The sequence below is a fragment of the Vulpes lagopus genome, chromosome 14, assembly GCF_018345385.1.
Source record: "Vulpes lagopus strain Blue_001 chromosome 14, ASM1834538v1, whole genome shotgun sequence".
NCBI lineage: Eukaryota > Metazoa > Chordata > Mammalia > Carnivora > Canidae > Vulpes > Vulpes lagopus.
In genome coordinates, this window is record NC_054837.1 from 8,055,747 (window position 1) to 8,334,960 (window position 279,214).

A 279,214-nucleotide genomic window follows, 5' to 3' on the forward strand; every position below is an offset into this window, starting at 1 on the left:
TGCCGGGAACGGGAGAGCGCGGGAGGCGCCGAGACGCCGGCGGCGCGGAGGACGCCGGGAGCTGAAGTCGCCTTTGTGGTCTACGTGGTGCGGACGAGAGCGTACGTGTGTGCGTGCACACACACAGGAGGCCGTACGCGAGCGTGCAGACACCACACGCCGACACACACACACAGGAGGCCGTACGCGAGCGTGCAGACACCACACGCCGACACACACAGGAGGCCGTATGCGTGCGTGCAGACACCACACGCCGACACACTCACACAGGAGGCCGTACGCGAGCGTGCAGACACCACACGCCGACACACTCACACAGGAGGCCGTACGCGTGCGTGCAGACACCACACGCCGACACACTCACACAGGAGGCCGTACGCGTGCGTGCAGACGCCACACGCCGACACACACAGGAGGCCGTACGCGAGCGTGCAGACACCACACGCGGACACACTCACACAGGAGGCCGTACGCGTGCGTGCAGACACCACACGCCGACACACTCACACAGGAGGCCGTACGCGAGCGTGCAGACACCACACGCCGACACACTCACACAGGAGGCCGTACGCGTGCGTGCAGACACCACACGCCGACACACTCACACAGGAGGCCGTACGCGTGCGTGCAGACACCACACGCCGACACACTCACACAGGAGGCCGTACGCGTGCATGCAGACACCACACGCCGACACACTCACACAGGAGGCCGTACGCGAGCGTGCAGACACCACACGCCGACACACACAGGAGGCCGTACGCGTGCGTGCAGACACCACACGCCGACACACTCACACAGGAGGCCGTACGCGTGCGTGCAGACACCACACACCGACACACACAGGAGGCCGTACGCGAGCGTGCAGACACCACACACCGACACACTCACACAGGAGGCCGTACGCGTGCGTGCAGACACCACACACCGACACACTCACACAGGAGGCCGTACGTGTGCATACATAAACACAGAGACATATACAACCACATCCATCACACAGGCACACACAACACACACACCCAGGCATTACACATTTCCAGTTAAAAGCATTAAGCATAATCATTAGGATAAAAGGACAAATAGGCTGAACTGTCCCGCATCTTTCCACTTGCTAATGCCATTTGAAGAACCTCAGAAAAGGAGGGTATGAGTAAATGGACAGAGACAGCTCTTCTTAAACCAGAATTCCAGTGAATAAATGCAAAAGGAATGGTGGAAGTAGAAAATTTCCCTTTTGGCAGCCTGCACAAACCTGCTGCAGACAAAAATCATGGATGCTGAAATAGCAGGCAGAAGTATGAGAATTGGCAGCAAGCTTTTTTGTTGCTTTACAGAGTTGCATAGTTTCTCCCCAAGATGCTAATTGCAAACGTAAAATAGTAACTACAGTGGAGAAAACCCTGAAAGACCCCACCTAACCAAGTGATCAAGGTGACCAGCAAACGTATACAGATACAAACATATGAGATTTATACCTTAAAAATGTACGCTATATCGTATACTAATGATACCTCGCTGAAAACAAAGACAAAAGTCAGCTCCAGTAAAGGGGCGTGTTGTGGGCCTCCTGAGAAGGACATGCATCACCTGTGGCTATTTCTACCCAAAAAGCAAAATCTGAATACAGAAAGACCAGACAAACCCAAATGACAGACATTCTACCAAAACGCTGGCAGGTGCTCTTCAAGTGTCAAGATCATTCAAGTCAAAGATATACTAAGGAGCTGTCTTTGACTACCGGAGACACACCTAAGTGTGATGTGGGACCTGGACCCTGGATTGGAACCTGGCTCAGGAGAGGGATATAAGTGTGACAACTGGTAAAATTCAAATCAGGTTTGTAAATTAGCTGGTGGTATTGTATCAATGCTAACTTCCTGATTGTAGTCATTTTACTGTGGCTCGAGGGAACTGGGTAAAGGACACTGGAATGTTTTGTTCTATTTTTTTCAAGTTTTTAGTAAGTTGAATTCATTTCAAAATGAAAAGATGTTACAGGTGAGGAAGTCAGAGGCCCATCCAGGCCCTTTCCTCCTTTCCTGCCCCTTGCTGTTCACCTGGCTGCCCCAGTGGTCAGCACCAGGCACTTCACAATAAAAATGTGACCAAGCCCCATGAGGTTCTGGCTTCTGGACTGGGCCAGAGGAGGCCAGTCTCCCTGTGGCTAAGTGGTCAGAGCTCATGGGAATCCTTGGCATGCCGCCATCCAGCCCTAGCAAACTCTCCACATTTTGTTGCTTGGTGAGTTGCCTCAGACTTGAGGCCTCAGACCAACACACTACAGCTGGCCTCCCATACAGCCTTCCCACATGACATCCCCACAGTCCCCATCCGACTCCAGCCTCAGGTGGATGCCTAGAAGCTGAAACTCTAGCCCTAGCTGAGGGAGGAAACTCTTCCCTTTGGAATCCTGTGTTTCCACCTGAGCCCAGTCTCTGCTAAAGGGCCTGGATGATGCTATCTACTGGCAGATGAGGCCAAAAGATCAGGTGTTGGTGGCAGGGCAAGGGTGGCCATGAGTGGGGAGGTGGGGGCAGTGTCTCTGTAGGCAGAAGACCAGGAGCCAGGACAAGCCTCAAGGCCAGGCTGCGTTCCTGGGCTGGTCCTGTTTACTCATACACTTGGCTTCCATATCAGTCAGCTCCACACACCAGCGTCCACACCAACACGCTGCAGCTGGCATCTTAGAGCCAGAGAGCAGAAGCAGCTCATCTAGGAAGGGGCATCTGAAAAGGAGGTGAGTTCCCCATCCATTTGGGAAAAGAGAACCCATGTTGGGGACTCAGGAATCCAATGCATCTGATGACTAGCTAAACCATGCCAAGGTCAGGTCCAGGCCTTCCTGTGTGGCACGCCAGAAGCTTTTCTAGAAGGCACAGCTTCCTAGGGTCCCTTCTAACCACACAAGAGTCTCACTTCAAGGCTTAAATAAACGGGGACTCGGGAAGTGCAGCAATGTCATCATTGATTCAAATGTCAACCTGGCCTGGGCATCAGGATAAAGTGATGGGCAAAAGAGGAACGATGGCCTTGCCTTCCTGAAGCTCTCCTTCTGACAGAGACACACAGGAAACAATCAAGCAAAACACCTAGCATGTTACAGTGCTAACTGCTATGGAAAATAGAGCAGGGACCAAGGTAGGGCAGATTGCAGTTTTAGATGGGATGCCTCCCCACTTTACCAAAGAGCTGCAGGATGTGAAGGAGAGTGTGGTTTGGATATATGGGGGAGAAGAGTTCTTCAACCAGAAGGGACAGCAAGTGCCAAGACCCTGGGACAGAAGCTGTGCAGAAAGTGTTGCCAAGGACAGTGGCAGAGGCAAGATAAATGCGGTGATGGGAGGAGGGGCAGTGTAGGGCAGCCGGTGAAACCAAAGTGGGAGGACCATGAGCCTACAAGGGAAGACACTACAAGATGCACCTGTCCTCATCCTACTCCTTCCTGGCCGCATGGCTCTGCCTCCCTATCTGCCTGGGGACTGAGACATAGTTATGTTATCTCCCCAAGCTTCAATCTCCTCATCTGTAAAATGAAGCTCACAGTTGTATTAGTTAGCTAGAGCTGCCATAACAAAGCATCGCAAATGAATGGCTTAAATCACAGATATTTATCACCCCACAGTTCTGGAGGCCAGAAGTCCGAGGTCAAGGTGTTGGCAGGACCACGTTCCCTGTGAAAGCACCAAGGAAGGATCTGTTTGGGTCTCTCTCGCAGCTTCTGGTAGTTTCTTGGCATGAGATAGCCCAGCTCCAGTCTTTATAGGGCATTCGGCCTGCGTGCATGTCTGTCCCTGTGTTCAAACTTCCCCTTTTTTATAGGCACATCAGTCATACTGGATTAGAGCCCACCCTAATGACTTCATTTTATCTCCATTACCTCTGTAAATACCCTAATAAGGTCACATTCTGATATACGGGGACCAGGATGACAACATCTTTCAGGGGACACAACCCACAACAACAGAATTAAACATTGGGCTGCCCCTTCTTCGGAGGGCTCAGGCACCTGGGGAGCCCAGGGCAGGCTGAGGGCAGGGGTAACCCTGTGTAGGCTCTCCCTGAGGTAAAGACAGACATCAGGGAAAGCTCCCCAGATGGCTGTACACCAGCCCCATGGTGCCCCACGGGGGCTGATATGCCTGGCCAGGGTGGGTGCTGGTGTGGGACACTGAGGCAGATGAAGGGGATCAGCAGTGCCCAGGCTGAAAGCCTGGCCCGGTGTGGTTCAGCCAACAAGTGTAGGACGTGGGGCCAGTTTGCCCTGGCCTGGGGGGGTGTGGGCTATGCCACCACTGGGGACCCCCTCCAAACCTGACCATGCTCAAGCACTTTTTCTTGGAGTTTAAAGTGAGCCAGAGAGGGCATCAGGCCCCTGAGGGGTACTCGGGTGGGAGGAGAGAAGGGTTGAGGCAAGTGGGGCCTGGTGTAGGTCCACAACCCACCCCAAGCTGTCACTGGCCCTGAGAAGGCCAAGTTGCAGGTCAGCACTAGACACACATGGGACCCCCTGATGCTCAACCTGGGCGAGGGACAAGAACTCCCAGGTGCTTGCCCAAAACCAGGGTCCTGCGTTTGACACGGACTCTACCTGCCCCCTTGCTCTGAAACCCATCCATTCCTACCATCCCCTGGCCTCCTCAGCCCAGCTCAGGAGGCCCTGTGACTGGCACCTGCCGTGTCCCATGCACACAGACTCTTTCGAACCCCAGCCTCTGACCAAGGACACACAGATGGACAGAGTGATGGACCTATGGTGCTCAGAAACATAAGCAAAAGAGGAACATGGGAAGAGGCTTGTTCTGGTGAGCGTGCCTTGGGAGCTCCTGCAGGCCAGGAAAGCAGCCCCGCTGACCCCTTGTACAGTTGTCCCCCATCACACAAGGACCTGGAATGCACTGACTCACCACAGCCTTAGAGTTTTATTATCAAGGTCTCACATTCAAGTACAGATTTCTATGAAGTCTGACTCCCCAAGGAAAAGGGAAATAGCAAGGGTTGGCTGTGTCCCCTCGCTGAGAGGGCCTACCCAAGACCCATGACCCCACAATGGGCAGGTAGGTGCCTAACAGCCTACCAAGGTGCCCCAGTATACACAGGACCCCTGGTACATCATGCAGGACCACCCCCTCCCCCTACGGGATCACTCCATGCACATATAAGACACCCCCCCAGAGGGCAAAGGACTACCAACCAGCCTATGCTTCTGTTATGACAGTGGGTTTTCCTTGGGTTGTTCTCATTTCTCATTCCAAATGAGGCCTCTCCTCTCCAAGAGCAAGTCTAGTTGTCCAGAAGTGGACTATGCCCAGGAAAGGAGAACCACTTTTAACCAAAAGTCTATATCCTTCTCTCTTGATCAAGGCAAAGACCCACTGGCCAGAAGCATCTGTGTGTGTGAGAGGCACATCTCTGCCTGTCTAGCATGCATATGTGTGTATGCCCGGAACCGTGTGTGCATTTGAACATGTGTGCACCTATCTGTTGCCTGTACATGTGTATGCAGGTGCGCGTGGTGCCTGTGCACCTACAGGTGTGCATGGAAACATGTGCCTTGAGTGTGTGCCTCTGTGCTTGAACAGGGGGCAGGCCCAGGTGCCTTCACACACACACAGCACACCTGGGCCTGCCCCAGGCCTACTGTGGGACTCTGTCCCTCCCACCAGTGTAAGGGCAGACCCTGAGCTGGACACAAGGACATAGGTCACAGAAACACTAGAGGGCCCTGGTCCTGGGGGATGCTGGACAAGTCACAGGAGTGCATGTGGCTATGGAAGGTTCCTATCCACACTGGTTCTTGAGGCAGGGCCTTCCAGGAGCCCAATGGCCACACCCAGGGAGAGGGGTTAGCTCTGCAGCTTGAACTCGTGGGTGCTGGTCTCCCAGCAGGAGGGGTCCTTGTCCAGCATGCTACGCTCTGTGAAGGTCACGTGCCCGTCTGCGTCCACGAGGATGACCGTGTTGGTTCTGAAAGAGAGCAGGGGGCCCGTGTTCAGCCCTCTGCCCTCAGCCCCCTGCCTGCCTGGCCGAGCCCCAAATGGGGCCTCTGTCACCAGGAACTGTCTCCTGTCCTCCCCCCACCACTACCCATCCCAAATGTTCGGTGTACTTTCTTTCCTCCTGCCAGCCCTCCCCAAGGCCAATCCTCACTTTGTTGGTACCTGTCTCCTCCTGCGAGAGGGCAGGGACCAGGTGCCCAAGAAGCCCCAGTGCAGGCTGACACCCAGAGTGGGCACACACATGCTAAAGACTGGTGGTCCCAGTTGGGCCTGGACCCAGCAGCCACACACCTATCCAGGGAGCAGAACTGGCACTCTACCTCATGCACATGAGTACCCGTGAGTATGTAACTCAGTCGAGAAAATAAGTCTGTGACACAGAAGCTTAAGAGAATTGATGCCCTGCCACCTGCCAAGAGAAAAAGCCTGAGAATGGAAAGGCCACCATTCAGGCTTACAACGCTCCGGCCTGGGAGCATCAGGGTTGGGCGTTGACACCACCCTGGTCCCGCCTACCATCCCATCCCCCAGATAGAGGGCTCAAAGCTGTCATTTCCTGGAGGGTGGAAGACTCAGGCCAACCTTAACTTGAAAACCAAACCTGTGACATCATCACGCACCCAGAGTACATGTGATATCACTGTGGCATCAGTCAGCACTTGTCACCACCCAGGCACCCCATCCCTGAGTCCTTGGTGGGCACAGGCCCCCAAGATCTTGGCCGAACCATCATAGTCTACTGCAGGTCACCAGCCAGGCTGGTGCCCACGGGGCCTGGTGCACGCCAAGTCTAGGCAGATGTTGCTGTGCATGAGGTCACAATCCGCCTCCAGGCTAGGTGGGCCAGGTGCGCAACAGCACTCCTAGAGCATCCTAGCTGGTCCAGTAGCCCACCCTCCTCTGTACATCCCAAACACCTTCAAGTACAGCATGTGGGCTACCCCAGACAGAACCATAAGGACGGGCTGGGTCTCCCAGACACTCCCAGACACACACAGCCAATCTTCCTCTGCCTCGGAGGGAGAGGGGCAGACAGGGAACTTGCTGGGACAGCAGACACCCATTCCAACAGCTTCTCCTTCCCAGGCATTCTCCCCTTGTGGCTGAGACCAGAAGTTGCCTTTTTCTTGAGCAATGTCCCCAGGCTGAGATGACCTAATTCCTGCCCTGGTCACACAGAAAATGTAACAGACCCAAGGACACAGGGCAAAGGGGGGGAAGAGCTGGGCAGTGGGACCTCTGGGCCCCCGGGGATCTACCAACCCCGCGTGCATCCATAGCCATCCCAGGCCCCTCAAGGCCGTGTAGGGAGCAGGAACAAGCCCAGAAGCCACTCCTGCAGTACCCCTGGGAGCCGACGAGCATTTCGTGCATAACCATCAACTATGGTGTCTGCTGGCCCAACAGCCCCCCAAGCTAAAATGGCAGCTGCTTTTAGACAGGGCAGAGGCTCTGGGATCCCCAGAGCTCAGGGAGGGCTGGGTTCCTCATGGGACAGGACTGAATGCACCCAGCAGCCCCTCGTACCTGGTGCCATAGCCCGGGCAGCGCACACACACAGCAGCATACTTGCTCAGAAAGGGCTGCACGTACTCCCTGCCCTGGTCCTCAATGGCCGGGTCTGGCAGCTGCCTGGAAGGACAGAGGAGGGGTCACTGCCGCCCGACCCACCCACCTGCAGCCCCACCTGCCATCCTCAAGGCCTGCAGTGCCCAAGGGGCCTACCAGCCTCACAAGGCAGTTGGAGGAGTCCAATGACAGTGATTACCAGGCCAGCTCGTCCTGCTAGGGCTACCAGAAGCTTTCCCAGGATCCAGGAACAAGAGCACCTGTGAGCTAGGCACTGGGGAAGGGTCTGGGGGCTCCATCTGGTTAGAGCTGTACAAGGCCCCCCCCAGGAAGGACAAAAACCGTCTCTCAGAGCAAACTCACCTTCCTGTCCTGGTGAGGTCTGAGTGGTTAGGGGTGCTGTGGGGCAGATGCCTGGCTGAGGGGTCACTGACCACACACACACACCCTGCCTACCCCAAGAGGTACCCTATGGGCACCTCTCCATGTGACAGGAACCCACTCGAGCTCTGCAACTTGCCAGCCACTGAAGCTGGTGCTAGGACCACAGCTGTCAAAACAGCCAGGACCCCGTTTCAGGCCAGCAAGAATGACAGACAGTGACCAAGGGCCATGTGGACTTACAGCTGAGCATGGGACGCCGGGCCAGCCCAAGGAGGGCTTCCCTGAGGGACAGCTATGCTGGGGCTGAAGGTGCCCTGCTTCATGGTTCCAAAAGGAGACAGAGAGTAAGCAAGGGACAGGGAGGGGGTCCAGCAGAAAGGAATGGGAGGCTGCCCATGGGGGCTCCTCTGAAGGGCTGCCGAGGCATCTGGGCAGGAGAGTGGCCTGGCCTGAGTATGGGCCACATTGTGGCATGGGAGGATGGTAGCTTGGCCAGCACCTCTGACCCCCAGCTGGGATGGCCAGGACATGCCAGGGGGTGGCATCCTAGAGCAGGTATTGTGTGCAGAAGCCAATGGGATGCCTTAAAGGAAGTTGGGTCAGGAGCTCCTTTCCCCTAGGTGATTCCCAGGACAGGTGTGTCTATGCCACAGTACCAGTAGGACAATATGTAGGAAGGACAGTTAACCCCCAGACATACTCCCAGGGTAGCTGCTTGCTTCTGGGGAACCTGGAGCTTTCTAGAATCCCCCACTAGTTGTGTGCAGACATGGGGAACCTCCAGCTACTCTCTGCCCCATACATGATCACATCAAGCCTCTGAGAACATTGAGTTTCCAAGTGTACTGGTCCAGGAGGGGAGCAGTTAGGAGAGAAATGAAGAATAGCGTATCCATCAGGTTCCCGCTGGCTGAGGAGCCGGCCCCAGTCACCTCCTTGAGCCTCCCAGGGCAGCACAGCCTGCCTGCCTGCCTCTATGTCCCAGGGCTAGAGGAGGAGAATACTCTGCTCGCCCCAGCACGATCTGCCCACTCACGCCTCGTCATTGTTGAGCACGTTCAGGAGCTGGGCAATGAGGATGTCCTTGGGGAGCGCCTGGCTTCGCTCCACAGCTTCTAGGAAGAGCTGCTTCCCAAAGCACAGCTTCCTCCAGGGTGTCTCCAGCAGTGCATTGCTTAGTCCATAGGTCCCTGCAGAGAGGGGGACAAGCCAGCCAGTGCAGGGGCCCTGCTGTCGGAATTCAAGGTAAATGCCCACCCACCTGCACTGGGCAAGGGGCCAGGAGTATGGCCGAGGACACTGAGGCCAGGCCACCCCACACTGCAGCACTTTCTCTACGTGGATTCCTGACTTATCTGTGTGGCAAGGGGTGAAGAACTCAACACAGCAGGGCACTCCCAGGAGGCCTTGAGGCACAAGTGCCAAGTACCAAGCAGCCTTGATGGACAGAATAATGGAGGATCAACAACCTGAATTCCAAGTAGGCAGAAGAAGGGGAACCTCAAGAAGGAACCACCTCCCCATCTCACTCCTGTCTCTAAGCTAGGAAAAAGCTGTAAGGTATGGATCTGCCTGAGAAGGTCAAGATGGGAAAATATCCAACATCAGAATGGCCTCAACTCAATGGGAGGGGGCAGGGCCCCCCTCTACTCTATACTGGCCAGAACCCTGGCGTGGAGAATGAGAGGGTCAGCGCAATTTTCTCAGAACAAGTTCACAGTGAGTGAAAAGAATGTGTGGCAAAAAAGTAAAGGGTTTCTCACTCATGGAAAACAAAAAACAAAAAAAACACTTGGCCTTGAAGTGGAGAGGCCTCTAGAGCCTCAGGCAGCAATGGCAGGTGAACTCAGAAGCATGCATCTTGAAAGATGCACTGAAGACAGGCTGCCACCACCCTCTGCTGTCATTCCTCACGGGGTGAGGATCCCGAGTCTAAGGTGATTGCAGCCACTTCCAAGGAAGACAGCCTTGGGTCCCCTGGGCCACCAGGCTGGGGTATCACTGTGTTTTATCCATTAAGAGCAGCAGGGAAGACTACTCAGTGGTGGTCCTGGGCCCCTGGGCAGCCACATGCAAACACTGAAGTGGAATCTCTACCTCACACCATACATAAGAATCAATTCAAAATGTCCCGAAGCCTCTAAACCTTAAAGGCTGATGCTATAAACCTTAGAAGAACGCACAGGAGAAAAGCTACCAGCTTTTGATTAGGCAGTGATTTCTTAAACATGACACCAAAAGCACGAACAACAACAAAAAAGAAATATATAAACTGGACTTCACCAAAATTCAAAATGTGCCTCAAACACATGAACAAAAAAGTGAAAAGAAAACCAACAGAAAGGCAGCCCTGGTAGCTCAGCTGTTTAGCGCCGCCTTCAGCCCAGGGTGTAATAATCCTGGAGACACATGATCGAGTCCCTCATCAGGCTCCCTGCATGGAGACTGCTTCTCTCTCTGCCTCTCTCTCTGTGTGTCTCCCATGAATAAATTAAAAAAAAAAAAAAAAGAAAGAAAGAAAGAAAACCAACAGAAGGCAAGACAATTTTTGCAAATCATAAATCTGATACAAGACTGGTAGCTAGAATATATAAAGAACTACAACTTGGGGCACCCAGCTGGCTCTGTTGGAAGAGCATGCGACTCTTGATCTCAGGGTTTTAAGTTCTACCCCCAGGTTGGGCACAGAAATTACTAAAAAATAAAATCTTAAAAAAACAAAAAAACCCCTACAACTCAAATATAAAAATAGAAACAAACCAATTTAAAAACAGGCAAAAGGGATCTCTGGGTGGCGCAGCGGTTTGGCGCCTGCCTTTGGCCCAGGGTGTGATCCTGGAGACCCGGGATCGAATCCCACGTTGGGCTCCCGGTGCATGGAGCCTGCTTCTCCCTCTGTCTGTGTCTCTGCCTCTCTCTCTCTCTGTGTGTGACTCTCATAGATAAATAAAGAAAAAAAATATTTAAAAAAAAAACAGGCAAAGGATCTGAATAGACATCTCTTCAAAAAAGATATATAAATGACCTATAAGTACATGAAGAGATGCTCAAAGTCTTTTGCCATCAGAGAAAGGCAAATCAAAATCACCACAAAACACTACTTCATACCCACTAGGATTGCCATAATCATAAAGATAGGCTCCTGGCTGGCTTCATTGGCAGAGCGTGAGACTCTTGATCTTGGGATTGTGAGTCTGAGCCCCACATTGGATGTAGAATTTTTTAATTTAAAAAATATTAAAAAAAATAATAATAACTACTAGTGAGGATGTGGAAAAATTGGAATCTCATATGCTGCTGGTGGGAACGTTAATGGTGCAACTGCTTTGGAAAATAGTTCAGCAGTTCCCCAAAGGGATTAGACGGTTACCTTACCATCTAGCACTTCCACTCCTAGGTATACACATGAGAGAGGGAAACACAGGTCCCCCCAAAAACTTTTTGACAAATGTTCACAGCGGCATGATCCACAGTAGCCGAAAGTTGAAAACAACCCAAGGGTGGATCCATCAACCAGATAAAAGGAAAAACAAAATGTAGACTATCTGGACTGGACAATAGAATATTATTTAGCCATAAAGTGGAAATGGAGCCCTAATTTGTGATAATACAACACAGACAGACCTTGAAAACATTGTGCTAAGAAGCCAGTCACAAAAGGCCACATATTGGATGACTGTGCTTATACAAAACATCCAGAATAAGCACGTCCAGAAAGACAGAAAGTAGGTTAGTGGTTACCTGGGGCTGAGGGGTAGAGGGGACAGGTGGGGGGGTGACTGCTAATGGGGACAAGGGTTTCTCTTTGGAGTGATGAAAATGTCACGGAATTCAGTCGCAGTGAGAACTGCTCACCTTTGCAGATAGACTCTGATCTTCTGAATGGTATAGTTTAAGTGAGTAGGTTGTATGATATGTGAGTTACATCTCAAGAAAGCTGTTATTTTAAAAAAGTGACACGATTTTTAAAAAGTGACATGACTGGAGAAATAAGCTCAGGGAAACAACACAATGTATCTGAAATGACCTCGCTCCCTCCCTTCCACTTTCCCTCTCTCTGTCCCTTCCTTTTCTCCCTTTGGCAGAAAACAAGCATCTCCATCACAGAATCTCAGGCACTGAGATCTGAGACAAAGCATCACAGGAGTGGTTTCCAGATGCTTCCACAAAGGCCTCTGGGCCAAGGTATAGAATTGGGGGTAGGAGGGGCCTCCATGTCCTATTGTGGACACAGTTTCAGTTCTCAGTTCTCTCCAGGCAGTCATGGGCTCAGCGCTAGGGGAAGGTGGCCTTGGCTGTGGACAGCCTGACATGTGGACCAGGCGTAGGCCATGGGCCTCTAAGGGGCTATAAGGTACACAAATGGCCAAAGAGCATAATCCCAGGAGAGAAATGTGACAGGGACCTAGTCTCTGAAAAGTACAGAAGTGTCACCATAGAAGCCGCCCCTATCTGCCACCACCCACCAGAGCAGGCTTACCTGGTGCCAGGACGACTGGCTCGGGCTCCCCCCGGTTTCCATAGTAGCAAATGACATCTCCCTTCTCTGTGCTGTGGACAGGAGAAGAGAGGGTCAGATGGGAGCCATGGGGCATCCAAATCTCTCACTGCCTGGCAATCTCCACAGTCCCATCCCCAGTACAGGGACAATGACTCGCTGCAACTAGGACAGGAGCTAGTCAGGGCCCCAGCCTCTCAAGGACCTCACTGGTAGGATCCTGGAGACCCCTGGCTCCTGACTCCCAGCTCACCACAGAGACCACTGGCCTGGGAACATCCTGGGAGGGGCAGCATCTAAAAGACCCCTCCCCCCCACCTCACCACATGCCCCCGTGGTACAGGTACTCGCAGGCTGTGTGCATTAATAACTGCAATGTACCGCAGCCACCAGTCCCCACCCCGCCCACAAGCTATCTCTGGAACACCTCCAGACACAGTGGGATGCCCCAGGGTAAAAGAGGCTTCTGAACAAAGCACCAAAGATCACATTTGCCTACTTTTATGTGCTGAGTGTGCATTTGAAAATAGTTCAAAATGCTCAGAGCTAAAAATGTTCCCATTTCTAAATACCATAGTAAATCTTCCTGCTAGAGGAATTAATTGCCTTCTCTGCAAACTAGAGAAGGACTCTTTCTGGCCTGTGAGCTGCCCTCCTGCAGGTGCAGAGAATGCCACCCATGGGACCTGAGCCTCCAGGATGAACCACTGCAAAGAAAGGGCTGGGTGAGGCTGCCAGGGAGTCCCTCCGCTGTGTCCACTCTGGCCCCAAATGACTTCACATTCTGCTCATGTTCTTGCTCTCCACAGCCCCTGGCTCATTTCTTAAGACATCTGGCCAATGACTTCAGAAATTTTGTTTATAGGAAAAAAACTAGAAAGCATGAAGACCCGTGGGTTGGACATCCACTCCTGCCATGCTTGGTCAGGGACCGGCCACAACAGTGATGAGGCTCTCTTCTTCTTGACCCCGAGTTCCTCCAGGCACCTACCACTGGGGCTGCTTGCTGACCAGACTCCTTCCACCTCCAGGCCTCAGTCCTCCACAGCTGGCCCTTGGGCATAACCCACTTGGTTGCTCTGGCCACCACCTGTCCTTGAGGGCTGTGTCTAGGGAGCCCCTGTGGCCTCAGAAGCCAGGAGACCTGTTCAGGCATTGAGGGGCCCAAACTCACCTGCAGGAGCCACCTGCCCATGCATGTGTCCACTCAGAGCATGGAGCTCTCATCACCCAACCACTTGACATGGCTGCTGAGCACTGAATCGTGCTGGGCTACTAGTCTCCCAGACTGCATCAAATGTACAGAGAATGATCAGCAAAATGGTCCCTGGACAGAGGGAGCAAGGAGGGCACGGAACTTCCCCTCCAGGAGTGCCCATGGTGTGAAGGAGAGGGCCCTGGGCAGCAAATGCCTATGCCAGCACCACGTCCTCCCAAGGGCACTGCAGCCTCCACGTCAATATATCTATCCATGCAGCAGGAGTGGGGCTGAGCATGCTACATGCAGTGGACACTCAAGGCACAGTGGGCCTGGGGCTCCTTGTGGAAAGAGGTAGGCTCAGGCCAGGTGTCTGGTCACAGGCCAACCACAGAGTACTGACCACTTCTCCTGGTGGAAGGTGACAACATCCACTGACCTCTGGAGCAGCAAGGATACACGAGGGGAGGGCAGGAGGGAAGGAGGATGCATGCTCACTTCACTGAAGGACAAATTCACAAACTGCTGTTTGTGGCAGTTCCAAGGCTGCATCTATAAAGTGCAAGTCCCCCAGGAGGGGGCACAGGACACCCCACCTGCCCTGTGGGGCTGTTCTCACCAATATCTGAATCCACCAGCCACTCCGTGAGGCCTGCTGTAAGAAATGCACGTGGGCCCTGGGGCATCAGAGGTGAGGACACTCAGCCAGGGCCTCTCCACATTAGCTACCCCTTCATGGCTATGGCATTACCACTCCCCCACCTGCTGTGATCTGTCTTATGCACCAAGACTGTCAATAGTGTCTACTCCGCTGTCGCCACATCTGTCTGCACACTTGTAGGAAGGGCCAGGTAGGAGACTGGCACCTAGGACGCGGCCCCAGCCATGCCCCCTACCTCGGTCCACAAGCATCTGATCAGCAGTCCTGGGCACAGGCTCTGGGGTCACCCCCCAGGGCATCACATGACTCCCACTGATCTGCACCAAACACCAACAATCACATCACTGCAAGGCTCAGCATCCACAGTGGGAAGTGGACCACAGGCAGTGCCCACTGCTCAGCTGGCACTCAGCAGGTCCTGCTGAGAAATAGGCCCTGGACTAGAGGCAACCCTGTGGAGGTCCACGGCAGTGCAGCAGGGTCACGGTCAGGTCCAGGCATGGGAGCCACAGAGATAAACACACTCGGAGAAGCCAGGCCACAGCCCAGTGGTGGCCAGCCAGCTCCTCAGGTAGAAAGAGATACTGCAAGCTGGTATCCAGAAGCATCACAGTCACAAGTGCAGCACTCCTTCCCAACTTTGTGCCCTCTTGGTGGGATGGGGCTACCATCTCCAGAGGCACCTAGACCCCAGCCAGTAGCCCGGGGCAGCACTGTGGGACCCCAGCCCCAACTCACGAGCAGCAGGGGTCTTAGCCACATCAACTGCCTGTATGAGCTCAGTCACGGCAGGTGCACATGGGGGTGGCCGTGAGGATATGCCAGGTGCTACACGTGAAGGGCTCAGCCTCCATCCCCACATGTGCCTCACATGCATCTGGCAACACCCCAACAGCCACATCCCCACATGACCTGGGCCCTCTGCTGGGTTCCAGCAACCTGACTCCTGCCTCTCAGCCAGCGCAGGTCCGCTGAGGCCCCAGGCCTCTTGGGGACCCTGCCTCATGCCTCTGCTCTTTGCTATCTGCCCAACTCCAGGTAGGGGAAGACTTCCCCCAAATGGCTGTGCAGCAGAGCCTCCATGTCCTCTGGTGACAGGGCTTCGTTGCCCCTCAGTAACTACAGACAGGCCCTGGGAGCTGTCCACCAAGCCCGTTCAGAACCTGAGATGCGCCATACCACACGCTCAGACACACCTCACTGAGGAAGCACCCTGAGGCCCCAGAGCTCAGCAGCACCTGACACCAGTGGGTGCCGGGCTGCTCCATACCAGTCAGTGGTGCTTGGACCTCCTTTCTCCAGCCTAGGGCACTTCTGCACCCCATAGAACAGGGCAAGTGCAGTGTGGCCCCAAAGCAGGGGACTTCTTAGCCACAGACACGTGGAGGAGCTTTCAGGGGCCAAGGGCTGGCATGGGGATGGGGGGGGTCCCTGTGGCTGGAGATGCCCACTGCAGTCAGGCTACAGTTCTCACACAGCAGCCAGCGGCCCTCACATTGCCACAGGAAGCCCCGACTCAATTCCTCGAGTCTCCACAACAGTCGGTCGGCCCTAGGAAGCCTCACCACGCCCAACGGGGGCAATGTGCCCAGAGAGGCTGCCACAGTACCCCAAGCTGAGGGGCAGAGTGGGAGCCCACCTCCTGTCAAGCCCACAGCTCAGCCCCGTGCAGTGCCCGGTGGGCCGCCGCCACCCTCCCAGCAGACCCACCTCAGGTCAGCTGCTATAAGGTTAAAGCCGTTGTACAGGTGACCCTCCGCAGAAACCTTCTTCAAGTAGGACAAGCTGTCCATGTCTGTAGTCAGAAAGTGGGCCACAAGTTCACCTGTGGGGAGGGGACAGACACACATGGCTGAGGCAGCAGGGCTGAGCCCCTCTTCCCGGGGAGACTGACATGGGGCTGGTGCAGGCGAAACACCCACCACACCAGCCATACCTCATTGACCTGGCAGCTAAGGAGGTCTGCATCAACAACTCTGTGTTGGGTTTTAATTTGTTTTCTGCCATTACACCCTAAATGGAAGCACAGCAGGAGGCAAAAAGTCCTCAGCAGGGACCCTGCATGTCCATGGAGCTGTCTTCCCAGAGGGTGTTACTCTGCAAACACCTGACAGATGGGGTATGATGACAACAGCCAGAAGTGACACTGTGGCCTGGGGCACAAATGTGGAGCAAGTCCCCCTCCCCTGTCTATGCAGGCTCGTGCTGTGTGGGCCAGGCAAAGGGGGCTCCCACAGTGATGCCAGCCAGCAGCCCTCAGGGCCCCTTTTTCCTCCTCCTGTGTCTCCATGTGCCCAAGGAAAGCCTGCCCCCCCTCCACCTCCTCCCCCACTGCCCCAAGGTACCTCGGCCCCGGGCATCCCGGTCTTGCCGTGGCTGCAGGTAGTTGGTGAGCGCGGCCAGCTTCCCCCGTGTGCTGATACCCAGCCACGTGCCTCCTTCCTTACCTTCCTCCATGTCAAGCCCTGTGACAGATGATAGTGTCACCACCAGTAGCACCTGCCTCCACCCTGTCCCTGTGTCCTAGGGAGGTACAGACTCAGCCTAGCAGCCCTGGCTAAGGAACAGGGACTTGAACTACTCAGGGCAAGGCAGTCCCAAAGCCCACAGGGCACAGGAGAGAGACCCTGCCCCCCTCCCCCGGATGACATCTGATGCCCATGGGAGCCCCTGAAAAGTTGTGGTGGGACCTGGCATGTGTGGAATGCATCCTAATGCTTGGATCAGTGCCAGGCTGGGATCACAGTGCCAGCTCCATCCTCACAACAGCACCAGCCCCCAATCCTACATCCTGGATTAGGTGTAGGGCTACTGACTGCCCTCCCCTAACAAGACACACAGGCCCTCAGGGTGGGTGCTTCACTAGGAGCCCAGAGCACATCCAGGCCCACCCACTTGCCTCAATCCCACTCCATAGGCCCAGGCCATGGTTAGTGCCCTATCACCAGATCAGTGAGGCCCTTAAAGCCATAGGAAAGTGTCTTCCTAGATTAGAGGGTCATTTTAGCTGAATACTGGGGTAAAAGCAGGTAAATCATTAAAATATCATTTTTATAATACTAAGTTACAACAGTAAAATAAAAAATGTAAAGATCAGAAAGGAAGAAATAAACTGTCTCTATTTGCAGATGACAGGACTACCTGTGAAGAAAATCTAAAAGGAATCTATCAAAAAAAAAAAAAAGGGATCCCTGGGTGGCGCAGCGGTTTGGCGCCTGCCTTTGGCCCAGGGCGCGATCCTGGAGACCCGGGATCGAGTCCCACGTCGGGCTCCCGGTGCATGGAGCCTGCTTCTCCCTCTGCCTGTGTCTCTGCCTCTCTCTCTCTCACTGTGTGCCTATCATAAATAAATAAAAATTAAAAAAAAAAAAAATCTGCTGGGGGTGCTTGGCTGGCCCAGTCAGAAGAACATGCAACTCTTGATCTCAGGGTCCTGAGTTTGAGCTCTATGTCGGATATACATATTACTAAAAAAATTAATTAATTTTTAAAAATCAACTAGAACTGGTGAGTAAATAAAGGCAAAAATCAGAAAAATGAAGACTTACACATACCATTTATAATACCACTAAACCAAACCAAACAAAACAAAAAGTAGGAAAATATTTAAGGAAAAATGTATAATACCTAAAGACTGAAAACCACAGACCAGCTCTGAAATAAGTCAAGCAGATGTAATTGAGAGAGACATGCCCTGTTCTTCAACTGAAGAGTCAATATTGTTAAGGTGACAGTTCTCTCCAAATGGCCAAAAGAGTCAACACAATCCAAATCCAAATCCCAGCAAGCTTTCTGTTTTATAGAAATTAACAAGCTGACACTAAAATTTATATGCACACATGAAAGAGCCAGGATGGCCAAAGAAGTTCTGAAATAGAACAAAACTGGAGGACTTAACACTGCCTGATTTCAAAATTTGCTAAAAAAGCTGCAGTCATCGAGACAGTGTGATGTTGGCATCAAGACAGCCGAACAGATCAATGGGACACAAGAGAGTCTAAAATAGACCCACACATATGTGTTCAACTGATTTTCAACCAAGTTGCCATAGGAATGCAATAGGCAAACGAGTATCCACTTAATAAATAAGACTAGAAGAACTGGAGACGTGTGTGGGTGGAGGGGGGAAGACATGAATCTCAACCCCTACCTCATACCATGTACAAAAATGTAAGATAAATCAGAGGCCCAAAGACAAAACTCCAAATCAAAAGGCTTCTAGAAGCAGAAAGAGGAAAATATCTTTATGGCCTTAGGGTAGGCAAAAACACAAACAGAATAAACCATAGAAAGAGTAAACTGCACTTCACTAAAAGAAAATATTCTGCTTACCAAAAGGTATTAAGAAAATGAGTAGGCAATACATTTATCCAACAAGGGACTCCTATCCAGAATGCGTAAAAACTACAAATTAACCATTGAAAAGTAAACAAGAATTCCACATCTGGCCATCAATAGGGACCAGATTTACTCTCTTACATAAAACCACAGAAAATAAAATACATGAAACAATGGGTTCCAAGACACTGCACATCAAAAGACAAAGGACAGTGATCTCTGAGATAAGAAACAAGGTGGGCAGCCCCGGTGGCACAGCGGTTTAGTGCCGCCTGCAACCCAGAGTGTGATCCTGGAGACCCAGGATGGAGTCCCACGTCGAGCCTGCTTCTCCCTCTGCCTGTGTCTCTGCCTCTCTCTCTCTCTCTCTCTCTCTCTCTCTCTCTCTGAATAAATAAATAAATAAATCTTAAAAAAAAAAAAAGAAACAAACAAGGTGAACCCCATGACTGGAAAGCCTCCAGGACACTGCACAGAGAGGAGGTCCAGGCAGAGTCCACTGGACTGCCTGGCCAAGGGGAAGGGCTGGGAGCCTGGGGAGATTGAGGCGACCAGAGCTCCTGAGACAGGGGACCAGAGAGGAGAGAGCTGCACAGAATACCAGACAGTTGATCAGCATATGTGTGAGAAAACCACCCAAGGCCAGGAAAGAACCAGCCAGAAAGACTAGAGGAGACAGTGCTCACAACATGGCTAGGAATAGCACCTGTTCCCAGAAGTCGGCCTATAAAACCTCAAGACCCAGGGAGCACAGGCAAGTGAAGACAAAAGGATCTTGCTTGAGTAGCAGGGAATCACTGGCCTTAGACTGAGCATAGCTTCATAGCCACTTAACCAATCTTAAAAGCAAGAACTGAAAGGATCAAACTGTTTCTGAGTAACTTGGCTGTTATCCCAGGGCAAAGCTCAGAAATATTTATAGATATACAAAAATACTCAATCCCCAACAAGATAAAATCCACAAATGTTTAGCATCCAATCAAAAATTACCAAGCATAGGGATCCCTAGGTGGCGCAGCGGTTTGGTGCCTGCCTTTGGCCCAGGGCGCGATCCTGGAGACCCGGGATCAAGTCCCACATCGGGCTCCCGGTGCATGGAGCCTGCTTCTTCCTCTGCCTATGTCTCTGCCTCTCTCTCTCTCTCTGTGACTATCATAAATAAATAAAAGTTTTTTAAAAAAATTACCAAGCATGCAAAGAAGCAGAAAAACATGGTCCTGCTTACTAAAAGCTCAATCTATTAAAACTAAACTGGAACTGAAGCAGACGTCAGACTTTGCAGACAAGGATATTCAAACAGTTATTACAACTATACTCTCTATGCTAAAGCAGTTAAGAACATACAAAGAAGATAAAAAATTGAACTTCTAGAGGTTAAAACCTACAATGTCGGAGATAAAAAACATATAGGATGGAGGAAAAAGCAGATTAGACACTGCAGAAAAAAGATTAGCTAATGTGAAGATATTGTAATAGAAATCATCTAAAATGAAACAGAGAGAAAACAGGGTTTTTAAAAATGAATGGAGTATCATCAGGGGCGTCTGGGTGGCTCATCAGCTAAGTGTCTGACTCTTGATTTTGGCTCAAGCCACGACGATCTCAGGGTCATGAGATCAAGCCCTGAGTCAGGCTCTGTGCTCAGCAGGGTATCCACTTGAGATTCTCACTCTCTCCCTCTGCCCCCACCCCCACTCACACGCACACTCCTCTCTTTCTTTAAAAAACTCATAAACGAAATCTTTTAAAAAATGAATTGAGCATCATGAAAGTGTAGGACAACCTCAAGAAAACTAATATAAAAAAAAAAGAAAACTAATATATGTGTGAGGAAGTAGAGAGAGGGAAAGAGATTGAGAGAGCAAGAGACCGAAAAAATATTTGAAAAAATAATAGCCCAATTTTCCCAAACTTCTAACAAGTTCCCAAGAAATGCTGATGCTACTAACTCTCAGATCACATTTGGAGAATCCCTGGCCTACGATTTTGCATACAATTTGGTGATGTCAGATGGTAGGAGGATGTGGCTCTCAGTGGTTCCAGCCCTAAACTGGTACAGTGGCCTCCTGGGCCCACCCAGCGCTACCCTGCAGCAGGGCGACCTCCCACTAGGCCGGAGCCCTTGCATGCCAGAGGCCAAGTCCCAATCACCACAAAGGGTGAAGGATTCCAAGTGGCTGGACCCCCTCAGCAGGAATTGGTCCCAATCAAAGGGCAGGGTACAAGCCTGAGTACCAAGCAGGATGGAGCCCGGGTGGCCAGGATAGCCAAGGAACCCAAGCAGGCTAACCCTTTATCTGTGTCTTCATCCACAAAAATCCTCAAGAAGGGCCATCAGACCCTCAACTCCTCACCCCACCCACCCTGACCAGTCTTCCCTCACTGCCATTACAGCCTCCCACATTCATGCCCTGCAGAGGTGACACATACAGCCTGCCCCATCCCCAGAACCCCTTCCATCCTACCCTTCCATCCTACCCTTCCATCCTACCCTTCCATCCTGGTTGGCATGGTCCTAGCTAGGCCCACAGGCTCCCCTCAGCCCTCCACGTAGTCCTGAGAGCCTGTCCCTCACTGGCCCAGCCAAGGATCCCACATGCATGGGCCCTGGGGTTACTGTACAGAGATGCCTGGAGCTTACACAATAGAGGTATCCTCATTAGCCCTGCCCCATATTTTTGTTCACACGTCTAGACATGTCCAAGGTCTCCTGTGCAGCTTCTGAAGAGACCAAGATGTAGCCCAGAGACCCAGCCTCTTCTTGCTGAGTGCACAGCCTCACAACAGCTTTCCCCACCACCTGCCAGATCTCCTGCCTGTGACACTGCCCTGCCTCAGTCTCCCTACTCCTGTCCTCCCCCCACATGGCACCAGGACAATCCAGCCTGGACAGTGATTTCCTCATTCCACCACCCATCCAGTCTATAAAGGAGGCCTTCCGTGGAAGTTCCACAGTCAAGCTTCTAGATACTGCAGGCAAAGCAGGGCACACCTAGTGTCTCCAGACCCCTGAGGCCGCCCACTCAGCCTGCTGGGCATCTGAGCATCCCTATCAGCTCTGCCTGGCTCCCTTGTGCTTCCCTGACACCTGGCTCACAGTCAGAGGGAACCCAGCCTGGCCAACACCAGTCCACATGCCCTCCAGTAGATCCCTCCCTGCCCTTTGGGCAGAAACTGCTCTTTGTCCAACAGGTTCAGAGAGGCCGCCAGCCAAGCTGGCACGGGACATAGCTGTCACCTCCGTTCCTGCCTCTGTGAGAACTCCTCATGCAGTTCCCATCTGAACGTGCTCCAACCAAGCCTGTGCTCCCCAAATTCAGCCCACCCCTGACAGGTGCCGGCGTGTAAACAGAAATGTGTCCAGGTGTAAGTATGCACACACAAGCTATGATGCTTTAGAGTGATCGAGTGTGAACCTGCACCTCATACAAACCCAACCGTATGCCCACAGCAGAAAGGTGGATCCAAATAAAACCAACTGATCCTTCCAGCTATTTCCCCGGGAATCTACAACACACCATGTGAATGGTGCTGGACTTCAGGGCTGGTCACCCCAATGCTGGCCTCAGACCCAAACCTGGGAGCTTCCCCCACGAGTCCAGTCAGCGTCCACTTATTCATCCTGCACTTACAATGGGAAGCAGTACCAGTAACAGGTAAGAGCACTCGGGGGCTCCTGCGTCCTGCCGTGTCATGGCCACAACCCCAGCCCTGTGCGGGAAGACTCACCACTGAGGACCTCATTGTTGTTCCCCCAGAAGTCAGCTAACTTGGATGGTCTGTGGTAAAATTCATCCCTGTTGGCCGCCAGGATGAGCCTGAAAGACAAAGCATGATTAAAGGTCTCGGGGGAAAAACAGAAAAGCCCTATTTTTTTTCTGCTATTAACAAAGAAAATTTGCCTCCACAGCAACACAGGAGAGTCCTAGAGAGGACAGGAACCCTCAGGAGACAAAGGTTAGTGATGGCTCCAGACAAGCAGGTTTCTCAAGGAGCCTTCAGCCAAGACTCTGCCCCCGGACTCTGCCAAATAAAGAGGCAGATGCTGGGCAAAGACGCGTAGCCCATCCCACCCTACACACCCAACTCATCACCCAGAAAGGGCAACAGGACCTGTGCAGGTGACAGCCTTGAGCAGCTGGCATCAGGCATGTCCCCAGGTGCCCCAGTGCAGAGAAGTGCCCCTTGTACCTGTCTGTCCCTTCCCCTGAAGTTACCCCTAGTGAGCATGCCCACCAGAAGGGCCCTGGGGCCACGTGGAGCAGTAGCAGAGCACAGGATTGCTGGAGGCTGCCGTCCTGCATTTTGGGTTGTTTGGGGAAGTGGGTAAGAATTTCTGTGGCTCTCTAGTTTTGTTTGCATCATGAAACCAACAAGTTTTTTGCTAGCAAATAAAAAAGATGTCAACATTTTCAAAAGAGCTCTAGTTTTTTTTTTATTATTAAAAGATTTTATTTATTTATTCATGAGACACACAGAGAGAGGCAGAAACACAGAGGGAGAAGCAGGCTCCATGCAGGAAGCCCTATGTGGGACTCGATCCCGGGTCTCCAGGATCACACCATGAGCCAAAGGCAGGCACTCAACCGCTGAGCCACCCAGGCATCCCTGCTCTAGTTTTAACATAGGAAAACAAAGTTTCTAGTCAGCTTTGCCATTTTCAGTGAGGACACAGTGACTGAGTGGGACTGCCACGTCCATGAGACGTCTGGGTCTAAGAAGTGCAAGCAAAGAACCCTCCGAGCACCAGCGGCAGGTGTACAGAGGTCGTGGGGCCAGGCGCTGTGGCTTAGCCACCTGTGCTCACACTGGATCTGAAACCAAGTTAGTCTAGTCGGTGGTCACATCCTAAAGTCTTCAAAAATAACTTTTCTCTTGACTCTTAGGCTTTTATGTACATGTAGGGGCACCTGGGTGGCTAGGTCGGTGAAGCATCTGCCTTTGGCTCAGGTCAAGATCTCAGGGTCCTGGGACTGAGCCCCACTTGGGCTCTCTGCTCAGCGAGGAGTCCCCCTCTCCCTCTGAGCCTCTCCTCTGCTTAGGCGCACACACTCTCTCTCTCTCTCAATAAATAAATATTTTTTGTTGTTGTTGTACAAAAGAATATTTTTATGGTAAAAAAAGAACATTTACTTGGTAAAATGTGGGTTAACAAAAAAGTTCATAAAAAAAAAAAAAAGTTCATAAAATTAAAAGTGAAACTGGTACCAGCACCACAGAAGTGCTTTCACCCTGGTGCACACAGCGTGTGACACCACCCACCCCCAACTCTGCACCTCCCCATGCAGCCCCAGCCACAGGCACCAATGTAACCAACGACTGTGGGTGTCTAGTCACACCCTCTGGATCTGCCCTAGGAGTCTCACCACCTTCGGGACACCTGTTCAGCCTGTGGCAGCTCTCCAGGCTGTTCTAGGTCTTGGGGACAGGCATGCAGGGAGGTCACTGTCCCTGATGTGAACCCCAGCCATTCGCAGGACAATCCTCTGCAGCTCTAACTGCCAGACCACAGCCCCAGGCTGAGATAGGCAGCCTGAGGGAGAAGCCAGCGGGACTCTGACCCCATCTTCAGACACAACTGCTTTATCCCTTCCTTCTGCGACTCGATCTGGAGCCAACCCGGCTGGCACTGCTCCCATAGGCTGCTTGTGTGGGCCAGGTGCCCCACAACCCCTGTGGGAGGAGGTCAGGAGACACCCAGCACTGCTCCCCAACTCACTCGTCCTGCCACTTGTGCTGAGAGGGGGCTGGGGATGCGGGGAGGCAAGACCCAAACTGAGCCTAGTGCTACTGGCTTCTGGTTCTGATTCTTATGTAAGTCTCCAGAAAAGGAAAAATTAGGGAGGAAGAAAAAAGCTGACTGAGCAAAACCTTTCTCTCCCAAGATTTTCAACTCCTACTATTTTTAAAATAAGGAGCAGTTAGTAACCAGGAATATTAACTGCCAGGTTATTTTTGCAACAAGAATCACTATTTAGCTGAATTGCTAGTGGTTTGCTGGGGATTTCATTAAATACCTAATTGGGAAACATGTGGGCATGATAAGTACCCACATCAAGGCTCCAAGTAAGAGAAAGTATTCCCTCACTCACCACCTCTGAGCATTACAACACCAGTAAAAGTCCATCTGTGCCACAGCGCCCAGGAGCAGGGCACATGCCTACCAGTCAGGGGATATGAGGACAGCAAGTCAGGGGATATGAGGACAGCAAGTCACCCATGGCTTTGTTTTGTTCTAATAACTGAAACCACTAACTAATTATACATCATCCATGGGTGGGCATTCCTCACCTCAACCATGGGTGAGTCTGTGCATCATCTGGGGGTGGGTGTGTGCAGTCTGGAGGTATGGATGGGTCTGCGCATTACCTGGGGGATGAGTCTGAGCACCAGCTGGGTCGGAAGAGTCTGTGCACCACTTGGGGGTATGAGTTTAAGCACCACATGGGAGGGTGAGTCTAAGCACCCTCTGGGGGATGAGCCTGAGCACCACCTGGAGTGAGTCTGCATACTACCTGTGGGGATGAGTCTAAGCACCACCTGGGAGGGATGAGTCTGCGCACCATCAGGGATGGCTGAGTCTGCACACCACCTGGGAAGTTGAGTCTGCACACCATCTAGGGGGTGAGTCAGTGCATCATTTGGGGTTGGCCTGTGCACCACCTGCAAGGTGGGAGGGTCTCTACACCATCTGGGGAGAGCTTAGTGCCAGGTAGCAGGTGCACAGACCCATGCCCCAGTGATGTCACAAGCAGTGATGAGTTCCATGGAAACCAACAGAAGGATATGACAACTCACTCAGCAGCCCCTCCAGACTGGAGCCAACAAGGGTAATTGGCTCATGAGTCTAAAGAGACATTTTGATAAATGGCCTGGCCACAGTGGTTATATGACAGCCATGACAGTATTACCCAACGGGAAGTGTACTGATTTTCTATGGGGCCTCACAAATTGCCACAAACATAGCATATACAGCGGCTTAAAGCAACACCTACTCCTCATCTCAGTCTGTGGTCAGGAACACAGGCCTGCTGTGCTGGGTGCTCTGCTCAGCGGCTCCTGAGATAATACTTGATGTGCCGACTAGCAGGGTCTCCGAGACTTGGCGTCTTCCTCACGTTCCTGAGGTTGCTGCAGAATGCCCATCCTAGGCTGAAGTCACTCCCAACTCCTGGAGACCAACCCCAGTTCCTGGCCATGGGCCCCCTTCAAGCATAGCAGCTTACCTCTTCAGGAGGGGCCTGGTCCCACCTAAGGGTTCACCTGATTAGGTCAGACCCACCGAGGACAACTCCCATCTGATTAACTCCAAGTCAACTAATTAGGGACTTTTTCACATTGGCAAAATCCCTTTCTATTTAGCTCCACAGTCCCACACATGACCAGGGGAATGAATAACACAGGTGTGTACAATGGGGGTAGGAACCTTGGGAACCATAGACCTACCACAGGGGTTATGGGAGCTCACATTTTACTTTGTACATCTTGTAGGGGATGACTTTTTTCCAGAGCACATAGCCCTTTATAATCAGGGAAATTACTTGAATCCCACAGGAATGCCGCTGCCTCCACAGGGCAAGGTCATTGGGACCCCGAGGCAAAGCTGCAGTCCAGCACGGAAAAGCTCTAAGCCAGCATATCACAGGCTGCTAAAGTAATTTCTTATCTGCTATGCTCCTTGCTGCAGTGCTGCAGAGATCAGTACTAAAATTCAAAATGAGCAGAACCAACAGGCACCCAGACAATACTCACACTGGGTAACTGTTACCAAAAATTCCGAATGCCAGGTAACAACGGGCATGGGAAACAGCAGCTGGGACCACCCAGGGGAATCCCACATCTGGGCAGGGGCCATAATGCACCATGCCAAAGGTGACCCCAGGAGAGAGGAACACCCAAGGAGCCCATCTTACCAGGACCAGCTCAAAACTAAGACAGATGAGGAAGCCCAAAGGCATTTGGGGGTTCATGCCCAGCCAGTGCCTACAAGCAGCCAGCATGGGATGTGACATGGAGATGGCTGGCACATCTGGAGGTATGGGTATCCCCAACATCGAGGGGCAGGGTGACAGTGATGTGGTGGATGGGAGGTGTAGACCATGGGATCCATGACACCAGGGCCCAGCCCAGTGTCAGGCCTAGAGATGCTCCACAGAAGTGGCCACGCTCACATTCACTCCCTGGGCAGTTGCCGAGCAGGCTCCCCTCCCTGCCTACACCCAGTAAGTGCCACTCAGCAACACACTGTGACTGCTAAATCTGGCAGCACAGACCACAGGATGCATGCTCTGCTTTCTCTAGTGGGGAAGCAGATGATACGATGCTTGCATGAGGCTCAAGAGAAGGAGAGATGCTTCAGGAGCCACGCCTTTCACCAACAGGCCAGCAAAGTAGCAGGCACAGACCAAGTGCCATCATCGCCGGGCCAGTCCCAGGCAGGGTATAACAAGGACAGGCTCATCTTTCAGGAACTGAGTCCTGGGAAACCAGAAATCACATTCCCATGAGATCAGCATCTGGCAATGGCAGAGCCGTGGGTGACACTGCCCACAGCATCAAAAGTAAGGATGTCCCAGTTTTTTCTGTAGGGCAGAGAGGAAATGTTTAAGTTATTATTTACATGTATAGTTGACCCTTGAACACAGGGGTGAGGGGTAGCAACCCCCTCCCCGCACAGTCAAAAGTCCATGTATAACTTTTTTTTAAGGTTTTATCTATTTATTTGAGAAACAGAGAGAGAGAGAGAGAGATCACGCACATGCACACACAGAGGGAGCAGCAGAGGGAGAGGGAGAAGCAGGCTCCCCACTGAGCAGGGAGCCCGAAGTGGGGCTCAATCCCAGGACCCCAGGATCGTGACCTGAACTGAAGGCAGACACTTACCCGACTGAGCCACCCAGGAGCCCCAAAAATCCACATATAACTTTTGACTCCACCAAAACTTAACTACTATTGACCTACTGTTCACCACAAAGCTTACCAATAACATAAACAGCAAATTCACATGTATTTTATATATTATACTACATATCATGTTTTTACCAAAAAGCAAACTAGGGAAAAATAAAACATTAATAAGAAAATCATAAGGAGGGGCACCTGGCTGGCTTAGTTCGGTGGAATACATGACTCTTGATTAGGTTGTAAGTTTGAGCCCCACGTTGGATGTAGAGGTTACTTAGGAAAAATTTAAAATCTTAAAAAAAAATCATAAGGAAGAGAAAATACAGTTACAGTCCCATACTTTAAAAACTCTGCATATAAGTAGACCTACATAGTTCAAATCCATGTTGTTTAAAGGACAACTTCATATGGCAATGACAGCCACCATTCCAGTTATAAAGTCCCCTTTGCAACCATCTGACCCTGGAGCAACAATTCCATAGGGATGAGTTTAACCCACAAACAAAAACAGGTGTTTCCCGTTACCCCAAGAGTCAAATGATATTGAGGGTGCTCAAGACAGCCCATGGAGCACGAGGTCTCTGATGTGTCCTAGCCACATAGACCAGCTTTGTGGGCAGCAGAGTCCAGGTGGATGGTGGCTCGGGACACCTGGCTTGTCCAGCTTGGTGGGAGAGAACTTGGTCTGGACAGTGCACAATGATGACACACTGTGAAGACATTCTCTGTCACCACAAGGAGACATGGGGTGACATGGCTCGGGAAGTCTATGGCACGGCCACCAAAAGACACTCAATGGAATCATTCCTCCAAAAACAAACATAGAATTGCCATATGATCCAGCAATTCCCCTTTTCAGTATACATCCAAGAGCATGGAAAGCAGGACTCAGACACTTGTACACTAATCTTCACGGCAGCATGACTCACAGGAGCCAAGAAGTGGAAATAGTCCAAGTGTCCATCTAGAGATGAACAGATAAAAATGTGGTCATTGTGCCTACAATGGGATGTTACTCAGCCTTAAGAAGGAAGGAGATGCTGACACATGCCACACCACGATCTTGAGGACACGATGCTAAGTGAAATAAGTCAGTCACACAAAAATACTACGATTCCACTTATATGAGGTCCCCAGAGTAGTCAAGGTCATAGAGACAGAGAGCAGACTGGTGGTGGCCAGGGGCTGGGGGGAGGGGAACAGGAACTTAGTGTTTGGTGGAGACAGGTGTCAGTCGGGGACAATGAAGAGCTCTGGACATGGATGGTGGGGATGGTTGCACAACGATGTGAATGTACTTGATGCCACTGAACTGGACACTTGTAAATGGTGAGGATGGCACTCCTATTCCTGCTAGTTATGGGGGGAGGGGGGACGAAGACACAGCAGTGGATGCCGAGGTGGGGGGCAGAAGCTGGTGCATTGGAGGCCAGGCCAGGGGTTGGCTAAAGCAGGAGGGAGACCAAGTGAGGGGACGCCAGGGCAGGTCCTGCAGGCCCAGATGGCCCCTGGCAGCACTGTGTAGCCAGGGCCTTCTCCCCTCCACACTGCTGGCCCTGGAGCCTGGCCTGCTCCTCAATCCACTCCAGGTACCGGGAGCTCATCTCAGATCTCTGAAAGGCCCAGCTGCAGTGTTCCTGCCGAGGTGACCCCTCTTTGTTCCTCCCACACTCTTCTCATATCACACATACACAGGAGCACAGACACTAAGGGCCTGCAGCCACCCGTTCTCATGGGCCAGAGAGCTCCACAGCTAGAACAGGAGCAGCCCCTGGAAGCCCCTCCGGCCCTCCCACCCAATAAGGTAAACGAGTATATTGGGTCAGTCACCAGAGGCAGCATATTTCATTTTTGGCTTAGGGCTTTGGAATACACTGGAAAGAAACACTAAGGCCATCACGAATCACAACCCACAAGGAGTCATTATGGGAAGACATCTTGGCAGGGACACAGGTCCTGCGCGAAAGCAAGAAAGACCTCCTCCCTCCTTCTTCCCATGTTTTTCCTACTGGCAGGAGACCGGAAGTAGCCTCGGGAAACAGCATATCCAGGGAGACTGTGGCTGAATCTGCTAGTAAACACAGCCAGCAACAGACGCAGTGACCGTCACACTGCATGTCCCCGTGTGAGGAATTCTTCACTCATCAGGTGGAACCAGTCATTTTGTTGGTGTGTGAGAGTTCACAAGAGCGTAGAAGGGTGCACATGAAACCTCACGAGCCAAAGGGGCAGACCTTGTCAGGAATTCAACTATTATGTATTATGGCTCAGTCCCAAATCTGCCCTTTTTTGCCTCCTCCTGGTAAAGGAGCTGAACTTTGGGGCTAGTACTGTATTAAGTTTGGTCAGTAGAGAGCACTGGAGAGACACCGCAGGGGGAGAGGTTTCTTATCCTGGCTGCAGGGTGCTTCCTTGGGACACTCCTGCAACATGTGTGGCTCCCCCAGACTCAGCCCAGATACACCTGGGGCTTCCCCCATGAGCCCAGTGGCCAGCAGCTTCCCCCAGCAGTCTCCTGCGACAGCTGCCTGCACAGCAGAGGCCAGACTCCTAGAAAGTTCTGCTGCCATGGCCTCCCGGTGATTTCTTTGCTATCCAGGGTGCCACCGCTGAGCCTCTCCGGCAACGTCTAGATCTCAGCCTGAGGATGGAGGATGGGGCTCCACCCAAGGCATTCAAATCCTCTCATAGTTAATAATTCTGCAGGTTACACTGCCCCTGCCCAAGTCAGTACACCTGGATCCTGCCCACTGGCCGCACGCTGACTCAAACAGCTGATTCTGCTGGGGGTTGTTCAGGTTCAGCTCCAGGACCCTGGCCTGGCCCTGCTGTCCACTCCACCGCACAAAGGGAACACTGAGCACTCTTCATTCCCTGACCCCTGGCCTAGGATGAGTTTCATTCAGCACAAAATTAGGCAGCATGGTGTCTGTGCAATTTTGCAGGGTGACTCAAATCTAAGAAGCTAGTCAAAAAGGTTCAAATGGTTCAAATCATTGCTGGTATAGATTTTAAAATGATGAAAACTTTCCAGGCAATTGCACTAGTGATGAGTTTCAAATGTCATTTTTGGTTGTGAGTTACCTCTCAGCCTCACACGTGGAAAAACGCAGATGGATTCCTACTGAGGTGACCAGGGAACAGAGGGACACATCCAGGGCCCAGAGCTGTGGGGAGGGGGGTGCACTGGATCATGACCCCGCCCCCCGGGCCTCAGTTTCCCACCTCCTCTGCTGGCCCCTACGTTGCTTCTCTGTCCTGCCGGGACAGCGACCTTCAGCAGCTAAGTCTCCGCACCTATGTGTTAGTTCAGCGTTCCTGCCACGGAGTGGTATTCCCCGGCACACCCCACACCGAGCGACTGCTGTTGGACAGGGCAGGCCCAACCTGTACAGCTTGTCCCCACCTGGGCGCTATAAGGACTGTGGGGCATCCAAGGCCAAGCGGAGGACAGCAGACACAAAGCAAGGGGGTTACCTGTATGCATTTTTGGAAACGGGACGAGGATCGAACTTAAAGAAGATGATGCACATGGATCCCTGAGGGCAGCTTTGTTCACACGGGGTCACCAGTCTGCGGGCAAAGGAAAAAAACGCGTTGAATAAATGGCAGACAATACAAAACCTGCAATGCTCCCTGGCCCGGAACAAGACCGCCTCTGGGATGCCCCTGACCCTCACTGGACATGGCAAGAACCATATGCCAGATACCATGGCGTTCACCGGCACCATACAATCATCTCCCTAAGCGCTCACACACATGAGCGCGGGCCAGACTGTCCCCCAATGCCTGCAATGCTCACTGGCCCTGGGCCTGCCACTGGAGGGTGGCCACAGGAACAAGAACAAAAACCACAGGCACAGCCAGGGCAGCAGGTGGGTACCCTCCCACACCACACATGGGTGGCTCTGTGGTCTGCTGCATGCCTACCACCCAGACTGAACCACCCCATCTCCTGGAAGTGGCACCAATTCCAGTCCCCAGTCTGTCAAGGCAGGGCTACGTCATGTCTGACCGGCCTGAGGATGCTCTGCAGCAGTGTCCACAGTAGGCCCTCAGCACATGCCTTCCACCCATGACGGCGCAGACACCGCCAGGGGAACCCAGAGGGCCCTGCACACTCCATGTAAGCAGGTGGAGATGAGGCGCAAAGCACGCATGCTGGTGATATGGACATGCACCCAGGTACTGGGGAGTGGGGATGCTGCAGGTCCCCTTGCACACATAGGCCCTGTGCCTGGCAGCCTCTAGGGCCAGCAGATCTTTTCCCACAGCGGAGGTGAGAACAGAGGTGAGATCCTGGGGCCACTGACCCTGAAGAAGGTGACTGCGATGGTCTCTAGTCTTGCCTATGTGCATGAGGCAGGGCCAGTGGCCACAGCCAGGAAACAGACAAGAAAGAGCCTGTGTAGACATTGATGGAAGCCAAAAAGATGCCCCTGGAAGAGCCTCATGAGCAAGACGGGTGAGGGCGTGCTTAGTCTATGTGCATGTATGTAAAGTCTGTGTGCACACGTAAGCATATGGTTATGTATGGGTGTTTGCACGTGTGTGCTTCTGAATATGTCTGCAAGCATGTGTGTGACTATGCGTGTGTGTGACTATGCGTGTGTGTCTAGAGGAAGCCATTGAGCTCCAAATGCACTAGCTTGGGGTGCCCTGGAACTGGGGAGGGTCCATGCAGTACCTTGCCCCCCAGCACAGTAAATACACAGCACCTACTAGACAAGGTTTGAGGTCCACATCTGTAAACAGGGTCCATGACTTGGGCCCCAGCTGGGGTAAGGTGGGATGGGATGCCCAGACCCTGCCCATCCTCGCTCCAGGTTTCAATATAAACCACGAACACTCTGCCATTCCTGACCCTCTGCCCCCAGGCCTTGGAGAAGCCACAGAGGGAAGGGACTAGCCTGCTGTGAGAGACACGGGGACAGTCCTCCCTTCAGGCATGGGAGGAGCCGGGGTGGGCCGAGAAGGGTTCCAGCTCCCTGTCCCAGGCCAGAGTCCCCGCCAGCCACACACAGCAGTCCAGAGAGAGGCGAACCCCTGCAGTGGGGTGGGCAGGTGATCAGAAGAGAGGTGAGAGCTCCCCTGTATGCCAGTGCAAGTGCTCCCAGTTCTTGGGTCTCTGAAGTAAAACACTGTTTCAGAACTCACAGGAGGAGGATGTTCTCACCTGGCCGACCTGGCCATCTAAGCTGTGCCAGCACCCAAGCGTAGGTGGGTGGATGGACAGGTGGCAGGGGATCTGACTACAGGTCACAGAAGAGCCAAGGAGGGGCCGAAGTCTGAGGCTGGCCCCACGGACATGACCACAGCCCAGAGCCACATGTAGGTCTTCCTGTGGGATGATGCCGTGGTGTCCCTGCCTCTCCACCCATTTCCGTTCACTGGTCTAGCTGGGCTGGGAAGTGGTGGGAGGGGGTCAGGGAGGAAGGATCCACTCCACTACTGTCACCACTGACTCCCAAAGGCCCTAGAGGGCACCACAACTCAGCCCCATGTTCCTCCCAGTCCCTGCAGGCACAAGCATCGCTAACGCCTCAGGGGACCCATCCAGGTCCTCAGTAAAACCTCAGACTGTGGAGGTGATATCACCCTGGAGACCAGTGCCACAGCAGAAGTGCAGGGGCCGGGAGATGAAGGGCCCTGTGACATGGGCTGCTGGCCGCTGGCCCTCACACAATGGAACCAAAGGCAATGCCCAATACACAAAATGGCCCTGAGGTGACAGGAGCAGGCTGGGTTCCCACCCTCGGGGACCCCGGTTGTGCCCACAAGGGCCATCAGCCTAGGATCACCTGATGATATCAAGACTGGTGGGCAGGCTATTGGAACTGATCCTTCTAGTAAAAACAACTCAAAATGCTTGAAAAAATATGAAAACATCTTGAAAAGAACCAAGAACTAACAAGGTCATGCAGGATTTGGCTACTATCTCAGAGAACATGGAAACCCAGAGAGGAAAGGAAGCAGAGTACACTGGCTATTCCTGCCCTGGGGCACTGGCCCACCTGGGCAAACTGGGCTTGATGGCTGTGAAGGTCAGAGAGACTGAACACAAGGCCAAGGCTGCCCCAAGAGGGGAACGTGGTAGGAGACCCTCCCCTAAGTGGAGCTGGGACCCTAACAGGCAACTCCTAGGATGAAGGTGGGCTAGATCCACAGCCACCTCCAGGTGCCACAGGGACAGCATGCAAAGTAGGGAGAGTCCCTGAGAAGCCACAAGAGCACCATCGGGGCCACACTGGGGGTCCAGGGATCCTCATGCTAGACTTGGATGGAGGGGCTCGAGCACCGGTAGTGCTCCTAGGCACCTGGAGAACCAAAGTTCTCATCCTCATTCTACACCTCTGAGAAGTCTCACAGATCATTTCAAGGACGAAGGGCCATCAGAAAGAACACCACATAAAAAAAATAATAATAATAAAAAAAAAGAAAGAACACCACATAACAAAACAAAGCACCATAAGCATGAAACAGCAGAAAGCAAACCCCACACGTCTTGTAAACCAACCACACTCTGATTGCAGAAAAAGAAGCTTGAGAATATTTGCAGGAAAAAAAATGTGAGAGAAAGAGTAAACCAGGAGTTTCACGATGCACCGGAAAGGACTCTTAGAACCAGAAGCCCTAGTAACTACAGATTAAAATTCATTTAAGATGAGCACATGAGACATAACTGATGAAACAGGTCAAATTGGCCAGAACACTGCAGTGCAGGGAAGTAGGAAGCATGCGGGGCCTCCTGGGGTCTTGGGTGTCCCACCCGCCAGGTCAGCTGATGAGCACCTGCCACACAGCTGTGGTCCAGCACAGAAAACAAAGGCCTTCTCACTGCCCGGGGCTGGTCTCTCCCACAAACGAGAATACTCTAGAAGAGGCCAACTGGCACTGTCTATGGCAACCAGGCCAACCGTGGTCAGCGGGGAAGCCCTGCCAGCCCATCACTTCTGAAATCCCACCCACCCAGAGCCCTGCCAGGACAGAGGATGGTTCTGAGGATTGCTCCACGGGAGACATGCTGCCCCACCAGGGACGTGTAGCTTTGGTTGTCAGAAGAGGCCATCGCGTTGGCCTTGGCCTGCTGTGCACCTCTCCGGGCGGCGTACCCAGCTGCTGGGCAAGGCCATCCTCCAGGGGCAGCTCCGGCTACTGATGCTCACAAGCCAGAAGCAGAGCCCTCCAACTTGGCTGCAGGACCTCGTCATCCTAGCCAGCCTTTGTGGGTGGCAGACCAGCCCTCCAGACAGTGGCAGCAGGGAGGGCTCTGTGGTTGAAGGCAAGGCCACTGATGGGTCTCCGGGCAGCCTGGCGCCGGAGGTGTGGGAACAAAGCCCAGGGCTGCGGCCTCGATGAAGACGTGGTCATTGGGAGGGAAGGACCAGAGGAAAGCCAGCCCCTGGGGAGGGGACCATCAGGAACTGCCTTTCTCTCCAATCCCTCACCCCCCACTCAAGCCAGGCCCGCTGCCCACTGGCCCCACCCCTTCTCAGCTCCACTTCCCACCACCCCAGCAGCCTCGTTTACCTCAGCAGGACCCGTGGGTGCAGGGCCCTTCTCCCAGCATGCCTCCTACCCAGGCCCTGGTGAAATCCTCCCTGTCACTGTGCCCAATGGGCCACTTTCTCAGTCCTGCTGATTTTCAGGGCTCCCCAAGCAAGTTCTGGACATAGCCACCGTGGTCCCAGTCACTGCCATGCAGGCTGGAACTCCTACCAGTGGCAAACAGGGTCCTGCTCCTGCTGTCACACACCTGCCTGCCTGGCCTCTCAGGGCACTAAGGAAACACCACTCTCCCCTTCCCCCAGTTCTGAGACCAGCACAGTGGGAAAGAGACGGGAAAGGGCTTCAGTAGGCCCCGCCGTGCCAGGTGGGGCTGGGGCTCATCCACATTTGGTGGCCTCTCTGCTTGTCCTGGGGAGTTCACCCTTGAAGGACATCTGAGCTAGTAAAATGTGTAAGGGAGGGCATCCTGAGCAAAAGAGTGCCTGGCTTTCTCAGTAACATCCCTGCCCCACTGGTCCCCACCCTCCACCAGGCCATGCAAGCCCAGGCCCCCATGGAGTGTTTGCAGGCTGCGGCAGCCCACAAGCCAGGGCCAGCCTGCAGCCAGAGAAAGAGACAGGCCGGAGGGTCCTGGGGGTCTGATCAGGAACATTACCCATGGGCCTTGGAAACCTCGAGGTGGACACCCTGAGGTAGCAAAGCCTGGCAGCCTCCAAGCATTGACGGAAGCCACACCCATCTCTGCATGCTGTGCCCAGGATGCTGTGTGCCCCAGCAGGCGAAGGAGGCTACCGTGGTGATGTGCACACCCACCCCTGGGCTTGCGGGTGGCAGTTAAATGTCACAGACCCATCTTTTCCAGATGTAAAGGGCTCACTTTCCCTCCTTTTCCCTTGTTTGGCCCCACAGCAATCAGGAGGGCAGCCAGGTAACCTAGCACCTGGAGAAGAGTACCCTCAAGGCAAGGTGCCACAGAATCTGGCTCTCTGATAGGGTGACACCCAGACCCAGAAGAGGCTGGGCCCCTGGGGCAACAGACCAGAGGACAGGACAGCTGGTGAAAACGTTCCCACTCCAGGTGCTTCACAGGTGTGGGTCCCATCTCACCAAGGGTTTAGGCAGTGTGCCTGAGGTTACCAGAGGGGCTTGTGGGATGCTGGCCAGCTGCACTCCGAGTGAAGGAGCAGGCACAAAGGAAGTGTGCTACGTGCTGGAATCAAGTGGGTCTCCCTCCCCTGCATCTGCTCCTGTCCCCCCAGAAGGCCAGGATGCCCCCAGCACTGCATATCCACAAGCCACTTCACCCAGCCACATCATGGAAACACAAAGCCACCATGGCCACTGTAGTGGCCTCACTATTCTCTCAGTGGTCAACCCACCCCGGGAAAGCTAGTGATAGGTGACAAAAGGTCACCATGTACACACATGGTCCCACTGGGACCCACAAATGCCACAAACTCAAGGGTGCAGCTGAGCCTCGGAGCTGCCCACAGGGATGGAAAACCCCAGACAGTGGCCCAGGCCCAGGAGGGGAAGCCATGTGCACAATGGGGCTGGAACATGGAGCCTGGGAGGTGCCCAAAACACCTGCATGGCACAGTGGCTGGAGGGGGGGCGCAGGTGGGGGGCACACATCTCACACTGTGTTTACCTGAAGAGACACTTCCTATGCCCCCACTGGTGAGGAGATGGCATCAGCAGTTGCTCAAGCTCCAAACCTCTAGGGCATCCTCACCATGGCTTCCTAGCGATGCTACATTCCATAACTCACACAGACTCTCAGAGGTACCCACGGCAACCAGGCAATCTTTGTCATAACCAAGATTTCACATAAAAAGCTGACCTCTGTGACCCAATGATGCCCCCATTTAAAAACCTACCCAGGACTTTCCTGAAATTGAATAGGACCAGCATGAAGTCCTGTGGGGAACAGACAGGGACAAACAGAGACTGGCTCAGGCTGAGCAGGTGCACGAGGCTGTCCATACACAGAAGAGAGCAGCACATCCACACACCTCACACCTGCCCACTCAGCCTGGGACTCCCTCTGTGTCCTTAGCCTGCCTAGAAACAGCACAAACAGGGGAAAGAAGTGCTGCCTCCCCTGGGGTGGCCTCCACCAGTCCTCCCCCTGGAAACCTGGGCGGATCCAGGGTAGCAGCCACCTGGGCGGCTCAGGGCCCACACTCCCTGGGCACACCTGAGCCCCAGCCAGAAGGATCTACCATATGTGAGACAAAAGCAAAAGTTCACTTCAAACCAAAGCCATGGGCTTCCCCTTTCTTCCCTCTGAGAAAGCCAGAGGAGGCCTTCCTTCCAGATCACCACTCCTGCCTTCCCCTGCTCTAACCACCTGGTAATGCAAAACCGGAAGAATGGGTCCTGAGTCCGGCACCAGTCATTCTTAGCACATGGTGCTGGCTGTGAGGCACAGGCACAGAAGCTTTCCAGGCACTCCCAGCCCATCTGCTGAGGCTTTCGAGAGTTCTCTGCAAGCTCCATCCTGCCTGCTCCCCGCCCCCTTCAGCTGGGACTTCCTTCTTCCTCCCCTGCCTTCCAGAGGAACCGAGAGAGCTGTCAAGAGCAGCCAGATCCACTCCCTCCTTCAGAATAACCAGGCTCTTCAGTTGACTCAAGCCCCCAAAGTCACTCCACACGGCGTCTAACAAGAGCATGACAAGAAAATGACTCAAGCAGGCAGGCCAGAACCTGGCCAGAGATGGGTCCGGGCCACATGCCAAGAGATGCAGTGACCCTGCCTTGGCTTAGGTGAGGGCTGGTCGGCAACTTCACGAGGCCCCTTGGAAGAGTAGGCAAGTGGCGCCCACAGGCCATGCTGACAGGACCTCACCGTCCCCCCTGCCTGATGGGGAAGGACCTGGCTGGTGGATGGGGAGACCGCAGCACTGCTGGGGGTGGTCGCCAACCCCCTATCTCCCTCTTGTGCACTCCAGATGCCACCCAGCTGCTGGCCCATCCTGTGTGGAAGCCAATGGGCATCACACACCAACAGTGCCGGCCACGCACACCAAGCGGCACCATCTCCTCCAGCGTTTGCACCAAGGCCTGCCCCCCTCCCTACCTCCCAGCCCACCTGTCCATCCCCAGCCCAAGGCTCCACACCTCCTGCGGCCACAGCCGGCAGCTCCCGTGGGCCTGCGGAGTCTGGTTCCCACAGCCAGGTTAGCCAGGAGCACAGTCTCATCTTGGAAGTTTCCAAGTACACTCATTCTGCAAAAGCCCCACATCTAGTCGGCTGTGTGCCTCCTGATATTTCTTAGCAAAGTATGGGCATGTGCTCTGGGGTGATCGTACACACAGGATCCCACTGCCCTGTCTTCCCGCTGTCTCTACCAAGGGGCAAGTGTCCCCAGCCTGCTAGCCGCCACACGGCGTTCCCCAGGGGACATGTACCCTCATGCTGCCTCTTGGCTCTGGTGGTGTTTCAGTCCCACAAAGTTTCTACCCCCTGCAGAGTGCCACAGAGGAGCCCCACACGCAGGCTCTGCACATGGGTGGAGGATCTTCCTAGGACAGAGACCAAGAAGGCGGAATGGTGGGTCAGAGGATGATGCTCTCAAGTGAGTAGAACTGGCCAAACTCCCTCCAAACATCCCGGACCAGCCACTGGACTAGGGGCGTCCACCAGCACCACAACCTGCCACTGCTGCCCTTCTCGGGGTGGCAGGAAACACTCTCACCGGGATTGTACTGGCAACTCCCGGGGGCTGCACATCTCCCAGGCACCTGCCCACCAGAGTCTACAGATCACCAATTTGGGTACTGAATGCTGGGCTTTTGCTGCACTGATCTGTAGTGCAGCACATGTGGTGTGGGCAGGCTCACGACCTGTCTGCTCCGTGAGCTGCCAAGATTTCCACCCAGCCCTGTGGCCTTGCCTGTGGCACTGCCTATGGGAAAGAGTATGTTACTTGACCACAAGTTTTCCCATCCCTACTGCATTGCAGCCACCCTCCCTATCCCAAAGTTAAAGCCTCTTTCCCCTGCCTTCTTTGTATGGTTATATTTTGGCTTAGTCCTCAGGTCAGCCTATGCCCTGTTCCGGTGGGTGGTGTGAGGTACGGACCCCCTTGCTTCCCAGCTGCGGGGTGTCAGGTCTGCCCCACCTCAGCCAGACCCTGGACACCCAGTCAAAGGGCTCCATGGCATCCTGCATGCTTGGCAGGCCTCTTAGCTTCGGCACATGCTCTGGTATCTGGAGGACAGGTCTCCCTCTTGACTATTCATAAAATCTTCTAAAACTCTAATGAATTGTGCTGGGCCATGCCCCACCCCTGCTCATCAAACCCAGCACTGCCCATGTGCCAGTGTCTATGAAGTGCAACAAGCAGGTAAGTCTTGAGTAAGCCCCGGCTCCCTAGCAGCCCCATGGCAGAGACAGCGCACCACCCCAGTGCTTGCCCAGAAGCGAGAAATAAGCGAGTCTCATCATCCATGAGGACAGAAGTCAGGGCAGGGCCACCTGATCTGGGGAACAATAGGAGGCATCTGGGTGCCGGCAGTTTCTTGGTGGGGATGCTAGTTGTCTGGCTGGGCTCCCAGTACAACCCATGGAGCTGGACATTTAAAACACATGCACTCTCACAGCAGGCATGTTTTATATGCACTCTTACAGGCAGGCTGGCGCATGGAGAAAAGAAAGACCGAAGAAGAGCCTGTCCGTGGGAGACAGAGCAAGAGTAGATACAGCCCCGGTGCAAACCCTTCAAAGCAGAAGCCAGTGTAGCCGGGCTCTTGTGAGTTCTCCACACTGACACCACCACCTGAGCAGAGAGCAAAACCACACCTGACAACCAGGGTGCCAGGGGGGGGAACCTGCACCGTCGGCGGGAGGACTTTCCTTTGTCAACTGAAAAGGCAAACAGGCTCTGGATGGAGGGGGCACACACTAGGTCAGAATGCAGCAAAGAATGATAGAGACGCACATGAATGAATGGGGACGTATTGTGGTCTCAACACAGAGCCAAGGCGGCCTACACACTTGGAAAGTGAGGCTCCCCGTTCACATCACGTCCATCCCCCACCTCCCCCCGGCTGGCTGCACACATGAAGGCTCTGAACAGAGGTTACCTGGGCCAGAGAACCTGCAGCCCCATTTCACTACGCCAAGCACTTTACACATTTTGGGATACATTTTCAAGGCTAGCCAGCCTGTCTGTCTGTCAAGGCCACGCAGGGGACAGGGGCCCTCGGGCTTCACATGACAGGGCTGAGGAGCCAGGCCCCTCACTCTCACTCTCACCCCGGTAAAAGCAAGCGAGCAGCATGTAGCCGGCAGCCCAACCCGCACCATCACTGTGGCCGCCCCAGGGGCGGAGCTGGAGAGCCTGCGCTGCTCTTTTCGCATGATGCGTAATGTTCTCCCAGCGGCTGCCAACAGAGGAGGTAAACACACATGGGAACACAGTGTCGCTGTGCTGTTCGGGGGCCTTGGCTGAGAAAGCCCTGACGTCTGTAAATATTCTGAGCAGCCAGCCCACTGCAACACCCCACCCTCCTCCCAGCTCAAGATTGAGGATTCTACAATCTATGTTTTGTCATTTTGGCTAAGTGGGATTTCACCATGACAAATTTTCTATGGGGTACTCTCTTCTGAGAGCTCCATGATGTTTTGGGAGCACTAATTCAACTCCACACCAAGTGTCGCTGTCCCTGCAGTTCAAAGGAGCAACACAAATGAGGGGCAGAAGGAGCATTACATCAAGCTCTGGACAGAGGGCCACCCCTCTACCTCAGCCTTTCCTGGCTTCCCCACAAGCCAGGGGCCAGCCCAGCCTCACAGGGGCCCCCGCTGCCTTTGTGCTCAATAAAGGACAATGGAGTACTCCCACCAAGATGTACCCTGAGTGTCAGTAGCCACCAAGAGATGGTGGACAGCCTTTTTTTTTTTTTACTTTTAAGTGTGCATGTATCATTTTTGCAAATCTAAAAAAGAAAGTTAAAGGTGGGGTGGGGGGGGAACTGCACTGATAACCTGGGAAGACTGCTTCCTGGGGTGACCTGGGGTGACCTTGTTTCCGCAGAGGCCATCACCCAACCCTATGGTCTGGACCAACAAATGCCAGATTCTGCGGTGATGCCCTCACTCACTGATGTGTCGCCAAAGGATGGACCCAGTCCCTGAACATCTGGAGCAACAATGACAAGTGTGGAACCACTTCTAAAAGCCCTCCAGCCTCCCTGCCATGGGCCATTTACCTCCAGACATGCTCTGGAGGCACCTCGTTTCCCCACAGAAGTCCTCAGAAGTAACAAGCACACATCTTCTGTGGGCAGGCAGCAGAGGTGCCTACAGAGAGCTCACCCTCTGATGCAGAAGCAGGCACGGGAATGAGACCCCAAGACACCACACACAGTTACATCCACGGTGAAATGGAATCCAAAAGCCCACAAAAAGAGGTCACAAAAGAAGCATGAGGCCATAACAACAGTTTAGGGGCTGAGGGGCCGAAACAGAATTGACAGCCGTTTCCTTCATTCAGGAATGGCTGCGGTCACTACATACCAGAGCAGGCAGTGGCAGCAGCCCAGTCTGAGTGGCCGGAAGTCTGTGCACATGCCAGTAACACGAAGCCGCAGGACTGAGGCTAGTGGTCAAAGGCCGGCTAAGGTGGAGGCACCAGGGCAGCCCACCCACCACACTGGAGCACTAGGATCCTGGAGACAGGGGACAGAGCCACTGCTGTGTCCTCCTGCCTCCGCCCCATCAGACAGGTCACCCCAGGATCCTGAGACAGTGGCCCAGGTGGAACAGAGGCACTGGGACCTGGCCCTGGCTCTGAGTGACCTTGGGAACGCCACCTGCCCCTCAGCCGGAGTGTTCTTAGCTGTGGACAGCATCTGACCAATGAACATTTGCCCAAAAAGGTTCCCCAGAGGTTTAACAAGCAAGTTCGAGAAAGCATTTCCAAAGTGCTACCAGCTGCAGGTATCCCTTATAGCTGCCATGGCGTCACCACTGCCTCATGGAAGAGAGCTCTGAGCCCAAACAGCAGTCAGCAGGTCGGGAACAGGACGCCAGGCCAGGCCTGGGCCCAGCATGTGATATCCCTGCTGGAGGAAAAGGCTCAGGCTCGGGGACTGGTCCAAGGGCAGGAGGCTCACTCTAGGGAGGCCGTGAGGCACCTGCCACGCTGGGGTCGGGGAGGGGGTCCCCTGCCCAGTCCCCACCTTCGATGCCCTGACCGACGGAGCCACCCCAGAAAAGGCGTGAGCCAGCACTTGCCTACTCAGACCTCAGCGGTCAGCCGGAGGCCCGGCCACCGGCCACCGGCCCCGGGGGAGGCGGCACCGTGACTCAGGGCTTCAGAACCGTCTGAGGCCGTAGCCCACCCACCCCGCAGCGACCGCGCAGCTCCCAGCCCCGCCAGGCTGCCCCCCCAGCGAGGCCCGCCCGGCCTGCCCGTGGGCCCCGCTTCCCATCCTGGCGGGGTCACTGGACACGCCTTCCAGGAACGCATGGGGCTGCGTCGGGGTCCGCGTGGGGTCTCTCGTCGGATTTCCACTCCACGCCTCGGGAAAGGGAACCAGGCAGGGCGGGGAGGTGCGGTCCTGCCCCTCCCCTCCCCGCCCGCTCCCCCGGACCCCGCGCCCCCGGTCCCGGGCCGGCCCTCCCGGGAGGGAGTCCGCCGGCCCTGCCGCCGACCGCACACTCACCGCCTCCGCCGCCGCCGACTTCCGGGTGCCGCGCCCGCGCGCCCCCGCGGCCGCCCAGGCCCCGCCCCCGCCCCCGCCCAGGCCCCGCCTCCGCCCCCTTGAGCGCTCGCCATTGGACTGCGCCGCCAGGGGCGGGGCCGCACGCCGCGACCCCAAGCGCCGTTGGCTGCGCGCGCTGTCGCTCGGGGGCTGCAGCCCTCCCGGCGCCCCGCCCCCAGGGCTGCGCCAAGCCTCGGGGCTGCGCGGGCGTCTGGGGGTCTCGTGACCCCCGCGGCTTTCCCAGCTCCCCAGCCCTGAGGACGCCTGCACGAGGTCGCTGCCCCTTGCGGCCGCCCCAAGGGCATGGCTTCGCGGACCCGTTAGGGCCGCAGCCTGAACTCCAGGGGCGGTAGGTCACCAAACCACTTGGCGGTCTTCGCTGAGAGCGATAGGAGGATGCCCACTTACGGACCCGCCCCTCAGACCGGGTCCTGGGCCACACCCTGTACTGGCTCCAGACCTGGCCATCCCTACCTTTTCTTTAAGGCCCCCAGTTGGGTTTTGCCTCTGCCATTCTGGCCTTTGCACCGCCTCCACCCCACCCCCGCAATTCCTAGCACACACAGGAAAGACCCTGGACCAGGCAATCCAGACCCACTCAGCCACTCTAGCCTTTGCACCGCCACTCCACCACCACTTCCACCACCACCCACCCTACCCCGGAATCCTGGCACACTCAGGAAAGACCCTGGACCAGGCCCTCCAGACCCACCCAGCCACTCTGGCCTTTGAGCTCACTTAGAGGCTGTTCTGCAGGTCCAGGCCCTAGGATGAAGAATTGGACCACCCTCAGCTGTAATGAGTGATCAAGAGGGCAGGAAGGGGCACTGACTGGGGCCCTCCCAACAGGACAGAGGCATTCACTGCGCTCCCTGCCTTCAAATACCTCTAGGCTGTGTCTGGGGCCTGAATGCAGGGAGAGTGGAGTCAGGGGACAAGGGCCCAGGGCCTACTCCCAAGTGGGCGCTCAGCAAACTATGACAAGGATGACAGTTATGCTAAGAATAATAACAGTGTGCTAAGCACTCTAAACCCAGGGTCCCAGTGCACAGATATTATTTTACAGATACAAAGGCTGAAGTTCAGAGCAGCCATGTCATTTTTTTAAAAAGATGGCAAATGGCAGTGGCTGGATTAGCTCCACAGTCCTGTGTGAAGCCCTCCTGTCCTGTTCCTGACTCAGAGCACTGATGTCCTGTGGAAGACTGGGGTTTAGAGAGGGAAGGGGCCTGACTGGTGATAGAAAAAGGGAAGTATTGAATCCAAACCTGCCTGATGCACCCAAATGCCCACTCCACCCTACTCTCTTGCCATCTTTTCTGTGCTCCCAACAGAAGCCCTTTACAGACATGGACACCGAAGACTCCAGATGTCCAAGGATTCATGGCCAGCAAGTGGTCAACCTAGCCTGATGCATGGTCCTCCCTCCTGGTATGCAGCAGCAGAATCCTCCTGAGCTGGTGCCAGTGATTTCCCTCTGAGCAGCCAGACTTTGCAATCCACCCAAGAGGCGATAACGTTAGATAAGCAAGACTTGGGACCGAGGCATGTGTGACCTCACCCTGGGGCACAAGGCAGCAGTTGCAGAGTACTCTGCCCCCAAACCACTGGGCCATACGCCTCAGGGGAGGTGCTTTCCTGTTATCAACAAAGAGAGATGAGCTCATGCATGGGTTGGACAGAGGTTCAAATCCTGGTCTGCCATGAAAGCACATAGCTCTGGGCCAGCCCCCATCCAGCTACACTCTCCCCATCTAGATGGAGCCATGTCAGGTACTCGCTCTGATCTGTCTCCACTGACTCCAGTTGACAACATTCAGTGCTAGGGAGCAGATAAGATAGGATAAGATGGGTTTGGGCGGGAAGCTGAACTCTGGGGTCTTAGGGATGCAAAGAGTTCACACATCCTTAGTTGGGGAGCTCACTACCTTATAGTCACCCTTTTTGGTCTCTAAGCATTTGCCACTGTTGAGAAGTTCTTGACCTCCAGCTGAAACCTTTTCCCCCCTATAGCTTTGCTCACATGTCCCAGGGATGTCCCCAGAGAGCTGGCCCGCAACTAGGTGGAGGTGGGGGGAGAGGGAGGAGCCTAGGGTACTGGTCCCTGTGCCAGGACTCACATGGTAGGGACTCTCCATCCTGTTTTTATTTATTTATTTATTTATTTATTTATTTATTTATTTATGATAGTCACACAGAGAGAGATGAGAGAGAGGCAGAGACACAGGCAGAGGGAGAAGCAGGCTCCATGCACCGGGAGCCTGACGTGGGATTCGATCCCGGGTCTCCAGGATCACGCCCTGGGCCAAAGGCAGGCGCCAAACCGCTGCGCCACCCAGGGATCCCTCCATCCTGTTTTTTGACCGTTTCTGACCCCTGCCTGCAGCCTGGGTTACGGTGGGCCTGTTGCCTGAGAGTGGCCTTGAGTTCCTTGGAACCCACACTGTCCACCCTACTCCTCTGTATATAGCTGGTGACGCAGCTTGGGGGACGGAATCCTGCCTGGAGTGGGGGGCGGGGAGGCAGCCCCCACCTAGGACAATTTTGGAGCATGACTCTCCCTTTTGCTCTCTCACCAAAGCTCTGTCCAGCCCCTCCTGCCACCATCAGCAAGTTTGTGGGGAAGGGTTGATGCTGAATCACAAGCTCACTATGAGAATAGCGCTCCAGGAGGACCAGGGCCCAATGCCCCTGGAGAAATCTGTAGGGACAGTTTGACTAATGAAATCCACTCTAATGGAAGGAAGAAAATCCCCCCAGCCCACACAGCAGCTGGCTCAGAATGTCACCAATGGTGCAGCTCCATAAGACAAGAGCTAACTTGCTCACAGAGACCCCTGTGTTCCAGAGAAGGACACTGCACTCCATCTTCCCAGAGATACAAGCAACATCACTATGCCAGAGTGTCAGATGGCTCTCACCTCCAGTGCCAACTTCAATTGACCAGCAGTGGCTGACTGGTTCTTGTTTTGTTTTGTTTTGTTTTTTGGCTGACTGGTTCTAAAAGGGTAGGATGGATTTGCTATGTGTGCTAGGTACCACAGGGGGAACCCAATGGTGGTACCAGTGGTGAGTTCTGGCCCTACATCACTTCACTTTCTTTGTTAAGAGGAAGCAACTTTTGGGTGAACACTCTGACCCCCTGACGTGGGTGGATAAGACATGAATGTCTGGTCTCCCCATTAATGCTGTCATGGGTCTGTGACTCTCTGGGTAGACACGGGGAATATGATGGGCTGAGAATCTGGTCATCTCCAGGTGCAACCAGGACAGGAAAGGCTTAGAACTAAGCCAGAGTCCCTGGCCAAGGGGCCATCATCTCCCTCTGAAATAAGCCCCAACATGCAGCACCCCTATTGGTACCCCACCACACACACCACAAAGTTAAGTGGAGCTGGCCAAGGATTATGATTCCATTTGTGGTCATATATGTGTGCTTCGTTTCCCTTCAAGGACCAGGTGTCGGCTCTCCACCCAGCAGAGAAATGCGACCTGTGCTAAACTCCATTCAGGTGGTTGCGCCCCCTACAGTGTTTCTCCAAGACCAGAGGTAGGGTGGAGGAAACGGGACACCAGGAAGGAGGCTGGTGACAAACACACAAACTCCTCCCTGACAAACACACAAACTCCTCCCTCCACCCCTCCCGGACCCTGAGCTGCGGTGATTTGATAGAGGAGGGGAGGGCAGTCCTGCAGGGTGGGCCGAGCCGAGGGGTCCGTGGATTCAGGCCTGGTGGAGGAGGACAACCTCTGGTTCGCCGAAAAGGACCTTCCTGCCCCGAGAAACACGGCTCCCCATCCAGGCTCGCGGAGCCAAGGTCGGGCCCCGCCCCTGCTGCGAGAACCCTGGGGCGATGAGGGTGCGAGAACCCCCCCAGGCCGGGGGGTGACGGGCTAGGCTTGCGCCCGAGTGACCTAAAGCAAGAGAGAACCTTTCTGAGCTTCAATTTCCCATCTGTAGAATGGGAAGGTAGCACAACTCTCCCTCGCAGAGTGTGCGAAGAACACAATGAGATCCGGACAGGAGGGCGCGGTGCGCCCGGTGAACAGCAGGCGCGGGAGAAGGATCCCTGCGAACTAGGCGCGGTGATGGAGGCAGCGAGGCCAGAGTCCTGGGAAGGGGCGCGGGGCTCGCCAATCCCCGCTCGGTGCCGGGGGGCCCGGGCAGGTCCTCGAACGCAGCCGAGAGGGCGGCTGCCCCGAGCCCGGCCGCCGCCGCAGCGGTCTCGGCAGGTGCCGGGGCCTCGGCCACTCCACGGAGGGGCCGGCGGTCGGCCGGGACGGACACCCCGGGGGCCCAATGGGAAGCCGGCGTCTCCCAGCGCCCGTCCAATCGGCGCCGGTCGCCGGGCCGCCCTGGGTCTCCCGACCAATGGGAAAATTCGCGTTCGGCTGGGGCGGGGCGGAGGGTCGCGTCGCCGGCCAGACCCGCTTTGCGCACGGGCCGCGCGAGGGGCGGGGAGGGCTGGCCCGGGGCTGCACGCTGGGCCCTGGAGGGGTCCGCCCCCGCACCCGCCCGAGTTGAGGCCCCGCGGAGGGCTGACCCCGCCGCACCCCGGGGACGCCGCGCCCGGCGCGCCCAGAGACCCGGGGACGCCCGTCTGGGGGCGGGGGCCACGCTGCGGGGCCGCCCACGCCGCGCTCCAGGTAGGCTCGGGCCGGGGGCGGGGTCCGGAGGTCGGGGCCGGGGTGGGGCCGGGGTGGGGGCCGGGCTGCGGGCCCGCGGCGGCCGGGGGTCGAGGGGGCTCCTGAGCGGAGAACCGAGGTACGAGCCGGGCCCCGCCCCACCTCGCCCCTCGCGCCGCGGTGCGCGAGACCCGGGGCCGCGGAGGCGGGGCCCTTTGTGCGCGGTCTCGGGGCCCCGGCGGGGCGGGCCAGGGCGCCCCGCACAGCGCGCCCCCGCCGAGCGGCGGCCGGAGCCCGCAGCCCGCAGCCCCGCTCGGCCTGCGCGGCGCTGGGCGCCTTGCCCCGGGGCTTGAGGGGGCCGGAAACTTTCCAGGGGCCCGAGGGCCGGCGGAGCCGGGGAAGTTTCCCGGGGCGGCGCGCCCCTGGAGCCCGCTGGGGCTCGGGAGCCATGGGGATGTCCCCGCTCCCGCCGCTCCCGCCGCCCAGAGGACGAGGGAGAGGATGCCGCCTGGTGGCCCTGCGTGGTGCCCGCACCGGGGATCCCCCCATTCCCGCCGCCCGAGTCCCCTCGGTGGAGCACCGGGCCCGGCAGAGGCGGATGCCCCCCACTCGGCGCGGTACCCAGCCCGGTTTGCTGAGGTGTGGCCCAGGGCGGGCAGCCTGACATTCCGAGCCCTCCCCGTGTAATCTTTAATTAAATGTTGGGTACTTAAAACGTACTCATCTTTGCGTAACGCATCCCTGAAAACGGAGCTCCGGGACTCTGGCTCCGCTTTCCCGTTAGACCCAGGCCTGTTTAGAAACAGGGAAGAGAAAAGAATCATCCCAACAGGGTTTCATCCTTTGGGCTAGGCTCTCAGTGTAACCTCGGTGCTTGCCCCTCTCTCACACCCCTTCCCACTGTCCCCTGCAGGGCACACACCAAATCAGGATCTGTAAACCCAGGGGATTGGCAGATGAGCGGCTTAGGGCATGTCAGGGCACTCCCCCGCCCCGCCCCCCCTCTCGTGGGGACCTGTTGTGGGGGGAGGGGGGTACTGAGAGCCTCGATCCCCTCCCTCTGCCTCCCCTTGAGATGCAGACCCCCCAGCAGCAGTCTGCTGGTTCCAAGCAGGTCCTGCCTGTCCTGTGTTCAGTGTATCTCTGGACTTGAAATGGTGCTGCACACAGGAGACAGAGCCTTCTCCACAGCATACTGGGCTCGTGGCCAGTTGTTCTTTTTAATTAAATGTTGGGTACTTAACCAAGTAGTAGGTGGCCCAGGTCTTGGGTCCCGCCGCAGCATGTGGGGCTGTGAATCCAGAATTCATGCTTTCTTCCAGCCTTGCGCTGTCCCACCCACAGTGCCATGTCTGTCCCCTGCTCTCTAAAGTCTGTGATCCACCGGCACCCAGCACGGGGCTGGGCACAGAGCACTCACTGTGCTGGGGATTCTAGTCCTGGCCTAGGCAGGAGGGTCACAGCCAAGTCAGCCTTGGCCCTGCTCTTCACAGTCTTTTCTATGTAGACAGAAGAACTTGCAGTCCACAGGTAAACTGGGCCGGCTCTAAGTCCTACTAAATTAGCATCCCCATGCCACATTGGGGTTGCTCTGTAGCCTCTCAGATCTCTTCCCAGGCCCAGGGGTCTCTGCATCTCAGAGGCTTGGTGAAGGCAGGGCATCTCTGTTGGTGCTGTGTAAGGATTCAGGGCAGATTTACCACACCCTCTTCACCCCAAGGGACAGGCCTGAGAGTCGTGAATAGAGGAGCCCCTAGCCAGTCCCTAGTATCTGCCCTGTGATCTGATCTCAGCAGTGGGAGGGAGGTGAGGGCAAGCTTGACCTCAGGACAAGCCCTGGGGGCTGCCAGGAGGGCCACAGGGGGTTTGGGAACCTCTGAATGGCAGCTCAAGTTTTGCTGCCAGCTTCCGTCAAGATTGTAATGAAGTCTTGGGCTGCTCAGCAGGAGACCCAGGACTAGGGAATAATCAGAAGGAATACGGGGTCAGGAATCCCTTATTGGGCCTTCCCGACCAGGACAGCTGCACAACGCGGTTTATTTGATAGGTCAGGAAGATGAGCCCAGAGCACATGGACACCCATTTCAGCCGCATCTGTCCCTCCTCCTTCCCCCCACCACTTGTCAGGCATAGGCCCTTCCCCCTGCCCTGGGGGATCCCGAGGAGCCAGCAGCCTCCGGGAAGGCAGTGGGTGCGGCCACCAGAGGGCACCCAGGACCGCCATGGCTGGCAAGCCTGACCCCACCCAGCCACCTTCAGTGCTGGGACCCTTCGGGAGGGACATGGTGGGGCCTGCTTCAGACTGCTTGTCCAGGGTATGCAGCGGGCAAGGGGCAGGGATCCCTGGGGCAAGGCCTCTCCATAACCCCAAGAGCCCCTCACTGCCTTTGGTGCAGGCAAGGGGAGACCAGGGACTGAATGGCAGGGTGACTGCCCACAGGCTCGGGCAAGGACAGTGAGAAACAGGCCCTGAGCAAGGCCTCCTTCAGGCCTTCACCCCAGGGGCCTCCTCGGCTTCCATAGGCTGACCCTGCCCCCACCCAGGGGTCCAGGCGAGGACTTTGAGCCGCTTGCAGCTTCTTTTCACTGCATCTGTGAAAGAAGGTGTGACAGAAGCAGGTGCCTTTTCACGTTGTACCCAGAGTGGCCAGCGGCCTGGAAGAGCACGTCCAGATCTGTCATGGTGGAGGAGAACATGGAGCTGGAGTGCAGAACAGGCTCCTAGGCAGACTTGCCTGCCCCCCCCTCCCCGCCCCCACCACCTAGCCTCCTCATCATCTGCCCAGCCCACCTAGCCCGGGGCCCATCCCTCCTCTGGACTCTGCTCATGGAGCTGCCTTGTGCCATGGATGCATGACAGGTCTGTTTGCAGGACTGGCTCCGTGTGGCAACCCCTGTGGCCTGGGTTCCTGCCCCCATCTGAGATGCAGCAGGCCTTCCCAAGATTGGGGGCAGACTGGAAGATTGTCGGGCGCCCCAGTGTGGGGAGGCCAGTGGTAGGGGTAGGCCCCGGCTAGTATAGCCATGGGAAGTTGTCCCCACTTCTCAGGACACTCCTCATTTGGGAATGGAGCCCAATAAGAGGCAGGTTTGATGACTCCCTTCGCCCCAGAGCTCCTGGGTCGGGGGTCCTTGGTCAAGTAAGTGACCCCAGACCCCACGTATCAATCCTAAGGGAATGCTAAGTAGGGATTCCTAAGACAGGTACCTCCTGCATTCTCATCACAAAGCCTGTCATTCGTTCTCTCTTCATATCCACACCTGTTCACTCCCTCAGGGCTCCTGTCAGACTCTGCCTTGCCCTCACCTATACAATGTCCTGTGACAAGGGTGCCCTGGAGACCCATGCCTCTCAGAGCCGCCACCACCCTGCATCCTCCAGTGCCTCCCACTTCCCCTACCCTCCTCCTCCAGGAAACCTTTGGTGGCTCTCCCCACTGGTGTCTGCTACTGGCTCTCCTCCATGTTTATGGAGCTCTTATCCTGACCAGAGCCCCACAAGGAGGGAACATGTTCTTGTGGCCAAATATCCCCAGTTGAGGTGGGGACACTGGGAACAGAAAGACATAAGTTCTAATCCTGGACCAAGTTTCCCCATCAGAAAAATGGGGTATTGGGTCAATCCAAGGCACCTAGCAAGAGTGACATGAGGGTGTACAGCCAGCACCTTGTGAGGCTTTGCATAAGGCCAGCCCTGAGGGGGAGCTTGGCAGTTATCAGGACTGGTAAGAAAGGCATGTGGCTATCTATGGGGCAAAACCTATGTGAACATTTAAGCCAAAAACAGAAGCATCCCAGAAACGTCACACTCCAAGCAGAGCTGCTTCCTGAACCTCAGACTTCAGGGTAGGAAACGCAGCCCCTATGCTGTGGGTCGTGGGGACCATGGGTGGGCAGGCTCTCTCCCAGACTGCCCTCCCAGGCACACACGAGGGTGAGTGTGCACAAACCCATACACACGAACACACACACCTACCTGGCTCGGGCCACTGTTCTTTCTTGGCTCTGACCCCACGCATCCTGATCCGTGATCCCACCATGACTCAGAGCCCCTCCTTGTGATGAAGGAGCTGCTGTGATGTGGGGACACCTATCCGCAGGGCCCCCAAATAGGCCATGTCCACAAAGGAAGATTAGATAGAGGACCAATCTGGGAAACACAGTAGAGCCCAAGGGAGACAGCTTCTGTCATCCTGACCCACCAAAGCTGGCTTTCTGTTTGCAGCCGAGACTCCCTCCTCTTGTAGCCACCCTGGCTTTGTTTTTGTTTTTTTAAAGATTTTATTTATTTATTCATGAGAGACGCAGAGAGAGAAGCAGAGACACAGGCAGAGGGAGAAGCAGGCTTGTCGCAGGGAGCCCGATGTGAGACTCAATCCTGGGACCCGGGATCATGCCCTGAGCCAAAGGCAGATGCTCAACTCACGCCTGAGTCACCCAGGCGTCCCTGGTTTTGGGTTTTAATGATTGTAGTTTTCAGTCATCTCTACACACAACTCGGCTCAAACTTAAAACTCTGAGATCAAGAGTTGCATGCTCTACCAACTGAGCCAGGCAAGTGCCCACCACCCTATTGTTCATTTTTATTTTATTTTTTTAAGATTTTATTTATATATTCAAGAGAGATACACACAGAGAGGGGCAGAGACACAGGCAGAGAGAGAAGCAGGCTCCATGCAGGGAGCCTGAAGTGGGACTCGGTCCCGGGACACCAGGATCACGCCCTGGGCCGAAGGCAGGCGCTCAACCGCTGAGCCACCCAGGCGTCCCCATATTGTTCGTTTTTATAACACAGACACTCTCTGGCATGGTCCCCAGGCCTAGATACAGTGACAGGGGATGTGTCCCCTGGGGCATGGGCTAGGCCATAAGCCCACAGGGGCTGTAGTCCTGTCTGTGAGGCACATCTAGACATCTCTCTGGCCCCTTGGTACCAGGGTCTGGGAGCAAGGCTGCTTGCCTCACAGGGACACAGGTTCTGGGCTGGCCCCAAGGAACATCAGGAGAGGCAGGTGGCCTGTTGCACAGAAGTTCTCCTTGCTATACGTTGATCACGACGAAGCACACCCAACCTTCTGGAATGGGGAAGACACTATTACCAGACTCCAGCTGAGCAATCGCAGTTTTGCAGGCTAGTCAACAGTATTAGAAACATTTATGATGGATGGTGGTAGTCTGACATAAACTGCAGACACCACAGTCCCAGTCGAGCAGAGATAAGAGAATGTGCATGAATATGTGGGTACACATGTCAGGAGTGCCACAGGATGACCTCGGAGTCAGGGGTTACACTGCCTCACCAGGGGTCTGGCCTCGTCCAGAAGGGACTTAGCTTGACAAATTGATCTCACAAGGTCTCCTCTGGTTTCCCTGCAGGAGCTGGAGCTGGCAGGATGGGCGTTGGGACATGCTGATCTCTCAAGACAGGTGAGTGACCTGGGCTCGGCCTGGGAATATCCCCCTCTTCACATAGGACAGAAGAGAGTCCTGGTGGGCTTGGCAGGTGTGACGGACAGAGGAATGGCCCAGGGTGGTGTATGCTTCTGGTCCAGCCTCCCGCTGGGTGGGCACAGCCCCTGGGCTGGACAGGGCTGGGGGTGGGGCCTCACCACTAACCCTGCTCGGATTCACCAATGACCTGGGTATGGATAGCAGCCACCAGATTGATGTCTGGCTTGAGGGATGAGCCTGCAGTGAGGCTGACACCAGGACATTGACTGGATCTGATCTTCACCTGCCTTAACTTGGATGCTTGGCACGGCAATGTCTGGTATCAGCCTCGGCCACCCAGCTTGGTTCTCAGCTCAGGAGACAGGAGCTACCAGCTGGGAACAGACAGTCCTGGGTGTTACCTGTGTTTGTGGGTTTATCTGGTAGCCAGTCCTCCAGCAAGAGTAAGGCTTGATGCCTGGGAGGTATGGCAAGATTGGGAAGCTGTGTGGTCCCTGTGTCCCCCAGGTCCCTCTGGAGTGGAGGGGGTGGAATACGCCCTGCTGGCACCCTGGCCTGTCAGCGTTTGCTATGGTGGCTGCATTTACGGAGTGGCAATGGCTGATGAGAATGTCTTTGGCCGTTCTTGTTCATGCGGTATGGGTACCCAGGCCCCAGCCCAGCCATCTGCTCCTGCCCCTCTGGGTGCTATCTCCACAAGAGGCTTGGCCAACCCAGGATTCTCAGTGACACTGAATATCCAGCGTGGACGGCCTGGGCCAGCCAGTGCCATGCTCTGTGGTGAGAAGACAGTGGCCACCGGCCTGGGAGTGCCCAGGCTTCCAGACACCTTGGTATCCTGTGCCAAGGGCTATAGGACAGGGAGGGATGGGACCTGACTCCTTCTTCCCTATTGCACATAACTCTGGGTTTGGGAAGCTGCCAGCTGGGCTGGTGGTAGCTGGGCGTCTGCTGCCACCTGGAGGTGGTGTGCTACCTGGCCACTCCAGGTCAGGCCAGGCAGCTCAGTGGCAGGCTTCTGGGCCACCTGGGGGCCTCTGAATTGGGATGAAGAGGCTCAGGCTGCATCTAGGGCTCAGAAAGTGGCCTTGCTTGTGGTATAGGTGACATGGTTCCTGGGGGTGACATTGGCAGGGTGCTGGCCCTGACCCCGCATAGGTCCTGGTAGGCCACCACGCCTCAGCTTGGCCAACCAGCCAGACATAGAGTGATAGCTCTGGTCACAGGGTCTCCCTTAGCCTGCCTGCTACACTACCCCTTCTCCTAGCATGGCTTGGTTGTTTCCTGTCCTTGTTTATCTCTCTCTGCCTCCTCCTCTTGGTTTTCTCCCAGTTTTTCTCTCATCTTCTCTGTGTGTCTCTCTGCCTTTTCCTCTCTCTTGTTTCTGTCCTCTCCTTCTTGAGTGTGGTGGTGGATTATTCTCGTCTGCCACAGTGATTGACCATTCACGTCTGCCATGGGCCCCCGAAGAGTAGTGGCGAGTAGTGGCGGCTGGCGTTCATGCCATCGCTGCTCTGGGCTGGGCCCATTTCACAGACTGGGAAGCAGAAGCAGGCCCTGGCTGGGGCTCCCTGCTCTGTGGGCCCTGAGGTATAGCCCTGATCACATGAAGGTATGGGGCTGGGCAGGCTTGGGGACTAAGTTGGGATAGGGGTGATGGCCAGCACCTTTGTTATCTCGCATACTCTCCTTCGGGCACTCGTTACTCAGCCGCTGAGCTCCATGTGAGACACTTGAGTATTGTGACCCCATCGCCCTGGGGAAGCCCCTGGCCTGGCAAAGAAGGCAGCAGCAGAGAAAGTGGCCCACTGTGGAGCTGCAAACTGGTGATGAGAATTGCAGGGCTCCCCTTCCAGGGCTATGGTTGCCCCTCATTGCAGCCGTGCCAGCACTGATGCCACCTCCCAAAACCCACACCCTCCCAGCCTGGCCTTGCCCCTTGGCCACCTTGTCATTGGCTCCGCACAGCTGCACTGAGCTGGCTGCGTGGCTGTGACTGCCGGCCCTGTGTTGGGTTGGGGAGGGAGCGGAGATTGATGTCTTTCTCAGTCATTGATCAGAGTCTTTGTTTTATTTTTTTATTTTTTTTAAATTTTTATTTATTTATGATAGCCACACAGAGAGAGAGAGAGAGAGGCAGAGACATAGGCAGAGGGAGAAGCAGGCTCCATGCACCGGGAACCCAACGTGGGATTCGATCCCGGGCCTCCAGGATCGCGCCCTGGGCCAACGGCAGGTGCCAAACCACTGCGCCACCCAGGGATCCCAGAGTCTTTGTTTTAAAATATGAATTCTTGGGCAGCCCGGGTGGCTCACCAGTTTAGCGCCACCTTCTGCCCAGGGCATGATCCTGGAGACCCGGGATCGACCCAAGTCGGGCTCCCTGCATGGAGCCTGCTTCTCCCTCTGCCTGTGTCTCTGCCAATCTCTCTCTCTCTCTCTCTGTCTCAGGAATAAATAAAATCTTAAAAAAAAAAAAAAAAAAAAAGTATGAATTCTTCCCTCATCTGCCTGTGGCAAGTTCTTTTTCAGTCTTTCAATTTCTGTTTATGACAATTTTTTCACAATCAGAAATTTTTCATACTTTGTGGTGAAATCCATTGAATGTTTTCCTTATTTTATTATTCTGTTGTCCTTCCTGAGCATCTAGTCAGGTAAAGGCGCCCCTGTCTTTTCTTGAGTTATTTCCAACATAGTATTTTATGCTCAAGATTTCATCAATCTAGAATTTATTTTGGCATGAATGTAAGTTGAGGATTTGTTTTTCACTTGTACTTGAACCATTTATTTTAAAAGATATTATTCATTCATGAGCGATTGTGAACAGGGTGATGGGGGTGGGAGGGCAGAGGGAGAAGCAGACTCCCCGCTGAGCAGGGAGCCCCACGCAGAGCTCAATCCCAGGACTGAGGATCATGACCTGAGCTGAAGGCAGACACTTAATTGCCTGGACCACCCAGAACCATTTTTTTTTTAAAGATTTATTTATTTATCCATGAGAGACATAGAGAAAGAGGCAGAGACATAGGCAGAGGGAGAAGCAGGCTCCCTGCAGGGAGTCCCATGCAGGACTCCATCCCAGGACCCTGGGATCACAACCTGAGCTGAAGGCAGAGTTCAACCATTGAGCCACCCACGCGTCCCCCACCCAGAACCATTTAAATATCTATGAACCATTTCTTGACTAACATTTTTCTGTCACCAGAAATTGGAAACATTGTGGAACATGTCCTTGGGTTTGTGGTGCCCATGGCAAGTGCCCAACCCTTAGCCAGTGCCCATGGCTTGATTTAAAAGATCAGGTTGGAGCCTCCCCTTGATCAGTCTTTGTTCTCAAAGTCATGGTTATTCTACGTGTTTACCCTACATGTGCTTGTTGGAACCTGTCTGTTGGGTCGTGCTCCCTGGGATTTCTGTGGGACTCCCCTGAGGCTTGCAGTCTTTGGAGCCAGTGGGCCCTCCCTGTGTGTGCCTGTGGCATATCCTATGCGGTCTCCCGATGTCTCAGGGCTCTCACAGGAGGGCCTGTCCCCACTGTGAGCACCTTTATTTATTGAAAAGAGGTCCCTGCGCTGCTAGGGTCCTTGCTACTGCCGCTGCAGAGCTTGGTGCAGGATGGCTGTTCTCTCTCTCCTGTGCAACTCTCAGCCAGACATCCGGGGCCTTTGTGATCAGACTCATGGGTCATTTCCAGGTGGGCAGGTCCCCTGGGGAGCCCCAAGCCCTTTCCCACTTCTCAGGTGGGGCAGGAGCAAGAACATTCTATGTGGCAGGACTTGGGTTCAGACCCTGGCTCTGGTCACTCTGTAGGCCTTGTGAAGGGCTCGGCGCAGGTGGTGCTCTGCTGCAGTTAGGGCAGGAGTGCCTCACCAGCTCCCAGCTGTGCCATCACACCTTCAGGATCATCCACAGCTGGTGGTGTGGCTGGTGCAACAGGGCCACCCTAGTGAAGCCTACATCCCCCAGGCCGCCAGGTGAGATGGTGCTGCGCTAGCATACCCAGGCTCCCCTGGGCAGTCTCGTGGTAGCATTTACCCCAGCCCTGCGTTTACCTGGCCCCCCCAGCCCCCAGCTTATCTCACCCACAGGAAGGCTGCCCACTCTCAGGTGGGGAGATGGAAATACCCCACCCCCATGGCACATCTTGCCAGGTTGACTTTGCAGCTGATGAGTTTGGTATTTAGAATATGCCTTTAGTTGAACTTTTTCTTTTCAAAATATTTTCACTCTCCATGAAATCCTAATTAGGCCATTCATTCGTCTGAATGTACTTGCTGCTCTTGCATTTTGCAAGATAATGAGGCTGCCATCCCCAGGCTCCCAGGGCCTTCACTTTCTGCCCTGGAGGGAGATGCTGGCCCCCCCATGGGCCATCCCTGCCTGTAGGATCAGGGCCATGGTGCCAGGGGGCAGGGGTGGGGCACCAAGTATACAGATGGGGAAAGTAGATGAAGGGGTCTCCGCCCCACCAAGGCCCACCCTTCACCTCCTGTCACCCCAGACCCAAGATCAAGCCCAAGGGAGGGACCTCCTAGATCCTGCTGACCCAGGCTCCCCTGGGTGTGCCTGAGGGGCTGACAGCAAGGGAGAGGCCACCAGACTGACCTGTAGATGCCAGATAACCGGGACACCAAAATTCCGTTTTGCTTTTTAAAGATTTTGTTTATTTGAGAGAAGGTGGGAGAGAGAGAGAATGCGCTACCCCCGACATGCAAGCAGGGAGCAGGGTAGAGGGAGAGAGAGAATCTCAAGCACACCCCTGGCTTCCAGAGATCCTGACCTGAGCTGAAATCAAGAGTCAGATGCTTAAATGACTGAGCCACTCAGAGGCCACTCCACCACCCTCATTTTGCTCTTTTTAAATAATTATAAATGTGTGTGGTTTATAGAAAATGTAGAACATACAGAAAAGAAGGAAAATGAAATCATACCTATCACGGTCCTGTAGCCTGGCACCTCTGTCCTCCCTCAGGTTCCTGGGAGATGGTTTCCATGTGTACGTGTTTAAGTGGGCTGGGGGCTTGTGATCCCCACTTCCCACCTCACCAGCATCTCCCATGTAGGTGTAGGGATGCTTGACCAACGCAGAAGGGTACCTGTGGTGGGGTGTGCTGGCCCCGCCTCTCCTAGGGCCTTTGTACTTCCCCAGGCACACCCATGTCTGGCCCCCTCTGGCCCTGGGGCCTGTGTGCACCTCAGCTAAGAGCTTGGAAGCACATCACATCATGGACTCAGGCTGTTTGCAGTCGTCAGGGCCACTGCAGTAAATAAATTTTGCCCAGAGCTGTTATTCTACATTTAAACAACTTGGGCTTGACCTTGGGTTTCAGGCATTAACTGGTATGTGCGTGCGTGCATGTGCACATATATATGCGCATTTATGCTGGGGACAGAGCCTTGGTGGGAGTCATCAGATGCCTGCAAGGCCCGAGAGTGGCCTGAGGGTGGGCCCCATGACAGCCCTTCTCCCAAGAGGTAGCTAAGGTAGCTATGCTCACTGTCTTCAGACAGCCCACCCAGGGACCTGCAAGGGAGACAGACCCCCTGGGAAGGCAGACAGTCCAGGAAGGAATACCTCAAGCGAGGACCACACCTCGCCTCCTATCCCCTCAACTGTGACATGGGAAACTGGGTGTCCCAGCAAGTATTTGTAAAGGGACTCCACTTCTGATCCTGTGCTGAGGGATGCGGGTGATTGGGAGGCTAGGCTGGTCCTCAGCTCTGTGGGCATTGCACACAGTGGGTGCTAGGGCCTTCTCTCGCCCTGTCGCTTCTGCTCCCACCATCCTTTTCACACATACTTCCTCAGCACCGAGACTGGTGCCCATGGGGTTTGGAGGCCTGGCCGTGCCAGCACTCCCCCAGACGATTACCTCCAAGGTGAGTCACTGGGTTCCTTGGAGAGGGCGCATGGATGTTTCTGTAGTAAGAATGAAAGCTTCAGTGATGAGTCTCCTCTGCACACTTGGAAGCCTAGGGCTCAAGGCACCTTAGCACCCTCATTCCTGTCCAGATGACCACAATGGGGGAAGGGCTCTCGGGCTCTGAGGGTGTCATCTGTGCTCCTTGGAGTATACCATGGGCTACCCAGTCTGCCCACCTCAGGTTAAGGTGGGGTCCACCCCACCCTGATGGGGTGAGAGGGAAACAAGGGTGGGGAGAGGAGGAAGGGGAAGGATGTAGGAATATAGGAGACAGGGAAGGCAGGGATACAAAGGGAGGTGGGGGTGCAAGGAGGCAGAGGTACAGGGGAAAGTGGGACTTTAGGGAAGGGAGAAGGAAGTGTACAAGGTAGGGTGGGGCACAGGGGAAGTGAAAGTCCCAGAGAGATATGGGAGCATAGATAGAGAAGCAGACATGCAGAGGAGGGTGTTAGGGCAGGTATACAGGGGGAGGCAGGGACGCTGGATCAGGAGGGAGGCCTGCAGTGGTTGAAGGGCCCGGGTTCAGGCCCTGGGACAGTATGTTCTAAGTACCCGCACCAGATGTTGGGCCTTCTGTGGAGTACTGGAGCTGGGAAGGGGGCTTTCCTGAACACATTGTGGGAGGGCAGAGGTGGGTCCTGGGATCCCTGACTGCCCCCTGCCCCCCATCAATGGGCACAGACTGACAGCCTTACCTGTCACCTCCTGCCCAAGGTGAGTGTCAGGCCTATTGTCACCCAGGGCCCCAGAGGGTATAGGGCCATGGCTAGGACCACAGCTGGGGCAGAGACTTGGGTGGGACCAAAGCCATCTTCTCTCTTGGGCTTCCCAGCATGAAGGTGGGGAATTATGATGGGAAACTGAGGCTCAGCAAGCAGAGCTGAGCCCTGCCCCAGACAACTGCATCTTCCCTTCCCAGTTTTCTTGGTAACAGTTCTCTGGCCTTTGTCTGTAGGGAGCTATTGGTTATGATGAGACTATTTCGGTATTTGTATTTGAAGAAATAACCCAGATGTTTCTTTGCCAAACCTTTGAAACAGGGGCATTGGTTAATTTTTAATTAAGCCTTTATGCTAGTGAAGGTTTGTCTTTACAGGGCCAGGACATCCCAGAGAGGTAGTGTTGCTGAGGGTAGGGGTGGACGTGGGTGATGCCTCAGGGGAGGACACCATCTGTGACTATGACACAGGCAGCAGCCTTATACCCTGTGGGAACCCTGGGCCCAGCACACAGGCTACCTTGTCCGCCTGCTCCTGGTGATTCTGTCCCCCTGCCCTGACTCCACTGTTCAGAGCATCCCCCACAATTGATGGGCAGGAGGAGTGATCCTCAGACAAGACCCCAGGTCTGAGAAGGATGGCCTTGGGCAGGGGGAAGGGGCTGGGTGGGAGTTGAGGAATGTTTGCTGTCGCCTTCCCTGAAGCTGATGGGGGCCTCTTCAGCCAGGCAGGGAAAGCTCTTGAGCTGGGCCTGGTTCTCCTGCTCACTCCTTTAGCAAATATTTTATCTGGTTTCTCCCACCATGAGATCCCCCATTGCCTTCAGGATACAAGCCATCTCTGGTCCATGTGACACCAGCAGCCCCGCTCCTTGCCGTATCCACCTTCAGACTCAGCAGGCTCTGCCTGGGTGAGGGTCTCTGTGGACCCATTCCCAACATCATTCTAGATAAAGAGATGCCTGCAGCAAGGCAGCATTCTCCTGAGTATTCAGGAGTCTGAGGCAGTCCTTCTCCTGACACTTCTCCAGTTTTTTGCAAAAATTGACCTCACTGTAGAACTCATGCTTGAATTCCTCAGTGCAGCCCAGCACAGGAGCCATAGTACTCTGTTGGTCTGGATACTGTTTGCCAGCTGTTCATCCTTGCTTCCTTCTTGCAACGGAAATGGTTTGAATACCTGCCACCTGCCAGATCCTGTGCTGCCTGCCACTCAGCTCTGGTCGAATCCAGCAGGGGCCAAGGTGTTCGCTTTCCCCACCTGCCCCCACATTTGGTGCCATTTGTGGCAGCAAGGGAAGGTTTAGATGTGTTGCATCATTTTGTCCACGCAGGGGCCTAAGAGCTGTTGACTGAACTTCACAGTGTGATCTTGGGCTCACAGGTTAATTTTCTACAACTTCTTTAAGTCCTGTCCTCTCTGAACGTATCTATAAAAAGTTTCTATTTCTGGCATGTGAAAGGTAGTCAGAAATGCATTGGTCATTTCAATGGGAATCCTGGTTTGGAGACTTAGATACCTATGTGCTAACCATTTTAGGTTTGTCCTAGTTTACTCATATTCATTCTTCTTTTAAAAAAAGGTATTCTGGCATCATTTATGTTGTTGATTCTCTCTTTTATAAATTGTCTGGGGATTACTCATGGGAAAGCTTTAGAAATAGGCAGAGAGAGGGGATCCCTGGGTAGCTCAGCGGTTTAGCGCCTGCCTTTGGCCCAGGATGTGGTCCTGGAGTCCCGGGATCGAGTTCCACATCGGGCTCCCTGCGTGGGGCCTGCTTCTCCCTCTGCCTGTGTCTCTTCCTCTCTCTCTGTGTCTCTCATGAATAAGTAAATAAAATCTTTTTTTTTTATTTTTTTATTTTTATTTATTTATGATAGGCACACAGTGAGAGAGAGAGAGAGGCAGAGACATAGGCAGAGGGAGAAGCAGGCTCCATGCACCGGGAGCCCGATGTGGGATTCGATCCCGAGTCTCCAGGATCGTGCCCTGGGCCAAAGGCAGGCGCCAAACCGCTGCGCCACCCAGGGATCCCAATAAATAAAATCTTAAAAAAAAAAAAAAAAAAAAGAAATAGGCAGAGAGAAAACAGGGAGCTTGTTGCAAGGATGTTTTAGTGTTTTTCATTTAGCTCTGGTTCACTTGTATTCATAGTCATTCTTTATTAATAATGAAAGTATTTAAAGCTATGAATTTGCCTCTGAGTATAGTTTTGTCTATTTTCCCCCAGCTTTATTGAGGTATAATTGACAATAATATTGTGTGAGTTTAGCGTGATGATTTAGTACATAAGCATTACAGAGTGTTTACCCAGTAAGATTGGTTAACACATCCTTCATCTCATATAAATTGCCATTCTTTTGTTGTTATGGTGAGAACATTAAACATAGCAACTTTTTTCAGAGCAACTTCTAAATATTCAATACAAAAAATAAATAAATAAATATTCAATACAGTATTAATTATAGTCACCATGCTGTACATTAGATCCCTGGAACTTATCCATCTTTTTTTTTTTTTTTTAAGAATCATTTATTTAAAAAAAAAAAAGAATTATTTATTTATTTATTTATTATTTATTTATTTTTTTTTTTAATAAATTTATTTTTATTTATTTATGATAGTCACAGAGAGAGAGAGAGAGGCAGAGACACAGGCAGAGGAAGAAGCAGGCTCCATGCACTGGGAGCCCGATGTGGGATTCGATCCCGGGTCTCTAGGATCGCGCCCTGGGCCAAAGGCAGGCGCCAAACCGCTGTGCCACCCAGGGATCCCTTTTTTTTTTTTTTTTATAAATTTTTATTTATTTATGGAATTATTTATTTATTTATGATAGACATAGAGAGAGAGAGAGAGAGAGAGAGAGGCAGAGACACAGGCAGAGGGAGAAGCAGGCTCCATGCTGGGAGCCCGATGCGGGACTCGATCCCGGGACTCCAGGATCACACCCTGGGCCAAAGGCAGGCGCTAAACCGCTGAGCCATCCCCCAACTTATCCATCTTATAACTAAAAGTTTATCCCCTTTGACCAGCATCTTCCCATTTCCTCTACCCTTTGGCCCCTGACAACCACCATTCTACAACCCATACATTTTTTTAAAATATTTTATTTATTTATTTGACAGAGAGAGCACAAGCAAGGAGAGCGGCAGATAGAGAAGGAGAGGGAGGAGCAGGGAGCCCGAAGTGGGGCATGATCCCAGGGTCTTGGGATCATGACCTGAGCTGAAGGCAGACCTCCAACAGACTGAGCCACACAGGCGCCCCCAACCCACCCATTTTTATGTATAATGTTTGAATGTATTTTTCACTGTTTCTAAATAGTCAACTCCATATGCTTAACTTTTTATTTTTTGCCTATTTATTTAAAAGAATGTTTTGCATATTCTAAGAGCAAAAAGATGACTCTTTTTAAGTTTTTATTTTTATTTGGTAAAATACACATAAAATTTACCATTGTAACCATTCTTAAACGTATGGTTCAGTATCATTAGGTATATTCACACTGTTATGCAGCCGATCTTCAGAACTTTTTCATCTTGCAAAATGGACACTCTGTATCCGTTAATGGAAATTAATGAACCTATTACCCCCTCTCCCTAGCCCCTGAAGCCACCATTTTGTCTTTCTATGAATTTGACCATTTTAGATGACTCATAAAAGTGGAATAATCCAGTATTTGTCTTTTTATGACTGAATTATTTCACTTAGCATGATGTTCTCAGGATTCATCATGGTGTAGCATGTGTCAAAGTCTTCTTCCTTCTAAAGGTGGGGTAATAAATATTCCATTGATAATAATATTCCATGATCCAAAAGTATATTACCACATTTAGTTTATCCATTTATCTATCAATAGGTACCTGAGTTGTTTCACCTTTTGCTATTGTGAATAATGCTATTATTAACATGGATGCAAGTATCTCTTCAAGACTGTCCTTTCAGTTCTTTTGGATATATACCCAGGGGTGGAATTGCTTGATCATACGGTAATTCTATTTTTAATTTTTTGAGGAGCCACCATATTGATTTTCTTAGTGGCTATGCAATTTTACATCCCCACTAACTGTGCACAAGAGCTCCAATTTCTCTACATCCTTACCAAAACCTGTTATTTTGTGTTTTCAAGAATAGCCATCTAATGGGTGTAAGGTGACATTTCACTCTGCTTTTGATTTGCATTTCCCTAACATTAGTAATATTGGGCATCTTTTCATATACTTCTTGGCCATTTAAAAAAATTTCTTCTTTGAAGAAATGTCTGGTCAAATATTTTCCCTGTTTTTTAACTGGGCTGTTTGGTTTTGTTGTTAAGTTGTGGGAGTTCTCTATTCTGGATGTTAATCCCTTATCAGATGCATGATTTAAGAATCTTTCTGCCATTATCTGCATTGCCTTTTTACTCTGTTGATTGTATCGTTTGAACAGAAGTTTTTAATTTTGGTATAGTTCAACTTTTCTTATTTTTGTTGCCTATGCTTTTGGCATTGTATCCATGAAATCATTGGCAAATTCAACATCACAAAGCTTTTCCCCTATGTTTTCTTCTAAGAGTTTTATGGTTTTAGGTCTTTGATGTTTAGATTTTTTTTTTTTTTTAAGATTTCATTTATTTATTCATGAGAGACACAGAGAGAGAGAGGCAGAGACACAGGCAGAGGGAGAAGCAGGCCCCATTGCAGAGAGCCCGATGTGGGACTCGATCCCCAGTCTCCAGGATCATGCCCTGGACCGAAGGCAGTGCTAAACCGCTCAGCCACCAGGGATCCCCTGATGTTTAGATCTTTGATGCATTTTTAATTTTTGTAAATATTGTAATTTACAACAGTTATACCTTTATTCTTTTCCATATGGATATCCAGTTTTCCTAGCACCATTTGTTGAAAAGATAGTTCTTTCCCCCGTTGAATGGTCTTGACACTCTTGGAAAAAAATCAGCTGACCATATATACATGGGTATTTATTTCTATTCTATTCCATTGGTCTATGTGTCTGCCTTTATTCCACAACCACACTGTTTTGATTACTATAGCTTTGTAATAAATTTTGAAATCAAGAAGTGTGAGACCTTTAACTTTGTTCTTTTTTATAATTGTTTTCACTGTTTAGGATTGTTGGAGATTCCACATGGATTTTAGGATGGAGTTTTCTATTTCTGTAAAAAATGCTGTTGGGATTATTGGTAGATCACTTTGGGTAATAGTGATGTCATTACAATAGCAACTCTTCTGTTCCATAAGCATGAGGTATCTTTCCATTTATGTGTGTCATCTTTCATGCATCAAAGTTTTGTAGTTTTCAATGTAACAGTCTTTCTTTGCCTTAGTTAAGTTTACCCTTAAGTATTTTGTTTTTCTTGATACTATTTTTCTTTAAAGATTTTTATTTATTCATGATAGACACAGAGAGAGAGAAGCAGAGACATAGGCAGAGGGAGAAGCAGGCTCCATGCAGGAGGCCGGATGTGGGACTCAATATGGGACTCCGGGGTCACACCCTGAGCCAAAGGCAGATGCTTAACCGCTGAGTCACTCAGGTGTCCCATTGTGTTTCTTGATGCTACTGTAACTGAAATCATTTTCTTAATTTCCTTTTTAGATTATTCATTGTGAGCGATTTCTGTTTATTGATTTTGTACCCTACAATTTTACTGATTTATCAGTTCGGAGGGTGTGTGTGTGTGTGTGTGTGTGTGTGTAATGTTCAGGATTTTCTACATTTAAGATCATGTTATCTGTAAACATAATTTCATGTCTTCCCTTCCCATTTGGATACCTTTTATTTTTCTTGCCTTACTGATCTAACTAAGATTTGTAATAGAAGAGGACTTGAACAGAAGTAGTGGCAAAAGCAGCATCCCAGTCTTATCCTTGATCTTAGAAGAAAAGCTTTATTAACTTTTTCATTATCAAGTATGATATAATCTGTGGTGTAGGTGCAATATGATGTGTAGCACATGTAGTATGATGTCAATTTTTGTGTATGGCCTTATCATATGAAGGTAGTTCCTTTCTATTCTAATTTGTTTTGTGATTATATAATAAAAGAGTGTTGAATTTTGTCAAATGTATCATATGCATCAACTGAATGATTTTCTCTCATTGTTTTGTTAATATATAAGGTATTATGTTGATCGATTTTTGTATGCTGAGCCATCCTTGCATTCAGGAATAAATCCCAGTGGGTTATGGTGTATAATTTTTTGATTATATTGCTGAATTCCTTTGATATACTGCTGAATGCTGGTTTCTGTTGAAGATTTTTGCTTCAGTTTTTGTAAGGGATATTGGTCCATAGTTATATTTTATGGCTTTGGTATCAGGGTGATTTCAGCCTTGTAGAATGAGTTAGTAAGTGTTCCTTTCTTGTTGATTTTTGGGGGCAGTTTGAAGACTGATGTTAAGTCCTCTTTGAGTATTTGTCAGGATTCACCAGTGAAACCCTCTGGTCCTGGGCCTTCCTGGGAGGGTTTGGATTACTGATTCAATCTCCCTGCTAGTTTTAGGTCTGTTCAAGTTTTGTTTCTTCATGGGTCAGTTTTGGTAGATTGTGTGTTTTTAGGAGTTTGTTCATCTCATCTAGGTTATGTAATTTGTTGGTGTGTAATTATTTGTGATATTCTCTTATAATCTTTTTATTTTAAAATATTATATGGAGGGATGACTGAGTGTCTCAGTGGTTGAACGTCTGCCTTCGGCTCAAGTCATAATCCCAGGGTCCCGGGAATTGAGTCCCACGTCAGGCTCCCTACAGGGAGCCTGCTTCTCCCTCTGTGTATGTCTCTGCCTCTTTTTCTATCTCTATCATGAATAAATAAGTAAAATCTTAAAAATAAAATACAGAGAAAAGGCATACTGAACATGAGAGTGGGGTGGTTTTTATTTTCATTTTACATTTTTCAAGTTTATTTTTAAGCAAGTGAATTTGTAAAATTAAGGTAGCTAAACATGTTCCTTTGTTGTTTTTCTTCTTCTTCTTTTTGTTTTTGGTTTCACTGAGTATAATTGACAAATTTGTAAGCTATTTGATGTGTATGTAGTGATGATCGGATAAATAAATACGTTATTAAAGGGTTCCTACCATCTAGTTAATGAACACATCCCTGATGTCATATTCTTATCTTTCATGAGTGTGTTTGTGTGTGTATGTGAGTCTGTGTTTAGTGTTTGGGTTTGTTGTTTTTTGGCTTGGTTGGACTTTGTGTTTTCATGGATTCATATGTAATCTGTTACGCTCATCAGTCCACAGATCCACAGATATCCTGAGACAGTAAAAATACTCCCCACAGGCAGCTTGCAAAGGACTGCTAGGGACAGCTGAAGTCATCTTAAGGCACACAGCATATCAGGGCCTTGGTGGAAAATACATTTCAACCCCTCAGCAGTCCTTGTTCCCCAAGGCACATGGCCTGGAGCTTCTACTTATGGTGGGGTGACACCCAACTGAAATAGCCCGATTACCCTGGACTTCACTGGGCAGCCCAGGATTCCCAGTGAGCCATGTTTGCTCCCTCCCAGGGAAAGATCCATCATGTGAATGGCAAATCATGATTCCGAAAATCCAGGAATTTCACCATGAAGTTTCCGTAAGGAGTTACAGAGCTAGGTTAACTTTTTTAAAGATCTTGAGTTAAGGAGGCCAGGCATCTTGTTTAACCAAGCTGTCAGCTATTCCTGGCTGTAAAAGAGTGTCTGCGATACAAGAGATGGTGAGTGGGCAACAGAGTGTACAGCTGACATCTGTGGATGGATGATGTCCAGCCCCTCCAGGATGTGGACAGCCTGGCCGAGCACGTGAGCCCGAACTTCAGCGCGCCTGGGAACATTTGCACAGTCAGCACAGCAGGCCAGGTGCTCCTCCTTCCCGCGCTGCAAGGCTGACCTCGAACATGTAGGAGACTGGGGGAAACGGCAGCCTACCAGGAGGGAACCATAAAATGCCAGGAATAGACACATCCACACTTTTCTGAGCTGGTTTTCTGGACAGAAAGCTTTGATTCTGACTGTAGGCTGCCAAGCCAGCTGGAGACCTCCTCTCGAGGGCAGTTCCTGACCATTTGGTGGGGGCCGCTCTGCTCTTTCTTCCTCAGGGAATTCCTGTTAGGTGGAAGTTTCGTCCTGGGATCTATTGTCCACATCCCTGGTCTTCCCTCTGTCATCAACTTCTTGTCATTTTCTGCTGCTTTGGAAGGACTGGCCTGTTTGCTTTCTGCTCCCTCACTATGTGCATGCCTGCTGCCCTGCCCTGTCCTGTCCGCCCTGGCTTTCTTGAAATCTCCATGGGGGGCTCGTCATTTACTATCACTCCTTCTCATCGTGGTCTGTCCCAGTTCATTGGTGCTGTGGGCACCAGTTCATGTGCTGTGGGCAGTTCTATGCTGACTGGGTGCTTCTGTCCAGGATCCATGGCTCAGACACCCTCACCTGTCACAGAGAGACTTTGATGTGGACCAGACACTGGGACCACTTGCAGACTGTGCTGTCATTGACAGGCTTGGCCTCAGAGGTCTTGTTGGGGAGCAGCCTTGCAGGTGTTCAGGACAGTAATGGGGTCTGCGTGGGATGCCGACCCCTACCAGGAGCCACAATGGCTAAGGAGGGCTAATCCTACCTTCCCCTCCTGCAACAAGGACGGGTAAGGACTTTCAGGTCACCCACCGCCTGTTTTCCCAGTGGGGCAGGTAAGGTTCCACAGGGCAGCTGTGGTGAGCCCAGCGGCAGCCACATGGCGGTGTGGACGAGTGTGGGTGCATTGTGCATTCCTGTGGGTGTGTGTGTAACCCTGTGTGGCCGCCACATGTGCCTGCAGGTGAGTTTAGGAGGTCCCCAAACAGTACACATGCCTTCTGCAGTATTCCTACCTCCTTGGGGCAGGGGCAGGACACACAGACAAGTCCCCCTCTGGGACTTGGTGTGTGTGTGGGGCGGGGGGGTGGGGGGAGCAGAGGGGAAGCTGCACAGCCTAGTCTGTGCTGGGTGGGGGTGGGGCGGAGCCCCCTGCCCTTTCCCACTGAGTCATTTGCATATAAAAGGTGGGAGTTTGTTACTGGCTGGAGGTTGGTGGTGTCTGAACCTGTTGCCATGGGCACTCCTGAGCTTTAAGAGCAGCTGAGCTGGCTCCCAGCCTGGAGAGGGGGTTAAGGAGCAGCAAGGCTGGTTGTCCAGCTAAGCCTCTGGGAGGGAAACGATGTTCCTGGGGGCCCGGGAGAAGCCTGAGCTGGCCATGGTCACCTGCTCGTTGACCCTCTGCAAGAGCAGACTGGAGAGGCCCCCGCCCTTGGATGCTGTGGGCCTGGGGCAAGGCTGGAAGGGCCTGGAACCTCCCTTCCCGGGGCATGCTCTGCTCTCACCTCTGACACATCCGGAATCAGATGGCCACAGACACCCTACCTCTGCCTGCGGCAGCCGGAGAACCTTCCTGCCACCTGTGGTGCTGGTTGGCCCCGTCCCGGGCGCTGGCTGGGCTGTGGGTGCTGTGCCGGCAGAGCCCAGTGGAGTCTCCCAGCCTGAGTCCCCAGTGTGGTTCCCAAGGAGGGAGGGAACCCATGGCCAATTTCTACACACATCATCTCTTTCCCAGGGAACCTCCTCCTGGAGGCTGAGGACAATCCTGCTGAACCCCAGGCCCCATCTCCCGGGGTGGCAAGAACCTGGGCTAGGCTCTGTTGGGAGCCCCCTTGGCTATAGGCTGCACCACCTCCTCCCTCCCGGGGCTTAGAGAAAAGTGACCTGGTGTTGCTGCTGACGGTCCAATGCAGGCGCACTGGGGCCTGCCAGTGGCTGGCCGTGTGACCGCAGAGCAGGGAGGGTGAGGTGAGGTGTGAGGGGCGCTGCCATGTCACAGTTGGTCCCTTGGCAGCCTCCCCAGGACCTGCGCAGATCTGCCCACAATGGGACTGGTCTCTCCCCGGGGCCAGGCCTGCCTCGTGCCGCTGCCCGGGCTGTGGCCTCCACCCCTGTGGCTTAGTTAGCAAAGCTGCTGTGGGTCAGACTGAGGTTGCTTGGGGAGGGCTTGTCCGGGCGGGGCGCCCAGCAGGCAGGGGCACTGCCAAGTGCCTGGTCAGCAGCCGGCAGGGTGGCGGGGACCCACGGGCTGGGGGTGAGGAGGGGCTCCAGGGCTGGGAGCCCGGCAGGGTGAGCCTCCGTGTGTGTGGAGCTGGGGCCCTGACAGGGCAGCCTTGCTGGGGGGTGGGGGAGAGTGCTTTGTGCTGGTTCGTCCCCAGGCCTGCACTACCCTCAGGGTCTCATTTCCCCTCCCCTGCAGCCAGCCACACCATAGCCCTTTCCCTCTTATCCAGATCTGTGCTGAGGTCGCTGCCCCCAGCCTTCCCCCCCACCTGCTCCCCCGGCCACACGGCTGGGAAAGCTGCATTCTCCTCTGGGCAGGCTGGCAGAGACAGGACCCCCTGTAGCAGGGGAAGCCAGGCCACAGAAGCAAGGGGCGTGAGCTGGGGTAGGCCTGGATGCCGTGTGTGTGGCCCCTCAGCGGACCTGGTGCCAGACTTGCTGTCATCCGACCTGTCTACCTACCAAGGACTTCCTGTGCCCAGTTCCCATCAGGTAGCAGTTTTCCCCACTGCCAGTGCCTTTTCCTCTTACCGAGGCAAAGCATGTTCCTTGTCAAAATAATGGGAAAGACATGGAAAATCCCCCAGACTCTAGCAGACAGCTGTGGGGCTCATCCCAGGGACCCTTCTGTGGGCAGCTGGGGCAGGTGGCACTGGGGAGTGGGGGGCGGTCCCTGCTGCTAATCACCAGGCTCTCCCACCCTAGCTTCCTTGGCTCTGCAATCCACGAGGGGGATGGCTGGGCTGAGGGGCCCTTCCTCACCCCCCAGGAGGCTTACTGGCCACAGGCTCCTAGGGGCTGCACCTCCACTGCCCCTCAAAGGGGCTTTGTGCCACCACAAAGAGGCTCTGTCCCTCACAGAGAAGCCTGGGTGTTGCCATGGTGACAGAGGGGGCCAGGAGGAAGGGGGTCCACCATCTTGGTGGGGGGAAAGGGCGTTCCTGGTGTACACAGGCCAGTAGCCAGTGCGGGTGACTGCTACACTGGCCTTGCTGCAGCCCTTGGCCTGGCTAGGCAGCTGCCCTAGCTCTGCTTTAGGGAGGCTGTCAGGAGCTGTCATGCAGCCCTGAGTCCCTTGGTAGGGGTTAAGCTCCAAGGCTCTAGTGCCAATCAGATCTGTCTGCTTCCGGTCCCAGCCTGGCTTTGAGCCTCAGCCCCCTCCTTGGGAATGCCTCCGTCCCTGTGCTCACCCCAGAGCGTGGCAGGGTGGGGCTCTGAGCCTGGGCCCTCATAACTACCCCAGCGTGCTGCTCTGCTGTCCTTGAGATGGGGTGGGGGGAGGGGGAGTGTGAGCCTCTGCTGGAAGGGGAGCCACTAAGTGTACGTTGGTGGCACTAGTGTTGGAAGTAGCCAGCCACTGACCCCACACAGTGGGGTACTGTGGGGCTTGACCCCTCTCTTGTCCCCAGTTTCCAGTCTCACGACCAGGGTGGAGTGAGTGGGCTGCTAGTGCAAGCAGATAGGACACTGTGACTGCCAGCTCTCACCCTTCCCATCTGGAGCCCCATGGCTCCCCAGCCCTGGGGCCTTGGGCCTTTGGGTACCCCTGGACTGGTTGCTACAGGGATCTTCGAGGAGGTGGATCCTCACTGCCCATACCCCACACTTGGAGCCTGTAGGGTATCGCCCTTGGGCTGTGGCTGCAGCCGGAATCTGGGTCAGGTGCAGGAGGGACAGCAAGGGGGCTGCCCTGAATCCCAGCCTGGGGCCAGGGGGAGAGCTGACTATCCCCATGCCATGAGTTCTGATACAGAGCAGTTCTCAGGGAGCCCAGGAGACTTAGGGAGGGTCACAGTCAGCACAGGGAGCAAGTATCTGTGACCTGCCCCAACAGAAGTCTCAGGCCACGGGTTTAGGTGCCTCTGGTGGGGGCCCCAGAGGCTCAGGCCTCCCACCGAGCTGGGATCTCCCCCCCTCCCCCTCCCGTCTCTGCCTGTGCTCCTGCCAGAGTGAGGCCTGTCTCTGCCACGTCCAGCCTGCAGTCACCCAGTCACTCTCAGACCTCAGGCTTCCTGGCCCCCCACCAGTGTTCCTGCCTTGATGTGACCCTGAGCCTCCTACATCAGTACCACCATGGGCCCTGTTCCTTCTGGACCTCCTGCCCGGCGGCCCCCCTGTCCTGGGGCTAAGTAGTGCTGCCTTGGACCTGGCCTGCACTTGGCCTAGGGCACCCCATTGGCACCAGTGAAGAGCCCCCCAGACTCTTCTTCCTGAGTATGCGACTTGTCCTCCATATGATCGTCAGATGGGTGTCTGTGTGGACAATGGGGCCATCTGTCCACCCCCTTCATCCCTAGCATGTTGGCTGATCTCTTGCAACAGGAGTGCCTCCTCTGCTGGAGAAATCCAGTTTCTAGGCTGAATCCAGTTGTGGCTCTGCGGGCTCCCTGAAGGTCCCTGTGCTTCGTTGGCCCGCGGGTGGCACACCCAGGCCCCTGGGGAGCTGAATTCCCAGCCATCTCCTTCAGTCGCCCGCCGGCTGGGGCAGGAGGCTGCTTTTCTGTCTCTTCCTTACCTTCAGTTGGAGCAGAAATTCAGCTCGTCCCTGAACACTGGCGACACTGGTGGGCCCAGAAGTGCCACCCAGGGTGCCTCAGCAACTTGAGACGCGTCTCCTTGTAGTCTTTTCTTGGGGCGTGGGCACACTTGATGGTTTCCACGCTCATTGTTTGCATCTTCTGTCTCTGGCCACATCCCTTGTTTGTAGCCTTTACTCCCTTGGAGTTGGGGTTCTGGTTTGTCCTTACTGATTTGCAAGCATACTTTCTAGATGAAGGGTGTCACTTTGCTGCTGGATGTTACGAAGACCTGCTGCAATGTGTCGATTGTCTTTTGGTTGTCTTTTTATCTTTTTCTCCCACTTTCTGTTACGGAAAATTGCAAATGCGCAGAAGTAGAGGGGCTAGTGTGTGCCCCTCACCAGCGTCTCCCGTGATGAAGTCAAGGTCTAGAAGTAAAGTCACTGCCTGGCTTCCGTTGAAACGCTCACTGTGTATGTAACTATAAATGGTGTCACTTTAAAAGCCAAAACCAAAACACCATAACAACAGTCCATGACGCTGTTTTGGGGGGATGTACAGGAATGCTTCGTCTTCACAAAATTGAGCTGGTCTGTCTTTCCTTGGCAGTTTGTCTCACTGCTTTGAGGTTAAGAACAGCCTCCTCCTGCCCAGACACCCCAGGCCCTACGCTGACTTCCGAGCAGCACTGTGGTCCTGGCAGGGATGAACAGACAGGGACTCCGCCCTGTGTGAACTCCCCGGCCCAGGCCTCCTGCTCCGGCGTTGGCTCAGTGCCCTTCCTTGTGAGCTGGCCAGAAGCTATCCCTGCAGCTGTGGGTACCATCTGACCACAGGAGGGGTGACAGGGTAAATATGGGCCCCCATGAGGCCTCGTGGGCAGTGCTGGGAGCAGGTTTTCGTGCTGGCAGTGTTGAGGGTGGGGGACATGATGCCCTTCCAGGCAAAGCGGGCTTTGGACCACTAGGCCAGGGTTCTGCTTCTGCAGATGGCCAGGGGTGGGGGTAGAATTTGGGGTGGGAGGGCTGGCCAGTTCAACCAGTGGCCAGTCCTCTCTCCCCTCTTGGGGGACAACTGGCAGTGTGCCGACAGATGGCCAGCGAGGAGTCGGGACTGGAGCCCGGGCCTCCTCCCTGCCTCCCCCTGCCGGCCTGACCCTTAGGAAATTCCTCTAATTCCTCAACCCAGATTGGACTCAGGCCCCATAATTTGATTTTCTGGAGCAGGGTTTGGCTGGACTCCTTGTGAGGAAGAATGTCTGGGTCAGCAGGAAGACGTCAAATGTGGGTTTAGGTTTCAGAGGAAGGATCGGCGTCTCCCCCTAACTCCTCTGATGGTGCCTCTGTTTTCTGGATGGACCCGCCAGAATGCTCAAGGTCCATGCTGCCTCTGCCCAGCAGTGCTTCAGAGCTTTGACCTTACCCACCTGTCCACCCACTCACCCATCTACCCACACCTACTTGCTCATTCCCCTGCCCATCTGACTCTCCACCCACCTCTCACCACCACAGCCCCCTCACACAACCACCTACTCCCCCTCCTGTCCGCACGTCCATTCACTGGTTCATTCATTTCCACTTCCATCAGCCTCCTGTCATTCCGTTCTTCCATCCACTCAGCAGTCTGTCTACCTGGGGTCACTCCTGGGATGTGCAGGCTCACTACCTTCACTCCTGCCTGGGACAGGTGAGGCTAGCTCTGCATTGCATGTTCGTTCCTGTCTGCTTGCTAAGTCCACTCCACGAGTGGACAGGTGATTGGGCATGGGGAGAAGCAGCCTGCACCAGGCACTGCAAAGCCAGTGGCCGGGATCTGGGTGAGAGTGAGGTGTCTGCCTGACAGGCCGTGAGGGGCCCCTGCCAGGTGACTGGAAGCTGCAATGACACCGGCCAGAGAGGAGAGCAAGGGGCAGCTGAGACCCAAGCAAGCACCTGCTTTCCTGCCTGTCTCAGGCTCTCGTAGTCTGGTGCCCCCTCTCCCCAGGATTGGGCCTCTCCCTGATGCCCCTTTGGGGATGAAGCCTTTAAAGTCCCATGGTTGATCTTAAAAATTCATGTACAGTGCTCGCTTCGGCAGCACATATACTAAAAATTCATGTACAACTTGCTTTCCATGTCATCACACATTTATTGTTTTCATATAAAAATAGCATTTTTGAGTTAGCATCCGCAAAGAGCTGCCTTCTGGAGCGGTGTGGTCTGGCTCACCTGTACCCACACGTGCTCGGACCCCAGAAGGCCACCATGTCAGGGGAGCAGGCTTAGGTCTTCCCTGCTTCCTAGATTGCCCCCAGCCAGCAGCCCGCCTCTTGCATACCCCAGGGCTGCTGTCAAGGCCACCAAGGTGAGGAGGCTGTGGACTACAGGCCAATAGAGGGGTGTACCCTTGGGCTGGGGCAGAGAACATGGGCCCTAGCCCCAGAGTCTCTGCTCTTTGTGGAGGCTGCAGGGTACTCTTCTTCCAAGCTGGCTGGCATTTGGGGGCATCTCCTGGGAGACACATAGTTATTTAGCTCCAACTGAGAGAACTGGGCAATGGGAAGGTCATCGTGGGGTTTGGCTACCTTCTTACGGTAGCTGTTGATTTCTGGACTCCTGGCTGGCCCCCCGCCTGGGCAAGTGGACCCCCTCTGCAGGAGGCTCCTTGGACCCTAGAGCTGGAATGCACTGGAGGGCCCAGGGCAGGGAAGCTAGTGCTGCCCCTCCTCCCCACTGTCCTCAAGGTTTGCAGCCTGGGCCTGGTCCTATTAGGAGCAGGGAATAGCAGCCTGAGGTCAGTCAGGAACCCATATCTCAGCACAAGGAAGGAGGAAAGGCACATCCTCGGCATGAGGCCCCCAGATGTCCTGATCACCACCTCCCAGGGCCTTGAGACCCATGCTGCCACCACAGGCTCCAGTGACCTGGCTCCACCCCCTGGCACACCTTGCCTGCCCTCCAGTGAGGAAGACCCCATCATGCCTACGTGGGGCCACCAGGTTCAGTCCATCCATGTGCAAGGCCAGTGTCTAGGTGGCACCAAGGGTTGGGCAGTGTGCATCTGGGACCCGTACCCAGGCAGCAGTGGGTGTGCGCAGGAGGCTGTGTTCCCACAGCTGTGGACATGCCATGCTGTTTGTCCTTTATTCCCTGCTGGCCAGAGAAGCCAACCTCTACCTCACTTTCCTCCTCTCCTCCCCCATGATGGCCACCGCCTCTCCTGGCCTGATAGGCTGATTTTGCTGCCCCTCTGCTAGGTCATACTGACAGTTTTATTTGTGTGACAGGTGCTGGGGAAGTGAGGCTTGGCTCCTGGGACCTGTGCTGGCCTCTTCCTGGAGCTGGGCCTTGGTTCCCCCAGCTTCACAGGGGGCTGGGCTCCATGGTGTCATCTTCATGTACACCCGTGCCCGCCAACCCTGTCCCTGGCTCAGCTGGTACCAGTGGCCAAGCCCAGCACCGACCCCTCCTTTCTAGGGCTCTGTTCTTGCAGCTGCCCTGCCTGGGCCAGTGAGCAGCAGAGCTGGCCCTCCAGGGGTGTTGCCCACTACGCTGTGTCTTTAAGCTCCTGTGTTGTGCAGGGCCACAGGGGCCAACAGCGTCAGCCACCACTGGCTGGCATGGGCCGGGCCAGGAGGAGGCCCTGAGCAGTTCTGGGCATCACACCACACCCCGAGTGCCTTAGCAGTGTGGCCACATGGGCTGCACCCTGCCTGCTGGCCAGCTGCTATGCACAGGTCTATGCTCCATATCCTTCTCCTGCTTCTTGCTCATGAAGAACAAAAATGGTGGGCAGCCAGGGAGTAAGCAGCGAGGAGAGTGCTGGCTTGTGGTTGCAGCTGCCAAGCCCCTGCTGCCACCACCCACCACCCTGGGGCCCTCAGGGGCAGCACTGGGCAGGGGCCCGGGCAGGCCTGACCCTCCCCACAGACTGGGCCTCAGACGCCTGGGACCCTGCCCTCCACCTTCCCTCCAGATGTGAGGCCCATGGGCCACTTCTGGGTACAGAATCTCACCCAGGCTGCACTCGGTGTTTACTCTGCTGTGTAGGTAGATAGCACCCTTGTTCCCAGGCAGTGTGGCTGTGAGTGGAGGCCCGACTGCTAGTCTGCAGGCCAGTGTCATCCCCTCACCTGCTTAGGCCTCCCACCCGCCTGGTGGCTATGGAGTGGCTTCTCTCTCCCTGCCCACTGGTGTATCAACTCCACCACATCAGCTGTATGGCTTCCACACTTTCTCTGGTCCCAGGCATCTGCCTCAGTGAGCTGGGCCTGTGCTGGCCCCATGCTGGGATGAACTGGCATGTGCTGTGGGCAGCAGAGGGCCTGGGACATCTGAAAGGTGGTCACGCCAATTCTTCCTACCCTTCCCTTCCCAAAGGGCTCCAGGATGCCCACGGTTAGTGGTTCCGCTGGACCTGGCAGGAAGCAGGGCCTCCCGGCTCAGAGCCCCACACTACATAGGGAGGGAGCCGGCTGCTTCCGGCTAGCCTTGGATTAATAGCTTTTAATTTAGAATTTAATCAATGCAGCTTCTCTCTGGAGAGCTGGATGCTCTGGTCTGGGAGTGAGTCGTATGATCTGTGGGTGGGGTGGGCATGGGGCCTATGATGGCCTCTTCAAGCCTGTGCCCCGGCCCCACCCTGACCTTGCTCTGCTTTGCCTGCAGCCTGTTGGCATCTTGGTCATGGAGGACTGCAACGTGCACTCGGCTGCCAGCATCCTGGCCTCAGTGAAAGAACAGGAGGCCCGCTTTGAGCGACTGACCCGAGCTCTGGAGCAGGAGCGGCGCCATGTTGCCCTGCAGTTGGAGCGTGCCCAGCAGCCTGGTATGGGCAGTGGTGGTGTGGGCAGTGGGCAGCCCCTGCCAATGGCCTGGCAACAGCTGGTCCTGCAGGTAATACCCCAGTGACTCATCCGGAAGGGTGAAAATGGCCAAGTAGGGAAACAATCCAGGGGCCTTGGTGGACCACAAGCCAGTATTGAAGGCTTATGGCAAGATATCCTGGAACCCCTGAGGAGGGGAGGAAAGTGGGATCCCAAGGGGGCTGGAAGTCTCACTTGAGTGTGCAGGACACCATGTGATGAATGGGCAGGACACAGCCCAACCCTCAGAATGGCACCCTCCACTCAAGTGAGTCCTCAGAGCTCAGGTAGCTGGGCAAGGTGTGTTCGGGCAGCTGTCACCCCGGTGACACTGAGAGTTTTGCCAGCTGTGGAGTCTCCTTGCTATGGTATCCTCCTTTGTCACATGTGTCAGTGAGTCAGGCCTATGGGAAGGCTTGAGCAAGGGCCTGGGCTCTGCCCACAGCTCAGAGGGAGCCTCAGTTTCTCCACTGGCCAATGCCCTTAAATTGAGCCCAGGCCCCTCTGCTCAGCCCCAAGAGTCTGCTCTGTGGCCAGGCCCTGAGCACTCTAAAGTCAGGAGGAAGGTTGCCTGGGCCCCTCCCTCCAGTGTGGATGGGACACAGGACCACCTGGTTTATGGGGTGGCAGGGGCAGAACAAGAAAACATGGGAGGCCTGGAGTTTGGTGTGATTTTTGAATTCCTATTACTGACTGAAGCATAGGGCAGAGGATAGAGCTGTCCCAGGATCCAGGAGAAGGAGGGCTCTGGTCCACCCTGCAGGCCTCCCACTGTTACTGCCCCCCCCCGCCCCCTGAGGCCTAGGGGGCAGAGGCCTACGGAGTCCCCAGGTTCTGCACAGAGTGACCTTAGAGGGAGCAAGGCATTGGTCTCGGTTGAGACTGACCCTGTTGGGCTAGCTTCACCTAGCCAAGGCATGTGGGGCTCAGAAGCAGTAGCCCACATCTGGTCGGGGGAGTTGGTGAGTGACCTTTACCCCCAGAGCCTTGATGGTCTCATCTGCCAGTGGGCAATCCACACACACAACCCAGCACACTATACAATCAGAACCGAAGTTGTGTCTTCAGAGGGCCCAGACCTACCAGCAGCGCCCACCACTAGGGAGCTGTCTCTCCAAGCCTCTGGTGCTAAGGTGGGCTACAGAGCCAGTCCACAGGAGGCCAGGACTGAGGCAGCGTAGGCCTAGATGCAAGTGCCACCCCCTAACCTCCTGGATATTAGGCACTCCAGAGGGTGAGGCCTGTGCCCCCAGATGTGGCAGGGAGTGGAACAGCCCGGCTGGGCCACATGCGGACAGTGGCAGTCAATGACCTCGAGGCCATCCTTCAGGCACCAGGCCCTCTATCTAGCCCTCCCAGGCCCGAAAGGGCTGTAGCCTCCAGCCCAGAGGGCGCCGCTGAGGGTCAGTGCCCCTAGACAAAGATGTTCCCATAGCCTAGAGCTGCCCTGGCCTCCTGGGGGCCGTGGATTAAAGACCTCTGGCTACCACCTCTCCCCGCCCACTGCCCTCCTGGCCTGCCCTTGGTTTTCTGTCTCTTGGGAGGAGATGGTTTTCTCAGGGTGAGATCGGAAAGAGCATGTTCCCAGGGCTGTGGCTGGACTGGCAGGGCTGATGGGGACATTGTGGGAGGCAGGGCCCCATCCGCTAGCCAGGCCTAGCAGCCAGATACCAAAACTGCTTCCCAGATTGGTCTCAGCAGGAGATGCCTAGTGTCCTACCTGCTGAGCCCCAGGGCTGCCTGGAGCTGGTCCTCGGGGTCAGAGCTGGGGTCTGTGAAGCTCAGGGCCAGTAGCAAGGCAAGTTGCCGGGGCTGAAGGGTCAAGAGGCCAGGAGCTAGTGTTGTGCTCCTTGTCCTGGCCACATGCCTTTAATCCTTCAGCAGGAAGAGCTCTCTGTTCTAGCACCTGACTGGAGTAGAGCCAACCCTCAAGCAGTGTGTGTTTGTGTGTGTGGAAGGGCAGCTGGGACACCTTTAGGGACCTCGTCAGCCCCGGGTTAGGCCAAGGTGGGTTTGTGCCTGGGGCACTAGCAGCAGGTGAAATCTGGGAGAAGGCAGAAGCAGCTGAAACGAAAGTCCCTCAGGGCCGCAGTCCAGTCCTCCTGCTGCTGCTTCTGTCCCAGGTGACTCCCTGTGGGGCTGCTATGGATGGAAGATACAGGGGCCAGTGGTCAGGGTACAGGTGGGGAAATGGAAGCTCAGTGTGCAGGTGGAGAAATGGAGGCTCAGAGGGACATGCAGTGGATACCCAGAGTGCTTGAGCATTCAGGGGGCATGGCTTAGGTACATGGCATGTCCAGGAAGAAGGATTTTCTGAGTGGGGTCTGAGGCAAAGCAAGAGGAGGGCAGGAAGCCCAGGCCCTGCCCTCCTTTCTTGCCAGACCCATGGAACCTCCTTGCACTGGCCCTTGCCCTTATTCATCTTAGAGCCTAATTTCCTTATTGGTGATACAAGAGCCATTGGCTTACCTTTATGGGGTATGACCCAATAGGGCCCCAGTCCAGCACAGCCCAGCCTTTCTGGGTCTGTGTTTGTATCCAGCAGAGCCAGACTCCCCAGGGTGTGGCTGTACCTTCATGCCAGGCTAGGGTGCACCCTGGTTTGGAGAAGTCCTGATGAACCAGCTGCTCTGATACCACCCCCCCACCCGAACCGATCACTTTGCAGTGGATCAAAAGCATGGAAGAGGGATCCCTGGGTGGCGCAGCGGTTTGGCGCCTGCCTTTGGCCCGGGGCGCAATCCTGGAGACCCGGGATCGAGTCCCACGTCGGGCTCCCGGTGCATGGAGCCTGCTTCTCCCTCTGCCTGTGTCTCTGCCTCTCTGTCTCTCTCTGTGTGACTATCATAAATTAAAAAAAAAAAAAAAAAAAAAGCATGGAAGAGAGAGGGCCTGAGGCCTGCTTGGCCTTAGGAGTTTTCACCCAGTGTCATCCAACTGCTGAGCCCTCCTCATGCACCATTTGATCTGCTCTGACACCCCTCAGAGGGTGGGGGAAACCTTGGACTCCTGTGTCTTGATGGGGAGAACCCAAGACAAAGTAGATCAATGCCAGGCCCATCTGGCAGGCCCCTACTGAGCTCTGTGGAGACACTTGGGGGGCCCAGCTGGGGTCTGGGCAAGGGCCTGGGGCGGTCAGACCTGGGAGACCTGAGAGACCTTGCCGCGCTGACATTGACATCGCTGTAACACTGATCAGCGGTCGGGGGGGTGGCACTTACCGACTCAGGACGAGCAGCCTACCCTAGAGGACGGCCGCCCTGGCCCGCTCGGCCACAACTCAGTTTCCCTAGCTGTGCAGTGGGAGGGGCCTGTGAGCTCTGTTACTGGAGGCTAAACGAGGCCTGGGGAGCGCCCAGCGGGCAGATGTCACCCCCGCAGGGGGCGCGGAGGGACGGGGCGTTAGGGGCGACCCCGGCCCCGCCCCGCAGCCGAGCTGCACCCCGCGCAGGTGGGGGGCGGGACCTCGCCCGGCCCCGCCCCCGGCCCGCGCCCCGCCCGCCCCGCCTGGGCGCGGCCCCGCTCCATTGGCTGCTCGCCCTGGCCGCCGCCAGATCCGCCCCCGCGGGGAGCGAGTCCGCCGAGCCCGAGCCCGCACGGCCGAGGCGCCGGAGCCGAGCCCGGGTCAGCCGCCGCCGCCGCCGCCGCCGCTCCTACCGGCCCGCGCCCCCCGAGCCCGGCCCGATGCCGGCCGAACTCAGACAGGTTGGAGGAACTTGGTGCCGGGCGCGGGGGCGCCGTCCCGGGGGCGCGGCGGCGGAGGGCGGGGCGCCGGCCTTCCCGGAGGACCCGCTTTTGTTCCGTGGAGCCGCCGGCCGGAGGCGGCTATTGTCTGCGCTCCGGGCCGGCGCGTTCGGCCCCGGGGCGGGCGGGGCGGGGGAGTGAGCGCGCCGCCCGGGGGGTGTGCAAGGCGCGGGGCGGGGCCGCGGGGTCTCTGGGGCCCGGGCGGGGGCGCCCCGGGGCGGTGCGGTTCCACGCCGGGAGGCGAGGCCGGGACCGGGGTGAGGGCACCCCAGGGCATCGCCCGGGACAGGTGCCTGGGTCGGGGGTGGTGGGGGAGGGCCTTCCTGAGCAGCCCCTCCGTGCAGGAGGGATGCCGAGTCCCGAGAGGGCAGCGGGCTTGGGCCTCCGGCTCCCCGGAGCCTGGGGGGGGGGCTCTCCTTCCCTCCACACTCCAAGCGCGGGCTCCGACTCTGGGGACCTGCGAAGAAGCTTCCGGAGCTTTAATGGGAGCCCTGTGTGCCCGGCGTCGCACGTGAGGGGAGGGGTGGAGGAGGGCCCTGCCCACGTGCGGAGGCGGGAGGGGTCTCCGAGGAGAACCCCCGGCAGTCAGCCTCCTTGTGCGGGGAGGAGCCAGAGCGAGGCCTGCGGGCAACCAGCACCTCGTGCTCAGAGGGCTTAGGGTCCAGTAACAGGGACACTGAGGCAGACTGGAGAAGCAACTGCCCCCGGCCTCTTGTGATTGGGGTCCAGGTCACCCCTCCCCTACCCCTGGGAGCTGGGTTTCTGTCTGCTGTGCGTCTCTGGTACTGCCCAGAGGCTCAGGCCACTGACTGCCCCAGAGAGGGAGGATCAGCTGCGGGGAGTTGGGGCCTCTGTGTAGCTGATGGATGCTGGCTGGGCTTGGAGAAACTGGGGTGGGTGACAGCCAGCCCTGCTGTCCCCTGCAACCTTGCTTCACCAGTCTGCTGCGCTTGCACTGCCCGTAGGTCTCTTGACCACTCCGTGTGGACTGCAAGCCCTGGCAGGTGGATCGCTGCTCTGGAGGGATGCCCTCGCATCTGCCTGGGCTGGATAGAGGCTGTGGGCATCAAGAGAGGTGCATCTGTGGTGGCCAAGGGCTTGCTCTCTGGTGAGAGATGCCAGCCTGGATTGTCCTGCACTCTATCTGGGACAGCTGTGCTGGGAGGGGACACATTTGTTCCCTCACCCCTCCATTCATTCTTTCAGTGCCCGCTGTCTTGTGTCCACTTTGGGTCAGGACTGGGGATCGTGGGAGCCAGGTGTGGGATCCCACCATAACCCATTCCCTGTCTGTGAGGCAGGACCACGGACAGGGTGGAGTACCTGTCTTGAGGTTTGTTCTCCATGGTTCACCCCACGGGTGCTCATCGTTCAAGTGCAGTGGGTGAGATAGAGCCGTGCTTCTGGGACTCCAGTCTAGCCCCCCTCCCTCATTGTGACTTGGCTTGTTTCCCCGTCCCCTCCCTCTGCCGTTCGCCCACATACCTCTTAGGTTGCTGTGGTCTTTTGCCTAGGTGGCGGCCCCTTTGTCTGTTGGCTCACATCTTGTGTTCTACTCCCCACATTCCCTATTGTCTGTTGGCTCACATCTTGTGTTCTACTCCCTACATTCCCTAGATCTAGTCGCAGAGGTGGGGCTGGCACTCTCCTACTTGTTCTATGGCCTTGATATGCTGGGTGCTTTCTGTTTCCTCATGAGGAAGCTGAGCCCCAGGTGTGTGACAGGGCCAAGGGCCCTCCCACTGTGCCCAGCTCTGTGCCTCTGGGGACTCTCTTAAGAGTAGTGGTGGCTGGCTGGGTTTATCTCTCTTTAGTTTATCTAAACTGGCCACTCTGGCCCCTGGCTTAGAGTCTTGGGCCAGGCCCCGCCCCCAAGTTCAAGGCAACTCATGGGAAACCCCAGGTCTGGACAGCAGCCCCACTCTGGGCAGGCCTGTAGACCATGGATTGGGTAGACCATGGATGGGAGTGTCAGGGGACAGTTTGGGCCATGGTGGTAGGTGATGGGAGGCAGCTTGGTGGTCCCAGGAAGAGGGACAAGAATGAAGCTAGGGCTGGGGAAGGGTGACAAGAGACAGTTGACAGAATTTGGCAAGATTTGGGATATAAAGGACTAGGGGTTGTGTGTCCATGCTGGTGTTCATGTCTGGGGTTGCATGGGGGAGTCTGAGCTGCAGGGCCAGGGGTCTCTGGGCTGTGCCACCCTGGGTGGATGGACATGCAGCTCTAGAGCAGGCTCTTGAGTTCAGATGAAGATGCAGGCACCCTGGTCAGCTGCCTTTACTGAGTGCTGTGTGCTGGTCACCAGTCCATAGTCCCACCTCAACACCCCATGGATTCTGCAGAGGCCTAAAGCATGGGTTGACCTTGGGCCTTTCCCTGATTCCCCAGTCTGCCACCAGCACTGAGGCCCCCAGAGTGGGTGGTTGGCTGAGAGTCTGGACACAGGGGTAGAAGACAGGAGGAGATGATGGGGGTGGGTTAGCAAGTGCAAGTCCCTCTGGGGGCAGCAGGCACTGTGCACTGGGGGCTGTTAGGACAGCATGCAGATGGACGTGCTTGGGCCTGTGGGCCAGGCTGGGTGCTCACACATGCGTGTCTGTGTGCATCTGTCCCTATTGGGTCTATGCACGCACGTCCAGGTCCTTATCTGCATGTGTGCCCAGGCGTGTGTTAACGGGGGCCGGGCCTTCCTGTGATCACCGGCTGACTCACGCTCCCGCCTGCCTGCCCGCCTGGGTGAAGTCATCGCCTGTTTTTAGCTCCCTGAGGTCATTTGCCAGTGGGGGCTCTCGGGGCCTCAGGATCCCACTACCAGGCTGTCTGGGCTGGGTATTAGTGGGCGATGCTGCAGGGTTGCCAGGCTTTGCTGGAGGGGCCCTGGCTCCTCTGGACCCCCATCCCTTCGTCCCCCCTACTGCACTGTGGCAGACTGTCATCACAGGCTAGAGTGAGAATAAACTGAACCTCAGAGTGTCATTGAGGTCTGAGGTGTGCTTACTCCTCTCCTCCCTCCTCACCCCGCCCCCCCAGCCAAGGAGCTGGAGGCTCTTCTCTGAGAGCACTGATGTATGCGGGTCTACTCGAGGGGCAGGTCCTCCTGGATGCTCTGGTCCCCTCTTGGGTCCACTCTTGTCTGTCTTGCCCCTTGCCCCTCCCCTTCACCTGCAGCCCCTGGGGTGTGGCCTGAAGCCCCCCAAGCCCAGCAGCAGAGAGAGAGCTCAGCGCCTGCCACGGTTTGCTCCCACAGTTGCCAAATACAAAACTCCCTGAGCTTTCGGCTCCAGAACTGTCCCGGCCTCCAGGGCCCTCAGAGAAGAGCCTGGTAGCATGTCCCTATTCAGGGTCTCCGTTAACTTCACTTTCTCAGGGAACGTCATTCCTCCTACCTGGCCATGTCCCCACCAGGCATTCCACCTGCGGCCCCAAACTGAGTGGCAATGGCGCCTGCGGGGTAAGGTATAGCTCAGTGGCCTCACAGAGCCACCTTCCCTGTGGAGGCCTAGATTCCCCGTTAGTGGTCTCTGAAGTCTCAGTTAATCCTCTTCCTCTGTTAGGCCTCAGTTTCCCTTTTTATGAAATCACATACAGTTGTCTTCTGGGGACAGAGGCTGTATTCTGTGACTTCCTTCCTGTGTCACCAGAGCCCAGGGGATACACCTGTCCTAACATAGTGCAGGTCTCTCCTTGGACCCCTGGAGTGTTTGCAGGGGCCCAGAATTTCAGGACTATGAGTAATCAGGGGCTTTAGCATTTTTTTCAGGACAGGACCCCAAGCTGAGGAGACTTCACATCCTGAGGAGGACCTCAGGAAGCAGGCCCTAGGGCAGCTCTGGGCACCTAGCCTTGCACACTGCCTGGGCCCGGGGCTGGGAGCAGAGTAGGGCTCTGGTGGCAGGCAGATATGGGTATGGCCTTCCTTGGGCCTCAGCTCTGTTTCTGTGTAGGGCCTCAGAGGGCTGGGGCCCAGCCAGGGACCCATTCCTCAAGGCACAGCATCTGGGCCACAGAACAGGGCCTGTCCTCCTGCTGACCTGGCCCCTGCTGCCCAGGAATGTGCTCCGCTTGCCTGCCCACTGCAGCTTGGGTTTCAGCTCCTACCCATCCTAGCCAGATGCTGATCCTGAGACATTGGTGTGGTGCAGGGCCCCATGCAGTCAGAGGCCTGGGGGTACATGGCTTTTGGTTCTCAGACCCCTTTGCCAATCAGTACAGCAGGGGTCTGTTCAGCTCTGCTGTGGGCTGGCCTGTCCTCTTATTTATTTATTTATTTATTTATTTATTTATTTATTTATTGGCCTGTCGTCTTTAAACCTCCGGTCCCTACTCCAAGTCTTCTATAGGCTTATGAGCCTTAAAAGGGCCTCTGTCCAGAGCTGTCTTGCCTAGAACTCCACCGTGGTCATCCCCTGCAGGGGTGAAGGCGGGGGAGGGGTGCTGCAGGTTGGGGAGACCTACAGAGAGGTATGTGAGGAGGGGGCACCAGAGTCCCTGTCGAGGACTAACCTGGCACACCTGGTCTGAATTCCCCATCTCTGGGCTCTGGTAAGACAACCAGCGTCTCAATGGGGAGCACCAAACACTGGCCCAGATGAGGCAGGGCCAAGCTGTGCCCACTCACCACCCCTGAAGTGTCCAGGCCGGAAGGAGCACGGGTATTTTGAGCATTCTGGGAACTGGGTATTTCTGTCCCACGAGGGCGTCTAGCTGGCCTTGGGGACAGTGGGGGCCTGGTGTGGCCCTGGGGAGTCAGCGAGCAGTACTGAGACTGTTTTCCCAAGGCGTCTGCACTCAAGGCTTCTTGGATGGGGCAGAGACGAAGGCCCAGGACACGGGAGGGCCCACCCAGGGGTGGTGAGCCATGTCAGGGTCAGGAGCTCGACCTGCACGTCCTACCAACCTCCTGGGGCCACCAGGAGCCTATAGCAAACGACCGAGCCTTGCAGCTCAGACAGGACTGCCCAGGACTGCACGCTGGGGTCAGGGGCTTTATCTGCCAGCTTAGCCCAAAGACGCACCAGGATTGGGGGAGGTGACCCCCCTTGTAGCCCCCTATGGGTAGGGCAACAGAGCCAGTCAGCCCCGTGGTGTTCAGGGTGCTGTCTTCACCAGCTGGGGCTGAGACAGGCCCTGGGGTCCATGGGTTCCAGGGGTGGGAGGAAGGCGGCACTCCTGGCATCTAGGCCAGCACAAGTATCTGCACTCCAGGGCCAGGCGAGCTGTGGGTCCTTCCACTGACGCCCATACCCCTGTTGCCAGGAGCAGAGCCCGGGCAGCCAGGCCTCACTGGCCACCATGCCAGAGGCACCCGAGGTGCTGGAGGAGACAGTGACAGTAGAGGAGGACCCTGGCACACCTACCTCCCACGTGTCCATTGTCACATCGGAAGATGGCACTACCCGGCGCACCGAGACCAAGGTACAGCCAGACCAAGGCAGTGGGCAAGTAGGCTGTGCAGCCACAGTTCTATTATGAGAGTGGCCTCCCAGGGTCCACCTGTCATCCGGGTGGCAGTGTCTGGGCTCTCAGGCTGCTCAGCCAGCCCACCGGCCACCTGCTTACCCACTAGGTCACCAAGACGGTCAAGACGGTGACCACGAGGACAGTGCGCCAAGTGCCCGTCGGCCCAGATGGGCTCCCCGTGCTGGACGGCGGCCCCCCGCTAGGCCCCTTCGCAGATGGCCCCCTGGACCGGCACTTCCTGCTCCGTGGGGGTGGTCCGGCAGCCACGCTCTCCCGTGCTTACCTCAGCAGCGGGGGCGGCTTTCCCGACGGCCCCGAGCCCCGTGATGTCCCCAGCTACGGCAGTCTCTCCCGGGGGCTGGGCGTGCGGCCCCCACGTGGCCCCCTTGGCCCGGGCCCCGTCGATGGCTGCTTCACACTGCCTGGCCGACGTGAGGCCTTCCCCCCGGGCCCGGAGCCCACGCCGCCGGCCGGTCGCTCCCAGCCCGAGCGCTTCCAGGCGGAGCCGTATGGCTTGGAGGACGACACACGCAGCCTGACTGCTGAGGATGAGGGCGGCCCGGAGCTGGAGCCTGACTATGGCACTGCCACGAGGAGGAGGCCTGAGTGTGGGCGTGGCCTTCGTGCCAGGTGAGCACCCCGTGACCGGCCGCGCCTCCGGGAAGTCTGGCTGCTGGGGCTCTCCGTTAGTTACACCTGTTAGTTTGAATTGGCCACAGCTCCTTTCAAGGACAGCAGCAAGGGAAGCTTCTGGGGGAGTGGAAGTTCCCCTGGGCATCCTCCCTGTTGGCCCTTGGGCATTAAGGAAGTTGGTGACAGGGCCCAATGCTTGTTACCCTTGCTCCAGGCAGGTGGCCATGAAGACATGAGTGTAAGTGGCTCAGAGCATTTCCTCTGCATTTCCCCAGGCCTCAGTTTACCCCGTGTACAGAAGCTATATCCCAGGAACTAGGCTACCCAGCTCTTCCCAGCTGTAGACTCTGGGTCTGTCCCCTCTGCCCTCAGTTTGTTTATCTGTAGAATCCATACAGCCTTGGTATGGATTCTTTTTTTAAATATTTATATATTTATTTATTCATGAGAGATACCGGGAGAGAGAGAGAGGCAGAGACACAGGCAGAGGCAGAAGCAGGCTCAATGCAGGAAGCCTGACGCGAGACTCGATCCTGGGTCTCCAGGATCACACCCTGGGCTGAGGGTGGCACTAAACCACTGGGCCACCCGGGCTGCCCTTGGTATGGATTATGCTGTGTGAACACAGACAAGATACCTGGCCCCTTCTAGCCCCAGTCCCTGCCCTAAGAAGTAGGTTTGCTGGTGACAACCCACAAGGACATCCTGTGCTCTGGAGGACTGGTGGCCTGAATGCCCCTATCTAGTCCTACCAGGCTGGCTGTGTGCACGGAGGGTCACCTCTTTCCCCCACATCCCAGCAGATCCCACATGCAGAGATGGGCCTCGATAGAAGGCAGGAGGGCACCAGTCACAGACAGATGTTTCATAGAAATGCATTTAGCTCAGAGTTGGGGAATGTTGCATGGTGGTGAGAGTAAGTGAGCTCCCCGTCTCAGGGAGACCCTCTCCCTGATAACCATTGGTAACCTTTGGCTGGCACTTAGCTGATGGTGGTGAGAATAAATGAGCTCCCCATCTCAGGGAGATCCAAGCCCTGATAACCATTGGTAACCATTGGTTGGCGTTTAGCTGTGTCACTGGCTGTGAGTCAGTTCTTGCTGTCCTGGCATGGGACTCTTGGCACCCGCTCGGTGCCTGGAGTCAAGTATCAATGGTACGGGCCTCTCCCCACCTTTCCTGGGTTTGTGTCCTCCAGAGAATATAGGATGAGTAGCTCTGGAGCAGGTGCCTTGTGGCACTGCTGAGTCGTCCCTGCACCCTGCCCGCCTGCACAGGGCCTACGAGGAAGTGGCAGATGATGGCGGCGAGCTGATGGAGGAGCGGCCCCCGTTTTCTGCTGCAACCGCACCCCTGGCCCAGGCAGAACGGGGCAGCCTGGGCAGCCTGGACCGAGTGGTCCGGCGGTCGCCCTCCGTCGACAGCGCCCGTAAGGAGCCGCGGTGGCGGGACCCCGAGCTGCCGGAGGTCCTGGCCATGCTGCGGCACCCCGTGGACCCCGTGAAAGCCAACGCGGCTGCCTACCTGCAGCACCTGTGCTTCGAGAATGAGGGTGTCAAGCGGCGCGTGCGGCAGCTGCGGGGCCTTCCTCTGCTCGTGGCTCTGCTGGACCACCCGAGGGCGGAGGTGCGACGGCGGGCCTGCGGGGCCCTGCGAAACCTCTCCTACGGCCGAGACACGGACAACAAGGCTGCCATCCGGGACTGTGGCGGCGTGCCAGCTCTGGTGCGCCTGCTGCGGGCAGCCCGGGACAACGAGGTCCGAGAGCTCGTCACAGGTGAGTGCACCGTCATCCCTTGGGGGAAGGAGAACGAGGTTTGGCCAGGAACAGGTGTCCCCTCCCACCCACCCATGCAGTCAGGAGTCCAACTGCTGGGGCAGGCATGGCTTAGACTGAGAGGTCCTCAGTGTCTCTGCCCCTTGGGCAGGCCCCCTTGCCACCTGCCCCCATGTATCCATACTCCTCCAGGTCCCCCCCTCCAGGGGGAGCTGTACTGGGGGAATTGTGACTTAGGGGACCCAGATGGCCAGGTAGGGTAATATGACCACCTTCAGGTGGAGCCAGTGGAGGGGTAGTGCCATTCACCCATGTGGCTCAGAGGGGATAGGGGAAGAGAAGGCACCTGCTTGTCTAGCCACAGGCTCCCCACCAGCCCTTGCTCTGTGTCCCAGCCCCTCTGGTGCTTCCTCCCGGCTGGTAGTACTGTTAGGTGCCTTTGCACATCTTGCCTGGGCCAGGGTGGGCACCCAGGTCCTCTCATGGCTTTTGTCACTATCTTCTGGTATGACCTGGGGCACGTCCTGAGCGAGGTCATGTGGGGAGGTAGGGAGGTCAGTGCTTTGTGTGGTTAGCACTGGCTGGTTGATGGCGCCCCGCAGGCACACTCTGGAACCTGTCATCCTACGAGCCCCTGAAGATGGTCATCATTGACCACGGCCTGCAGACGCTGACCCATGAGGTCATTGTGCCCCACTCGGGCTGGGAGCGCGAGCCCAATGAGGATTCCAAGCCAAGGGATGCCGAGTGGACAACAGTCTTCAAGAACACATCGGGTTGCTTGAGGTGTGGGTGGGGGCCGGGTTCGGGCACTCTCTGTGCAGCCGCCCAGGGCTATTCTTGGTCAAGGAGGCAGGAGCCAAGCACTAGAGCCTATGTGCATACCTGGGAATATCCTCAGTAACATGGAAGACAGTTAGCCACCCAAGTTTTAGGAGCTTCACATCCACACTACAGTTGCTGCCTGAGTCCTGAGAATGGGACTGGATGGGGCTATTTTACTCAGCCCCAAGGGAAGCCTCTGGACAAGGTCTGCCACCATCTCATGTAGTACCCTATGTCTCCAGCCCCACTCACCTTTGACCCACGCTCCCATCACCACGGCAGCCAGGATAGGGGGAGCCAGGACCCTCATCCTGTCTACCTCAGAGGCCTCATTTCACATCCTCAGACCCTAACCCTCCCACCCTAGGTATCCCTACAGAGTCCTCACAGGTGGTCCTGGGTCTCCAGGGTCCTGCCTGTTCATCAGAATGTACCCCCATGGCTTTATGGGGTCTTCACGGGGTAAGGTGGAACCCAGAACTGCCACTGGGGTAGTGGGAGCCCAGAATTATCTGTGCATGGATTCAGGACTCTGGACCCCGTTCTGTCCCCTTTCAGTTCTGCTGGGATCAGAGAAGGCCCCCTGCCCCACACACATGGCAGACTAGGGCTCTACCCTAGGGTCTCAGTGGTCAGGACACTCAATAGCCCTGACAGGGTGGCATCAGACCCTGTTTTATAGATGAAGACAAGACCCCAAGGCTGGGAGTGGGGAGTGCTTGGCTGGGAAGTTCCCATGGGAGTCAGGGGTCATAGGGCTCGCTCTTGGCCACCCAGGAACGTGAGTTCAGATGGCGCAGAGGCCCGGCGGCGGCTCCGGGAATGTGAAGGGCTGGTGGATGCCCTGCTGCACGCCCTGCAGTCAGCTGTGGGCAGGAAGGACACGGACAACAAGGTGAGTGGAGCAGGATGGGGAGGGCCTAGCAGGCCCCAGCAGGATCAGTCTCACAACATCCTACAAAGGGTCGAGAGACAGAGCAAGAACTGGGCCCAGGGGCCTGACCCCTTTGGGCAACGCAGGAGGAATAGGTGTGGGGGTCTGGGGCAGCGCCTGGGCGTGGGCCACCCCACGTGGCCACACTGGAGCGGACACCCATGACGTCCCAGACGAGGTCCTACATGTAGTAGGCTCTCCCACCTTTTTTCTTCCTCAGCCCTCCCTGGGAGTCCTCAGCCACGTGGGTCCCCATCTCTACACCCCCAGTACACTGGCTGTGGCTGGGCTTCGCTGGGAGGGCTAGCAGCCTCTCTGCCCACCAGACCCTGCTCCATCAACTCTCCTCTCCCCACAGTCGGTAGAGAATTGCGTGTGTATCATGCGGAACTTGTCCTACCACGTACACAAGGAGGTGCCTGGGGCTGACAGGTACCAGGAGGCTGAGCCTGGGCCCCCAGGCAGTGCTGCAGGATCCCAGCGCCGGAGGAGGGATGACGCTGGCTGTTTCGGTGGCAAGAAGGCCAAAGGTGTGTGGGAGGGACAGGGGTACCACTCTAGGACTCCCCCTGCCACCCCAGGATGAAGGGCCCCCATACCCATGGCCATCACAGAAGCCAGAGACCACCTGATCAGCTCCTGATGGGCAGGTGGGAAAGCAGGTTGCCGAGGAGGGTGTACCGAGCCCCTGGGTCATCCGGCTGACCAGCCAGCCTTCCCTCATCTGCACTGTGGGCCCCCCAGGGGAGGGCAGGAGTGAATATATGTGGTGTTCCTGCTGCTGCCTGGACTCAGCTCTGGGAGGGGTTCTTTGGGCCCATGTGTGGAAAGTGCTGAAGATGATGCCGCCTCTTGGCGTTCACAGACCACCTGAAGACCTTGAGATGCCTACCCTGCCTTCACACCATCCCAACCGGCATTTGCTGGGTACAGGTTCCAGGATCTACATTCCCTGGCACCTGCCCTCCTCCCCTGCCCCCCATGTGGACCTGTTCTGACCCCAGGCCTCCACTTTTTTTGTTCCACTTCTGGGCACTCAGCCCTCCAGAGTAATCTGGGTGGGATTCCACGACCCGTCTATTCAACTTGGGGTGTGCAGTGGGAAGTCGAGGCCTCCTGGGAGGGCATGGGAGGGCGCTGCCCACTCAGGCTCGTCTCCTCTCTCCTGTGCTTCCTCCGGCCGCCCAGAGGAGTGGTTCCATCAAGGTGAGTCCCTGTTTGTCCTGCTGTCCAGGCCTGGTGGGTGCGCTGGGCACCAGGGAGGTGCCGCTCCCCCTGGTTGTCCAGGCGATCATCTCCATGACGACTGCAGGGCGGTCCAGCCTCAGGGCCCTGCCCCATCCCTAGTAGTCCCTTCCCTAGGCAGCCATTTCCATGACAACTGTGTGGACATGACAATGGCAGGAATGTTGGCCCTGGACTTGTTGGGAGGCCAGTGGGCTGTTCCTGTGTAACCTCAGACTCAGCTACCCAGGCAGGGCTGGAGCTGAGCAGGGAGAGTGAGGGGGTGGAGGGCAGGGTCTGGGACTGTCTGTCCCTGTGGGCCCCAGTGAGCAAAGTCTGCCCCTGGGAATGAGGTGATGTGTGGCTTAAAGGGACCACACAAAGCCCCCATGAGGCTGGGCAGAACAGGGAGCCTGGATCACTGAGCAGTGCTGCCTTTCAGAGGAAAGGAAGCTCCCTCATCTGAGAGGAGGGGGAGTGGGAAGTCATGCACTCACTCACCAAGGGGTGCAGGCCGAGGCTGAGAAATGCTAGGTGGGGCTGCTCTAGGGGCTCGGCCTGCGGGTGGAGGTCTCCTTGCCAGGCGGGCATTTCCCTGTGGCTAGAACACTTGGCCCCAGCCCTGCTTTACTATGCAGCCAGGCAGGTCTTGTCCTTGCTAGCCCTCAGCTTCTCTGTACCTCCCCGTCACCCAGCCTGGGCTCCCGGCTCCTGGCACCTGACAGGTGATGAGCCCTGACCGCTGGGGGCAAGGCTGGGACACCCCCAGGCCCCACTGTCACCACTGCCCTTCCCAGGGCCTCTTGGTGCCCAGTCCCAGGCTTGGGGGTGCTCTTGGGCCTTGGGCAGGGAAGTGCTATGTCCACCCTCCTGGCTCATCCTGCCCCTGCAGGGTCTACTTCACCTCCATCTGTCCTCTTCCAGGGAAGAAGGATGGTGAGATGGACCGGAATTTTGACACACTGGACCTGCCCAAGCGAACCGAGGCTGCCAAAGGTGAGTGGGCAGAGGCAGAGTTCAACCCATGCCCATCCAGGTAGCGAAGCTTTGTGCTACCAAGCAAGCTCGAAGGGCCTTGGGGATCTGATGGGGAGACAGCCCACAAGTGTGGGGTTCCCCAGAAGGCCGTCCAGTCCCCGGGTGCCGGGCATGGGTTCAGAATCAGGGTCAGTTCCATGGGCCACTCCAGGCAGGGCGGGAGACAGGTACAGAGAGGCCAGGCACTTGCAAGGTCACACAGCACATGAAAGACTAGAGGAGACAGCCGAGGCCTTCAGTGAAGGCAGAGGTGAGTTAGGCAGGACCTAGTGTCAGCTGAGGTGCTCACCTTCACTTCGGGATGTGGGAGCAAGGGTGTGCAGTCAGACCTTGTACAGGGGCTGGTGGTACAGAGGGCAGAGTGGTTTATCCTTCTTGTTCTGCTGTGTCTGTCCGAGCCCTACTGTGTGCTGGTCTGTTCTGTACACTGCAAATCCAGCCTGAGGAGGAGTGATCTGCCCTGGTGAGCCCCAGGCCACGGCCCACCCTGCAAGCCCAGACAGCCCCAAGTAAAGTGGAAGACCCCAGCCCTGGGAGGTCTAGGGGAAAACAACACGCAGAGGGACCAGTGCCTGTGAATACCCTCGCAGGGAACACTTGAGTGGGGGACATGCTTGGGGCATTGGGGGAACAGGAAGCCCAGTGAGGCTGGAGTGGAGAGACCAGTGAGGAATGGGGAGCAGGTAATAGGATGTGGGTGTGGGAGGACAGGGCAGGGGGAGTAATGTCTGGGTCCAGGTCAACTGAAAGGCCGCTCAGCCCCTCCCCCTAGAGTACTTTAGAGCAACTCTGCTGCCCTGTGGGGGCAGGGCCTCACTTATGGGGGCCAGGAGTGGTTGAGCAGGGTGCAGACTGGGAAGGCAGGCCCTGTAGCTAGGGGCTTGTACCCATAACAGCCTAAGTTATGTAGGGGAGAACGGGCCCTGTTCCCAGGGAGGATGGGTCTTTTCCTAGGGCTCCCCCTGCCCCCAGTGGCACAGCCTATCTGCCCTGGAGAGCTGGCCCGGTTGTGAGGGAGTCTGGGTCCGGTTGCTAGGGGAACAGCCCTGGTTGCCCCCTCCCTCTCTACCCCAGGCCTCCTGGATGCTCTGGCTGCCAGGCAGGGTCAAGGGACCAGTGACTTCGCTTAGACCCACTGCCTCCTCACTGAGCCTCTGTTGTCCCATGAAGCGGGAATGCTTTTTTCCTCCAGTGGCCCATAAGGGGGGGGGGATGTGTTGATGTTACATTTTCCCTGGCTGCACCATTTCCCATCCCTGGCCCCAGCTGACTCGCCATGAGAGCACTGATGGGAGGAGAGGGGGGAATGGAGCGGGGGTCTGGGTGACCGCGGGCGGTGGGTGCTCTGTGCCCAGGCTTTGAGCTGCTGTATCAGCCCGAGGTGGTACGTCTCTACCTCTCCCTCCTCACGGAGAGCCGGAACTTCAACACCCTGGAGGCGGCCGCAGGTGCCCTGCAGAATCTCAGTGCCGGCAACTGGATGGTGAGAGGCTGGATCTGGCAGGGAGGGAGAGTCCTAGGTCCGCTGGGGGTGCGGCCTCTGCCTTTGGCCAGGCTGGGGGTGGGGAGTTGTTGGGGACCGCATGGGATACAGTGCCTCCCCGAGGTCCGGGGGATGGAGTTGGAGTTGAGTTGCTTGGGTAGAGCTTTGTCAGGGCAGGAGAAGGGCCAAGCCAGAGGGGACATCTGGGGCTCGGCTAGGAGAGTGTCTAGGCGTGCAGCTGTGTGACCCAGTGTGCTGAGCACACTCCCCACCCCACCGCCACAGTGGGCCACATACATCCGCGCCACGGTGCGCAAGGAGCGTGGCCTTCCGGTGCTTGTGGAGCTGCTGCAGTCCGAGACAGACAAGGTAGTACGCGCTGTCGCCATCGCCCTGCGCAACCTCTCCCTGGACCGGCGCAACAAGGACCTCATAGGTGAGGATGCTGGTGGGACAGGGCCAGGATGCAGGCCCCGGGGGGGGGGGGGCTGCTCTGGGGTCCCATCTGCAGGGGCTGGGGCAGCAGGGTGGGGAGGGTTCAGCCCTGCCCCTGTCATTTCCTCCAGTCCCAGCTGCTTGGAGCTGATGTCTTCCCGAAGGGTCCCAAGGCCTAGCCCCTGTCCATAGCTCCCTGCTGCTCTCTCTCCTGGTGGAGGCCCCCGTGTGAATCCCGTTCCTCCCCGTCCTGACACTTGCCCCTGCCCTTCAGGGAGCTATGCCATGGCCGAGCTGGTGCGGAACGTGCGCAATGCACAGGCTCCGGCGCGACCCGGGGCCCGCCTGGAGGAGGACACGGTGGTGGCCGTGCTCAACACCATCCACGAGATCGTGTCCGACAGCCTGGACAATGCGCGCTCACTGCTGCAGGCCCGAGGCATCCCGGCGCTGGTGGCCCTGGGCGCTGCCAGGTGGGCGGGGAAGGGGTGGGGCCTGGGAGGGGCGGGGCCCGGGAAGGGGGGGGCGAGTGCTGACCCCGCCCTGGGCCTGGCCGCAGCCAATCGGTGCGCGAAGCGAAGGCCGCGTCCCACGTGCTGCAGACCGTGTGGAGCTTCAAGGAGCTGCGAGGGGCCCTCCAGAAGGATGGCTGGACCAAGGCGCGCTTCCAGGTGCGGCCTTCCTCTTTCACTTCTCCAGGGTAGGCCCCCACAAGAGTGCCCCTGACCTACACACTGTTTTGCGCTCCCCACCCCAGTCAGCTGCCGCTGCTGCTAAGGGACCCAAAGGAACACCGAGTCCCGGAGGCTTTGACGACAGCACCCTGCCACTGGTGGACAAGAGCCTTGGTGAATACGGGGTCGGGGTGTGCACACCTATCCCTGAGGTACACGAGATGCTCCTCCACTTAGGTGCATTGTTGGTGACAAGGCAGGTAAGGGGTAGGGGGGCCCTTTCCTGGCTTGCAGCCTCCTACAGTCTCTCTACCCACAGCGTCCACATGGATGTTAAGTGGCGGGGGGGGTGTCAGTGGCAGAGGCCCAGCAGGATGGTGCAAAGATGTTAGTGATGCAGGGTACATAGGGTCACGGAGGCCAGCCTGCTATGGGTTTGTCCTGGTATCTCCACTGGTTCTTGCAACCAGCCAGCCACCTGGCTTGTGCCTTGCAGATGCTGAGAAGCCAGGCAGCCGGGACGTAATCCCCATGGAGGCACTTGGCCCAGGTGAGTGCTGATGCAGGGTGGCTTGTTTCCTGGGGGAGGGCGGGAAGGGGCAATGTAATGAGCCAGGTGGTTTTGCCTTGTGTGTTTGGTGTTGGGAAGGCCTCCCAAGGAGATGCTGGGTAGAAAAGAGATTTGGTTTTGGGGTGCTGTTGAACAGGGTAGGCTCTCCAGCTAAGGTCTCTGGTCTGCCATCTGAGGGGGGGCTGGAGAGTTCTGAGCCACCATGGTGGGAGGGGCCTTGAGAAGACCTGGCCTAGGCCTCCAGCACAGTGCTGGGGGTCATATCCAGATGTCCCGTGTCTGGGGCCCCCTGTGTCTGGGCTGAGAGGGAGATATGCCCCTGTGGTGCCTGCCCCTCAGAGTTCCCCTCATGTCCCCCACCCCAAGATGGATATTCCACTATGGACCGGAGGGAGCGAAGGGCTCGAGGCAGTGACCCTGCAGGGGAGGCCTCTGAGAAGGAACCGTTGAAAGTACGTATTGCTGTGGGCAGGTGCCTAGGGAGGTGATGTAACTAAGGCATTACTGGGAGGGGCCCTGGCAAGGTGCTGAGTGTAGACGCCCAGTACACCTGGGGTGGGCTCACCTGCAGGGCAGCTGAGCTGGGAGACCGAGCCAGGGGACTCTGAGCAAGCCTGTCTTCATCCTCTTGCCTGCGTGTGGGGGGCTGGGGCAGCGGGGAGGAAGCGGTGGGTGAGGGCCCACCATTGTCCCACCTCCAGGGCAGCACCTGCCAGCCTGCTCTGTGATAGTCCCCTGGCTTTGGGCACAGGCCTGTGTGTGTCCACGCATCACTGTGCATCTATGTGAGCCACACTAGCTCAGCTCCTGCCTCATCCACTGAGCAGCCCAGCCCCTACCTGTCCGCACTGACTAACCTGCTCTGTTCTGCTCTAATGCCCTCCTGCTCACTGCCTGTCCGCTGCAGCCCGACCCCGGCAGGAAGGTTCCTCCTGGGCCCAGCAGGCCCGCGGTCAGGCTGGTGGACGCCGTGGGGGACGCTAAGCCTCAGCCCGTTGATTCCTGGGTCTAGCTTGCATGCCTGGTACGTTCTCTCGTCTGGTTTTTCGTCCAGCCGTTCCCCGTCCCCTGGGAAGGGGCTTTTTGTTAATCTGTGCTGGCTGCATGTTCTGTCCCTCCGTCTCCCTGGTGGGACCCCAGCTTCAAGGTCAGCAGGCACAAGTGCCCACCTTAGGCACAGGCTGGGAGCTGAGAGGGACATGCCTCCCTGGGCCTGCAGCCCGGGCTCAGGCGCTATGTCCTCAGGGCCAGAACAGGGATGGCTCCCCTGCCCCCACATTTAAACGCCTCAAGCACAGTGCCCCCCAACGACCAGCGAGTCAGATGGGCCTTGATGCTGAGACTCGGGATCAGCCTGTGCCACCCCAGCAGCTGCCTTTGTCCACACTTGCGTTGGCCTGGCCTGTAAAGGGGTCCGCCCAGCCCCCAGGCCGCTTGGCTGAACCTTCCCCTCTCCCTCCTTAGGTCTCGGGCCCAGCCATTTGTTCTTAGGGATCTGATCTGATCACGGGAAGATGGGAACTCCAGATGGGAACTCCGGGGGGCCCTCACAGACCCTGCTGTGGAGCTTGGAGCCCCCTGGCGGCAGGGCTTGGCAGCGTCTCTCGGCGGGAGCCAGGGCTGGATGTTCTGGACACAGCTTCCTTCCTGCCCCTGCTCCCTCCCTCCTAACTCCCTAGGCTGAGTTAGCTGTTTACTGACATGGTGCTGTGTGACTGCAGAGAGAGAGAAAGCCAGCCGGCCTGCCAGGGGGGGCCCAGGGAGGGGGCAGGGCAGGACACCTAGCTTTGCTTTGGGGCTGGCTGTGTAGAAGTGTGCTCTTGTGTGTGCAGGGGCCCAGAGGAGCCCTGCAGGCCAGCCAGAGGGCAGGCAGCAGGGGAGGGAGAGGGGGGCTCAGGGAAGGAGTTTGACTCCAGAAGGTAGAGGGGATCCACTGGGCTCTGAGTCCCACCCTGCATGGCAGGCAGAGCATGGGTGGGGGCTGGCCCGAGCAGACCCCAGCAGAGCCGCTCTGGGGGTCAGGCTGTGCTTGGCCCCACCCTGCCCTCAGGTGCGTGGGAACCCCAGTGCAGCAGGGGCCGTCCCTGAGCGACTCCGGCCTGGCCGTGCCTACCAAATCCCGTCTGCCCTGAGTCACACCTCGGGACTGACCTGCGGCAGCGGTGGGGGACTGCTGCCTAGTGCCTGCTGTTTGTGACTTCAAAACAGAAGAAAAACACTGACAAAAAGCATTAAAAACAAAACCAAAATAAGACTGTATTGGTAAACACCTAAATTTTTGTAAGAAAATTTAAAAATTAAAAAAAGCAACACAGAAACTGTCTATCTTCTGCGGCTCAGATCTCTTGGCCCAATCTGCTTGCTTTTCCGTTTGCCCAGTGGGAATGGGTGGAGGTGGCCCTGGGTGTCCATGTGCTATGTCCAGAGGGGGCTCAGCTCCCAGGCCCCAGGGGTGTTCGTGCACGTGTCCTCCTAGACTCACTGTGACCTGCTTCTACACAAGGGAGAGGGCTAGCTCCTGGGCGGGCTGCACCGAGTTCCGACGTGGTGTCTGGTCTGCATACAGGTGGGCTCAGCTAGGATTGGGGATGGGCAGGATTCTTGGGGAGCCCCTGAGGTAGCCAGGCGGCCCTGGGGCCAGAGGGCCAGGGTTGCGACTGGGGATTTAGTCAGCTGTGGATTTAGGTAGATGTAAAGCAATTCCACTTCATCACCTGCTGGCTGGGCAGCCAGTAGAAGTGCCAGAGCTGGTCTGAGCCTCCATAAATGAAGCCGAGCAGGATGGGGGAGGTTAGTTCTACTACTCAGTACCACACAGGGACCCCAAGGGGCCAGGGGCCTGAGAGCCCACATCCTGCACTGTGGCAGGGCCCCCTGTCCACCTTTCCCTGGTGCCTGGTTGGTCAGAGATGGGACATGATGGCTGACCAACCGCCCTGGTCCAGTTTCCCAGGACGGCCTCCAGATGGGGGCTCACGTCAGCCTGCGGACATCCCCATGGGGATGCAACACATAACCTCAGCCTGGCCACACGAGCCCGCTGGGCCACAATTAGCATCCAGGGAAGTCGGGAGCATTGGGTGTGGTGCCAGAGCTGAGAGCACAGCAGCAAAGGAGCGGGGAAGCAGTTAAAAAGAAGCACTAAGTTGATCTCTTCTATTTAAACATTTAAATTTTTAATTTCTCTTTTAGCATATTTTAAACATGATACTGGTATATGGGATTATTAATAGCGAGCTGATTGTAGTAAAGAAGTTACATTTCATTCTTAAAAAGCAGGTGAAAGAAACTCAGGAGTCACAAGTGGGTGTGAGTTGTTGAACAGCAGCATCACTCAGGCCTTGCTGCCACCTGGTGACTGCAAACCTCAAGGACAGACTGAATGGACAGCCCAATCCGTTCCAAATGTTCCCACTTCCAGTGTCTACCGCCTATGTCAATGCCAAGGGACCTACTCATGTAAGAAACCCTACTGATTGAAATGCTGGTGGGTGGAGGAAAGCGACCACCTGTCCCGATTTGGTATTTACAAACATATTTTACAGATTTATTGCATGATTTTGCACGGTGAGCTGGCTGCACTTGGTGGGGACCAGTGGTGACAGGCCAGTGTCACTGCACAGAGGGGCCATTGCCAGCAGGCTTTGGCCTCATAGGCCTTAAGGGTGCTACACTGAGGACAGAGCCCAGAACTGCAAAAGCGGGCTGGCAGGAGCACATGTGTTGTGCCCTTCATAGCTAGGCTCGGCAAGGGATCCCAGGGTGGGGTGGCTGGTCACGGCTGTGTTGGGCTGCCTGGGCCCTTGTAGACCACCTTCTCCAGGCCATCCACTCTCTTGGAGTATTCCAGGTACGAGGGGAAGTGTGTGCACTCAAAGCGGTTGTTCCCACGCACATATGCCAGGAATTCTGGTGTTCCTGGGCAGATGACGTTGTCAGCCAGCAGCACTGTCCCTTTCCGTAGCAGGCCACACTCCTGCAGGGGACAGATGGTGGGAAGGGGTGAGGGTGACAGGCGTCCCGCAAGCCAGTCCCACACAGGGAGGATAGGTGTTCATGGCCTGTGCCTGGCCTGGAGTCAGCCACACTCCAGCTCCTGGGATCACCAGGGTCTCCCCGGTGCCTTCCACCTCCTCCCCAGCAGCAAGCACTGCAGGGAAGGGCTGTGCTGAGCATGGGTCTTGCCGCCAGGACGTGGCTCTGTGAGGAAGAACCTTTTGCTCCTCATGAGGTCCTGCATCCCCAGCCCCTGAACAGCATGTGGCAGGCACACAGTAGTTGTTCAGTCATGCCAGCTGGATGAGTAAGTGGAGGAGCCAGTGGAGCCAGGATTCAGGCCACAGGGCCGACTCAAGGCTAGCGGGTCCTCTGGTCACCTGGGGCCAGGAACATGTGACTCTTCCGGGTGAGATACCTGTGCCTCACAGTGCATGACAGCCCTGTGTGCTGTCACTGGAGGTACTAACCGGCCTGACCAGGGTGAGCCTGCAGGGATGGGGGTGGAGGCAGGCCAGACCTCACTACCCAGAAGCCTGCCCCTTGGAGGTTTGCTCTGGACAGCCCCAAACTCTGGCATTTAGACACCCCATCTCTACCAGCACATGGGCCTGGGCTCTGCAGAGGGAAGGAGCAGTAGCTGAACACAGCCAGGACGCTGTGCTGGGAGCAAGACAGCCTAGACCGTAGGAAACAGCAGAATGAAACCTTGAGAGGAAGTGCTTGCTGTGGGAGACACGCAGACCAGGGCAATGTCACCCCAGTTGCCCTGTCCTAACTTCGGAAGCACAGAGCTGCTTTTTCACACAATCATAAAAAGTTAAAAAAAAAAAAAAAAGTAACCTGAAACATCAAAAGCAAAATCAGAGGGACCCCAGGCTTGCCTCACATGGCCGACAGGCCCACATGCGACGGAGCATCTCTAACTGCACCCTCCAGGGATGTGCCCCAGCCCAGAGTCTTACAGGTGTCTCAGATCTCCTGATGGCCATGGTCACTTCCAGCCTGTGGGCTGCAGGGAAGCCAAGGGCCCTCCAGCCAGAGTAGAAAACACAGCTGTGAGGCCACTGAGGCTAGGGACAACCCATGAGCCAGAATTTGAACAGAAAGTACCACTGTGAATCATGGAGCATTTTCTCGTAGGAAAAGAAAGCCCCCTAGCAATCTTGGCTAGAAGGACCTAGAATGGAGAGCTGTCCAGGAGGAGGCACCACGGGCTCAAGCCCCAGAATGGCAGCTCTGGTCTCCAGCGGGAAATGACAAGGTGAGCAGGAGTGGGGCTCCAAGCCTCATGTGTAGGGTCGTGCTGTTCAGGAGCAGGGCGTCCAGAGGCCAGAAAGTTATCGGACACTAAAATCCAGTGACTTGACCACAGAAGAAGGAATGAAAGAAAGGAGCTTTGGGCACGTTTGGAGGGTGCTGGGCCTTCCTAGCTTGAGGAAGTTGGACCAGGAGGAAAAGGCGACAGCTATCCTGCCTCTGCCCAGACATCACACGCCCCCCGACAGAGGACACAGACCCGTGGGGAATTCTGCTCAGAAGCCTACCGCGTCTGAGCAAACCTGCTGTGCTAAGCCCTGCGGGGAGGAAACCGCCTCCAGAGGACCAAGAGCCTGCACTGGAGGTGGTTTTAAACTGTGTCCACAGGGACGCCTGGGGGGCTCAGTGGTTGAGCGTCAGCCTTTGGCTCAGCGCATGATCCCTGGGTCCCAGGATCGAGTCCCGCATTGGGCTCCCTGCAACGAGCCTGCTCCTCCCTCTGCCTGTGTCTCTGCCTCTCTCTCTCTCTCTCTCTGTGTCTCTCATGGATAAATAAAATCTTCAAAAAAAAAAAAAAAAAACTGTATCCACGGTTCCTTTTCCACTGGGTATGCACTGGGCTTAGTGACTCGCTTCTAAAAGGAGACAGAAGCGGCGGCTGTGCCTTCAGAGATGGTCTACAGGGCACCACGGCTGCCAGATTGCTCCTTGTTTGTCTCCCGGCCCCAGCTGTGGGGAAAGCCAGATGCCATGTTGTGAGGACACCCAAGGAGCCCTGTGGAGAGCCCGTGAGACCTGCGGCTGCGGCCTCCTCGGAGCAGCCATGTGATTTCAAATTGCCCCCTGCCCCTGCCAGCCCCTAAGCCCTGACCCGGGGAGGTACAGCCAGGCCCCTGCAGAGCCAGGCTGACCCGGCACCAGGCGAGGGCCGCAGAGCCCAGCTGCATGGCTAAAGTACGTGTGTTTCAAAAGCACAGCCCTTCCCAATTCACGACGTCTTTTCTTTTGAGATAATTAACAGCTTTGAACAAGCAGCACTGAGAAAACGATCAGTTTCCTAGTTACTAAACGGCAATATTTGCTACTTCTCTATAAATGCAGGCCCCTGTAATTATCACATACACCAAAGCTGCTGAAATCCCTCCCTTCCCGGGCAGGCCCAGCTGGGCTGGCTGCCTGGCTCCTGGCCCATGGGTCTCCTTGCCATCCCCTCCTCTGTCCACCTGTCTCAGCAGGTGACCAGTACAACTTCTAGCCCCTGGATCTCCCCTCCTCCACTCACAGAGCTCAGCATGTCTGTGGAGTTTCCGGGTCTCTGCACCATCCTCTCCACAGCCATCCCTTCCCACCCTCTACACGCCCAACAGGGATCTTTTCTGGGACCAGACCTAACCTTGTCCTCACCTGCTTAAAGCCCCCCCTATGCACACCAGTGTGTGGCATTCAAGGCCATCCACGCATGGCTCTGGCCCACTGCCCCAGGTCTGCCCATTCCCAGAATATCCTGTCCCCTCCTAGACCCTAAGCCAGGGCAAGTTCCTTCCTGCTGTGTCCAGGCACCCGGCCCTCCATGCCTGTACTGGAACCACTAGATGCAAGGTCCTGCCCCACCTCCAGCCATGGCTCACCTGCTTAAAGCCCCCCCTATGCACACCAGTGTGTGGCATTCAAGGCCATCCACGCATGGCTCTGGCCCACTGCCCCAGGTCTGCCCATTCCCAGAATATCCTGTCCCCTCCTAGACCCTAAGCCAGGGCAAGTTCCTTCCTGCTGTGTCCAGGCACCCGGCCCTCCATGCCTGTACTGGAACCACTAGATGCAAGGTCCTGCCCCACCTCCAGCCATGGCTCCAGTGGCCATGCCCCCTGTGCTCATGGCAGAGTGGCCAGCCCGTGGGGGAAGTGAGGTGGCTTAGCGTGGAAGAGATAACATGGAATCACAACATGCTAGCTGCCAGGACGGGGACCCCTGGTAGAGGGCCAAACAGCCACTACATGTGACCTTGACCACCCAGGTGGGACAAGGTGGTGATCATCATTAGGGTCTGCGTGTCAGCTCATTAAGGGCCCACCCAGTGCCCCACATGGAGATGGGGCAGCCTCACCGGTCACCACTTGGGGCCAGCCAAGCAGCGGCTCTAAGGGCTAGGACAGGATACGGTGTGAGGACAGGGATGCACGGTAAGGAGCCTCAGGAGGAAAGGGGCAGATGTCCTGTTGGTGCTCACCTCCACCCCCACCCCAGTGCAGGCCACCTAGTGGGCCCGGTTGACTCCTTCTGCCTAGAACCCTCTTCCTCTCATCTCCGTACCACCCCTGCGGCCTCCTCTGGTCCTCTGCACCCCTTGCCCTCTGGTGGGCCTGCACCAGCAGCCAGCACCGAGGCCCATGTGTGCCAGGACAGGGCACAACTTACCTCTAGGAGGAGTGTGTCCGGCAGGTACCGATCCTTCCAGTGGTCAAGGAAGACCATGTCTAGCGTGTCCACATCATGCTTCTTCTTCAGCTCGGGGATGGTGTCCTGGGATGCCCCAGTCAGAATGGTGACCTGGAACGGCACCCTGTCAGTGCCCACGCCCACAGGCCGCCCTGCCTGGACGCCCGCTCGTGTCACCAGTCTTCTTTGGGCTTCTGAGGAGGTAAGTGCCCATTCTATCCCCTTTCCATCCAAAGACAGCCTTAGGAATTTTCTGCCCCGTGGGATGGGGCGGCAAGACCTCGCTCACAGAGCGGCTGGGGGATCCCTGAAACCTGGGCCGGGAGGCAGCACAGGGCCAGGTACAACAGGATAAAGGCGGCCTTGAACCGCACCGGGACAACCCAGGCCCTTCCCCTCGTCCCGGCACCTCAGTGTCCACATCCTTCACCCTGGGGTGGCAACGCACCCTGTCCTGCAGGCCTGCGAAGTCCAGCATCTGCTGGGTGATGGCGGCGAAGTCAGGGTTGAGCTCGATGGTGATCAGGCGGGCCCCGGGCTCCAGCAGGCGGGCCATGCGCACGGCCGAGTAGCCGCAGTAGGCTCCCAGCTCCAGCAGCACTGATGGCCGCTGCTCCCGCACCACTGCATCCAAGATCTGGCCTGCGGGGCGGAGGAGCCGGTGGGCACGGGCCACAGGCGGAGGGAGGAGACCCCCTCCTGGTCCTGGACCTGCCCCTTCCCGACCATCAGCCCCTACCCACACCTGCCTCCCTCATTCCCATCCCCCTCTCCCCCACATCACACTAAACACATCCTCCCAGCTCCCAGGGTCCCTCAGGCCTCTGGGGTTCAGCACACCCTAGTCCCTCTCTTTCACACGGTTCCTGGCTGCCCCCAACCCGTTCTAACCCAGGGCTGCCCTCTACGGAGGCCCCCACCCCACCGAGTGCATGGGCTGCACTCAGGGCCTCCCTGGTTCCCCGGGCTGGGCACTGTCAGAGGGTCCAAGGGGGCTAGACAATGGCCCCAAGGCCCAGGGTGCAGCACAGCACATGCCTGTGCCCCAGGCTAGAGTCCAAAGGTTAAGAGGCAGCCTGGTGCTTGGGCTGAGCAGAACCCGGTGAGCTCTGTCCAGCCTCATGCCCAGCAGGGACGGCCAGGGGGCCCTGCACCTTCACCCGGCTTCGTCAGAAGGCTGACTTTGTGTGGCAAGGAAGGGTCCCGGACAGTGTATCAGACGTCCCTCCCTCCCCTCGAAGACAGCGAGGTGAGGTGGATGTCAGGGTCTCTGCACAGCCTTTGCCCCTGGCCAGGGAGCAGACAGCAGGTGAGTAGCTCAGGCCTCCAGGGCTCCAGGGGAGCCCCCATCCCAACACCCAGAAACAGACTGACCCCAGGCCTCTCCTTTATAGACATGCTGCCCCACCTGAGGTCCCGTTCCCATGCCCCCCACCTGCCGGCCGGGCTGCCCACCTTTCTTGTCACCCACGTTCATGGCCCACTCCTTCTGCGAGCAGTAGGTATCAATGGCCTCCAGCACACTTTGTGGGTCCCTGGCCACCGCGTGCTGGAGCACATGTCGCAGGATGCGCTGCTCCTTCGTGTCCCCCATGAACAGGTTGTGGAGCGGCTGCAGGACCAACTCATTCCAGCCGATAAAAAGTAAGCCCAAGTTCAAATGTCGCAGGCAGAGCAGCACCAGCAGCACCAGGCCCAATGACAAGGCTGCCAACAGCAGGGGTGGGGCTTCTGGCATCTGAGATTGGGCAGGGATGGGGTGGGGTGAGGAGGAGGGGAGAGAAAGGGGAGGGCAGTGGGCTTCAGGGTTGTGTGGCCGGCCAGGAAGCCCTGCAGCCAGCTTGGGAGCGCAAACCCCTTGGCATTAGTGCAGACCTGCCCCTCCCAGCGGATGGGGCCCGCAGTTCAAGTGGCTAGCCGCACATCCCAACTGCCTGGCTCATCTCAATGCCAGGGGAAAGACCTCCTGCACCCAAACAGCCTCCTGCCCCTGAGGCTGCACCCTGGGGCGCACAGAGCACGTGCTGTGTCCCGCCGTCCTGCCTGGGGACCTGCTGGTCACAGTTCTCCCTGGGCGCTTCCCCAGACGGATGTGGGCACACGGGCAGCCCAGCTCCCTTGGGTCCTCACACCAGCATCTAGCAGACTCACGTGGCCCTTTCAGTGACTTTCCAGGTAAAAACACAGGCAGTCCCCAGGCCAGGCACACAGGGCACGGACCTACTCACCACTCCCCTTGGGGACAGCCACATGTGGCACATCTGGCCCTGGATGAGGGCCAGCCCTGGCGCCTGCACCACATGTGAGGGAGATGTGCTAGCAGAATCAGACACCTACAAGGACGGTACAACCTCCTCCTGGCGAGCCACCTTTAGGCAGGTAGCTCAGGACCCAGTCAGATGGGGGCCGTGGGACACACGGGCAAGGCTGGGCCACTCAGCCCTGGACTCCTGGCCTGCACAGAGCAGAGTTCACGATATTCAGGGCAGATGCCTTACAAAATGGGAAAGGACAAAATAAAGAGGACCACGGGCAGCTTCTGTTGGGTGGCTCACAGGTTACTCCCAAGGCCACAGAACCCCAGCAACCACATGGGACCCTGCTCTGCCAGAGGCTCCCATGTGGGAAGGCACATCCGGGAGAGCAGTTATGCTGGGGGACGTGGTGGGGAGAGTGCTGCAGGATGGCTGAAGGCTCCAAGCCCCAACACGCTGGACCATGAGGACATGCTGGTGCTTCGGGGAGCAGGGCAAAGGATGGATGGGAAACTGAGGCTCTGCCCCAGGTGAGTGTGGACCCCAGATTCTGGTGGTTTAGGCCGTATGGCCACTGGACACTGTGTCAGCAAGCCAGAATACACACATGCAGGGGGCCCCGGTCCTTGGCCCACACCTGCTCTTCTGCTCCTTCAGAGCCACCCCCTGAGCTGGCTCTGGCCCTCCATGCTCTGCACCCCTTCTCAGAGCTTGGCAGCAAAGCAGATAACATTAGTGCAGAATTCTTCTACCTTTAGATAATGACCGACAGAAACCATAATCTGAAAATGACCAAGGTCCGGATGGGTGCCTTCCTGGAGGCCAAGCCTTGCCCACGAGGGCGGCACTTCACCCTTCTGTCCTCAGAGTGCAGAAGGCCCCAAAGAAGGTAGTGAAATGTCAGCCTGGGACGCTGGGGACACAGATTACAGCAGGAGGCCTGATGTCCCGAGCAGGTGTGGCAGGTGTCAGCACGGGAGTGTGGCACCCCTGCCTGGGGGGCGCCCGGGGCCCCACTGTGCCAGAGAGAGTGTGACTCAGGTGTTCTGTCTGCGGGAACTCCAGGGACCACACTGGGCAAGGGCCTCCGCGGGGCAGGATCACCACGACCCAGGAGGCAGGTGAAGGGAAAACACGGTGGCGGGGTGGGGAGGTGGGGTGGGGTGGAGCGCACAGCAGGTAAGAGCAGAGTGTCTCTCTTCTGGGGACAGATGACAGGAAACAGTGAGGGGAGGCCCCTGCAGCCTGAAGGAGCTGGAACTTTCTGCTTAGGATTTCCTAACGACACACCAGTGTTGCTTTAGTTATTACTATTGTTTTATTATTACTATGATGAGGTATTACTCATCATAGTGTTGGGTGATGATACAATGGGCCATTCTGTCTTATTCTCCATATTTAAAAAATTATCCCGTAAATGTTGTAAACAGATATCAAAAATAAGAAATAATATTCTACTCTAGGTTACCAATTCTTGCTGGACCCTGGAGACATAAACTATAAATTCCAATCTCCATAATACTTGGGTTGTGATAAAAAAAAATCTGGCTTTGAAATCTCTAATCTCTAGGTCTGTTTACCACTTTGCACAGCACTCTGTTCTCAGGGCTGACAGGAGGGCACAGGGAGGGGCCGCACCTGGGGGGAGGCACTGCTTTCGCTCTGAGTCCTGCTTACCTAACAGACATGCAAACAGAAAGGGCAATGCTGGGACTTTAAACCATTCTGGGAGAGGAGGCATCATCAGGAGGATAAAGGAGATTCAACCCCTGGCCAGGAGGCCAGAGCATGGAAGCCAAGCAGCGCTCTCAGATCCTCTCTGTTTTTGTACATGTTCAAAACAAACCATGAGAGTAAGTTTTTAAGTGGCTGGCCCAGCACAGTTTCAAACATGATTTCCTGACCACACTGAGGGTTGGAGGCAAAGCTTTGGTGCAGGATCCCGGGTCTCCTATCTCTTGTAGCTGTTGACTCAGGACAGTGGTGGCAGCGCAGGGAGAAGCTGCTCGTCGACTTCGGGGTTCGGCTGAAGAGGCTAGGCCTTTATAAGGTTCCACAGATGATACATTTAGTATCATGAGAGCATGAAAGAAATAGAGGGAGACACCAATTAATGGAAAGATATCCCATGTTCATGGACTGGAAAATCTGGTATCGTTAAGATGTCAGTTAGAAAGTCATCTACAGAAATAATGCCATCCCTATCAAAATTCCAACGGCTTTTTTGTAGGAATAGAAAAATCGATCCAAAAGGTCATTTGGAGTCTGAAAAGCCAAAACAATCTTGAGAAAGTATGGAGGACTCATACTTCCTGATTTCAAAACTTACTACAATGCTACCGTAATTAAAACAGTGTGGTACGAGCACAGAGTAAACAAACAGACCAACAGAACAGAACTGAGAGGCCAGAGATAAACCCTCATGTCTATGATCAAATGATTTTTTAACAAGAGAGCCAGGACCACTCAATGGGAAAGAACGGTCTCTCTAATAAATGACAAACATTTCCACGCGCAAAATAATAAAGTTGGACTCTTGACACACCACATACAAAATTAACTCAAAACGGTTCAAAGCCTTGACTTTCAGAACTAAAACTATAAAACTCCCAGAAGAAAACATAGGAGTAAATCTTCATGACCTTGAACTTGGCAAGGGATTCTTAGATATGATACCAAAAGCATAGGCAACAAAAGGAAAAGAAATTCAATTTCATTACAATTAAAAGCATCAAAGGACATTATCAAAAGAACCAAAGGGTAACCCATGGAATGGGAGAAAATATTTGCAAATCATCTATCTGATGAAGGTTTAATATCTTGAATACATAGTGGTGCCTGTGTGGCTCAGTCAGTTGAGCATCTGACTCTTGGTTTCAGCTCAGATCATGGGATGGGGCCCTCCCTTCCCCACCCTCAGGCTCTGTGCTCAGCGGGGAGTCTGTTTTGTGATTCTGTCTCTCCCTCTGCCCCTCTTCCCGCTCCTGGGCCTGCACTCTCCCTGTCTCTCTCTCTCAAAAAACAAACAAACAAACAAAAAAAAGATCTTGAATATATAAAGAATTCCTACCTTGCTGCACTCTCCCTGTCTCTCTCTCTCAAAAAACAAACAAACAAACAAACAAAAAAAAGATCTTGAATATATAAAGAATTCCTACCTTGCAACAACACGACAAAAAGATAAACAACCTAATTAGAAAACGGGCACAGGACTTGAAGAGACATTTCTCCAAAGATCTACAAATGACCAATAAGCATATGGGAAGATGCCCAACATCATTAGTCATTATGGAAATGCAAATTGAAACTACCCGAGATACCACTTTATACCCATTAGGATGGCTATTTAAAAAAAATTGTACAAAAAAAAAATTGTACATATTAAAGAACAAATGTTGATGAGGTTGTGGGAAAACCGGAACTCTTGTGCACTGCTGACAGCAATGTAAAACGGTGCAGCTGCTGTGGAAAACAGTTTGGTGGTTTCTCAAAAAGTTAAATATAGAATGACCATATGACCAGCAATTCCCACTCCTGGATGTGTCCTCAAGAGCTGAAAGCAGAGACTTGAACGGAAACCAGTGCACCAGAGTTCACAGCAGCATTACTCACAACAGCCAGAAGGCACAAACAGCCTGTCCCTCAGCAGATGGATACGATGTATCCATACAACTGATCGCACTTAGTCACTCAAGTGAACGGATTCAGGTTATGGCGCAGATGCACCTTGGAAGACATTGTGCCATGTAAAAAAAGGCACAAAAAGATTGATACCATATGATTCCACTTACAGGAAATATGTAGGGTAGGCAAATCCAGAGAAAGAAAGTAGAAGAGAACCTGCTGGGGGCTGGCAGGGAGAATGGGGAACTAGTGCTGAATGGCTACGGTATTTGTTTGGGGGATGAGAAAGTTCCGGAAATAGTGACAATGGTTACACAACACTGTGAACGTACTTAATGCCACTGAATGAAATGGTTAAAATGACAAATCTTAATTTATGTGTCTTTTTTTAAAATTTTGTTTTTAAGTAATCTCTGCACCCAACCTAGGGTTCGAACTCACAACCCTGAGATGAAGAGTTGCACACTCGAGACTGAGCCGGCCAGGTGCCCCTAACATAAGTGTGTTTTACTACAGGAAAAAGAACACAGTGGGAAACAAACAGAACGGGCAACCCTGTTTCTGGCCCTCCCTGTTCCACAAAAGGGAAAAGAGACACAGCATTCCCCATAAGGGAGCAGGATCCAGATAACCAATGGCTGCTCCCATCTCCGGGGGTCCGGGACGCTCAGGAGCCTGCCTCTGTGGGGTGGCGGGCAGGGCAGGGGTGCAGCGTGGACACCTAGGAGGGACACCTGCCTCCACACTCATGGTCCTTCTTAGAGGCGGCAGAAGGGGCCTTCCTGTCTCGGCAGCTTCCTTCCCAGGCCTACGGCGTACGGCTGGCCTCCATCTCTTCACGGACCTCCTTCCCCACATGACAAAAGTAACAGCCCAGCCCACACCTTCCTTATCATAAGCCCGTTCTTCAGTATCCCCTGCAGCCACAAGACAAGAACCTCTATCAACTCTGATCATGGTTCATTGCCTTCCAGACCCAAAGGGAGGCATCAAGATGCTTGGCAGCTGGGCCAAGGCACCCAGCCACCCTGGAATCAAGGTGCGGACAGGCAGGTGGGCCACTGACACCCAGAGCCATTGGTCCTAGGACCTTCAATTTCATGATCTTTTGTGACAAGAGTGCTTCCTCCCATCCTGCCTGCCACATAGTACAACTTCACCAAGGCCTGGCCCCCCCACGTGTGTGGGGGTGCTCCCCTTCCTTGCCCACTCAGCTCTGAAGCTCCAGCCCTGTGGGATGGGCAGCTTGACGGTGCTTCTGTCTCTCTGCTTCGTAGTCAGATAGTCTATCCCCTTTGTCGGCTGGTCAGTATTCTTTTATGCATTTAGCATATCCTAGATGACACTTTTTTCTTTAAAGGCAATGAAAACGTTTTTCATAAATTTATTGCAAGCAATCATCAGTGGATGAGTTACTGAGACTCTTAAAGATTCTGTAAAAGATGAATCAATCGTGTGACAGCATTCCTAGGCTCATTTAAAAAACCCGTGAAAAAGAGATATGCCGTTGGTCCCTTTGCGAGGATCTGAATCTGCTATTGTGCCCACATTTTCATCACCTCCTTCTGAAGAGCAAGTCTCTGCCCGCGCCCCTTCTGGAAAGTAGGGAGATGGCACTTGCACCTCGGGCTCCAGGACCAACATGAGGAACGTCCAGGCCTGAGGGAACTGAGGCCACTTCCCTGACCAAGAGCTGTGGGGCTGAGCATTCCAGCTCCCCCAGTCACATCTCACTCTGTCTTGGATCCTCTCTGGCTGTTAGGCTCATGCCCTAGAAGCAGGGCCGGCTGTAAAGGCTCTGAATGGAGGGCAGGCCTCAGAGTGCATAGAACATTCTGGAGGCAAAACAGGCAGGCTCGCCAGGATCCTTGTGGGGAGGAAAGAAAAGACAGGGATGGAGTGGGCCAGGAGATGCCTGCCAGGGTGAGCATCCAGGGAGGGATGGTTGGCCACCTGCCCCACAGGCCAGCCCCACAAGGACAAAGCCCAAGGTTCCGCTCTGCCTGGGAACTGGGACACTTCTGGCAGCCCATGGCCACTATCAGCACAGCCCCAGCAACTGTCTGTTTGGAGCTCTGCACTGATGTGCGAACTGAATGAGGACTCCCCATTCGCCTCCTCAAAGGCTGGATGGCAGCCCTTTGTCCCATCTCTGGTCTGCTGCTCATTTAGGGCACCTGGTGGTGATTCCAACTCCTGATCCAGTGCTCCCCACAAATGTCCTTTACGGCAGTAAGGGCAGATTTTGATTCTGTGATTCTGAATGTACTCTCAGAGGCTAGGGGAGAGGCCAGGCTTCCAAAAGGTGGGTCCTGGGCTGGAAGTACTTCCTGGCTTCTGGGGAGGCCTTTTGTCTCTCTGCTTGATCCTGCTCCTCTCATGGGAGCCTCCCAGTTGACCAGAACCCCCTTCTTGCACCCGTGCTGACAATGTGCCACCATGCTGATGATTCTGTCCACTTCCTTTCCGACTAGCATGACTTCACTAAGGATAATTTGGAATGGCGTCCATGGAAAACTGTAGATCTCCCCAAAGTGGCTCCTGAGACCTCTCCTTTCCATCCCCTCCATGCCTCCTTCCACCCTTACCACCTTTGCTCCTACTCCAGGTTCCTTGTACCCTCTGATATAACCCCTGCAAGCCCCTACCTCCTCCTCCCCATCCACCTGCCAGAGTTTCCCCTGCCCTCCAGCCACTCAACTCCCATAGCCACTGGCATGCAGAACCACCCCCTGCCCCACTGGAGGCTCTCAAAGACTTGGGGCCCCCAAAAGTAACCACCTGAAGTTGAAAAAGAAAAAAAAAAGCCACCTGGAAACACATTTAGTCCACGGCCTCCGTAAGATTATATATCAGGGCAAAAGAGTCTTAAACACCTCCTCCATGAACACTGGTGAAAAGGTTTAGCCCTCATATTGAATAGGTTACTAACCTGTGCCCTCTGCCAGAAACATAATTTGGATAAAAATATAAAATGAAACCAACAAGGTCCAACTCTTTTACATCAACTAGTGAATTTTATATAATTGTGTTTATGCCTGATGCCTGGCTAAAAGTTTTAAATGAAAACCAGAAGATCTTACTTGCATCTGTGCGTGCATGCGTGTGCATGTTTGTGTGTGGTATTTCTCTACCTCCAGATGGTGTTACCAAATTAATGTATAAAATCCCTTAAAATAGTTCTATCTTTATCTAATTGGCTTAGAGACAAATAAGCATTTAAATAAATTAAATCTTCCCCAAACTCCTAGAAATACAAGAACCAATTCAACTGTTTTTCAAGTTTACATAATTTGGGTAATCTTTGGTAAATAAGACTAGCTTAATAGTATTGATTTAATGAGACAGGTATATCTTTAAGTGTTATCAATACATATACTACAAATGTACATTTTTATTCTACTTTGGATTACTAGTCAAGTAAGGTAATATGTTTAGGATTGTACAAATGATAAATCTGATTTTCATCAAACTGAGTTCCTATTCTTTTTTTAAGATTTATTTATTTGTTTATTTATTTATTTGAGAGAGAGAGAGTGCACAGGGGTGAGGAGAGGCAGAGTGAAAGGGAGAAAGAAAGTGAATCTCAAGCAGACTCCCCACTGAGGTAGGAGCCCAATTGTAGGGTGATTCCGACCGTAAGATCATGACCTGAGTCAAAATCAAGAACCCATTCATCCAACCGAGCCACCCAGGCGCCCCTCAAGAATCATTGCATTTTATATATCTGCCTTGGGGCATCCAGCAGGCTCAGTTGGTAGAGCACGTGACTCTTGATCTTAGGGTCATGAGTTCGAGCCCCATGTTATGGGTAGAGATTACTTAAAACATACATGTATATACACATCTGCTTCTAAAAACTGTCTCCAAAATCTTTCTGACAATTTGCAACCTTAGAGTTATGCCAAGTTAAGTCAAATAATAGCTATTCATTAGATATGTAAATAATTTTTACATAAGATAAAGCACTAATAATGAACGAATAACATTCATTTTTTTTTTTTAATTTTTATTTATTTATGATAGGCACACAGTGAGAGAGAGAGAGGCAGAGACACAGGCAGAGGGAGAAGCAGGCTCCATGCACCGGGAGCCCGATGTGGGATTCGATCCCGGGTCTCCAGGATCGTGCCCTGGGCCAAAGGCAGGCGCCAAACCGCTGCGCCACCCAGGGATCCCATAACATTCATTATTAATTATAGTTTAAGTTTTGGGGTGCTTCAGTGACTCAGCTGGTTAAGTATCTGCCTTCGGCTCAGATCATGATCTCAGAGTCCTGGGACTTCCTGCTCAGCCCAGAGCCTGCTTCTCCTCAACCTTCTGCCCCTTCTCCCTTTCCTCCATGCTGCTCCTGCTTGCTGTCTCTTACTCTCTCAATAAAATCTTTTTTAAAAAAATTATACTTCAGGTTTTATACTTTTAGTTTCTTATTTTTATATGACACAGATAGGCTGGGGCGTCTGGGTGGCTTAGTCAGTAAGCATTCGTTCAACTCTTGATCTCAGCCTGCTTCTCCTTCTGCTCCTCCCTCTTGCTCATACTTTCACCTGCACTCTATCTCAAATAAATAAATAAATAAATAAATAAATAAATAAATAAATAAATAAATAAATCTTAAAAAAAAAAACTTGTACTATTCAGAGTATATACCTCTATAGATTTATGACATGGCATATTCATAAATTTGCTAATCTGTAACAGAATATTGGTGTATGACTGATGAGTCACAATTATCTACTTCCTAATTTCCTCTGTAAAATAAAGGTTGTGAATGGCTAATAATGATAATCAGTATATGAAAACAGTACTAGAAACAATAAGAGCAAAGGGAAACAACTTTGTACACAAAGAATGTGAGGAAAATAGCATGTGTTTCACATGGCAAGTATGCAAAGAATGTAGATTTGTTTTTGTTAAGGAAAGGATAGTAATTTTATCCCAAAATTACATTTTCAAAAAAGGGAAAGTACAGGACAAGAACCTGAATGGATGTAGGAAGTTGTAGGTAAAAGGAATTTTATGTTGCGAGGTCAAAGCTGGCTAAGACTAAATGGATTTATATATAAAGTTTTTGAAATGAGCTTCATTATCAATAACATACTAATGCAAAACTGGAGTTTGGTTTTCTCTCGGCTAAACAACAAAGCTTCTTGGATTACTGCTCTGCTTTTAACAAGAGATTACGAAAGGTTTGTCTTTACTCTTTGAGTAATCTTTACCAATCTTCACCTTTTGTGGAAACAAAGATTCTCTATTATCAAAATAGTTTGTGTTTCATGTTGTCATTACCATGTCCTTGATTACATAAGAGAATCTAGTCTTCCCACTGTCAAAAGAGCCAATTTTTTTTTTAAAGAATCATGTTTTCTCCTATATTTATTTATGAATTCTTTTATTGTCACTTAGGTTAAGTAAATAACCAAAATTTTTTTTCTTTTTTATTTTTATTTTTTTATTTTTATTTATTTTTATTTATTTTTTCAAAATTTTTTTTCAAAGTGACCTGGGATCCTATTTGTTAAGTGTTCAAACCTTTCAATATTTTTGACAACTCTGCCTTCTCCAAATTAAAACCTAAATGAAGTATCTTCTTGATTTCAGACTGCCTTTGGGATTTCCCAGAGGGTCTCTGGAAGATCTCAAAGGGTTTGTTCTTTCACCTTGTAAAAGAGAGGAGTTAAACTAATTAGTTTTAACTGACATGTTGAATTTCACGAAAGCCATTGTCAAATAAGCCATGCTGCCTAACCTTCCAAAAGTTGTATTTGTATCATTCCCGTTAATATTTTATTTTATTATTTTTTAAAGGTTTTGAGAGAGAGAGAGAGAGAGCACGCATGAGAGTGAGCATGAGTAGGGGGAGGGGCAGAGGGAGATGTAGACTCCCCGCTAAGCACAGAGCCAGATGACCTTCGGAAAATGACCCATGCCCACAGCAGATATTAACTGACCGAGCCACCCAGGCACCTCACCAGTTAATATTTTAAGTGGTGTGTGTTATAGAAACAACTAAGTTTCCTTGTCAATTGTGTTATTTTTATAGGGGACTCCCACCAAATCTTTAACCCCTGGCAGTCTTTGTCACCCACAGATAGTGTTTGTTTCTCTCTGATTCTTCTCCAAAAGCAATTTGCAATCAGCTACAGGCCAGAGTGCTTCATCTTCAACAGAAAGGGACTGTCTCTGAAACCCAGGGGAAGGGCTATGACAGGTGTCTGGTGTACAGATTTCCAAAGGCCTCGTTTCAATAACTCTGAGACCATATCATGGGACTGAGTAAGGTGCTCCAGAACTCTAGTGGAGAAACCAATGTGCTCGCGAAACTAACTGAGCAGGAAAAAAATTACATGGAACGGAGTGAAGTGATAAAAGATTATTATAATTTCATATGGCTTTTGTCTGGAATATTCTTGGCTGGTTAGTGTTCTATTTTCTGGATATTAAAAAGAACACACATACACTCTTTCTTTTTTCTCTTAAGCTATCTATGAGTCATACAACTCTAGCAAGTTATACTTTTGTAAATGAAATTGAAGCATTTATCTTCCTCTCCCTGTTTGATTCCTCTAAAAATTGGAAACTATTGTTGAGTATTCTTGGCAATACTTGAATTTTCATGGCAATATAGTTATCTGTATAGGTTCGATAAGAATCTGCTCTCTTTGCAATAGGACATAATTTTAAAACGTTGGTTATATAACCAAGGAACGTCATACTTGAAAATGATGCATGGAATCAGACATGACCAGACAGACAGTTTGGAGGAACTGCAATAGACTTTACAAGGAGCAATGATTACAAAGCCCTCTTGAAAAAACCAGCCTGGTACTTGGCTTACACAGGTTCCCAGTCTTTTTATAGGTAAGGAAGGTCACATCCTGGCAGAGCCAGGAACCCTGATATTTGGGGGACCCTGAGAAGGGAGGCATTCACCCAAATCTGTAAGTGAATAATGACGGCAAATTCTTGCTTTGGCTTCTTAGCCTTAAAAGGCTTTTAAATTTTTAATCTGGGATTCCCCATAAAAAGTTCCACGAGATAAATTTAACATGGCCTTTGTGGTCAATTGCCATTTTTGCTGCACTTCTGTAAATAAACAGGCCAAATTTAATGAGACCAGAATTATTTTGTAAACAAGAATAATCTTCCTTTGATTATCTTTTTTTAAAAAAAGATTTGAGAGTGTGTCAGTGGGCATGAGTGGGGGGGGGGGGGGTGCAGAGGAAGAGATGGAGAGAAAGAGGGTGGGGAGAGAGAGTGAGAGCTGCTGAGCATTGAGCCCGGCGGCAGATTCAATCCCATGACTCTGAGATCATGACCTGAGCAAACATTCAGAGTTGGACTTTTAACTGTCTGAGCCACTCAGGCGTCCCTTACTTTGGTTATCTTTGATCAAAAAGGGAAATGGCTCTAGAGGGAAATGTTGTATCTCAATGGGGGAAAATAATATACTGATGCCAATCCTGTTTACTGTGTCTGAGGTCTTCCTATACTACCTGTAACCCGGACTGCAGTCCTGCTGTCTCACACATTTTGTCAGCCCTTACCAAACCCTCAGTTTCTTTCAGTATTTGGTCATTGCTCTCCAAATTGATGTTTTCCAATTTTTCCTCCTTCCCTCTTGACTTGGCATCACTGAGGACTAAAACCTGACTACCCAGGGCCTTCCTGGGACCCGGACGTCTTTTGCTGCCCCCTTTTCTCCAGGAACTGAAAAAGGACTGCATGTGGAAACACGCATACAACTTGATATAGCTCGTCACCACAACAGATTGTGTGTGCCTGCTTCCATTTCTGGAGCTGCAGCTGCATGGGCCACTCAAAAAGTCCACGGGAACTCCCGTATCTTCCATGCTCTGTTTGGGAAAACAACCCTGACTGTGACACTGATGTCTATACTATCACCACAAACACTCAAACTACAGACTGGGAAATCTACTGGATTGCCACGACGGTCCTCATTCCACAATCTAGAGATGTTTACGAGTCAATGTCTAAACTCGTCCCAACTGGCCACTCCTCAGAATTAAAAACCAGGTTTACATTCAGTTCTGACCATCAATCTCTGCTTTTCTTTCTGTTTCCATAGAAACGTCCCTCAGTAAATCCCTGATCACTGGCATCATCCAGCAAATATCCTCTACTACCAAATCCCAACAGATGGTTCAACAAAAGGGGATCAAATGGGAAACAGGCTTATCAGCAGAAAGAACGTATCTTCTTTCCTTCAACAAGAGGGAGGCCTGCCCAAGACTCTCCCCTTGACCAAACTCTATCCAGACTCCTCCGAACCTTCAGAATTCTCAATCAGGCCTCAACCTTGGCTTATAAAGATTTGAACAAACACTACATAGTGTCTAACAGCTCAAGACTGCATCCTCAGCTCCCTTAAGGCATATGACAGAGAAACTCAAGGCTTCCAAAAGAAGTGTCTGTGTCAGTCACCACCTGAGGACCCGTAGAAGCAGGGAAGCCTAACTTCCACAAGCATCACTTAGCACTGTCCAGATGGATGTCACACGGGCTGCTGCCTCTTCCCACTTCTTGTAATCTCTCACTTCCTTGTTTACTCAAGTCCCGCCATTCCCATCCACCCCCCACATGCACTCTCCCTTTAAAAGACCCAGAGCCTCTGAACAAATCTGAATGGACCTCAGCTGTTTCCCCTTCTGTTGGTAAATACCGAATAAAGTCTGTCCTCACCACTGTAACTAGCGTCCAGCTGTGTTCATCTATGGCCACCCTCTCCTCACCAGGCCTGGCACTGCTCCAGAGGGCTTCTGGGAGTTGGGAGGCAGCAGGCAGTCGGGAAAGCTCAGCCCCAAGCAATAGCTCAAGAAAAGTTCCTGACTTATAACCTGAAAGGCTGGTATGTCAGGTCCGTTCTGGGGTAACTTCCTTTTTCTCAACATTCTCATGTGGGGATGAGGCCACACCACCCAAAGACCAGTCCTTTGGGGTGTTGGGCTCTGGTCATTTCCTTTCTGGTGCGGCAGCCATTCCCCCTGAACAGAAAAATCCTAGGGGAACCCCAAGGCCTCCAGGGAAAAACTTGTTGGAAAGATTACTGAGCCTTTCTGGGCCTGGATGCCCACAATTCTCCCACTCCCAAGGATCTGATCCCTGCCTCCCTTGGTGAGTCAGGCCCTGACTCCCAAAGCCCATCAAGTCAAGGCCCTCCTCCAGAGACAGGCCCCACCTTGGAGTATGGATCCCTACAAGAGGCTGGATCCCCTATCCCCACCCTGGATCTTCCCTCCAACACAGATCTTCCCCTCCCTCAACCCAGTCTGGTATCCTAGCCCCTTCTTTTCTGCCCACAGACTCCCACCCAAGGTCGGATCCTTTCACACGGATTTTAATTTCCCATCTCGCACCCAGAGCTCCTCACCCCAGGACAGATCCCAAGATCCCGCACCCCAGATCAGATCCCCCCGCCCCCAGGTCCACAGACCCCCGCCCAGGGTCAGACCCATTCCAGGTCAGGAGACCCCCCCCCCAAGGTCAGACCCATTCCAGGTCAGGAGACCCCCCCCCCCAAGGTCAGACCCATTCCAGGTCAGGAGTCCCCCCCCCCCCAAGGTCAGACCCATTCCAGGTCAGGAGACACCCCCCCCCCAAGGTCAGACCCATTCCAGGTCAGGAGACCCCCCACCCCCAGGGTCAGACCCATTCCAGGTCAGGAGACCCCCACCCCCAGGGTCAGACCCATTCCAGGTCAGGAGACCCCCACCCCCAGGGTCAGACCCATTCCAGGTCAGGAGACCCCCCCCAAGGTCAGACCCATTCCAGGTCAGGAGACCCCCACCCCCAGGGTCAGACCCATTCCAGGTCAGGAGACCCCCCCCCAAGGTCAGACCCATTCCAGGTCAGGAGACCCCCCCCCCAAGGTCAGACCCATTCCAGGTCAGGAGACCCCCCCCCAAGGTCAGACCCATTCCAGGTCAGGAGACCCCCACCCCCAGGGTCAGACCCATTCCAGGTCAGGAGACCCCCCCCCCCAAGGTCAGACCCATTCCAGGTCAGGAGACCCCCACCCCCAGGGTCAGACCCATTCCAGGTCAGGAGACCCCCACCCCCAGGGTCAGACCCATTCCAGGTCAGGAGACCCCCCCCCAAGGTCAGACCCATTCCAGGTCAGGAGACCCCCACCCCCAGGGTCAGACCCATTCCAGGTCAGGAGACCCCCACCCCCAGGGTCAGACCCATTCCAGGTCAGGAGACCCCCACCCCCAGGGTCAGACCCATTCCAGGTCAGGAGACCCCCACCCCCAGGGTCAGACCCATTCCAGGTCAGGAGACCCCCACCCCCAGGGTCAGACCCATTCCAGGTCAGGAGACCCCCCCCCAAGGTCAGACCCATTCCAGGTCAGGAGACCCCCACCCCCAGGGTCAGACCCATTCCAGGTCAGGAGACCCCCACCCCCAGGGTCAGACCCATTCCAGGTCAGGAGACCCCCCCCCAAGGTCAGACCCATTCCAGGTCAGGAGACCCCCCCCCCAAGGTCAGACCCATTCCAGGTCAGGAGACCCCCACCCCCAGGGTCAGACCCATTCCAGGTCAGGAGACCACCACCGCCAGGGTCAGACCCATTCCAGGTCAGGAGACCACCACCGCCAATCAGATCCACCCTAGGTCCGCAGACCCCCGCCCCGGGTCAGACACCCCGCGGGCCCGCAGACCCTCACCGGAGTCAGACCTGCTCCAGGTCCGCACAGCCCGCCCCGGGTCCCCGCCCCCCCGCCCGGGGTCCGCACACCCCGCCCCGGGTCCCCCCAACTCCGGGTCCGCACACCCCGCCCCGGGTCCCCCCCGCCCCGGGTCCGCACACCCCGCCCCGGGTCCCCCCCACTCCGGGTCCGCACAGCCCGCCCCGGGTCCCCCCCGCCCCGGGTCCGCACACCCCGCCCCGGGTCCCCGCCCCCCCGCCCCGGGTCCGCACACCCCGCCCCGGGTCCCCCCCACTCCGGGTCCGCACACCCCGCCCCGGGTCCCCCCCACTCCGGGTCCGCACACCCCGCCCCGGGTCCCCCCCGCCCCGGGTCCGCACACCCCGCCCCGGGTCCCCCCCGCCCCGGGTCCGCACACCCCGCCCCGGGTCCCCCCCACTCCGGGTCCGCACAGCCCGCCCCGGGTCCCCCCCACTCCGGGTCCGCACACCCCGCCCCGGGTCCCCCCCACTCCGGGTCCGCACACCCCGCCCCGGGTCCCCCCCGCCCCGGGTCCGCACACCCCGCCCCGGGTCCCCCCCACTCCGGGTCCGCACACCCCGCCCCGGGTCCCCCCCACTCCGGGTCCGCACACCCCGCCCCGGGTCCCCCCCACTCCGGGTCCGCACACCCCGCCCCGGGTCCCCCCCGCCCCGGGTCCGCACACCCCGCCCCGGGTCCCCCCCGCCCCGGGTCCGCACACCCCGCCCCGGGTCCCCCCCACTCCGGGTCCGCACACCCCGCCCCGGGTCCCCCCCGCCCCGGGTCCGCACACCCCGCCCCGGGTCCCCCCCGCCCCGGGTCCGCACACCCCGCCCCGGGTCCCCCCCACCCCGGGTCCGCACACCCCGCCCCGGGTCCCCCCCGCTCCGGGTCCGCACACCCCGCCCCGGGTCCCCCCCGCCCCGGGTCCGCACACCCCGCCCCGGGTCCCCCCCACTCCGGGTCCGCACACCCCGCCCCGGGTCCCCCCCACTCCGGGTCCGCACACCCCGCCCCGGGTCCCCCCCGCCCCGGGTCCGCACACCCCGCCCCGGGTCCCCCCCACTCCGGGTCCGCACACCCCGCCCCGGGTCCCCCCCGCCCCGGGTCCGCACACCCCGCCCCGGGTCCCCCCCGCGCCCCCCGCGCTCCCGCCGACCCCCGCCGGGCCCCCCGCCCCCGGCCGCAGCCGCGCCTCACCTCACCTCGCCTGGAGGCGTCCCGGGCGGGCGGCGGCGGCGCAGGCAGCGCGGAGGGCAGCCCCGGACGCCCTGAGGCCCGGCTCCGCGATGGCGGCGATGGCGGCTGCGCTGCGCGGGCCCGGCGGGCGCTTCCGGTGGCGGCCTCGGGCGGCGGCCGGCGGGACCCGGGGCGCGGCAGGTACCGCGGCGGGAGGGGCGCGGCGGGGGCCACGCGCAGCAGGTGCTCAACGCGCGCCCGCACGGCCAGTCCCCGGGGAGGCGGGGCAGTGCCCGCTGGCCCTGCTGGAGCCACCGACGGGCACCAACCGAGCCGGGCCGGGCCGGGCCCCGCGACAGCAGCCCCGCGGCGGTGGTGCCGGGGCGGAACAGGGCCCGGGCACGCCCCGCGGGGCGGGCGGCCCAGAGCGAGCCTGGGGGGCGCCGCCTGTGAGCCGCACTCCCCGCTGCACCCTGCGGGTCTCACCCACCCCAGCCCCTGCCCCTGCACCGCTGCGCCGGGGGCAGGTGTTGAGGCCCCGGCCAGGGCCGAGCCAGGGCCGAGCCGGGGACGGATGAGGCCTTCTTCCCGGAGATGGTGACTGCGGGAGAAGGGGCCGGCGTCTGGCCGGCAGCGGACGGAGCCGACCGCGGACACGGAAGGCCAGGAAGGCCGGGCTGAGCGCTGCTGTGGCGTGGGGAGCCTGGGGCCTGCAGAGCCCCGGGAAGTGGGCAGACAGGTGCCCTGAGGGGGCTTTGCCGACCCCTGGGACCTTGGCCAGGGCACCCAGTCTTAGCGTTCTTGCTGCAGGAGTCAGGGGGGCGGTTGGTGAGGATCAGTGCAGCTGTGCAGTGCGGCCCTCAGCCCACCTGTCGCAAGGGAAAGATGTAGAAAGGGGAGCTGCCACTGCCGTCACGGTCCAGGGCCCTGCCGGCCACATAACCTGGGCCTCATGGCAGAGCAGAACGGCCTTGGGGTGCAGCCTTTCGTGTCCAGCTGGGCAATACCAAAGATCCTGCCCCCACAGTCCTCCGGCAGCGAGGGGAAGGAAGCCCCAGACTAGAGCTTACTTAGCTGCAGTGGTGGGGGGCTGGCAGGCCGGGGCACAGGGCCAACCCCCCACAAGGAAGCCCAGAGCTCTTCCATCTGAGCCCAGCTTTCCATCTGAGAGCAGGAAGGTACCTGCCCCATCCCAGTCCTGGGGGTGGCCTACTCAGTAATATAGCAGAATGACACTATGGCTGGTATCCCCTGTTCCCTAATACCTGCTACCAGGAAAGAATGCCCAGTGGGGAGGATCAGACAAGGGGATTCCCAAGGTGGCTCCCTGAGGTGACTAGTGTGCCCCTGGACACACAGGAAAACCTCTGCTTGCCCTCCCAGGGCAGGGCACCATTCACTCAGCCTCACCACACTTGCTGGATGCCAGGCCCCCAGTTCAGACAGGACCCGAAAATTAAAGGACAGTGGGCTCAGAGTGAAGAGAAGACAGCCCCTTTCGGGACTGAGCCCTGAACCCGCGATGGGAAAGGTAAGGCCAGAAGGCTGCACCGGGCACTGGAGTGCACAGGTGTGTGCCCAGGTAACCCCTGCAGAGCAGCGCCCACCTCATCTGCCTTGCTGGTGCTTGAGGCAGGGTACTCTTCCCCATGTTTACTGGATGGTTCGCGCTGCTGGGTATGCGCCGCAGGCGGGGAAAACAAACCCACAAAGATAAGCTCACAGTCCACGTGGCCAGTTGCTTGCCCTGCCTGATAGCAGGCGGAGGGGACACAGTATGGAGCTGAGGACACCGGGAGCTAGCGGGGACCCTGCTCGGTCAGCCAAAGGACCAGCAGCAGCACCTGCAATGGAAGGTAGGGGCACTGGCCTGGGCAAAGCTTCTTCACGTCCCTGCTCCCCCACCCCGGGCAGCTGCAAGGGAGAGGTACTGTGCTCCCGGCAGGTTGTGCTCCTGGGGCCCGGCAGCCGCTCCTCTCCAACCAACAGTCTGTCTTCGGTTCTTTGGGCTCATGTCAAAGCCACCAGAATCACTGACAAAACTGAGGTCTCTTCAGAGCCCTGAGCTGAATTTGGAATTGGGTCCCCTTTGGACTGGCTCTTTGAACCAAGCTGTGGCTCCCTTCGATCCCGTGTTTGCCTGTACACACATCTCAGGTGTCCTCAGATGCTGCCTGCAGGGCAGAAGCTGGGGTGGGCCCAGCCTTGGGGTGGGCACCGTGGAGCCTCTCCCTGGAGAGGAGCCCCGGATGCAGCTCCTGGGGCGGCTCCCCTAGTCTCGTCACCTGCAAACCAGGGCCTCCTCTAGGCTGGAGTTCCTGTGTCCTGGCAGGGGTACAGGTTCTGGACCCCGGCCTGCACGGCACCTACAGAGCTGAGGTCCCTGAGGGACGCAGGACACACCCTTGCCGCCAGGGAGGTCCAGGTGGGCACAAAAGCAGATACAGTTGTTTTCACTTCTCAGGCTCCTGTGTGGTGTGGGGGCAGCTCTCTGGCCTTGGGTGGCGGACCCTGATTTGATCACAGGCCTGGGTGCTTTGCCCCGGAGAATGGTCATCTCTAGGCACACTGGCCACAGTCCGCACATGCTCTCCCTCCCTACATACTGATGGTGTTCTAGGATTTCTTCCTTTCCCTACAGGGAGTGGGCCAGTGCTTGGTGCTGGGTATCTTGGGCCTGGGCCCCGGGTCAGAGCTCTGACCGGCTGGCCTCACCTAAGGACACATCTGCCCCTCACCTCCCCCCCCTTCCTCACCCCCTCCCCCTTTCTGGCTGTCCCTTGCTTGCCTTTCCTGGCAGCATTGTGCAGAAGAACAAAAGGTAACTGTTCAAACGGAAAGACAGGGACACCTGGATGGCTCAGCAGTTGAGTGTTTGCCTTTGGCCCAGGGCGTGATCCCGGGATGCTGGATCAAGTCCCACATCGGGCTCCTTGTGGAGAGCCTGCTTCTCCCTCTATGTCTCTGCCTCTCTCTCTCTGTGTCTCTCATGAATAAATAAAATATTAAAAAAACAAAAAACAAAAAACGGAAAGACAGACTTAGGAAAAGTGTTTTAATCCCATGTCTGGCTTAGAACATTCAGTGAAGTTTAAGTTCAGAGCAGTCTTGCAAGTTCAATTACCTTCTTCTTGACTTAACTGATGCTGCGAAGGTGATTATGCGCCCTTGGCCAACCTCACCTGCGATTGCTTAATTTCGGGATTTGCCTTCTGCCACGATGTATGATGTTCTATCACTCCGGACCATCACGGGGCGGGGGCTTTGATCCCATGTGACCTTTAATTGGGCAGAGCTGCTTGCCCTTTGGAAATCATGTCATCCTGCTGAATTCGTGCCCCAGCTTTAACCTGGCCCTTCCTCTCACCCCTTTCCCCAGCAGGACAGCGGAACTATGATCTTCTGGTGATTGGCGGGGGATCTGGCGGCCTGGCCTGTGCCAAGGAAGGTATGTGTCTTCTGCCCTGCGTCCTGCCCGCATGGCAGGACCTCCAAGTGTTCAGGGCCCCTGGAGAAGGCTGTGTTGTTCTCGACGCTGCGTGGAGGAGATTTGCCCTGAGTAGCTGTGCACAGCATGTATTATCTCTGTAGCTGGCCCGCTGGCCTCTGGGGTCCTGCATCCTGCCAAGGTCCCCCCAGGAGCCTTGTCAGTATGCCCTGCTCCCTGCCATTCCCTGGTTGTCTGTGCAGCACTCAGTGGCCAGGATGATACCCCAGGCCTTAGCCTGCCCTCCTGGGCCCCCGCCCCGGGCCTCCTGGGATCTGACATGTCTCCCTGCACCCATGCCCTTGCCCCTGCCCTGGCCACCTTGCTGTTGTGCAGATGCTTCCTAAAGATCTTTCCTGCCTTGCTCCTCCCCCTGGCTGCCTGCCCAGCCTGGCTTCCTCTTTGCCTCCTTGGTTAGCTCCAGGGTTCACTTACCTTCCTTTGGCCTTCCCTGCCAAGATCACCCTACTTGGAATGGCAGCCTCCTCTATGCCTCGTCCCTGTCCCCAGCTCCACTGTCCTCATTCTTAGCCCTGGCACACCCCCAGAGATCACAGTTTGTTCTGCTGTATGTGTCTTACTCTCTCTCCTCAGTTTGGCACCCAGATGGGCCTGGGTACCCTGGGGTGCTCCGTAAAGATATGTTCAATGAAAGGGTCTGGCCCCAGAGGCATCCAGAGATCTCGTGTTGCAGTTTGCCACTGATCTGGGTGGGGAACAGACCCAGCATATCACTGGGAGCTCTACACTCTGCTGTGGGAGTGCCCGGCGGCCTGCTTGCCCATCTAAATGATAAGGAGGCAGATGTGGGTGAGGAAGGGGGGAAGACAAGAGAGAAATGGGGCCCCAAACAAGAGGGATTAGGCACTCTGACCATGGAATTCTGGCTGACAACAGATCCTGATTATGTTTTGTTTTTTAATTTTTTTTTTCTGTTTCTTTCATTTATTTATTTGGTTCGGGGCGCACAAGTAGGGGTAATAGCAGGAAGAGGGAGAAGCAGGCTCCCCACTGAGCAGGGAGCCCGATGCGATGTGGGGTTTAATCTCAAAACCCTGAGATCATGTCCTGAGTCAAAGGCAGCCACTTAACCAATTTAGCCACCCAGGCGCCCCAGATCCTGGGTTTTAGAATCACAGTCAGCATTAAGGAAATTTGCCGTCAACTTCTCTTGTTCTGAGGGGCAGAGGAGGCTGCTGGCCTGTGGTGGAGGGAGGAAGTCTCCCAGCTGATATGGGGGCCCATAGAGGGACACGAGTCCTCATCCCACTGGAACACAGAGCCACCCCAAGAAACAGGGTGTGTGGACAAGCCAGCCGTCCGGACAATGGCCATTCTAGCAGAAGAAAGCCCTGGATGTCATGTCTACTCCAGTGCCTTATCTCTTAGAGACACATCTCTGTTAACCCGCAACAGTTCCCAGACCTGTCTTTGCCTTTTGTAACGGTGGCATCCTCTCTGTGGGTGATGGTGCTTTTCTACAGCATTATTGAGATATAATTGACATAAAACAAACCATATGTATTTAAAGTGGACAACTTGATACGGCTTGACATACTGACACACCTGTGAAACCAAGTACCACGGTCAAGCTGGCAAACGTATCCATCACCCCAATGTTCACATGCTGGGGCCGCCATCCCAAAGAACCACAGACTGCATGGCTTAAATAGAATTCCCTCACGGTTCTAGAGGCTGCAAGTCTGAGATTAAGGTGCCAGCAGAGTTTTTTTCTGAGTCCTCTGTCCTTGGCTTGTAGATGGCCATCATTTCCAGTGTCTTCACATGGTCTTTCCTCTGTGTATCTGTGTCCTGATCTCATCTTTTTATATGCACACCAGTCAGATTGGAAGCCAATAAGCCAGACCTACATGGTCTCATTCTAATTTAATCACCTCCATAAAGACCCTGCCTTCAAATAAGGTCACATTCTGGAGTTCTGAGGGTTTGGGCTTCAGCATGAATTTGGAGGGGCATGACTCTGCTCATAACAAACTCCAAAGTTTCCTCAAATCTTCGGAACGCCTTCCTGCTCCCCCCTTCCCTGCCACATCCCCAGATGGCCAATGATCTGCAGATTAGTTTGCATTTTCTAAAATTTTGTATAAATGGAATCATGCAAGATGTATTTGGTGGCTTTTTTCATGTAGCCTAATTATTTTGAGATTCATCTAGATGCTGTGTATATCCAGAGTTCATTCCCTTTGATTACTGATCAGTATTCTATTGTACGTCTACACCACATTTTGTTTGTCCATTCATCTGCAGGTGGACATTTGGGTTGTTTGCAGTTTGGGGCTATTATGAACGGTGCTGCTGTGAACATTTGTGTTTGCATCTTTGTGTGGATGTATGTTTTCAGTTCTCCTCCATAAATGCCTAAGCATGGAGCAGCTAAGTCCTGTGGTCCTTTTTTGTGCATTTTTAAATTTATTTCCACAGTCTTAGAGTTTTCAACATACAGCTTTTGTCAGATTTGTCCCTGAGTGTTTTCTAATGGCGTTGGGATTAAGTGGTATACCTTACTATTCATTCATGTAGCGTGCATGACTCAGTTTTTCAGATACTCACAGAGTTGTACAACCATCACCACATCAGTCGTAGAAATTCTAATCATCACCCCCCAAAACTACTCTGGACCCATTAGCAGCCACTCCTCAGCTCCTCCACCCCTCAGCCCCAGGCAACCACTAATCTGCTTTCTGTTTCTATGGATTTGCCTGTTCTGGACATTTCATACAAATATGTGGTCCTTTGTCTTAGCGTGCTATTTTCAGGGTTCATCCACGCATACGCTAGTACTTTATTCCTTTTAGTGCCTGAATATCATTCTATTGCATGGACAGACCACGTTTTGTTATTCATTTGACCATTGATGGACATTTGGTTGTTTCCACTTTTTGGCTGTGGTGCATAATGCTGCTGGGAACATTGTGCACAAGTATTTGTGTGGACATGTCTTCATTTCTCTCAGGTAGCCACCTAGGAGTGGAATTGCTGAGTGGTAAGCCTTCACCTTTTGGGGAACTGCCAGACTGTCTTCCAAAGTGGCTGCATCATTTTATATTCCTGCCAGCACTGTTGGAGGGTTCAGATTTCTCCCCATCCTCGCCAGCATTTGTTGTCCTTTTTTTACTACAGTCATTCTGAGTAGGGGTCAAGTGCTATTTCCCTGTGGTTGATGTTTTCCTAATGATTTTTTCTTAAGATTTTATTTATTTATTCATGAGAGACACACACACACACACACAGAGAGGCAGAGACACAGGCAGAGGGAGAAACAGGCTCCCTGCAGGGAGCCCCATGTGGGACTCCAGGATCATGCTCTGGGCCAAAGGCAGGCGCACTAAACAGCTGAGCCACCCAGGAATCCCTATTTTCCTAATGATTAATGAGATGGAGCATCTTTTCATGTGTTCATTGACCATTTGCGTATTGATGAAGAAATGTTTATTCAGAAGCTTTGCCCATTTTTTTAAAAGATTTTATTCTTTTTTAAAAAAAGTATTTATTTATTTTAGAGAAGGGTAGAAAGAGAGAGAGAGAGGGAGAGCAGCAAGGAGAGGGTCTGAGTGTGGAGCCTGATGTGGGGCTTGATCTCAGGACCCTGAAATCATGACCAGAGCTGAAACCAAGAGTACGATGCTTAACTAACTGGGCCACCTAGGCACACCTGAAGACTTCGTTCTTTTAAGTGATCTCTGCCGCCAGTGTGGAGCTCGAACTCACAGCCCAGCGATTGAGAATCTCATACTCCCCCACTGGAGCCAGCCAGGTGCCCCAGCTTTGCCCATTTTTAGATTGAGTTGTCTTTTTATTACTGGGTTACATGAGTTCATATATATATATATGTATGAACACTATGTATATATGTGTGTGTATGTATATGTATATATATATATTCTTATTTAAATATATTCTGGATACTAGACCTTTATCAGATATATGATTTGCAAATATTTTCTTCCATTCTGTGGATTATCTTTTCACTTTCTTGATAATGTTCTTTGCAGCACAAATGTTTTTGATTTTGACGCAAGTCCAGTTTACCTATTGTTTCTTTTGTTGCTATGCTTTTCATGTCTGAGAAACAGTTGTCTGATCCAAACTCAGGAAGATGTAGAAGATGTATGCCCACGTCTTTTCCTAAGACTTTTACAGTTTCAGCCCTGACACTTAGGCCTTTGGTCCATTTTGAGTTCATGTAACAAATATGGTGCAAGGTAGTTGCCTTGGGGTTTGCAGAAGACATCTTGACCTTGTCCCCACTTCACACAGAGTAGGAAAACCTTGCTACAGTAGCCTGCTTCCACTTCTGACTTCCCAGCCTTTTTCCCATGTGGCCATACCTTTTACTTTTACATGTTATAAGGCGCATAACACATTGTTATATTTTGTCTAAACAGTTGTCTTCCAAAAAAGATTAAACTAATGAGAAATAATCTTACGGATCTGCCTGTGTAGTCACTATTTCCAGTGCTCTTTCCATTGTATAGATCTGAGTTTCCATCTGGCATCATTTTTCTTCTACCCTAAGGATGTTTGTGAACATTTCTTACAATGTGGCTCTAAGAGTAATGAATTCTTTCAGCTTTTGTATGTCTGAAGACATCTTTATCCTGCCTTTATTTTTTAAAGATAATTTCTTGGGGTGGGGAAGTGCCTGGATGGCTCAGTTGGTTAAGCATCCAACTCTTGATTTTGGCTCAGATCATGATCTCAGGGTCATGGGATCGAACCCCACATGGGGCTCTGCACTCAGCACAGAGTCAGCTTGGGATTTTTCTCTCTCTCTCTCTCTCTGCCCCTGCTCCTCCCCCTACTCTTGCTCTCTTTCTCTCAAATAGATAAATAAAATCTTAAAAAAAGAAAAAAAGGATTTCTCTTGGTAGATAATTCAAGGTAGGCAGTTGTGTGTTTTTTTGTTTATTTGTTTTTCTGTTTAGTATTTTAGAGATATTGCTGCCCTGGCTTCTCACTGCATTGTTTCTGATGTCATCTGTTGCCATTTTACATCTTTGCCGTGTGTCTTTTTGTCTCTGGTGGTTTTCAGGATTTTCTCTTTTCATTGGTTTTGAGCAGTTTAATGAGGGTACGCTTTGGTGTAGTTCTTTTTTTTTTTTTTTTTTTCAAGATTTTATTTATTTATTCATGAGAGACACAGAGAAAGAGGCAGAGACACAGGCAGAGGGAGAAGCAGGCTCCCTGCCGGGGGAGCCCTATGCAGGACTCGATTCCCAGACCTGGGATCACGCCCTGAGCTGAAGGCAGATGCTCAACCATTGAGCCAACCAGGCGTCCCCACTTTGGTGTAGTTCTTAATTTTCTGCTAGAGTGTGCTGAGCTTCCTGGGTCTGTGTGTTTATTGTTCTCATCAAGTTCTGAGAATTTTCAACCATTATTCTTTACTGTCTTTCCTCTTCTTCACTTTTGCAGACTTTTATCACACATATATTAGGCTGCTCGGAGTTGCCTGTCAGCTCATGGGCGTTCTCTTCATCTTGGAGAGTTTCTAGTCCTGTGTTTCCAAACTCACTAATAAAAGATACTGCAAAGTCTAATCTACCATTCATCCCACCCGATATAATTTTCATCTCTTGGATTGTAATTTCATCTCCACATATTCAATGCGGGTCCTTTTTTGTATCCTCCATGTTGGTTCTCTTTGAACACAGCTACAATACTCGTTTTACTATTTTCCTCCTCATTCTGTGGCAGTTCTTGGTCAGTTTCTCTTTGGCTGATTATTTCTGTCTTGTGGCTTATCTTTTCCTGTTCCTTTTCATGCTTGATCATTTTTTATTGAATTCTAGACACTTTGAACTTTCCCTTGCCGGTCTCTGGATATTTTTAGGTTCTTAGGTGCATTTTTGAGCATGTTCTGGGATGTAAGGAAGAGAATTTGATTCTTTTGCATCTTCCACTTAAGATTTGTTCAGTGGCCCAATCATTCTAGTGACTGGGCTCTGACCTTAATACTTACCCAGCAGCCCAGAATTATGTGTTTTCTCCAGTCTGGGTTTTGGAAACAGGCACTATTCTCAGCCCTGTGTGAGCACTATCTCCTCTAGTCTTTCTGGATGGTTCTTTTCTGGCTTCATTGATCAGTTGTCTGGGGTTCTGTGCAGCTCTCTCCTCTCTGGTCCTCTGTCCCAGGAGCTCTGGCTGCTTCAGTCTCCCCAGGCTCCCAGCCCTCTCCTCAGCCAGGGAGTCCAGTGATCTCTGCCTGGGCCTCCTCGCCGGGCCTTCTCACTGGACCACCTCGTTTATTTCCTATCTTCCAAGAATCACTCTCCTTGGTCTTCTGATGTTCGGTTTCTTGAAAGCATTATTATATGTATTTCCTCTGGATTTTTGGTTGCCTCAAATGTGAGGATAAATCCAGTCCTTGTTGCTCCATCATGCTCAGCTGTGGGAGACAGATGCTGGCATGTTTGAAGAGTCTCTGTGGCTGGAATTTTTAAAACAAGCACTACAGTCCCATCGTTGGTCAGTTGAACAAAATGGGTTTTTACATGAAGGCTTCTAAAACTTTGTTCTATTCTTGGTCAGTACCATGAACTGAGTGCATTCTGTAGTATGTCAGACACTTGTAGGTCATGATGTTTAAGTTGGGCATGCCCACTGGGACCATCAGATCCAGAGCCCAGGTTGGCAGTGCAGTTCCCCAGGCAAGCCAAGGGGAAGCCCCATGATTAGCCCTGGCTAATGGTGATGGGGTCAGAACCTGGGGCTCATGGCCCTGGGAGGAACCTGCTGCCAGCCAGTGGGGGAGGCCAGGAGACTCCAGGCAGGGGATGAGTTTGGAGCCTGGGTCTCCCTGCCTCTTTGGGGGCTGGCTGACCCTGGACCTGCCAGTTGACTTCAGAACTTCTGTTTCCTCACCCTGAGAATGAGGCAGTAATACCCACAAGAGCAGACCTTGAGTAGAAGCTCCCACTGATGTCCAGTGGGGAAGAGTGGAGGCAAGTGAGTCCACAGGGAGGGCTTGGGGAGAGAGCCAGGGGAAGCTCCGAGTCTGGAGCCTCTCCCAGGGAGTGGGTGTTCCTGTGATGCCTCCTTGTATGCTCCAGGTGGGCGCTGGGTTCATGCCGAATGTCTGGGCTAGAACCACGTGCATTAGGAGGCAAGGGAAGGCTGGACCAGGGCTGCTGTGGTTGGCGTCCCGCTCTGTGGGGGTCCTGGCTATGTGGTGGGTGGTATGAAGCTGCAGTCCAAAAGAGGCCCGAAGGCTTCCACCTGTGGGCAGCACAGCTGTATGCAGCAGACAGGTGAGGAGAGCTGGCTGCAGAGCTGGTGGGCAGCTCCCTTCTTGACCAAAGCAGCTCCCCACCTGCCCACTCCTCTTGTCGTTCCAGCTGCTCAGCTGGGAAAGAAGGTGGCCGTCGTAGACTACGTGGAGCCTTCCCCCCGAGGTAGGTAGCCCTGGATGGAAACCATATGTCCTGGGGAAGTGGGAGGATGGGGGCCTGGTTCACCTGGGGTGGGTGCAGCTGCACCCAGAATCACTCACCCACTGCTGGCCAGGGTCTCTGGAGAGTGTCCTCCTCGGGTCAGCTGCCATTACCGTAAAGTTCTTTATTCTTATTTAAAGACAATTCTGACGACAGTTATAGAGAGTGAATTCACGGGGCAGGTTCATCCGGAGCGTGTTTGGAGTTAAGGAATCTTAACTTAAAAGGAATCTTAAAGGAATCTTACACAACTGTAGAAGAATAGGAGAGCCTTCCAGTCTCCTGAGTAGAAATCTAAACCTGCTTTTCCCAACATGCCAGGTACTAAGTGGGGCCTCGGTGGCACATGCGTGAACGTTGGCTGCATCCCCAAGAAGCTGATGCACCAGGCAGCGCTGCTGGGGAGCATGATTCGAGACGCCCCCCACTACGGCTGGGATGTGGCCCAGCCGGTCCTGCATGACTGGTGAGGAGCCCTGCCCACTCCCAGCGCTTTCCTGCTCCTCATGGGGTGCTTGGGGGGCTGTTCACAGGAGCATGCTCTCAGACAGGAGCTCTCACCCGGGGGCAACCCCTTCCCCAACATTGATTAAAGTCTGGAGACATTTTTGGTTATCACCACTGGTTAGGGTGGAGGGCTGCTGCATCTACTAGGATGCTGCTAAAGGTCCTAAGACACACAGGACACCTGCACGAAGGAAGGTCTGGCCCAAAGGCCACTAGTCCGGGTGAGAAACCGATTTAGCTTCCGATGGGACCTGGTCTGCTTTGAGCTGCACACAGGCCCCTCATGGTTCTCAGATGACCCAGACTCAGGGCCAGCTGCTGTGTCCTGACAGCCAAAGGCCCTCGGCCCCAGACCTGGGACAGAGGCAGGGGCCGTGGGGATAGATGTCACATTTTTTCACCTTTAAAATCACCTTGTTTCTTGGTATTTCTACTGACTTGCTATTTGCATCTGCTAGTCTGCTGTGTGACTCTACAGTTCATGCTTCTGTTGTGGTTTTTAACATTGCTTGTGTGTTAACAGGAGGACAATGGCAGAAGCCGTGCAGAACCATGTGAAGTCCCTGAACTGGGGGCACCGGGTCCAGCTTCAGGATAGGTACTGAGGCCTCGCCAGGCCCTCCTGGCCCTCTCTGGGGACATTTCCTCTCTTGACAGGCACTTTCTCATCAGAGGTTCAGCAGTGATAAGACGAGAAGTCCCTGCCCGTGGGGTGGGGCGTACACACGAGGAGCAGATGGGGCCTGGAATGGAAGGCTGCCCTGCAGCTGGCACCTGCAGAGCCTGGAGTAGCGGGGAGTGAGAGGCGTGTTGGCAGGACAGCTGGGTCAGCACCAGGCAGGAGGCATGCTCGGGGCTGGGGCCGGAGTGTGGGGGGCACGGAGAGGGCCATCCCCGGGGCCACCTTCTTCGGGATAGGTGACCTTTCCCCTGTCAGGGTCAACCACAGTTAAGTGGAAGGAGCCCAGTGAGCCCCGTGGATGCCCTGGGAAGCCGACACCTCACCTCTCACCTCCAGGCTCCCACACCTCACCACCCACCTCCTGGCTCTCTGGGCCCCTGGTTTGGCCTGCTGAAGCAAGTGTCCAACATGATCATTCCAGCCTGACACTACTGCCAGGTCCCATCGCCCTTTGGGGTTCCCCCAGCCCAAACACCGACACGTCTTCCCACCAAAGCAGCCTCCATGAAGAGCCACCACCAGAAGGAAAGGTGCCCCAAACTGCACGGGGCTCTAGCTAGGCTTTGCTCCTGGCCCTGTGGTTGTGCCCTTTGCTCGTGCAGGTCATGGGGGGGACAGAAGCTCCCATCTGAGCACTATTTGCTTGGCTCCAACGAGTCTTCCTAGGCTGTACAGTAGGCAGCTGTTCTGTGCCCATGAAACTCAGCACAGCTGAGCCTGGGAAGCTGGCCCACCTGCCCATCCTGGGTGTCCTCATGGTTCCCCCACTTAGGGAGCTAGGCTGCATCCTGTTATTTTTCCTCTGTGTGGGGGCCCCGTGGTCCCCAGCTCAGTCTGCTGGAAGCATAGGGCTCTGTCCTCCCTGCTGGCCCCAGGCAGCTCCCAGCCAAGTGCCCAGCAGACCCGATCTCCAGCGAGCTCTGGAGGGGCCCACAGAAGGAAGCCAGTGGGGAACTAGTGTCTGTGTCCTCTGGCTATTGCTGGGCTATGGGGATGAATGAGGACTTACTTCTTATGGCTCAGGCGGCATTTCGAGGCACAGGGCTTGATTGCGGGGTGGACGTAAAGTCGAGGAGGTGGTGAAGCCTTACCAAAGGCACCAAGAACCTACCACTGCAGAGTGGCCTTTGTTATTAGAAGGTGTGGGTTGTTTCTGCACACCCTGCTCCTGATCATCCTTGTGTCCTCATCGTACCTGTTTTCCAGCCTTGCTGTCCCCTAGAGGCAAGGAGCTATGTGTGTCTGGTGGGCGCCCTCCCCTGTGAGCAGGAAGTTGGTCATTTGGGTGGTGGGGGTAACTGGGTGCATGTGGGGGCTTCTGTTCCCTGCTGGAATGTGCTCAGGTGACAAAGATGCACCCTGGGGAGGCCCAGCCACTCTGTCCTCACACACTGGGACTGTGCTTGGGCTCCCGGGACCATCCTAAGCTGGCTCTGTCCCAGCGGCTCCAGGGACCCTTGGCCCTCCTCCCCCTCCACGTTTTCTGGCACCCCTTGCCCCACCTGAGTGCTGGGCAGGGGGCAGGGGGCCCGAGCTTGCCTTTTAGTGATCTGCTGCTTTGTTTAATCCTGTAGGTGACACTTGGTCTACAGAGGAAATATTTGACCAACTTATTTTTATTTTGCAGGAAAGTCACGTACTTTAATGTCAAGGCCAGCTTTGTCAATGAGCACACAGTTTGCGGTGTTGCTAAAGGCGGGAAAGAGGTGAGTGCCCAGTTCCCCCGAGGGGCTCCTCTCGGGTAGTCCTGCCGCCTCCAAGGACCCCACCTTTGTTCAGCCTTAGTGCTGTTCTCAGGAATAAGCACTGCTGGAACTGACCGCAGGTCTGTCTGAGGCTGCTTCTAATTCTTTATGGAGAATGAAATTAATCACTGAGACACGTTGTGCCAGGCTGCCTGCTGCAACGGGCGGCCCGACGGGTGATCATGCCCTTGTGGAGTTTTGCAGGGATAAAAGGAGATGAGACACCTGCAGGGGTGCTTGCAGTTAGAATGTCTCCCTGCATCCTCTGCTGGGTCTCCTCCTGGTTCGAGGACCCCTTGACAGGCTCCCAGCCCCGAAGGACCTCTGAACCACTGGCCACAGGTCCTTGCTGCAGGGCAGGAGCTATAATTCGAAAGCCTGGGTCTCTGCTGGGGGCCCTCTGCGTGGGTGGCCACAGTGCATTTGGGTGACTACGGCTTCCATGGTTTATTCTCAGACTCTGCTTTCGGCTGAGCACATCGTCATTGCTACTGGAGGGCGACCGAGGTACCCTACCCACGTGAGTGTCCCCTGCACCCAGCCTTCCCTTGCACCCCAGGCATGGCCACGGTCTCCCAGCTCCGGCTTCCCACACTAGTGGCACCCCCACTCTTTCTATTCTTAAGAAAAATTTGTTTTCTGTATTCACTTTGGTCACTTGCTAATTCTCTCTCAACTCCGCTCTACAAAAGCAGGTAAGCAGTCACCCCCACGTTGCTGAATCCTAAGAGCAATGGTCCCCTTGTTCTTCAGGTGGCTCTGGGACACCTGACACCTGGTCTCTTTTATCTCTCTTTGCTGGCTCTTCCTTTTCTCCTCAGCCTCAAAGTATTGGAACGTCCAGGACTTAAGCCTCTTCTTTCTGCTCCCATCCCAAATCATGCTCTTAGTTGACTTAAAATTCTCATACCAGAAAGTGCGCCCTTTCAAAGGGTACAATTTGTGCCAAAATGACATCCTGTGCCGTTGATGGTCACTGCTGTTCCCTGCTCCACAGCCCCTGATGGCCACTGGTCTGCTTTCCATCTCTGCGGATTTGCCTGTTCTGGACGCTTCACCTCAGTGGCTTCCTGCACTCAGAAGGGTGTCAGGATTCATCCACATGGTAGCCTGAGTCAGCGCTTCAATCCTTCTTATGTCTGCATAATGACCCATTGTGTGGCTAGACCATATTTTGTTTGTCTACTTGTCCTTTGATGGACATCTGAGTTGTTTCCACTTTGAGCTGTTGTGAATGACACTGCTGTGAATGCCCATGTACAAGTTTTTCTGTGATCTCTGGTTTGCACTTCTCTTGGCTCCTTACCTAGGGACAGAGTTGACAGGTCCTAGGGCAACTTGGTTTTTAACCTTTTGAAGAACTAGCAGCCTGTTTTCCAAAACAGCTGTGCCATTTTATGTACATCCCCCTCCCCCCAACCCCCGTGCCCAATAATGTGTGAAGGTCATGAGATACTTTCCTGGTTCTTCACGTTTCATAAATTTTTCTGTTGTTGAGAAATGAATATTTCAAATAAAGTAATGTGTTAACTCTGGAAGTCAGAATCTCTCTCCACTGCAGGATTTTTTTTATCGCTGTCATGTGTGAGGTGGTTCTCTGAACTGGTTTTGCAAAGTCTGCGTTCTTTGTCATGGGAGGCCACTGAAGTCTCTGCTCAGTTAGCATAGCGGCCTGCTAGTAACTAGACAGAGATTTCCTGAAACACCTGGAGAAATGGCCTAGTCTTTGCGGATGGCTTCTGTAGGCACTTGGGGCATGCTTTCAGCCAGACACAAGAAACTCTGCCTTCGCCCTCACTTCCTGCTGGTGCTGGGCCTCAGGGTCAGCAAGAGGTGAGAGCCCAGGCTGTCTCAGGCCTTCCCTGGGTGTGTGCACAGCCTGGTGCCTCCGCCTGGTCTTTGAGGTCCCCAAGAATATGTGGGAGCTTCGCAAAGCCCCAGCGGACCGGTTATCCCTCAGCTTTTCCTTTTAAGCCCTCAGGTACCCTGTTGTTTGCTTCTGCTGTTGTCTGTTGCCTTGGGCAGCTGTGACATCAGTCACTCACTGGGCAGATCCTCCTCAGAGAGAGGCTTCTGGCCCTGGGCAAGATCAAGCAAGGTTGAAGACAAGCCTTTTGATTGAGGTCTTCTGAGGAAGCCCCAGCAGGGTCCATCTACAGCTGTTTCTTGGGAAGGAGCTTTGCAAAGGCTTGGGCTCCGGCTCCAGCTCTGCTCTGTCTGTATGTTATTTTAAGTCACTGCTCATTGTTCGAGGTTGCTGCTGGGCTGAGGGATGGGGCTGGAGTCCATTAAAACTCCACAAAACTGGGCAGCCTCAGTGCCCAGCAGTTTAGCACCGCCTTTGGCCCAGGGTGTGATCCTGGAGACCTGGGATCGAGTCCCACATCGGGCTTGCATGGAGCCTGCTTCTCCCTCTGCCTGTGTCTCTGCCTCTCTCTCTCTCTCTCTCTCTCTCTCTCTCTCTGTGTGTGTGTGTGTGTGTGTCTGTCATGAATAAATTAATAAAATCTTTAAATAAAATAAAAATTAGGTAGATAATAAAAAAACTCCACAAAACTCCCTGTTCTTTTTTTTAATTTAATTTTTTTATTGGAGTTCAATTTGCCAACATATAGCATAACACCCAATGCTCATCCCGCCAAGTGCCCCCCTCAGTGCCCATCACCCAGTCACCCCAACCCCCCGCCCACTTCCCCCTCCACTACCCCTTGTTCATTTTCCAGAGTTAGGAGTCTCTCATGTTTTGTCACCCTCACTGATATTTTCAGTCATTTTCTCTCCCTTTATTCCCCTTCACTAATTTTTATATTCCCCAAATGAATGAGACCATATAATGTTTGTCCTTTTCTGATTTTTTTTAAAGATTATTTATTTATTTATTCATGAGAGACACAGAGACAGAGAGAGAGAGAGGCAGAGACACAGGCAGAGGGAGGAGCAGGCTCCATGCAGGGAGCCTGATGTGGGACTCGATCCCAGGACTCCAGGATAATGCCCTGGGCTGAAGGCGGTGCTAAACTGCTGAGCCACCGGAGATCCCCTGTCCTTTTCCAATTGACCCATTTCATTCAGCTTAATATCCTCCAGGTCCCTCCACATCGAAGCAAATGGTGGGTATTTGTCGTTTCTAATGGCTGAGGAATATTCCATTGCATACATAGACCACATCTTCTTTATCCATTCATCTTTCGATGGACACCGAGGCTCCTTCCACAGTTTGACTATTGTGGACATTGCTGCTAGAAACATCGGGGTGCAGGTGTCCTGGCATTTCACTGCACCTGTATCTTTGGGGTAAATCCCCAGCAGTGCAATTGCTGAGTCTTAGGGCAGATCTATTTTTACCTCTTTGAGGAACCTCCACACAGTTTTCCAGAGTGGCTGCACCAGTTCATATTCCCACCAACAGTGTAAGAGGGTTCCCCTTTCTCTGCATCCTCTCCCACATTCGTGGTTTCCTGCCTTGTTAATTTTCCCCATTCTCACTGGTGTGAGGTGGTATCTCATTGTGGTTTTGATTTGTATTTCCCTGATGGCAAGTGATGCAGAGCACTTTCTCATGTGCTTGTTGGCCATGTCCATGTCTTCCTCAGTGAGATTTCTGTTCCTGTCTTTTGCCCATTTCATGATTGGATTGTTTGTTTCTTTGCTGTTGAGTTTAATAAGTTCTTTGGAAAACTCCCTGTTCTTATCAAGTTTCAGCCATTTTTCTTGACTAAATGTTCCCTGTGTTGCCACAAGCCTTTGGGTAATTTCCAAAGTTCTCAAAAAAAGTTGAATCTGACTGTTTTTGCTAGTTGTCTGGCTGTTTTAACTCTGAGGGGTGGTCACTCTACTGTTTTTTGCCAGCACCCTTTCCTGGCCCGGTCTCCCGTGAGGGCGCTTCTCTGTCCTCACTTCCACGAGGCAGGTGGAGCTGAGCAAGGGGCTCGGCTGAGGCTGCATCCTAGTGGGTCTCCCATGGGCTCTGGGAACCAGGTGGCACAAGCCCTGAGCCTCCAGGTGGGCTGCAGCAAAGTGCACGAGGCCCACAGACTCCCCTGCTTCTGCCTCCTAGTTAGACCGACAGAGCACTGCTGGAGCAGATGGAGGAAGAACAGGGGAGTGGTTCTGTCTCTCCTCTGATGCCTAAACTGCAGGCCTCCACTTTCAGTTCTGTGCTTTCTCTGGAGACGGGGAGCAGAGGGGGCACGGAGGAAGTGCATACCTCCAGGCCTCACGGGACCACCATGCCTACCTTCTGCTGTCAGGCCTGCGAGAGCAGCCTCCAGAGGGGACAGGTGGCTTGTGCACAGAGGTGGCCCTCAGGCAGGTTACATGGCTCTGTAGGGTGGCAGGTGCTAGAGGGAAGGTGGGTGACCATTAGTGACCCCTCCCGGTTAGTCAACCCCGCACTGGTTCTGCATAAAGACCCTGGATGCCATAGTCAGCTTCCAGGAGGTGGGTGGTCATCTTGGGCAGACATGTGCCTGCGTGGGTGCTGGGGTGCCCTGCAGAGGTAACAGGCCCGGCCCCACCCTGCTGGACTTGGACTTGGTGGCTGTCACGACTCCACCTGCCCAGAGAGGAAGGGAGCAGGAGCTGTCTGGCCCAGGGGGAGGTCATGACCTCCCCACCCCGTCCCTGGGTGCCTGCCAAGACTTGCTTGTTTTAGTCCTTTTGATTTCCAGACCTTTTGGTTTTCTTTACACAAACCCGAGAAATTCCTGACTTTATTTTTATTGCCAATTGGAATCATAAACTGTTTGCAGTCCGCTTCCTCTCCACCAGCACATCTTACTCTTCGTGCTCTCATGGGCCACTGAGAGGACGCTGGTCCTTCTGTCTCCCCCACCTGCTCAATCTCTGCTGGGACACAGGGAGTCCTTACAATTCCTTGGCTCCCTGGAGGGCCTTCAGCCTCATGCCCTGGGGCCCAGTCTGCACCTCCACACCCTGCCTCCCTCTGCTCCCCTCCCAACCTCCCCTCAGCCCAGGGTCTGGGTCAAGAGGAAGGCCCTGAAGGGCAAGGAGGAGAAAGCCACTGGCCGTGCCCCGGCTCCCCAGCTACCTTGCACAGGTGAGGAGTGCTGGGCGCCTTGTCCAGGAGGTAGACAGCTCACCAAGTCAGCAGTAGCCTGGCCACCTGTCCCTAGCAGCCACGACCTGAAGAACAGTCTGTGGAGCAGGGAAGCATGCCCATGTTGGGGGCAGTTCTGGTTGAGTCGTGTTTTTAGGAGGGTCTCTGGGGACAGGCCAAGTGATGCTCTTCTCACATTGACCTTTTTTTTCTGGATAGATTGAAGGCGCCTTAGAATATGGAATTACAAGTGATGACATCTTCTGGCTGAAGGAATCTCCTGGAAAAACGTAAGACCCGATGTATGCCTTCACATTCCCCACTGCAGGCAACACACATTGGTCCTCTGTCCCGAGTGCATTCTTTCCTGCCTACTTGAAGGAAGGGAAGGGAGTGGGACTTGTACCCCTTTGGGCAGCTGTTGGCACACGTCAACCTGTGACTGTCTTGGAAATGGTGCCACACGTCTAACAAAAGGGCAGTGGTTTTCAAACATGGGACCCACCGGAGCCCTGGGATGACAGAGTAAGGCCAGGTCCTCGGGGAAAGCCATTGGCCTCTCCGCAGGTCTGGTTTCAGCGTCCTCTTCCTCTGGTTTGAACCTTGAGCTTCTCTGCAATGCCACAAAGCCTCCAGAACTCTCAGAAACTGTCCCCAGGAAATGAGACGTGCAGTGTGTGAGTGGTTTTATGCCCCCTGAGCAGGTGATGATGCACTGAATGCATTTCTTGTGCCCAAAGAGCAGGCTGGTGCGGGGTTCCAGGTCCAGCCAGGCCCTGTGAGTGGCGTCCCGGGGACTTCATGCTCGCAGGGGCCCGAAAGGCCACCAGAGGGCAGCAGAGGCTTGGCCATCAGCCGGTGCTCAGGGAGCCTGGGGACTTGTGTTTGAGAAAATACAGGTGGAAAAGTGTGCCAGGGCGGATGGCCGTGTGTGCACCAGTGTACGTGCGGGGGAGTGTGTGTGGTCAGGCACGCGTGAGCTCTCCCCATCACTGTTTCCCACTTAGTGAGGCATCTGTGGTCGGGGTCGGGGCTTCATTCCCCTGAATGGATGTGCTGTAGTTTATCATTGCACGATTCACGAGCATTTCACTTGGCTCTTTTTGTCGTCGTTATGAAACGCTGCAGTGAAAACCTTTCGTGTGCATCGTATCTGCTGTCATAACGTTTCTTACGTGTTCTGTCCACCTGTCAGAGTGGTTTCCTACACGCAGAGAACCCAGGTACAGGGCTTCGCACGTCTTGCGAGCAGGTGCTCCCTCCTGGTGGGCTGCTCCCTATTACAGATGCACTTGTGCTCACTCCCCTCTTCCTCCTAACTGGGCCATCGGCTTTCTCATGAGCTGTAAAACAGGAAGGAGCCTTTTCTGCTGCTCCCGGGGGCAGGGGTGTGGAGGCAGTGAATGCCAGTTGTGTTTCTGCCCAAGGCATGTGTGGTCACTCCCAGTGACTGTGGTCAGGCTCACACAGGCCGGGGACTCTTTGCCTCTCATCTTCTGCGAGCTCCCCAGGCTGTGCTTTGTGTTTTTACTTGGTAATATTATTTCCTACAGAAGTCTGTAATTTTCACACTCTTATGTTGATCACTTTTTTCCTTTATGCTGAAATTTTGGGGTTATCTTTTCTTTTATCTTTAGCTAGCTAGTGGGTTAAATGTGACCTGATTCTATTTGCACTTATTATTAGTCATTGTTTCACATATTTACTAGTCACTTAAAACTTAGTGTGTCTGTGAATGTGTGTGTGTATGAGAGAGAGAGAGAGAGAGAGAATGTGTGTGTGTGTGTGTGTGTGTATTGTCAGCTTGGTCCATGGCCCACTTTCTATCTGGTTTTTCTTTTTTCTTATCTGTTCCTTATCTTCTAGCTGGTTCAAGTACTAGGGCTGTGATCCCATGCCGTTTCTATTGCACATTTTCTTGGCTTGTCATGTTGTTTCACTTGCATGATGTACAAATGGTTTTTTGTTTTTTGTTTTTTTTAAACCTACCTCAGATCTTTTTCTACACTTAATGGCTCTTAGATTTATTGCATGTTCAGGAAGGCCTGCTCCACCCCCAAGATTGTTTTTGAAAAAGAGCCCCTGTATTTTCCTTTAGGGCTTTCACAGGTCGGATTTTCCTTTGCATCCTTGGGGCCTTTGCAGTTCATCTTTGATGTGATGTGGTATGGCGTGGCATGTGGCATGGGGTGGGGTGGGGTGTAGCACGGTGTGGCGTGGCATGGCATGCGGCATGGTATGGAGTGGTGAGGCATGGTGCGGCGTGGCATGGTGGACGCCAGGCTACCAAGGTCCGGGGTTGCTGACCAGCCAGCCCGTCAAGCCAGTCTGAAAGCTCAGTCCCTGAGTGGAGCTCAGTCCTGCTCTGGCTTCTGACTCTGACTTCCCCGTATCACTGCCACAAGTGCCTGGCACTGGCTTCAGATCTTCTTAGTTCTCTTTTGCCCTGACTCCTGCAGGTGGAACATCGGCTGGCTTTGCCAGCCCCTCCATAGTGGTCTGCTGGCCCCGCGGTTCCAACAGCCCTGAATGTGCAGCGGCCTTGGAGGCCAGCTTGCTGCATGGTGCTCGTGTCCTGTCTGAGGCCACCTGTGCGCTTTGGTCATTGCAGCCTGTAACCAAAGGCCAGCATTTTCTGAATCCTGGTCTTTTGTCAAATTAGTACCTATGTATTCGTTTCTCTTTGTTTGCTATTTTCCCATTACATATTTTTTGATGATTTTATTTATTTGAGAGAGAGAGAGAGAGAGTGAGAGAGAGAACATGAGTGGGGGGAGCAACAGAGACAGAGGAAGACACAGATTCCCCGCTGAGCCCCACATGGGACTTGATCTCAGGACCTGGGATCATGACCTCCACCAATCGACGGAGCCACCCAGGCGCCCCTTCCCATTATATTTTAAAAGCAGTGTCTCAGTGTCCAGGAAGGGGTCAGTTTCTAGCGATCGTCCCTGTAGCCACCGCTCACAGGAGGCCGGGTGTGTGGAGAGGCTGGCCCAGGCCATTGCTCGGGGCTGGACACGCGGGAGGCCCAGGCGGGCTGGGCACCAGTGGTGAGTGCGGTGGCCGGGGACCCGGGCCCCTCCTCTGTGACCGTGTGCCAGGGCAGCAGCCTGCTCAGCTGGGAAGACACTGCCCCAGATATTTCAATTGGGAAAGAAAGTGCTGTGTTTATTTTCTTCAGAAAAAAAACATTTAGGAGATTTTTTTTTTTTTAAAAGCTCTTTCGTTTAAAAGGAATCTAGGTATGTTATTGTTTAAGAAAAAAAAAGTGTTTGCAATGTATCAGTCACCCGTTCCGTTCTGAGCATGATTTATGTGAGGAAATGGTTTTTTTAAAAAATTAAGCTGGAGATATATCCCTGTACGATGCTTCTGTGAAAATGCGGCTTTTGTCCGGTGCTGTTAATGCAAGTTGTAACAGTGTGATATGGGAGGCAGTGTTTACATGCTGCATTCCTCTGCTGCAGTCAAAATAAGCCCGGAGGGCCTACAGTAGCATTTCTGTATTTTATCAGCTTGGGCTGGGGCTGAGGGGGAGGCCTCCGCTCACACTTGGAGGGGCTGTTTCTGCCAGATTTATTTGCCTTATAAATATTCCCTGTGTTTATTTTAACTCGCCTTTAAAATGGAGCTGAAATTAATATGGACCTGAGGGCTGCCCCCGGCCCCGTGGTGCCTCCCATAGCCGAGCGGGGCATTTCTGCATGGTCCCTGGGAGGCACGGCCGGGGTGGAGGGTGCCCAGCAACCGGGTTCGGCCTGCAGCGGGTGCGGCTCTCAGCGGCTAGCTCCCCACGACCTGTCTGTCGGGGGCTCTGGATGGGCACGGCCGGCCCCGCATCCCTCATGGGTTCTGCAGCACGCACAGGGCCTTCCTCCTTCCATCCTTCTCCGTGATGGGGCCCGGGCAACATTGAGAGCTTTCAGGGAGCATCCCAGTGGGGCACAGCGCCCAGTAGCTCTCAGTAGGGCCTGCGGCTCTTTGGCCTCCCGTGGTTGTTCCACGCCTTTGCCCCCTTGAGCATGGACCCCAGTGGCCACAGAGGTGTTTGGCCTCACAGACACGTGAGGAGCTCACCTGCCCTCCTTTGCTCGAGTCCGGGTGTGGGAGCCCAGGGCTAGAGACATGAGAGGGGATGAAGAAGCCCAAGCCTGGTTAGAGAGAAGAGCGAAACAGCCTTAGCCACACAGCTGGCTGCCCAGGTTGGCACCTCGGTGGTCACATCATGTGCAGAAAGTGCCATCATATGCAGTGTGAGCTCCCAAGTCCATGAGCACGGCCCTCTGAGGCCAGCCCGGGGCCGGGGGGAGCCCTGATTGCCCAGACCCTCAGAACCACACCCTCCGCCTGATGTGGGACCATGTAGGTCTACTCAGCCTCGACCACCCGAGTGCCAGCTCTGTGACTTATTTGGCATTTCTGTTGTTCTTGCTTCTTTGCTTTTCTGTGTAACTCGAGGGCAGACTGAAGAAGTGAGGAGGATTCTGGGGGAGGAACAGGGTCCCCTGGGCAGGTAGCAGGAGCCTCAAGAAACTATCCATCACCCGTGTAGGAAATGGGGTGCAGAGGGGGTGCGCTGCCTTGTATGAGGAGGCTTGGAGATGGCGTGCAGCCCGCCCAGTCCAGATGTCCAGCCCAGCAACTCCGTGGCAGGAGGAGGGAGGGCAGAAAGGGAAAAGGTAGGCAGACCGCCCCACGGTGCCTTTGAGGAGGCAGGCACTGGGGTATCTGGTTCCACCTTTGATCCCATAACCTGGAGATCTTAGCTCACTCAGCTGGAGGGCCACCTCCTCTTCCAGGCCTTGTGGCCCCAGGCATCCTGGCTGGGACTTGAAACCCGCCTTCCAGCCTGCCCCGCCCAGGATCCTCAGGTCCCCACACCCTGGAAGTGTTCAGGTGTCCTAGTGGTGGGAAGTCAAGGTCACTGTGCTCCAAACCCCCTCAGTTCCCTGGCCCAGCTGGTCGGCACTCCTGGACCAGCGGGACTCTGACTTCACGGTGACTTCAGTGCCATCACCTTTCTCTGACAGCAGAGGACTTGGATGAGAGCAGAGGCGCCTGGGAGCAGCTCTTCTCCCAAGTTGGCCTGATACACAAATGAGTTGCCATTTCCAGGTGACAGCCCAGACCCTGCTCTTCCCACTCGCTGGCCCAGGACCGTCCACTCTCCTGCAGCTGCGCACAGCCCAGCCTTCTGTCCTGGGGGCCCAGGGCTGTGTGAGGCAGGGTGTTTTTGTAACTCAAGCTGATTTAACACTGCCTGTCAGAGCTGGTCCTAGAAGCAGCTTTTTTTTTGACCCTTACTTTAAGTCTGGAAGCCGACTAGGTATTGTGATCGTTTTTCTCTCTCTGTAAGTGCCAAAGGGGAGGATATAAATTTTATCTTGTGAAGAACCACAGCCATTTGATTAGGAAAACTCATTGCTATGAATTTTCTCATTTCCTGCTTAATGTCCACCTTCGTGTGGTGTGACAGCCTTGTGTCCAGCAAAAGGGAGACTGGGAGTCTGCTGGAGACATGGGTACGAGCCTGGAAAGCCCTGTTGACCACCTCCCTGGCGGGTTCCTATGGCTAAGACATGCCAGGCTCGGAAGATAAGTCCTCAGGGTAGCATCTGTCATGAGGCAAGAGCGTAGAGTCTCTGGCTGGTTGGAGGTGGGCCCAGTGTGGGACCCTGACTGGTGGGATGCGGCTGGCAGATCCCAGGCAAGCCCAGAGCCAGCCCCCCACTGGGGAGGAGGCCTCAGCCCCTGCTCCCTGTTACCCTCCCCCACCCCCAGCCCATTTGGCATTTCCTGCACCAGTGGGGCTGCCAAGGAGCCAGGTGCCTGCCGTGAGGCCCTCACTTTGTGTGGGTGTTCCCCTTGGGGAACGGATCAGGGGCCTTCAAACTCGAGAGGCAGGTGGAGGGCTCTTTAAGCTGGGGCTTCATGGGTCTGAATTAAGGCTTTTGTTTCTGCTTCCTCCCCCATTCAGATTTTGAACAAGAAAGCCTGCCCTGTGATTAGGCTAATCCCACAGTAGTTATACCTTCGCATGAAATGTTTGCACACCGAAGGGCACAGAGAGCAGAGTTGCCCAGAACACATGTAAAATTGAACCCTGGGGCTCCCGGGATACAGGGTGGTGACTTCCTGCGTGGCTGGTGCCCCTGTGTCCGGGTCTCTTAATGTAGGGACAAGGCCAGTGTGTCCATCCCCCAGAGCTCGCTGGGCCCTCTCTCCAGATCCTACAAGCTGGTCCTGACTTCTGCTGCTGCCAGCAGCCTGCCCTCCTATGGCTGGCAGGGCCAGCACTGGTCCCTGCACCTTGGCAGCTGGCCTCAGCCCCATTGTTCCCAGGCCCCCGTCCTGGCCAGGGGTCCCTTCAGAGGCCAGAGGAACTTGTCTGCAGTTTCAGAGCTACCAGTAAAAACAAAACAGAGCTGCTGTCTTCTGGCCCTGCCTACCCCTGGTCCTTCCTACCCCTCGGAATCCGGAGGCACCAGTGTCTATCTGGTTTTGCTTTGGCACTTTCCTCCTTTAGCTCATTTGAAGAGAGTTCTCTGAGTTCTTGGATCCCACATTCTGCAAAGAATAAAGATTATTTGATAAATTGGAGGCAGGGAGGGAGTGAAAACCAATACTATTGATCGTAGGGACAAGAAGAGACCCCAAATTACCTTCAAGAAAGCAGGACACTTGCTCGTTTATGGGATTTCAGCTCTACCCATGCGACCCATGCGGTCAAGGACACCTGCATCGGAGTGGCTGAGCTGGCCCTGGCCTTCTCCCAGGTGTGCCCTCTGCTAGTGACTCAGCTGCTGGCCTGAGAGGGGTGGGCACCCATGACTTTGAGGTGGGAGTGGGTGGCCGAGAGTGCTTGAGGTGGCTCCATGGGAGGAGCTGGGGGCTCAGCGCCTGCAGAGCCTCCTATCCTGCCTCCCTGTCTGGTTCCCCGCCCACATGGTGCAGGAGGCCTGGGAAGTACCTGGGGGCTGCAGAAATCAAGTGGTTTGCCAAAATAAGGAGACCACTTTTCTGCGTCCTCAGCAATGTGATACGAGGGCCTGGAGCTCTCCTGGATGCTGTAGCTGGCAGCCAGCTGGCTCCTACTGAAGGGGCCACTCAGAGGCAGGAAGCCCCCAAGACAGGCAGGGACAGCCCCTTGTCCCACAGAGGGACTCCCTCAGTACTTGTGCGATCTGGCCGTTGGCCGTCTAAGAGGCGGTCGGCCTGCCCTGTGGCCACCCCTGGAAGCAGGGAGCACGGGGCACTGCATGTTTGGCATGGATGCTTTTAGCCAACCTCGTTCTTGCATCGAAGGCGGGATGTTCAAAGCAGTCAAATCCTGCTTGTATTTTAAGTAACTCCTCATTTTGTATCTTAAAAGCTTATACCTCGCACCATATAAACGTTGAGTACAGAAGAAGGTCATGTAATTTTGAAAACGTACCTACACAGAGGCATACATGCTCCACGTGTGCGTGGCTGTGAACACACGTGGACACACACATCCACCCACGTGCCTATTTCTTAGGCATTGCCAGGCCCGTATGGGGCCCTGAAGGCATCTCTGTGCTCCTGGCCAGCTGTGGGGCCCGGGGTCCCTCTCTACTTTCTCGCACTATGAGCTCTGTTCACTCACCCCGACATGCGACTCCAGCAGCATTCTGTCCCCAGCTCCGAGAGGAAGCCGTGTGCCAGTTGCTTCCCGCAGGGCGCCTACAGCAGTATTCCACGGGATATACTGCTTTTTGAAATGGAATTATATCATTAGTACCTGCCAGGATTAGTGCTGACATTGGGCTTATCCATCCTTACATCACCTCCTCTCGTTCAAAGGCTGAAGGGGTGATCTGACAAGCCCACCCACGCGTTGCCACCCGGGCTGGGAATTTTCATTCTGTGTTAGGTTCTGTGCACATGTGTGTATGTGTGTTTGTGTGCATGTGTGTTCATGCATGCAGAGTGGAACTGAATAACAGGAGAGGATTTATACCACCAGGGCACGTATTTTAAGTGACTCTTCTGGGTCCTGTGTCCCCCTCTGCCCCCAGGTACCCTCATCCTTGCTCAGGGGGTTATCCTGGCCCTGGCCTGTGGGTGATGGTCTAGACAGGCACATGTGGGCCTTCTAGCCTGGCCTTCCACCGTCCAGGAATGTCCCGGTTACAGCCAATGCTCTCCCAGAAGCCTCCCTACTGTCTCCTACCACCTCCGCCCCCCCACTCCCTGCAAAGCATGTGTGCTTCCATCCCGGCTGCCGAAGACCCAGAGGGGGGACCCCAGGGCAGAGTTTACATTAGGACAGAAGGAGAACCATTTCACTTCTTCTAATGGGATTTGAATTCACACGCCCATGGGCTCCATATCCAACCCCCTCCCAGGACCTTCACAGACGTGTGCTGTTTTGTCACTGACCACACACATCCTTCACCACCAGGCAATTTTCTGATTCAGTGACACCGTGTTTGTCATGTATTTCACAGTCGGAGCCCCTGGGAAGTGGGTTTTGTACGTTGGGACAACCTGTTTGAACAGTTAGCCTCAGCTGACTCATCAGCAGTGACGCATCAGCTGACCAGGCACCTTGCACGAAGCAGAAGGGCCCCGTCCCCACCGCGGAGGCCCTGGTCAGGGCAGCTACTCGTGTGCCACGGTGGGCCACATGGGGGGCTCACCGCTCTCTCTATGTCTGTTCCCCCAACAGGTTGGTGGTCGGGGCCAGCTGTATCCTTTGCTGGCATGCAGGTGACAGCCGGTCGGGCTCGCGGTCCCAAGAGTGGCAGCTCGGTTCCTATGGCCCCTCCCCCCCAGCTCTGCCTTCCGGATGGAGTGCAGGCTGCCGCCCGGAGCCAGCCACTTACAGGGCCACTCAGGGCAGATGACCTGTACTCAGGGGACAATTTAAGGCTGACCTTTGAGGCTAGGGCTTCCTGGAGGCGTTTCCTGAGCCACACACTGAGACGGCTGAGTCCATTGGGGCAGCTGAACACAGCCATGAGGCAGGTGGTGCTCCCTGGAGGGCAGCCCCATCCAGCCCGTTCCTTCAGAGGGAGCAGTAACTCCAGAGAGGGTCAGGAGAGGAGCCACGGGAGGACCTGAGGTCAGGGGAGGGGATATCTGAGGGCAGATGAGAGCTGGGTCGGCTAGCTGGGAACATATGTGGAAGGCCGCTGTTTCATGTCTTTCATGAAGGAGATTCTTCTGTTGCTACTTAGACCCCTTGGGGGTGGGCCTGGCCCCTAAGACTGACATTAAACTCCAGGGAGCCTGGACAGATGCCCCATGGAGGCAGAAGCCGCCTGGGCCCTAGGTGCCCACATTCTGTGGCTTCCAGAGTCCCCTCCGCCCCCCGTGGACATGTGTTCGTGAGAAGCAGGTGTGGGAAGGGGGCTCTGTGGCTGGTGTTGGGAGCCCCCTCAGGCTGATTGGAGGTTGGTGGGACAGTGGGTGGCTGGCCAGGACACTGGGGGGTCTTGCCCCTTGGCTCTTGATGTCATGATCCATTAGCGTTCCTTAGCCTCCGGCAGACGTGGCCCTGGAGTGTGCTGGCTTCCTTACGGGGCTCGGACTGGACACCACCATCATGATAAGAAGCATCCCCCTCCGGGGCTTTGACCAGGTATGGCCACGTGCACCCAGCTCCCGCCCTGTCCTCTCTCCCAGGCAGGTGCAGGTGTGGGCTGGGAGTGAGGTCTCAGCCTTTAGAAACTGGCCTTCAGTTGAATGAGGAGATCGTTCCCAAAATATAAAACACCTGCCAAGAATGTGGAAGGAAGGCTGGCACATGGAATATATGGCAACTTCCCACTTTGCTGGGCACATCAGGCCAGCCTCACAGACCACAGGGTTGAATCAGCTCTTCTAGTCATTCCATTAGTGCGTCGGTGAACGCGTTGTCCCCTCTTTCTCTTTGTGAGCTCCTCTGGTGTCTTAATGGGGTGCCACCTCCCCAGGGGTAGCGCCAGGTTGGGAAGTAGGTGCTAGACTGGGGAGGCCCTGGGTGACCACCTCAGGAGATTGGGAGCCCCTGCCCACACTCCCTGTCACCTGCTGTGTATGGAAAAGCTGTAGTTTGTGAGGCAGGATGAGCACTTGGTGGCTCTGCTGGCCACCCCCCTCCCCCTCCCTGAGCACTCAGTGTCCGCATAGCCTCTGAGGCCCGCTGTACCGGGCCACCTTGCAGGGTCCGAAGGGTGCCAGTTGTCCTGATCCCCGTCTGGGGCATAGACACCCCTGCTGAGAGCAGAGGCATCCATGTCAGGAGCTCATGGCTTGTTGTTTTTTCAAATTAAAAACTCTTCAAGGAAGAATCACCTGTTAAAAGCTAAGTCTAGAACTATTACCGTCAAGATGTCAAAACGTGCTCCCACGTGCCTGAGAAGGAGGACAGCGCCCGTCCATCTGCAGTCTGGGCTCTCGGGCCTGGTGAGCTCTTGCAGAGGGAAGCAGTGGGTCTTCTGCGTCCGGCCCCCAGCCCCAGCCCACCTGGTGGATCCCTGGCCCTCTGCTTGTGGACTAAGTGCCTGCAACGGTGCCGCAGCATCCCCAGGAGGTCTCTGTGCTTTGGGCTGTGGGTAGAGTGTGCCGGGCAGCAGACAGCAGCCACAGGAGGCTCTGCTACAGGGTGCAGAGGACGAGGCCTGTGGAGCAGAGAAGCCTGTAGGAATGAGGGTTGCTCGGAGGCCTGGCCTTCCAGCCCAGGAAGAAGCTGGAGACCGACGAGACCGGGTGCCCTGGATACGGGGCATGGTCGTGAGGCCAGGTGACCCAGGCCCTGCCTCAGAGGAGGACGTGCAGCCCCGTGGCAGACCTGGGGCCAGTGGTCTGGCTGTGTGGCTCAGTTGGGTCCAGCAGTTCCCCCCTCATTCTGTGACAAAGACTCTGGGCTTGTCAGACATCCAGAGGGACCAGCAGCCTGCACTTCTGTTCCCATGACCGGTGTGACAATCCTGAACAGATTAATAAATCTAACTGAGCAGACACCAGAGGGTTGAAACAGTGGCTTTTGTTTTCTCTTAAAAGAAAAAGCTGTGTCCAACTGGGGCTGGCGTGCATGAGTCCCCACAGTGGCCCAGGAGCCGGGGGGTGCGGAGCCTCTAGGCTGGGAGGAGGGAGCCCTCTGTGCAGGTGTCCCAGCCGCTCCCATCCCTGACCACACGTGCTACCTTGCATATCTTGGTGGGGAGCAGAGGGGCCTGCCTACCGTCCCAACTCCCCAGGGGGTGACAGCATTTGGCAGGGGTGGAGGGGTGGCAGGTGTGGGGCAAGTACCATCTGGGTCAGCCAGGCCAGGACCCCCAGGAGAAAGGGGTGCTTCTCTGTCATTGCTCTTAGCGAAGACTTCATTCATCAGCATCTAGAGAAGAGCCCAAAGGTGAAGTGTGTCCTAACGGAAGGGCCCCAGGTCCTTGGATGAGGAGCTGGGGGAAGGGGGACATCAGATCTGTCCCCCCTCAGCTCCACAGAGAACGAGGGGAGCTAGAGGGAGGGATGGACTGAGGCCGTGTAGCAGAGGAGGAGGAGCACTGGGCCTTCTCCTTCGGAGGGACCTTTCTTGGGCTCCTCTAGGGCTTTTTTAGGCAGGCAGGAGGCCACGTCCTTTCTTCCCATAGTCCTCAGGAGTGGACGTTCTCACTGCCGCCTGGGCCTCACAGCATGTTCTCTTGTGCTTTGCAGCAAATGTCTTCCTTGGTCACGGAATACATGGCCTCTCAAGGCACCCGGTTCCTGAGAGGCTGTACCCCCTCAAGAGTGCAGAGGCTCCCAGATGGCCAGCTCCAGGTTACCTGGGAGAACCTCACCTCCGGCAAGGAGGACGTGGGCACCTTCGACACTGTCCTGTGGGCCATAGGTAAGGGTGTGCCGAGCCATGTGGGAGCCACACATGGAGACCTGCAGCGCCGCCTCCCCTTCCTGCTGTCTCCAGGGCCCCCCTCATTCTGCTGGCTTTCAGGTGGGCCAGTTGTCGCAGCACACCTCTTGGGCCATCATAACAGCCCGTGGGATTGTTTCCATTACCTCTGGCAGGTTGGTTTGAGCTCTGCAGGAGTAGATGTGTTATTGGCCTTGGTGGACGCCACACTTTGCAGATTTCCAGAGATGGCTCAGTGATGGGGCGCAAGCCTTGGGCCTTTCTCAGCCGCACATGGGCTGGCTGGTTGCGTTCTCATCCTCCTGTTCTCTGTAAGGTGTGAGTCCAGCTTTTTGTGGGGGTGAAAGCCAAGCAGGCATGGCTGGACACAATTAGCCCATTGCTGGCCTTGCCAGGAATCATCCCTCCCAGGCTGGCTCCTCCCTGCACCCCAAGGCGCAGGATGGAGAGTGGGGATGCAGGGGGCTAGGAGCCTGCCCTGGACTGGTCTGAGGGAAGGGATGGAGCGAGGTGGGAAGAGCAGAGAGCTTAGATGCATGCCCATTGCGAGCCTGCTTGTGGCTGGGGCACGGTGGCGCTGTGAGCGGGCTTGTTAGTGGGGGCGTGTGGAGCTGGGTGCAGCACACCTTCTCCGACATTGTGCCCACCTCGATACCTGTCTTCTAGGGTTGAAATCTCATCGTCCTAAGCCCCCTCTCCGCTTGCATGTTAGAAATAGGAGAAATCCAGGTCTTCCTTTCAGCATTTCTAGTTCCCTGGGGTCTCTCTGGCTGAGCCTGGTCAGGTGTCCTCTCCCTGTGGACCTGGGCTCAGAACCTGTGTAGCTATGAGAATCATCATCTGCCTCCAGGTCAATTAATCGAATGTTTACTGAGTGCTCAGAGGGGTGTCATGTTGGCGTTTGTCAGGACCTGCAGTGAGGCTCCCAGGAGGAACGGAGCTGCATCTACAGAGCAATGTACTTCTGAGAGGCCTCTCTGGTCTTCCTGAGTTCTCAGGGGGCTTGGAAATCAGACGACGAAATAAATTCTAGAGGAGCCGGAGCTCTTCACTTGTGTGGGGTCTACACGAGAGGATTTAAAGAGCAAGGAAAATGCCCTGGAGTTGATTTACTGCCTCTTGCCCAAAATTTAGTTAAGGACCATAAGAAATATTCTTGTTCAAATCGTAAAAGTAAATTTGAGTAGCTTTATTTTGAACACTGTGACAGATTGTGTAACTACTCAGATCCAGAAGCCGAAATTGACATTTATCTTAAACTCCATTCTAAAAGGCAAGGTGGTGAGCTTGTCCCCTCGCATCCGCACCCCCAGCCTCTTCCTTTGTCCCCCTGATATCACTTCAGGGTCCCCACCACCCACACCCGTCCTCTTGCCGTTGGACAGAGGCAAGGGCCTATACCCATATGCCATCAGCTAAGCCCACGCTGATGGCAGTGGCTCAGAGGGCAAGGGGCTGTGCCCTCGGAAAGCCTCAAGGTCCTCCCAGCTTCCAGACAGGTCCCTGGTGGGTGACAAGCAGAGCCCCTGGCGCTCAGGCCTGCCCTTCCCGCCCCCCCACCCCGCAGGAGTCCATTTCATTTTCTGTATTTTCAAAAAGAGCATCCCCCAGACAGTCTGCCTGGCATGATTGATGCTGGGGGTGGAAGCTTTTCACAGTCCTTGGCCTTTGACCTTGCTTCCCGAGGCGGCGCTGCGGTGGCTGGCGGTGGCGGCGGTTTCTGGCACGCCTTCTGGGGCTGTACGGGCATGTGCTGACTTTGCTGCTCGCTCCCGGGCCAGGTTTTGTAAACAATCAGGAGCCGCTTCCCAGTTCAACAACTGGGAATGTTTTCTGCTGGTTTACCCCGATAAGCCTTTAACCGAGCATTATTTCTGTTCGCAATAAAGGATGATCCGATCCAGGAGGTTAAAATAAAACACCCAGGGGGCTGAAGGGCTGGCACAGCCAACAGCTCCCGGACCATAGGTCCTGCCCTAGTGGTGAGCTCCGTGTGCACGCAAGCTGGGCTTTGACACGTGTTAAAAACCGGAGATAAGGATGCCCCTCGTGTCGGGAGGATACACACCCAAGGCTGCAAGGAGCTTCCCTGAGGCTGAGCTGGCGCCTGGGTCCCCGCGGGTGAGGACAGTGTGCGAGGGGACCGTGACGTGGGCCTGCAGTCTGCAAGCCCAGGAGGACTCGAGCCTCTTCCTCGGCCCAGCCTTGATCCCCACGTGGTGGATTAAACACATTAGCAGTTAAAGCAGTTAATTGCTGTGCAGGGGGCCGGCTCATTGTTTGTCTCTGAATCACCCACCCACACCAGGTGTCTCAGATAATAGACTGGGAACTCGCAGTGAGGAGGATTTCCTGTCTGCAGATGTGCCGATTACAGTGCTGAGTGAAGACAGTCAGCCTGCACCCGCCGCGGGCTCCAGTTCACCCCATGCAGTTAACCAGTTGTGGCCTGAATCCTCCTCAGCCGTTGGGGGTGGGGGGCAGGGGCAGGACGGGGCGTCCGGCGGACACTTGCGGGTGGAAACCCTTCCAAGCCGGAGTGCGGCTGAGCTCTAGCTTTGACTTTGTTTTGGAGGCTCTTGGAGGGAAAACCGGCCGCTGGGACGCCGTGGCCCTCAGCAGCTCTAGCCTCTCAGAAGGTTTCCCATCCCTCTTTCAAGGCCAGGGAGGTGGCTCTGGGGCGTCCCTCCCTGGGCCACAGGAGTCCTGCCACGGTCCAAAGGCCCAGATGGTGTCCCCACCTGGAGTGTTGGGGAGGGCTGTCCTGGCCTGCTCAGCAGTCCCCTTGCTCTGTTAGGGAGCAGGCATTTCCTCTTCCTTGGACTTTGTCTTAGGGGAGTTGGTGTTGCCTACCTGTGGGAAGACCCACAGGTAACCTCTGAGCCTCTAAAATGGTATAAAGAGGGGGAGCCTGGGTGGCTCAGTGGTTGAGCGTCTGCCTTCAGCTCTGGTCATGATCCTGGGGTCCTGGGATCGAGTCCCGCATTGGGCTCTCTGCGTGGAGCCTGCTTCTCCCTCTGCCTGTGTCTCTGCCTCTCTCTGTGTGTCTCATGAATACATAAATAAGTAAATCTTTAAAAACAAAATAGTATAAAGAGAGCCAGCAGGCACAGGGGGCCCAGCTTTAGAACTTTTTTTTTTAAAGATTTTATTTATGTATTTGATAGAGAGCATGCACACATGAGTGGGAGAAGAGCAGAGGGAGAGGGACAAGTCGACTCTGCGCTGAGCACAGAGCCCGACATGGGGCTCGATCCCATGACCCTGAGATCACAACCTGAGCTGAAATCAAGAGTCAGACAGTCAGCCAACTGAGTCACCCAAGCACCCCCACCCCGGCTTTCCAACTTTGAATCCAGCTACCACACTGAGGACACCACCCACAGAGTGTGCACATGGACCACACCAGCTAGCTGGTGGCACCCGTGGGGACAGTGAGGGGGCCCGTGGTGCCCAGGAGCGGAGTGTGTCTGCCAGGATGGGCTGCAGCCCGAGCCTCCTCCCTCTACCCTCAGGACTGCTTGCTCCAGTTTACAGGAGGCACCTGGCACAGCTACATTCAGCTGATGTCTCCTCCATGCCGCAGACATGCCCCTTCAGGTCCCCCCGAGTGCCGAGTTCTGGGGTGCAGCTCTGGGGGCTACAGACCGAACAGAAGGGAGCCCCCAAGGTTGGGAATTTATAGGTGGGAGTGCTCTGAGTCCGGCCAGGAGGAGGGAACAGTCCAGGCCCTGGTGCCTCCGGACAGCCATGGCTAGCTCTGGGCTGCTGGGGAGGAGCTGGCTGAGCATGGGTGCCGCCGTGTTGAGAGAAGCCCAGTCCAAGGCCACCAGGCCTCTTCTTTGGGCCTGTATCTAGCTATGGCCATAGGAAACTGTGTGGGGCCAAGTTCTGTGCGTGAGCCTCTCATAGTCTAACACCTTTTTTTTTTTTTTTAGCACGGAGGTCAGGTTTGTGAAAGACTCAAATCTGCTTGTGTGTGAGGTTGCCTGGGAGGGGAAGAAGACATTCATGGAGCTCTTCCTTTAGGTACCTCCCACAGGCCGAGGGAAGTGGCTGGGCCTGAGGCCATCCACGGCCGTCCCCACCACACCACGTGGCCTTGATGGTGCACCATTGCGCCCAGCACCATTGAGTCCGTGGCTGTCGTTTATTTTGGCTTTGGCTCATGGTGGTGCTAACCCATCATGGAGGCCAGGCAAGGGCAGTAGGAGAGCAGCCCCTTGTGCTCCCAGACTGGCCCTCTGCCCTCTGCGTGGGATGCCCTGCATGGCCAGGGGCCTGCAAGCTGGCTCCTGCCTGTGTCCAGGGTCGCCTCCGCCTCTACAGCCATCAGACCCAGGCCGGCCTACCTTCACGCTCGCAGTCTTTTTGCCAAGTCACCTTCAGTATGTATGTATGTATGTACTTATTTATTTATTAAAGATTTTATTTATTCATGAGAGACACAGAGAGAGAGAGAGGCAGAGACGCAGGCAGAGAAAGGAGCAGAGCAGGCTCCATGCAGGGAGCCCGATGTGGGACTCAATCCCAGGGCTCCAGGATCACGCCCTGAGCTGAAGGCAGATGCTCAACCGCTGAGCCACCCAGTGTCCCACCTTCAGTATTTATGGTTAGAACTTGGTGGAAGCTAGTTGCTTTAAAAAAAAACAAGAAGAAGAAGGAGAAGGAGAAGGAGAAGGAGAAGAAGAAGAAGAAGAAGAAGAAGAAGAAGAAGAAGGAAGAAGAAGAAGAAGAAGAAGAAGAAGAAGAAGAAGAAGAAGAAGAAGGAAGAAGAAGAAGAAGAAGAAGAAGAAGAAGAAGAAGAAGAAGAAGAAGAAAGAAGAAGAAGGAGAAGGAGAAGGAGAAGGAGAAGGAGAAGGAGAAGGAGAAGGAGAAGGAGAAGGAGGAAAGCCTTAGTGAAATGCTTTTGGAGATAAATGGGCATCATTTATATGCATTAATGTGCACTATTTAAATTCTGCAAGCACTACTGGGAGCAGTCAACCAGCAGGAAGGTTATATTGATGTTTGTAATTAGAGTGATAATTACCACCTGCCAGGGAACATGTTCCTCTCTGGGGTTCCTGTGGACCCAGCTATAACTGGGCCGAGCTAGAGGCCCCGCCAAGTTCCAGGGCTGGCTGTGGGGTTAGGAGCCCACACGAGCTGTTTTATGTGTTGCCGGTGGTACACAAAGGCTTAAATCGGAAAGGCCTGTGTGTTTCCGCAGGAGAGGCGCTGAGAGGGGTCTTTAGGACCCTCTAGGGATCAGTGGCCGGTGCTGGGGGTCACAGTAAGCCGCCAGCCTCAGATCACTTATTCATTCAGCAAACGTTGAGCCCTGCCTGGGCCCCAAGCCCAAGTACTCCGCCCTGCTTGGGGGGCTTGAGGTTGTGGCTGGGGCTCTGGGGCTTACGTAGAAGGGGCCATTCATGGAAATAAAAGCCCTTTGCTATTATCCTTTGCCCTAAAGTCTCAAAGATGATAAGAGACATATAATAAATTTTTAAAAGGCCTCAAGAACTCTGACTAGAGGTGCCAAAAGCATGAGTTTCACCTTCTGTGTCTGGCCCAGAGTGCCCCACAGGCCAGCGTGGGAGTGGGGAGTAGCTGGCTCTGGGGAGCCACACATGTGCCTCCCAGGAGGGGTGCCTGGGGTGGGCCCTCGGTGAACCTGCGTGGGGTTGCTGGCCCAGCCTCCTGGACCCCCGTCCTCCCGGCCCTGGGTTTCAGGCTGCTGCTTTTACACACTCACTTCATCTGTCTAATCAGAGCCCCTCATTCACCCTGTCATACTCCTGCTGGCACTTAAATCTTACCTCATTACACGGATTGCCCTTCACTCGTCGGAACGTGTGCTCCAGGCAGGCGTGAAATTGGAGGGAATGCCCGTCTTCCCGTAACAGGGTGAAGGAGGCAGAGGAAACTGCGTGTGTCCAGTCGTCTGCATCCTTGTGTCCAGCTGAGGAGGTAGTCATGACCGCCAGCCACCGTCTGGGAAGTATCTGACCTTCCGCCTTCTGTGGCCTCCTCCAGCTGGCTGGGTGAGCGTGGTGGCCCGGCTGCCTCCCTGGGCCGGTAGCAGCAGCTGTGGAACTCCAGGGTAGCGAGGAGAGGGCCGGCCTGGTCCAGCTGCACTGAGAGCTCTCAGGAGGAATGCAGCCTCTTGCACCGCTTCAGAGCCCCGGGGTGTCCTGGCTGCTGGGCCTGGGGAGGGAGGGAGGGACTGTCTTGCCTCTGTGACACCAGGAGTCACACGGTCCCCTAAGGGGCTCAGGTCAGCAGACAGGGCTGAGCCTGATGAAGGGGGTACCTCCAAGGGCCCATCCACATGTTTATCTGAACATTGCCTCTGAGGAGAAAGTGAGAACAGTTTGCATCTGGAATCTTAGCGCCCTCCCTCATTGCGGTAAATATGATGGAGTGTCATTTGAGTATCATGTGAGAAGCTCTTACAAGGCAATAAAGTCATGGAGATACATATAAATGAATGACAAAAAGGCAAGAAAGTGGAAGGTCACAGAAGAAAACACAGCTACTTAATACGTGGCCCAAAGTACGTGGTTATACTGGTAAATGTGCTGGCAATCAAAGTGGAAATGACAACAGCAGCGGGAGTGAAGGAGCAAGCCCAAGAAGGGGCTGTCTGCGTGGGCACAGCTCCCAGCCCTGTGCCAGGGAAGCCCTGCATGCTGGCCAGCCTCCCTCTGAGGACACGTCCCAAGGGACTAAACCAACACGATCCCTGCATCCCATCCCGGGGTGTCTGGGGAGCGGAGATGTGGGAGCCGGTCCAGGAGAGCCATTCAGCCCACTCAGCAGACCAGAGCTGGTGCCAAAGAGCTGAGGCCCCAGGGGGCAGAGATCCCTCAGTGCGCGGAGTGGATGGCCTGCTGGGGGTAGGGAAGCACAATGTGAGACATACAGGGTGATGCACGGGGTGGTGCCATGGGGACTCCTCTCTTCTCCCAAATCGCCTGAGGAGTGATACCTTTATTTTTGTATTAGAGGGAAATTGTCAGGGAGAAGACTTTAGGGGTTGCCTGAGTCTTGCTTCTGACGCAGACTGGGTGCTGTCCGTGGGGCCAGAGCTGCCCTGCTTGCACGGCCAGCCACTGGGTCCCCACCCCAGCACCCATTATCTGTCTTCCTTGGGAGCTCCAGGCATGAGCTGAGTGGGGGCCCTGCACCTGTGGGGAGACATGAACCTGATCTGAGCACAAAGGAACAAACTTGGAGTGTCCTGGGGTACGTCTCTCCCTCCTCCATGACCACGTCCAGGTTGTTTGCTCAGTGAGGCCCACATCCTGGTTGTGGCCACATGGAGCTGGCGGGGGCCTACTACAGCTCAGGGGCATGGCCCCACAGAATGGGGTGCCTGGGTGGAGCTAGACCCCTGCCCAGGCCTCCCCCCACCCCCACCCCCCAGGCCCTACCAGCACAGCTTCCAAAACCTGATGTGCCCATGGCTGTCCTTTGAGGGCCATCTCTGTTCGGTGCAGCCTCTTTTTTTCCCTTCACTGTTCTTTCCAGAAGTATCAGTAGACTGCCTTCCACAAGTTGGGCATATTCATTCTGTCTACCCCCACTGCTGTTCCTTTTAACAGCATCTTGATATTTTAAATTCATCTGATATTCTTTGAGACCTTGGATGTGGTTAGACTGACATCCACGAGGTGTGTGGTTCCCGTGGTTACCAGGAGATATAGGAGGAAACGTTCCTGGCCTCTACTGACCAGTCAGGCAGGAGCACAGCATGGCCCATGGTCTGTGGGCCTCCAACATTGTCCTCGGACACTCCAGCCTCAGCCTGGAGCAATCACCAGGAGGCCATGGGCCTGCTGTATGCCTGCCTGCCAGAACTGGGGGTCTGGGGAGAGTCTGAGGGCCCAACTCTGAGTCTTCCCTACCTGCAGGGACCCTCGGCCCACTCCGCAGACCCCCACCAGGCCTGCCCACTGGGCCCAGCTCCTTCCTTGCTTGAGGCACAGCACATTCTAGTCCCTTCCTAGACTCAGGGTTCCCAGGCTGCCTCGTCTAGGGCAGGACGCTGACCAGTGTGACAGGGTGCGCCCTGCACACCCGTGCATCTCCATTCACAGGACGGGGGCTGGCCCTGGTGCTGTCAGAGGGCAGGGACCTCCAGAGCCTCCTGTCTCGCCGCCAGTGTCTGGTATGCTGGGCGATGGGGGTCGGCCCGCCCAGTACCTGATTGCTGCGGCCAAGCAGAGTGAAGAGGCCGGAGCCGGCTCCCCGTGAACTTGAGAAGCGCGGCTTAGTTGAGTCTCTGTGTTTTGACTTCCCACTCTGGGAGAGCAGCTGGAGACTTAAGGTTTCCCTTTCACAGGACTAGGTCTACCAGATGTTCAGATTGGCACCACCCGCCACCCGACCTCTGGTGTATCTGAGCCACCATGAGCTGTGGGAACCGGGCCTTTGAAACCATTCGTCTTTGCCTTTAGGGGATACCGGGAGCCGCCGGAGCCCCAAGGGGCTGCCACTGCCCTCCCAGGGCCCCACAGGAAGGGCCATCTTAGCCACCCCGGCTCAGTGAGGCTGCATTATCTCAGGCTGGGAGCAAGGCGCCTGTTCCGGCAGCCCCTGTGATAGCCCCTGTGACAAGGCCCAGGGCTGGAAGCACGTGAAGCCTGGCAGGGAGGCCGGTGCCACCATCTCCTGCCCCTGCTGGCCTTTGCGTCCAAGGTGTGCTCATCAGTATTAGCCAAAATGACCGCACCCTGTGCTTGGTTTTGGGCTCTGTCTTTCTGCCCGTCTCCATTCTCGGCTCTAGAGGTCTCCAGGCTGGGGATGTGGGCCAGGCAGGTGCCACAGGCACCCTAGCAGAGGAGCTGAGGGCTCCTTGTGTGGAGCTGCCCACGGCCTGACTCTAGCCCCATATGCTCAGCCCTGCGCTGGCTGCCGGAGAGGGTCTGTGGGGCCAGCCCTGAGCAGGACATAAGTCCGTGCATTTTCACTGCCTCCTCCAGAGGACGTCCTGCTGCCCGACTCTGGGGACAGCAGGCCTCAGCTTATTCATGCAAACACCGTCTGGTGGCAGGATAGAAGCATTAATCCACCACGAAGCACCGTCCTGTATGAGCCTACAGGAAGAGCACCCTGTGGGAGGGTGGGAGCCCCAGCATCACGGGCAGAGTGGGAGGGATGACGCCTTACCCTAGGAAGGGCCACGTGGAGACTCAGGAGGCCATCCCCCAGATGTGCTCCACAGAGACTGAGACACACACGTGCATCCTGGCGCCGCTGGAAAGTATGCACATGTGACAGGAGCCACGGCTTCCGTGAGAGGCCCGGGTTCTGTATATTCCATGGCCTCTCCCCTCAGGACCGGTGGTGTCTGCAGCTACAGCTGTGGTGACCTCTGATCACGCTCTGCTGTGTCCACCGGGCATCCAGGCCTGATGTGGGCCAGCTCCCCAGAGCTCAGTCCCGCGGTGGGGAAGGGTTGAGATCACCGTCCAGGGAGGGGGCACAAACATTCTTGGGTTGTCACTACTTCTAGACTTTTTCTGTGGTCAGAAGCCATAGGAACTTTGTATTAAAAAAAAATGAATTTCCAATTCAAATTTGACTTTATGTTGTTTTAACTGTCTTTGAATGGCACATAAGGTCTGTCTGCAGCTTTATTTATTGTTTGGACATAATTCTCTTAGGACACATGGTGGGAATATGGGTTACCATAGTCTCCTGAGCAAATTATCTCTGTATATACTCAGTTATCAGCTGCATATCCAATGAGGCCCATTTGTTTCAGGTTCTTTACAAGGTACAGGAACTACCCCCCCCATTATTTATTTATTTTTTTGTTGTTTGGATATAAAAACTATGTATATGATTTAAAAACCAAAATTGTGTTGCAGGATATATTCAGAGAAGACCTATCCCTGTCTCTGCGTCCTCCACCCCTTTTCCTTCCTTTCTGTTCCTCCGGGTCCTGCTCCTTTGTGCAGATAAAGGTGTAGGGGTGGATGTGCATGCGTGTGAGGCCCACAGAGGCTGGGAGCCCCTCGACGCTGCTGTGCTTGACGTCTTCCCAATTCCAAGTGCGCATGCTGGCAAGTGTTCTGAATAAACCAAGGAATCTCCGTCAGACCTGCTACAAGTCTTTCAGCTTTCTCTTTACTTCTTCAGGTCGAATTCCAGAAACCAAAAGTCTGAATTTGGAGAAGGCTGGAGTAAACACCAACCCCAACAGTCAGAAGATCCTGGTCAATGCTCAGGAGGCCACCTCCGTCCCCCACATTTATGCCATCGGAGACGTAGCAGAGGTACAGCCTGCACCTGCCCATGGTCTCGCACCCCATCCCCCAACCCCAGCCTGCACCTGCCTCCCAACCTCGTGCACCTAACAAGGCTCACGGAACCTCTGGGCCAAACCCCAAGTGCTGTTGGACTCAACTTCTGGGAAGGATTGGTCACCAGCCTCTGCTTGCTCGAATGTTCCTCCTTTCTGTCTGGAGCAGTGGGGCAGGCTTAAAAACCCAAAGCGCCATCAGCAAATTGCTATTCTGAAATCTCCCCACGTGTGGCTCTGAGGGAAGGACATCTGTTTGCACACAACGTGGGCCTCAACTTCCCGATGGCGGGATGGAGGTGCAGAGCCCTGGAAATGCTGCTGCTGGGCACAGCCTTGTTTGGCCCTGCAGCACCGAGCTGACCTCCTGGCCTTGGTTTACCTTCTAACTTGTGGGTGGGTCAGTACTCTCCCTGCCCAGGCTGTCAGATGGGGACAGGGCATGTGGACACAGTCCCACTCACCAAGCCTGCCTGGTCCTCCCCTGCGGGTCCCTGGTGGAAGCCTTACCCTAGCCTGGGAGGCATCTGGTCAGCACCGCACCCCTCTTTGTGGCCTCTTCATGGCCGGCCAGCTGTGGGACCCTCACATTCCCAAAGCCTCAGGAGCCGTCGGCCTATCCTATACATGCACAGCATGGCCTAAGGAAGGTGGCTCAGGAGGGACCCTGGCAAAGGAGCCTGAGAGATACACCGGGCCCCCAGACCCCTGCGGACCTCTTGGTGGCCAGACCTGCCAGCGTCCTGCCAGCGTTCCTGACACGTTAGCTTCCTGGGGCTGCTGTTACAAATCACCACGGGGTGGCTTAGATAGACAAATGTATTCTCTCACATGCTGGAGGCCAGAAGTCTGCAGTCAAGGTATGGGTTGGGCTGTGCTCCCTCTAAGCCTCTAGGGGAGGATGTGTGCTCATTCGGCAGGCGGTCCAGACTCAGAGCTGCAGCACTCTCTGCCCGTGATCGTGTGTGTGCATGTGTGCAACCGTCCTTGTTTCTTTTTTCTCAGGAGAAAAGCCCATTGGATTTAGGGCCACCCTAAGTGACCAACCCTAAATGATTCAATTCTTTCCTTCATTACATTTGCAAAGAGCCTCATTTCCAAACAAGGCCCCATTCTGAGGTTCCAGGCAGACACGAATTTGGGGGATGCTGTTAAACCCACCATGAGGTGCTCTGGCACCAGCCACTTTTCTGATTTCTGTAGCCACTGCAGGAACAGATAAAAGTCCTAGGCCTTATAGTGGCATTCTGGTCGGGGTCACAGATGACAAGTAAGTAAGTGAACTGTTTCAGGTGGATGTCAGAGGATGCATAGTACGCGGTCAAGGGAGACCTGAGGGAGGAGCAGAGTGAGCTAGAGGGCCCGGGCAAGCTCAGCGAAGATGCTTGTGCCTACCCGAGACTGCAAGCACTGCCTCACCCACCCACACCCCAGAACCCACTTTGGGAAATGCCTGGGGGTAGGGGGAACCAGTATCTATGGCGAATGAGTCCGTGGGTGGGGCATCCCAGAGCCGAGGGGTACAGGTGGCAGTTTTCCCCAGTGCTGTGGGACCATCCCTCCCTCAGCCTCTGCTGCAGCTCGTGATGGGTGGGTCTTCCAGAGAGCTTGGCACACTCGTAGAGACAGACCAGGGCAGGAAGCCACACAAGCCTGGGCCTCCCTTTTGTTCCTGAGAGGCCAGCCTCCCCATCTGGCACAGGTCTGTCCTGCAGACACTTGACCCCATTCAGACCCCTCCTACCAGGACACATGGCCCCTGCTATGCCCAGTGTACCAGAGAGGTCACCCACTGGCTGTGGTCAGTGCTGACATTGAGCCAAGCGGCTGCCACTTGAGTCCTTCAGGCTGCCAGGTTCAGGAAATGGTACGTGGGGAGCAGACCGCCAAATGGAGGCAGGACCATAGGTACAGCTTGCTGGAGCAGGTGTCAGAGCTGCAGCCACTCCTCCCACCAAGTCACCTCTGACCGTCTAGTTGGCCTGCTCCTGTGGATGGAAGTGAGTGGCTTCACGTGCCTGCTTGACTGGGCATGACTGGGCAGTGCTGTTGCTCGTGTGATCTCTGCCAGTGGGGACGCGTCATTCTCTGAGGGCACCTTCTGTGTTCATCCTGTGTGCTGCAGCACCGGTAGTCCTGGGAGAGAGTGCCACACGTATGATACTGGGCTTTCTGCACAGCCCAGGAGCTGAGGGTGGCGCCAGCGTAGTGGAAACCATAGTGTTCCAGACTGTAGTGCTGGAAATAGCACACGCAAAGGCTATATTTATTGAAATATTAAATCCACTCAGTGGGAAAGGTCATTCTGGGCCGTCAAAAGAGTTAACACCCCAGTGGTCCGGTGAGGTGGGGACGAGTCCAGCAGGCAGGCGGGACAGCCATTGTCTAGTGACATATTGTGTGCTGTGCGCATGGACGTTTCCGTAGTCAGGCCCGGTGGAATGCGCGGGCTGCTTTCACGAGTTTATCTCTGCGGATCTCTATTCATTTCTGGAATGTCAAACAACATCTGTATTTCCTGCTGCTGCAGAGGTGATTGACAGCCGGTCCCAGGCTGACGTGTGTAGGAACACTGGGGGCCGTGCCCCGCCCCCCCGCCCCGGTCCCCCAGCAGGACACACCCAGGGACAGAAGGCCCTCCAGCGGCACGCCATTCTGACTTGGGATTTGTGATGGACTGTGACGTGCAAGCCAAGCTTCTTGTCAGGAGCACAAGAAATGCTTCCAGGGCCCGCTTTAGAGTGAATCCCGGTTAATGCGGACAGGGGAATAGTAGCAGGATCTCCTTCGAGCTTTGTTGAGGTTTCAGCTCTCCAAGATCACCCACATGAAGAAGGGGTTCAGAGAGAAGTCACCGGCGAGTGTGGGTGGCATGGCTGGGCTCATTGGCAGCTCACCTGCTCTTCTGGCTAAGGGAGTCGTAAGCACAGGGATCTCCCCAGAGCCGGATGGAGGCAAGCAAGCAGGAGAAGGAGCAAACCCGCTGAGGGCCCTGGCACCCAGAGGCAAACTGAAAGGGAGAAGCTTCACCAGGAAGGTGCGAGGGGTGGCAGGGGTGCCGCACAGTCTCGGATGTGCCAGAGTGACCCGGGCTCCTTCCTTGCCTCAGGGGCGGCCCGAGCTGACACCCACGGCTATAATGGCAGGAAGGCTCCTGGCCCAGCGGCTGTGCGGTCAGGCCTCGGACGTGATGGATTATGACAACGTGAGTACCCCCTGCCCTCCGGCCTGGAGACGGCCGCGGCTCTTCCAGAGGGCGTGGGCTGTGCATGCACGTACATATGTGCCAACACTTGCACGTGTGCTGCCGCGTGTGCATGTGCACGCATGTGAGGTTCGCTTTGTGGGTGCCCCTCCCACCCCCCCCACCCCCCGCAGGCTGTAGCCAGCACGTCTGGGGACCTGGCCTGTCCTTGTTTTTCCTTGTGCCCCAGAGTGGGGATCTTCAGCTCTGTGTCCCACAGGGCATAGCTCACTTGGGACCTGCTTTTCAGGTCCCCACCACAGTCTTCACCCCACTGGAGTACGGCTGTGTGGGGCTGTCAGAGGAGGAGGCCATGGCTCGCCATGGAGAGGAGCATGTGGAGGTAAGTCGGGACCCTGAGGCCTGTGTGGCACTCACACCCCAATGACAGCCCCTCCCCAGAGGGGGCCTGGAGGGCAAGCAGGAGTGCTGGTGCCCCTGCGTCCCAGGACCTGTGGTTTGGCAGGGTAGGGCAGGGGGCCCCAGCGACACGACATGAAGGGACGTGTGGGACAGGAGCGCTGGAGGACAGTCCAGAAGATGAGGGCCCCCTTAGGGTGTGGCCCCTCGCAGGGCCACGTGTCTCCCTCCACCTGGGAAAGCTTCTCTTACCCTCCAGCCGTCATCTGCTGTAGGCTTCTGCTCCCCACCCCCGGCCCTGCTCCAGCCCTGCTCCTGCCCGCGGGTACCTCCGCCTCCCCGCCACCCCCGCCTCTGTTCCTTATCTGAGAGCCAGCTAGGCCTCACAGGCCCCCAACAGCCCTGACTAGCTACTCACCCAGAGGAAGGCTGCTTCTGGAATCTGCTCAGCCAGCCGGCCGTGGCCCTGGGGTGGCCCCAGAGGGTGCCCGAGGTGGCCTGGCATGATGGGGGAGGCTTTGAAACCTACCAGGCTGTGGGTGCTGGGAGCCTTTGCTGTGGCCTCATCTTGCTACTGCAGCAGCCTGCAGACGGACCAGGAGAAACCAGACCCCATGTGGCCACCATCACGGGCCTAGTGCCCTTTGGGAATGAGTCACTGAGTTGCAGGGCCTGCCTCTTGCCCCAGTGCCCCGGTCCCCTCCATCACGGGCCGGGCCTGACAGGCCAGCCTTCCGCCCAGCACTTTATTTGCTATTTTTGTTTGATTCATCACAAGTACATGGGGACATATGTTCGTGGCATTCTATAATGTTTTATGTTTCACGATGTTGAATGGCCAAATACTCTTTGTTTGTTTTCTTTTCAACTCTGTCTTAGTTAGAACAATATTCTCTGAAGTTCCATTAATTAATAATGGCTGTGCAGCACATGTGAGGGCCCTGCTCATTTTTTACTTGGCCGCAGCCCCGAACACGCTGTCGAGCTCTTCTCGGGTGCTGAAAGCCTTTGGCCGACAGCTCCAGTGTGGGCTGGGGGCCTCCCCATGCCGTCCTCCTCCTCCTTGCTCAAGTGAGGGCCCAGCCAGCACCAGGGCACCCCTGGGAGGCCAGACAGCCGCCGGGTGGGCTGGGCACCCCCTTCCACGGCCTGCAATCACCCTGTCCACGCTGCAGCATCTACCTGACGTGTGGTCCTGGGGGCACCGCACCCTGCGCTGAGCCTCAGGCTCTGTGACAAGACCCCATGGGCTGCACGCAGCCAGTCTGGTGCCCACCCTGCAGCTGTGGTCCATGGGGGCGTCGGGCCTGGGTGGGAGAAGTTCTGTCCCGCAAACAATGTGGCTCCAGCCATAGTCTGTCTTTGTGTGGGAGACAGAGGGGTGCTATTCATGGCCAGCTCAGGCGGTCCTTCCCCCAGACCACAACCTGTAGGCCACGTGGGTGGCTCTGGGTCCCCACCACATCCCTGCAAACCAAGAGGCTGCTGAGTCCAAGCATCGGTATCTTGTCACTTAGGTTTATCACGCGTATTATAAACCACTGGAGTTCACAGTGGCTGAACGGGATGCGTCCCAGTGTTACGTAAAGGTGAGTGTCCTTGTGGTCCAGGGCCGGGCATGCCCGGAGGTGAGAGGCAGGGGAAGAGCTGGCACCCAGGGTGAGGAAGCCCCGTGCAATCACCCGCACCCCAGGCCAGGGCCACCCATGCAGCCAGGGGTCCCATCTCCAGCCGGGCTGACCATTGACAGTGTGGCTTTCAGATGGTGTGCCTGCGGAAGCCCCCGCAGCTGGTCCTGGGCCTGCACTTCCTCGGTCCCAACGCGGGCGAAGTCACTCAAGGATTTGCTCTGGGGATCAAGTAAGTGCAGAGGAATGTCAGCGTTGCGCGATGCTCAGACTGGCGTCCCTCTGAAAGCTGAGCAGGGCACGGTAATCAGGAGTCTGCTGCGTCGATGTCGCCCTTACATAGCCTTATGTGTTTTCAGCAGAGCATCTCCTCAGACGTGGCAGGTCCCATCACAGGAGAGGCAGCTTGCTTCTCCAGCCAGTTGCTATTAAGCCAGCCATACCACATGGGTCTGTGGCTGGGCCACCTGGAGGGCAAGGGGAGGGGTTCTGTCCCTCGCCATGGTGTCGGGGGTGGGGTGTCACAGTTTGGGTATTCTCTCCTTAGAATGAGCAGGGTCGGGGCCCTCCTTCACATGGCCAGGCACCCCGGCAGGTCTGGGAGAGCTGCCCCACAGCCCGCAAGTGTTTTCCACACCTGGGTCTTGGGCCCGGGCTGTGCTTAGTAGGGCCTTGATGGAGGCTCTGGGTGGGGGTGGTCCTCAGAGGCAGGAGGGTGGAAGGTGAAGTGGAAGTAAAGGAGCAGAGAGGGGCTGCAAGGGCCACCTGGAGCCCCATAGGCACTGGGGGCCTGTGGCTGTGGCCAAGGTCCAGCCTCAGAGGTTGGTGGAGGTGGGAAGTGTGAGGACAGGGAGGGACCTGGGAAGACTGACGGGGGCCATGAGGGACTAGTCCAGATACCCCAGGGGCACCCCAGGCTTCCTGGCAGGTAACCATAATAATTACAGGACAGAGCCAATAGAAAACACGAGCGAGCAATTCACAGAAAAAGAAAATTAAAATTAATAGTAGAAATGTTTAATGTAATTAAAACACTGAGAAACCATTTTGGCCAAGGAGGGTTAAAAGGTTTGAAACTGTCCAATCCAGTGGTGATGGTTTCCAGCATCTGCCCAGTGGAGACGCAGAAGGTTGGAGCAAATCAGTGGAGTGAGGAACCCGTGTTCAGACACAGGAGGAGGGTGTGAACTGGCCCCTCCCACGGGGGCCTCCTGTCCACAAGGCACACACTTGTTCGTGCCGGGAGCTCACCCACTAGATATCCTGACGTGCGTACGGAGACGCAAGAAGGGCTGTTTGTTGCAGCCTGGTCTGTGGATGGTGGGAGCGCCCTGTGGGGAGTCCACGCTCACTGTCTCTGAGGAGGTGCCCCGGGGATGGTCGCTGCTGCGGGGAGGGGGGCACGCGAGTGAGAAAATCAGGTGAGCAGGACTGGGCAGGGGCTGAGAAGGTGTAGGCCGCAGTGGTAAGCCGTGGGCTCGGTCTTGCTGGGACAGGTGGGGAGAGGGAGTGGGCTCACAGAAGGACCAGCCACGGGCCGAGGTGGGGCAGTGCCTGGTGGGGTGGGAGCAGTGGGAAACCAGGATGGAGCAAGTGATTGGGGGTGCGGGGGAGGTAGGTGGGAGGTGGGCCCGAAGTGGGGCTGATTGGCATTTGCTGGGGCAGTGTGGGGCAGGTCCAGCATAGGTGTTGGTGGAAGAGAGGGTTGGGGCCAGGGCTGGGGAGCAGTGAGGAGGCCATGGCCCTCCCAAGGGCCCTTCCAAGGCCCTCCCCGTGTGTCATCTCCCAAGGGATGGGAGGATGTGGACATGCCACCCTGCACTGACTGGTGACCTGAATCTCCCATCCCCGTGTGCAGGTGTGGAGCCTCCTATGCGCAGGTGATGCGGACCGTGGGCATCCACCCCACCTGTGCTGAGGAGGTGGCCAAGCTGCGTATCACCAAGCGCTCGGGCCTAGACCCCACTGTGACGGGCTGCTGAGGGTAAGCAGCCATCCCTGCCAGGCCAAGAGCCCGTGGCACACCGGTAGCCCCACAGCCAGGTTCTTCGGAGGCTCAGATCCAGGTACATGAGGTAGGCTCTGTGTTGAAGGATGGAAGGGGGGCAGGGTGCCACTGTGATTTGCTGTCTCCGGGTGCATGGGAGGCCACACCTGCCGTGCTGCTTCAGACAGGGCAGCCCTGTGCTCAGGATGCAGGGGCTGAAGAAGCCTGGCGGGGAAGGAGGCCGTGTGCGCCCCCCAGCGTCCCCCAGACACTGGCCTGGCCTGGCTGCTCCCAGATGCAGGAAGTGTCTTGGGGCTGGGTCACGACACAGTGGCCTATCGTCAGGGGTGGGGGGACACTGGGTGTGGAAGGCGTCCCCTGGCTGAGCTCCTGGGCCGCTGGGTGGCCAGAGCACCCTCCCTCTCCAGCTTTGCTTCGTGCACAGCCGCGTCGGCTCCTTTCTGTGTCGCCCAGAAGGTGGAGACCCTGCCCTGTGCACGGCAGCCGCGCACATCTGGTTCTGTCAGAGGCTGAAGGCGGCAGGCGGGAGCCCTGGGGTCTGTTCATCCCAGCCCTCTTCTGAGGAGGAGGAAATCGCGAGTCCCTCCCTGACCGTGGCCAGAAGGCTGCGTGGGGTCAGGGCCTACTCGGCTGCCCCTGTGGCAGCATTCCCTGGGCTTGGCAGCCCAGCCTGCGGGGACCCCCATCAGCCCCTCTGGGGTGGGGGTCCTGAGGGCTGAAGTAGACTAGGGACAGGGGGGGCCTCAAGATGCCCTCAAGCAGACCTGAGGGGCTGAGTGGCAGTCGAGGGTCCCATGGATCTGCCCGGGGCCCACGGCCTCGCTGGGCACAGCCCGGGCCCCTGCTCTGCCCCAGCCAGGGCTGCCCTCAACGCAGACAAGCGAGGGGCATCCTGAGGAAGCTCTTCCTGGAACATCATACCTGACAGAGCCGTTTTGTTCAGAGCCCGCCGTAAATTTTTATCATTTCAAAATCTTTTTTCCTAGCATGGGTTTCGCTGTGGTGTGTCAGTGTGGCAAGGGCGGGGGCTCTCCCTGGGGTCCGTTCCTCTTCTGTCCCCAGACAGTCCTTGTGTTTGGCATGGGAGACGTGGCCAGGCAAATGCGGGGCCCGTGTGACTACCCCATGCTGCCCCCCTGCCCCCCATTGTTGTAGGACGCTGGAGGCCTCACCCCTGCCTGGAGAGCCCCGAGGTAGTTGGCATGGGTGGCCCCTGGACGGACTGCCGCGTGCCCTGCAGGGATGGCTCTGGGGCGCTGAGCCCCAGCCCCTCACGCACCCTCCCACCTGGACCAGCCCCACCAGGCCCTGATGCCAGAAGATGACAACGTGTGCGGAAACCCCCCTGTGGGCTGCCCACGTCCGAGCCCCCTGGCGTTTCTGGAATGTAAATAAAGAGGGTGTTTTCCTGACATGTGTGCGGCCTCCAGCACCCCAGGAGGGCCCGGTGGGGGGGCCCAGCCACCAGCCTGTCACCCACGCTCCGCCTCCTCACCCTTGTCCAGGAACCGCCTTGAAGCTGTGCTGCACAGGGGGCAGGGTGGCACCCCAGTGGCCACACCTCGGGACCCCCGAGCCCTTCTCCCCCAGGGTCCTCTGCAGGGCTCGGGTCCGAGCCAGGCGGCGCTCCGGAGGGCTGGGACCTGCCAGCGCTGTGGCCCAGTGACGGGAGCTGGCAGGGGTGGCGGGGGCTCTGTCCCCTGGACGTCGGGCACCTCGTTCTGCTCCCACTGCGCCCTCCCAGCTGGTTGTCTCTGCGCTCAGGCTAATCCTGTGCATTGAGGCTTGATGGGCCGAGGGAGCGGCGCTGGGCCCACCGGCCTGTCACTCAGTGCGGAGAGCGGGCTGACAGTGACGGGCAGGGCCTGCATTGTGCTGGGGCTTTAGCGGCGGCTAATCTCGTGTCTTCCTTAAGAAAACAGCACTTAGTCTGCCCGCCCGGGAGCCCTGGATGGGACCCTGCTTGTCAGCGAACAAAGGAATGTCTTTGCACCTAATGGGCCTGCGGGAGCCTCCGACGCTCGCCCGGCGTGCAGCGCGTGCAGGAGCTCTCAGACGCCCAATTAAGCTGCCGAGTGCAGGGCTGGGCCAGCGCCCTCCTGACAAGTGCAGCGAGACGTCAGCCGTGTCCCATTTAACGCACGGTTGGTGGCGCGCCCCTGCCTCGGAAGGTGCGGGGAGGGCCCCCCTCCGTGCTGGGGGTGAGGTGTTCCCCTGCCTTGGAGGCAAAGGGTGAGGTCTGTAGAGGGCGGCAACGCAGCTGGGCCGCTGGGGGGGCCAGGCCCCTGCCACGGGGCAAACGGAACCCTTAGAGTGGCTTTGGGGCTTTGTGTGATGGTGGAAACGACACAGCCCGAGTGGGAGCCCTGAGCACACACCAGGTGGTCTCTGGGGCGGGGGCTCCTCACCTGCCTGCCCACCCCACGGGTCAGCCGAGCACCAGCCCCGTGTCTATGTCCCCACAACACTCCCCCCCTCCGTGGTTTTCTTCCACACCCTTTCCCCAGAAGGGGCCTTGCTCCGCGTACCTGTGGAGTCTGTAACCACTGCGCCCCCCACGCTGGGCCTGGCCCGTTCACCCAGCCTGTGCCCCCCTAGCGGAGAGGCATCCGTGGTCCTGGGCCCCGCCAGCCTCACTGTCCATCAGACAGGGACAGGACAGCTCCTGGGGGAGGGCAAGGGATAGCCCCGTGCAGGAGACCCAGGCGCCCCCCCTTCCTGGTAAACCATGGGCTGAGGCCTGGCCCGGGTCACAGCCAGTGGGCATGCCGAGTGAAAGCCTGCCGCGGAAGGCCCACGCTGGCAACTGTCACCACCCAGGCCGCCTTCGGGACCATGTGCTGCATCAGCACATGCCTGCCTGGCCATGCGGTTCAGCAGCAGGGACTCCCCCCACGCTCCTGCTGCTTGGTGGAGCCTATGGCTGACAGCCTGAGGTCCCCCGTCCATGCATTCGGGGCTGCAGTCTGAGTGAGAGCAGGACCACGGTGGCTTCTTTCCTGTGTGTCCCATGGACTGCCCAGGTCCAGACTCACCGTGTGGCCCAAAGCCTCCCCCCGGGCCCACCCCTGCCCTGTCTCCGTCCCCACCAAGGAGCTCAGGGAGGGGCCAGAGCAGCACAGGCCAGGTGCTCTCCTGGCTCCACGCCTACCTTCCCAACACCTTGGCGTGTTTTTATGATGCAATGAAAATATGATTTCAATTCCTCAGATGGTTCCGTGTGACCTGTAACCACCCAGCGATGTCCTGCACGCTTCTGCTCATGGCTCCAGATTTTGCAATGACGTTGTTGGTGGGGGAGGTGCTGCTGCTCAGGGGCCGGACTACCCCTTCTGTGCCTCCCCCTCGGCTGTGAAGCAGGGCAGGTCACCCTCTGGTCACCCACCACCCCTCTCCCCCCTCAGCCTCATGAGCTACTGTCTCCAAAGATCCTGAGGCTGCCGGGAAGGCAGCTCCACGGAGGAGGGGTGCCGAGTTATCATGGAGGGCTGGACCGAGAACCAGAGGGGCAGGCTGAGGATACCTGGGACCAATTGTGGGAGCACAAGAGGTGGCGGCAGCCCATGGAAGGTGGCCCAGACGCTCAAGCCCTGCTGTGGCCGCCCCCACATCCCGCAGCCCGGCTGGGACTGCCAGCTTCGCTGGGTACTGGCTGGGGGACACCCTCCCCACACACGCCTTGGCTGTGCTCTCACATGGCGGGGAGGCCTGGCAGAGGAAGTGACCGCTGTGCCCAGCCAGGGGCCCTCACAGGTGGAGTTGCCCCGTGAGAAACAGCTTGGTGTCAGGTGGCGCCTGCGGTTTGGGGTGTCTGTATCTGTGGCCTCAGGTTTGGGCTTGCCCCTGAGGTCCCCAGGGTGGCTAGCCTGGCTGTGTCTCGGCCATACGCCTCACCTCACCTGGCTCAGGTGGGTAGCAGCTCCGAGGTGTGGCCTGGGCCCTGGGCCCTGGGGCGGGACGGGGACCTTCGGCCCTCGCTCACCGCTGCACACCCAGCTGTCAGGAGCTGCCACGGACCCAGGACCCTGCAAGACCAGACGCCCGAGTCATCAGGAGCTATGCCACCTCCCGAGGCTTAGGGCCACCAGGCCATGCCATTGAGCCCTCCAGATTGTTCTGGCTCTGGGTGCCAGGCCCGTTCTGGGGAGGGGGCTCCCTGGCAGGGTGGGCTCCTACCATTCACGGGAAGTCCACATGTAGACAGCTAGCTCTTCTAAGTACGTCACCAGAGGTTCCCCCGTGCTGGGCTGCTGGTCAGGGCCTGGGCTAGGGTGGGGGCCCGGCTGCCAGGGCCATTCCTGTCTCCCCACACTGGCATACTCACCCCGCCAGGCCTTCCAGGTCCCAGACTACCCCCCATCTCTGTGTCCCTTGGGGGCCACTCCTTCACCCGTCTCCACTCTGGGGTCCCTGAGTGCCCCCTGCCTGCCCAACCTGCCCTGCCCTGGCCTCCACCCACCCACCTTCTTCCTTGTCCCTGCCCACTGCTCCCACTTGGCCCACCCTTGGGTCCCGGTCAGGGTGTATGCAGGGCACACTGGCCTGCTCGCTGCCAGAGGCGGGTTGGGAGCTTGCCCCCAGGGTGAGTGAGCAGCAGTAAGGTGTTCTCAGTCTAAACCAGCTCTCGACCCAGAAGGTGAGGGTGCTTGGCTACTTGGCAACATCTGGGCCTGGCTGCTGGAGGCAGCCCCTAGCCTCAGGGGAAGATGCTCCCTTCTGGCCTTGAACTCACAGGCTGTGGACCTCTGGCCTGATGTGGGGGCCGTGGCTTTTCCCTCCCTCACCTCAGGCCCAGCCATTCTGGGGCAGAGACAAGAATCAAGGACAGGGCAGGGGATGTAGCCATTGCAGCACAGGACCAGGTGTCCGTCCATCGGAGCCCCCCGCAGGCCAGGGCCCTACCAGCCTTTACCCTCCTAGCACCAGGGACCCCACTGCCCGTCACCTGGGGCCCTGGGCCTCCCGCTCCTTCCCTATCCTCATCGGGTTTCCCTTGGTGCCTGGTAGAGAAAGCCCAGAGCCAGACGGTGGCGGGACTCCTAGGGGCAGCACCGATGCCCGACCCTCCTTTCGTCCTTCCTCTGCCACCATCCTGGGCCTGGCCTTTCCTGCTGGAAGCCTGGTGGCTCTGGGAAATGCCTCAGGCCCGTCCCGTACCAGGCTGAGGCATCGGTAAATAAAGCAAAGCTACACCTTGGATGCCAGTCTCCTGGAGCAGGGTGGGGACGCAGGGGTGGCACGGGATACAGGCTCTGCCCACCTGAGGAGTGGCTTCTCTGCTGGGCTCTTTCACGGGGGTGCGGTGGGGGCAGGTGTTCCCCAAGGTTCTGCAGGCACCACTCTGCTGCTCGCTGCCCAGGCGGGCGTCCCAGCTCCACCCAGGCTGGACTGGGGGGGAGCCGAGCTGCTGGGCGCCCCCTCACACAAGCTGCTGAAGGAGGGAGGCCCACAGGTAGCTTTGGGGCACGTCGGCCACGGGCTGTGGAGATAAGGAGGCTGGTCTTTCGAGATGCTTCACCAGGTAAGAACCGCAGAGAATTGAAAGAGACGTCGGGTCGCGCAGCCAGGCCCGGGGACATCTGTGAGCGTGGGGCATCCCATGCCCAGCGCTCCTTGGAGCCTGCGTCCCTGCCTGGCAGCTGTGACTGGTGTTGGTACCTCCTGTGGCCAGGCCCCACCGTGACGGGAACGTTCGCCAGAGGCCAAGGACGTGCGGCAGACAGCCTGGGCTCCCACAGCCACAGACAGCACCCACCTCAGGCTAGCAACGTGATGTTCAGGGAACCAGAGTGACAACAGCTGTGCCACCCCCCCCCCCAACACACATAGCCAGGGCCCGCCAGGAGCCCACACTTGCTCTGGATCTCTGGGGCACCCCGAGGGGAGGAGACAGGACATGGGGCTGTTTTACAGATACTGCTTCTTGCAGTCCCCCAAGAAACCCCTGTGAGAGGACTGCTCCGCCGCCCTGTCTCTCCTGCCCCCCCATCTGCCGGCCCAGCCCCGGCGAGCTCTCGGGTTACTGGTCCCACCACCCCGGGGCTCTGGGAGCCCAGCACGTTCTGGTTCCGGGCCAAGCACCTGTGCCTTCGAAGGCAGTGAAGAGGCCGTTGCATCAGCCCATGGGGCCCAGCAAAGCATCTTAGAGCTGAGCCTGCCTAATCCCAGCCTCGACGTGCTTTACGGTGCTTGGGTTTCCCTAATCCCGAAACCCAAGCCAGCGCCCCAGAGCCATCTGGGCGGGCAGCGAGGGGACCCCCTCCTATGTGCCTGCTATGTTTGCAACTGGCCCCCTAGGACAGGGCCGAGAGCTGGGCACTCACGGGGGAAAACCTGACCCTGGTGAACCCTGGGGGCAGCTGAGGAAAAGCGGAGCCCTCTGCGGCCTGGCAGGTCATGCCCCGGCCTCTTCCAGGCAGGAAATCCCGAGGCAGCGACAACAGCAGGAGGACTGGTGAGGCAGGCCCAGCTCAAGCCCTCTGAGCTGCTGGCCTCTAGAGTTTCACAGGACAGTGATCCGGCCTTGTGGTTCCACAAAATTAAGCTGGTTTTCTTTTTTTCCTAATAAAATCGGGATATTTGGCTTATAACTGATGATCAAATAACACCAAATGCTTGGGAATAGAGTGGGACTATATACACGAGACGATGTGGCCCTGTTATGTAGCAGCGGGGGCTCAAGAGCCAGCTGGGCCCAGCTCCCTGCCTTTGACACTGTCCACTAGCCCCACCGGGGCTCCCAGGCACCAGGCACCAGGCACACGGGAGTGGGCACCCCGGCGCAGGGCACCCCATGGCCTCTTTTTATGGCTTTATTAGTGAGGCACGCAGGCCACGTGTGGTGAGAACAGCTAATGGTGCCGTGGGTCTTTAGCATCTTTGAAGAATTTTCATACCCATAAATTTCCCAAAGCAGATGTAATTAGTTCTTTAGCTACCAGGGTCGAGATATGGGACAGAATGTGAGGAGATTAAAGCAACGTCCAGATGTGTTTTCTTGGGGCCTCCCACTTGTTGAGTGAGACTGATGCCTAGACCCCCCAGAAGTCCCCATGGGGTGCAGTGGTGCAGCCAGGGCACAGGCATGCCGCCCTCCTCCCCACTGAGGCCTCAGCGCCAGGTCCCCGCCGTGGGAGAGGGTGGACAGGAGGCAAGACCTCCGTGCGGCGTCAATGGCTCATTGTTCTGCCCTCAGTGGCTGGAATTGGGCCGGGTGATTATAATAATAAAGTCCTAACAATCAGCCAGTGGTTGAGTTTCCATAGCTTGGGGAGTATTTGGTTTTCAAAGTCTTTGGCAGGGGAGATAGTGTATAAATGGAGTGTGTTGTTCACATCAGCCCGTTCTTTGGAAGTCAGGGTCCCATCCAGCACCTTACTTCTCTCAAAAGATGCTTACCTGTCAGCTCCCCAGCACCCAGGCACGTCAGGGCGGGAAGCTGCACCGAGAGGCCCAGGCACTGTGTGAGTGAGTCCTGCCTTTACCAGCTCAGACAAGCCCTGACCCCCAGGCCAGCCTCTGAGAGCTGCTGTGAAGACCAGACGCTTGCTGGGTGGAGGTGCTCAGTGAGTTGGGGGGCTCCTAGGACTTACTCCTACCTTGTACTCCCTCCCACAACACACTTTAAGCTTTTGCCCATGTTGTCCCCTGGCCCCAAACTGGGCCTCCACCCTTCTGCCCTGGCTGACTTCCCCTCCTCAGTTAAGATACAGTGCAGGGATCCCCCCCCCCCCAGGAAGCCTTCTCTTGTCAGAGAAGGGATCCCTGCACTGTATCTTAAGGGGGCCTGCACTGTATCTTAAGGGGTCTACTTTGGGCTCCCTTGGGGTGGTGTTTTTCTTTCACCCCAGAAGAGCCTCCCTTATTCACATCTTTGTCCCCAGCACGGCTTGCACATAATAGGTGTTCAAAGCATGAACACTCTTGAAATCTTATTTTCAATACCAAAATTTCCATGATGCCTGGCTCTGCAAGATCTGAGGACGTGTGCTCCACACACACTGCATCTATGGAAAAGAGGTTATGGCTTAGGACCTGACCCAACTTCCTTCAGCTTACCTCCTCCTGGTTCTGACATGCCAGGGCTGCACGAGATGAGCAGAACACCAAATTTGCTCCAAGCATTTCATCAGGGACTGTGTGTCCTAACCACAAAGGCAGGCACAGCAAGATTGTTTACGTGTAAGGAGGAGCTGGTCTGAGTTGTGACTGAGCCACTTATAGAGGGCTAACTTTCCTGTAATTAATAATGGCCAACTCTAGACAAAAGAGAAAAGATAATGATTTGAAGGCACTAAAGAACAAATAAAAGTGGTGGAAACTAGAGAGAATCCAACCTTTGAAAGGAGAGAAATGCCCTGGGTGAGATCCATGTTTGTACTGCTTTTCCACTAAGGGCCCTCCCCCAGAGCATGGCCCAGGTGACTAAAATGTAAGCAGAAATCTGTAATTCTATTGGCTTTCTGTTTCAAAGAAGAGAGTTTGGGTCAGCCAGAGCATCTGGAAATGAGGAGAATCCCTGAAAATGTACATGTAAACTTCTCTCAAATCCTTGGTTGGCTCCTGGACTGCATATGTATGAATGACACTCAAGGGGAACAGCAAGAAGATAACAGCTGAGCAGAGATTTCAGCTATTGACTACTACTAAGGAGAAGAGTGTGGATCCCAAGACCTGCCAAGTCACAGAGACTGTGCAAACACTGCAGGCTCTCCATTGAAACTATGACTTAGGAGAAAAAAAAATTATGTTCCAGGATAAAAGGGTTTGTGAAATTAGGACTAAGGGCAGAACTGCAACAGATCAACCCTCAAAAATATAAAAGTAAACTCCCAAAAGTTCAAAATGGAGCAAAAGCAAAAGTCAACACACTTCAGAAGGAAACAATCCAAAGCCTCTCCCAAGTACTGTTTGTAATGTCCAGAATGCAATAAAAAATTACTAGATGGGAAAGGAACACGAAAATGGGATTCCTGGCCAAGAAAAAAAAAATCAAGAGAGAGCAACCCTAAGATTATTCAATGTTGGAATTAAATTTTAAAACAGCTATTATAAATATGTTAAAGTTCTCAAAGGAAAAAGAAAGGTCACAATGGATGAACAGAAGGAATTTTGGCAGAGAAATGATAATTGTAACAGAGAACCAAATTGAAATTCTAGAGCTGAAAAGTACAACAGATGAATGTTACTGGATGGACTTTAAGTGATCTTTGGAACAGTCTGGAGATGACAGAAGAAAGGGTCAATGAACTTGAAGACAGATATTGACTTCTCTGATCAAAAAGAACAGAGTGGCAATAGAAGAAATATGGACCAGAGAGACCGTATTAGAAAGTCTAATATAATTGTGGCTCAGGAGAAAAGAGAGAGAATGAGGCAGGGAAAAAATTCTGAAGAAGCAGTAACCAAAATTTTAATGAATTTTGGATCAACTTATAGATGCAAGAATCTCAGCAAATCCCCAGGAGTATAAGCATGATGAAAGGGATGCCTGGGTGGCTCAGCAGTTGAGTGTCTGCCTTCGGCCCAGGGTGTGATCCCGGGGTCCCGGGATTGGGTCTCACATTGGGCTCCCTGCATGGAGCCTGCTTCTTCCTCTGCCTGTGTCTCTGCCTCTCTCTGTGTGTCTCTCATTAATGAATAAATAAAATCTTAAAAAAAAAAAAAAAAGCATGAAGAAAATACACCAAGGCACATCATGGTCAAACTCTTGAAAACCAAAGATAAAAAGAAAATCCTGAAAGATGCCAGAGGAATAAGGACACATCACATATCTGACTTTACATCGGAAAAAATGTAGATCAGAAGCAATAGAACAAAATTAACCTACAGGGGAAAAAAATGAAGCCAACCCAGAAATCTATGAGCAGTGAAAATATCCAAAAATGAGAGAGAAATGAAGACATTTAAATGACAACTAAAGAGATGTCTGAGGGGGCACCTGCATGGCTCAGGGCTTGAGCATCTGCCTTTGGCTCAAGTCATGATCCTGGGGGCCTGGGATCAAGTCCTACATCAGGCTCCCTGTGGGGAAGCCTGTTTCTCCCTCTGCCTATGTCTCTGCCCACCCCCCACCCCCGTCCCTCATGAATAAATAAAATCTTTAGAAAAGAAAAAAGAGATGTCTGGGTGGCTCAGTGGTTGAGCATCTGCCTTTGGCTCAGGGTGCTATCCCGGGATCCGAGATAGAGTCCTGCACTGGGCTCCCTGCATGGAGCCTGCTTCTCCCTCTGCCTGTGTCGCCCTCTCTCTGTGTCTCTCACAGATAAATAAATAAAATCTTTTAAAAAAATGACAGCCAAAATAATTCCTCAGCTGACTCACATTGCCAGAAATATAACAGGAGTTTCTTTGGGCTGAAGGGAAATTAGACCAGATGGAGGATGGGTGGTTCAGTACTACTGAAAGAGTACTGGATATGGTGACCATGTAGGTAAATTTAAAATGCTATTTTCTAAAAAAATAAAAACAAAATAAAATGCTATTTTTTCCCTTCTCTTATTTGCTTTATTTTTAAAAATTTTTTAATTTTTTTCCTCTTTTTTATTTGCTTTATTTTTTTTTAAGATTTTATTTATTTATTCATAGAGACAGAGAGAGAGGCAGAGACAGGCATCATACATACATACAGAGAGCCCGGCATGGGACTCAACCCAGGACCTCCAGGATCACGCCCTGGGCTGCAGGCAGTGCTATACCACTGTGCCACTGGGGCTGCCCTCTTATTTGCTTTAAAAGACACTTGAGGGATGCCTGGGTGGCTCAGCAGTTGAGTGTCTGCCTTTAGCTTAGGTCGTGATCCTGGGGCCCAGGGATCAAGTCCGCATAGGGCTCCCTGCAGGAAGCCTCCCTCTCCCTCTGCCTGTGTCTCTGCCTCTCTCTCTCTCTCTCTCTTTCTCTCATGAATAAATAAATAAAATCTTAAAAAAAAAGACACTTGACTATTTAGAACAAGGATTATAACTGTGTACAATTGAGTTTATAAGAATGAAAAACATAACAGCAAAAAGATGGTTGCAAATGGGCTTATACAGTTGCAAGGTTCTTATACTTAATGTGAAGTGGTACGGTACATACTCTAAGTACATTATAGTAAATTAAAGATGCATGTTGTAAGCTCCTCGAGCAACCACTAAATATAATACAAAGAGGTACAACTAAAAAGCCAGTAGAGTAGTTAAAATGAAATGTTATAAAAAACCTTGGTAAACCCAAAAGAAGGCAGAAAAGGAGGAAGAGAAAAAAGAAGGAAATAAGGAAAAGATGGGACAGAGAAGAAATAGGAAAATAGTAGGCTTAAACTTCACCAAACATAATTAATGTCAGTAATTACATAAATAAATGGATTAAACTCTCCAAGTAAAAGGCACAGATTTTCATAGTTGTTTTAAAAGAGCAAAAACCAACTATATGTTTTCTACAAGAGAACCTTTATGTAAACAGACACAGCCAAGCTGAAAATGAACAGATAGAAAGAGATACACAATCCAGAAGTTAAATATTAGAAAGCTGATGTGGCAGGGTACCTGGGTGGCTCAGTCGGTTAAGCAGCTGCCTTCCGTTCAGGTTCTGGTCCCAGGGTCCCAGGATCCAGCCCTGTGCCAGGCTCCCTGCTCAGTGGGAAGCCTGCTTCTCTCTCTGCGTCTGCTCCTTCCGCCACCCACCCCCACCTTGTGCTCTTGTACTATCTCAAATAAATAAATAAAATCTTTTTTTTAAAAGCTGATGTGATATTAATATTAAACAACACAGACCACAAGAGAAGGGATTTTGCCAATAATGGGCAGGGCCATTTCATTGCAACAAAAGGCTTAATTCATCAGGAAAGCATAACAATCATAAATGTGTATGCACTTAATAACAGCATTGCAGGAAAAAAAAATAACAGCATTGCAGGATTAAAATGAGAAATGGACAAATCCATAATCATATTAGAGATTTTAACGTCTTTTTCTCAGCAACTGACACAACTAGAAATATTTCAGGAGAGTTGAATAATATTATCAACCACTTAAACCTAATTGACATTTATAGAACACTTGCTCAACAACTACAGAATAAACAGTCTTCACCCCCGCCAACAGAAAGCTACTTTATTTTCTCCTGTACTCTAATGGGTAGCTTTTAAGTTTGAGCTTTATTAAAAATTTTAATAACATTTTTAAGATATCATTTACGTGTGATAAATTACACTCATGTAAAGGGTACAATTTTTTTGTATTTAAATTCACTTAGCCAACATATAGTACATTATTAGTTTCAGATGTAGTTATCAATAATTCATCAGTTACGTATAACACCCAGGGCTCATCACATCACATGCCCTCCTTAATCTCATGACCCAGTTGTCCCATCCTCCCACCCACCTCCTCTTCAGCAACCCAGTTTGTTTCCCAGAATTAAGAGTCTCTCATGGTTTGTCTCCCTCTCTGCTTTTTTCCCATTCAGTTTTCCCTCCCTTCCCCTATGATCCTTTGCACTATTTCTTATATTCTGTATATGAGTGAAACCTTATGATAATTGTCTTTTTCTGATTGACTTATTTCACTTAGCATAATACCCTCCACTTGCATCCACATCGATAGAAACGGTAGATATTCATCCTTTCTGATGGCTAATATTCCACTGCAAATGCATATATGTACCACATCTTCCCTATCCATTCATCTGTCTAAAGACATCTCTGTTTGTCCCACAGTTTGGCTATTGTGGACATTGGTGATATGAACATTGGGATGCAGACGCCCCTTCATTTCACTACATCTGTATCTCTGGGGTAAATACCCGGTAGTGCAATTGCTGGGTAGTAAGGTAGCTCTATTTTTAATTTCTTGAGGAACCTCCGTGCTGTTTTCCAGAGTGTCTGCACCAGCTTGCATCCCCGCCAACAGGGTGAGAGAGTTCCTCTTTCTCCACATCCTTGCCAACACCTGTTGTTTCCTGTCTTGTTAATTTTAGCCATTCTAACTAGTGTAAAGTGGTATCTCATTATGGTTTTGATTTGTATTTCTAAAGGGTACAATTTGATCATGTTTTGACAGATGTATACACTCAGGAACCCATCCCAACAATCAAGATATAGAAATTGCACCCTCCCCAAATATTTCCTTATGGCCCTTTCCACTTTTCCTGTCCCCCCCCCCTTCCTGCTCCAGGCCACCACTGATCAATTTTCTGTCATTATTAGTTTGCATTTTCTATAAATGGATTCATACAGTATATGCTCTTCTGCATCAGATTTATTTTACTCAGTGGTATATCAGTAGCTGGTTCTTTTTTCTTGATGAGTGTGTTCCACTGTATAGATGTACCACATTTTGTTTATCTCTTTACCTACTGGTGGACATTTGGGTCCTTTTTGGCTGTTACTAGTGAAGCTGCAATGAATATTAATGAACAACTGTTTGTGTGGATATATGTTTTCGTTTCTCTTTGATATGCATCTAGGAATAAAATGGCTAGGACGTATGGTAGGTATATGTTTAACATTATAAGAATGCCAGAGTTTTTCTGAAGTGATTATACCAGATTCCCACCATTGCTCTTCACATTTGTTTTATTCTTCACATTCTTTGCAAATACACATGGAACTTTCACCAAGGAGACTACGCACTGAGACATACCAAATTAAAAAAAAATCACAAAAAGATACCTTAAAAATCCTTCAAATATTTAGAAATTAAACAACATACTTCTAAATAACCCAGGGATCAAAGGACTCAACAGAGAAATTGGAAAATATTTTGAACTAATAATAAAAACATAACACATCATTTCTTCTGGGATGCAGCCAATGAAGTGATTATAGAGGTAAATGTATAGCTTTAAAGCATTTGCATCAAAAAGAAAACTGTTAGCTTTTTTTTTTTTTATGATAGTCACACACACACACACACACACACACACACACAGAGAGAGAGAGAGAGAGAGAGGCAGAGACACAGGCAGAGGGAGAAGCAGGCTCCATGCACCGGGAGCCCGACTGGGACTCAATCCCGGGTCTCCAGGATCACGCCCTGGGCCAAAGGCAGGCGCCAAACTGCTGCGCCACCCAGGGATCCCAAAACTGTTAGCTTTTAAAAGGATATTTGTTTATGATCTCTGACCCACACATCCTCCCGAAGAAAGCAGCAGAAGAAGAGCAAATTCAGATCACAGGCTAGAGAATGGAAATAATAAATATAAAAGTGGAAATCAAGAAGAAAACAAATGATAATCAATAAAATAAAATGCTGGTTATTCAAAAAAAAAATCACCAATATCAGGGATGAAAGAAAAGAAGAAACATTGTTACAAGAGTCTACAGGCATTAAAAAGATAAGGCAATGGCTGAGATCATGGGTGGTTCAGATGATTAAGCATCTGACCTCGTCTCAGGTCATGATCCCAGGGTTTTGGGATGGAGCCCTGCATCAGGCTCCCTGCTCAGTGGGGAATCTGCTTCCTCCTCTCGCTCTCCCTCTGCCCCTCTCCACCACTACTGCTCGGTTTCTCTGTCTCTCAAATAAGTAAATAAAATCTTTTTTTTTAAATTTTTATTTATTTATGATAGTCACAGAGAGAGGCAGAGACACAGGCAGAGGGAGAAGCAGGCTCCATGCACCGGGAGCCCGACGTGGGATTCGATCTCGGGTCTCCAGGATCGCGCCCTGGGCCAAAGGCAGGCGCCAAACCGCTGCACCACCCAGGGATCACTAAATAAAATCTTTTTTTAAAGAGATAATAACGCAATATTATGAACAAAGTTAATTCAATAAATTTGACAATTTAGAAATGGATAGGTTCCTTAACTTACACGGAGGAAGTAAAAACTATGAAAAGCTCCACTTCTATCAAAAGAATTAAATTCTCGGGATCCCTGGGTGGCGCAGCGGTTTAGCGCTTGCCTTTGGCCCAGGGCGCGATCCTGGAGACCCGGGATCGAATCCCATGTCGGGCTCCCGGTGCATGGAGCCTGCTTCTCCCTCTGCCTATGTCTCTGCCTCTCTCTCTCTGTGTGACTATCATAAAAAAAAAAAAAAAAAAGAATTAAATTCTTCATTCAAAACTATTCCATAAAGAAAACTCCAGGTCCAAATAGTTTCACTGACGAGTTTTATCGACATTTAAGGAAGAAATAATGCCAATATTGTACCAATTATTTCAGACAATAAAGGAGAAAGAACTTCTTCCTGTCATTTTATGAGGCCAATGTTACCCTGACAAAGACATTCTAGGAAAAGAAAGTTACAAACCTCCCTCAATGGGGCACTTGACAGGATGAGCACTGGATGTTATACTATATGTTGGCAAATCGAACTCCAATAAAAAAATATACAAAAAAAAAACCCTCCCTCAAGAACATAGATGCAAAGGTCCCCCACAAAATATAAGCAAGTTGAACCTAGCAATACATACAAAGAATTCATTATGGCCAAGTGAGATCTATTCCAGGAATGCAAAGAGGTTTCGCATTCAACATGCAATCAATGTGATTTTTCACATTAATAGAATGAAAAAGAAAAATATTGTGATCATAGCAATGGAGTAAAAGCATTTTACCAAATTCAACATCCATTTATGAAAAAACAAAACTCTGAAAATTAGGACTGAAAGGAAACAGCTTCAATCTGATAAAAAGATGTCTATGAAAACATCCGCATCTGACACCAGACTTCATGTTTTCCTTCTAAGATTAAGAGTAGGTCAAGCATGCCTATTCCTACCACTTTTACTGAACTTTATTACTGAAAGTCCTGGCCATTGCAATGAAGAAAAAGAATCATGTGTCACATATGTATATATGCATACACACATCACATACTGATATAAATACACAAATATCATATATACATAAGAAAGCACAGTTGTTTTTATTTGTAGGGGACAGGGTCGTGTAAATAAAAAATCCTAAGGAAGCTGTAAAACAATTATTGGAACTAGAAGTGAATTTATCAAGAGCTCAAGATAACATGTCAATTCTAGTTTTACATACTAAAAAAGAAAAACAGGAAACTGAAAAAAGTGTTAAAGTACTATTTATAATAGCATCAAAAAACATAAAACGCTTAGGGATAAATTTAACAAAATACATGCAAATCTGTGCATTGAAATCTGTAACAATTCCTGAGAGAAATTAATAAAGACCTTAATAAACAAAGAGATATAATCTGTTTGTGAATTGGAAACTTGATATTGTTAAGAAGTTCCCTATCCCCAAATTTACTTATAGATTTAACACAATCCTAACCAAAATCTCATTAGAAATTGACAAGCTGATTTTTCATAGAAATTGGCAAATTGATTCTAAATCTTCTATGGAAGTGTAAAAAAACTAGAATAGCTAAAATCATTTGGAAAAGAGAACACAAAGTTGCAGGACTTAATTATCTGATTGCAAGTCTTACTCTAAAGCTACAATAAGTAATACAATATGTTTTCTGCCTAAGGACAAAGATCAGTGGAACAGCGTAGAGGGTCCAGAATTAGAACCACACAAATGTGACAACTGGATTTTAACAAAACTGCCAAGGTAATGCAGTTGAGAAGAGGATAGTTTTTGTGTTAACAAATGGTGCTAGAGGGGATCCCTGGGTGGCTCAGTGGTTTAGCGCCTGCCTCTGGCCCAGGGCATGATCCTGGAGTCCCGGGATCAAGTGCTGCGTCATGCTCCCTGCATGGAGCCTGCTTCTCCCTCTGCCTGTGTCTCTGCCTCTCTCTCTCTCTCTATGTCTATCATGAATAAATAAATAAAATATTTAAAAATAAATAAATAAATAAAGTATTTTAAAAACAAACAAATGGTGCTAGAAAATGGAACGTCCATATGGATAAAAATGAACTTCAACTCGTAACTCATATCATACACAAAAATTGATTGAAAATATACCATAGACCTGCAAGTAAAAACTAAAACAATAGAACGTCTAGAAACACAGAGTAAAAACTGTTAGGTAGCAAGGGTTCTTAGGGTGCAAAAAACACTAGCCACCAAGATGGGAAGCTTCTGTTCTTCAAAGGATATCTTTAAGAAAATGAATAGGAAAGTGACAGACTGAGAGAACATATACAATACATATATCTGACAAACACTTTTAAATTAAGAATGCATGTAAAAATTCTTATAAATTAATAAAAGATGACAACCACATAAAAGCATGGACATCATTAGTTGTCAGGGAAACTGAAACCACAATGAAATGCCACTCCATTCCTGCCAGAATGATTACAACTAAAAAGACCGACAATACCACGTGTTGGTGAGGATGTGGAGCAATTGGAATTTGCACGCTTTGCTGGAAGAAGTATAAAAGTTCTAGATACTTTGGAAAACTTTTGGCAGCTTCTTAGAGTTAAATATATGTACCTACCCCATGACTCAGCAAGTCAACTCCTAGAAATTTCTCCCAAAGAAACTAACCTCTATATCCACAAAAAGAACTTTTTCAAGAATGCTCATCGTGGGGAATCCCTGGGCAGCTCAGCGGTTTGGTGCCTGCCTTTGGCCCAGGGTGCAATCCTGGGGTTCCGGGATCGAGTCCCACGTCGGGCTCCGGACATGGAGCCTGCTTCTCCCTCCTCCTGTGTCTCTGCCCCCCTCCTCTGTGTCTATCATAAATAAATCTTTAAAAAAAAAAAAGAATGCTCATCGCTTTATTCTTGATAGCTCTAAACTAAAAGTCACCTGGAAGTCCATTAACAGGAGATTAGATGAATGAACTGTATAGTTATGCAATGGGGGCCACCCAGCAATAACAAACGAGACCCTTGCAACCGTAACACAGATGAATCTTACAAATACTGCATCAAACAGAGTCCATGCTATTAGGATTCTAGGGGTAAGAAGTTCCAGAACGGGCAAAATAAAGCTATGCAGTAGAGATCAGAACAAGACGTATGAGGGATGGAAATGCTTTCTGGGTAATGGAGTGTTCTATAGCTTAATTGTGTGTGGTGGTGGCTTCCTGCACAAAATTCATGGAACTGTGCTTTTAAGGTCTGTGAATTTTATTGACGTAAATATTACCTCAATTTAAAAAGAGTGAAAAAGAGAGAATGTGAAGACACTGACAAAGACAACAATGGTTTCCAAAGGCTCGTCTTAGTTCGGGCTGCTATAACAGAATACCATAGCCTGTTGCTAATTTATAAGCAACAGAAATTTATTTCTCTTAGTTCTGGATGCTAGGAAATCCAAGATCAACGCACCAGCCGGTCTGATGTCTGGTAAGAACCCATTTTCTGATTTATAGACAGCCAACTTCTCCTGGGTCCTCACATGGCAGAAGGAGTGAGGGAGCTGTGTGAGGTTTCTTCTATAAAGGCACTAATCTCATTCATAAGGGCTCCAAAAGCCACACCTCCTAACACCATCACGTTAGGGGTTAGGATTTCAAGGTATGAATTTCAGGAGGACACAAACATTCAAGTCCATAAAAAGGCTGAAGCACAAGGAACACCAGGGACACCAGGCTCAGGTGCCCAGCCACCTGGCTAAGTTGGAAGGCATCCATGCTAATCACTTAGGGCACAGCCATACCAGAAGAAGAGGAAAGAGACCTTTTTTGGAAAGTGGGACCTTTGAGAGGGCGCCAAAGGACTTACCTCTATATTTTTAGGGAAATTTTTGGTAGAATGATAAAGATGCTGGCTGAACAGAGAGATCCTGGTATTCCTGGTTCTGGGCTCAGACATCTACCAACAGGCTCTGGGAAAGGCCTCTGATGAAGGTCCAGGTGCAAGGGGCACAGGTAGACTGTAGAGGCGCTGGCATCATCTCCCTTGGGTTGTGTGTTCCTACTTCCTTGTCCCTGTGCTCTGGAAACACAGCGCCAACATCAACCCTGAACACTTCAGGGCCAAAGTCCTTGTTCCAATGCCCCTTGCCTGACCACTGCCTCTGGGCCTTCTAATTGAAACACTCACATCTGGCACCCAACACAAGTGGGTGCATTTCCAAAGGAGGGGCTGCAAGCTGGGTAGGGACTCCCAAGTTTATCATCTCTCAGACTAGTCTTGGCCTTTATGAAGCCTAGCTTCTCCCTATGTGAAATGGGCTGACTCCTGCTTCATTATCCAATGAAAACCTTGAGTTCACATTCTGGACACTTGGTGGGCTCAGCAGAGTTACCTCACCTCACTGGGTGAAAATGTCCTTCCCAGTTAGGACTCAGCCTACAGGGAAGTTAAAATCTTTAAAAATATATTGTGTGTGTGTGTGTGTGTGTGTGTGTGTGTGTATGTATATATATAATATATATATTATGTGTACATATATACATATATATGAACATACATATTTCAAGATCAATGTAATACACTATATCAATAGAAAAAGGGAAATAAACATGGTAATTTCAATTGATATAGCAAAAAGCATGACAAAATTCAGTGCTTTTTCATGATATAACATTCAGTAAACTAAGACTAGAAGGACACTTCCTCCATATGACAAAGGTCATATGCAAAATCCCACAACCAACATCACACTCAATGGTGAAAACTGAAAGCTTTGCCTCTAAGATCATATTAAGTTTTTTTTTTTTTTTTAAGTTTTGATCTTAGGCAAGGATGCTGCTCTTGCCACTTCTATTCAACTTAGTGCTAGCCAGAGCAATAAGACAAGAAAGATAAATAAAGGGATTCAAATTATAAAGGAAGAAGCAAAATTATCTCTGTTCACAGATGACATGATCTTCTATGTAGAAAACTAAACATTCCACAAAAACACTGGTAGAGCTAATAAATACATTCTACAAAGTTGTAGGATACAAAATCAACACACACAAATAGGATGCATCTCTGAACGCCAACTATGAGCAATCTGAAAAGGAAATTAAGAAAATAATCCTACTTATAATAACATCAAGCAGAATAAAATATATAGGAATAAATTTAACCAAAGAAAGACTTGCACACTAAAAACTACAAAACATCACTGAAAGCAATCATAGAAGACCTAAATAAATAGAAAGACATCCCATACTCACAGACCAGAAGACATAATAACATTATTGGAATATCCATACTATACAAAGTGATATATAGATTAAAGGCACCCCCCCAAAAAAGGCAATCCCTATCAAAATCCCAACAGTGTTTTTTTTGTAAACATAGGAAAACCCATCCTAAAATTCATATAGAATCTCAAGGATCCCCAATAGCCAAAATAATCTTGGAAAAAATGAGTGAAATTGGAGGACTCAATGCTTTCTGATTTCAAAACTTATTATGAAGCTACAGTAACCAAGACTGTCTGACATAGTGACAGACACAGATACCAATGGAATAAAATAGAGGTTCCAGAAATAAACCATTGCTTATATTGTCAATTGATTTTTGACAAGGGTGTCAAAACTATTCAATGGGAAAGTCTTTTCAATAAATGACACTAGGAAAAATAGATATCCACATGCAAAAAAAAAAAAAAAGTTGAATCCTTATCTTAAACCAAGTTATATAAAAAATAACTGGAATGGACCAGAGACCTAAACCCAAGGGTTAAAACTATAAAATTCTTAGGGGAAAAAATGGGAAGATTTTCACAACATTGGATTTGGCAATGATCTGAATATGACACCAAAATAACAAAAGGAAAAAATGAGTAACTGCTTCTATCAAAACTTGAAAGTTTTGAGCCTCAAAGGAAAACATCAAGAGACTAAAAAGATAAACCACAGAATGAGAGAAAATATTCACAAAGTATATATCTGATAAGAGATTAATATCCAAAATCTACAAAGAACTACAACTCAACAACAAAGCAAAAATAACCAATTAAAAAATGGGCAAAGGACTTGAACAGACACTTCTCCAAAGAACATATACAAATGGCCAACAAACACATGAAAAGATGCTGAATTTCACTCATCACTAAAATTAAAACCATGCAATACCACTTCACACCCATTAAGATGGCTACTACTGAGAAAACACAAACAAGCAAACAAACCCAGAAAAGAATAAGTGTTTGGGAGGATGTGGAGAAATCGGAGCTCTTGTGCATTGCTGATGGGAACATAAACTGATGCAACTGCTGTGGAAAACTCTGGCAGTTTCTCAAAAAGTTAAACACAGGATTACCATATGATTCAGCCATTCCACTCCCAGGTATATCCCTAAAAGAATTGAAAGCAGGACTCAGATACTTGCACACCCATGTTAACAGCAGTGTTAGTCACAATACCCTAAAGATGGAAGCAACCCTAGTGGCCATTGACAGCTGAGTGGAAAAACAAAATGTGGGATGTAGATATTATTATTATTCAGCCTTAAAAAGGAAGAAAAATTGATAGGGACGCCTAGGTGGCTCAGTCAGTTAAGCAGGGGCCTTTGGCTCAGGTCATGATCCCAGGGTCCTGAGATAGAGCCCCACCTCAGGGCCCCTGCTGGATGGGCAGCTTGCTTCTCCTTCTCCAACATTTGGGCTCTCCTCCTCTGCCCCTCTCTTTATCAAATAAATAAAATCTTTGAAAAAAAATTCTGATAGGTGCTACACCATGAATGTCTTAAACATTATTCTAAGTGAAATGACAAATAATGTATGATTCCACTTAAATGAGGTACCTAGAATGAGCAAATTCACCCAAAGTGGAATAGAGGTCACCAGAGGCTAGGACAGAGGTCTTGGTGAGGAATTAGGACAGGTATAGCTCCCGCTGGGTGGTGAAAAAGTTCTGGAGATGGGTGGTGGGGAAGGTTGCACAACAGTGTGAATACACTTAATGACATTGAATGGTACACTTAGAATGTTTTTTTTTTTTTTTAAGATTTTGTTTATTTATTCATGAAAGACACACACAGAGAGAGAGAGAGAGAGAGAGAGGCAGAGACACAGGCAGAGGGAGAAGCAGGCTTCCTGCAGGGAGCCCGATGCGGGACTCGATCTGGGTCTCGATCTGGGTCTCCAGGATCACACCCTGGGCCGAAGGCAGGTGCTCAACCGCTGAGCCACCCAGGGATCCCCTAGAAATGGCTTTAAAAGGGTACATCTTGTTATGTATACTTCACCACAATTAAAAATTTACATACATAGCGGATGCCCTAAATGAAAAATAGCAATATGAATCAAAAAAGGGGGACTTCTGACAGCCTGGCCGGGTTGGATTCGTTCTCCCCAGGAGCCCGCTGCCGTCTCTGTGGCGGCCTTGAGCTGGCCTGAGCAGCCTAGTGCCAAATTGTCGGGAACTCCCCCTCTCCTCTGAGGCAGGAAGTTTAAATTATCAGGTCAATTAGGAAAGATACAACCGAAAAATACAAGTTTCATTCACACTTCAAGGAGGCGTTTCCTGGCTGGGTGCCACTTTTATTATTTTTGGCGGAGGTGGCTGCAAGCCCCACAGACCCAAGTAAAGGTACAATGTGATCTTTGATTCGCATTTCAGAGATCAAAGTGAGCGAGTTTGGGTGTAAATGCAGATAACATTTCAGAGATGGTTGCATGAAAGGAGTCACTAGACCAGGGCAGAGAGGGAGCTGGTCTCTTACGTGTGTGTTCGCCTTGAGAAACATCCTTTTCAGTGAATCAGGCTACTGACGGCTCAGTAACCTTGGGGCTGCATCCAGGGCCTTGGCCTCCAGGGCACCTGGTCTCTGGGTGGCGGGGGCCCCTCCCACCTCTCCGCTGGCCAGGGAGGGAAGACGCGGGCGTGCACCAGCTCCCACGGTCTCTGGGTGCTGGGTGGGCATGCCACCCCTGCCCTGGCCGCCTGCCCTCCCCGCCCGCTGTCCGTCCTGCACCCGCGGGTGGGCAGCACCCTGCCCGTGCCCCCGCCTTCCCCCGTCCTGTGGGCCCTGCACCCGTGGGTGGGCAGCACCCTGCCCGTGCCCCCGCCTTCCCCCGTCCTGTGGGCCCTGCACCCGTGGGTGGGCAGCACCCTGCCCGTGCCCCCGCCTTCCCCCGTCCTGTGGGCCCTGCACCCGTGGGTGGGCAGCACCCTGCCCGTGCCCCCGCCTTCCCCCGTCCTGTGGGCCCTGCACCCGTGGGTGGGCAGCACCCTGCCCGTGCCCCCGCCTTCCCCCGTCCTGCACCCGCGGGTGGACAGCACCCCTGCCCTGGTGGCCCTCGCCACCCGAGGCGCGCAGGGGGCCCTCCGCGGCACCCCCCCCGCCCGGGGTAGTGGAACCGTAGAGCTCGCGCTCGGGGCCCCGGGGGTGAGACCCTCCTCAGGAGCGCCCCTGCCCCTTGGACGCCCAGCCCCCCTCCTGACGCCCGCAGCGCCCCGGGGCCCCGCTGATACAGGGCGGCGGCAGCGGCTCGGCCGCGCCTGGGGGAGCGGGGCGGGCGCCCAGCCCCGCCGCCCCGCCGCCCCGCCGCCCCGCCGCCCCGCCGCCCTAGCCCCTCCGCCCCGCGCCTGCGCACGCCCGCCGCGCTCCAGGTACTGCGCGCCGCCGGTAGAGCGCGCTCCCATGAGGCCCCGCGCCGCCCCGCCGCGCTGGCAAGGGCTGGGGCGCCTGCGCGGCGGCGGGCCCCCGGGCTCAGGGCGCAGGCGCGGCCCCGCAGGGCGGTGGCGAGGGCCGTGGGGGCGGCGGCGCGCACGCGGGGGGCGTGGCTGCGCGGGGCGGCGGGGCTCCGAAGGCGGCGCGGGCCGGGAAGGTTGCTGCCCGAGGCCGCAGGGTTAGTGGGGCGGCGGGAGCCCGAGCGGCCGGCGGAGCCCCGCCCTCCATCTCCCTCCAGCCCCCGGTGTCTCCGCACGGCGGGCCCCGGTGTCCCGGTCCGCGCCGGGGACCCGGCAGGTCCTGGGGCCGTTCCGGGGTGGTGCCCCCGCGGCCCGCCCCCGCTCACGGCGGCCGGTCTTGTTCTGCACTTTGTAGGTGGCGCTGGGACTCGCCCTGGGAGGTACGCCCGCCCGCAGCCTCCGCCGCAGCCCGCGACCGCTTCACGGCCGCCCGGCGCAGCCTCAGGTAGGCCGGCCGCTTTCTGCTCAGGCCCCGGGTGGGTGCCCTGCACGGCGTCTGCGGGCGGGGGCCTGCCCTCCGCTTGCTGCGGGGCTCTGGGCGAGTTGTTCGGCCCCGGGGCCCGGTCTCCTCGGAGCTGAGGACGCGCCCCGCGCCGGGCGCTTGCTGGCTGTGCGGAGGCCGGCGCGCGTGCGTCCCGGTGCCTGCGCCGAGGGCCGGCTGTGCGGTCCGGGAGGAGGGCCCCCCCTCAGCGTCAGGGCGCGGAGAGGGGCTGGCTGCTCGGAGCAAGGGAGCCTCCTCCCTCGAGCTGTAGGGGGCACACAGGCTTGCTGATGAGCCGGCAGGGGACAGCTAGGGTGCCGCTTGGGGTGGGAGCTCAGGACTGGGAGGAAGCCAGGGCACGGACCTGTGGTGTGCACTGTCTCCTGGGCATGAGTTTTGCACGCAGCCTGGCATTTAACCTCAGACTGGTGGCAGGAGCTGGAGTGGTGGTTGGTCACAGGGGTTCATGGTCATTGGTTGTCAGAACTCGGGCTGAGCTGGACTCACCAGTGGACTGCATTTGTGTGCTGCCCCTTGGGTCACTGCTGCTGGCAGGTTCTAGCATATTCTTTTCCTGTGTTAGGTCAGGAAGGGCTTTCAGGTGGAGGAACTCCCCAGAGTGAGGGCCGTACCTGAGAGCTTGGTGGCACAGGTAGGTGCTCATGGCCCTAGCAGCTTCGAGTGCTTCAGGCTGCCCAGGGAGGTGCTCAGCAGGAAGACCAGCAGAGCTGTGTCTCCTTGGAGGAACTCACTCTGATGGGGATAGGAGTAGATAAACACACGGGCAACTGTACACAAAGGTGTGTGTGCAGGCCGTGGTGCCCCTAGGTGTGAGCTGATGGAGCCTCAGGGTGTGTATGGAGGGGTTGCGGAGTGTGTTCTGTGTTGACAATGAGTGGATGTCCCTTTACAGAGAGACTGAGGAGATGACCGCTATAAGGCTGGACAGTGTGAGAGCCCGGGGAGAGGGCTCCTGGCGTTGGAAGGGAACTGTAACTGGTGATGATTGCAGCTTCCTTTTCCACTTTGGGGCTCTTTGGGCTGCTCAGGGTTGATGACCACTGCTCTCTAGGCCCTTTACAGGAGTGACTTTGGGATGGTGAATGAAGGCATCAAGTGGGATTAAACCTGGGGGTTTTTGATGCTGGGCTCTCTCCCTGGGATGGGAATACAGGGAGGTGGTGTTCGAGGTGAAGTGTTCTTACCAGCAGGCTGCACTCTTGAGTGATGAGGTGACTCTGGAAAGCACGAGTGGGGAGGCTGGAGTGCACAGAGAACACCAGGTCCCAAGGCCTCTGTTGGGCAGGCAGGTAGCACCTTCCAAACTCCTAGTGCTTTGAGGTTAAAGGGTCTTGTGACACAGTCTGCTTACTTGACGGTCACAGTGTTTCGGGTGACTAGGGGCCTCATCGGTGGATTGAAGTGTAGTTCATAGTCAGCGTAGTGGTGTGTGCTGGTTAAGTGTGGTCTTTGGAGCCAGGTTCAGCCGCCTTTGTTCACTTATTGGTTAGTGTGTGGCCACAGACTAGTGACTTCACTCACCACTCTGCTCTGATTCAACAAGAGTACCGACCTCATCAGGGGGTTTGTTTGGCACAGATAGAGCACTCAGTAAAAGGTTGTTACTGTTTTTCTCCTGAAATTCCCTGACAGCCAGCCAGACCATCAAAAGGAGTCCTGGGGGTTCCAATTTGGCCTCCTTTCCTTCCCCTGGGACTAACAGCGCATCTGCCGTCACACTTTGCCCATGAAACTTTACAGGTGGGATTTGCCCACCTTTTCAGACCTCCCAGGCCTGCTTCCTGGGCCCTCCTTCCACTCAGAGCTCCTATTTGGGTACCGGGGGTTTGCCTGCATATTGCCTCCTCCTGCTGCACGGTGCAGATGATTGGGCCTAGTTCCCGCTCTTCCCCACCTTGTTTTTGGACAGGTTGCCTTGGATGGTGGCCTGCATCTGACAGTCCCATCAGCTCTTCTCAGCTCTCCTGAGGCCACAGCTGCCAGCTCCTCTGACCCTCAGCACTTGCCTGGAACACCTGGGTTTGCCACACCCTGTTTCAGCCCGTCTCTGTCCAATTGTGTCATTACCACCCCCTCTGCTGCGCCATCTCTTCCTGTCTTCCTCCTTCCTCTTGTAGTTGACATGGCAACTCCTCTGTGCTCCCTCCATGTTTCATGGCCAGCGCTGTTGGCGGGGCCCTCGCAATCCCATCCAGGCGGCAGCCTTACGCCAGTGCACACCCTTGGCAGCAGATGGACCAGGTCTTTCCTGGGGTCACATACACCCCTCCAGTGGATCCCTGGATTGAGCAGCCCTGCTGTGGGGACCCTGTGTGTGTGCACATGACCATGGAGCAGAAGAGCACAGCCATTAGTGCTCCTGGCGGTAAGCCCACAGAAAGGGGGCCCCTGGCTCTGCACATGCCCAGCCCATGGCACCCAGGGTGGACTTCCACTGGGTGCCAGTCTCAGACCCACACACCTTTGATGACTCCTCACGGCAACTGGACTGATATGTCCTTTTGCTTTGAGCACTGTCTGGAGAACCTCAGCTGCATTTTCGAGATCCTAGGGTACCTGACGGGGTGAGCCCAGGTGTGGGCAGCCCCCTAACTTGACAGGGACCTGCCCCTTCCTGATGATGGTGAGCTCTTCTGCCGGGATCTCAAGGAAGTTGCTTAAGACCTGAATAGTTTCACTGAGTACCATGCTGCAGCACCTTGCCCCCCGGCCCTCTGCCTCAAGCCAGCCACCAGTGGCCCCACAGCTGCCTGTGGTGGGTACTACTTAGGTGTTCAGATGCCCCAGCCCTTACCATGGGTGCTGGCCCAATCGCTGTGGCCACCCCTGCTGTTGGTAATTCCAGCTCTACATCCAGAAATATTCTCCCTGAACAGCAGTGGGCCAAGGAGAACAGCCTTGGGTCTGTCCTTACCTTGTTCAGTTCTGCATGCAGCACTGATCCTGGTCCTATGGGGTCAGCCTCATCCCAGCCAGGGAAGGTGACCCCCACAATTGTCCCTGTACTTTCAGGATCTGCTAATCTGCCTTCCCAGAAACCAGTTCCAGTTCCACCAGGGAGTCCAGAAACCCAGAAGACAGAGGAGGAGGTTTCTAAGACACAGGGAGACCAGAAGGCATCTTTAGGTACCTTACAGTGGGTGGCAGATAACCCCAGAGGCCCCAGGAGGCCTAGCAGTTTCTCCTACCCCATCGCCCTGGATTCTGAACACAGCCCAGGCTGTAGCAGTGCTCCTTGTGATGAAGTGGCCTGCATAGCCAAGGAACCCCACGGCCCCCCAAAGGACAGGGTGGTGTTCCCAGATGACTCGAGATAATAGCGTGCCAGGTATTGCCCTATCCACTTGTTTTCTTGCTGGGCAGGAGGTACACTTGTTTGGGCTCTGCTCTGAGCACAAACAGCCGCCTTGTCCCCTTTACCACCCCATCTTCTATTACAGCAGAATATTGGGCTCTATGCTGTGTCCCTCATCCTCTGACTTCCTCAGTGGCCTACAGGCTGCCCCCCACTAGGCTCTCAGATGCGTTCCCACTGATGAGACAGAGTTCCATACAGTAGTCCCCATCAGATATTTGTATGTTTTTATAACCGCCCTACTCCCCAGGCCCCTTGTTCAGTGTTGGCTGGGCTGGACTAGGTCTGCCATGGCAGCCCTGTTTGAATCTGTCTCTGGTTGGTGTCTCTACATTGGCCCCCTTCCCCATCTTGGCTCCCTCTGACCTCTGTCCTCTGGGCTGGAATTTAAGGAAGGCTGAGTGGGGAAAGTAGCCATTTTGGTCATTTAGTATGAGTGGGATGGCAGAGAAAGATGCTTCCCTACGGCTTTACCGGCAGCCTTGGCCAGCTCGGAAGGTGGGATCCAGGCTGCCTTGCCAGTGTCAATTCAATGCCAGGCATTTTCCCCTTTTGTATTTTAACATTCTAGTTACACCTGGTTTTCTTCAGAGGTTGGCATGAATTTCTGTGTCTCAGTACCTTTGCCCATGTTGCCCTCCCACTTTTGCTCTTTAGCAGTCCCTGCCTCCCTGCCCACTCCTGCATATTGGTGACTCAGCACTTAAACCAGAATCCTTTAAATGACTTGTGTCTTTGGGTAGACCGTGAGCCTCTAGGGCAGGGGCTCCATCTTGATCAGCTTCGTGTTCCTGGTATACAGTTGGTGCTCATTAAACATATGTTTAAACCATGGCTCAGTTTGTGGTGTGATGGCTACTGACGAGCAGAGCCTTTATTTTGTTGGCAGGAACACTGTTGCCTGTTCTGTTGGGAACAAGCTAGGCCCTAGCCATGAGTGTTCTAGGTCACTGTTGGAGGTGTGGTTTCTGGTGGGGCTTTGAGAATAGAAGGGTCTGGTTGAAGGAAGGGGTTAGGCTGAACAGGCAGGAAAGGGAGGCTTGGCAAGTGGAGTGTGATCTTGAGAACTGATTCAAAATCTGGAGGTGAAGTGAGAAGCAAGCAGCCGACCAGAGCTGTGAGGCCCAGGGGCCAGAGGATTGGAATGAAGAAAGACCTGTTCTGCACAAGGATGGATTTTCTAATAAGGAGAACTGAGCTCAGAAGCTCCCTTAAGCCAAGTTTAACACGGGGAGGGGGAGGGGGTACAGTGCACCTTCCCAGAGGGACAATTCAACAAGAACGTCAAACCCCTTCAGTTTAACAATTGTGGAAACAACACTTTCCTGGAAAGTAGGAAGAAAAAATAGTGGAAATGTGAACAGCTGTTAAAAGTAGTTACTTTATAGGGTACCTGGGTGATGGGCATTAAGGACACATGATACTATGAGTACTGGGTGTTTTACGCTATGTTGACAAATTAAACAAAATTTAAAAAATTAAAAAACTACTTATTGTAGAGAAAAAATAGTAAGCAAACATCTGGTAAAAATTTTCAGTAAAATAGACATTGTTGAGATTATTTAATTTAATAATTGTGCCTTTAAAGGCTCTGGGTTCAGATGGTTTTATGTGTGAACCATTTTGCAAGTCTTAGAAATAAGTGGGAAGCTGATAGAACCTTAAAAGCAAACAAGCAAGCTGACAGAAGAAACCACTGTGCAGCCTTGATCCTGATCAAGGTCGGAAGTCCCTGCACATTGTATCCCAGCCCTGGATGCACTGCTGCCCTTCCACGCGATCTCTTAGTTTGGACCTTTTGCAGACCCAGCTCAGACTGCTTCCTACCCCCCGCCCCTGGCCTGCCAGTGGGTCTGATACTGTTGGCAATATCTTTTAAGCTGGTAAGATGTCTCTGACAATAGAACCTGGGGTTACTCTGGGGTGATGACCTACTCACTTGGTTGACACCCCCACTATTGCTGGCCTCTGCACAGGGCACCTTTCTCATCTACATTTAGTGGACCTGAAGTGAATCCCTTTCAGCTCGAGGGATTCGAGGGATCTTCCCTTCCTACCCTCCCACCCCCATTGTCCTCTTCCCTTCTGACCTCATGGTCCTGATGGGCCTTTTCCCCTTGGGTCCCAAACAGCTCTTGCTGCCTTGTTTGTAGTTGAGGGCCAGCTCTCCCGAGGCAAGCCCAAGAGGATCTGCAGAGAGGTCAGATCACCTGTTTTAATTTGGAAAATGGGACTCATTGTGGTTGGGCTCTTATTACACTGGAAAAGAAATGAAGGCAGGGCCTCAGTGGCAAAGGCAAGTTTGCCAGTTCCTGGGTGCCCTTGTGGATGGGATCAGGAGAGGATGGAGGGCCTGGTCTTGCAGACAGGCAGTGTGTATGCTGTTGCAAAGTGACAGTCTCAGTGGCAGCCATTGCTGTGCCCTGTCTTTCGGCACATGCAACAACCTAGCTGCTTTCCCATGCTGCGGGGGTAGAAGGAACACAGAGAGCCAGCAGAGGAGGCCCTGCTGTGCATGATGGGGGGAGGATCCTTGGGTCATTTGCCATTCCCAGCTCTTCACATACAGGTGGGCTAGAGGAGGTTGCTCCTAGGAGCAGGACGGTCTGGCAGGGTTTGCCGGATGTGCCCAGGATTGGCCGATATTCTGGCATCTGCCTACCACATCATCGTGCCTGTCACTTACTTGCCTTGGAAATAACCTGATTTTATTTCCTAAAGAGGACACAGTAGGCACTATAGGAGGGTTTTTAAAGTACATGTCTCCAAGAAAAATTTTAATGCCAGAGTATTATGGCTAAGGTCCTATGAGAGAGAACTTTTTATAAAGCTGCAACAATGAAAGTACTTAGAATTGGTGTGGATGGATGAACAGAGGAGAATAGAGAACTTTGAAATAAAGCCAAATAAATACAGGAATTTAGTTCATGCTAAACATGCTATTGTTTCAAATTAATGGGGGTGAAGTGGATTATTCAGTAAAAGGAGTTGGACCAACTGGTTAGCCAAAATAGTAAAACTGGATACCCACCTCACTCTGCCAGGCTCCACTCTGGATGAATTAAAGATTTCAATATTTTAAAAAAATCATAGAAGTTAACTACAGGGAAGTGTGGGTGAATTTTTTTTTTTTTTTCTGAGATCACAGGACTTTAAAAGTTCTCGATATCCAGAATTGCTGAAGGTATGGAGAAATAGGCTGTTTCTTGCCACTGGTAGAAATATCAAATATTGCTATTCACTCACATAACATTTCTGTGCACACAGACCCTGACCACTTGCCTATGTGCAGATGGCTGTTGTCCATTCCTAGATGTGGGCTTCAGAGCATGGAGTTGAGCCCAGTCACACCTTGCTGCCACTTGCAAGCCTGTCGTCCCTGTTGTCACCTGACCTCATAAGGCAGTGGGAAGATTGAATGAGATAAGGTCCGTGCAGTGGCTTGACCCCTGTCAAGTGCCTAGTGACCAGTCAATGCCTTAAGAGCCAAACTGGAAACAGCCTGAAGTTCCTGTAGTAAGGAGTGAGGTAAATAGAGCTGTTGTCCTGTCATATCAGTCAGGAAGAGCCAGATCGTGCTGCAGTAAAAACCTCCCACATCTCACTATTCATCTGTTGAAGATGAATGCCCCCTGCCCATTGCAGAGGATCGTGCTGACAGGAGTTCACTGGACACATTTCTCCACAACCACAGAGGCAGGGGAAAGGCCACAGTGAACCACAAGTGATGCTTGTCACTGCTTTTCCGTTACTGTGGCCAAAGGAAGCTGCCAGATGACACCTGAGTCCTGAGGATGAGCGGCTAATCCTCCCGTGGAGTGGGGCCATCAGCATGGAGAAGGTGAACATGGCACTCACCAGTGCAGCCATCACCAGAGTTGGAGCAGGCCTGCGTCAGTACCCAAGGATAGGTGCCTGTGTCTGCTAAGGCAGCAGGCCTTAAACAACAATGTATATCTCACAGTCCTGGAGGCCAGAAGCCCAAGATCAAGGTGCTGGCAGAGTGGTCTCTCCTGCGGTTGTCCCCTTGGCTTATGATGACCGCTGTCTCCCTGTGTTCTCATGTGCTTGTCTCTCTGTGCCTGTCTGTTCTAATTCCTCTCATAAGGACACCAGGCCTGTTGGCTAAGGGGCCACCCGTATGACCTCATTTAAGTTTAATTACCTCTTCAGAGCCCTGTTTCCACAGAGTCAAATTCTGAGGGGGGGGTGGGGATTAGAACTTCAACATATGAATTTGAGAGGGTTGAGGGACACAGTTTGCCCATAATAATCCCCAAGATGGATTTCTTATTTCTCGTTTTTGCAATTTCCAACAGTGCTGTGGTGCACACTCTGAGCATCGTGAGTGGTAGGTTGCAGGGGCCTCTCCAGGCCGTGGGAGCAGGACATGCTGGCAACTCTTTTATTTTAGAAATCTTTGCCTGCATAAGGGTACAGAGACATTACCTGTATTTTCCAGTTTTAAGCCATTTACATAGACTCGAGTCAGCTTGTAACTAATGGTATGCCGTGCAGAGGGCTCTGCCGTCGTCATCAGGTAGCCAGGGACAAGCAGGGCCCCTCCGCCCACCTGTGTGTAATAGTGGGAATCTGAGCTGTGAGCCGCTGAGTTCAGGGGTTTGTGTTCTCCACAGCATGACCTACCCTGACCAGTGGAGGACCCCATGTCGCCTTTTCCCACAGGGCACAGACCTTCCCACCCCAGGTTAAGGATGCCAAGCTGGCCCAGCCTGGCCGCCGTCCATCCTTCTCATACACGCCTGGCTCTGGTCTGGTCTATCCCCCACCAATTATCTGGCTTTATAGTGAGTCTTCATTGTTTGGTAGAGAAGCATTCCCTTCCTCACACCCCCGCCCCTGACACCTTGTTCTCGAAGTTGTCTTGGCTAGTTTTAAAAAGACACATCATCATAAACACAGACATGGAGAGGATGGTACAGTGGACCATGGCATGTCCATTGCTCAACTCCAGCGGCGGTTGGTCCTTAACCCCAAGGGTGCTGTGTTGGTGGACGGTCTGGCCAAGTGTGCCGTGCCAGACAGCGGGAGTCCTGAGCTCACTTTCCCTTTGGACTGTGGTGTTCTCATTTGTAAATGAGCAACATGATCTTTGCTACGGGGGTGTTGATGGTAAACCTGGGAGGAGCCCCTGGCCTGTAGGGTATCCTTGGCAGCCCCTTCCTTCTCTCCTGACCTTAGGGGCACACAGCCAGGGCTGGGGCCTGTGGGTGGTGGGTGCTCATCCACCTGCTGGGTGGGGCTGTCTGACAGTGGAGAGGAATATCCTGGGCTGCTCTCCACCTGTATGTGTGAGCAGCATGGGGCCTGGGCTGACAGCGAGCCCACACTCGGCCATACAGCTGGCCAAGTGCAGGTGCTGCATGGTCCGCGCAGGGACACCTGGCACTGGGAGTACCACATCTCATGGCTCATGAGGTCCTGGAAGCATGGGGTTGGCCAGGTACCTGGTCCAGGGTGCTGCTCCCTAGGGCATGGCGGCTTTCCCACTGCCAAGACCCTATGTTCCTCCACTGGAAAATCATCGTGCAAACGGGAGCCGTGGATGGTGGCAGCCAGGAGGGTAACCCAGGGCCAGTGCAGCTCTGCCCCTGTGTTCCCACCCGACTCCAGGTGCCCACTTCACAATACCCACTGTAGTCTCCTGGTCCCTGTCATCATGTCTTGTACCCCTGTCCCCCAATTGTCCCCCTCAAGTTGTTGAACTTTGCAAGTCTCCCTTTGCTGCCCGTGTAATGAGAGAATTTCTGCCTTGCATGTGCTTGGAGGCAGGAGGCCCCTGAGGGCCTCTGATTCTTCCCTCCCCCACATAGCAGTCAAGCACTGCTAGTGGCTGTTAGTGCACATGTGAAAGTGTGTGCCTAGACACATATGTGTGCACAGACCGCACAGCCCATTGTGAGCATGCGGCATATCTGTAGGCACGTAATGTGCACATCTGTGTGTGCAGTAGATCGGTGGGGGGCTCCCCTGCCTGAGGTAGCCTGTGTCACAGGAGGAAGCACGGATCCCTGTCACCACCATGGTTACAGACCCCTCCCCAAGTGGGATCAGGTTCCCAGGAGCTACCTGGGCACCAGCCCACAGGGATGGCCCATTCCCTGCCCAAGGTGAGAGTTGTCAGGGTGCTGTCAGCAGCACGGGGCAGCCAGCCGCTGTGGACCAGATCTCAGGTGGAAGTGGGCCCTAGCAGCTGGCGCTGGAATGTGGGAATGGTCACACTTCCTGTCAAACAACGAGCTTTTCCGTGTGTTCATCAGGGACAGAAATGCTGCCAGCCTGGCTGGGTTCCCACCGCTGCGTGAGTCTGGGGGCAGGCTGGCTGAAAATGCTCCCGAGGTGGACTTCCTTCCTGCCATCTTGCCAGGCTCCCTGGACCTGCTCCTGGGGTGACGGGCATCCTTAGCTGCAGCCTGAGGCTCCTGTTCCTGGAGTGGCCCTGCCTGCCCAGCCTCCTGCCTCAGCACCCCAGCAGCCCCGCTCCCTGGCATGTCCTTTCAGTCTAGCAGGATTGGCCTGTCCGCACATCCCCAGGAGATATCTGCGACTGCCGGCCTCCGTGGGCTCCCGTGAGGCACACTGGCCCTTCACGCTCACACATGGCAGCTGCTGGTTTGCCGGCCATCACTGTGCCTCTGTCCTGAGGCTCACTCCTGCTGTCGGTGGGAGCACCGCCAGAGCACCCAGCAGGGACTTAGCTGTAGGGCGGCAGGGGAGAACGTGCACCCTGGAGGGAGGGCCATGCTCACGTCTCCCTGGGCACCCGTCTTCCTACGTGTGCCTTGACCAGCGGAGGAGCCAGTTCCCAGGGGATGTGGCCATAACTTTGCGTCTGTCGCCCTCTCCTGCAAACCCAGTGGAGCCCTTCCAGAAGGGGTGCTCGCAGACCTGTCGAGGAATATCTAGACACGGTGTGGGCACTGCCGGGTTTGCTTCAGGTAGGCAGTTCCCATGGGGCCTGGGACACGCCTGCCTGAGGTAGTGAATCTTCCTGGATGGGGCATGTTCCCCCTCAGAGGAGCCAGGAATGCGTGAGCTTTGCAGGAGCAGAAGGTCTCCAGGTGACTTGCTTTTGGACAGAACAAGAAGCTTCAGGCTGAGGATGGAGGTGGCCGTCAGTCTGTCCCCCAAGGGTCTTCCGGAGTGCAGCACTCTTGACTCTAGCACAGAAGCCTGGTGTTTCTACAGCTGCCCCGCAGACCTGCATTGTGGACTGTGTGGCCCAGGGGGAGATGCCCTGGCCGTACTCGAAGCTCAGAGGGGCTCCTGGCAGCTGGGCTTGGCTGTTGCCCTGGGCACTCGAGAAACAGCCAGCACCGGGCCCGTCGAGCCTCAGGCCACCATCACCTGCTGCTCCTGGGAGATGGCTGTGCTAGAGGCAGGAGGGCCTGGGACTGGCCTTTGGTCCCCTAGGGGAAGGGCTGCTGGGGGGCAAGGCTTACACCCCCTGCCTCCTTGTACACACAGAGTTCCATCTGTCACCCGCCTCCCCGGGGCTGGCCGCGGTTGGGGGGTGCACTTGCTGCCGGGGGGCGGGGGGAGGAAGGCGGGTGTTGGGGGGGCCGGCTCCCACCTCTCCGCTAGACTTCAAGGCCTGCGGGGCGCAGGGCTGCTCAGAGCACTGCCCGCCCTCCCCTCTGCGCTCTCCCCAGGTGGGGCTGGCTGCGCTGGGTCCCCGGAACCCCTCCCTGGGATCTGCATCTTTGAAGCCACGGATACTGACAGAGGATTCAATGAATCCAAGGTCGCCAGTCGGGCGTTGACAGATGCCCGGCCACGATACTATTTCTGATTTAATAACCGAATGGGAGGCTGGCCCTTGGTAATAATTAGGGCTAATTACTGAGGAGGTGTTGACAGACGGGCTGAGAGGAAACAAACTACCTTTATCCCCGGGCTTAGAGTCGGATTACCGGCCCAGTGCTATCTGCCCCTCAGAAAGTAGACGCTTCAATCACTCACCGAGGCTTCAAAGGGGAAAGGGCCCTGACAATGCACGGGGCTTGGAAAGGAGCTATGAAGTGCGCCTTTGACTCCGAATCGCCAAACGGAGCCCCATTCCAGAAATGGTTTCTTTGTGAAGTTTGAGTTACTCCCCCCCTCCAGCAAACCTGCCTCCCTGGCTCGGGGCCGGGAGGGGTGCTGCGGGAGGGGTGCTGCGGGCGGAGGCTGCGCTGGTGCCGCCGGCCCGCCCCAGCCCTCCTGGGCTGGGCCTGAGCCGGAAGGCGCAGCTGCGTTGCTCGGCTCAGGGAGCCAGGGAGCGTGGCCGTCCTTTGTGGCCGTGAGCTGCAGGTAACGGGATAGGGATCTCCCTATCCCCGCAGGCTTGCTCTTTCCCTGGTCTCATCTGGGCATGCTTTCTAAAGCTGCTCTGCGCACGTCTAGGCTCTCTGGTTTGGTTTTGCTTTATTTTTTTAGAGCGGAAGGGGAGAGGGGCAGAGGGAGAGAGGGGGGGAGAGAGTCTCAAGCAGGCTCCATGCCCACCACAGAGCTCGATCTCAGGACTGAGATCATGACCTGAGCCCACATCCAGACTCGGACGCTTGACCAACCGCCACCCAGGAGAAGAGACTGTGCCTTTGGCCTTACTTATGGCAGGACCACCCCTCTGGGGCCTGGGCATCACTCCCTGGGCTGCTCCCACCCCTGGCTTGAGTGGTGAGCCAACACTGTGGGTGGGACACTGACCCTCAGGGGCTTCAGTGACAAGGCGACGATTTGGTAAAGGGTTGTCCTGAGCTGTAGGCTGGTTCCTGATGCCTGCATGTGCACGTGCTGACTCCCCTGGGACTCCCTGCATTTCGAAGACCACAGAGGGCAGTGATCAGACCTCCGTTCCCCTGGGCTCCACATTCCCAGTGACCTGGCCTGGACTGCCCTGGTTGCTGTGTCTGTGGCTTCAGAGGGCCGGTTCTGGGACTCTTGCCATAGTCCGTCCTGACCAGGAAGGCGGGAGGGTGCCAAGGCAGGGCTCAGGACAGGCTTGTCCAGAGAGGGTCTTTCCAGTTTCATGTGTCGGCAGGGAGGCATAAATTGAGTGGGTCTCTGTTCCTGCTGGCCTGGAGGACCCGCCAGTTCAGGAGCTTCCTGCTAGGATGGCCATGTACTTCAAGGAGAGAATGAGTTGTTCAGGCTGGCGGAGAGCAGTCTTGTTAGATCGGCATCCTTCCTTTCCCTGGCATGCTGCTCTGCTCCTGGAAGTAACCGTGGTGGTGGTGATGCTGCTGGTCATCAGCTAATTTGCTTAGCTGAATACTGACTACCTTGTATTAGGGGCACTACTGCTGAATTGAAATTCCTATTAGAACAAAATAGGATGGTGAATTATTTTAAATGGGATAAGCCCTTAAAAATTGGCATTTAGTCTGTTTAAAGTCACCAAAGTAGAATTAGAAATTGGCTTTAACCAGGAAAGTCTAAGCAGAAAATTGGGTTTTCATCATATGTTAGTGGTAAATCCAATCAGGTAAATCCAATCAACTGTAGCTTGAGGAAAAAAAACAGCACAATATTGTCCAATATATTTATTTGAAAAACAGCATCCCAGAAAATGGCCAAGAGAGCAGTGGCCCAGTGTGTTAACTTGTGTACAGAAGTGTGCTTGAGCCCTGTTTTCTTAAAATTATTAGCATGGTGCACTTGTCACAGTAATGAACCAATATTAGTACATCATTACTGACTTAAGTTCATATTTATTCAGATTTCTTGAGTTTTTACCTAATGTCTCCTTTTGGTCCCAGGATCCCATCCAGGGATCACATTACATTTAATTGTCAGATGTCCTTAGTGTCCTCTGGGCTATCCATTTTCTTAGATTTTCCTTATTTTTATAGCCTTGATAGTTTTATGGGGTACCACTCAGGCCTCTTGTGGAATGTTCCTCAGCTAGGCTAGGCATGTGTTTTTCTCATGATTAGACTGGGGCTGTGGGTTTCCAGGAGCCAGACCTCAAAGATAAAGTGCCATCTTATCACATATTAGTGGTACATGCTGTCCAAGTGACATTACTGTTGATGTCAGCCTTGGTCACCTGGCTGAGGTAGTGGTTGTCAGGTTTCCTCTCTGTGAAGTTGCCCTGTTCTCTCCCTTTCTTGACTGTCCTCTTAGGAAGGAAGTCAGTGTGGGCAGCCGCTGTGTGAGGGATGGGAATTCTGCTCCCCATGCTTGAGGGCAGAGCATCCACACAAATTATTTGGAATTTCCTGCATGCCAGATTTGTCTACTCTCCCCCATTTATTTCTTCAGTCATTTTATTAGTGTGAACTCATATCTGTTATTAGTATGATTGTTACTATGAAATGTACTTACAATGAGTCTTCACACCTGCCCAACACCAGCACCAGCAGTGCTACAATCCTGACATAGAAACTGATGCATCATCACCTTAGAACTTTCCTCCTGCTCCCTGCCGGTGGTCAGCCTCCCCCTGCCCCAGCCCCTAGCCACTGCCCGCCTGCGGCTCTCTACCTAGTTGGGCTTTTCCGGAATGCCATATAACTAGGCTCATACTGTATGTAACCTTTCACTCACCATAATTTCCTGGAGATCCATCCACATTGTTGCACTTTTCAGTAGTTTGTTCCTTATTATTGCTCAGGAGTATTCCTTCCATTCACTGGCAGATGGCCTTTTGGGGCAACGTGAACAGAACTTCTACACATTCATGTACAGGCTTTTGTTTACACATAAATTTTCATTTCTCTAGAATAAATATCTAGGGGTAGGATTGCCAAGCAATATGATGCATGTGTATTTCATTTTATAAGAAACTACTCAACTGTTTTCCAGAATGCTTGTACCATTTTGGATTCTTATAAATGACATATGAGAATTTTGTGCTCCACATTTCTGTGTCAGGTTTTGTTCTTTTTTTTTTTTTTTTTCGGACATTCTAATATTTGTGGCCTTCAGTTCCATTTCTTTTCTTTTTTTCTTTTTTCCTTTTTTAGATTTTTATTTATTTATTCATGAAAGACACAGAGAAAGAAAGGCAGAGATGTAGGCAGAGAGAGAAGCAGGCTCCAGGCAGGGAGCCTGATGTGGGACTCCATCCTGAGACTGCGGATCACACCCTGAGCCAGGGGCAGGTGCTCAATCACTGAGCCACCCAGGCGTCCCCTTCAGTTCCATTTCATCTAAATTGTCGAGCTTATGTGCATTGAGTTGTTTATAGCATTTCCTTAATGTTTGTTGTGTCTTGAGTGATAATCCTTCTTTCATGAGGATAATTTGTTTCTTCTCTTTTTTGTGATTATCTGTCTAGATAGAGATTTATCAATTTTATGAATATTTCTAAAGAACCAGTATTTGGTTTTATTGATTTTCCTCTGTTGCCTTACTACTCTGGATTTCATTTGTTTCTGCTCTATCCTTATCATTTCCTTCCTTTGGCTTGCTTTGGGGCTTAATTTGCACCTCTTTTTCTAGTTTCTCTTTTTTTTAAGATTTTATTCATTTATTCATGAGAGACACACAGAGAGGGAGGCAGAGACACAGGTAGAGGGAGAAGCAGGCTCCATGCAGGGAACTTGATGCAGAACTCGATCCCAGGGCCCTGGGATCACAACCCGAGCCAAAGACAAACACTCAACCACTGAGCCAGCCAGGTGCCCTGAATGTAGGCATTTAATGCTATAAATTTTCCTCCATGCCTCACTTTTGCTGAATCCTACAAATTTTGATTATTTTGTTTTTCATTTTTATTAAATGCAAAATATTTTCTAATTTCTCTTGGGATTATGTACCTCTTTGACCAATTGATTACTTTAAAGTATATTGTTCATTTTCCAAATATTTGGAAATTTTCCAGTTGCCTTTCCCTTACTGATTTCCATGTTAATTCCATAAGGTTGGAGAACATATTTTGTATGCCTTTGTTTCTTCTTCATTTTTTAAGGTTTTGTTTTATGACCCAAGATATGGTTTATCTTGATGAATATTCCATGTGCATTTGAGAAGAATGTGTTTTATTTCTGTTGGGTGGAGTATTCTCTTAAGGTCAAGTAGATAGATAGGATTCTGTATGACTTTTTGGCCACTTATTCAGCTAATTACTAAGAAGGAGTTTAAGTCTCTAGCTAGAATTATGTATTTGTTTATTTCCTCTTTCAGTTCCATCAGTTTTTCCTTCATGCATTTTGTTGAAGTTCTGTTTTTAGCTGAATATATATTTAGGACTCTTACGTCTTTTTGATAAATTGATACCTTTATTAAGATTTTATTTATTTATTTATTTATTTATTTATGAGAGACCGAGAGAGAGAAAGAGAGAGAGATCGAAAGAGAGGCAGAGACACAGGCAGAGGGAGAAGCAGGCTCCATGCAGGAAGAAGCCCGATGTGGGACTCCATCCCGGGTCTACAGGATCAGGCCCTGGGCTGAAGGCGGCGCTAAACCACTGAGCCACCTGGGTTCCCCAAATACCTTTTATTATGTTGTATCCTCCTTATTTCTGGTAATAGTCCTTTCTCTGGGGTCTACTTTCTGTGACATTAACATATCCTCTCTAAAAAACTGGAGAAGGGGGAACCCTCTTGCACTGTTGGTGGGAATGTGAACTGGTGCAGCCACTGTGGAAAGCTGTGTGGAGGTTCCTCAAAGAGTTAAAAATAGACCTGCCCTACGACCCAGCAATTGCACTGCTGGGGATTTACCCCAAAGACACAGATGCAGTGAAAAGCTGAGACACCTGCACCCCAATGTTTATAGCAGCAACATCCACAATAGCCCAACTGTGGAAGGAGCCTCAGTGTCCATCAAAAGATGAATGGATAAAGAAGATGTGGTCTACGTATACAATGGAATATTCCTCAGCCATTAGAAACGACAAATACCCACCATTTGCTTCCATGTGAATGGAACTGGAGGGTATTATGCTGAGTGAAGTAAGTCAATCAGAGAAGGACAATCATATGGTTTCACTCATTTAGGGAATATAAAAAAATGGTGAAAGGGATTATAGGGGAAAAGAGAGAAAATGAGTGGGAAATATCAGAGAGGGAGACAGAATATGAGAGACTCCTAACTCTGGGAAATGACCAAGGAGTAGTAGAAGGGGAGGTGGGCGGGGGGATGGGGTGACTGGATGACAGGCACTGAGGGGGGCACTTGACGAGATGAGCCCTGGGTGTTATGCTATATGTTGGCAAATCAAACTCCAATAAAAAAAATACAAAAAAAGTGTCCTCTCTAAAAAACACAAAACAAAACAAATCCTCTCCAACTAAACTTTCTTTTATTGTATGTATAGCAATTATTTTTCTTCTTTTTACTTTTAATCTATCTCTGTTTTTGTACTTAAAGTGGGTTTCTGCCAGATAACTTACATTTGAGTCTTTTTTAAGAAAACAGGTTATAATTGTTGGGTCTGGTAATTAAGATGTTGGAAGCATTTACAGGATGCCTGGGTGGCTCAGTAGTTGAGCATCTGCCTTCAGCTCAGGTCGTGATCCTGGGGTCCTGGGATTGAGTCCCACATCGGGCTTCCCACAGGGAGCCTGCTTCTCCCTCTGCTTATGTCTCTGTCTCTCTCTCTCTGTGTCTCTCATGAATAAATAAATTTAAAATATTTTGTTTATTCATGAGAGACACAGAGAGAGAAAAAGAGAGAGAGAGAGAGATGTAGAGGTAGAAGCAGGCTTCATGCAGGAAGCCCGATGTGGGACTCGATCCTGGGACTCCAGGATCACGCCCTGGGATGAAGGCAGGCACCAAACTGCTGAGCTGCCCAGGGATCCCCTAAATTTAAAAATCTAAAAAAAAAAAAAAAAAAGAAATACATACTAATTCAGATTATTATTTCCCTATGTATGTGTCGTCAGTGTCAAGATTTTTTTCTTTCAGGGATCCCTGGGTGGCTCAGTGGTTAAGCGCCTGCCTTTGGTCCAGGGTGCGATCCTGGAGTCCCGGGATCGAGTCCTGCGTCAGGCTCCCAGAATGGGGCCTGCTTCTCCCTCTGCCTGTGTCTCTGCCTCTCTCTCTCTATGTCTATCATGAATAAATAAATTTTTTTAAAAAAGATTTTTTTCTTTCTTTTCAGGAGTTTAATTACAATATGTTTGAATGTGGTTTTATCCTGCTCATGGTTCATTGAGTCCTTTTTTTTTTTATTTTTTTATTTTTTTATTTTTTATTTTTTTATTTTATTTTTTTTTCATTGAGTCCTTAAATCTATAAATTTTCATTTTTTCCCATATTTGTGAAATTTCAGGCAGTTATTTATTCAAGTAATTTTCCTGTTCCATTTCTTTCTCTTCTCAACTCCAGTGACACAAGTCTCAGACCTTTTACTATTATTCCACAAGTCCCTGGTGTTCTAATCATTTATTTCATATCTTCATTCTTTCTGACTTTATATTAGATAATTTCTGTTGACCAGTCTTCATGTTCATTGGCTCTTTCCTTTGTCATCTCCCATGCCATTATTGAAGTTTTTTTGTTTTGTATATTGTATTATTCAGTTTTGAAACTTCCTTTTAAAAAATTAATTTCTGTTTCTCTGCTCTTCTGTTTATTTCAAATATGTTTGCCTTTGCCTCATGGAGAATAATTACAAAAGTTACTTTAGGATCCTTATTTGATATTCCCAACATCTGAATAGTTTCGAGGTTGGCATTTGTAAGTTGTCTTTTCCCTTGAGTACTGTCTGCTTTCATTTTCTGGTTCTTGGTATGTTGAATAATTTTGTATTATATCCTAGGCATATCCTGGTTGAGTATTACATGGGGTCCATTGGAGAATGTTGAGTTTTGTATTAGCAGGCAGTCAACCCAGTTAGAATTGCCACACAAGTTCTGTCTTGCCCTTTGTGGGCTATGTTTTTAATCTCTTTTTCATTTTCAAAGCTTTTGAGAGGCCCCTTTGGGTCTGTCCCAGGCTTATGAAACTTAGCAATGAGTGTGGGACTTTTGTGGGTTCATTCAGAGAATTAAGAGACTTTTTTCTTCAGCTCTCTCCTCTGCAATTTTACCCTCCCCAACCCCGTCCCCCACCCTCCCGCCCAACCACACACACTCCATCCAGCAAGATCCACTTCTCTTGGTTCCTCTGGCTGAAAAGACAGAGGTTTTCTCTCAGAGTCACTTCTCCTATACAATTCCATGTCTAGGGCCCATTCTTGGGGCAATGCTGAGAGAGAAGAACAAACAGTTAGGGATTTCCTTTCACATTCTTTAGACTTTTCCTCTGTAAAGTTGTCTGGAAACTAGTCTAAGTTCTAGCCACTGCTGCCTTGCTGCTATGCAAGCTGGGCCTACCTTCAATGCAATGCCCCAAGACATACTAATAAAAATGGGAAACTCATCACATACAGGTCACTTTTCCAAGGTTTTACTTGCCTTCAAAATCTGTCTGTTATTCACTTTTCAGAGTTTTTAGGTAATTTCTTTTTATATTTTGTCTAGAGTTTTTAGTTGCAGTCAGCCAGAGAAAGAAGTGATAGTGAACTTATTTCATCCTGGCCAGATCCAGAAGCCTGTCAATATAGATTTGATTTACATTTCTCCCTTACTCATGTTAAGCATCTTATTATATGTTTAAGGGCCATTTTCATTTTTTGTGACTGTGAATTCATATCTTTTGCTTATTTTTCTATTTGGTCTTTAGACTTTCTTCCCTTAATTTTGAAGATTTCTGTATGTTCTAAAGATACTAGAATTTTATCTCTTTTGACATGTGAAAATTTAAAAATGTATTAGGTATTTTATCTTCTAATTGGTATTGTGAATGGAATTTTCTCTAACAGGTTATTGTTTGTGCATATGGAAACTATTGACTTCTCTGTTAGTTTCTTTCCCTGCTACCATACTAAGGGTTTTTTTTTTTAATGTTTGAATTTGTTTTATTGTGGATTATATAAGGCCCTCATGTATATCATCATGTTCTCTAGAAGATAATTTAATGTTTTCTTTTCCAACTCATATGCCTTTAATTGATTTTTCTTATTTAATTGCATTGGCTTAAACCTCCAGTACAGTGTTAAATAGTAGTGTAGATATTGGGTATTCTGATCTTAGAGGAAATAACTCCAATGTTTCTTCGTAAAGTAATGTGTTGACTTCATACAGTAATTTCTTCATAAACTAAGGAGATGAGATTGTGTGTGTGTGTGTGTGTGTGTGTGTGAATATTTTAATTTGAAGAAACCCGTTAGTTTCTCTTTGGTTAAGTGTTTTATTTTTCTTGTTTAAAAGACTATTTATTTTGAGAGAGAGAGAGCATGAGTGAAGGGGAATAGCAAAGGGAGAGGAAGAAGCCAACTTCCTGTTGAGCAGTGAGTCAGGTTAAGTGTTTGAATAAAAACCCAGGCACCCTGGTTAAATGTTTTCATAAAAATGTGTATTGAGAGGGGCACCTGGGTGGCTCAGTTGGTTAAGCATCTGCCTTTGGCTCAAGTCATGAGCCCAGGGTGCTGGAATTGTGCCCTGTGTCAGCCTACCTGCTCAGTGGGAAGCCTGCTTCTCCATCTCCCTCTGCCCACCCCTGCTCATGCTCTCTCTTTCAAGTAAATACATAAAATCTTTAAAAAAAATAAACTAACCTTGCATTCCAATGATAAATTCCACTTGGTTATCATGTATTATTTCTTTGATTTGATGTTGTATTTTGTTTGCTAATATTTTATTTACTCTGATATTCATAAGTGATATTGGTCTCTTCGTTCCCTCTGATAAGAGTTTTAAATATATCTCATGAATTCTGGTTCATAGTGTTTTTCATTGTCATTTTTAACATTTGTGGATTAGTACTTCCCCTTTCACCTAAAATTTGTTGTTTAATAAATTACTTTAAGTTTTTTTGTTGGGAGGACATTTTAGTTTTTATTTTGTTAATTTTTGATTTAACTGCACTGTGGTCATAGAATATGTTTATATTTCTTCTTTATGAAACTCACTGATATTTTCTTTGTGACCCAATATGTAATTTTTTACACGTGTTCACATGCACTTGAGAAGAACGTATAGTTTCTGTTATCAGAGAGTAAAGTTCTATATAGATCCATAATATTTACCCCATGGAGTCTATCTCCTTACTTATTATTATCCACTTGGTATGACTTGTACTAAGAGTAGTAGTGTATCATGTTCTCCAATTATTGGTGAGTTTTTTCTGTGATTCCTTGCATTCCTTGCATTCCTTGTATAAAACAGTTTCTGTTTTATAAAGAGGTGTTTCTGTTATTTGGTATATAGGTATTCACAACCATCATATATGCATTCTGAATTGCAGCTTCCAGTATTGCAAAGTGTCTGGATTTGTCAATTCTAATGCTTTTTGGCTAGAATTCAACTTTGCTGACATCTGTATTTCAAGCCCTGTTGTTTATTGTTTCTATTTGCCTGAAATACCTTTGTCCATCTCTAGCTTTAGCGTTTTGGAATCACTTTTTTTTTTTTTTAAGATTTATTGATTTATTTATTTGAGAGAGAGTGTGTGTTTTGGAGGGAGAAGCAGAGGGAGAAGGAGAGAAGTGCCAAGTAGACTCTGTGCTGAGTGCAGAACCTGACATGGGGCTCCATCCCAGGACCCTGAGATCATGACCTGAACCAAAGCCAATCAGACATGTAATTAACTGAACCACCCAGGCACCCCCCACTGTTTTTCTTATTAACTTTATATTCCGAGTATTCTGAGTTTGGTCTTTCATCAGATATATATGTCATGAATATTTTCTTCCTGTGTATAGCCTCATTTTTTATGTCCTTGATATCTCTTAATGAGAATTATGATTTTGAGCTTTATCCATGTGAGACTAGGGTTTATACATTTTCAGTTTTGTGGAATATAATATTCTTTTTCTTTAATATTTATTTATCCATTCATGAGAGACACAGACTGAGAGAGGCAGAGACATAGGCAGAGGGAGAAGCAGGCTCCCTGCAGGGAGTCCAAGGCAGGACTCGATCCCAGATGCAGGATCACAACCCAAGCCGAAGGCAGGTGCCCTACCGCTGAGCCACCCAGGCGTCCCAGTTTTGTGGAATATTCTATTATATGAATTACCAATTTTATCCTATTCTGCAGTTGGTGGCCATTTGGGTTGTTTCTAGTTTTTATTAGCATGTATAATATTGCTATGAACATCTTGTGCAAATCTCTCCTTGTACATATGTGAGAATTTCTTTAGGGTGTTTATCTAATATGGGGTTGCTGTATCATAAGGTGTGCGAACTAGTCCCAGATTGTTTTCCAAAGTGATTCTTTCAAGTTATGCTCCCTCTAGCATGGTAAACAGTTACAGTTGTCCCACACTATAGTCAACATTTGACAGATTAATTTTTTGCTAATTTGCTAGGAGTGTAATTATATCACATTGTGGTTTTTACAGGCATTTCCAAGATTATTAATTAGGTTAAACGTCTTTTTATATGTTTATTGGCCATTTATGTTTCTTGTGAAATAACAGTTTAAGTCTTTTGCTTATTTTCTTTTTGGTGTTTGCTTTCTTATTGTATTGATCTGTATGTTCTTTATTCTAGATTTGAGTCCAGGGTGGGTTTGTCTTCCTCCCCACTTCTAGAATGTTTTTATAATTTTAAATTTACAGAAAAGTTGCAAGTACAGCATAGTGAATACTCTTAGACCCTTTACTTACATTGATCAATTGTTAGCATTTTGCCACATTTGCTTGACCTCTCTGTATGTAGATAGAGATTGAAATTCATTTTTCTGAAACATTTGAAAACGGTGTGCAGACACCATGACATTTCACCCCTAAAACACTATCCTGGGAACAAGGACATTCTTCTATGTAAAATACCACTATCTTGCCCAAGAAAATTAACAATAATTCCATATTAAAAAAAATATTTTATTTATTTATTTAGAGAATAAGCATGAGTGGAAGGAGGGGCAGAGGGAGAGGGAGAGAGAGAATCCCAAGCAGGTTCTGTGCTGAGCTCAACACACGGCCTGATCCCATGACCCCTAGATCATGGCTTGAGCTGAAATCAAGAGTTAGACACTCAGCTGGCTGAGCCACCCAGGTACCCCACAGTAATTCCATATTATCTGCAGTCCCTATTCAGATTTCCCCAGTTGTTTTCCCCACACCCCTTTGTGATCCTGTCAAGGTTCCTGTGTTGGATCTGGTCACAATGCCTCTGTAGTCTCTCAATTTAGAACCCTCACCCTACTTTTTGTTCTTTTTTTTTCTCTTGATCCTGATGTTTTTGATAAGTCTGAGCTAGTTGCCTTGTCCAGTGTCCCATAATCTGGATGTGCCTGATTGTTTTCTGCAAGTTGTTGGCACAGATGTGCAAGGATGGTGCTGTGTTTTCTGGCATCACCTCAGAAGATAAGTGATGCCGGTCTGTTTACTATTGGCGGTGCCAGCTTCAGTCTCATGGTGAAGGTGGTGACAGCCAGACATCTCCATTGTTAAGGAACATTCTTCTCTTGTGATCAGTAAATAATCTGTAGCATAGTACCTTGGCACAGTGCAAATCTCCTGTTTCCCAACAGCCTTTCACCTGGTTAGGTCCTTTTTCAAATATGAGTGGTGACTTTTACAATCTCATGCTCTCCACTTGCAATTTTAGTTCTTTTTATTTCCTTAAAAGCGCAGAACATCTTTATTTTCTATGCCCAAATGCTTTGTGTTCTAGGGTCTAGTTCTGCCTTTTGTTGTTTCTTATGGATCTCACTCATGGTACCATAGTTCCTTTTTTGTTTCCATGAGTTCTAATTACTTGTATTTTGTAGGGCTTTCCTGGTGAATTCCTTCAGACCTGCGTAGAAGGTGGGTTCCTTATGAGAGATATTCACAGATGGAAGTTTTGGCGACCTCCTGAGGTGGTGTAGATGAGGTCTAACGCCTGAGGGCTGGCATCATTCTGGTACCTCTGGGTGTAGGTTTACTTCTGGCTCCATCTTACACTGATCATTTAGCTCTATAGGGTCTCATCTTTATGGAGATGCTCCTATGAGATTGTCCACCGTAGCGGGGACAGGGGAGCAGGTGCTAAGCTTTGTCTGTCATGACTAAGAGGCCTTGCCTGGGAACCAGATTTCTAGGTCACAATGTAGCAAATGCCCTCTGGCAGGTGCCAACTGGGGGCCTTGCAGACCTTACTACGTTTGACTTCCACTTAGTGTTTGGCCTCTGAAGGTTCTAAACTTTGTCTTTCCTTTTTTAAAAGATTTTTATTTATTTATTCATGAGAGACACACAGAGAGAGGCAGAGACATAGGCAGAGAGAAGCAGGCTCCCTGAGGGGAGCCCGATGCAGGACTTGATCCCAGGACCCCAGGATTGCAACCTGAGCCAAAGGCAGATTCTCAACCACTGAGCCACCCAGGTGCCCCTAAACTTTTCCTTTTTGACAGCTTAGTGATATACTGATGATTTGGGGTTTTTATTTTAATTGTTTTGTGGGCATCTCTCCTGCTAGGAAGTGGTGCCTCCCTAGTCTGTGCTGGTTAGGGAATTCTTAGGTACCTTGCGGGGCTGCTGGAGCCGTTCTGTGCTTTGGTGTGGCCCACTTACAGAGGGCCTGGGCTGCGTGTTTGAGGCATTCCCAGTGTCTTGTGCAGCCTGTCCTTGCAGTCCCAGACGCATGCAGTGGGTAAAGCAGGACCCTGTGGTCTGGAGCTGGCAGAAACAATGCATGGATGTCTCTGGGTGGTGATTTCCCTGTTCTGGCTCACTTCTCAGTGCTCCTTGTTGATTGCAAGCTTCTTCAAGGACGAGTGGTCCCATTGCAATTAAAAGGAAAGGGTTCTGTGGCTGAGTGCATGGTGGGTGCTCAGGGCTGACTCGTGGGTTAGGCTGAGGTGCACACACACACACATAGGGATCTTTGGTCTTTGGGGTCTCGCTTCTCCCATGGTCCTGCCTCATCTGTGTTTGCCAGTCCTTGGTTTCCTTGCCTTCCCATGGCTGCTGTGCCTGCCTGACGTGTGTGTGCCTGGGTGGGAGGGTGAGTGCCGGGTATAGCCTAGTCGCAGCCACGCAGGTGCCTTTCCACGGGGACCCCTGCCCGGCCGCTGCTCCCCAGGCCCCCCCGCCATGAGGATAGCCCCGAGGCCTGCCCGGCTGCCGCCTCTGAGGTGGGACGCAGTGGGGCACTTTCCTCCTCCATCCGTGGACCAAGGGCCTGAGGGGCTTTCGGGGGCTCGCAGCATCTGTTGTAAAAGCTGTCAGAGTTGCACAAATCATGTCAGATTGTCTTTCTTTTTAATTTTGAAAAGAATGTGTCTCTCTTTGACACCTCGAAAAGCAGGCAAAATTTGAAGTTGTGCTCAGTGGATTAAGTTTCATGTTCCTCTGCCCTCTGGGAGGAAAAGACGAGTGACAGAACAGGGGAAGGCGGCGGTGGCGGGCGGCGGGTACCGCGCACCGGTGTTGCACAAGGGGCTGCGGCCTCCGCTCCGGGCGGCCCGCTGCCAGGGGAGATAGGATAACGCGATTATTCTCAATTAGATTAATAAAGAATAATTAGATGTCATAAATCAAGTAATCATAGGATATTGTCATGGGAAAAATATGTAGCTCGAATTAATTAGTTTTCAAATAAAGCGTTTATTTTAATTGCTTGAAATGACGGAGCCCTTAATTGCCGATGCATCATTTTGGCCTGAACATTTTGGTTGTTGTAACAACGTGACGGGTTTGTTCCCCGCAGTTCTGGGGAAACAATAGAGGAGAACTTGATTTCATCACCTCAGACGGAGCCTTGTGCTGGTGAGGTTCTGGAAACTCCCAGCAGGCCGCAGGCAGGTGGCAAGTGCGGGCCGTGCTTCAGCGGGCACTGCCCAAGGCCCCCACGCGGCTTGTGATGTGCGTGCGTGTGCGTGCATGTGCGTGCGTGTGCATGTGAGCACGTGCCCTCTGTGCATGTGCGCATGACACGGTGCATGCATGTGTGTGCATGTGCACGCATGTGTGTGCATGTGAGCATGTGCCTGCCCTCTGTGCATGTGTGTGTCACACAGTGGGTATGCATGTCAGCACCACACCATGGGAACCTGTGTGGTAGTGGCCAGTAGGACTCCGAGGCCTGGACCATGGGAGTGGGATGCCCCCTCACTCCCCAGCCCCGGGCACTGGGGCTTTTCTGATGGGTTGACGTGCTTTAGCAGGATTCTCCACTCACACGTTTCTCCAGATCTGGGGTCCTGGAGCTGACCAGCTGTTCTGATGGGGCAGGCATAGCACAGACAGCCAGCAGCTTCCAAGGGCCCAGTAAGTGCTCCTCTGAACTTGTCCCAAGCCTGCTTGCCTGAGCGCAGCCCTGCAGGGTTCAGAGCCAAGGCCCAGCAGTGTCTCCTGGCAGCTCCCCCATCCTGGGCTAGAGCGGGGGCCGTGGGCCATGGAGCATTGTGGAACCAGGTCTTTGTCCACGGGAGGCTGTCCTGTGTTTGGGAAGAGTCAGTTGGTTTTTAGCCAAAGGTGAGAGAGGGTTTTAGAGTAAAAACCTAAAAAAGAAGAAACAAATAAACAGGGACTTGGCCATTTGTAAGGCCCATTCCCGGGGTCCCCTTCCTTCTCTTTGAAACCCCTCCACAAGGCAGGACCAAGCAATAGAGCAGCTGCCTACGGTCTCATACCAGTAAAGATGAGCATCTGCCCCTTCCTAGCCCTGGCCCTGCAGGCTCTGCTCTGGATCATTAGGATCTCAGCCCGACCCTACTTCCAGCCCTCGCATGGGCCAGGCCTCAGCTGGCCAGTGCTGGCAATGGCTGGCAATCCGCTGGGTCTCTGCAGCATTTCCTCGGCTCTAGAGGTCTCCGGACTCTCAGGTCTCTGCCCCCACTGCTGTCGAGGTGACTTGGAGGCCCCTGACTTACAAGGCTCCAGCTGCCTTGACAGTGGCATTTCTTAGATGTTTTGAAACTTTTGCTCTTGTGAAGCTACTCCAGGCTCCGTTCTGGAGAGAGAAAGGGAGAGAGAGAGAAGGAAAAGGTCTGGGATAGCTTCAAGGTGGGGAGGTACAGGGCTTCGCAGTTGAGGGTGTGGCTGAAGCAGTGACTGGACTGGTCTCCTGCTGGGGAACCCACGCCTCTCCTGCCTCTGCGCCTGTACATTTGCCTGTCCTCCGCCTGCAGCCCCCCTCCTGCATGGGCCTCTGTCCTTGGCCTAAAACCTTCTCCAACCTCCGGCATCGGCCAAGGCTCCATCCTTCAGGAAACTATCTTCTCTGCTCCTGTTCTTTGCCTTGCCCAGTTCCTTTGGTGGCTGTGGCTGCCCCAGTGGCTGGACGATCTCCTTCCTGCTCTGTGTCCAGGCCGGAGGCAGGCCAGTGGGGAAGTGTCTTGGGGCCCAGTGGGAAAAGCCCTCCTGGTGAACTTGCTGCAGCTCCCAGCAGCCTGCCCCTAGCCTTTCCCTCCGCACCCTCAGCCTGGCCGGGGCCTGTGGGCTGACAGATGTGCCCATGGTCACTAGAGAAGGTCACTTCTAGTCCAGCAACCACCCCTGCGCCATTGCTGGGGCAGGCTCAGTGGGGACGCTGCAAGGCTTCTCCTTTCAGGTGGGTGGGCCCCCAAGACAGTTATTTGAGGAAGGGTCACTCATCTGTGGTATCAGTCCTCTTGGAGAGTGGCAAGGAGGTAACTCCATCCCTGCCCCTGTGCCCACACACCAGTGCACCAGCTACACTGCCCCTTGGTAGCAGCATGCAAGCTTCAGGCCTGAGTCTGAGGGGCCTGGGCAGCTCACCAGACCATTACTTGCCTCAGTTTCTCCAACAGTAAATGTGGTGCTGCCTTTTCTACGGGTAGATGCACAGGCCCTCAGGATCCAGCAGGTGGTGTTTGCAGCACATGTGAGGGAGAGACTCCTCTCCGTCTTTGGGTCCAGCTCACTCCTCCACTCCAGGGACCCCACACACCTCTTGTCTGTCTGGAGGTTCATCCTTCAGTGTGTACTTGCTGAGCAGCTGCTGTATGCCTGGTGCCGGTGGCCAGGCTGTGGCCCCTGTTCCCTGAGCTTACCACGGGGCCAAAGTGGACAGCCTGTCCTGGCATGGCATTGTTCCGCGGCAGGGAGGAGAGGAGATGGGCCTGGGGAGGGAGGAGGGAGAGTCAGCCAGGCCCAGAGGCGGGACAGGCACTCCAGGTGTGTGGACAGCCCAGGCGAGGAGAAGCCAGCCTGCGTGCTGTGTGGCCAGTGAGACTCGGGGAGTCAGAGGGTGAAGCAAGCCCTGGAGGCCAGTGGCTGGCTCTCCACAGGGCACTGAGGGTGAGAGTGGCCTCAGAAGGGTGTGGGTGTCACTGTGCCCTCCCGAGATGGTACAGGTTGGGGCCACAGTGATGCCATTTGGGTATAGGGGCCAATAGGCAAGGTGGAAGACAGGCTGAAGGGGGTGGGCAGTATCCAGGGAGGCTCCTCCTGTCTTCCTGAAGGATGACAGGCAGGTCACTTACACCCTTCCTTGTCCCCAGATGACTGCACCCCCGCCTAATATGGCAGCCTCCCCACTCCCACCGCCAGACCCCCGCTTTGTCCTCCGAGGTGCCCAGTCGGCGGTGCATGCGCTGCATTTCTTCGGAGGAGCCCAGGGACAGGTGCACCCACTCCTCCTCTCAGGGTGAGTAGCTATGGCCCCAACCCAACCCCAGGGGCTAGCCCACGTGACATTAGCGGGTGGTGGGCTAGCAATGAGCCTGTGCTCACTTGGGGATCTTAGTGACACTGGGTCATGGGGACGCTGACTTTTCAGAACTTGCTCGCCAAGCTGTCCCTTGGGCCTGGCCCCTCGGAGAAGGCAGGGAACTCGCCCTCTCTGTGAGAGACACCATCCAGTGTATGGTGTCAGCGGCCACCGCCTGTCCCTCTCAGACTCTGCCCGCGGTGCCTCCATGGCTCCTGAGGGCCCTCTGCCCGCCGTCCTTGGAAAAGGAGCACTGTGCCACTTTTACCCTCAGCTCACAGTTATGGCTGTCACCTAAACCAAAAGCTACCGACTGAAATATCTGGTCCACCAGCTGTGTGCTTCCAGGCCAGCCCTGCAGAGCATGCTGGGAATGCCCTCCCCTGACGCCTCTTCCTGAGATTGTGCTTACACTTGTCAGAACAGGTCCCTGAGTGGGCTGGTGCACATCTGGAGCCTGCAGACACGGAGGGCGGTCGCTACGCTGGACGGCCATGGGGGCCAGTGTGTGACCTGGCTGCAGACACTGCCCCAAGGACACCAGCTCCTCAGGTGGGTCTTGGTGCCAGCAAGTACAATCCCAAAGGAGTTAAGTTGTGGCCTTCAGCAGGGGCCAGGAGCTTGCCAGTGGAGGCTCTCGGGGTCTCCCCCAGCTGCCGGGCCGCCCCTGCCAATGGCAGAGCAGTGTGACCTCTGCCCTTGACCCACCCTGAAGCAGTATCTGGGTATGCTGTGTGCCTGTCACTGCACCCTCTGTGACCACGGCGCTGTCCAGGCAGGTGCCCACTGAGAAGAGCTTGATGAACACAAAACAGCTCTATCTGTAGCCCCACGCCACCCGTGGCCTGAGCAGAGTCCATCCTGGCCTGCCAGGGCTCTCCAGTGGCAAGAGCTAGGGGTCCATGGCTGAGCTCAAGCCTTCTCCTTAGAGTAGCTGGTGTCATGACACCTGCTCTGATGGGTGGCCACCTTCCCACGAGGTGATGGGGACTGGTCACCAGGGTGGTGCAGAGCCAGAGCCTAAAGCCCACCTACCGATTGGGGCTGTGCTCCCAACACCGAAAGCAGCCACTCCCAGGGGCACTGGGAGTGCCACACAAGAGCCCAGGTACATGGCATTTGGGGGGGCCGGTGCCGGAGGAGCAGGAGATGGCAAGAGCAGGGTGGGGGCCTGGCGCTCCTGACAGGAAGCTATGTGGGCCAGAGCCAGGATGTGCTTGGGCTGTGAGGGGCTGGAGCCCGGGCAGCAGAGCCCAGAGGGGCTATGTTCTGGTACTGCCGCTGTGGCCTTGTCCCCCAGGCTGGGGACTCCAGGTGAGAGGTGGGCCAGGAGGGAGCAGGTGGGTGAGAGAATGAATTTATGTCTACCAAGTACAGGTGAAACTTTCCTGAATGCCCTCCAGAGTGGGTCTGTCTTCCCGCTATGAACTGGGAGCCTGGACATCTTGGCACCATGGTTCCCAGTCCCTAAAGGACAGGGGTCTGTCGGGACCCACACTTCTCCAAAGCACTTCTGTGCCAGGCACGGTCCTACCACTCTGCAGGTGGCTCGCGGGTGATGGAAGGCCCAGCAGTATCCAGGAGGGTGGTAGCCCCGGACCTGTGTGCTTGTAGCACCCCAGGCTGGCCCACAGCCCCCCGAGGGGTGGGAAGGCCCTCCCTGTGGTTGTGGACTGTCCCTGATGTTTAGAATAGATGTTGCATCCAAATACCCCATGAAACCACTTGCACTGGAGACTGCGGTTTGTAAACGTTCCTCCTGAGTTTTCAGCCGGGGCCTTAGGCGCTGTGGCGCCTCCTGCTCCTCCAGGGCCCAGGTGCCTTGGGCTGTTCTCCGGGAACTCCCAGCCTTGAGTTCTGGCCCTCAGACAGCTGGCCTGATGTTGTATGGGGAGGCAAGCTGCAAGCTGCAACAGCAACCTGTGAGCGAGTGATGGTGCTTCCCTTCCTAAGCTGGACGTCACCACCGTGGCTCTGTTCCAGGCGGGGGCCCAGGTTAGGGGGCTTGCAGCGCGGGCGTCGCAGGTACTTGGAGTGCCCAGGTGCGTTTACGTTGCACTAGAGGCCGTGCGCCCAGCTGTGTTTGGAAGCCAGGTTTCTCCAAAGTGGTCCTTGAGAAAGGAAGGTACGCTTTCATGTCAAGGGGAGGCTGGAGGGCAGAAAGCGGGGAGCCAGGCTGAGCGTTAGGTGCCGCCCGCATGCCCGAGGGTGCACCTGTGCCCAGTGACAGCCACCTGGGTGGGTTTGTTTTCTCTCTGTTTTATTGTGAACTGTAGCACACTTACAGAAAAGTGCGCAGAACAAGTTTACAGACTTGTGTTATCACAGAGTGGACAGCTGGGTAACCAGCCCTGACGTCTGCTCTGTTCTCGTCCTCGGGCGGCAGCCCCTCGCACCTCGTTTCTTGCTTTATCATCTGAATGTGCATCTCCAAAAAGCATAGACTTGTTAGGTCTGTTTTTTTTTCCTTAAAATACGAGGCCATACAGACAGCTTCCTTTGTATGTGACTCCTTCCACTCAGCTGTACGTTGTGAGATCCACCAGGGTATGTGTGGCTGTGACACATCATGTGGGTTTTTTCTGTGTGCTCTCCTGCTGGATGTATACGTATGCCAGGTTTTTTATCATTCTACTGCCCATGGAGATCTGGGTGGTCCACTTGGGGCTGGGAAACTTAAGAAGACTCCTGCCTGGGTCTCCAGGTGCCAGGTGTACCCATGTCAGGGCCACAGGTTGTGTGTACCCTTTGGGCTGCTTGGAGGGTGCCAGGCTGCCCCTCGTGCGAGGACCCCCAACCCTCCACTCTTTCTGGGGCCTGGAGGCCTCATTTGCATTCTCCTGATCACTTAATGAGCCAGCCCTCTTCTGCGTTTGTGAGCCACTGGGATAAAGTCCCCTTAAATCCACATTTCTCGGGCAACCCCGGTGGCTCAGCAGTTTAGCACCGCCTACAGCCTAGGGCATGATCCTGGAGCCCCAGGATCGAGTCTCATGTGGGGCTCCCTGCATGGAGCCTGCTTCTCCCTCTGCCTGTGTCTCTGCCTCTCTCTCTGTGTCTCTCATGAATAAATAAATAAAATCTTAAAAAAAAATCCACACTTCTCTATCGGATTGACTACCGTTTTCTCATTAAGTTACTATTACTATTTCTCATTGAGTTATTATTATTATTATTATTTTTTTTTTTACAATTTCTTTATTCTAGATACGGTTGATATTTTTCTTTTTTCTTTTTCTTTTTTTATGGTTGGTATTTTTATATCACCAGTTACTTCTCCCACAAAGTGGCTTCTGGTTCCCACTTAATGATGTGTTAATGAGCAGAAGGTAGCCATTCAAATGGGATCAAATCTGCCATCTTTCCCTTATGGCTCGTGCTTCGTGTGAAGGAGTCCAGCAACAGGCCTTGAAGACCTTCCTGCTCTCCCAGGAGCTTCTCTCTTGTTACTTTTGAGCCCACACTTCATCTGGAATGGACTGTTGGTGTGCATGAGCGTCCTTCCTTTCTGTGTGGATAGCAGTGGTCCCGTGCTCCCTGCCCTCATCTCCCCTCCAGGTTCAGTAGTGTGGGCAGCTGAGGACGTGGACGGTGCGGGAGGCTTCCTGGAAGAGGTGTTGAAGCAGCGTGCCCAGCAGCCAGAGAACCAGAGTGGTGGGGGGAAGGTCTCAGAGGTGGCTGCGGAGGTTGGGAGATTGGCTGCATCGTGCAAGCTAGTTTGTCAGTGGAATGTGGCAGTAAATATCTTGAGGAAAATGGGAGGCAGGTTCTTCCCAGTTGCAGAATGGAGTCACTAACCTGAGAAGGGGGAAGAAGCCTCGAGGCATCAGCATGAACTTGTGGGATTTTGAAAACATATACACAAAGATAGACACAGAAATACTTGTTTGTATGTATATGTTTGCGTGTGTGTGTGTGTGTGTGTGTGTGTGAGTGAGTGAGGGGTGGGTATATTGTGTGTGCGTACATTTGCATGCGCGAGTGAGGGGTGTGTGTGACATTTGTGAATGTATGCATGAGGTATGTTTGTGTGTCTGAAGTATGTTTGCGTGAACAAGATGTGTTTGCATGTGTGAGTGTCCCCGTGCACACGTGTGTGTGTGTGAGAGAGAGAGGTATGTTTGTGTGAGTGTGTGTGTATTTCCTGGCTCTGCTGAGAGGGCCTGACAGCAGCGGCACCTCACAGTAATGAGCATACCAACACCCAGATCTTGGTTTGCAAGTATCTCTCTGCACTGGAAGGACCAAGGATTCCTTGGAGAAGGGCTTCTCGGTCTGGAATATCTTGCTGATGGACACGTGTCAGAAGGACCTCTGAGCCAGCTTGAAGGGGTCCCATTGGCTAATTTGGGATGATTTGAGCATAAAAATAAATAACAAGAAATGTAGAGTACTAAAGGAATACTGAAGTCCAAACTGATAGGAAGAGAAGGAGAGAGAAAAGCCCGTTCTTCCCATGGGATAGCATCTTGTAAATGTAGGAGGTGGTGGGCATGGGAGTCACCTGCCAGGGGCCGTGGAGACTAGCGGGCAGGTGGGCAGCATTGGTGTGTGACCAGGCTGAACTGTTGGAGGGTTAGGATACAGATTAACCATTAGAGCCTTGCGTTTCTCTAAAGGTATTTTGCCTTTAATTTCGTAGTATCGAGTCAACACACTTTTCCATAATTCTGCGGGTCAGCTCCTGTCTGCCCTCCCCTTGGGTGCGGTGTGCTGTACATTTGGCACAGACTGCAGTCCATCTTGGGATCTTGATACTGTGATTGTTTTCTTAGAATATACACACTAAAGGTTGTTCTGTGGGCTTGCCAAGGCCCACCACCATGTGAGTGCTACCCTGGGGCCACACAGGGCAGTCAGCCCGCTGCAGAGCCTCTGTGCCACCCCCTGTAGCCCCCCCGTCCTCCACATGCCACCATGCTGCCCCTAGAATGTCCCACCAGTGGGATCATGCATAGGTGGCCTTTTGGCTCTGGTTTCCCTCACTTAGCAGATGCATATGATATTCCTGCGGGTTGCTGCATGCGTCCCAGATTGGCCCTCCCTGTTGCTGAGTGAATTCAGCAACAGGGAGGATGTATCACATGTGGATGTATCACAATTAATTTCCCAACCTCCTACCAAAGGGTCGTGTCCAGTTTGGTTTGGACAGTTAGGAACAGAGCTGCTATAAACATTTCTGTACAGGCTTTGGTGTGAATATAGGTTTTGAATTCACTGGGGAAAATTCATGAGGGTGGGATGGCTGGGTTGTCACAGTTAATTCATGAACTGGGAGGGAAGAGGACGAGCTCACACTTTGGCAGCATGGGGAGAGGCAGGAAGGGCAGGGGAGGCTGGTCATGGGGTACATGTCCTGAAGCTCCCTGGGCCTTGGTTGGCTGTGCACCCTTGGGATGGTCTATGAATGTGTCAGGCATCAGGCGTCTTGGACGCAAAGCCTTTCCTTGGCTGAGGTGCCCCAGCCAGATAATTTATGCCATCTGGGTCCTTCTCTGGAAGGTGTCCCCTGCCTGCCTTTGGCATCAGGCTGGCCTCGGCATGCCGGCACTTGTTCAGGTGGGGCACCCAGTTGGCTCACCTGGAGGGTTCATGGCCTGTCTCCTCTTGATTTGGCAGTCAGGGCCGGGACCTGAAGCTGTGCCTGTGGGACCTGGCGGAGGGCAGAAACACTGTTGTGGACTCTGTGCCACTGGAGAGCATGGGCTTCTGCAGGAGCTCCATCCTGGCTGGGGGTCAGGAGCGCTGGATGCTGGCTATGCCTGGGAGAGGCAATGATGAGGTGAGTGCCTGCCCACGTGGTGCCTGGCTCCTGGAGCTGCTTGCACTTGGTTCCCCTAGATGGGCATGTTCGTCCTCAGCACCTGTTACAGGAACACTCTGCCCACCACAAGACCCCAGAGTGGCAGGTCTAGGTCTGTCTACTGGATTGCAGCTCCAAGGGCCTTGGCCTGGCCACCTCTGGGGTGCCTGGTGGTGAGAGTCAGGAAGGGAGGCCCCAGCCCCCAGTACCGCCCAGCATGAAGCTCGAGGCCATCAGGAGTCCAGCGGGAAAGACTGCCCAGAAAGGCTCTCAGAGGACTTAGGAGAAGGTATAAGGGAGAGAAATTGAGGCCCTGTGGAAGTCTGGGCATCAGAGCCAGCACAGCAGGGGAGGGTAGCCTTTGGGGAGCTGAACTGGGTCCTGGCGAGAGAGGCTTTGGTCGGACCTGGAATGCTGAGGATAGAGGCTGGCACTGGGGTGGTAAGTACAGTACATAGGGCACAGGTGAGTGACTCAGGGAATGAGGCTCCATGTGGGTGTGATGGAGCCTCCGAGGTGACCGTCAGATGGAGCTCAGGCCAGAGCAGCCAGCAGTAGTTGATGATGGGGATCTGGTCAGGCTGGGCAGCTTGTCTGTACTTCCAGAGGCAGCAGAGCAGAGTCCACCAATGGAAACAGTGCCCAGGACATGGGAACAGATGGTAGGAAGCAAGGGTGGACAGTAAGGTAAAGGACGAGGGTATGGCTGGAGGTGCCCGCTGGCGGGGAGCTGAAGGAAAACCGACGAAGAAACCAGGAGCAGTGATCAGACAGGCCTGGTGAGTGTGGGGGCGCGGCCAAGTGGTGGGGACCCAGGGACTCTGAGTGTGGGGCAGGGAAGGCTGTGGGTGTGCACATGCGGGGGGGACAGGGAGCCTCCTGTCTGCTGCCCACCCCCACGTCTCCTTGTGTCCCCTGCTGGCCCCAAGAGGCTGTGCAGCAGACGGCGCCAGGCAGGGACACGGGGTTCCATGCACACGGTGAGGTTTGGCCCCTACCCAAGAAGACTCGTTTGTCTTAAAGCAGATTTAGTTCATAAATAATGAGATAGGAACAGGCATTTATTTGTTCATGATTGCGTTTAAATCACCAATTAGGAGCTACATACACTTTTCTTGCCAATTTGCCAAAAACCTGTTAAAAGTTTTATTAATGTGAAAAGAGAGGGGTGTGCTTCCTCCCGGACTGCTGGGGCCAGGCAGTGGCAAGCCTCGCTCCTGCGCTGCACACCACGGAGCCCAGCCCGGGGCTGAGCCAGCCCTTCCTCCTGAGGTAAGGATGCCATGGGCTGTCCTCTTCCTGGCCAGCCCAGGCCTTCCCGGCTGCCTGTCACTTCCCAGGGCCTGGCCCCTGACACCCCACATGTGCTGCTTGAGGTTGTTTTTAACTGACTTGCTGGCTCCACTCACCAGTGCAGTGCAGTGCAGTGCTTTTCAGGAGCAGCCAGTCCGAGGACCTCATATAAATTGGGAAAATGGTGGTTTTTCATGTTCCCGCCTGGAATGTGCCTGGATTGAATCTGCTTGGAAAAGCATCTCTGGCCTGTGCCCAGACAATGCCCGGGGACGACATGCTCCCACCCCACTGGATGGCCACACTTGCCCACACTTGCATTCCAAGATGGAAAGCACACTGGTGTCTGTAGGAGGCTCTGAGCACAGGCGTCCAGGCCCTTGGCCAGAGCCCAGAGCAACACCTCAGACTCACAGAGACCCCTGGGCTTGCCCTGGTCCTTGCACCCAGGATGTGGCTGTGGGTGCTGCCACTCATGCTTCCTCCCTCTTGCTCAGGGTTTAGGGCTGTCCCGGCTTTCCCCTTCTTTTCTCAGAGCAGACTTGCAGGGTGACTCACCCCTACCCGATCCCCTGGCCTTCACACCCCTCCTCACTGCCACCAGAGGGATCTTCCTGGGCCCACAGATTGGGAGAGGCCATCCCTTACTGTACCTGTGCGCCCTTGTGCCAGGCCATCCAGGGTGTGGTCTGTGCAGGCTGTGTGTCCTCCCACAGGGGGTGTCTGTCTCCCCACCAGCACACGTAGTTACTCAGGGTGGCTTATCCCCTCATCCCTCAACCAACATCTTTTTTTTAAAGACACTTAAAAAAAAACTGTGAGGGGAGGGGTAGAGGGGGAGGGGGAGAGAGAATCCTATGCAGGCTCCACGTCCAGAGCCCGACATAGGGCTGTCTCACGACCCTGAGATCATGACCTGAGCCAAAAACAAGAGTTGGCTGCTTAGACAACTGAGCCTCCCAGACGCCCCCACCCAGTTAGCATCTTAAAACAAACCCATCCTCCTGATGTGACAAAAAGAACAAATCTCCTTTTCAGAAGTCTAGCGGTAGAGCAGTGCAGAAGGTAGGAAATCAAGTGTCCTACTCCCCGGCAGTTTGATCGTGGCCATGCAGACCGTCCCGTCACAGCACAGATGTGGGTCGGCTACGTGGGCTCTAAAGCAGCAGAGGCATAGACCGTCCACACAGCTGACAGCATGCTGCTTTGCACTTGCGCAGGGCTGGGTGCCCAAGTGTCCTCACTGCAGGGAGTATTTCTTTCTCTGTCCCGTGGAGCGCCAGGCCTCTGGGTGAGCAGGCCCTGGCCGGGGCTCACAGGCTTCCCGCAACGTCTACAGCCGGCTCTCAAGCCACAAGCCCATAACTCAGTCGCTAGTCCTCACTGCCAAGGACCCAAGGGCTCCAAAAGCCCACTCTCCCTTCTCCTGGGTTTTCTCCTGACTTCTGGGGGCATACTTAGGTACCACTGTGTCTTGGTCGTCATGTGACCTCTCTCTTGTGTTTCTCTTTGTTTTGTCAGAGCTTCTCCTTGAGCACCTTTGCTGTTCAGGGGCTCCTTCTCGCAGCCTCTTGTTTCATGACAGTAATAACCACACACGTCACTTAGGGTCTTTTCTGTCTCCTTTGTGGGCAGCGAGGGCTGTGGTGGCCAGCATGGACACTGATCCTGCAGGCCCAGCAGACGGTGAGGGAGCCTATGTGCAGGTGTGTACATAGGTGTGCCTATTTGTACGCACGTGTGTGCACTCTACTGTGAGCCCCTCCTCTATGCCAGGATACCTTGTCAGCCTCTGGTGAGAGTCCTGCTGCCCCCACGCAGGCCCGTAGCTGAGAGTGCCAGGCGGTGCCTCTGGCTTTCCACCCTGCCCTCAGTGTGCCCTCAGACAGACCCACCGTGCAGGTAGCCGATCTGGAACTCACACTCAGGGCTTAATTTCAGGCCTTGGGCTGGTTCTCTCATGTGGGTTATGAGGGCAGCCTGGCTCAGACCCACATGCCTCCGGTTTACTGGGCATCAGACAGCATGCCACTTGCCCCTTTAACGCCCCCAACCCCTCTGCACCTCAGACTCTTCATCTGCAGACCAAAGGATGTCCTCTTGTTGGCAAGGGATGATATGTGGCTCCACAATAGCTGCACGTTGCTGTGATGTTATCAGTACAGCCCCTCTCGCCAGTTTCAAGGGGGGCCTCCCCAACGTGAAGAAGTAGCCCTGCCTCGCTCGAGATCCCCTCCAACTCCAAGGACCACAGGAGGGGGCGCCCTTGTCCCTGCTTGGTGGATGAGGGAGATGAGGCACTGGGGATGCAGATGCCCACTTCTCATGGCTGCAGCTGTCCCCTACAGATGGCGTGGGGAAAAGGTGGGCCCAACTCAGGTGGACAGGCCTGAGTGTGACCTGGCTACGTGCACCAGAAAGGCACATCTTCCAGCCTAGGTGCTGGAGGGCTTGCCCCTGCATCCAGGTGACACAGAACACCACCGTGGTGCCCAGGAGAGAGGTGTGGGGTGCTGGGAACGGCCTGACCCCAAACAACTCTGTGCACACCGGGTTCATTTCCTAGGCTTGCTGCCGGTCCCCCAGTATTCCCTGTGCACCTCAGTAAACCATTTGATGTGCCTGAGATGGTTCAGAGCTGTTCACATGCAAACCCACATCAGGAGAGAGGAGGAGGCAGAGATAAGGAGGATGGGCAAACTGAGTCAGTGCCAAGCAAGCCTCCTGGCAGTGGAGAGGTAAAATCGGGAGAGGCTGGAGGCAGCTGCCAGGTGGTGATGCTGGTTAGAGGGACACGCCGGTCACCCAGAAATGACGTGTGAGTTTCACAACGCCCAGCAGCGCCGGGGCCCACGAGCCCGTGCGGCCTAATTAGAAGGCTCGGCTCCCAGGTTCCTGCGGGCAGCAGACAGAAACTCGCAGCAGCCTTGGCTAATCGCCTTAAAAGTCTCTTGTTTGTATAGCACAGGCTCGACTTGGCGCCGGCCCAAATCAACTTGTTTTCTTACTGTCAGGTTCAGATTCTGGAGATGCCATCCAAGACGTCAGTGTGCACCCTGAAGCCCGAGGCAGATGCCAAGCCGGGCATGCCCATGTGCCTGGAGCTGTGGCAGGTAAGGCCCAGCGCACGCCAACCACGCCCTGCCAGCCACACCTTCCGGGCCGTGAATCATGCCCCATTCAGGACTCGGTTTATCGTCACAGCAAAGGACACTTAGCGCCCTGGGAGTCTCTGCGCCTGCTGCCCTCCTGCTCCCGCTGCCGCTCCTACAAACTGCCAGGGCAGGCCCGGTTTCTGCTGACCTCCGCAGGGCGCCCCCTGCCCGAGCCGCGCAGAGGGACAGCCCGGTCAGCCGAGCAGCGCCCCGCCGAGGGCCTCTGGCTCGGCTCCTCTCCGCCCGCAGTCAGGGGCCCCGCGGCCTGCAGCCGTGCACAGGGCTGGCCAGGAGGGAAGTGCTGACTAACCCGGCAAGCCTGCCTGGGCCCCGCGTTGCTTGGGATTGCTTTTTGTTACTTCTTTGCCTCAGAGGCAGGAGTGGGCTTAACATGCTGACTTTCCCTGTGGCCGCACTTGGCATTTCTGAGTCCCAGCCATTTCCCTCTCTCGTCTATTCTTTCTGATTAGAGAGAGTCGGAGGGCATCTCGTGGGGCTGGCAGCTGAAGCCTTGGACCGTGGAGTGGGTCGCATGCCTGAGTCCTGGCAGGATGGGTTTCGGCTCTGAGACCAAGAGTGAGACCTTGAAAGGGGTCCTCCTGGGCCTGCCCACCTGCCTCTATTAGAAGCCCCATCCCTCCTCAAGGCACAGCCCCCTCCCTGCCACCCGAGTCAGCAATGCTCCAAGTGTACGTTTCTGTGTCTCAGGGCTGCTCGTATTTGGGGCAGCAAAGCCAATGGTCTGGTGTGTGCACTTGGGAAGAAGCCCAGGCAGTGTCTCTGCTGGTCAGAAACCGTGGTGGCTAGGTCATTGACCAGTGCCTGCCTTGGGGAGTGCTGCTTATAGGCATCTTCCCAGCTCTGTGCAGTTCAGCAGCACCTTCTGGGAGCCGTGCTGAGCTGCCTGAGATCAGGAGGAGGGGATCCTGCTGCACTGCTGGTTTGAGCTTTTCACAAGATGGGCTTGGGCACTTTAGAGATGTCTGTGAGACCAACAGCACCCACAGGGCCAGGCACCCTAGAGACCTTGCCCCACGCTTTTTGTCCCTCCAGGGACCTGCACGTTCTTGCCATTGGTTCCCCCACTGCAGCTTTTTAACCATTGGTATTTGTTTCCAATTGGAAATCTCTGATGAGCTGCTCCTGTGGTGTACTGCCGCTGCAGCACGTCCCAGAGAGGAGCCCACAGGGAGCTGAGCTGGGGGCGCTCCAGGAGACTCGCCTGAATGACGTGCTTTTGGCACCTGCAAACCTGCAGGTTTGCAGTGGGGAACGCCCCGAGGCCATGACGCCTGGGGTTGTGGTGTGGCACTCACACTCCCGGGCAGGGCATTACGGCTGCATCCGCTCACACTCTGCTCCCTGGAAACACTGTCATTGCATAATCATGTAAAAATTCCAGCAGAAAAATGTGTAGAAACGGGATGTACAAACTTGTTAAGGTAATTAATACAGTTGACAGAAGGACAAATCGAGTTTTTGTTAGTTGATACAGATCCAACGCAAAGCATTCTGTTAAAAAAGAAAAGTTGACATTAATTTGAAATGTCCTTTTTTTCTCTCCAAACCTGAAGGTCTGGGTTGTAATTTATTAATCTGAGTGTGGCAGAGGAGCCTGACAATTCTCAGTGAAACATTCAGATGTATTCTCTTTTTTTAGAGTTTGAGAGTGTGCATGCGAGCACATGCATGCACACACACGAGTAGGGGTAGGTAGGGCAGAGGGAGAAGCAGACTCCCTGCTTATCGGGGAGCTCCACACAGGGCTCAATCCCAGGACCCCGGGAGCACGGCCTGACCCGAAGGCAGGCAGACACTTAACCACCGAGCCACCCAGGTGCCTCATATTCCTGTTTTGCTCTTCCAAGCAGCTGACTTGTAAAGGTCAGGAATATGTCTCACAGCAGCCCTGAGTGCAGGCTTCAGACCCTGGGCCTTGGGTCCCCTCTAGTGAGCTGGGTGCTCCCCACGGGGCTGGTCCCAAGAGGTGCTGTAGGCGGGGCCTGCCTGCCAGAGTCCCTGCCAGCACGCCCAGAGACAGAAGAGGACACAAAGTCCTTGTGGCAACTTCAGATCCTCACCCCATGGATTAGCCTATCGCCAAAGGCCTGAGGCCATGAGACTGCTGCTGTGCTTGTGCTGTCACTGGGGACCACGGGCCACAGCACAGGGTGGGCAGCAGCCATCAGGGCTGGAGCTCAGCAGTTGGTCAGCCTTGGCAACTGAGATGAGCCCTGCATGTCAGTCTGACTCCTGATTCAGTCACCCTGTGACACTTGGATAGGTGATGAGTAGCATGCAGCCGAGGTGCTCAGAACCCAGAGACCAGAGGCATCATGTGGACCCGGGCTACAGAGACAGACCAAAACCAATGTGCCGGTACTGGGAGGAGCCCCAGATGAGGGAGAATGTGCCCAGGGGATCGGAGGAGCAGGGCCCTGGGGGCAGAGGGTGAGAGGGAGGCTGGGTGGAGACAGGGTAGGTGGGAGGCAGGCCACAAGACAGATCACTGTCCTGGGGGAACAGACCCAAGTGGGTCCTAGGCGGGTTCCTCAGAGCTAGCCTCCAGGGTGGGCTCCAGCAGGTCTGCCCTGGGGGTTGGCATGGGTTTCTGGTCCGCATGTAGACCGTGCATCAGGCTATTCTCAATTGGCTCCCACTGTCCCAGGTCCGGGTCATGGCAGGAGGCCTTTTCTGGAGAGGCAGATGCCAGCTTCTGGAAGGAAGTCTTCCAGCTGTCTGGAAGAAGGTGCTTGAGCAGAGGTGCTGATCACTTTTAAAACACCCTGTACATCTCTGGAGAAAAGCAGTATAAATAATTTTATACCGCAACACTAATTTCCAATTGGGTGACTTGAAAGATACCAAAGTAGAGCTCTTCCCCATTACAGAACTAGAGAGACCACAGAGAACGGTACCGACACTCATGGCTTCGCATGGGAGGCCAAATGGAGGCAGTGACCACGCTCCGCTGCTCTCAACCTTGGTCCCTGCAGGGCGGGCACCACCAGCACTGGGCACACACAGGGCCCATATCCTGACTGCTTGCCCTGTCGGGCCCCCTGGAGAGGCCCCAAGGATGGGCACAGGCAGCCACAGGCCAAGTGAAACTAAGGAGCCTTTCTTTGTATGAACATGTAGTATCCTCAGAAAAAGTGCAGGGGTCGTCCTCCAGACTAGCTCTGGCCTGGGAGGCTTCGCTGTGCTGTGGGCAGGTCTTCGTGGCTGTGTCCTCGCCATCCCCTGGCACCTCCACCTCCTTTTGATCAAAGCTCTGGTCTGCATCAGGCTTCCCCCGGCTCCCATCACTAACCAGGGCCCCGGTGACGTACACCACCTCCTAAAGCCTCAGTTTCCCCTTCTGATGCACAGAGAGAGCCCTGCTTCCGTGTGTAGAGGGAGTAGTATCCACTCATGAGACACAGGCCCTGTGACTTCTGGCTAAACCCTGTCACCTTGCTTAGCTGAGCAGAGGTTCTCTCTGGGCGCTCTTGAATGTTGTGGAGAGGCACTCCATGTGATGTGCACTACATCTGGGCCCGGAGCCCCTCTGGGCAGATGGAAGCACCCACACAGCTCCTAAACAGGAGCTCCAGCAGGTGGGCAAGGAGAGCCTCCATGGTGCTGTGGCTCCTGTCAACCCACGACCAGTGAGGCCCAGGCACTCTGCGCAGCGCCAGCCTGGCCGCCAGCAGGGGACTGTCCTGGGAGTTGCAGGTGACCCGGGAGATAGCCTCAATGACTAGCTCCCCCACCCCAGGACCCCATTCTTACCATTGACCATCCAGGGCTGGGGTCCAGGCCCAGAGTTCCCTGAGGCTCTTGGAAAATCCACTGGGGAGGGGATGTGCTTAGTTATTTCTGACACTTGAGTGACACAAACCCCAGGCAGCTCAGCAGGAAATGCAGAGAGGAGTGAAGAGCAAAAGGTATCAGCTGGCCTGTGCTTTGCCCCCGAAGCAGCCTGGTCGCTGTCCCGGAGACCGGGCACCAAGCGTGGGGCTGCCGCTCTCAGTGCCGGGGTGACGGGATCTCGCGGCGCTCCCCTGGAGTGGTTGCTGGGGCTAGATAAACGAGGCGTCTGTCCCGGGTGCCCAGCCCTCTGACCCGCATCCTCATTCATCACAATAGCTCAGGGCCCGCGGAGCTCGGCTCACACTAGTCAGCGCCCTGGCGACTCACCAGGCCTGGGGGGGTGGGGGGCTTCTGCGGCGACATTGACAAAGCACAGAAAGTTCATTTTTCATTGAGATGGAGCTCGCGATTTCCTTTGGCTGGCAGTTCTAGACAGGTGACCGGCCTCACGAAGGGGTGGCCGCAAGTCTCAGCCTGCAGGAGGGAGGCAGGAAGACGCAGCAGCACCCGGCCGGGTGAGCAGGGGCACGGCAGCGGGAGGCAGGGCGCCGTGCTGAGCGACCTTGGGCCCTGTGCCCTGCAGCCTCGGTCCTCGGAACCCCCCAACAGCGGCCCGTGCCAGCCCGGCAGCGCTGGTGTCTGCAATCGGGGGGGGGGGGGCACGCAGAGCCTCCGAACTGTTACCGCCCCTGGAGGACACGGGACCCGGCTCCCCAGCCAGGCCACTCCGCTGGCCCCCTCTCTGGAGCCCCTTCTCCCCGCAAACATACCGGGAACCTTTGGGAGCTGACTGCTGCGCTGTCCCCGCAGGCCGACTCCAGTCCCCGCCCACTCCTCCTGGCCGGCTATGAGGACGGATCGGTGGCCCTGTGGGACGTCTCTGAGCGGAAGGTGTGCAGCCGCGTCGCCTGCCACACGGAGCCTGTCATGGGCTTTGACTTTGACTCCCAGAAGGCCAGGGGCGTCTCGGGCTCCGCGGAGAAGGCGCTGGCTGTCTGGAGCCTGGATGAGCAGCAGGCCCTGCAGGTCAGTGCGCCAGACCCGAGGTGTCATTTATCCTGCTTTGCACTAACAGTCTGATAGGCTGAAACAATATTTAGGCATGAAGAGGAGTTGTTGCAGATCCCTGGCTAATTAATCACCGTGAGGCGGGGTGCAGGCCAGCCTGTCCGCAGGGCTGGCGCAGGAAGAAGGGGGCGTGGGCGTTTGTGAACCGTTCACATGGTTTGGGTTTCTCTCAGACCTTGGGTTAACAGCAGTCACGTCTTGTCCATCTAGAGAAAAGGCATGTAAAGTCCGGGAGTAGGCAAGTCCATTTGCAAAAACTCAGAGGAATTCGGTCAGTAAGGAACTGATTAATCAACCAAAACCAACCCAGTGTGGAGAAATCCACGGAGTCACGCCCCTGGGGCAGTCTGCAAGCCAACCCCAGGGAAGCGGTTCCTCACTGCCAGCCACAATGGGGAAGGGGTGTGAGGCCTCGGGGCGGAGCTGGGCATTGCTGAAACCCTTCCCATAAGCTTTCCATGGACTTTCCCACATGGCTTGTGGAGCACTTGGGGGCCAGGTCTGGGCCTGTGGCTGGTGTTCAGCATGCACTGGCCCAGCCTGCACCCTCAGCCCTGTCTAGGGCCTGGCGGGAGGACTTGGGGGGTGGGGAGCCTCCTGTCCAGGCCTCACACTAGTGCAGGTACCAGGGGATGAGATGTGCTGTGCCTTTTGGCCCCGGGAGGGTGGCCTGGGTGCATTCCAGTGTCTTGTGGTGGCCAAGGAGTCCCCATTAACCAGGAAGCCTTGGAAGGCTGAGACTTGGCCACTTGGCTGGCGAGTAGAAGCTACTGTAAACCCAGGTCTGGTGGGGCCCCTATTGCGAGACATGTGGCCATGGGGGAGATTGCCAGCAGAAGCAGCAGCAGGCTGGCCTCCTGGCCTCACCTGGGCCCTCAGTGCTGGAGTCCTGGAGGACAGGACTGCCCTCCTCTGCAGGAGCTGTGGTGGGGACAGGAGGCTGAGGAAGAAGGGGTCTCCCCTCACCAGGTGGTAAAGTCTGGTCGCCTAGCCTGGCAAGCCTGCCTCACCTCACCCTCGCCAGCCTGGGCCCGCACAGCCAGAGGAAGAAGCCCTGGGTAGGCACATGGGTTGGAGAGGGGAGGAGCCGGCCCCAGAGAAAATCAGGGCACACTGCGGTGCCTAGCAGGGATGCAGCATCGCCACCCGGTCATCCCGTAAGAGGGACAGAATGAGGACAGCTGGGGCAGGCGTTTCACATGGTGGGTGAGGAGTCCTGGGCAAGATGGAAGCTGAGTCGGAGCAAGGCAGGAGGTGCTGGAGAGAACAGTGACGCACATAGAGGCCCAGGGATGGACACAGCTCAGGCGCAGTGAGACCTACGAGGGGCCCCTTCACGTGGAAGCTGGAGTTGGGGCCGGCATCCAACAGAGAATGATCCTGTCCGAGAATGGAGGTGAAAACCGGCACAAGTGGCGAGCAGCAGCCGGGGTCCAACTGCCGGCTGTCCTGGTGTGAGGCTGCCAGTGTCTCAGTGACCTGAGGGTGGGGAGCAGCCAGCCAGCCAGAGGGGGGAAGGAGCGGTCACATGTGATGTTTGGGTACATGGTGCACATTCATGCTTCCCTAGCATTGCTCCTTCCCAGCAGATCAGCTCGTGCCAGTACATGGCTGACTTGCAGTAAAGCCAACTACCCATCCGTCCTCTGTCCTGTTGTTCCCCACGGGAAGGGGGTTAGACAGGCGTCCAAATGGAGCCAGGCCCAGCTGTGGCAGGGCAGAACTTCTCATGCCTCCACCCCGGAGGAAGGGTCCCAAGGCCTTGGAACGGTGGACCTTAGAGGGGATGGGGTGACTGTCATCATGATGGCTGTCGTCTTTAAGACGGAGGCACAGCCAGTCTAGTGCTGGGTCTTTACATCCTCGCTGGGTGCCGAGCCCAGCCAGGTAGGCCTTGGCGTTCTCTCTTGCTCCCCTCCTTCCTGCTCCTCCATCCTGCTGGGGACCAGGCAGGGCCCCCAGGTTCCCACTGCGGGGTCCAGTGCCCCACCCCACTGTGGCTTGAATCAGCCTGACCTTGTAAAGGCTGAAGACTCAGGTGGCTTCCCTGAGAACCCCACCCCATTGGCAGTATCCCCAAGACCCCTGAAAGGGTCCCCTCTGGCCAACCTGGTCCAGATCTGCCTGGTGTCTGCTGGCTTGTTTGGGAAACAGCTGCTGGAACTTAAGACTTAAATTTATGAGGCATGTTCCAGTCCAGAGATGAACTTTTACTGTAGTGATGAACTGAAAAGTTGAAGCACAGGGGATTATTAATGAATTTGAAAGTTAAAGCAGAAGGGGAGCCAGGCATTGTGGACTGGACGTGGTGGTTACAGGACGGTGTTGCGCCAAGCAAGGGGCCAGGCTCAGCAGTGCATATCAAAGCAGGAGGATGGTGCTCCTGCCACTGGGCACGGCCCCTGAGAATGGCTGCGTTGCCCGGAGACGAGGGCACATCCGGTTCAGAGCTGGCCTCAGAGGCCCTGGAGATTCTCAGGTGGTGGTGCACAGGCCTCCGGGGAGGAAGCGTCAGGGGCCAGCATCCACAGGCCTCCACGGGCATCCTCACCCCGAGGCCCTCAGTGCACCGCGCTGGCCCACTGATGTGGCCGCCTGCCCTGGCCCTCGAGCCACGTGGGCACAGATGTGCCTCACCTCGCAGCCTGCTGCTGGAGTCTCTAATGAGCCCAAATCAATCTCTCCCGGGCGGGCGCTGGGAGCAGAGACGCAGATGAGGTTTCCCGCAGCAGAGCGTGGGTAATGGGAACCAGATGGCGGCCGCGCCGCGTGCACATTCCTGGCACCTGAGGTCATGTGCTGTGAGAGCCACTAGTGGCCAGGGATCCTTCCCAGAGGGTCCTCATCCAGAATGGGTGAGGCCAGGGGCCATGGCAGTGACCAGGAGACTTTGGCCACCCTCATCAGGATGCCGTGGCCTCGGGGGCACGTGGTGATGGCTGGGCCACTCGCCTGCCTCCCAGAGGTGGCTTTCCCCCCAGCCTCCAGGGGATTGGGCTTTGGCTGTCGTAGACACAGGTGGTGTGCAGACCTGCTCCTTCCTCCCACACTTGGGCAGGGCCCATGGCCTTGAAGCAGGGGCTGATTTACAGCCAGCAGTATTTTTAGGCCTTTAAGTAATATTGAGGCCCCCACCCCAGCCAGCCTGGGCCAGGAATCGGACCAACCACGCTCCCCTGAACTGCACCCAAGGCTGGTTGGCCAGGCGTCCCCTTGTCCTGCTGTGTGTCCATGGCCCTCTTTCTCCCCAGCCCTGCCCTCTAAAGTGTCAGTAGTAGGACCTGTGGGACAGGTAGGCAGGAGACTACAGGGCCCTGAGACCAAGCAAATTGTAGATACAATCCGGTGCCTCTCAGGAACGAGCAAGCCTGCCTTGCAGAGAAAATGCCCGCCCAGAGGGAAAGAATGACCTATGGCCACTCACAAAACAGACCCCTGCCAGCGTATGCAGAGATCGGGAGAGGAGGGGATGCCTGCCTCAGTTCTGGGGCTCCTGATACCCCAACACCATCAAGAGTGGGATAACTGGGGATGCAATTTAGTTTACAGAGACACAGACAGATGGCCCTGAACAACTCCTACTGACCCCACCACATGGGCACGGACATGCTCTGTAATGCAGAGAACCAGCAAGGCTCCAGCCGCCATCACCATGAACAGACCCTGTTGGACCCTCCTCCTTCTCTTTGCTGTCCTACTCCTCCTCCTCCTCAGGATTAGGTCGCCATCAAGGCTTCTGTTGCTGCTTCTCTTCATTCCTGCCAGGGGAGGCCACTTTGTGCCTCTGTTCCAGGACCAGAGTCACTCCTGCCCCCTTTGGCAGCACAGGGCACCTTAGCCCCTCCCAGGTGGCAACACCGGCGTGGAAGGCATTCTCTGCCCTGGACCCAACTTCCAGTGTGTGAGGACCATGGTTCAGGGGCCTCTATGGAAATTCAAATTCTTCTTCCACTTGCCTTGGGTTCTCAGTGATCATCAGCAGAGAGCGGACTTGAAAGCAGCCCTTTTCTATTAACAAATTCACAACAAAGATGCAAAGATGCAAAGAGGTGACCCTGAAGCAGGGCCCCATGTGGGTTCTGGAGAGTCCAGGACTCGGAACCCAGAGGTCCCCTGGCTACCCCTGGCTTGGGACAAAGTCTACAGAAGAGAAAAGAATGAGCGTTGGTGATGATCATCAGTCCTCATTCCCAGCAGCCCTGTCCGGGTCCATGAGCGTGGAGAGGGCTTCGGGCAGATGCACACCCTCACACACAGGCACATGTGGGATTTGCCTTCTCACATTCGCATGGTGGCCCTGGCTCCAGTCCTCCAGCTCCAGCAGGTGCCCCTGGTGGCCTGGACATCGTGGTCCACTAATTGGTAGAGCCAGGCACTGAATAGAGCCCTGGAAGAGTGGGAGGGGGTCCCTGACTGTGAGATGTGGGGTGGGCGTGGAGGTGCCCGGACAGGTCGCTGCGGGGCTGCCCAAGTGCTGATCGCACCGGCCAGGAACCCAGGCCATGCCGAGTGGAGGCAGGGGCTGTAGCGAGCATCCTGGGCGTGCTACGGGTGGGACAAAGGGCCGAGTTTGCTGCCAGGTTTTGGTAGGTTCTCATCGTATTAGATCCTCCCTCTACTCCTAGTGGGGAAAGAATTTGGATTGTGAATAGGCGTTGAGCTGTCAGACTCATGGCTTTTCTTAAATCAGTTAATGAATTGCATTATTTGGCTTTTATAATATCAAAACAACCATATAGTCCTAAAATAACACGCTACAGAGCATGTCCATGCCCATGTGATGGGGCCAGTAGGAGTTGTTCAGGGTCATCTGTCTGTGTCTCCGTAAACTAAATTGCACCCCCTCCCCGGTAACCCCACTATTGATGGTGTTGGGGTATCAGGAGCTCCAGAACTGAGGCAGGCATCCCCTCCTCTCCCGATCTCTGCATAAGTTGGCAGGGGTCTGTTTTGTGAGTGGCCATAGGTCATTCTTTCCCACTGGAGCAGGCTTTCTTTTTCCTGCAAGGCAGGCTTGATTTTCTTCTTGGACTGATTTATTAGGTTTCTTGATTTTTTTTGGGGGGGGGGTAAGTTGCCTTTTTTAAAGAATTTGTCTATGGGCATAAATACCTTCAAGGTATTTTCACACTGCCCTTTTGTAATTGTTTGTAATTTGAAATGACTGTGTAGACTCTGCTGTATTTACAGAAATGACTGTGTAGACTCTGCTGTATTTACAGAACTGCCCTGGTTTTATCTGTGATCAGTCTTACCTTTGTTGATCTTTAAAAGCCTTTTTCTGTGTTCTCTATCGTATATCTATCACTTATGGTTTGAAAGAAAAAAAAAAAGAAAAAGAAAGAAAAAAAATCCCTTTCTGTTTCATCATTTCTGCTCTGATCTTCCCTTCCTTCCTCCTGTGTCCTCTGGGCTTGGTCTGTTGCTCGGACTTGAACTGGGTATGGAGCCCGCTTGTCCTCTGCCATCTGTCCCCCAGAGGCAGCGGAGGCCTGTCTGCAACCCTCTAGTTGGCCCAGGTTGGGAGATGTCAGCATCTTCATTCTTGGGGGGGTGGGGGCTGAGTTTTATTTGTTCTCTGACTGCTGAGCCAATCAGTGTTTTTATGTTCCCAAATGTTTGATTTTTTTTTCTTCCCAGTTATTTTTTATTTTTCAATTTCTAACTTCATGCCATTGTGGTCGGAGAATAAGGTCTGAATGATATCAGCTCTTTGAAATGTGGAGGCCAGTCCAGTTGACATAAGTATTCCACATGTGTGTGAGAGGGAAGTGCTTCTCGTTGCTGGATGCACGGCTGTACCTGCACACACTCGGGCAGCCCTGGCAGCCGTGCAGTCCCTGCGCTGTGCATGTGACTGGGTGCCTCTGGAAGGGCCAGGGAGACCCTGGTGCTGAGGCACGTCTTGGCAACTGTGCCTACATCCTGTGCGTTCTTGCTTCTGCATTTCGAAGCTGGCTTAGGAACATACGAGTTTAGAATCTTCCCAGGGACTGAACTTTTATACTTTAGTGACTCTGTTTATCTCTGAAAAAGATTTTCACCTAAAAGCCAATTTTGCCAACTGCTAATAGGGTTCATGCAAGATTTCTTCTGACTTTACTACTTCTTTTACAGCCTTTTTTTTTTTTTTTTAAATCTTCTGCTTTCAACTTTTCTTTAGATATAGGTATCTCTCTCACAGAGCTGGTTTTGCATACCAGCATCTTGTCGCTGCTCCTTTGTACCATAAATGTTGTCTGGGCATTCTTACTCTTCAAACACTCTTCTTCTTTCAGAAGCTGGGAAGGCCGCCCGCTAGGGAACGTTTAGTGGGAGCCTCTGAGTGTGAATCTGCATGTTGACGGTGCCCGTAGTTCTGGGTGCTTGTGTGGGTTTGCTCGGGCCCTCCATTGGGCTGTGAGGCTGCGGGGGGGCGGGGGGGTCAGTTCCCAGGCAACTCTCTAGCCTTTGTGGGTCTATCTCACTAGTTTTGATTTTGGTGTCTTCATTTTTATTCAGTTCATAATACTTTCTATTTCCCTTAGGATTTCTTCTTTGATCCAGTTGTTCCTCAGAAGTAGATTACTTAATTATCAAATATTTGTTGATTTTGTGGATATCTTTAATCCAGCTTAATTCTGCTGTCAGTGAAGGAACCTGCACAATGTCAGCATTTAGATATTTATTGAGGCTTGTGTTTGGCCCAGCACATGCTACGTTACATCTTGGTGAAGACGTGTGTTCTGCAGTTGTTGGGTGGAGTGTTCCGTCAGCGCGACCCCGGTCGAGGTGGTTGGTAGTGTTTGGATCTTCCTGCTGATATTTTCATCCAGTTTTCTGCCAGTTATGGAGTAAGGTCTTTGAATCTTTGAGGGTGGTCATGAATGTGCCTATTTCCCCCTTTCTGTCTTTGGGTTCATGAATTTTGAAGCACTGTCCCTACGCACATTTAAGATGGTTACCGCATCCTGCTGAGTGGTCATCGTGAAATATCCTTCTGAACCTCTTGTCACGTCTTTTCTGTTTTAATTGTAGCAATTTACTTTTATTTAAAGATTTTATTTATTAGTTCATGAGAGACACACAGAGAGAGGCAGAGACACAGGCAGAGGGAGAAGCAGGCTCCATGCAGGGAGCCCGATGTGGAACTCGATCCTGGGACTCCAGGATCACGCCCTGAGCCAAAGGCAGACACCCGACTGCTGAGCCACACAGGTGCCCCCATAATTTGCTTTTTTTAATTGAAGTGTGGTTGACACACAATGAGTGGTTAGTTCCAGGTATAACACATCCTTGTCTTGGGGTCGGCTGGTCTGACACTAATGCAGCAGGAGCAGCTTTCTTGGGTTTCCTCTTTTTGAGTCATGTCTCCCTTATTTTCAACCTATGTCCATCTCTTTATTCTATTTTATTTTATTTAAAATTTTTCATTTATTTATTCATGAGAGATACACAGAGAGAGAGAGAGAGAGAGAGGCAGAAACACAGGCAGAGGGAGAAGCAGGCTCCATGCAGGGAGCCTGATGTGGGACTCGGTCCTAGGACTCCAGGACCACACCCCTGGGCCAGAGGCAGGCGCTAAACCGCTGAGCCACCCAGGGATCCCCTGTCCATATCTTTATGTTTAAAAAGCATCTTTTTGAGGGGAGGAGGGCGGGTGACGGGCACTGAGGTGGACATTTGACGGGATGAGCACTGGGTGTTTTTCTGTATGTTGGTAAATTGAACACCAATAAAAGTTAATTAAAAAAAAAAAAGCATCTTTTTGTAGTCTTGCTTTTTAATCCTTTCTGACAATCTTTGCCTTCTAATTGGAGCATTTAGCCTGTTTGTACTTAACATAGTTATTGATGTGCGTGGCATGAAGTCTGCTATCTTGATATTTGTTTTCCACCCATCACCTCTGTTTTTGGCCCTGTTTTACTCCTTTCCTGCCTCCTTGTGTGTTAATCAAATATCCATTTCTTAGTTTTCCATTTTATTTCTCCTCTTGGTTTCTTTGATATAGTTCTTAGCATTTTCTTCTGAGTGGCTACTTGCAGCTCACGGTACACATCATTGACATACCCACCTCTACCCAGCCAGTGTTGCCACCCCGCTCCCCTGACTGGTGTCATCACCACACGCTAGAATGATCCCATATACCACCCTCCCACCCTTTCTCCTGCTGCTGTTACACATTCTACTTCTATACGCCTTATAAATTCCCTTTACAATGTTACTGGTTTTGCGTTAAATCATCAGTTATTTCTAAAAACTTACAGGAAATAAAAAAGCATAATACAGTTGACCCTTGAACATTGGGTTTCAACCGTGCAGGTCCACTTATATGCAGACTTTTTTTTTCCCAGTAGGTTCCATGTCCAGTGGGGAGCCCAAGTGTGGGGCTTAAACTCATAAACCTGAGATCAAGACCTGAGCTGAGATTGAGGACCAGACACCCAGGCGCCCCCAGATTTTTTTCTATAAGTACAGAATTATAAGTATATAAGTATAGTATTATAAATGTGTTTTCTCTTCCTTAAGATTTTATTAATATTTTTTCCTCCAGCTTAGTTTAGTGAGAGTATGCAATATATAATTCTTTAGTTAGAATATTCAATATATAATACATATAACATACAAAATATGTGTTAATTGACTGTTCATGTTATCAGTTAACAGTCAACAGTAGGCCACTGGTAGTTTTGGGGGAGTCAAAAGTGATACATGGATTTTCAACTGCACAGGGAGTCAGCACCCCTAACCTACGTGTTGTTCAAGGGTCAACTGGAGTTTCTGTTCACCCATCTGTTACCATTTCTGGTGCTCTTTGTGTAGATCTGAGTTTCTGTCTGGTTTTATTTCCCTTTATCCGGAAGAACACCCTGTAGCATATCTTGAAGTGTAGTTCTCCTGGCAAAAGATTCTCCAGCTTCTGTTTATGAACAATGACTATTTCACCCTCTTTTTAAAAAAAGAATTCTGCCTCGAGTGTCTAGGGATGGTGGTTTCATTTTTCTTCATGCACTTTAAAGGTGTTCCACTGTCATCTAGTGTCCATAGTTTCTAGTAAGAATTCATCGTGGCTTATCATTATTCCCAGACCCTCCATGCGGCTTTCAAGCATTTGTTCATCTGTGGTTTTTAGTACATTGACTCTCCTGGAACTTCCATGAGTTAGACAGTTGGATATCATTTCCATAGTCCCTGAGGCTTTGTTCAGTTTTCTTCAGCCATTTTCCTCTTTCTTCTTCAGGTTGAATAATGTCTATTGATATGTCCTCTGGTTTACTGACTTTTTTTAATGATTAAAATCTGTCATTATGCCTGTCCTACAAGCTGTTCATTTCAGTTGCTTTTTTAAAAAAGATTTTATTTATTCATGAGAGACACACAGAGAGAGGCAGAGACACAGGCAGAGGGAGAAGCAGGCTCCATGTGGGGAGGATCCCAGGACCCCAGGATCATGTCCCGAGCCAAAGGCAGATGCTCAACCGCTGAGCTTCCCAGGCGTCCCTCATTTTAGTTATTGAGCTGCTCAGTTATACATTTTCTATTGTGGTTCTTTTTTTTTTTTTTTTCATAAAACACTGGTTTTTAGAACAGTTTTAGATTCACAGCAAAATTGAGAGGGAGGTACACACATATCCCACATGTCCCTTGCCCTCCACCCCCACGCATGCACAGCCTCCCACATTATCAGTGGCCCAGCAGAGTGGGATAACTGGTACAACAGGCAGGTGTACACTGACACACTATTACCCAGAGTCTACAGTTCACCATGAGTTCACTCTTGGTGGTGTGCATTCTGTGGGTTTGGACAAACATACAATGACATGTGTCCACCATTATAGTATCACATGCAGTGTCTTCACTGCCCTAAAAATCCTCTGTGCTCTGCCCAGTGATTCTTCCTCCCCCACTGACCCCTGACAACCACTGATTGTTTTGCTCTCTCTATGATTTGGTTTTGCCTTTTCCAGAACGTCATATGGCTGGAATCATACAGTATGTCACCTTTCAGAATGGCTTCTTTCAGTGAGTGATATGCATTTAAGGTTCCTCTGTGTCTTTTATAGTTTGATGGCTCATTTCTTTTTGGCACTGAATAATATTCTGTTGTCTGGATGCACCACAGTGTATTTATCCATTCACCTATTAAAGGACACCTTGGTTGCTTCCCAAGTCTTGGCAATTATGAATAAAGCTGAATAAAACTGATGTGCGATATTTGGGGGTGGGGGGGCGGAGAGGGAGAAGAGAGAATCTTAAGCAGGTTCCACACCCAGCATAGGGCTTGACTCAGGGCTCAATCTCATGATCCTGAGGTCATAACCCGAGCTGAAATCAAGAGTCAGATGCTTAACTGACTGAGCCACCCAGGCCACCCCACAGTTTTTGTATGGATATAAAGTTTCAGCTCCTTTGGGTCAATATAAAGCATGCAATTTCTAGATCACATGGTGAGAGTACATTTAGTTTTGTTAAGACACCACCAAGCTGTCTTCCAAAGTGACTATAGTGTTTTGCATTCCCGCCAGCAGTGAATGTGGGTTCCTGTGGCTCTATGTCCTTGCCAGCCCTTGGTGTTGTCAGTGTTCTGGATTTTGGCCATTCTGACAAATGTGTAGTGGGTATCTGGCTATTTTTTTCTTGGTTATTGTTATTGAAGTATAGTTGACATACAGGGTCATTTTTCTAATCTGCATTTCCCCAGTAACGTGTGATGGAGGCCCTTCTCACGTGCTTACTTGCTGTGATCTTTGATGAGGTGTGTGTCACACTTTCCTCCATTTTTTCATCAGGTCGTTTGTTTTCTTATTGTTGAGTTTTATTGTATGTTTTGGATAATAGTCCTTTATCAGGTGTGTCTTCTGCAAATATTTTCTCTTGTTCTGTCACTTGCCTTCTCATTCTCTTGCCAGTGTCTTTCACAGAGCAGAAAGCTTTAATTTTAGTGAAGCTCAGCTATCAATCCTTTCTTTCATGGATCGTGCCTGTGGGGGTGTATCTGAAATGTCATTGCAAAGCCCAGGGTCATCTAGATTTCTGTCTTATGTTACCTTTTATGATTTTTATAATGTTGTGTTTTATATTCAGGCCTGTGATCCATTCTGAGTTATTTTTTGTGAATTAGAGGCGTGAGGTCTTTGTCTAGATTCATATTTTTGCACGTGGATGTCCAGTTTTTCCAGCACTGCTTGTTAAAAAGAGTCTCTTTTCCTTCGTTATGTTTCCTTTGCTCCTTTGTCAAAGATGAGTTGACTCTATTTATGTGGGCCTATTTCTGGGCTCTCTATTCTGTTTCTTTGATCTGTCTCTTCTTTCATCAATACCACACTGTCTTGACCACTGTAGCTTTATAGGAAGTCCCGAAGTCAGGTAGTGTCAGGCCTCCGACTTTGTTCTTCTCCTTTAACATAGTATGTTAGCTGTTCTGTGTTGATTCTTTTTTATAATCTCCATTTTTTTTCTGCTAATAATTCCTGTCTGTTCACTCATCAGGGCAATTGTTCCTTATAATTATTTGAATGCGTTTTCTTTCATTTTTTTGGAACATATTTAAATAGCTGCTTTAAAGTCTTTGTCTGATATGTTCAACATCTGTGCCATTCTGGGCCAGTTTCTATTTACTGCTTTTTTTTCCGGTGGACTGGGGGTCATATATTCCTGCATCTTTGCATGTCTAATACATTTTTGTTTGTACGCTCAACATTGTAAGTGATACATGATAGAGACGCAGAATTCTAATCTTTTGCTCTGAAGAATATTTGCTTTTGTTCTTGCAGGCAGTTCAGTTACTGGCTGTTCACCTTGAGCTTGGGTAGTCTTGGGTTGATTCTCTGTTGGAGCAGATATGTGGAAAACCCAGGGTCTTTCCCAGGCTCCTCTGCCTCTCCTTCAGGCTGTGCAGAGCTCCGTCCCTAGCATTGTTACAGTCGGCCCAGAGTAGGCCCTACCTGAAGGTTTGGTCCTTATTCCCAAAGCAAGACCATTGTGGGATCTTAGCTGGTCCTGAGTTGTCAGGCAGTGTTTGTCTCAGGCTGACTGGACCCACGATCACTATTGATCTCCTGTTCGATTTAACCCTGCTGTAGTCACTGTCTGGTAAACCTCATGTGGTGTCTGGAGTATGCACAGCCCAGCTCTCACACAAGGACTGATCGGGAGCCCAGACACGGCCTTCAGTCCGTCCCCCAGTTGCTTCCATGCTGCTGGCTCACCCCACAGACTGAGCTGCTCTAGCTGCCCCCACACTCCGATCTCTGCCTCTCAGCTTCACGTGGCCTCTGTACACCATGTAGATTCCATAGTGGGGACGTTTCCCTGGGCAGATTGCTGCTAGAGTGTTTGGGGGACTCACGTCATCAGCTGCCCCTCCCCACCTATTGTCCATGACCTGGACATGGTTGCTTGATATATTTTGTCCAGCTTGATAAGTTTTTTTTTAAAGGTATTATTTATTTATTTATGATAGTCACAGAGAGAGAGAGAGAGAGAGAGAGAGAGAGACATAGGCAGAGGGAGAAGCAGGCTCCATGCACCGGGAGCCCAATGTGGGATTCGATCCCGGGTCTCCAGGATCACGCCCTGGGCCAAAGGCAGGCGCCAAACCGCTGCGCCACCTAGGGATCCCTAGCTTGATAAGTTTAATAGCATGAGGACTGGTCTGGTCTCAGTTATACCATTATAGCTATAGCCACATTCCTATAGTTCTTGCTTCATGAATAATATGCCTATTTATCTCTAGAATAGTCATAGCTCTTCATTGTGAATTGTACCCTTTATCATTGATAAATATGGTACATAGTCTATCTTCACGCTTTTTTCTCTAAATTCAGTGTTTCCTATTACTGACATTGGATCCCCGTTTTTCTTGTCTGTACTCTCCTGGTATATCTTTGCCAATCATTCTTTTGGGGTCTCTCTTACACATAGCACAGATTTGGATTTAACTTCAGAATCTAATTTTAAATCTGTTGAGTATATTTTTGTGGAGAAATAAAAGGGCAAATACTAGGAAAACATGGCATCTAGTGTCAGCCGTGGGGAAAGAAGTAATGGTTTAGTCATTACTTACAGTGGGTTGTCAAATAATCTCACAAGTATGAGGTTGACTATTGTATCGTAGGCCCCAAATGACAAAAGGTGAGCAAATCAGTGAATTTAACAGACATCACATCTCTCTCACTATCCTCCCATATTTCGGTTAGTTACATAACCGGTTCTAGAGCCATAATCCACGTATTGTTTTAGATCTAATCCTACTGGTAAGTAGATTCCTTGCTTTGCCAGGTCATCTGCTAAAGTTCTCTTGTTATCTCTTATGAGACCAGAGTTAATCTTCCAGTCCTTCAAGAAGAGCTTACGGGAGCATATTCTTTAAGTTCTTACATGTTCAAAAATGTTTGTCTATTGTTTTTATACTTGAGCAGCAGTTTGGCTGGATATAAAATTCTTGGACCATGCCTCCCTTCATAGCCTCCATGTCTGCTGGCACAGAGGTGGCCATGGAACATTTTGAGGACAGCCTAAACCTTACCTTACAATTGACTTGATCTTTTTGCCTGACTCCCAAAACGGGTTTTTTAGCTGTTAATTCCAGTGATTTTCCTAAGGTCTATCTTAATACTGACATCCTATGTCTTGTCTTTGGATCTGGAGCATAAGGCTTTAATTATCTGGAAATTAAAATTTATTTTCGATATCACTGGTGTTAGAGCACTGCTATCTTCCACGTCTGCTATTTTCTCTCCAGTCCATTGTAACTGTTTCCCTTTCACTTTGCTCGCTTTTTATCATTACTGCTCTTACTTATTCCAGTCTCCTTCTGCCATTTCCCATTCCCCTCCAGTTCTCTGAGTTCTGCCATCCTCTTGTCTCCTGTGTTCTGTGAGTTCGTTCAGCTTTCCTCCTCTGTGTTTTGCTACTTTAGGTTCTTGTTTTATAGAGGTAATTGCTTCATGAGGTTTTGTTTTGTTCAATTATAGCAAAAAAATCCTTGGTGACAATTTTTGTTCACTTCCAAGAAATGTTGCCATTTGTTTTTCCATGTTTCTTTTCTCCTTTCCCTTTGTGTTATCTTTGCAGAGATGAGCGATTCTTTTTTTTTTTTTTTTAAGATTTTATTTATTTATTCATGAGAGACACACAAAGAGGCAGAGACACAGGCAGAGGGAGAAGCAGGCCCCACGCAGGGAGCCCAATGTGGGACTCAATCCTGGGACTCCAGGATCATGCCCTGGGCCAAAGGCAGGCACTAAACTGCTGAACCACCCAGGGATCCCCGAGATGAGTGATTCTTAACTGAGATTGCCAGGGCCCCATTAGGAGGTGAATTAGGAGAAAAGGGTGTGCTGATGAGAGATTGCAAAGGCAACAGGGGGACAGGAGCTCATGGTGCACAGGGCTAGGCCAAACACAGGATCAGTAGAAGGAAGTGGCTACTGTGTATTGCCACAATGATGGCAAAGTGCCTTTGTTATTTAGTGTGTGGGGACAGAGATGCCAGGTTCCAATGCATGAGACAGTGCCATATAACCATGAATGGCTGTGACCACAAAGGCAGCTCTGATTCCCTACCTGCTGCAGGAGGCGTGTGTCGGTGAGGGGTCATCACCCAGCACTGACTGTGGGAGTGCTCAGCCTCCAGAAGAAGGTTGGCTCCCAGTGCCTCTGTGTATGTAGAACACGCCCATGCAATTCCTTGTTTTGTTTTGCCTGCCCTCCTCTTGGAACTGAGCTAGGGACTAAGGTTTCTGCCATGGCCAGAGTGGCAGGCTCTGCAGGTCTACACCTTCAATGCTGTCCCCTACTGGCCTGGCCTGCACCTACCAGCTCCCCCTCTTGGTGGCCCTTCAACCCCTCTCTGAAGGTGGACTTTGTGTTTCTCATACTCCTCATGCTGTGGGGTGGGTGAATTTCCCCAGAAGGGAAAAATGCAGACTTTATGCTGCTCTCAAGCTGGGGATGCCTCTTGCTTAGATTCTAGAGTGCATTTCCATGGAGAGGGAACCCAGGACCCAGCCCACTGAGGTGTCTCCTGAGGGGCTGATAGGGAAAGAAACAGAGTAGCCCCTAAATTGTTCCCAGGCCTGGTGTAGAGGAGCAGCTCTGCGGGGCCCCCGGGGCTCTCCGAGGGAAGGGCTCAAAGTCTCTGTCATAACCCAAGGACTATGCCAAACACAGTAGTCAGGCTGCTCCCCTCAGCAGGTCTGTGCCTGGCTCCTGGGAGACAGGGGCTAAGTTTGAAGGAGCATACAGTCATCTTGGTAGCCTACATTTCGCTCCTTGTTCTGGCTGCTAGGCTGGGGATGTCCATGGGTGGGAGCCCCTATGACATGTCTAAGAAGCCACTTCATGGTTCTCTGTGCTGCTCTTACTTATAGGTGTGCCGAACTCACGAACTCACCAATCCTGGGATTGCTGATGTCAAGATCCGGCCGGACCGCAAGATCCTGGCCACTGCGGGCTGGGACCATCGTGTCCGTGTGTTTCACTGGCGGACAATGAAGCCACTGGCCGTACTGTCCTTCCACAGTGCTACCGTCCACTGCGTGGCCTTTGCCACTGATGGCTTGCTGGCCGCAGGGTCTGGGGATCAACGCATCAGCATCTGGTCGCTCTACCCAATCAGCACTGACTCCTCTGCTCCATTGTTGGGACATACAGAGGGCGGGGAGGTGGGCGCCCATGCTTCGGCCTGACCCAGACATGTGGAACTGTGCATCAGGACCCCTGAGGACTAGCCAGTCACAGTTCTCCTCCTCCTCCGGTTGCCAGAGGTCCCTGGTCCATGGAGTCTTCATTTTCTGCACAAGGCGTGTTTCCTTTCATGATATACAGCATCTGTATGACAGTGACTCTGCAGTCTACAAGGAGTAACTGGGCCAGACACCTGGGCATCTGTGGCTCAGGTGAGAGGCCAGCCTGGGGCTGCTTTACAATAAACCTCTAGATGTACACCTACAGGCTCATGGCACAAATTCTCTGAGATGACACCCTTGGTTCTCCCTTAGGGTTCACTCCAGAGAGCTATCCTCAGACATTTTACCAGGCAGGGCAGTTGACCCTCGTCCAGTGGGGGGACACTAAACGTGGTCCCCAGGTCCTGCTGAGTCCTTGGGGCTCCTCACCCCAAGGATGGCTAGGAGCTCCTGATGCACAGGGCTGAAGCCAGAACCACTAGAAAGAAGTGACCAGACCCTTCAAGGAAGCAAGGCAAAAGGAGGGTAGGCTGTGGATGATGGCAAAGGCAAAGTGGGCTCGTGGTTCAAGGCCAGGCCAACCACAGGATCCATGGGAGGGCTGCCCCAAAGAGGGGAAGACCAAAGACAGCAAAGTGCCATCTCCAGGGTGGTTTCAGGATAGAAAGCATGGCAGGAATAAGTGGGGCTGACACAGCCATCAACGCAGTCACAGCCATCACTGTGCACCCAGGGCACCTGGGAATTAGCATCTGACGCAGGTGGTGTGTCCAGAGTCTCCTTCCACACGAGGCTGGCCCAGCCATCAGGGCATCTTTTAAAGCCGGCTGTTGATTGGGAAGGAATAGGACCCTGGAAATTGGGGTGGGGGCTGTGGGCAGTCACTGAGGAAGCCAGAGGCCTCAAACCCCTTTGTTCCACTGGCTGCTTTTGCCAGAAGAACCCCCTACGGTCTCTGCCTGAAGAAGTCAGACCTCCTTTACCTGAAGGACCCAGCATGGCTCTCCCTGGGGCAGGGTCCTTGTGGGCCACTCAGAACCACGTCCCCCCACCTCAGCTTTGCTTATAACTAGACACAGGCCCCAGGAGGCCCCAAAGGGTGGAGGCACAAAGTGTGGCCCGTGATGAGGTGGCTACGCTCCAGAAGAACTTCATGCAGAGAGAAATCTGGAGAACACGTGTGGGATCCAGGTGGCAGGAATATGAAACGCATCAGGCCAAATCCATGGAAACAGGGCCACTCACAGAGGGTCTGGACTGTTGCAGTCAAGGAGTTAGAAAGGGCCCCAGAGTGTGGTTGCCTGGTTGAGACATGGACAGTGACCTGAGGCAGGTTCGCGGAGTACGGCTGAGATGCCAAAACCACCCCAGTGCTGCAGAGGGAGTGACCCAAGAGGTTGGGGAGATTGGGGTACTCGAGGGGACTTAGCACATGAGACATGTTCGTGCTCCACAGGAGGGGTCGAGCCGTTCCCTGTGACTTTGAGGAATACATCCTCAAGGGGAGCCCAGCATCCGTGGAGAGCTCTGTGGTTTCTCTGCAGGTCCGTTGGAGCCACTGCCACAGAGCAAGGGTCTCTGAATGCAGTGGAGTCACTGGGTCTCGGAGTGGCAAGGCCTAGTAGTGGCCCTTAGCTGCCCAAGACCAGGTAGGCGTGGTTGTTTGGTGGCAGCGGGGCCACCAGCAGCCAGACTTGCAGAGGTATGGGCATGCACTGGTGACTCTGGGGTCCTGGAAGTGGAACTGACAGGCAGCCCCATCAAGCCTAGCTTGGTCTGCTGGAGCGGAAGCATTCTGGATCTAGCAGACAGATGTCTGACCCGGGCCACCAAAGTAGACACCACCCCTCAGCCACCACCCTGGCCTCTTGAGGAAAGACCCTACTAGACTGCCCAGGCTCCCCGGGGACCTGGGCTCATGGAGGCCCATCCTGGGGACACCTACCCCCGCCCCATGGGCCTGTGGGACAGAGGCGCTGGTGAGTGTCCTCCAGCACTTGGGAGGGACAATGCCGGCCCCCAGGCATCCTGTAGCCACTCACCGGATGTTGGGGGACACATCCAGAAGGATTTCCACATGACGAATGTCAGAAGGAGAGGCTCTGTTTAGGCTGCAGGCACTCGAACCTCAGACGGGAGGGGAACTGCCAAGAAAGCCACACTCCAGGTGCTCCTCACGGGGAGGCTGTCAGGTCAGAGACAATGAGAGTGGCCTCACCAAGCCACAGCCCCGCGTGGCTCCCACAAGAGGCCACGTGCTGGAGGTGTTCTCCTGGAACATGCTGGAACCCCAGGCATGGTCTGCTCCCTGCTGTTCTCCTCTCCCTTGTCTCCCTCCGCAAGAGGCGCCCGTCTGTCTGCTGACACCACCAAAGGCAAAGCTGGGCTGTGGGTGGTCATTCTAGAAGGCCAACCTCGGCTAATCCTTTCCTGCCTGTGGCCAGGCAGCCACAGGCTGAGGCCAAACAGCAAAGAACAGTCAGGCGACTCTCGGAAGGCACCTGGCCTCTTCGCGGAAGCCTGAGCGCACACGGCGGGGGGTGCCAACACCTGCCCTCGCAAGCGCCCGTGGGAGGGTGCGCCTCACAGGCTGGGGGGTGCCAAGGTGAGCCCCCTGGGTTCCTGTGCCGGCAGCCCTCCCGGAACCTGCTGCCGAGGCTGCAAAGCCGCCGTGGCGGTGCTGGCCACCCCGCCTAGGCTCTGTCCCCAAGACCTGGGCTTTGATGCCAAGGAGGCCCCATACATGTCCCCGTCGTCAGCTCATCAAGAGTCCTGGTGACTCGTTAGGATCCCCGTGTTTACAGAAACAGCCATGGGGGTAGGTGTGTGTCCCAGACAAAGGGACAGGGCACTGCAAGCCAGCATGAGGCTTACTAAACCCAGAGATGCTTCCAGAATGTCTAGGTGGGCTGTGTGTGTAGACTGCCAGGCCTGGCCCCTGAAGACGGTAGAGAGGAGGTGTGGGCAGACACAGATCCAGGGTCCGTCCCAGGCCCTCAGCTTCCTGTGGAAGGTGCAAGCAGAGGGGCACAGAGGGGCATAGAGGGGCCCGGAGGGTCCCAGGCAGCCGGCCCCTCACTGGGCTCTGGGCTGTCCCCTGAGGTCCATGCTTGGTGAGCAGTGTCCCGGGGACATCTTGTGGCCGAATCTGTACCGGGGTCAGACTGGGCCGTGAGAGCCCTGCCGGGGCCAGGTGGACAAGGCCAGCAGTTCCCGAGGCCACCCAGGCCTTTATGGCATCGTGTGGAAAGGCTGGCGGCCGGGACTTTTGTCCACTCAGCTGAGGCACCTGGAACCGCAGAGGCACCAACTGTACTAGAAACACTGTGTGTGAGCCAGTGGGGCCATCCCCGGTGCCCACAGCCCCTGTGCCCACGGTGGCGCCCACCGTTCTGCACAACACGGTCTCTGCGTCGGCAGGATCTGGGGCTTTAGCAAATCATCACAGGTCTGGCCAGTCCCAAACCCCCCAGAGCGTGAGAAGAGACCGGAGCCCCGCTTGGACAGCGGCCTGGGGAAGGTACTGGGTGTTCGCACAGCCTCGGCTGGTCCCTGGCACGTCCCTGGGGCTGTCCTTCCTTGGCTGACGCGGTGCTGGGGGCTGGCCGTGCACGGGGCCCGGGCAGGGGTGCGATCCCCTGGCGCCCTCCCCGAGCATCCGAGGCGGGCGGCAGCATGGGCAGCATGCCGTCCCTGCCGCCCTCCCTCAGGCAGGCGGGTGCTCCACAGGGAGGAGCCTCTCCACGGATCCAGGCCGCCCCCAGCCTGAGGGACACCTGCGCTCGCGTGCTCAGGCCCTTTGACGGTAACTTACTGCCCTTAATGTTCTGGGACTGTTTTTCCTTCGCATGGGTGCTCCTGGCAGCCTTATTCCTAACAGGGCCAAACTAGAGACGTCCCAAAGGTGTTGACAGATGAATGGACAGAGAAGCGAAGTGCGGTACGTCCACACGGGGTAGGTAGCCCACCGGCCCACCAGCTGTGAAGAGGGGCCTGGATGGGCCCTGCTGGACGGGACGGGCGGAAGCCACAGTCCGCCAAGGCGCTCACAGGCCCCCAAAGCTCAGCGTAGCCCCAGGTGCCCCGGGCTGGGCGAGGGGGGCTCCAGGAGGTGCCCCTGCCCCCCTGCCAAAGGCTGCCCAGGGCACGGCCTCAGGCAGAGGCCATGGGGGCTCCCACACCCTGTGGCAGACTTTTCTCCACTTTCTGCTTTAGCACAATTCAAAAAGGCCTGCTTTTCCTTAAAGGTGTTTCCACACGTATCCCATCAGCAAAATTTGTCCTTGGAAGTCCAGTCGCTGCTGGTGTCCCTCAACCTGTTAAGCAGACGAAACAATGAGAGCAAGGCGTGGGCCAGGCCTTCTGGCCTTGTCTGCAGGCTGCACGGTAGACCCGCTCCCTCCTGTCCGGCCTGCAGGTCCCCAGGGTACCTCTGGGGTTCAGGCGGTGGCGTCCAGCCACCTGGGGCTGCACGTCCCTGTGCCTCTGTGTCAGAGGCTTTCAGCAAAGCCACCCCGGGACGCAGCAGCTCCACCGCACCCTCACCATGTCTGTCCGGGGGCTTAGGACACCAGCCCTGCGAGTTCCCCGCCTGGTTCCTAAGTGCTTTGCCTCCTACTTTCGTGTTCATTGAGCAACCTTTTTCAGGACATAAGCGTCATTTCATTCAGGAGCCACTTTAATTTAGCACAGTCCACAGTGGCCAGACTATGGTGAGTCTGTGCCACTGACATGGCCATTATCGTCCAGGATGACGAGGAAGCCTGGGGCCCAGGGGCCAGGGGGCAGGATGCACAGCCAGGCAGGGACCGAGGGTCCCCAGGCGAGCGAGGGGGAACCCACTGGCTAAGCATTGCTCGGCAGGTGTCCTCAGGCCCCCTCGCCCTCAGCAAGGTGCTTTCCAGTCCAACCCTTCCCCAGAGGGAGGTTCACCAGTCTCTCAAGGAATTCTTCACTCAGACTCTCTTAGTGGACAGGCTGCTCACCCCACAGAAATCTCATTCGGGAGGAGCGATGGACATTTCTCTCTCTCTTTTTTAAGATTTTATTTATTTGTTTGACAGAGAGCACAAGCAGGGGGAGTGGCAGGCAGAGGGAGAGGGAGAAGCAGGCTCTCCGCTGAGCAGGGAGCCCGATGAGGGGCTCGATCCCAGGACCCCGGGTCACGACCTGTGCAGAAGGCGGACACTTACCTGACTGAGCCACCCCGGCGCCCCACGATGGACGTTCCTGCATGCAGATCCAGCTGGTCGGTGTGTTCTGCTGTCCTGTCCCTACTGGTCAGGAGCGTGGGTGTGGTGCAGCCAGGGCCACTGGCTGGAGCCTCGCAGGCTGCACGAGGTGTCAGTGGGGCGGGCACCTCTCTCAGCCCTGCTGGTTACTAGCAGGACCCCAAGCCTCGTGCTGTAGGACTGAGGCCCTCCAGCCCCGGAGCTGCCCAGCCTCTTCGTGGCCAGCGGGAGTGACCCTGGGGCATTCTTTGCGGTGACTTTTGGGACCTGGATGTCACCACCTCCAGGGTGAAGGGTGCCTCTCATCAGCAGGACAGCCAGGGCTGCAGCGCGTCCCACCTCCAGGCCACCTCCCCCGAAGGGTGAGCAGCTGTGCCATCCTGAGCAGCCTGCCCAGGCGAGCGAGTGGCCCAGCATGTGCATCTGGCGAGAGGAACCTTCTGCTGACCCTCTTCCAGACCCATGGTAACCCTGCAAGGGGGCCCCCGGTCGTTCCCCCTGGGCAGGTGGGCAGTGCACTTCCCCAGCATCCACTGCAGATCAGGCGGTGGCCAGCGGTGCGGCCCCCGGGGTTGGGAATCCATCACCTTTCCCTGTGCTCCCCGCTTCGGAGCTGGGGTAACGTCTATGGTCCTACAGCCACGTGCTCTCGGGAAATACGCAGAGGGCCGGGGCGGGGGACGGCGGGGGGCCCTGGGAGCTGGACAGCCGCTCAGACGCTGGGGACTGGTGGGGGGAGGGCTGCTGTGGCGCCGCGTTTGGGGACACCTCGCTGTGCCCGCTCGGCAGGCTGGCTTTGTGCTGACGTGCCGTGCATGTCTTGACGCTCCTGAGTGAGTGATGTTCAATCAGGTGTTACCCACCTGCGCCTGTGCCAAGAAGCCACAGAACACCCTCTGCACAAAAGGACTGTTTGCACAAAGAAAAAACATTCCTTCAGGGGGTTCTTTAGAAAGGCTTGATACTCAACTAGCTAGAACTTCATGGGCAGGCCTGGTGTCAAAGACGGGCTGGCACAGACGGGAAACTTCAAGCCGAGCTTGCCTGTGCACCTGTGCTCGGGTGCAGGTGGCCCCCCCAGCCCCCCGCCAGTCCGCAGCCCACAGCCCCCCAGCCCACAGCCCCCTGACAGTCCGCAGCCCCCCACTTCTGCACAGCCGCCTGGCCAGCCCACTCTGCCGCTCCTGCAGGGCCGCTCCGGTTTCCACCTGCGTCCTACCTGGACTCAGCTTCCCCGGCGAGGCTCTCCCCCCCGTCTGGGAGCTCCCTTGGGAGCCGGGCGAGAAGGAAGCACCTGGGCCCAACAGAGCGGAGCCAGATGCCGAGAGCCAGCAGCGGCTGGCGAGTGGGGCACACGTACACCACCCCACAGGTGTAGGGCTGTCAGGTCCACGAAGGGAGCTCTAAAACCAGGCTTAGGGGGTCCCTGTGGAAAAACATCAGAGCCGGAGGTAGTCACAGCCCAGCGGAAGTAGGACATGCCTGTACTGTGTGCCACCCTGGAAAAAGGTGCCCCCATCCCTGCCAGGAGGGGCCCTGGAGCTGCCCCACCTGTACATCAGCACCCGACGTGGGCTCCCTGATCTCAGGGTCAGGAAAGTACATCCTGTGTGTCACTGACAGGCACCCTTGGGCAACAGCGTCTGGGACTTCGGGCCCACGGAGCCAAAAGGATGCACGTGTGTGGGCCCCTGCCTCCGTGGCACAGAGCAGACTCGGGGAATCTTGCTTCTGCCGCAAAGCCAGGAGACGCTCAGAGGTGCCGAGAGCAGCACCCAAGGCCAACGGGCCTCCCACACGGGCCCAGGATATGTCGGGCAGCAAGACGACAGTGACTGTCGTCTGTTCAAACAGGCAAGATTCTGATGGCCCAAGAAGTTTCATTAACACTCAAACAAGAAAAGTTAGCATGAAGTAGACCAGCGAAGTATTGCAGGGAATAAGCAGGCCAAGTGTGCCTCAAGCTTGCTGTGGTCTGTCTGTCCCCGCACGGATCCACAGGGTGAACCCCCCAGGTGGTGGTAGTGGGTGGGGCCTTCAGGAGGTGCGTGGGTCCTGGGGTGAATGGGATTCGGGCACTGTGGGTGTGAGCCCCTCTGCGGGGTGGCCTCTCAGCATGGGGGTCCCGGGGAAGTCAGGCTTCTTACAGGGGGCCTCCAGGGGCTCATCCAGCAAACCCGCTGCAGTCTTCTCTGCCCGGCCCTGCTATCAGCAAAGGGACACGGGCTCTGCCTCATGAGGGAGGAGAGTCAAAATGTTTTAATCCTTTACAAAATAAAGGATGTTTCTCCTTGTTTCTCTTCGTGTAGCAAGAAAGAGTGAGCATAGTCCCCCCAACCCCCAGGCCTCGGGGAAGGAGCCTGGGCAGGACCTGAGCCTCCTGCCATGGCGAGGTGTGAGCATCCAGCCACACGCTCCCTCCCCCCGTGCTCTGGTCACCCCTCACTCCACCCTGCGGGGTGTAACAAAACGCTGGTGAAGAAGCTTACTCATCCCCACACCCCAGGCCAAATCTCCAAATGCATGGACAGAGACCCGGACCTCCATGCACGTGAAACCCAAAGAATCGTTCATCTCAGGGAACATGAAAGATGGGGCATCATCGAGAGTTTCCTCAACCTGTGCAAACGTTTTGTTCTGGAGCAGGCCAGGACAGGCCAGCCTCACTCAGGGTGGCACTGGGCCCCCCTGTGGTGCCCAGCCCAGAGCCGAGCTGCCCGCTGCCCGCGTCAGTAATCCGAGCCCTCGGGATGCTGAGAACACGCCTCGGGAAGAAGCGGCAGCCCAAGGAGAAGCTAGAGTTCAGCGCCTTCAATGCCCGTCCTGGTGGATCTCGTACTGTGTGTGTACGCGTGTGTCTTTCCGAAGATGCTAAGATATTTTCAGATCTGTATGTTAGGCTTGCCATTTTCGTTAAATATTTATTTATTTATTTATTTGTTTATTTATTTATTTATTTATTTATAAAAAGATTTTATTTATTAGAGACACAGAGAGAGAGAGAGAGAGAGGCAGAGACACAGGCAGAAGGAGAAGCAGGCTCCACGCAGGGAGCCCGACGTGGGACTCGATCCCAGGTCTCCAGGATCACGCCCTGGGCTGAAGGCCGCGCCAAACCGCTGAGCCACCGGGGCTGCCCTTGTTAAGTATTTAAAAGTGTTTTTAACGCACTTGCAACCAATGTTTAAATGTCAGGGAAATTTTAGGTGGCTCAGGCACTTAAGTGTCTGCCTTCAGCTCAGGTCATGATCCTGGGGTCTTGGGATCGAGCCGTGTCGGGCTCCCTGCTCAATGAGGAGCCTGCTTCTCCGTCTCCCTCTGTTGCTCCCCCTGCTTATACTCTCTCTCTTTCTTTCTCTCTCTGTCAAATAAATAAAATCTTTTTTAAAAATGTCAGGGAAATTTTGTTAAATCCATACATTTTGATACACCAAGTAAGGGGGTGACTATAGTGAGAATTCTTTATTACACAACATACAATTTATAAATCCCAAGAATTTATCAAACCACTGGCATTTTTTTTTCTATTTTGAAAATTTCAAACAGAGGCCACAATGAAGGGAAGCACAGCCTGGCTTCAACATCAAACCAAGGCGTCGCCAGTGGCCACTGGGCCCGTGGTGCTGAAGGGTGGGCACTTGGCGCCTTCCTCTCGGAAGCAGGGGCTCCCAGGATCTGAGGTGAGCTCCTGGACATCTGGAGCTCGTCACTACTCATCTCGAACGGGGGGGGGACCACCCCATCAGATGGGCGTGAACAAAGTTCCTCATGGAGTGCATCTCCTTCTTGTAGACGAGATAGGTGTCAGGTGTCTGATGTGCAGTTGGACGTGGGCCGGGGCAGTGGGGCGGGGACTGGACTCTGCTCAAGTCCGCAGCCATGGGGGCAAAGCCCACAGGAGCACATGCCTTTCCCATTCATAATCCACAAACCCGACGTCCCCCTTCCCTGGTTGGTGACGTAAAGAACGAGAACGTGCTGTTTGCTAATCAGGAATAATCAATCCTACAACCATTGCCTGCACACCGCTCAGCTCAGTTACAGGAGCAAAGAGGGAGGAGTGTGGGGAGCCGGGGGGTGGGGGGGACAGAAACCAGAGTGCGCTCAGAACAGAGGAGATGGGCAGGGAAGGGCTGGCGGGTTCGTTATATGTTGCAGGAGAACTTACATTCAGTGACATTCACCCTCCTTACCAGATGGCTGTGGGAACAGCAATAAAGGTCCCACCCCCAGTAACACCCTCCTGCCCCTTTGCTCTGGGGTCCAGCGGCTGCCCCACCAAGAAGCAGCTCCTTTCTCCCCGAGTGGCCCTCGGGCTCCCAAGCAGGGTGGGCAGCTGGACCCTCCGCTGATCTGCCTTCGTGGGGCCGGTCTCGAGCCCTGGGCCCCACCCCACAGAGCCTGCAGGCCACCTCCATCCCCCCGCAGGCCCCAGCCAGCTTGGTGACCACTGTCATCTCCAGGAACATGCATCCTTTTACAGCAGAAGCTGTATCTCAACACACGCTGTGTGGCAGCCACTTTGGCCTGTGGAAGTGTGAACGTGTCACTCCGTGCTCCCCACCTCCTGCCGCATCTTTGCCTGCTCTAAAAGACAGAGGGCTGCTGGCGGCCCCCCCAGAGCTAAGTGACCCTCCTGAAGAACCGGGGTCCCTAACTAAAGCTATGGAGCCTCATGAACAAGGAGAGGGACACTGTCCCTGTGAGAGGGACACACGAGCTAGCTGAGCTGGACTGGCCGGGGCAGAGGCACTTGGAGACACATCTCCCAGGGGTCTCAAGCGCCACACCCAGGGCTGTCACTGGCCCCCCACCCACCCCACTCAGGGTGTAGGACCTACCACTCAGGCTGGGGGCTGGACAGCCTGCCTGGTGGGTGAGTCTGGGTCCCTGGGCACCAAAGAGGCTTGTGGAGAGAGCCTGGGGGGACTCGGCCTGGGGGAAGTAGCACCAAGAGAGCAGCTCCCACCAGGAGGGACGCTCGCCTGTCTGGCTGCTGCGACACGGGTCTCAAAATACTTGGGACTGCGGCTGGCAGCTGGTCCAGACCCTGTGACATCTGGCCCAACCATTCTGTGTGCACCGGGGGGTGCTGAATCACGCATCTGGCCTCCACTCACCCGGTACGGCCGTCAGAAGTGTCTCCAGACATTGCCCAATGGCTCAGCAGGATGAGATTTCTGTGTTAAAAACCACCAGTTTAGAGACTTGGTCAATCCACAATGAACAGTGGCCTTTGTAGATGATGGATAAATTCAGGGTTTCTTTAATTGTAAAATACGTGCAAGTATACATAAAAAGTAGAAATTTGCCATTTTAACCATTTCAAGCATCCAGTTCAGCGGCATTAAGCACATTTACAGTGTTGAGCAACCATCCCCACCATCCCTCTCCAGAACTTTGTCAACTGCCCAAAATGCAGCTCTGTCCCCATTAAACACTAATGCCCCATCCGCCCTCCCCGGCCCCTGGCATCCCCTCCAATACTGTGTATCTCCTCTGGGACCTCGTATACGGGGAATCCTACAGTATTTTTCCTTTTGTGGTCTGGCTTGTTTCGCTGAGCATAAAGTCCTCAGGACCCATCCCTTGTCATAGCACATGTCAGAATTTCCTTCCTTTTTATGCCTCAACAGTGTCCCACTGTATGGCCATCCAACATTTTTCTCCATTTATCAGTCAATTATTTTTAGCCATTGGCTAGTTGATGACACCTGGTCCACTTGCATCTCCTGGCTATTGTGACTGACACTGGTATGGACATGGGTGTACAAATACCTGTGTAAGTCCCTGCTTTCACTTCTCCGGGGCATACCCCCAGAGAGGAACTGCTGGGTCCTACGTAGTTCTAGGTTTACTCTTTTGAGGGACCTCCATCCTGCTTTCCGCAATGGCTGCACCCTTTTACATCCCCACCAGCAGTGCACGAGGGTCCCAATTCCTCCACACCCTCACCCACGTGTTCTGTGTGTGTGTGTGTGTGTGTGTTCATAACAGCCATCCTAATGGCTACAAAGTCTCTCATTGTGGTTTAAACCAACTTTTTCATTCATCATAAATTATTTTCAGGTCAACGTGTGATAGGATCTCCGTCTTCTGGAAGCTTCCATTCTCCCTGGGATGAGACAGACGTCTGCATGGCAAATCGCTGGAAATGTGAACAGCAGTGCGCAGCTCTGAGGAGCTTTGAGGGGCGCAGGCTTTGAGGAGCTAAACGGCCTGGCCAGCACGCAGAAGGCCCCTCGGCCCAGCTGAGACCAGTCCTCTTCCTGGTGGTGACATCAAGGTGCCTGAAAACTGGGCGCTCCCGCCCACAGCCCCCACCTGTTAGAGGGGCAGGATTAGTGCCAGTGTCCTCAGACCCCGGAGAGCAGGTGGTGGCAGGGGAATGACAGTGGCATATGAAGAGGCTGGAGGCAGCTGTAGCTCTTGGGACAGCCCTGCAATGGCTTCTGGGAGTGCAGGTCTCTGGAAGGGGTGCCAGGTTGTGGCCTTGGACCCCTCCTCTAAATGGACCATCCTGGCTGGCCACCCAAAAGGAAAGAGGGCTTGATCGTCAGAGCCGAGGAGGGGAGACGTGCCCAGAACCATGCAGGCCTGCAAGAAGGGCCCGCTGTACAAGGCCCCGTGGAGCACTGGGGAAAATGAGGCCCACTGCCCCTCACCGTCCAGTAGCACCGCCTGTGGAGATGGCAGCAGGCACGCTTGGGGCAGGGGAAGCCACCCCTGTGGGGAAGGGGACTTTGCCCCCAAGGCCCAGAGTGCCTGCTTACTCACAGCCCCGGGGAAGTGGGTGTGAGCGCCCAGCTCCTGGCTCAGCTCGCAGCCCCCTGCGCCCACTCCCCACTGGCGAGGTCGCAGCCCCTGCTCTCTGCTCTGCGGCCTGCGGGCACTCCCAGGAGAAGCGCCAAGCCGGGGCGTTCTCACGCTGGCCAGTGGCATCTTAATGAAGTCGCTTGCTTTTCTTAGTCCTTTTTTAAGACTTTACGTACTGTTATCAGAAGCGTGATCCTTGGCGTGGCGGTCGCTGCTCCCAGATTTTGTGGCAGCCGGTCAGTGCACACACAGGCTCCTGTTCCCACCACGACGATGATGTTGGAAAACCGGACCCACAGAAGAACTAAGGGCAGAGAACACACTCCAGGGGGGGCTTCCTGCCACCCACAGACCTGGCAGGAGCTGGCCTTCGAGGACACAGGGAGGGGCCTGTGTCCCAGCTGGTGACCACGGGGGAGGGCTCAGGGAGGGTGGCCCTCCAATGAAGAGCCTGCCTTGTCCTCCAGGGCACGTCCTACCTGATGGGAAAAGATGCGAGCTGCAAGCCATGGGCAGCAGGCAGCCTCGGAGAGCCCGAGAGCTGCGGCCTCTTCCTTAACCTGGCCTCCATCGGCCCTGGCCCCCGCTCCCACCTTCACTGTGCAATGAGGTCACAGAAGAAGCCGTCCTGGGGAAGAATCTAGGAAACGTGTTCTGGGATGAAGGGGTAAGTTCAGAGATGGGGACATGGAGTGAGAGGAAGGCTGGGAAGACAGGTACCTGCGACGGGGAGTGCCAGTTGGAGGTGGGGGGGTGGGCATCCATCCTGGAAGGGCAGAGCCACTATGGGGAGGGCTTGGGGACTGGAGCCCCAGGAGCCCAGTCTCCCAGGGCGGAGGCTCTGCTGTCTTCCCAGGGACCTGAGATGCAGCACCCAGTGCTGCTCCAGTCCCTGGCCCCAGAAGGCAGAGACATGTAGCTGGGAAAGTGTCCCTCGAGTCCAGGGCCCCAGCAATGGTAAGGCCCCCCACTCCTGTTCTCGGCAAATAGTTCTTCCAGCATCTCTGAGGTCAGGACGTGTTTCCATCGAAGGGGGTCATGATCTGATCGGAAGGCCTTTTCCCGGGTGGTGCAAGCAGGAGTGGGGTGTCCGGAAGCCCGAGTGTTCCCAGGGCAGGTGGTCGCAGCCAGAGCAGGGCCGGGCTGCCCTGTGAGCCCAGTGGAAGGCACGGTGGCACCTGCTGGAAGCAGAGGGTTCGGCACGAACTTGACGCAACCGAGAGCTGATAGGTAAAGGATGTCGGCAATGCCATTCCTATTTATAATTAAGAAGATAACTTAATTACTGCTATTAAAACCTAAGCTTCTCCCCCATGGGGGCTGCTTTTCACAAAACACCTTTGGTTTTGCTGTTCCCCCACACAGACCTGGCAGCGGTTTACATAGAGGCGCCGAGGCTCCAAAGTCTCATCTTGTGAACTCATCTGGTTTGAAGTAGTATAACAAGCAGGGAAGGGAAGCGAATCAAAGGCAAGATTTGTGTGTTTTTTTTTTAATACAGAAAGCATGTGGGGTAGACCAGGAAGCAGCCCCAGCCTCCCCTCGCAGGGCCGGCTGGCCTGTGGGGCCCTGTCACACCCCTCACTGCTCCCCCCCTGGGGCCAGGTCACAATACGGAGGCGGCCTCGGGGTGAGGGGGGCATGTGGGGATCAGGTTTGTGCGGAGGCGTCAGACGTGCCCAGTGCAGATGCCTGGTCCTGCCCCCTGGCACCTGTGAAACCTCGTCGGAACCCACGCAGAGGAGGAGAGGACGGTCCCCGCTGTTCACACAGGCCTCCGGGACTCACACCGCTCCGACGGGGCAGGGGTCAGCACCCAGCACTAAGGGGAAACTGAGGCACGGGGCCCGTGGGACCTGGGAGGTGTGCTCTCCTTCATACCCAGCTCCAGGTGAGGCCATACCCCTGCTGCCCCTGGAATCGTTCCTTTTGTCCCAGAAGCAGCTCCTCAGGCCCCCCACTCCCACCGGCTGCCTGCACAGGGCGCCTCTGCCTCCCTCCCCCGGCAGCTGTGGCCCTATGGAATTCTCCAGTGCACAGACGCTTTGATCTGCAGCACACCTGGAGCTCAGTGCCTCGCCTTCACCCACCCGCCGCCATGCGGGTCCCACACACTCTGTGGACTTCCCCAGCCAGAGGGAAGGGGTGGCGGAAGCCACACAGCCACCAGGCTTCCTCTTCCTCTGCAGTTCCAGGCTCGAGGTGCCACCGGACTCCCCTCATCCCATGGCAGAACCTCTGTGAACAGCCCTCTGTGCCCCAAATGCTTCCCTGAGGGGGAGACTTGTAACCAGCCCCTCCAGCATATTGTCGTCAGAGACGTGCCCACAGCTGCCTGTGCCCTGTAGCTCACCCAACAGGCCTGTTTGGGGCACTTTCTCTTTGGCTCAATAAAGGCATGTGGTTGGGGCACCTGGGTGGCTCAGCAGTTGAGTGTCTGCCTTCGGTTCAGATCATGATCCCGGTGGTCCGGGATTGAGTCCCGCATCGGGCTTCCCGCGTGGAGCCTGCTTCTGCCTCTGCCTGTGTCTCTGCTCCTCTCTCTGTGTCTCTCATGAATAAATTAAAATCTTTTAAAAAATAAATAAAAATAAAATAAAGGCACGTGGTGTTGCCAGCTTAGTGGCAGTACAGTGGAGGGGTGGGCGGGGGGGGGGGTCCCCATTCCAGAGCATCCCTGCACCATCCACGAGCCTGCAGACAAGACCCCGTGGGCTGTGGGTTTGTTAGCATCCTGATGTTCTGGGCTTTTGGAATACCTCGATGAGAGGAGGCAGCAATCACAGGGCTCGCCGGGGTGCCCGGCGCTCATAAGTCCTCTAAAAATGCCAGTTGTTGGTGCTGGAGTATCCTGCACACGGGGCAGCGTTTCCTAAGCTCCCTAGGAGCTGGAGTGTTTATGTCAAAGGCAGAGGCTCCAGCGCCGAGGAAGGCCGCACAGGACGCCCTGCCTGTGGCTCTGGTCTGGTCTTCCTCCTCTCAAAACAGCCAGCTGGGCTTCTGGGGTGGGGGTGGGGTCATGCCCCCACACCCCAGGGTCCTTGGGTTCCCTAGACCCCTTATGTGGGACCCAAAGGGGTAAAGTGGAGAGTAGATAGGCCCTACCCCTCCTCTGCTTAGTCAAGAGTTTACCTATTTCATTTGTGAGGCATCCACTGTTTCTTGAAGGGCTCCGAGGGTTGAGGAGTCTGGGGTCCCCAGCCCAGATCTCTGAGGTCCCTTCTAATCCAAGCTCTTGTCCTCCTGAGTTCTAGCAACCGGACACCTGGAGACAGGTAAAGGGTACAGAATGGGACCTCTGGGCCCACTGAGGAACCCAAAAAAAGGCATTGAGGAGTGAGCCCATGAAGAAGTGGGTCGGATGGGACCCGAGCCCCCACACAGCGCAGCACAGCGGCTGGTGGAAGGGGCAGACCAGGTGTGGTCGCAAAGCAGCCCAAAGCGAGGGACAGGGAAGCTGCCAGGACAGTGGCTTCACGGGGAAGCTGGGGACTGTCTGGGGTAGCTGCCCACGGGATCGGCAGCCCCACCTGGAAGGCAATGGCAACATTGCTGGTGGAGCTCACCAGGTACTGACTGCAGGGGTAAGTGGCTAAGAGTGGCCCTGGTGCCTTTCTGAAACGAGGAGCTCCCAGCAGAAGCCGGCTGACTTTGTCACCTCCCCAGGATGGGAGGTAGGTGACAGAGCCTACTGACGTGTTGCACGGCCGCCCGGAGGAACTAGTCCCACCTGCAGTGCCCATCGTAAAACAACTGAGTGCCCTTCACAGGAGACTGGACACCAGTCAGCAACCAGAACTGACGAGTGGGTGGCAGTGTGGCCAGCCCAGGCGCCCTGCTGTACGATCCCATTTATGAGAAGTTCTTAAGCCGGGCAAACTCATCTACAGGGGAGCAGAGGGTAGAAAACTATGCCTTTGGGGGGCTGCTCCCCAGGGCAGGGCGGCTGTCATCTGCAGCGTCCGGCGAGCTGACCTGCCGCCCATGTGCCGTCCAGCACTCAGAATGCAGCCAGTGAGGAACCGAAGGTTTAATTTTATTCTATTTTTGCTCATTAACATGCAAGTGGCCCGCTATGGCCAGCAGCCACCGTGCTGGACAGCAGCACAGCTTTCCATCTTGAGTGGGTGATGATTACAGGAGCGGGGACACATGCAGGAGGTGGCAGGCTGCACACCGAAGGGCCGCGTGCTCGGCTGCCTCCTCCCGTCTGCAAATACCTGGCACCATGGCCGGTTCAGAGGGGAGCTTCTTCTCACTTCAGCTTTAAACAAAACCCAAACAGACATCTCTCCGACTGTGGTTCTCAACCCCTGACTGTCACCACAGCCTGAGTGTAAAGTGTGCAGAGAAGAGGGAGGCCTCAGAGTCACAGTGGGTCCCAGAGGGGGGCCCAGCACTTGCAGGAGAGACCAGCTCTGCAGGCCACAGTCCATCATTCCCGTAGGCCTCCCAGGGCGGGATGCAGGGTGCATTCGTGGTACAAACGTGAAACAGGCCACGTGAATGGGGAGCCCAATGGTGCATGCCGCTCACCTAGAGGGGAATCTGCAGGGTGGTTAGTAGGACGTCCCTCAGGGGTGGGTGTCCAGAGTTGCCCTGAAGCTGCGCCCACAGAGCCCACTGGCCGCTCAAGCAGGTGCTGCAAGTCTTCACGCCCTGGCATCAGATGAACTTTGAAGCTTTGTCAGACCTTGGCTCAGAGCTCACTCCCCAGCAGCCTGGTCGCCCCCTCCCTTTGTAGACCTGCCTCATGGAAACCCTGCCTGCCGTCCAGCCGCTAAGCCTCCAGTCACCTCACACCACCAGGGTGAGCACATCCAGGAAGAAAGCATCCAGTCTGGGACAGTCGTTGGGAAACGGCTGGCTGCACTGGGGAGAGGTGGCACCAGGTGGCCACCGCCATGTGGCAGCGATAGCCACAAACGTACTGGGACAGACACAGAGGGGGATAGAAGCTCAGCCCCTTGCATTTCCCGTCCATCTTGTGTCCAAGTCAGCAGCCTTGACGTTGACCGGTTGTCAGCTTTTCCTGCCTGGACTCAGGAAGGGAGGGATCAAAGGGTTCCTCTGGCCCCATCCCTGGTGTTGAGTTAATGGGGAGAGGTCCCTCACCACCTGGCCTGGGAAAAATGCTTCAGAGACAGGTTTCAAGATGACTCATGACCACTGTCATTGTGCCCCCTGCCCAGGTCACTCCGTGGGGACAGTCACAGGGAACAAAGTCAATAAACAGGGGAAAACGCAGGCCTGGGCTAGGGCCAGCCAGGGGAAATGCTAGAACAGCAGAACTGCCTGTTTTTGTCTTTCTGCGGATCAGTCAGAGCTTCTCCCCCTCCCCGCCCCCAGCTGACAGTGTGTCCTGTCCTGATGGTTGTTTCCAGCTTCCGTGGAAAAGCACCCAGGACGGCACTGGTCCTGCACACAGGCCCGGGCCCTTCCGGGGGAGAGGGACAACCGCGGGAAGGCCGGTGCACACCTGGTCTGGGGCGGAGCCCCGGTCGCTTCGGCCTGGGGGAGGACGGGATGAAGCCACCGGGTGGAGGCGGGGGCGGGCGGCGGGGAGACCGGGGGAGACCGGGGCGCGCACCCCGACGGCCGGGCCGGGCCGGGGCGGGGGCCGGGGGCGGGGCGGGCCGGGGCGGGCGGGGCCGGCGGGCGGGGAGGCGCTCGGGCGCACTGCGGGCACCGCTCGGCGACGGCGCGGGAGGCCCCGAGGCCGAGCCCACCGGACACCCGAGCCCCGGCGTCCCCCGTGCGCTCTCAGCGGACGCGAATAAATGGACACGTAGGCAGCTTCCAAAAGAGGCGAAACCTTTATCAAGTCGGCGCCGGCGCGGTATCTACAGTATCTACAAATATCTACACGTATCTACACCGCCTGCAGACGGCTCCCGGGTCGTCTACACTGCAACTGCCGGCCGGGCCGGGGTGGGGGCGGGGGCGACGCGGTCTCGCGGAGAACAATAAATATCACTTCCTTCCGCCGCCGACCGGGCGCTTTGGCACTGGCGGCGCGGACCGGCCCCGCGGCGGCTCCGGGCGGGGGACCGGCGAGGCGGCCGACGGCTTCGCGGCCGGCCCCGGGGCGGCGGGAGCGCGTCCTGGGGCCCCTGGGGCTGCGTGGGCGGGCACCCCGACGGCCCTGGGGCTGCCGCGGCGCGCGGCGGCGGGCGGCGGCCGCACTATCTGGGGCAGTAGTCGTAGGAGCCGGGCGGCGCGGCCCCGGCCGACGAGTACATGTTGGCGGCGGCGGCGGCGGCGGCGGCGGCGGCTGCGGCGGCGGCGGCGGGGCTCACCGCGGGGTGGTGGTGCGGGTGCGCGTGCGCGTGCGCGTGCGGGTGGTAGCCGTGGCCGCGCAGGCCGGGCAGCGGGTAGGGCGCCGGCCGGCTCTTGGCCCCGAGGTAATGGTCGTAGGCGGCGGCGGGGTACTTGTAGGGGTGGTGGTGCAGCGGCTCCGACGCGCCGGGCGCCTCCAGGCGCAGCTCGGGGTGCGGGGGGCTGGGCCGGCCCCCGGGCGCACCGGGCAGCGGGACGAGGCCGCCGGCGCCGCCGGCCCCGGGCAGCGCGGGGCTCAGCACCCGAGCCAGCAGCTGCGGCGGGTGCGCCGGGTCCCCGAGCACGGCCGGTCCGCCCGCGTCGCGCTCGAATTCGCGCCGAGCCTCGGCCGCGTCTGCGGGGAGGGCCGGGGGTGAGCGCGCCGGGCGGGCGCCTGGGGGACCCGCGCGCTCCCGGGGCCCTCCCCGGGGCCCTCCCCAGGGGCCCGCGCCCCTCCGCGGGCGGCGGGCGGCGGGCGGCGGGCGGCGGGCGGGGCGGGCGCGGCGCAGCCGTCGGGCCGGGCGGGCGAGTGCGCGCTTGCCCGCCGCCACGACCGTTGAGCAACCGGCGCGAAGGCCGCGAGCGCCCCTGGGGCGCGGGCGAGGCGAGGCCCGGCTCGGCCGCCGGCCTGGGGCGGAGCGCGCTCGGGGCCGCGGCCCGGATCCCACGACCCCCGGCCCTACCTTTCTCGGCGCCGTTGGGCTGCGTGGGGGAGGCCACGGGGTTCCGCGAGCGCGCGAAGGCGCTCATAAGCGGCAGCGCGCCGGGCCGGTGGTTCCGGGGCCTGCGGGAGGGAGGAGGGCGGCGGGTCAGGGGGCGCCCCCGCCAGGCTCCGGAGCAGCGCAGTCGCCGTCTCCCCGGAGGACACTCACCAGTCCTCCGGGTCGCAGTCTCGGAAGCCTTTGGCGAAGGGGTTGCTGGCGATCTTGAGCTGCGTGATCTGCGGGTGGGGTGGGGGGCGAAGCGGGCACTGAGCAAGTGGGTAGGGCCCCTGCGCTGGGGGCGCGAGCTCCAGTCCGGTAGTGTTTGCAGGAGCTCCCCAGGTAGGGGCCCTTTTACTCCTCGGGGACACAAACCTCCCCAGTTAACTCTCTCCTGCCAAACGGGGAAGCTCCTTTCTCGCTAAAGAACCCCTCTGTGGTCCCAAGTGACTAGGATGGAGACCCCGTGTCCCTGGCTGGGATGGGAATGTGGTCCCTTCCACCACCGACCCACAGTGTGTGTGTGTTGGGGGGGGATGCCCTAGGAATTTGGGTAAGCCATGGATCAGGCCCCTGATGGGGAGTTTCCGGAATGGTTTGAAAACAAACTTTCAGGCCGCACTGACAGTTGCTGCTGGAGAGGTCAACCTGATAGGAGGCTGGGCCAGCCTGCAGCAGAGGGGAGGAGGCTGCTTGAGGCCCTTGGGGGGGCGACCCCACCGTGTTAGATCCCACCAGAACCCAAAGCTTTGGTTACAAACCTTTGTCCCCAGGCAGCACTGGGAAATTGCAACCCAGTAGTATTGAATTTGCCCATCCCAGGGCCTCACCCGGTGGTTCTGGTAGGCAGTGACCGCGGTGAAGCGCGTCTCCTCAAATACGAAGGTTTTAAAGTTCTCCTCAGCGTATTTCTCACTATCTTTGCGTGGGTCCACATAGACAACATGGAAGCGGGGCTGGTATCTGTGCATGGAGTTGAGAATAATCTGGAAGACAAGGTGGCAAGTTTGGAACTAGGAAATGGGCAAAGCTCTAGATAGGCAGTGAACTTCCCGGAGAACTTGGACAAAAGCCTGAACTCTCAAAATGAGGTCCGGTTTTGGGGCTCAACTGGAGACTGCAATCAACTGGGGACCGCGAGGAAAGTCTCTAAATGGCAAAAGATCAGGGTTACGATCCTCTCTCCGTAGGTCCTTGAGAACTACTTGAGGCCCCCAGTGGGTGGGTGGGAGGTGGCTGGAGGCCAGAGCTCAGCCTGGCAGGAAAGCGGCATCACCCCGCATGGATTGTGCAAAGCCTCCTGCAGCCAACCCCCCCCCACACACACACACTATCACCACACGCACACAAACCGCCCCATCCTTTCTAGTTAAAAAGTCTCCAGCAAAAGATCGGGAATGGGGTATGGGGAGCACAGTGACACCGTCTCCAGGCCCGAGGGCCACTGGGCCCACTCTGCTCAGCCTGTCCCTCATTCACACCCCGAGCTGCCCAAGCTCTGTGTCTGGTTCTGGTCAACAGGAACTCTGGAGGGCCCACACCAGGGATAGCAACAGCAAGGTCGCCTGGGGAGGTGCGGGGGTGGCTCACATGGCCGTTGTCATCCAGCAGGTTGTTGGTCAGCTTGAGCTTGTCAAAGGACACGATTTGCTTCATCCACTGTGCACCCTTGGCAGGCGAGTCAGGGTGGTAGTGTACACGGCCTGGCGTGGCGGGGTCCGCCTTCCCGGCCACCAGCCAGGAGGAGCTGTGGAAGGCGTACCTGGGGCAGCACGGGAACAGGGGGTCATGCCAAGCGGGGTGAACCGAGAGGGCCTTGCGGAGTGCACCGCAGAAATGCCTCTGATGATCTCCCCATCACGGGTGAAATGGAGCTTTCGGCTGCCACACAGACTGGGAGCGTTTCCGAGGGGCACCGGGAAGAAAACAGAAAACTCCCTCCCGTCCCAACACACGAGACGACGGGAAGCCGGGCACCGGGGGAGGAGGCGGGACGCCACATTTCGCCGCACGCGGGTCTGCGGCTCGGGCCTCCCCACCACCGGCTCGAGTCGGATTTGGCAGCGCCGGCGGCGGCCTCGGGCGCAGGGCGGACCACGGTCTCTTTATTAATTGCTGTTAATTGTCCGGGCGGCTGAGACCCGCCCTGCATAATCTCTCCCGGCCACCCCACCTTTCCTGCTCGGCTCCAGGGCCCAGCATTCCCCGGGAGTGGGGGCAGGGGACAAGGTGCCCACGCTCACCTCGTGGGAGAAGGAGACGCGAAGAAAGGCAGGGGCTGTGTGCGAGGGGCCTCGGGCCAAGCTGGCCCAGGGGCGTGGGAGCTGCCTCAGGCCTACGCCGGTGGAGGGGCCCAGCCTGTGTGACCTCCTGAGGGGAGTTCCCAAGAACCGCTGGGGGTGGGGTGTGTGGGTCTGGGGTCTGACAGGGCTGGGGAGGGAGGAGGTCACGGGGGCCTGTGGGGCAGCCGGGGCAGGTGCTGGGACTCCTGGTCACTAATGTCCTCGTGGGCTGCCCTCAGAGGCGTCACCAGGCGGGGACCGGCCGCTCCCCAGGGCACCCTCCCTGGTCCCGCTGGGCGCTCACCGGTAGCGCTTGTCGTCCACGGGAACGAAGTCCATGAGGAGCATGTAGTCGGCCATGGGGTCCATGCCGAAGAGCTTCACTTGAAACGTGGGGAACATGCGCCTGGGGGCGGCGAGGCCTCCGGTCACCTCGGGTGGGGGAAGGCAGGGCTGCCCCACCTTGACCACCCCAGGACGGTTCAGCGCCGGGCCCCTCCATCCCCTCTCCTCTGCCTCAGCTACTCCGGCCCAATCAGGCCCTGGCCCAGCCAAGGGTAAATGGAGTGTCAGGGCAGCCCCCTGCCCCCTTTTTTGAAACCCCAGAACGGTTCCCTAAGCCCTGGAGCGGAGCCTCCCTGCCCCAACATCATCTGTGGCTTCTTCTGCCACATTTGCGTGCACAGAGCCAGCCTAGCATTTGCCGATTCTCGGCTGTCCGGCCCAGAGCGAGCCTCAGCCGGCAGCACCCTATCAGCAGACTCCCAAGACGCGGTCCCAGAGATCCTCGGCCCCCCAGAGCCTCCCCAGCTCCATCTAAGAGACGGATGTAAACTCCCGGCTCGAACAAAGTGAAACCAGGGCACTCTGTGTGGCTCCCAGGAGTCCCGGTTGCCCTTTCGGCTGGGTCTGCGGCTGCTCCCCAATCCCTCCAACGAGGCTGAGGGCTCGGAGCCCATAGGCTCAACTCTTAGGCCCAATGAAGGAGTCTCCCCACCTTCCTCGGGACACACACAAGTTCCCACCGGCCACAGTAACCCCCTGGACTCAGCTCCTCCGGGAGAACCTGGCTCGTGCTCTCATGGTCACCTAACTCTCCCCTCCCCTGGACTCTGACTCTGTGACCCATCCAGGCTCTTGAAAGGACATTCTGTGGCTCCTGGATGGGCCGCCGACCGTGCGCCGGCCCTGTCCCTGACAGCACAGCAGTCCCCGCCGGCCCAGGAGGGCTGTGTGAGGCTTGGCTCCCATCTGCCCTTCCTACGGCTTCCCCTCATAGGCAACTCCCTGCAGGCGGTGGGCAGAAAGCAGATGCCATGGAGCCAGCCCTCCGGGTCAGACCTGCCACCGCCGCCTCTGCAGGCTGGTGGGTGCTACAGAACGGTGGCTTTCGGGGTAAAGCCTGGCCACAACCAAGGCCCTTGCTGGGCTGGACCGGGCCAGAGGCTGGGGTGCCATCCTCAGGGGACAGTAAGGAGAGCCGGGAGAAGACCCGCAGAGCTGAAGCTGAGCGTAGGCCCCAGGATCCCCAGGGAGGACAGCCGCGGCAGCGAAACAGAAACCGCGAGAAGGCTCTGCAAACAGGCCCTGAGCTCCCCTTGGCTGTGTGGACGCAGAGCTGGTGTCTCTGTGTGTACATTAGACACAGCCCGGCACCCGCCTTTGTCTGCTGGTCAAATCGGTTGCATCGCAAAACTTGTTCCCCTTCTCTCTGGGCCCTTAAAACAAACACAGGCCAATTGGAAGGCTGCAGCCCCGGCCCCAGAGCCAGGCCCCACAATCACGCGGAATTTAGGCCCGAGGAAGGTGGGTCGCAACCTCCAGCAAAGGGGGGGATACTGTTTTTTAAGGGTCTCCGCTCTCTGCTGCCGTGTGGCAGACAACTGCCCAGCTGCCCCTCTCCAGCTAACCCGTGTCCACTGAATTGGGGAACTAAAGACGTGACTTTCCTTTGAGGTGGGAGCCACTGGGAGCCGGTAGGCGAGGCCGCGCCGTAGCCCCGTGAGCTCCGGGCCGGCCTGGGCTTCCGGCGGCGGCGGGCGCCTCGGGGCTGCGGGGGGGGGCGAGCCGGCCGCCGCGCTCCTCCACCCGCCGGCCTTCCTGGCTGCCCGCGCCCTCGTCGCCGGAGCCGGGACCGCGGAGAACCAGAGCCAGCTCGCGCCTGCAGGGGCCGCAGGTGGCGGGCGCGCCCCCACCCGCCGGCGGGGCCCACGCGCGGGGAGGGTCGGGCGGCGAGGGGGCACCCTGACCTGCCGGCCTTGGTGACGATCATCTCGGTGCCCAGCTGGTTGAACTCGTCCCACAGCGCCTTCATCTCCAGCTGCACGCTCACGCTGGCCACCTTGGCGTTCTTCTTCACCGGCGCCTTAGCGGCGGCCGCGCAGCTGGCCCCGGGGCCCTCGGGCTCGGCGGCGGCGCTGCTGGCGGCCCCCGCGGCCGGCACGAACGGGTAGGCGTGCGGCGGCGGGCCCGGGGCGCCGGGGGCGGCGGCGGCGCACGGGTCGTAGCGCGGCGGCGGGGGCTCGCGCGGGCCGTAGGGGTCGGCGCCCGGCGACGCGGCGCCCGGGAAGCCCCCCGCGGCCCCCAGGCTGCTCAGGCTGCTGGCCGTGAAGGCTGCAACGTCGCAGAAGTGCGAGAGCTGCGTGAGCCACGGGCTGGACACGGCGGAGATCATGACCCGCGGGCCGCCGCCGCCGCCGCCCCGCCGAGGTGAGCGCTGCCCCGCGCCCCGGGCCGAGTGGCGGGCGTGCGCTGCGCCCCGGGCCGCGCCGCCCTCACCGCGGGCCGGCCCCGAGGAGGCGCCCCGCCCCGCCCCGCCCCGCGCCCCCCCGCCCCCGGCGCCGAGACAATGGGCTCGCTCCCCTCCCCCGCGCTCGCCCCTCCCCCGCCCTGCCCCCCTCCCCAGCCCCCAGCCCGCCCGCCGCGGCTCGCTCGGCCCGGGCCCCCCGACCGCCCGGACCGGCTCCCCGGAGCGCCGGGCCGCCCGCCGCCCCTCGCTCTGCCGCCCTCCCGCGTTGCATTTCTCCTTTCTCTCTCCGGGCTCTTTTCCCAATTTGTTATTTCTTTACCTTTGTCTTCCTCGAGGAAAATTTCCCTCCTAATCCTCTTTCCTTCTTCCACTATCTCTTTCGTTTCTCTTTATTCCTGTTTTATTTTTTGCTGCCTCCTTTCCCCAGTTCTGTTCCTCTCCTTTCTTTCCACTTCGTTTTTCAACACTTCATCTTTCTTTTCCAGTCTGCCTTTTGCCTCTTATTTCTGTAGGTCTTTTTCCTGTTATTCAGGGATTTTTCCTTTTTTTTTTTTTTAACAAAATAAAAACTGGAGATTTTCTCTAGCTTTTCGCTTTCTTTTATGACTTTATTTTCTGTCTTCCATTTCCCTTCACTTCCTTCTTTTTCGTTCTCGCTCTCTTTATTTCTTTAACATCTCTCTTTTTTCCTACCTTTCTTTTGAGCTTTTTGTGTTTTCTCTCTTCTCAATTTCTTTTCCTCCTGCTGCCCTCACCACTTTCTCTCTCTCAGTTTTCCGGGGTTCCCAGACTCTATGACACCCTCCTTTCCTGCCACCTTCCCTCCACCTCTCTCAGCTTGCGGCCACCTCTGCCGTCTGCCTCTGGTCCTCCCCTCCTGTCCTGCCTGGCTTCCACCAGTCCCATTCTGGGCCTGAGTCTAGCCACTTGCAGGTCTCTGCAGCTGGTTCCCCAGGCTGGAGGGTGCACAGGCTTTGGGCGGGATGCCTGCCCGTCTTCCCTGCTCCTGGAAGCCTGGAGGCCACCCCGCCAGAGCTCCCTCCACCCACTCTGGGCCCCAGGGCAGCAGTGGCAGGGGGTCTGGCGGGCGGGTCCCCGTAGACACAGCCGGGCGGCTCACCTTCCATGTCCCTGGTGACGGTGCTGAAGTGCATCCCGGCCGGGGATCCCAGCAGCCAGCGGAGCTTCGCCGGGTCAGAGGACCGGGGGCCCAGGCGAGTGGTGCGCTCTGCGGCCTCTGCTGCAACCAGAGAGGCGATGCTGAACGCGCTGGCCCGGGGAGACAGCGGGCTCCGCGCGTCCATAGGCGCCCCGGCGGCCTGGCCGGCGCCGCCTCCGACTGCGTGCACCCAGCCGCACCAAGGCCGGCCCAGCCCACGGGACCGGGGGCGGGGGCCTGCGGTGCCACTCACAGCCTCCAGCCCCGGCCCCGGGGGATTATGGCGTCACGGCCCCCCACTCTGGGCTGGTGGCCGCCGAGGGGCCCAGATGGGTGGAGCGCCCTAGGGGGTGTGCGGGCCCTTCTGCTTTTCAAGCTCCCTGCTCGGGCCTCTGCTCCCAGGGACCTCCGTGACCAGCGCCCTTCGAACATCCCGCCGTTCCCACCGAGGCCGGGGTTCCCTCTGTCCGGCGAAGCCACCGTTGCGTCCTACAGCCCCCGAGTGGAGGCAGCTACACCGGAGCGCCCAGCCTCAGCCCGTGTCAGTGAGGCACCGATGGATCGCCGTGGGGCCGCCTGGGCTCAGCTGTGCCCCTGCCCTCGGCCCCTCCCGCCGCCTCCTCCCTGGCTGCCCCTGCACCTGGGTGAGGAGAGGGCAGTTCGGACTCGGCACCGGCCACAGGCGGGCAACCCCCAGCGGTGGCGTCGTCCGGTCCTCAGCGCGGCGGAACAGGACCCAGCGGGCAAACGCCCCCCAGCCCCCTTCGGCCGGCCCGCTGTCGTGGCTGGGGACCCCGAACAGAGGGACGCCGCCCAGGCCGCGCAGCCCGGGAGCCCGAGTGTCACGCGCACCGGCGCGCACCACCCGCCTCTGGCCAGGACGCTTATACATCCGGAGGGTGGGCAGTGCCCGCTGCTCCGACCTCCCCGCGCACCGGCCGGGCGCAGGGAGGGCCGGGGGCGGGGCCTGCACTGGCCCAGGGAGCCGAGGACACGTCGGAGGAGTTCAGCCCGCCGGGTCGGATTGTATGCGGGCCCCCTGCCACCCACCTTACATCCAGGCTGCCCACCTGGGAAGGCCCTGCTGCCTTGGTGCCCAGCCAGGCCCAGCACCGGGAGGCAAGGCCCACCCTGAGGCCTCAAGGCCTCTAGGCCCAGGCATCCGCCACACTTAGGCCTAACTTGGCCTGTGCCTTCCCCCACCTACTGCCGCTGGGGTCTTCTCTGACCCGTTCAGGGCATCCGTGGTTTTGCTGCCCAGTGTCCCCAGCAGAGCACCAAGTCTCCCAGCCTCCCAGGAGCCTCTCTGGCCATTCACCGAGGCTGAGGCTCTCGCAGTCAGAGCCCCTGTTTCCAAGGCTTCTCCGCCCGCAACCATGCTGTAGGCCTTCGCCTGCGCTTGCCTGGGATGAGGGTGGGAGGCAGGCGGCCTCTCCCAGAGCTTCTACAATCCCCGGAGCCTCAGACCCCAGGCTGGAGAGGGTGCTGGCTAGGAAGTGGGCAAAGCTCAGGAACTGAGGACTGGGGAGTAAGCTCCAGTGGGAAGGGACTGGCTCCTGGGCCTGAGATCCAGGAAAGAGCATGAGGCGGTGAGTGCAGCAGGGCAGCATGTGGGCATGTGGCTGGGGCGTGGTGTCTGTGACTTCCTGGACAGGGAGCCCCCCCTACCTGCCCCCCTGGCTGTGGGTATAGTTGTGGAGAGTGGAGGGAG

The 279,214-nt window shown here is 54.4% G+C and overlaps 6 protein-coding genes and 2 long non-coding RNA genes across 29 annotated transcripts in view; 4 read left to right on the forward strand and 4 right to left on the reverse strand.

The window, feature by feature from the left end:
* Positions 1–4,903: 4,903 nt before the first annotated feature.
* TANGO2 (transport and golgi organization 2 homolog) lies at positions 4,904–42,795 on the reverse strand. Of its 4 annotated transcripts, none has more exons than XM_041729161.1 (9): positions 42,738–42,795; positions 31,029–31,124; positions 22,377–22,465; positions 16,655–16,774; positions 16,020–16,134; positions 12,433–12,503; positions 8,989–9,142; positions 7,527–7,631; positions 4,904–5,967 (listed from the first exon to the last, which is right to left on the reverse strand). In XM_041729161.1, exons 2-9 carry the CDS (start codon positions 31,082–31,084, stop codon positions 5,847–5,849), a joined length of 831 nt encoding a protein of 276 aa, XP_041585095.1. In that variant the 5' UTR covers positions 31,085–31,124; positions 42,738–42,795; the 3' UTR covers positions 4,904–5,846. The 4 variants fall into 4 exon arrangements, with proteins under 4 accessions (XP_041585095.1, XP_041585096.1, XP_041585098.1 ...); XM_041729162.1 differs by lacking the exon at positions 42,738–42,795 and adding an exon at positions 42,527–42,717; XM_041729164.1 differs by lacking the exon at positions 42,738–42,795 and adding an exon at positions 42,307–42,329.
* A 4,414-nt stretch (positions 42,796–47,209) lies between these two features.
* On the forward strand, positions 47,210–98,049 carry ARVCF (ARVCF delta catenin family member). 4 transcript variants are annotated; one of them, XM_041729076.1, is made up of 20 exons: positions 47,210–47,423; positions 52,779–52,829; positions 76,729–76,956; positions 85,929–86,087; positions 86,239–86,762; positions 88,043–88,542; positions 89,145–89,328; positions 90,145–90,262; positions 90,660–90,831; positions 91,490–91,507; positions 92,450–92,521; positions 93,919–94,046; positions 94,332–94,482; positions 94,756–94,954; positions 95,041–95,152; positions 95,239–95,329; positions 95,652–95,705; positions 96,093–96,178; positions 96,634–96,750; positions 97,191–98,049. In XM_041729076.1, the coding sequence occupies exons 3-19, from the start codon at positions 76,747–76,749 to the stop codon at positions 96,736–96,738; spliced, it is 2,883 nt and encodes a 960-aa protein (XP_041585010.1). In that variant the 5' UTR covers positions 47,210–47,423; positions 52,779–52,829; positions 76,729–76,746; the 3' UTR covers positions 96,739–96,750; positions 97,191–98,049. The 4 variants fall into 4 exon arrangements, with proteins under 4 accessions (XP_041585010.1, XP_041585014.1, XP_041585012.1 ...); XM_041729080.1 differs by lacking the exon at positions 96,634–96,750; XM_041729078.1 differs by lacking the exon at positions 96,634–96,750 and having other exon boundaries at positions 97,749–98,049.
* Positions 98,050–98,880: 831 nt separating this feature from the next.
* Positions 98,881–121,324, reverse strand: COMT (catechol-O-methyltransferase). 2 transcript variants are annotated; one of them, XM_041729092.1, is made up of 5 exons: positions 121,195–121,324; positions 104,874–105,156; positions 103,867–104,060; positions 103,398–103,529; positions 98,881–99,702 (listed from the first exon to the last, which is right to left on the reverse strand). In XM_041729092.1, exons 2-5 carry the CDS (start codon positions 105,154–105,156, stop codon positions 99,502–99,504), a joined length of 810 nt encoding a protein of 269 aa, XP_041585026.1. In that variant the 5' UTR covers positions 121,195–121,324; the 3' UTR covers positions 98,881–99,501. The 2 variants fall into 2 exon arrangements, with proteins under 2 accessions (XP_041585026.1, XP_041585025.1); XM_041729091.1 differs by having other exon boundaries at positions 121,190–121,319.
* On the forward strand, positions 121,279–170,911 carry TXNRD2 (thioredoxin reductase 2). 9 transcript variants are annotated; one of them, XM_041729081.1, is made up of 18 exons: positions 121,279–121,369; positions 124,548–124,616; positions 132,014–132,070; positions 132,431–132,575; positions 133,140–133,214; positions 134,926–135,004; positions 135,501–135,563; positions 140,322–140,392; positions 148,798–148,817; positions 149,621–149,712; positions 151,770–151,944; positions 162,097–162,233; positions 165,369–165,464; positions 165,754–165,846; positions 167,381–167,452; positions 167,626–167,723; positions 169,350–169,566; positions 170,655–170,911. In XM_041729081.1, exons 1-17 carry the CDS (start codon positions 121,279–121,281, stop codon positions 169,471–169,473), a joined length of 1,557 nt encoding a protein of 518 aa, XP_041585015.1. In that variant the 3' UTR covers positions 169,474–169,566; positions 170,655–170,911. The 9 variants fall into 9 exon arrangements, with proteins under 9 accessions (XP_041585015.1, XP_041585016.1, XP_041585017.1 ...); XM_041729082.1 differs by having other exon boundaries at positions 169,350–169,557; XM_041729083.1 differs by having other exon boundaries at positions 124,551–124,616.
* Positions 170,912–193,019: 22,108 nt separating this feature from the next.
* Positions 193,020–252,509, forward strand: GNB1L (G protein subunit beta 1 like). 5 transcript variants are annotated; one of them, XM_041728895.1, is made up of 9 exons: positions 193,049–193,092; positions 193,290–193,379; positions 218,919–218,995; positions 221,194–221,339; positions 221,829–221,954; positions 227,022–227,184; positions 231,513–231,611; positions 236,319–236,534; positions 251,930–252,509. In XM_041728895.1, exons 4-9 carry the CDS (start codon positions 221,194–221,196, stop codon positions 252,245–252,247), a joined length of 1,068 nt encoding a protein of 355 aa, XP_041584829.1. In that variant the 5' UTR covers positions 193,049–193,092; positions 193,290–193,379; positions 218,919–218,995; the 3' UTR covers positions 252,248–252,509. The 5 variants fall into 5 exon arrangements, with proteins under 5 accessions (XP_041584828.1, XP_041584827.1, XP_041584829.1 ...); XM_041728896.1 differs by having other exon boundaries at positions 193,061–193,092; positions 218,893–218,995; XM_041728894.1 differs by having other exon boundaries at positions 193,020–193,379; positions 218,893–218,995.
* Positions 252,510–263,722: 11,213 nt separating this feature from the next.
* Positions 263,723–267,561, reverse strand: LOC121475664. Its single transcript, XR_005983793.1, has 3 exons — positions 267,427–267,561; positions 264,471–265,475; positions 263,723–263,802 (listed from the first exon to the last, which is right to left on the reverse strand). It is a non-coding gene; the product is annotated as an uncharacterized LOC121475664 (long non-coding RNA).
* On the forward strand, positions 264,829–266,740 carry LOC121475663. The gene is made up of 3 exons (XR_005983792.1): positions 264,829–264,961; positions 265,374–265,524; positions 265,660–266,740. It is a non-coding gene; the product is annotated as an uncharacterized LOC121475663 (long non-coding RNA).
* Positions 267,562–270,108: 2,547 nt separating the features above from the next.
* The window catches only part of TBX1 (T-box transcription factor 1), a 10,424-nt gene continuing 1,318 nt past the window's right edge, over positions 270,109–279,214 (reverse strand). The window contains exons 1-9 of one of the 3 annotated variants that reach the window (XM_041728387.1): positions 277,950–278,036; positions 277,465–277,584; positions 275,845–276,208; positions 273,900–274,001; positions 272,904–273,075; positions 272,144–272,299; positions 271,485–271,552; positions 271,296–271,396; positions 270,109–270,967 (exon numbers count right to left, since the gene is read on the reverse strand). In XM_041728387.1, coding sequence (XP_041584321.1) covers positions 270,480–270,967; positions 271,296–271,396; positions 271,485–271,552; positions 272,144–272,299; positions 272,904–273,075; positions 273,900–274,001; positions 275,845–276,208; positions 277,465–277,498 — 1,485 coding nt within the window. In that variant the 5' untranslated portion in view covers positions 277,499–277,584; positions 277,950–278,036 and the 3' untranslated portion in view covers positions 270,109–270,479. Of the gene's footprint in view, positions 270,968–271,295; positions 271,397–271,484; positions 271,553–272,143; positions 272,300–272,903; positions 273,076–273,899; positions 274,002–275,844; positions 276,351–277,464; positions 277,585–277,949; positions 278,037–279,214 lie in introns of those variants that run through there. The other 2 variants (XM_041728388.1, XM_041728386.1) reach the window with 2 other exon arrangements.

Bases quoted from the DNA above. Each gene is read 5' to 3' on its own strand.
- TANGO2 (XM_041729161.1), bottom strand. From the start codon at position 31,084: ATGTGCATCATCTTCTTTAAGTTCGATCCTCGTCCCGTTTCCAAAAAT. The intron at 16,775-22,376 runs GTGAGTCTTCCC...CATCTGTCACAG, and splicing joins CAACAATGAGGTCCTCAGTG to GGCTTGACATGGAGGAAGGT. The intron at 12,504-16,019 runs GTGGGTCTGCTG...TCCTGTCCACAG, and splicing joins CTTATAGCAGCTGACCTGAG to CACAGAGAAGGGAGATGTCA.
- ARVCF (XM_041729076.1), top strand. From the start codon at position 76,747: ATGGAGGACTGCAACGTGCACTCGGCTGCCAGCATCCTGGCCTCAGTG. The intron at 90,263-90,659 runs GTGAGTGGAGCA...CTCTCCCCACAG, and splicing joins GGAAGGACACGGACAACAAG to TCGGTAGAGAATTGCGTGTG. The intron at 94,047-94,331 runs GTGAGAGGCTGG...CCACCGCCACAG, and splicing joins TCAGTGCCGGCAACTGGATG to TGGGCCACATACATCCGCGC.
- COMT (XM_041729092.1), bottom strand. From the start codon at position 105,156: ATGCCAGAAGCCCCACCCCTGCTGTTGGCAGCCTTGTCATTGGGCCTG. The intron at 103,530-103,866 runs GTGCGTTGCCAC...GTGCCGTTCCAG, and splicing joins TCGCAGGCCTGCAGGACAGG to GTCACCATTCTGACTGGGGC. The intron at 99,703-103,397 runs GTAAGTTGTGCC...TGTCCCCTGCAG, and splicing joins CGGACACACTCCTCCTAGAG to GAGTGTGGCCTGCTACGGAA.
- TXNRD2 (XM_041729081.1), top strand. From the start codon at position 121,279: ATGGCGGCGATGGCGGCTGCGCTGCGCGGGCCCGGCGGGCGCTTCCGG. The intron at 124,617-132,013 runs GTATGTGTCTTC...TTGTCGTTCCAG, and splicing joins CCTGGCCTGTGCCAAGGAAG to CTGCTCAGCTGGGAAAGAAG. The intron at 167,724-169,349 runs GTAAGTGCAGAG...CCCCGTGTGCAG, and splicing joins GGATTTGCTCTGGGGATCAA to GTGTGGAGCCTCCTATGCGC.
- GNB1L (XM_041728894.1), top strand. From the start codon at position 221,194: ATGACTGCACCCCCGCCTAATATGGCAGCCTCCCCACTCCCACCGCCA. The intron at 221,955-227,021 runs GTGGGTCTTGGT...TTGATTTGGCAG, and splicing joins CAAGGACACCAGCTCCTCAG to TCAGGGCCGGGACCTGAAGC. The intron at 236,535-251,929 runs GTCAGTGCGCCA...TCTTACTTATAG, and splicing joins ATGAGCAGCAGGCCCTGCAG to GTGTGCCGAACTCACGAACT.